Source organism: Giraffa tippelskirchi, chromosome 12 (genome assembly GCF_054371585.1).
Source record: "Giraffa tippelskirchi isolate mGirTip1 chromosome 12, T2T-mGirTip1v1.2.pri, whole genome shotgun sequence".
NCBI lineage: Eukaryota > Metazoa > Chordata > Mammalia > Artiodactyla > Giraffidae > Giraffa > Giraffa tippelskirchi.
Window position 1 is genome coordinate 59196460 of NC_137286.1, and position 245369 is coordinate 59441828.

The 245369-nt window shown below is 39.3% G+C and overlaps 2 protein-coding genes and 3 long non-coding RNA genes across 42 annotated transcripts; 2 read left to right on the forward strand and 3 right to left on the reverse strand.

Moving 5' to 3' along the window:
* The first annotated feature begins 1754 nt into the window (after positions 1-1754).
* On the forward strand, positions 1755-169303 carry MEF2A (myocyte enhancer factor 2A). 36 transcript variants are annotated; one of them, XM_081551310.1, is made up of 14 exons: positions 1755-1868; positions 37167-37252; positions 83470-83544; positions 83971-84162; positions 103951-104154; positions 131415-131546; positions 131612-131749; positions 133858-134077; positions 134816-134875; positions 140400-140587; positions 156064-156087; positions 159808-159934; positions 163829-163955; positions 165203-169303. In XM_081551310.1, exons 4-14 carry the CDS (start codon positions 84109-84111, stop codon positions 165567-165569), a joined length of 1641 nt encoding a protein of 546 aa, XP_081407436.1. In that variant the 5' UTR covers positions 1755-1868; positions 37167-37252; positions 83470-83544; positions 83971-84108; the 3' UTR covers positions 165570-169303. The 36 variants fall into 36 exon arrangements, with proteins under 36 accessions (XP_081407436.1, XP_081407444.1, XP_081407435.1 ...); XM_081551318.1 differs by lacking the exon at positions 131415-131546; XM_081551309.1 differs by lacking the exon at positions 83470-83544.
* LOC145530279 (uncharacterized) lies at positions 91438-101542 on the reverse strand. Its single transcript, XR_014071630.1, has 2 exons — positions 100289-101542; positions 91438-91715 (listed from the first exon to the last, which is right to left on the reverse strand). It is a non-coding gene; the product is annotated as an uncharacterized LOC145530279 (long non-coding RNA).
* LOC145530280 (uncharacterized) lies at positions 113455-118516 on the forward strand. Its single transcript, XR_014071631.1, has 2 exons — positions 113455-116658; positions 117519-118516. It is a non-coding gene; the product is annotated as an uncharacterized LOC145530280 (long non-coding RNA).
* A 447-nt stretch (positions 169304-169750) lies between the features above and the next one.
* Positions 169751-172239, reverse strand: LOC145530278 (uncharacterized). Its single transcript, XR_014071629.1, has 2 exons — positions 172073-172239; positions 169751-170490 (listed from the first exon to the last, which is right to left on the reverse strand). It is a non-coding gene; the product is annotated as an uncharacterized LOC145530278 (long non-coding RNA).
* A 45213-nt stretch (positions 172240-217452) lies between these two features.
* Positions 217453-223827, reverse strand: LYSMD4 (LysM domain containing 4). Of its 3 annotated transcripts, none has more exons than XM_081551349.1 (3): positions 223772-223827; positions 222152-222441; positions 217453-219820 (listed from the first exon to the last, which is right to left on the reverse strand). In XM_081551349.1, the coding sequence occupies exons 2-3, from the start codon at positions 222431-222433 to the stop codon at positions 219209-219211; spliced, it is 894 nt and encodes a 297-aa protein (XP_081407475.1). In that variant the 5' UTR covers positions 222434-222441; positions 223772-223827; the 3' UTR covers positions 217453-219208. The 3 variants fall into 3 exon arrangements, with proteins under 3 accessions (XP_081407475.1, XP_081407474.1, XP_081407476.1); XM_081551348.1 differs by having other exon boundaries at positions 223746-223827; XM_081551350.1 differs by lacking the exon at positions 223772-223827 and adding an exon at positions 222748-223407.
* Positions 223828-245369: the final 21542 nt, after the last annotated feature.

Genomic DNA, 245369 nt, shown 5'->3' on the forward strand with positions numbered 1-245369 from the left:
TTTCCACGTGGTTTGCAGGGTCACACCAAATTCTAACGTGTTTTTTTTTTTTTTAAACCTGCCTGCTGCTGACTCCTCCGAACACATTGTGGGGCTCTGAGCAGAACTCCGGGTTAATTTGCCAGTGTCTGGTGTGTCCCTTTTGTGTTGGGTTCTCCCCAGTAGTTGGCCTTGTCCTTGAGGGAGGAAGCCTGCTAGTCGCCAGCTTCCTTTGAAATTTCCCAGTTCCTCTACCCATAGCCTCTGCGAATCTGCTCACTCACCCCAACCACTTTGTTTTCAAGTGCCTTGGGAATGAATTTTCCATCTTCAAACGAATATAATTATTTGGCTTTGGGTCCACCGCATAGGTGCAGATAGGCAGCGTGGCTGTAGAAACGCCAGGCCTTCACGATGCAAAGACCACAACGGCTCACCTCCTAATGACCTCCCTCGACAAAAACCAACAGCTCCCCAAACGCATCTCCTTCGCACCTCTCTCAGGAAAGGCCGTAGGCAGGGTGGTCAGGAGTTCAAGTACTCAGTGCCCTCCTCCTCAGCTATAACCTCAGAAGGTCACTTTAGCACTCGCTGAGCTTCCTTTTCCTCCTGTGTAAAATGGGAATAGAAAGTGAACCTACTTCATAGGGATGTTGTAAGGATGACGAGCTATCAAATGCAAACTATTCACACAGTTCAGCGCTCGAGGTATACCAGCTATGCCTACTAACAACTATTACCAGTAGTAAAGACTAGCAGGTTGAGTCTCTCTTGGGACGAAGGGAGACTGGCTGACCACCCAGAAAGGCGTCGCCCGCCTTCCACGCCCCTTCAAGTCCCGCCGTCTGGGGGGGCCGGGGCCCGACCTGCCTCGGCGTGCCAGGGGCCTGGGTCCCACCGCGCTCGCTCTGGGCGGGTGGCCTGGCGGCCGCCCCGCCGAAAACACAGGTGCGGTCCCGGCCACACCGAGGCCGTGGGCGCGGCGAGCGGAGGTCGGGGGGCGCCGAGCGTGCCCCGCGGGCGGGGGTCCGGTGGCGGCTCCAGAAACCCGGCGGGCGGGGTCCTGGCCCTCCGGAGCGACGCCGCCTGGCACCGGACTCGCGGCCACGGCCGGGCGCGCGCCCCGACGCCGGCCCCGCCCCCAGGAGCCCCGCCCCCCGGCGCCCCGGGCTGGCCGGAGCGGGCGGCCGCGCGAGGCGACCCGCCACGCGCCTCGTCACTGGAGCCGCTCCCGGCCGGGCCCCGGCGGCTGGTCGAGGAGGCCGCCGCGGGGGAGGCGGGGGCTGCGGGGCGCGACGCCGCCGGGCCGCCCCGCCCTGGGAGGCGCCTGAGCCCTCATCAAGTGACCAATATCCCTTCCAGGAGAACACGGTCCTTCTGAGGGAAGCGGGCTCCGGCGCGCAGCCCCGGCGCCAAACCGCCGTCATCTCCTTCCTGTGCCGGGTGATTCGTCTCCTCACCCACCCGAAAAAACATAGTCCGCCCCGCGCGCCTTTGTGGGGCAGTGCTCTTCCTCACACAGTGTGGCTCTCCCGGCCCGTAACCTTTGTCTTTCCCATTCCAAGTGCTCTGGGCCCCACCAAGAGGATAACTCAGCCCTGAGAGGAAGCTTGAAGGGAGACGCTAGAGAGGGAGCAAGAGGAAGGCAGGGAGAGGCGAGCCTGGCGGAGGAACACAGAGGGCCGTGGGGCAGTGCGCACGCGCGCCGCCGGGAACGAGTTCCGGTCTGGCCGGGGCCTGGCTCCTAAAAATAGCCCCGGTGTGGGGATCCGTGCGCGGATGTCCCGGCGAGTCCGGGGCTGAAGGAGGCGGCTCCGGGCGGCGCGGAGCGCGGGTGGCGGGCCGTGGCTGCGGCGTGTGCGCGCTCGCCCGCATTCTCCAGAGACCAGGTGAGGGCCGCGGGCGACAGAGCTCGGTCGGTGGGGTCGGTGGGGCCCGAGGGGACTGCGTTTCGGCGAGAGGACCGGGTGAGGGGGCTGGGGGGCGCCCGGGCAGGGGGCGGCGCCGCTCGGGAGGAGCGCCCGCGGGGCTCCCGGGACGGCGGCGCGGTGCCGCGTCCCGCTGGCCGGGGCCGGGGCGGAGGCGCGCTGGGGCGGGCCGGGGCGGGCGCGGGGAGGCGGCGAGCAGTGGTCGCGTCGGGGTCGGCGCCTCCTGTGGAGGTGGGGGCGGGGTGCCCCGAGGGCGGGTCCGCGGGCTGAGGGGCGTCGCGGGCCGGCTGAGGGAGGCGCGGCGGCGCGGGCTCGGCGCTCGGAGCCTCCCGGGGCGCACGTCGCGTTTGGGGCTGGGGGGCGGTGGCGGACGTCGCCTCCTTGAAAGTTGAGGGAGTTCCCTGGGGGTCCGGAGGCTCTCTGTAGGGAAACGCCCGAGGGCCCTTTTCTTAATCTTGCCGTGCGAGGCAGGGGTCTCCCCGAAGCGGCTGACCCCCTGGTGCAGGGGGCGTTCTGCGCTCTTGTTGGACTCAGAAGTTCCCTCACTTCTGTTTTGGAAGAAGGTTGGTCTAACGGAGCGGAACTCTGTGTGTGTGCGTGTGTGTGCGTGCGTGTGTCACTGGCCGGTTCGGTACTTGGGGCCAGAAGGTGGCCTGGGCTGGGGGCACCTGCGGGTGCGGACTCCCGACGGTGCGGGGAGACGTCGCGGGGGAGAAGGGGCTGCATAGGGAACCGCTCGCTGCCCCCCGGACGTCCATCCAAAGTAGATCCCGGCTCGCAGGGAAGGTTTTCTGTGATGGAAACTTTGTCCTTTAGTTCGATTCCGTCTGTCTTTGATCAGTGAGGATCCCTTAGGTGAGAGTGTAAACAAGTTTGGAAAAGGTGAGCGTTTCTGAATTAGAAAAAACAAGTCGTTGTGTGCGCGCCCCCCAACCCCAAAGTGTCACTGTAAAAATGTCCTCAGACCCGATGACTGATTCCTGAGATAAGTGAGCATCCTGTCAGGATCCGGTAGAGATCCATGTGTGGATTGAAGAGTCGTAGCACAGTGTTAACCTGCATTTTAGTTTACAGTGAGATTGTGATTCTGATAAGTGTGCTTTTAAAAAGGCCTGCTGTAGTGTGTTCAGAGTTATGTGTATTTTTAAAAAAATATTCTCTGAAAAATGTCAAGTTTTAGTGCAGTATGTTTTCCATGTGTGTTTTTTTTTTTTTTTTTTTTTTTTTACCAAATGGAGAGAAGGTTCTCTAAAGCTGTAATTAGGTGTACATTACACAAGAGCACTTTCCCTTTAAGAATCCAGCTGTGTTGTTTTGGCAACTGCCAAGTACTCCAGTTGTCAGTTTCAAAATCTGTGTTACCTTGGCAGTACTTGTACAGTCTGTGGAAAAGGTAAACAAAATAGCTTAAAGATTTTTTTCCTGCAAACACAGAAATGGCATTTATTTTAGTAGTATGAATTTAAGAAATGAGGATAAAATAACTCTTGTTTATTATGACTTTTGTATGTACATCTTTTGGTTTGGTTTATTTTTGGAGTTCTAAGTCTTTACTCATGTCTTTTCCTGTGAATGGCAGCTTTTGTTTTAGGAAAAAAGTCAAAAGTGTCTTCACTAAAGTGGATGACAATTTTAGTTAGACTTTATATCAAACAACGAACACATGTTATGTGTCTAGTTCTATATGATGATGTACTAACTGATTCTGGAATCATTTTTAATTTTCAGTGAGCAATGTAGCAAAAAGTAAAAAGTTGTGGTAATGGTGTTTCAATGAAAATACTGAAAAATTAAAACTAGTGACTTAAGTACTTTGTAGACACAGTCTTTATTAATTCTGTTGGTAGAGTGCTTCCAAACAAAGTTTATTTACTAAAGCCATTTTGAGGTAGTAGTGATCTCTCTAAACACAATTATTTCATTTAATTCACACTATTATGTATATAACTATGGTTTTATTCATCTTGGAGAAAAGATGATAAAATTATGTTTAACTCCTTAAATTACTTCCCAGGAAGTTGTTTTTTTCTCCCCACTAAATTGTTTAGAGCAATGAGTGAATGAGTGATGGAGGGTGTTCAGTAGAAGGAAAGTAGCTTTTGAGGGTTTAGAGGTAATAATTGTAATGTCACTGTGTTGAATTAGAGCTTGAGAATAATCTATATTGTTAGAGTTTCTAATGCTTCCTTAATGGGAGTATGTGTGACAAAGACCTTTGTTTGGTAAATGGAACTGGAAATAATCTTTTCAAGATGAGTTACTTTGAATAGTGAGGCTTTATTTTTCAGGGCAGTTGCATTATTGCTTTGCATTTTATTTTTAGGATGCAGTGCAGTTTAATTTATTAATATTCAAGCAGCTGGGTCATCACTCATTGGTTATCAAGGAGAAATATTGAAATGTATTCTGAGAGTAGTTAAGTAAGTATGAAAATATTTATTAGAATATGATTTTGAAGTTGGAATATTTTAATAAAAATTTTTTATTAGTAGATGTGTTTTCTGATCTAGGAGAGAGAAACCATAAATTTGTTACTGGGAAATAGCATGTTATCAGTCAGGTTTTGGAAAGCCATCTTTTTTCCTCTCCTTTTGCTGCTTTTATAAAGTCTAGCAAGAGGGATTTGTTGTAACATAAAATGATGATGGTCCTAGATTTTGTGGGCATTTTAAATTTTATATATTCTGTCTTGTAATCAGACCATGCACGTATCTTTTTGCTTTGAAAGATATGCTTTTGGCACATATGAATGTTACAAAGTCTAGCTGAAATTTTTCTTTTATTAGTGATGGAGCAATGAAAAATAATGTTTTGTGGATTGAACATGTTTAGTATTGCCTTTTTCTCTAGATTAGAAAGAAAATTTCTGAATATTCTTAGTAAATTGAGGAGTGCTCTTTTGATATGTAGTAAACTATAAATATGGAAACAACTATAAATATGGAAAATAAGTCTATATTCTAGTTAGATAACTTCCTGCAAAGAACACTTTAACACATTGTTCTGATTTGCAAGTAAAGGAAGGCTACTTGACTTCGTCGTCAGATCTTGGTTCTGATCCCATCTCTACCAGTGACAAAGTTATGAGACATCTTCTGTAAAATGGGAAGGAATTATACCACCTGCCCCATAAAATTGTTAAAATTAAATGAAACGGTGTAATAGGTCCTAGGGGTTGCTTGAGGCTTAATGTACAAAAATGTGTATTGCCTCATGTACCTTCATCCCTTCCTTCCTATGAAGATTATACAGGTGGTCTGCCTCGTACATGTACTTTTAGTGTTTGTTACCAAAAAGCAGTTCATATAATGCATAAATACAGGAGAATGCTCATATATTTGTTTGGGATAAAATATCCCAACATCTTAAATTTATTGTCTTATTATACATTAAATGTTTAGTTGGCTTATCTGCAATCATTGTTGGATTCTAACTTCCATGATCTCTCTGCATATTAAAAAAATCAGAATCAAATGTGAGTATTTTTCCTACCTTTCAGTGAAACGTATCTTAGTGATTATCTCTGAGAGATAATTTTAAAGATAGTACTATATCTTTAAAATATGGCATTTAAAATTTGAAATTAGAAAAATGTTTTTATAACATACCTGGTTTAGTCACTAAGTCATATCCAACTCGTGCGACCCCATGGGTTGTATGTAGCCCACCAGGCTCCTCTGTCCGTGGGATTTTCCAGGCAGGAATACTGGAGGGGGTTGCCATTTGCTTCTCTAAGGGATCTTTCCCGCCCAGGGATAGAACCTGGGTCTCCTGCCTTGCAGGAGGATTCTTTACTGACTGAGCCACTAGGGAAGCCTGGAGTAGATATATCTAAAAAATAGCTTTTCTCTAGTAGGTAATTATAATTTTTTATTCTTCATTTTATTTGTTTGGTGGAACTAAATTATTTATGTATGCTTTATCTGTGTCCTCTATGATACATGGATGAGTCCAGTTTATTATAATTGAGAGTATAAGCCTATTTGTTAATAAGTCTCATGCATGGCACAGGATGTGTTAACACATAATTAATAAATACTACATTATATAGATGTTTGTCATTTACTGATTTTAATAATTACTGTTGGAATTGATACTTATTGAACTTAGTATTTTATTTAACATTGAATCATCTTAGTAATAATTCGAAATCATTAAAAAAAATTAGCCGGTTTATGAAGTGGACTATCAGATACTTGAACACTGGTGTAGGACAGCAGATAATTTACTACTTCATCAGTTTAATGATTGATGATGCTGAAAGCTAGAGGAATTGTTAACAAGGGTGCAAAAACATACTAGCTGATCTAATTTCTAATAACTATCAACCAAGGCACATCTTTTTATGGTTGTCTTAAATCAGTACTAATTTTATTTTCCTCCTTATACAAATATACAAACTAATTCATGAACTTAAATTCAGCAATCAATAAAGTTACATTGTTACATGTTTTGAGAAATGTTTTGGTAGTGGGTAGTATATTTATACTGCATGAGCTGGACCTTTTTCAGCAGCTTATGTTTGTTGCCAGCAGCATGCATGTGGAGGTTGACTTGGATTACTTTGAGGTATGATTTGTTACCCTTGGAACAAAAGGATGCTCTTCATGTAACCTAGTAAGATAACTAATAACTGTTGGCTTATTATAACAAGGTCTCTTGCATTGACTAATACTGTGTTTACTTGTCTTATTTTTTATCCCCACCCCTTGCAATCTATCTTTTACATAAAGACTAAAATTATATTTCTAAAATTCAGATCTAAATGTTACACTTTTTTTAAGAAAAACTTCAAAGGCATATAAAATCAGTAAAGAGGCAGTAATGTAAGATATAAGAGGTTGATCTCTAAAATCTGACTGCCTAAGTTTTAGAATACCCACTCTAGCACTTTTTGTTTTTTGGCAAGTTCTCAATCTTCTTGAAGCTCAGTGTATAAAACAGTGATTATAATATTATCTCCTTTGCAGAGTTGTTGAGAGGATTGAATGAGATGTATATTATCAAGCTTTTAGCACAGTGCTTGGTACCTAAAAATGCAATTTTTTTTTTTTTCTCTTACTGTTACTATCATTATTACTACTGCTGTTGCCATTATTAGTCATGGTTCACTTCATAATATATTCTATCCTGTCTTTTCAGGCTCATTGTCAGCAACAACCCTTCAGTTTTTATGACCCAGTTAAGGCCAGCTGTTTGCTCTTCCCTGAAAAGGCTATTATTTTCATGCTGATGTCTCCCACTTTTATTTTTCTAGCCCAGAATTTTCCTGATTTTGATACCCACTTGGAAATCTAGTTGGGATTTCAAACATAATGTTAGTTACGTGACTAAAATATAGCTATTTAGTCCTCTCCCCCAACCTTATTCTTCCCTCTTATGTTCAAACCCTGATGTCTCTGCTGGTCTTCCTCCTCTCAGTAAGTGGCAGTACTCAAGCCAGAAACCTAAAATAACATTTTTTCTCAGTTCCAGTCCATCCACACATTCTGTTGTACCTTCGGAGTTTATCTTGCGCCAATCCACTGCTCTTAGCCTTTGTTGTGAAGTGAAAGTCACTTACCGTGTCTGACTCTTTGCAACCTCATGGACTGTGCAGTCCATGGAATTCTCCAGGCCAGAATACTGGAGTAGATAGGTGTTCCCTTCTCCAGGGGATCTTCCCAACCCAGGAGTTGAACCCAGGTCTCCCACATTGCAGGTGAATTCTTTACCAGCTGAGCCACCAGGGAAGCCCTTCACTGTGCCTCTTTATTGCAAGGCATCATGATCTCTTGCATGAATTACTGCAGTAGCCTCCTAACTGGGTGTCTTGTTTCTTTTCCTGTTCCTCATAAGTTCTTTAGTCACACTGCAACCCTAGGGACCATTTTAAGAGCCTCAATTTTGTCATTTTTCCTTAAACTCTTCCTGTGACTTCCCATTCTGATCTTTCTTGTTCTTCTTGTCTTTTCCTTCATTGGAGGCCAGCCACTTGCACCTCTCAGAGTTCTTTAAACTCTTTACTTCTGTTTTAGGGTCTTGTGCACTTTTTGTACCACCTGCTTGAGATGCTCTTCATAAGGCTGACCTGGCCAAACTCTTTGGAACTTGGCCCAGATCTCACTTCTTCACTCAGACCATCCTGTTTAATGTTGCAGTTCAGTAGTTACTCTCTCCCACATTTTGTTTATTTCCGTTAAGAATACTTAGTATATTTGTAGGTATCTTGTTTGGTTATTGCATAAGTATGGTCTCTATCTTTGTTATTTGAATGTAGTATTTCTGTATCTTTGTTCATGTTTTTGCCAGGGATTGGAACACTCCATTGTTCATATACCTACTGAACTATTTATCCTTTAAGTTATACCCCAGATGTTATCTTGAAACTGATTTTAATCTTGTTTAGACAAAGTTTACTTTCCTTGCTCTCAATGCAAACAATATTTGTGGAGTAAAATGCATTAGTAAACATTTCAGTTCAGTTCAGTTGCTGAGTTGTGTCCAACTCTTTGCGACCCCATGGACGCCAGGCCTCCCTGTCCATTGCCAACTCCCGGAGTTTACTCAAACTTATATCCATTAAGTCAGTGATACCATCCAACCATCTCATCCTCTGTCGTCCCCTTCTCCTCCTGCCTTCAATCTTTCCCAGCATCAGGGTCTTTTCCAGTGAGTCAGTTCTTTGCATCAGGTGGCCAGAGTATTGGAGTTTCAGCTTCAGCATCAGTCCTTCCAATAAATATTCAGCACTGATTTCCTTTAGGATGGACTAGTTGGATCTCCTTGCAGTCCAAGGGACTCTCAAGAGTCTTCTCCAGCACCACAGTTCAAAAGCATCAATTCTTCAGCGCTCAGCTTTCTTTATAGTCCAACTCTCACATCCATACATGACTACTGGAAAAACCATAGCTTTGACTAGATGGACCTTTGTTGGCAAAATGATGTCTCTGCTTTTTAATATGCTGTCTAGGTTTGTCATAGCTTTTCTTCCAAGGAGCAAGTGTCTTTTAATTTCATGGCTGTGGTCACCATCTGCAGTGATTTTGGAACTCAAAAAAATGAAGTCTGTCACTGTTTCCCCATCTATTTGCCGTGAAGTGATGGGACCAGATGCCATGATCTTAGCTTTTTGAATGTTGAGTTTTAAGCCAGCTTTTTCACTCCCCTCTTTCACTTTCATTGAACATTTAAAGTATTATAATTGATGTCACTCTCTTCTGCTAGGCTGAGTTCCTATGTCAGAGACACTGCCTTGCTCTTTTAGTATGCGCAATACAAACCTGTCTGTCTTGTCACATAGTGAATGCTCAGTAAATGTTTAATTGGGTGAAAGTTGTCTGAACAACTAAAATGACCAACCCAAACCAAGTTTTCCAAACGAGACTTTAAAAATGATGAAAGTGCTTTCCAGATTATAAAATACTAGTTTGTGTATTTTTTGTACATATTGACATGCATTCTGGGTCAAGGTTGGAATCCCAGACTGTTGAGCATTTCCTGAGATTCCATCTTGTGAGAGTTTTTGTGGCCAGCATTAGGAACTGAACCACTTTTTGTAATGGTGAGGATCATTCTACATTCTAAACATCTGACTTACAAATGAGATTTTGAAATGTAACCTATTTGCAAGTTGGGAACTACTTTGTCGAAATGTTTATTTTGGTGATGAAAACTTTTAATGGTGTTAAGGTGACCTGGATCATGAAGAAAAGGGAGAAAAGAATCTGGGAGTCAAGATTTTATTTTTCAGAAATGACTCAGTTTACCCAAAGTAATGTTTTGGTGTTGGCAGAAGGTTATTGTTGTTTTAATGTTTTGTTTTGGGAAAAGTTAAGATATAAGTTATAAGACTAGTACAGTGAGCTCATACACTTGTCACCTAGATTCATCAATTGTTAATATTTAGCATATTTGCCTTATGGTTCTCTATTTGCAGAGTGATTTCAAAGTCTGGAAACTAATATTATTTTATCTATAATTTGAAGCTCCTTGATTTCATCTTATAGAGGATACCAAAGATTCAAGTTTATTCAGTTAAAGTCAGAGGTGTATCTTTTGAGGCAGAACATCACAGATGCATACAAGGGATAGATGAGAAATGCTGCATTAATGTACATTGCTAACAAGGAAACTGCATACTAAACATCCAACATACCATGTATTAAGATGTAATAGCAAGTATCCAGTCTGTAGATATTCTTTTTCCTACTCTACCCTCATCCTTTTCCTGTCATAATTATTGTTATTGTTGAACCATTTGAGAGTAGGTCTCATACATCATGATCGTTTACCCCTAAATGCTTCAGCAATATTGCCTAAGAACAAAGAGATACTCTTATATAACCACAGTATGATGGATTCAAGAAATTTAATATTGATACAGTAATTTATTATACAGTTCATGTTGAAGTCTCTTCAGTAGTGCTAGTAATATTCTTTAATAATTTTTTTTTAATTTTTTTATTTTATTTTAGTTGTCATATATCCTTTAACCTGAGACAGTCCTTGAACCTTTTTCCCCATGAAGTCATTAGTTTTGAGGAGTACAGTCCTTTATTTTGTAGGATGTCCATTAGTTTGGGTTTGATGTGTTGCTTCTTAGTTGGTAGGTTCAGGTTCTGCGTTTTTGGCAGGAATACCTCATAAGCTTTGATACGTCTGTCCTTCAGTGCATCACCATCAGGAGGCAGTATCATGTGTGTTTGATCCCTTGTTGTTGATGTTTACTTGGATCACTAGTTAAGGTTTGCCTACAAATTTTTTCTCCGTATAAAAATTGTCATTTTCCTCCTTATTATTGCATAATCTTTAGGGAGATGCTTTGAGGCTGTGTTTTTGTCTTCCCCCAAATGTTCACATAATGGTTTTAGCATTCATTGATGATTCTTGCTGAATCAGTTATTGTACAGTGGTTCCAAAGTGGCGATTTTTTTTTTTTTTTTTTTTTACTGTTTCTTCTACATTTGTTAGTTGACCTTCTATTAAGTTGTAAATTAGAGCTTTTCCTTCTCATTTGTTTATTTAATATCAATATAAATTCAGAGATTTTTTTTTTTAAATTAAGTAGGTTATTCTCTCATTACTTGTCAGTATTCACTTTGATGTTTCAAATGTAACTCAGATTTGGTCAGTGGGAGCTCCTTCAAGTTAACTCATTGATTGTTTTGACATGTTCCTATCATTTTTGGAGCACTTCATTCCTTTTGAGACAAAAGATATTCCAGGTTCATCTTCTGCTTTTTCTGCTGCTGTCCTAGAATCAGCTATTTCTTCAAGGAGTCCTGGTTTCTTTCATTGGGTCAGAGTATTTAGAAATCAAGAACTGGACAGCAGGTAAGCTTGTTGACACTGTAATATCATTGTTTTGAGCCGTTTCAGCTGACCAAGCTAAGAAATTTTGAGTTTATGCTGATTGCTCAGGCAGTAGATTGTAATTTTTCTTTACATTCCTGAAACTCCTTGCAACAAAATCACTTCTTTTGAAACTGTTAACCATTTAAGTGACTAATTTGTCCTGTAATTTTTCTATTTAATTTTGTAATGGTTGGGTCTCATTTTCCAAAACTTATTTTAAACTTTGTGGAAATAGGAATTCTGTTTTGTATCTTTGTTTGTTCAGTGAATACGTTTCACAGTGCCTTGAGCACGATTGGTACCCATGTGTTGTTTATATTATAAATATAATAATGACTCAGTATTATTTTTGTTAGTGTTATACCATAGTTAAACTTGTGTTTTGTTAAAAGTTTTATGGAAACTTTTAAGTGAATTGATGATTCATTTGTTTTGTTTTTAATAATTCTGCTAACCTTGAAGTAAAAAGTTTTTCAACTTAAAAATTTTAAAAACCATATTACTGAGACTAAAGTATGTAATTAAGGAACATCAAAATGACTAATCCTGGCATTGCTGTTTTGTAGTGTTCTTTAGCCCTTTCTAGGCTTCACTTTAATTATAAAATGAGATGATATCTAGATCCTTTTTAACTCTAGGTTATATGCTTTATATCTAATTAACATTGACTTGTTTATGAAGGTAGAATTAAGTTCTACAAAGTATAGTGGAAAGAATATTATGTTCCTGAGCCAGAAGTCATTGGATTCTAATTCTTTGTAAGCATTGTGTTACTTTGGCAGTTTATTTCATAGTCTGGTTTTCATTATCTTATTCAGTTCACAGGGCTGGGTGATGAGGAATAGGAATGAACACTTTGCTGTGTGCTTGGTGTGTGGAGTGCTACAGGAGCACATAGAAGGCACAGTTCACCCAGTTTCAGGGAGATCCAACCAGTCTATCCTAAAGGAAATCAGTCCTAAATATTCATTGGAAGGACTGATGCTGAAGCTGAATCTCCAATACTTTGGCCACCTGATGCGAAGAACTGACTCATTGGAAAAGACCCTGATGCTGGGAAAGATTGAAGGTGGGAGGAGAAGGGGGTGACAGAGGATGAGATGGTTGGATGGTATCACCGACTTAATTGATATGAGTTTGAGCAACTCCAGGAGTTGGTGATGGCCAGGGAGGGTCACAAAGCATAAGACACAACTGAGTGACTGAACTGAGGAAGATTTATTCCAGAGACTTCTTCAACTTAGGTTGAAGTCCAAAGGGTGAAGAGAACAGATAGAGTTTACCGGACCTGTAATAGAGACGAGATACTCTTAGGGAGCTTAGCTTGCTTGGAGAAGCTCAAAGAGTACCCTGTGGATGAATCAGGCAGTGCCAGAGAGATGACACTGGAGAGATAAGTAAGGACCAGAGCCCTGTTAGCTGTGTTAAGGGATTTGTATTGTGTTTAGGGAAAATCTCAGCATCTGAAGCCTGTCAGGAAATTAAAAGGTAATACTGGTTGCTCTGTGTCATCTTCTTCGGAGAGAGTTAAAATTGGTAGGCAGGGAGAGTAGTTGAGGAGGATATTACAAAAAACTAGTTGAAAGGGCTAAGGTGGCCTGGACTATGGTAGTGGAATGAGGATTGAAGAAACAGTTGGATTTGAGAAGATGCATAGTGGGGGGCTTGTGGAACGAGGAAGAGTTAAGGGTGATGGTTAGATTTATGGCTTGGGCAGCTGACAGAATGAAGGAATTGACTGAAATAGGAAGCACAAGTGAGGATAGGCGCTGGAGGAAGGTGATGGATTTACTTGTGATAGAGTGCTTAGGTAGATTAAGAAGGTCTGTTCAGAGAGTGGGATGCATAGTTTACTCTTAGAAGTGGACCAGTTCCTGTTAATGACAAGGTCTAAGGAGTTGGCCATGGAATGGGTATTTGAAGAGGAATGGAAGTGAAGATGTGTAATGGGCAGGGAAAGAGGAGGAATTGTCTATTTAAAAAAGCCTGTGTGTGCTTGCCCTAAGGCAGATTAACTCTGTTTTGATTATCTCAAGATTTTCGGTGTTTGATCTTGGAAAATAAAAATGAAATCTTTCAAATACTGTGTTCTCAATTGTTGTTGTTTGTCAGTTGTTAAGTCGTGTCCAACTCTTTTTGACCCCATGGACTGCAGCATGCCAGGCCTCCCTGTCCTTCACCATCTCCCTGAGTTTGCTCAAACTCCTGTCCATTGAGTCAGTGATGCCATCCAGCCATCTCATCCTTTGTCTCCTCCTTCTCCTCCTGCCCTCGGTCTTTCCCAGAATCAGGGTCTTTTCCAGTAAGTTGGCTCTTCCCATCAGGTGGCCAAAGTATTGGAGCTTTCACCTTCCTCATCAGTCCTTCCAATGAATATTCAGGGTTGATTTCTTTTAGAATTGACTGGTTTGAGCTCCTTGGTGTCCAAGGGACTCTAAAGAGCCTTCTCCAGCACCACAATTCAAAAGCATTAGTTCTTTGGCACGCAGCCTTCTTTATGGTTCAGCTCTCACATCTGTACATGGCTACTGGAAAGACCATGGTTTTGACTATATGAACTTCTGTCGGCAGAGTGATGTCTCTGCTTTTTAGTACACTGTCTACATTTGTCATAGCTTTTCTTCCAAGGAGCAAGTGTCTTAATTTTGTGGTTGCAGTTAAGATTTTCTTAAGTTAAACAAGCAAAAAAAGAAAAAAGCCCACAACAATAAGCACATTTTTCTTAACAAAGCAGGAGACTGTTTAATTGCTCCAGGCTCATCTTGTATTTTACCTTTCCCAACCCTGGAATCACCTTCTTTTCTGAAGAGCCTTGGCTCCTTTTGTTGCAAGATGGCATTTAGAAACCAAGATCTGGGTGCTAGGTGTGCTAATTGCCCCTGAGGTATCATTGTTTCTGTGCTTTCTCAGCAGAGCTAAGAAATATGTTTGTGTATACTAATCCACACATTCACATCTACGGTCGGTTCCACTAAAACGTAGCATGTGTGTTCCTAAAAGTCACTGTGCTTTGCAGAGTTGTATAGTAAAGATCATGGGGTTTGTGACATCAATACAGGTAGGAGAACTACTCAGAAACTTTGTCAGTGACACATTAAAGAGAAAGGATTCCCCTGTGGCTCAGTGGTAAAGAATCGGCCTGCAATGCAGGAGGTGTGGGTTCAATCCCTGGTTCGTGAAGCTCCCTTGAAGGAGGAAATGGCAACCCACTCCAGTACTCTTGCCTGGAAAATCCCATGGACAGAGGAGCCTGGACAGTCCTTGGGATCGCAGAGTCAGACATACTAAAGCAACTGAAGACACACACACAGGAACCTAATAAACCTATTTAATAGCAGCCATGGTTTTAACTGTGGTTAAATACAGTTTTAACTATTAAATGGCTTAAATAACCATAAAGAGTAAATATGTCTTTTTGGTATGGGAAAGACATGAAGTTTGCTTATGTAGGTGAATTTTGGAAGGGTTGTGGCTTGTGAGTTATTATGAAGTGGTAGATAGTTAACCTGAAATCAGATGAAACACCACCAGATGTGGATGGATGTGGCTCATAACAGATGCTATTATATTATGGACTGTGGTAGATCATTTTCATTTGAGTCAATTCTCCCTTGGGTGCCTTGCAATTTATTCTTCATTTCTGTAATTTTTTTCTAATTCTTTTTTTGATTCAATCACTTTTAACTTTCTTGTTTTTGTTTTTAGTTTTTTAATTGCTGTGTGAGTCAAAGTGGTTTTCATATCCTCAAATGCTTATTTGAGTATATTAATCCAACTATTAATATAATAATAGTTCTTAATATACTAGGAATACTATATTAACAGAATATATTTAATTCTGTTTGGAATACTGACTTACAGATTTTTTTTCTGCTTTGAGGTGGTTTTTGGTAGGGTTTTTCCTTCACATGATATATCAAATTCTGTTCCCTGATTTTCTGGATTGCACTTTTTTGTTCATTTTTATGGTAGTGGGAGTTTTTACGGTATTCCTAGTTTAGTGGTGCCCTCTTCTGTCAGTATAGAATAGTCCTGTTACTTCAGTAGTTTTTATTTGTCTGTTTTAATGGTTGAAGAGAAGGATTGTGAGACTTCCAATTCTATGATTCTTTTTGGTCTAGCAAGGCCTTAGAATTTCCCCTTTTTCTTTTCCTTTTGCTGTCCAGCTGCCGAAGGACACCCCTCCTTTTTTCTGTCTTCTCCCAGAGCCTCGCGCTTTAACGTCGTGCCACTTTACATGGTGCATCGCGCTTCGAACGATACCTATTCGATTAAGTCACCAGAAGTTTGAACTTCCTTGCCTGTATTCTGTGGTCTGATCTGCCCATTTCTCCAGTATTTTCCCAGATTTAGAGTGGGTTTAATATTTTTGGTGGTCTTTGCAAATGACCCTAAAGCCTATTTGCTGGCACCAAGCCTTGTGGTTTAGTGGAGTGGAGTGACAGTCTTAGAGGTCAAGTATTGAGATTTGGTAGTTTTCTGTTTCTAATCATAGTTGTTTTGTTGTTGTTTTTGGTCTTCAGGCTGTGCTGAAAGCTTGGCTTTGAGTAGAATTTCCTCATTTTTTCATATGGTTTGTGTTGTGCTTAGTCGCTCAGTTGTGTCCAACTCTTTGCGACCCCATGGTCTGCAGCCCACTAGGCTCCTCTGTCCGTGGGGATTCTCCAGGCAATAATACTGGAGTGGGTTGCCATGCCCTCCTCCAGGAGATCGTCCCAACCCAGGGATGGAACCCAGGTCTCCCTCATTGCAGGTGAATTCTTTACCATCTGAGCCACCAGAGAATAGGGGGAATATTTTTAGTTACTTAGATAATGCTTGGAGAAGGCAATGGCACCCCACTCCAGTACTCTTGCCTTGGAGAATCCCATGGACAGAGGAGCCTGGTGGGCTGCAGTCGAGTCGGACAGGACTGAGTGACTTCACTTTCACTTTTCACTTTCATGCATTGGGGAAGGAAATGGCAACCCACTCCAGTGTTCTTGCCTGGAGAATCCCAGGGACGGTGCGGGACGGTGACGCCTGGTGGGCTGCCATCTGTGGGGTCGCACAGAGTTGGACACTACTGAAGTGACTTAGCAGATAATCCTACCACCAGCATCCTCACTAAAGTGTCTACTTTTGGGGGAGGGAGAGCAGGAAATCTATTACTTATACTATCAGTGCTACAAAGCTTTTAGTTATGAAAAGAAATAAGTAAGTCAATTTCCATTGCTGAGCTGGAGACTTCAGAAAGTACCTTGTAGGAGATAAAGCTAGTTTAAATACTCTTACTTCATTCTGCTGGCATACAAATGTAGGTTCTAGGTTATTGCAGGAGTCTTATGTACTTTTTTCTGTCAAGTTATTAATTCAAAGATTTATTTCTATAATGTATATTAGAAACACCTTGGTTTTATTATATAATATGAACAAGTTATAGGCCTATATTCAACCTAAGACTTGGTACTTCTTTATTCTAGTGACAGTATAATATAATACCTTTTTGGGAAAGATAATTTCTAAACTTGGAAATTGATCTGATAGATGTTGACTTCTTTGAAAGTTAAACTACATGTTTCTTCTCACTGTTTTTCTACTCCTTTTTAGCCTTCTCAGTTTTATGATTTGAACTGTTGCCCTTTGATTACAATAAATTGTAGGTATTGTGTTATTTCTTGGTTGTACGCTTTCATTGTGTGTTTAATAGGTTAGCACTTTATCTGTTCATTGTAGCTAAAGTTAATTGGTTCCCTATCTTACATACTTTTTATTTCTGTCTTTTTAACGTGAGAAATTTAACCTAATGTTGGAAGTTATTTATGCTTGGTTTCTAAAATTTAGTTACTTAAAATATTTATTACATTTAAACATTTCTTTCCCTAGAATTAAGTTTTTGGTTAGTGTTTGATGTTGTTGGAGGAGAAATTGACATGTTCTACTAGTCATCATACATTTATTTTTAAAAATATAGGCCAGAATTAAAAGGCGTGTTGACTTTAAACGTCAGAAATCTTTCATAATATAAATCAAAACCTTTTATTATTAATGATGTGTTTTTGAAATTTTCCTCCTGCCTTTTTCATGGTGTTTAAAGGCAGGCAGTGCTTATGCCCAGCTGTCTGTCTTTTGTACCTCATATATGAGCTTTCATTTCTTTTTTCATAGCTTCCATAAGTCATAAGTAATGACTTAACAGGCAGTTTATACAATTTCTTTTCATTGCCCTACCCCTTTTCTTCCTGATAAATATGGTAGCCCAGAAGCAATGTCCATGGCTCTGTTTCCTTGCACCTTCCTTTTGAATTTTTTCATTTTCCATTGTCACTACTTTAACTATACAGAACCATAAGCGCATATAAGATACAGATCTTTGCTTCTAGTTGGTGATTGTGTAGAAAGGGTAAAACCCTATTTATTACTGTGCTACATTAATCACCATGTGATGTATAAATCTTAGACACAGTGTATGCATTAGGGAGTTCAGGGAAGGAAGAGTCTAGAAGTGACCAGGGGATGCTTCATGGGAGAATTGATATTTGAACTGGATGTCAAGCTTTCTTGTCAGAAATGTAGAAAAGATATTCCACAAAAGATATTCCACATGTATTGAACCCAGTTTAGCTCAGAAGTTCAGTTCAGTTGCTCAGTCCCGTCCAACTCTTTGTGATCCTATGGACTGCAGCACACCAGGCTTCCCTGTCCATCACCAGCTTCTAGAGCTTGCTCAAACTTATGTCCATCGAGTCAGTGATGCCATCCAACCATCTCATCCTCTGTCATCCTCTTCTCCTCTTGCCTTCAATCTTTCCCAGCATCAGGGTCTTTTCCGGTGAGTCAGCTCTTCATATCAGGTGGCCAAAGTATTGGAGTTTCGGTTTCAGCATCAGTCCTTCCAATAAATATTCAGCACTGATTTCCTTTAGGATTGACTGGTTGGATCTCCTTGCAGTCCAAGGGACTCTCAAGAGTCTTTTCCAACACCACAGTTCAAAAGCATCAATTCTTTGGTGCTCAGCTTTCTTTATGGGCCAACTCTCACATCCATACATGACTACTGGAAAAACCATAGCTTTGACTAGATGGACCTTTGTTGGCAAAATGATGTCTCTGCTTTTTAATATGCTGTCTAGGTTGGTCATAACTTTTCTTCCAAGGAGCAAGGGTCTTTTAATTTCATGGCTGCACTCACCATTTGCAGTGATTTTGGAGCCCAAGAAAATAAAGTCTGTCGCTGTTTCCAGTGTTTCCCCATCTATTTGCCATGAAGTGATGGGACCGGATGCCATGAACTTCGTTTTTTGAATGTTGAATTTTAAGCCAACATTTTCCCTCTCCTCTTCACTTTCATCAAGAGGCTCTGTAGTTCTTCTTCACTTTCTGCCATAAGGGTGGTGTCATCTGTGTATCTGAGGTTATTGGTATTTATCCTGGCAATCTTGATTCCAGCTTGTGCTTCCATCCAGCCTGGCATTTCGAATGATGTACTCCGCATATAAGTCAAATAAGCAAGGTGACAAAATACAGCCTTGACGTACTCCTTTTCCTATTTGGAACCAGTCTGTTGTTCCATGTTCGGTTCTAACTGTTGCTTCCTGATCTGCATACAGCTTTCTCAAGAGGCAAGTCAGGTGGTCTGGTATTCCCATCTCATGAAGAATTTTCCACAGTTTGTTGTGATCCGCAAGTCAAAGGCTTTGGCATAGTCAATAAAACAGAAGTAGATGTTTTTCTGGAACTCTGTTGCTTTTTCAGTGATCCAGAGGATCTTGGCAATTTGATCTCTGCTTCCTCTGCCTATTCTAAATCCAGCTTGAACATCTGAAAGTTCACTGTTCATGTACTATTGAAGCCTGGCTTGGAGAATTTTGAGCATTACTTTCCTAGCATGAGAGATGAGTGCAGTTGTGCGGTAGTTTGCGCATTCTTTAGCATTGCCTTTCTTTGGGATTGGAATGAAAACTGACCTTTTCCAGTCCTGTGGCCACTGCTGAGTTTTCCAAATTTGCTGACATATTGAGTGCAGCACTTTAACAGTATCATCTTTTAGGATTTAAAATAGCTCAACTGGAATTTCATCACCTCTCCTAGCTTTGTTGATCGTAATGCTTCCTAAGGCCCACTTGACTTCACATTCCAGGTAGCCTGGCTCTAGGTAAGTGATCACACCATTGTGGTTATCCGGGTCATGAAGATCTTTTTTGTATAGTTCTTCTGTGTACTCTTCCCTTGTGGCTCAGCTGGTCAAGAATCCACCCGCAATGCGAGAGACCTAGGTTCGATCCCTGGGTTGGGAAGATCCCCTGAAGAAGGAAAAGGCTACCCACTCCAGTATTCTGGCCCAGAGAATTGCATAGACTGTATAGTCTATGGGGTCACAAAGGGTCGGACACAACTGAGTGACTTTTGCTTTCGCTTTCTGTGTACTCTTGCCACCTCTTAATATCTTCTTCTCTTAGGTCCATACCATTTCTGTCCGTTATTGTGCGCATCTTTGTATAGAAGTGTTCCCTTGGTATCTCTAATTTTCTTAAAGAGATCTCTAGTCTTTCCCATTCTATTGTTTTCCTCTATTTCTTTGCACTGATCATTGAGGAAGGGTTTCTTATCTCTCCTTGGTATTCTTTGGAACTCTGCATTCAGATGGATATATCTTTCCTTTTCTCCTTTGCCTTTTGCTTCTCTTCTTTTCTCAGCTATTTATAAGGCCTCCTCAGACAACCATTTTGCCTTTTTGCATTTCTTTTTCTTGGTGATGGTCTTGATCACTGCCTCCTGTACAGTGTCATGAACCTCCATCCATAGGTCTTCAGGCACTCTATCAGATCTAATCCCTTAAAACTATATTTCACTTTCACTTTCATTATATTTCATTATACACTTTCACTGTACAATCATAAGGGATTTGATTTAGGTCATACCTGAATGGTCTAGTGGTTTTCCCTACTTTCTTCAATGTAAGCCTTAATTTGGCAATAATGAGTTTGTGATCTGAGCCACAGTCAGCTCCCCGTCTTGTTTTTGCTGACTTTATAGAGCCTCTCCATCTTTGACCGCAAACAATATATTAAATCAGTCTGATTTCAGTATTGACCATCTGGTGATGTCCATGTATAGAGTCTTCTCTTGTGTTGTTGGAAGAGGGTGTTTGCTATGACCAGTGTATTCTCTTGGCAAAACTCAGTTAGCCTTTGCCCTGCTTCATTCTGGACTCCAAGGCCAAATTTGCCTGCTACTCCATGTATCTCTTGAGTTCCTACTTTTGCATTCCAGTCCCTTATGATGAAAAGGACATCTTTTTTGGTGTTACTTCTAGAAGGTCTTGTAGATCTTCATGCTGCTGCTGCTGCTAAGTTGCTTCAGTCGTGTCCGACTCTGTGCGACCCCATAGACGGCAGCCCACCAGGCTCCACCATCCCTGGGATTCTCCAGGCAAGAATACTGGAGTGGGTTGCCATTTCCTTCTCCAGTGCATGAGAGGGTAAAGTGAAAGTGAAGTCGCTCAGTCGTGTCCGACTCTTAGCGACCCCATGGACTGTAGCCTACCAGGCTCCTCCGTCCATGGGACTGTTCAACTGCAGCTTCTTCAGCATTACTGATTGGGGCATAGACTTGGATTACTGTGATATTGAATATATTGCCTTGAAAATATATATCAATATATTGATATTGCCTTGAAAATGAAGAGAGATCATTTTGTCATTTGGCTCAGAAGTAGAAGACAGTAGAACAGGGAAGAGAGCATGAGACCAGTTTGCAGAGCACCTTGGATGTTGAGCAGTTTCAGCTTGGTTCTTCAGCTAATTAAGAGCTGTTGAAAAGTCTTTTAAACTTGGAATTGACCAGGGCCTTCTTTAATATTAATGTACCTATATAACAAGATAGGGAAGATGATATGTCCTTTCTTACTAATAAAGCTTGGTTCCTTAAAGAATAATGCTTACAACACTTGTTTAATAGGACAGTGCTAGCCATATTCTTTGATTATTTGAAAGAAATTCATGGGAATATATGCCTTTCAAGTAGAAGACATGTATAAAGATAGATATTCTTTTCTCCCTCTTTTCTGTATCTCACTTCTTGATTGTCTTTCCCATGTCAGGCCAAATGCTATGTTCTCCATAAAGAACTGATTCCTTCCAACAGGCTTTTCTTTTGAAATCCTCCATTAAACTTTGTATCTGTCATATTGTACTTACCATGTTTGACGTTACAATAAAGGCAGTAGATGTATACACACTGCATTGAAGGTTTTATGCTTGTGTCTTATTCTTGCATTTTCATGTTGATTTTTAGTGAATATATAGTGATCTATTAAATTTCTGTCTTTAAAATGACCCTAGATTTTACCCTAGGATTTGGGCTGAACTAAGGTTTTGGACTGAACTTAAGCTGCTGCTGGTCTGGATCAGTAATTCTGAACATTATTTTCTGCTAGGAGATACAGTAGATGAAGTTTTGACACATGCACTTCCATGGATCTGCTTAGCAGGGAAGTAAAATGCTCCAGCGGTTTATAATTGCCACAGCTATCCTAGGATATGTTGTCAGTGTAACAAGTAGTAGATGCTGTACAGTTCTTAGGGCAGTAGCTGTTAGTCTTCCTAATTCTGTGCCACTTAGAAAAGTTACACCAGAATGCAAGCAGAGGTAATACTATTGGGATAATCTAAAGCCCCCCCCGCCCCCGCATTTTAAGGCTCAAAGCGGCTCTTTAGCAATATCAAATTATTTGCAATAAAAATCCCAGGTTATAGTATTCATCTTTGAGAATAACTTTAGGGTGGTTTGGGTTTTTTCTTTTCCGTTAGTGCAGATATTTTTGTTGTTACTATTAGTTTTAAATAGATTGAACCCTATTTTGATGTGGATTAGACTGGTTTTTATGCCTGGATTCCATTTCATTTCTTAAGTTTTAGAGCTTGTCTTCCTAAAAAGACCTCTGAGACATCTTCCAATTCAAACTGTAGGAAATAAAGTGTTCAAATTTTTTCTAGATTCCGGCCAGCATCCTTATTAATACGGACATCTGTTTGACACACTTTGGCAGCTTACCAGACTGTTTAACCAAAGTGATGTATATTTGGCCATTCATTATGTTAAGTGCCTAGTGTGAAATTCTAAAGTGTGTTTATTTTTGAACTTTTTTTAATGGACAAAATATACTTTTTGTTATTGGGGTTTGAGTGGTTGAGGACTGTGAAAAATGATAAATTCCAGTAACTATATGCCTGACAAGGAATACTGGGAGTGGTAGCCCTTAAGGTTGGGTTGAGGCATAGAACAAACGGAGCTTCAGTGTTTGAGATGTAATATCCTCCACTTGGTGAAATATAGCAGTATCAGAACATGTAATAAATATTAACATTAAATGTTAATACGAATGCTGTCAGTATGGTTGCTGATTATAGATTTGAGTGTGATAAATTATTTGGAGAATAAAATAGGAACTAGTAATTTATGTAAAATGCTTAGTCATTTGTGCCTTAACTTCAGTTATGTGTATCATTATGGGGAATATGTTAGATACCATAATGAAGCTAGATTATAGAAAAGAAAATATAAAGATACTGTATTATAACAGTAGAAATGAACACATACATCCACACAAAAACTCATATACTATTGCTCATAGCAGTATTATTTATAATAGGTAAAAAGTGGAAACAACTCAAATGTTCGTCAACTGATGAATAAATAAACGTGGTATTTCCATACAATAGAATATTACTTGGCAATAAAAAGGGTTGAAGTACTGATGCATGCTATAACATGAATGGATCTTGAAAACACTGTTAAGTGAAATAAGCTAGTTATGGAAGACCATAATATGGTACAATTTATATGAAATGTTCAGAATAGGCAATTCTAGAGAGACAAAAAATTGATACCTCACTGCAGGGCTTGGGGTGTGGGGAGGGAATAGGGAGTGGAGAGTGACTGCTGAGAGATACAAGTTTCTTTTAAGGGTGATGAAAATGAATTACTGGTGATGGTTGTACATTCTTGTGAATATAAAAAACATTCAGGTGTGTATACTTGAAATGTATGAATTCTGTGGCATGTGAATTATATCTCAAAGCTATTTCCTTTTTTATTTTTAAACAGAGGCTGTGTGAAGAGATGTTTTGGAGTAAATGGGTTCTTTGGGGGAGGCAGATGGAAGTGGAAGGGGACGGAGGAAGATGGGCATTTCTTGGCATCAGTATACTATCACATTTTAACACAAATGATGCCTTCTCCATTTGCTGGCTAAGAATGTAACAGATTGTGTTTTAGTGGGCATTGTGTAAGAACCCAGCTTTTTAACATTACACTGATGCTGGAATTGTGCATTATTCCACTCGACAGGATTAGTCTTGCCTTTGTCTTATTTTTGTATTTTTTGTAGTATTAGGTTGAAATGCTTTCCTGTTTTCAAGGTAGTGCAAAATTGTGTTCGGCCTGTCTGTCCCTCCTACAGTCTGCTTTGCTGTTTCTGTTCACACTTGCTCTCATTTGTGTCATCCTTCTTGCCTCCTGTAATTGAAACAGTCCCTAGTTTCCTCTGTGCTTGAAATCACTTTCTTAAATGCTTGCTTCTGTGAAATGAACAAAAGTATTGCTTCTTGTGGCTTAGTATCTTTTTATGTGTTTATAAATCTATCCTTTTAAGGCCTTAGTAGTATTTTTTTTTCAATTCTAGCATTATATTAAATGATTCCAAATATATTCCAAAACTTCTCATCTAGCTTTTGCTGTGTACAGTGTTTGTGCTTCCCAGGTGGCATTAGTGGTAAAGAACCCACCTGCTAATGCAGGAGACATAAGAGAGGAGGTTTCGATCCCTGGGCCGGGAATGTCCCCTGGAGCAGGGTGTGGCAGCCCACTCCAGTATTCTTTTTTTTTTTAACCCCAGGTTTTTTTTTTTTGCTTTATTTATTTTAATTGGAGTATAATTGCTTTAGAATATTGTGGTGGTTTTTGCCACACATCGACATGAATCACTCACAGGTATACATGGGTCCCCCCATCCTTAACCCCTCTCCCACCTCCCTCCCCACCCCATCCATCTGGGTTGTCCCAGAGCACCGGCTTTGAGTGCCCTGCTTCATGCATTGAACTTGCACTGGTCATCTATTTTACATATGGTAATATACATGTTTCAATGCTGTTCCCTCAAATCATCCCACCCTCACGTTCTCCCAGAGTCCAAAAGTCTGTTCTTTATATCTGTGTCTCTTTTGCTGCCTTGCATATAGGATCATTACCATCTTTCTAAATTCCCTCTATATGCATTAATATTCTGTACTGGTATTTCTCTTTCTAACTTAACTTCACTCTGTCTAATAGGCTCCAGTTTTGTCCTCTTCATTAGAACTGACTCAAATGTGTTCTTTTTTATAGCTGGTATGAACCACAACTTCCTTATCCATTCATCTGCCTATGGACATCTAGGTTGCTTCCATGTCCTGGCTGTTGTAAACAGTGCTGCAATGAACATTGGGGTACATGTGTCTCTTTCAGTTCTGGTTTGCTTGGTGTGTATGCCCAGCAGTGGGATTACTGGGTCATATGGCAGTTCTATTTCCAGTTTTTTAAGGAATCTCTACACTTCTCTGTAGTGGCTGTACTAGTTTGCATTCCCACCAGTAGTGTAAGAGGGTTCCCTTTTCTCCACAACCTCTCCAGAATTTATCGTTTGTAGACTTTTTGATGATGGCCATTCTGACTGGTGTGAACTGACACCTCATTGTGGTTTTGATTTGCATTTCTCTGATAATGAGTGATGTTGAGCATCTTTTCATGTGTTTGTTAGCCATCTGTATGTCTTCTTTGGAGAAATGTCTGTCTAATTCTTTGGCCCACTTTTTGATTGGGTTGTTCGTTTTTCTGGTATTGGGCTGCATGAGCTGCTTGTATATTTTTGAGATTAATTCTTTGTCAGGTGCTTCATTTGCTATTATTTTCTCCCATTCTGAAGGCTGCCTTTTCACCTTGCTTAAAGTTTCCTTCATTGTGCAAAAACTTAGGTCCCATTTGTTTATTTTTGCTTTTATTTCCATTACTCTGGGGAATGGATCATAGAGGATCTTGCTGTGATTTATGTCTTTTATGTTTTTGTGGTTTCCTCTGTGTGTATACTTATGTTTTTTTTGATTTATGTGATTTATATTTTCCTCTGCAAGTTTTGTAGTTTCTGGTCTTACATTTATCTTTAATCCATTTTGGGTTTGTTTTTGTGTATGGTGTTAGAAAATGCTCTAGTTTCATTCTTTTACAGGTGTTTAACAAGTTTTCCCAGCACCACTTGTTAAAGAGATTGTCTTTTTTCCACTGTATATTTTTGCTCCTTTGTCAAAGATAAGGTGTCCATAGGTGCATGGATTTATCTCTGGGCTTTCTATTTTGTTCCACTAATACATATTTCAGTCTTTCACTCCAGTATTCTTGCCTGGAGAATTCCCATGGACAAAGAAGCCTGACAGACTACAGTCCATAGGGTCAAAAAGAGTCAGACACTCAGCACGCATGCACACAGTGTTTGCCTTTCTGATTTCTTCAACAAAGTGATCATTTTTTAGTAGGAATATTGCTGACTGGTTGACTTCCAGTGGCATTCTCCATCTGTTCCATTTGCCTCCTTTTCTGGGTAATTTTTTATGAAGCTAGCACTTATAGAGCTTGTACTGTATGCCAGGCAATATGCTAAGTATATATGCTTATTTAATTCTCACAACTAAATTTATGAAGTATATGAACTATTAGTGTAGTGTTTTAAGACTCAAAAGATAATGCTGATTGTTCTTGGTCTTTACATAAGTATTTCGGTATTGTATATATGTCTTCATAATGCTTGACTTTCGTATATATTTGATGGTTGCTCAAAATTTTGCAAATGTATTCCTGAATCAAATCTTACAATATGTATTCTGTGTCTGGATTTTTTCCCTCACCAAAATGTTTTTGCAGTTAATCCATGTTTATGTCTATTACTATTTTGTTCCAGTTTACTATTGCCTAGTGTTCCTTTATATGTTTATATCACAATTTTTTCGTTCACCTTTCATGGACATTTTGATTTCTAATTTGGAAATAAAATTTCTCCCCTTCATTTTTGTGCTATTTTCATCGTCCGTTTTATGCTGCATATTATTATTTTTCTATATTATTGCTATTTTTGCTTTGCAGACAAGTATCTTTTTAAAAATTAAACTCATACATCATTTCTATTGGTCTTCCTTTGTGTAGAAATAAGTTTTTATCTGCTGTTTCTTAGAGCAGATTTATAGAAAAATTGAACAGGAAGTACAGAGTTCTCATATATTAATACTCATCTCTCTCTCATTCTGTATCTTTCCCTTTTTCCTATTATTAACATGTTGCATTGGTGTGATACCTTTGTTACAGTTGATATTGATGCATTATTATTAACTAAGTCCATAGTTTACATTCATTTGGTTGTACAGTTCTACTGTTCTTCCTGAAGAACTTCTTTCAGTGTTCCTTGTAGAGTGGCCTACTGGTGACAGGTTCTCATCTTTTGTATGTCTCAAAGTGTCTTTATTTGTCCTTCATCTGTGAAGGGTATTTTTGCTTTATGTAGATTTTAATTAGCAGGTTTTTTTTCCCTAGCACTTTAAAGGCGTTATTCCTTTGTTTAAACTTGTTAAAACAAGTTTTCCCTTACTTTGGTTGCTTTTAAGATTTTCATTTTTATATTACTGGATTTCAGCAGTTCGATGATTAATTATATGCTTTGGTATGGTTTTCCCTACTTTCTTCAATTTCAGTCTGAATTTGGCAATAAGGAGTTCATAATCTGAGCCACAGTCAGCTCCCAGTCTTGTTTTTGCTGACTGTATAGAGCTTCTCCATCTTTGGCTGCAAAGAATATAATCAATCTGATTTTGGTGTCGACCATCTGGTGATATCCATGTGTCGAGTCTTCTCTTGTGTTGTTGGAAGAGGGTGTTTTCTATGACCAGTGCGTTCTCTTGGCAGAACTCTATTAGCCTTTGCCCTGCTTCATTCTGTACTGCAAGGCCAAATTTGCCTGTTACTCCAGGTGTTTCTTGACTTTCTACTTTTGCATTCCAGTCCCCTATAATGAAAAGGACATTCTTTTTGGGTGTTAGTTCTAGAAGGTCTTGTAGGTCTTCATAGAACCGTTCAACTTCAGCTTCTTCAGCGTTACTGGTTGGGGCATAGACTTGGATTACCGTGATATTGAATGGTTTGCCTTGGAAACAAACAGAGATGATTCTCTCGTTTTTGAGATTGCATCCAAGTACTGCATTTTGGACTCTTTTGTCGACTATGATGGCTACTCCATTTCTTCTAAGGAATTCCTGCCCACAGTAGTAGATATAACAGTCATCTGAGTTAAATTCACCCATTCCAGTCCATCTTAGTTCTCTGATTCCTAGAATGTAGATGTTCACTGTTGCCATCTCCTGTTTGACCACTTCGAATTTGCCTTGATTCATGGACCCAACATTCCAGGTTCCTGTGCAATATTGCTCTTTACAGTATTGGACTTTGCTTCTATCACCAGTCACATGCACAACTGAGTATTGTTTTTGCTTTGGCTCCATCCCTTCATTCTTTCTGAAGTTATTTCTCCACTGATCTACAGTACCATATTGGGCACCTACTGACCTGGGGAGTTCATCTTTCAGTGTCCTATCATTTTGCCTTTTCATACTGTTCATGGGGTTCTCAAGGCAAGAATTCTGAAGTGGTTTGCCATTCCCTTCTCTAGTGGACCACATAGTGTCAGACCTCTCCACCATGCCCCGTCCATCTTGGGTGGCCCCATAAGGCATGGCTTAGTTTCATTGAGTTAGACAAGGCTGTGGTCCATGTGATCAGATTGGCTAGTTGTCCGTGACTGTAGTTTCAGTCTGTCTGCCCTCTGATGCCCTCTCTCACTGCCTACCGTCTTACTTGGGTTTCTCTTACCTTGGACGTGGGGTATCTGTTCGTGGCTGCTCCAGCGAAGTGCAGCCGCTGCTTCTTACCTTGGATGTGGGGTAGCTCCTCTTGGCCGCCGCCACTGACCTTGGACGTGGGGTAGCTCCCCTCGGCTGCCACCACTGACCTGGGATGTGGGGTAGCTCCCTTCGGCCGCCACCACTGACCTGGGACGTGGGGTAGCTCCTCTCAGCAGCCGCCACACTTCCGCAGTGGTGTTGGAGAAGACTGTTGAGAGTCCCTTGGACTGCAAGGAGATCCAACCAGTCCATCCTAAAAGAAATCAGTCCTGAATATTCATTGGAAGGACTGATGCTGAAACTGAAACTCCAATACTTTGGCCACCTGATGCGAAGAGCTGACTCATTTGAAAAGACCCTAATGCTGGGAAAGATTGAGGGCAGGAGGAGAAGGGGGCGACAGAGGATGAGATGGGTGGATGGTATCACTGACTCGATGGACATGGGTTTGGGTGGACTTCGTGCTGCAGTTCATGAGGTTGCAGAGTTGGACATGACTGAGCGACTGAACTAAACTGATGGTTTCTTTGTGCTTGTTTTTGTTCAGTGAGTTTCTTGAATATATAGGTTCAGTTTTTCTCAAATTTGGAAATTCTTTTGCCTTTATTTCTTCATTTTTTTTGGTCTCCCTTTTTTTCTGGGACTACAATTACACCACTTTTAGACTGCCCTTGATATTCTCGCAGGTACTTGATGCTCTGTTCTTCTTTTTTTGCTTTCTGTTTTCACATCTTCAATTTAGGGATCTTTTTTCCCAGCACTGTTGAATCTGTTGCCAAGTATATTCAGTTTTTTTATTTGAGATACTATACTTTTCATCTTTAGAGATTCATTTGATGCTTTTCAAAGTAATTATCTTTTTTCTTTCTATTTTGCATTAAATCCTTTAATATACTTGCAGCATTTTAAAGTTTATATCTTGGAGAATATCATCTTTTTCTTGTTTCTGGGTCTGTTTTCTTTTGTCAAACTTTTTCCCCTTCATACGTTACGCATTTTTCCATTTTCTTATGTTTAGTAAGTTTTGGTTGACTCTTAGACATTCATCACGCTGTTGTGTGGATTTTGTTGGTCTCTTCTGAATAGGTTTTAATATGTTTTGGCGGTGTGTTCCCTTTCTTATGGAAAAGTGGCAGGTCAGCACCCCTTCTGCTTTGGTTTCTCCTGGTTGCCCCAGGTTTCAGTGAGACCCTTCTCCCTTCTGGTTGGAACTTGAACATCTCCACATCTTATGTGATCTCTGGTAACTTTTGAAATTTGAAATGTATTTGAAATTCATATCTCAGCAAATACACACCTTGTATTGTGTTTATAGACAGTTACTTTATGTTTTGGGGTTTTTTTGCCTGTTTTATTTTTGTCTTAATCTGGATTGACTTTTCAAACTTTTTACATAGACAACTCTTTTCTTTGACAGTATGTTATGCTCAAGGCAGAAATTTTGATAATTTCCAAACATAAAGACAGTAATTTTTTCATAATTGTATCAATAATTTTAATCAAGATTTGAGGAGCTACTTCTTAGGCCCTCAAGATTTGAAACTAGAAGTGCCAATGTAGTGTTAGCAGCACTTTGGTTTCACTCTGCTTTCTAGCTTATTTACATTCACTGATAGACACTTAAATAACAAGCTAATATGGCAAGAGATAGGAGTTATGGAACAGATCACTTAATTTAGGTCATTCAGGTCTTCAGTAACAACAATTGTACTGGGTTTTGTCTGTTTGCTTGATAAAGCATATTTGGGACATTTGAAGGAAAGGAGTTTTGAACCTTGGTCGTTTTGTTTAACGCTTTTTGTTCATACAGAAACCTGGAAGATGACAGTAACTTGCGCTACAGTATAAAATATGAATTTCAACATTTAATTATCATTGAAATGATAATGCCTTCAAAGGACTTAATTATTTTAGGGTACCTTCTTTAAAAGTTTTTTTTTTTTTTTTTAAGATCTCCATGTGATTTTTGTGCTACTGTTTGTGTAATTTTTAGTTATGGTAATTGTAATATAGAAACTTAAAATTATTTTTAAGGTTGTAGAGAAATGATCAATGCTTATCATTTTTTGTTCGTATCAAGCACTGACCTGTTATTTGTCAGGATATCTTCATGTATCGGTATTGATATATGCATTGTATGTCTGAAGCTGCTCAAATGTATTAGCCCTCTGAGACTGATATACTTTGCTGTCTTTTGAGTCTATTGCTGTATTATACATTCATTTATTTCATTTACTAAATTTATTCAGCACAAGCATTAACTGAACTGTGGTTATACATAGTTGTTAAAAGCATTCCTGGGTTCTAATCCTGGCTTTACCACTTTATTGATTAGGCTGTATGACTTTGGGTAGTTGCTTCTTAGTATTTGTTTCCTCCTGAGGCTAATAGTGAGGTTGTGGTTAGCTTTACATCACTCTATATGTGTAAAGCAGTTAGGATACTGATTAGTATATGGTAAATACTCAAGTGTTATTGCTGCTGTTGTATTTATAAATAGTATCATTGTTATGTTAGGCCTTTCCTGGATACCTTTTCTCAAATTTTAATCTCCTCCCTATGATAGTACTTCTTTTCTGCTTTTTTTTTTTTCTCATTAAGGACTTAACACTAACCTGCTGTGTATATTATATATCCTTTATTCACTGTGTGTTGCAAGTCACTTCCACTAGAATGTAAGTTCCCTTAAGTCAGGAATAGATATAGAAATTTAATCCTAGCACTTAGAAAAGTGTCAGGAATATATTGGATGCTTAGTAAATGTTTTCTGAATGCATGCTGAATTATGTGCCGGATATTGACTAGATATTGGGGATACAGAAATGAATGAAGTACAAAAAGTTCCTTCTGTTAAATAAGATATAGTAAAATAGACTCATACCTATAAAACTGTACTTAGTTTGCCCCCTTAAGGTCAGTTTTCATTCCAATCCCAAAGAAAGGCAATGCCAAAGAATGCTCAAACTACCACACAATTGCACTCATCTCACATGCTAGTAAAGTAATGCTCAAAATTCTCCAAGCCAGGCTTCAGCAATACATGAACCGTGAACTTCCAGATGTTGAAGCTGGTTTTGGAAAAGGCAGAGGAACCAGAGATCAAATTGCCAATATCCACTGGATCATCGAAAAAGCACAAGAGTTCCAGAAAAACATCTATTTCTGCTTTATTGACTATGCCAAAGCCTTTGACTGTGTGGATCACAATAAACTGTGGAAAATTCTGCAAGAGATGGGAATACCAGACCATCTCACCTGTCTCTTGAGAAACCTGTATGCAGGTCAGGAAGTAACAGTTAGAACTGGACATGGAACAACAGACTGGTTCCAAATAGGAAAAGGAGTACGTCAAGGCTGTATATTGTCACCCTGCTTATTTAACTTATATGCAGAGTACATCATGAGAAACGCTGGGCTGGAAGAAACACAAGCTGGAATCAAGATTGCCAGGGGAAATACCAATAACCTCAGATACACAGATGACACCACCCTTATGGCAGAAAGTGAAGAAGAACTAAAGAGTCTCTTGATGAAAGTGAAAGAGGATGGTGAAAAAGTTGGCTTAAAGCTCAACGTTCAGAAAACTAAGATCATGGCATCTGGTCCCATCACTTCATGGGAAATAGATGGGGAAACAGTGGAAACAGTGTCAGACTTTATTTTTGGGGGCTCCAAAATCAGTGCTGATGGTGATTGCAGCCATGAAATTAAAAGATGCTTACTCCTTGGAAGGAAGGTTATGGCCAACCTAGATAGCATATTTAAAAGCAGAGACATTACTTTGCCAACAAAAGTCCGTCTAGTCAAGGCTATGGTTTTTCCAGTGGTCATGTATGGATGTGACAGTTGGATGGTGAAGAAAGCTGAGCACCGCACAATTGATGCTTTTAAACTGTGGTGTTGGAGAAGGCTCTTGAGAGTCCCTTGGACTGCAAGGAGATCCAGTCAGTCCATCCTAAAAGAGATCAATCCTGGGTGTTCATTGGAAGGTCTGATGTTGAAGCTGAAACTCCAATACTTTGGCCACCTCATGCGAAGGGTTGACTCATTGGAAAAGACCCTAATGCTGGGTAGGATTGGGGGCGGGAGGAGAAGGGGACGACAGAGGATGAGATGGTTGGATGGCATCACCAACTCGATGGACATGGGTTTGGGTGGACTCCGGGAGTTGGTGATGGACAGAGAGGCCTGGCGTTCTGCAATTCATGGGGTCGCAAAGAGTCGGACACGACTGAGCGACTGAACTGAACTGAACTGAACTGAAGTGATGGTAATGGTAAAGGATACCTGAGGATGCCTTCACAGAAGATGTCATTGAACTGGACATTTGGTCTAGATAAGAGACAAGGGGGAAAGCTGTTTCTAGTCAGAGGTCAAAACTTGAATGAAAGTTAAGAAGCCGTAGTTACCCTGGACTATGATAGCTTGTAGTCAAAGTTAACAACAATGTTAACTGTTGAGGGAGAAGGAAATAGAAGTAGAGGGAGCTAGGAAATTGGTTGGGACCACTTTTGGGAAAGATGGCTATTAGAGGTACCAGCTGTCTAGCTGATGCCTGGATAGAGTAATGGGATTTTGTATATTCAGTATGTGAAACTTAATGATAACTGGCTGAACCACTAACATTTTAGTTTTGGTTTTATTTTTTGAGGGTGAGAGTGTATTTCATTATAGATTGTCATAAACTATAAGAACTTGGTTTTTAGAATATTGCCTTTTAGCAACTATTTTAGAACTGTATATAAAATAACTTGCCATTAACAGTTAACTTATAGAATTGAGGAATTAATATTTTTGATACAAGAATATGTACCATGTGTGTAATCATCAGATTTGTATTTAATGAGTTATTTACCAAGGGTCAGATTGCTAAACTAATTCCTTCTGTGACACTGACACAAAGCTAGTGTCAAAATACATTTAAAATAATTAGTTTTATTTAGGCTCAGAGCACATGAAAAATAGTTTCATTTTGAATTACTAGATTTTAGAAGTTAGTACTGTAACTGTATTTGAGGAGCTTTTTCTGAGTCTACACTGCAGTACAATTAGATTGAAAGCAGAAATCAGGTCTATAGCTCCTTTTAACCTCACAAAAAACAAAAGGCTTAGTTGTGTGTGTGTGTGTGTGTTTTAAAGTTCAAGTTTTTAGTACTTAATTTGTTCATATAAAATGAATATTTGGCATATTGTGGCTTTCCCTCTGCCTCTAAAAAGGGTGTTCATTTCAGTTAGAAACAAAACTGCGGTATCACAATAATTACTATTACTGAATAAGATTCAAAATGTTGGTGTTTGTGTGGAGAAATTGCCATTTTCATTTGATGAAGCAGATTTACTTGGGAATTGTCATAATTACTGAGTCATGCAATTCTAAATTGTTATTAGATTGGTACAAAAGTAATTGGCGGTTCAGACCTTGAATTTTAAATAATTATAACTAAGCTCAAACACATCTTTATTAATCGAGATAAGAACCACTATAATCAACACATTTTTGCCAATGAGAAATAAGTTTGTTTATTCTGAAACAGCATAAAAATCCATGCTTCGGACAAACCCTTGGAAACTGTTGGGACTCTTTCTGCATCCTGCTGGTTGTCGAAGCATTTTCCCTCCAAAAAGTTGTTGAGATGTTTGAAAAAGTGGTAGCTGGTCAGCAAGTGGTCAAATGAATGTGGCAGATGAGGCAAAACTTTGTAATGTGATTTGTTCAACTTTTGAAGCATGGATTGTGTGACGAGCAGTTGGGTGTTGTCATGGAGAAGAATTGGGCCCATTCTTTTGACCAGTGCTGGCTGCAGCCTTCGCAATTTTCTTTGCATCTCATTGATTTGTTGAGCATACTTCTCACATGTAATGGTTTCACCAGGATTCGGAAAGCTGTAGTGGATCAGATGGGCAGCAAACCACCAAACAGTGACATGACCTTTTTGGGGTGCAAGTCTGGCTTTAGAAAGTGCTTTGGAGCTTCTTCTTGGTCCATCCACTGAGCTAGTTGTTTCTGGTTGTTGTATAAAGTCCACCTTTCGTTGCATGTCACCATCCAATCTAGAAATGGCTCATGGTTGTTGTGTAGAATAAGAAAAGATGACACTTTAAAACAATGTTCTTTTTTGATTTTTGGTCAGCTCATGAGGCACCCACTGACCGAGCTTTTTCACCTTTCCAGTTTGCTTCAAATGCTGAATGGTCAATGCTGAATTCTTCGGCAACTTCTCCTTTAGTTGTAAGAGGATCAGCTTTGATGATCCTCTAAGTTGGTCATTGTCAACTTCCGATGGCGGCCACTGCGCTTCTCATCTTCAAGGCCCTTATCTCTTTAGCAAAACTTCTTGAACCACCCCTGCACTGTACGTTCATTAGCAGTTCCTGGGCCAAAAGTGTTGTTATGTTGCAAGTTGTCTCTGCTGCTTTATGACCCATTTTGAACTCGAATAAAAAAAATCAGTTGAATTTGATTTTGGTCTAACATCATTTCCCTAGTCTAGAATAAATATAAAATACACAGCAAGTCATATCTTTTGCCTTTTCATACTGTTCATGGGGTTCTCAAGGCAAGAATGCTGAAGTGGTTTGCCATTTCCTTCTCCAGTGGGTGTTTTGTCAGAACTCTCCACCATGACCCGTCTGTATTGAGTGGGCATACACAGTATGGCTCATAGTTTCATTGAGTTAAACAAGGCTGTGATGCATGTGATCAGTTTGGTTAGTTTTCAGGGGTTGTGGTTTCCATTCTGTCTGCTCTCTGATGGATGAGGATAAGAGGCTTGTGGAAGCTTCCTGATGGGAGGAACTGGCTGTGGGTAAAACTGAGTCTTGCTCTGGTGGGCAGGGCCATGCTCAGTGAATCTTCTAGTTCTGATTCATTGACTTACCATCTACTTCTTTGACATAAATAAACATTGACATAAACATCTGCTTCGTTGACATAAACATCTACTTCTGCTACATTGACTACGCTAAAGCCTGTGACACTGTGGATCACAACAAACTGTGGAAAATTCTTAAAGAGATGGGAATACCAGACCACCTTACCTGCCTCCTGTGAAAACCTATATGCAGGTCAAGAGGCAACAGTTAGAACCAGACACAGAACAACGGATTGGTTCCAAATTGGGAAAGGAGTATGTCAAGGCTGCATATTGTCACCCTGGTTATTTAACTTATATGCAGAGTACGTCATGAGAAATGCTGGATTGGATGATGTGCAAGCTGGAATCAAGATTGTCAGGAGAAATACCAATAACCTCAGATATGCAGATGACACCACCCTTATGGCAGAAAGCGAAGAGGAACTAAAGAGCCTCTTGATGAGTGTGAAACAGGGGAGTGAAAAAGCTGGCTTACAATTCAACATTCAGAAAACTAAGATCATGGCATCCGGTCCCATCACTTCATGGCAAATAGGTGGGGAAACAGTGGAAACAGTGACAGACTTTATTTTCTAGGGCTCCAGAATCACTGTGGACCGTGACTGCAGCCATGAAATTAGATGATTGCTTCTTGAATGGACATGAGTTTGGGCAGGCTCAGGGAGATGGTGGAGTACAGGGAGGCCTGGTGTATTGCAGTCCATGGGGTCGCAAAGAGTTGGACACAACTGAGCGACTGAACAACAGCACAGCAAGTAATAAGTCATCAGCAAAAAAAAAAAAAGTGAGAAATGCATATTAAAATGATGTATAACCTTACCCACATTTATTTAAAAATGTATTGCAATATCAAACAGCAAAGTTCGACAATGCAAAATTGCAGTTACTTTTTGCACCAATTGAATAGATTAACATTATAATTGATGCTGGCCAACCAGGGTGAGGAGAGGCTTACATCTTTCTCTTTCTACCTAAGTGTCTTGCTACTGGGGCTTCCCTCATAGCTCAGTCGGTAAAGAAGCTGCCTGCAATGCAGAAGACACTGGTCTTGCTTCTATTTCCAAGCAAAAGTGTAACAAGACTGGATCATTCTTTACGCACTACACCATTGGTTAGCATTCACTAGTGTTCCTTTATTAATGTGAATAATAATAATAATATTAATGTGAATAATAATTATTCAGTTTCATAACTTATTTTTGGCATTTTATGTTTATTTTTGTTGTTCCCTTTAAAAGAATTGAAAACTATTAAGTATATGCAATTGCATTGAATACATACACATTTTATGGCAGTATAAGTCACTGACCCTTCGACAGTTTTTTTCCTAAATGAGAACGTAATACAGTGAACATTTTCAACTATTTTATGAAAATGTAAATTCAGTAGGCTCTGTGTACCATGTAAGTATAAAGTATATCTTGGGGTACGGAGGATAGGAAAATGGGACCTGGGACACCAATTTGTGGATCTTGGCACGGGTAGAATATTACTGAACATTTAAGAAATACTTGAAAAATTGGATTAGTGACATTAGAAATGTCCAGTTGGCTAACATTATGTTTTTATTAGCCAAATAAAACAACTGACTTTTAAAGATGTATTTTTCATGGTACTGATGAATCTGTTTGCTGGGCAGGAATAGACGTATATATGTAGAGAATGGACTTGTGGACACAGTAGTGGGGAGAGAGTGGGATGAATTGAGAAAGTAGCATTGAAACATATACATTACTGTATGTAAAACAGATGGCTTGTGGGAAGTTACTGTATAACACAGAGCTCAGCCTGTGCTCTGTGATGATCTTAGAGGTGGGATGGGGCGGGGAGGGAGGCTCCAGAGGAGGCCACATATGTATACTTATGGCTGATTCACATTGTTGTATGGCAGAAACCAGCAACACTGTAAAGCGGTTATCCTCCAATTAAAAACTAAGATTTTTAAAATTATTTTTCTGTTCAGTAAGTATTTGTAGAACTATCTGCCAGGGGTAGTGTTGAGTGTTAAAATTTGTAGTAATGAAATTATATTTAATTTTGTTTTAGAGTTAAGAATAATTAATAACCCACTTAATATTCTTTTCTTTATTAAGGAATTGGATTTTATGAAAAAGGAATAAAGAAGAGTTTTCTGCAAGGATCACATCTAAGTGCACTTTTTGCTGATACATCATTTCTAGTAAGACATTTTTTTCATTTCTCTATGTTAGGAAGTAAATAACACAATGAGAATGTTTTTGAAAAAAATCGACTGTCTTGTAAGCTTGAATAACAGTCATTTTGGGGTTTATGTTGGGGATTAATGTAAATTCATTAAGGAAATTTGTAAAATCCAGTCTGATATTCACATACACACAATATATGTAATATTGTATAGTGACAGTTTCTTGAATAGTGACACTGCTGAGATAATTCCAAAGTTTTACATCTTTTCCACTTTCATCTTCCATGTCAATTACACATGCTGCTGCTACTGCTGCTTAGTCGCTTCAGTCGTGTCCGACTCTGTGTGACCCCATAGACGGCAGCCCACCAGGCTCCGTCGTCCCTGGGATTCTCCAGGCAAGAATACTGGAGTGGGTTGCCATTTCCTTCTCCGGTGCATGAAAGGGAAAAGTGAAAGTGAAGTCGCTCAGTCGTGTCCGACTCTTAGCGACCCCATGGACTGTAGCCTACCAGGCTCCTCCATCCATGGGATTTTCCAGGCAAGAGTACTGGAATGGGGTGCCATTACACATATTTGAAAATAAAGAAAATCTGTAGTCCATATTTATTGAGACAATAAGTTGGCAGAATAGAGGGATTTTCAAATGAAAGACTAAAGTGGACAGGTGTAGCCATATTGAAGGAAAAAATTAAGCAAATTTAAGAAATCTTTTTAACATGTGAACTTTTTTTGTGACTTGTTTTTTGCCTTAACTCATAGGCCCATATTTGCAGAGTTCTGGAGTAGACTATTTTGATTTAAAAACTTACATTGGCCTAGGTTAATTGTTTCAATATGCTAGTAAGATGTGTAGTTCTCAAAAAACTTCACCTGAATTCTGTTTTCTGTTCAAAATGGAAGAGAAGTGAGTTATAGTAATATTAGAATATTTTAAAATAATGTAATTTCACAGAACATTATTAGGGGATGGTTTTCGGTGTGTCGTAATAAGTTCACATTGACATTCTATTTGATATAATTGATCAAGCCTGATGGTTATGTCAATAAATCTTGTGAAAAGTACTTAAAATGTTTTCTGTTGTTATTATTCTTTTCATTTTAAGAATAGTTTTGCTACTTAATGTAAGGTTTAAATTTTTCCTTCAGTGGTAGAAAGAACTTTTATGAACTTACAAAATGAGTTTTTTCTTTTAATACTTTATTCTGATATCAGTTTCCTATGGCCATATATTTTTCTTGTTAAATTTTGACTGCAGAACAACTGATTTTATGATATTCTTCAGGTTAGGAAAAGGTATTATTGAAAACTGTCCTTCAGTTGAAGACTTGTATATACACAGGAAGAATGGGGAAAATGAAGTTTAATTCACATTTTAAAATATAAATCTTGTTTAGTTTTCTATAAACCTTTCAATGTTTGATTTTTTTCTTTTCTCATCTTTTTTACATTTCTCATGTATATATTTTGTTACATTTTGTTTGCTCAACACTGAGTGATTTGAATTAAAGCACTGCAGGAATTTAGGCACTTCCATTCCAGAGAATTTTCCCTATAATTTCGCTATATTTCTGTATCTTCTCTGAACCTCTGTGGTGGCTATGAGCATAACTTTAGCTGTTATATTTGCTTCAGGGAATCCTCTATGATAACTTGTTTTACTCAGCTCTAAAGATTATTCTTTATAGCAGGCTTTGCATGGTTCTGAGGGTTGTGATTGAATTAAGAACTACTTGGCTTGGAGTTACTGAGTACTTAGAGGGAAATGCTCTTTCCTTTTGAGTAGTTTCAAGTGTTCACTGAAGAACCTCAGATTTGTTTTCCCTAATGATTCTGCCCTAATTTGAAGAAGAAATTGGAGGAATTGGCACAGATATTGGGCAGTATTTTCCCTACCTTTTTTCTTTTTCTTAATGTCTTGAAACTGCTTTGGGCTCTTATATTTTAAGTCTTTTATCTCATTTGAGTTAATTTTTATGTATGATAATAGGTAAGAGATGAGATTTATTTCTTTGCCTATGAAAGTCAAATTGTTCAAGAAGCATTATTGAAAAGGTTGTATTTTTCCCTACTGAATTACCTTGGCAACTTTGTTGAAAATCAGTTGACATTATATGTGGGCCTGTTTCAGAACCCTGTTATGTCTATTGATCTATGTATCTATCCTTATGACATTACTGTCCTGATTATCACAGCTTTATGTAAGTGTTAAATAAAACATATAGTGTAAACCCTCCACCTTTGCTCTTTTGTTTCAAGGTTGTTTTCTAGCCTAAGTCCTTTCCATTTCTATGTATTTTAGAATTACCTTGTCATTTTCTGCAGAGAAGCCTTAACAAGATTTTGATTATGAATGCTTTTATCATGGAGGCTGATTGGGAGCCAGTTAACCTCTTAAGGATGTTGAGTCTTCTGATGCGTGAACTTGGTATCTCTCCCCATTTCAGTTGTCTTTAGTTTCTCAGCAGTATTTTGTAGTTTTCACTGTAAAGATATTACATGTATTTTGTTGGTCTCTGTTTACTATTTTTATGTTATTGTAAATGGTTATGTAATATCAGTTCCAACTGTTTGTTTTTAGTATATAGCAATATGATAGATTCTGGCATAAAACCTTGTAATTTTTGATTCTGCTAAACTCACTAGTTCTGGTGGCAGTTTTGTGGATTCTTTCAGATGTTCTGGGCAGACTCTCATCTTTTCTGTAAATAGACTATTTTACTTCTACCTTTTCAATTTTTGTACCTTTTGTTTCTTTTGTTGCTTTATTGCACTGCCTAGTAGTCCCAGTGCAATGTTAAATAGAAGTGATGAGCTGACATTGTTGCCTTACTCCTGATCTTGGGTCTTTTACCATTGAGTATGTTGTACAACAGTGTATATATGTTGTATATAAATTGTTGTATAAGTTCAGATTTGTGTTAATGAGAGATGTTTTCATCTATGTTCATGACATACATTGGTTTTTAGTTTTCTAAAAAATTTTTAATTGGAGGGTATTTGCTTTATAATGTTGTGTTGGTTTCTGTTGTACAGCAGCATGAATCAGCTGTAAATATGACTGTGTGGATCACAATAAACTGTGGAAAATTCTGAAAGAGGTGGGGATACCAGACCACCTGACCTGCCTCTTGAGAAATTTTATGCAGGTCAGGAAGCAACAATTAGAACTGGACATGGAGCAACAGACTGGTTCCAAATAGGAAAAGAAGTACGTCAAGGCTGTATATTGTCACCCTGCTTAATTAACTTATATGCAGACTACACCATGAGAAACACTAGGCTGGATGAAGCACAAGCTGGAATCAGGATTGCCAGGAGAAATTTCAGTAACCTCAGATATGCAGATGACACCACCCTTACAGCAGAAAGTGAGTAAGAACTAAAGAGCCTCTTGATGAAAGTGAAAGAGAAGAGTGAAAAAGCTGGCTTAAAGCTCAACATTCAGAAAACTAAGATCATGGCATCCAGTCCCATCACTTCATGGCAAATAGATGGGGAAACAGTGGCTGACTTTATTTTGGGGGGCTCCAAAATCACTGCAGATGGTGACTGCAGCCATGAAATTAAAAGATACTTACTCCTTGGCAGGAAAGTTATGACCAACCTAGACAGCATGTTAAAAAGCAGAGACATTACTTTACCAACAAAGGTCCGTCTAGTCAAGGCTATGATTTTGCCAGTAGTATGTATGATGTGAGAGTTGGACTATAAAGAAAGGTGAGTGCCGAAGAATTGATGCTTTTGAATTGTGGTGTTCACAGTTCAAAGGAGGAGAAGACTGTTGGGAGTCCCTTGGACTGCAAGGAGATCCAACCAGTCCATCCTAAAGGAGATCAGTTCTGAGTGTTCATTGAAAGGACTGATGTTGAAACTGAAGCTCCAGTACTTGGGCCACCTGATGCAAAGAAATGACTCATATGAAAAGACCCTGATGCTGGGAAAGATTGAGGACAGGAGCAGCAGGGGATGACAGAGGATGAGATGGTTGGATGGCATCACCGACTCAATAGACATGAGTTTGGGTAGACTCCGGGAGTTAGTGATGGACAGGGAGGCCTGGCGTGCTGCAGTCTGTGGGGTCACAAAGAGTCGGACACGACTGAGTAACTCATCTGAACAGAACTGAATACATATATCGCCTCTCTTTTTTTTTTTTTTTTTATATCGCCTCTCTTGAGCCCCTCTCCCACTCCTCACATCCCACCCATCTGGGTCGTCACAGAGCATCAAGCTGAGCTCCCTGCATTGCACAGCAGCTTCCCACTAGTTTAACTGTTACACATGGTAGTGTATATATGTCAGTGCTACTCCCTCAATCGTCCCACCTTCTCCTTCCCCTACTGTGTCCACAAGTCTGTTTCTATCTGCATCTCTATTTCTGCCCTGCAGATAGGTTCGTCAGTACCATTTTTCTAGATTCCATGTATATGCAGTAATTCATTCTGTCTGACAGACTGTAGGTTTATCCACCTCATTACAGCTGACTCAGTTTTGTTCCTTTTTATGGCTGAGCAATATTCTGTTCTATATGTGTACCACAACTTCTTTATCCATTCATCTGTTGATGGACATCTAGGTTGCTTCCATGTCCTGGTTATTGTAAATAGTGCTGCAGTGAACATTGGGGTACTTATGTCTTTTTGAATTATGTTTTTCTTAGGGTGTATGCCCAGTAGTGGGGTTGCTGGGTCATATGGTAGATTTATTCCTAGCTTTTAAAAGAATCTCCATATTGTTCTCCACAGTGGCTGTATCAATTTACATTCCCACCAGCAGTGCCAGAGGGTTCCTTCTTCTCCACATCCTCTCCAGTATTTATTGTTCGTACATTTTATGATGATGGCCATTCTGACCAGTGTGAGGCGATACTTTATTGTAGTTTTGATTTGCGTTTCCCTAATGATGAGTGATGTTGAGCATCTTTTCATGTGTTTGTTGCTCATATGTATGTCTTTGGAGAAATGTCTACTTTCGGTTTTCGGCCCATTTTTTGATTGAGTTGTTTATTTTTTCTGAAATTGAGCTTCATGAGCTGCTTGTGTATTTTGGAGGTTAATCCTTTATCCATTGCTTCATTTGTGATTATTTTCTCCCAGTCTGAGGGTTGTCTTTTCATCTTGTTTATAGTTTCATTTGCTGTGCAAAAGCTTTTAAGTTTAATTAGGTCTTATTTTTTTATTTTTGTTTTTATTTCCATTACTCTAGGAACTGGATCAAAGAGGATCTTGCTGTAATTTATGTAAAAGAGTGTTCTGCCTATGCTTTCCTTTAAGAGTTTCATAGTGTCTGACCTTACATTTAGGTCTTTAATCCATTTTGAGTTTATTTTTGTGTATGACATTAGGAAGTGTTCTAATTTCATTCTTATTTTTTGTAGCTGTGCAGTTTTCCAGCACCATTAATTGAAGAGGGTGTCTTCTCCATTGTGTATTCTTGCCTCCTTTTTCAAAGATAAGGTGCCCATAGGTGTGTGGGTTTATCTCTGGGCTTTCTATCATGTTCTGTTGGTCTTTATTTCTGTTTTTGAGCCAGGACCATACTGTCTTGATGACTATAGCTTTGTAGTATAGTCTAAAAACAGAAAGATTGATCCTTCCAGCTCTGTTTTTCTTTCTCAAGATTGGTATGTAGTTTTTTAAAAAATAATGTCTTTGTCTGGTTTTTATATCAGGATAATAGAGTGAATTGGAAAGATTTTTTTCTCGAAAAGTGTTCATACAGTTGTTGTTACTTTAAGTGTTTGGTGGTGGTGTTCAGTTGCCACTCATATCCAGCTCTTTGCGACCCCATGGACTGCAGCATGCCAGGCCTCCCTGTCCCTCACCATCTCCTCAAGTTTGCCCAAGTTCATGTCCATTGCTTTGGTGATGCCATCCAGCCATCTCATCCTCTGATGCCCTTTTCTCCTTCCGCCCTCAACCTTTCCCAGCATCAGGGACTTGTCCAGTGAGTCAGCTCTTGGCATTAGATGACCAAAATACTGGACTTCTAGCTTCAGCATTAGTCCCTCCAACAAGTACTCAGAGTTGATCTCCCTCAAGATTGACTGGTTTGATCTCCTTGCCTGTCCAAGGGACTCTCAAGAGTCTTCTCCAGCACCACAGTTCGAAGGCATCAGTTCTTTGTTGCTCTGCCTTCTTTACGGTCCATCTCTCACAACCGTACGTGACCACTGGGAAGACCATAGTCTTGACTGTATGCACCTTTGTCAGCAGAGTTATGTCTCTGCTCTTCAACGTACTGTCTACGTTTGTCATAGCTTTCCTGCCAAGAAGCAGACGTCTTCTGATCTCGTGGCTGTAGTTACCATCTGCAGTGATTTAGAGCCCAGGAAGAGGAAATTTGTCACTACTCCTATTTCCCTTCTATTTGCCATGAATTAATGGGGCTGGATGTCATGATCTTAGTTTTTTTAATACTAGTTTTAAGCCGGCTCTTTCACTCTCCTCCTTCACCCTCATCAAGAAGCTCTTTAGTTCCTCTCCGATTTCAGCCATTAGAGTGGTATCATCTGCATATATGAGGTTGCTGGTGTTTCTCCTGCCTTTCTTGATTCCAGATTGTAACTCATTCAGCCTGACATTTCTCATGATGTGCTCAGCATATAGATTAAATAGACAAGGTGACAGCAGACAACCCTGTCGTACTACTTTCTCAATCTCGACCCAGTCAGTTTTTCCATTGTTACTTCCTGACCCACATACAGGTTTCTCAGGAGAGGTACGATGGTTTGGTATTCCCATCTCCTTTTTAAAGACTTGAATTACCATGATGTTGAATGGCTTGCCTTGGAAACAACTGAGATCATTCATTTTTGAGGTTGCACCCATGTACTGCATTTTGGGCTCTCTTGTTGATTATGAGGGCTACTTCATTTCTTCTGTGGGATTCTTGCCCACAGTAGTAGACGATAATGGTCATCTGAATTAAATTCGCCCATTCCCATCCATTTTAGTTCACTGATTCCCAAGATATCGATGTTTATTCTTACCATCTCCTGCTTGACCACTTCCAATTTACTTTGATTCATGGACCTAACATTCCAGGTTCCTATCAATAATGTTCTTTGCAGCATTGGATTTTACTTTGATCACCAGACATCCACTACTGAGCATTGTTTCCGCTTTTCCCAGCTGTGTCATTCTTTCTGGGGCTGTTAGTAGTTCTCCGCTCTTCCCCAGTAGCATATTGAACAGTTTATGAGGTTTTCATTTCATGAGGTTTTATACAGTTTATACAGTTCAATGAGGTTCTCACAGCAATTATACTGGGGTGATTTGCTGCCCCAGTATTTGGTAGAATTCACCAAAGTAGATCTCTGGCCTTGGAGTTTCTTTGTGGGAAGATTTTAAACTGTGAATTCAATTTATTTGATTGAGTAAATTGATATTGGACTATTTAGATATATATTAATTCTTTTTTGAATAGCTTTAGTTTATGTGTCTTTTAAGGAATTTTTCTGTTTTATGTAAGTTGTCTAATTTATTGGCATGAAGTTTCATATTATATTTCTTTATTCTCTTAATGTTTGAAGGCTCTATAGTGATATCCTCTCTTTCTAGTATTTGAGACTACCATTTTCTAAAGGAGCACTTAATATTTAAATTTTTTTCTCTGCATCATACAGAGTATCTTTACATGTGTTTGTTCACATGGAGTTCAAAGAATTCTTAAGCTCCTTTGTGATTTTTTTCTTGGACCTATATAATTTCCAAATAGTTCCTTAATTTTCTAGATGTTTTTCTCTAATAGGTTTTTAATTTAATTCTGTTGTGGTTCAATACATACTTCTTGTGTTTATTATAGAGTGCAGAATGTTGTCTGTAAACGAATGTTTTGTGTATGCTTAATAAGAATGTGTATTCTGTGTTGTTGAGTGGAGCTTTCTAAAAATATTAGTCAGATTGATTGATAGTGTTCTTCAAGATTTGTCCCTTCTGATTTTCTATTTGTTGCAATAATTGCTGAGAAAAGGGTTTGGAAATCTTCAACTTTAATTGTGAATTTGTCTTTTTCTTCCTTCACTTACTGATTGATGTATTTTGAAGCTCTATTAATAGGTACATGCATTTTTAAATATATTCTTGATGAATTGAGTCTTCTGACTTGAAATAGCCCTCTTTATCTCTGGTAATATGTTGTGAAGTCATTTCTGAAATAAGTTGTGTAGTTCCAGACAGAAAGTCTGCTGTTATTTTTTTGTTGCCTCATATGTAAACTTTCTATTTTGTTTGATTGCTTTTCAGTCTTACAGCTTTTTCAGTGATTGTGATTATGATGTCATTTGATTATAATTTTTTATCAGTTATATGCCTTCATATGGTTTTCTTTGAGAAAATGATGTTTTAGTGTTTTGGGGGGTTTTTTGGTAACCAAATTTAGAAACATTGGCCGCTATTTCTTCAAAGTATCCACTAATCCTAGGTGATATTTTGGAGGGAGGGAATTTCATTTATACAATCGAGATTGTGTCTTTTGGCCCTTGACTCCCCACCGCTTTTCATTATTTGAATAGTTAATGTCATGTTTCCAGGTTTACTGATTTTTTTTTTCCAAGGTATACTCTGTTCTTAATGTATCAGTGTGTTTTTTTACTTCTCATGATTATTTTTTAATTATGAGTTTTAGATGATTTTTCCACTCTCCTCAACCTATTTATGTTTTGCCATATTAATGATTTAACCTGAAACATTCAAAATAAATTCATAATGAGAAGTGACATTTTGGTGTTACGATTTTAGAAAGGACACCAGTATTCAGTATCTCAGTTGTCTTAACTTTACTAAAAGGTAGTGGTTTGTATGTGGTATACCCAGGCCACAGCTAGCCCTTGGAAAGTTAGAAAAAAGCTCTTTTCCCAGTTTTAGATGGATGATGCTCTCTGCCAGGGTTCAGGATTTAGAGAGTGGAGAACAAACTGAATTCAGTCCCCACTTTGCTTTTCTTGGCCGTATGTCCATGTGCAGGGTATAGCCTCCACCTTTATTCATGTTGCCTTGAGACCTTATGATTTCTTGCCTTTCTTATGATACAGTTATAACATTAGAAATGTTTTCTCAGGCCAGAATATCTATCATGATATCCACAAGTTTGTCAGGCAGTCCCTTTTGTAGTTAGTATGGGATTATTTTCTCAATGCTACCTGTACTTTGTACCATTATTGATCTTATTTCTTGAATCATATATTAATGTTTTTGAATTTTACCTAAAATTTATGACAGTATAAGTCAGAGCTTCATAAAATTAAGTGTAATTGTTTGTAGGGCATGTTTAGGCCTTTACATAAGTTATATAGCAGAACTGCGTTTTCAAATAATAGCTATAAGTGTGTAACCTTTATATTCAAAGTAAAATTTGTTTTCCTCATTGAATCATATCATTAAATACTGACTAGTAGCCATTGCTATGTTTACAACATATCTTTGTATTTTTAAAATGTGTAATTAGATTCAGTATGTGCAATTTTGGATGAAATGGAATGTTTTGCTCATTTTCCATAAAACAATAGTTAAGTGGTAGTCTTAATTTAGAATTTGAATTTGTGCCTGGATTTAATTGTTTGTAAACAATAATGAAAACATCCTATTTTAGAGTGAATAGAAGTGTTCTTATATTAAAATTAACTGAAAGATAATTCTGTAGGAGCAGAGAATCTCTTAATTGCATTGAAACTTACAGTAGTCTCCCTCAAGTTCCTGTGACTGAGAATGAGTGGTTATTTTGTTCACATAGTTTATAAGGAAATGCAGGGCATCATTTGTGCCTGTGTGTGCATGTGCACATGTGCATGTGCATGTGCACATAAGGGGGTTGCATTGCCCACTGAAAATTGGGATGAAAACTGGCACTGCTTGATTTTTTTAAATATTTTTTTATTAAAGTGGATGGCTACTAGAGTTTCTTGCTTGTTTAGATCATTCTTTTCCCCCTTATGTGCTGTGATCCTGTATTAAGTTGCTTCAGTTGTATCTGACTCTTTGTGACCCTATGCACTGTAGCCTGCCAGGCTCCTCTGTCCATGGGATTCTCCAGTCAAGAACACTGGAGTGGGTTGCCACGCCCTTCTGCAGGGGATCTCAACCCAGGGATTGGAAAGCCCTTTTCTTTTTGTAGTAGATGAAAATTAGAGGACCTATGACATTCATGTTTAAATGCAATAAAAAAATAACATGCTACTGAAAAACCAGTGGGTCAGCAATGAAATCAAAGAAATCAGTTAATACCTCAAGACAAATGACAATGAAAATAGAGTCTTACAAAATCCATGGGATGTGCAGCAGTAGTTTGATGAGACAAGTTCATAGTGATATAGACTTTCCTCAAGAAACAAGAAAAATCTCAATGAATAATCCAACCTACCACCTAAAAGAATTAGAAACAAAACCCAAAGTTAGCAGAAGGAAGGAAATGAATATGAGTGGAAGCAAATAAAATAGAGATCAGTAAGTAATAGAAAAGATCAGTAAAACCAAGAGCTGGTTTTGTGAAAGGATATACGATTTCAACAGGCCTCTGGCTAGGCTCACCAAAAAAGAGAAGAGAGAAGACCCAAAGAAATAAGATATGAAAGAAGAAGAATACCAACTGATACTACAGAAATACAAAAAACCATAAGATAATATTATGAAGAATTATATATCAGCAAATTGTACAGCCTAGGAAAAATGAACAAGTTCTAGAAGCATATAGCCTACTAAAACGTAATCTAAAAGAGGTAGACAGTTTGAATCGACCAAACACTAGATGTGAAATAGAATCTGTAATTTAAAAAAACTCCTTGCAAACAAAAGTTTGGGACCAGATGGCTTCACTGGGAAATTGTACCAAACATACAAAGAACTTATACCAATCTTTCTTTAAGTTTTCCAAAAGATTAAATAGGAAGGAACACTCCAAAAGTCATCCTATAAAATGCCACCATCAGCCTGATACCAAAACTAGACAAAGACATAACCAAAAAAGAAAATTACAAGCCAGTATCTTTGATGAATATAGATACAAAAATTCTGAACAAAATATTAGCAACCCAAATCCAGCAACACATAAAAATACACTACAAACAGATTGGATTCATCCCAGGGTATGTGAACAAGGATGGTTCACATACATAAATCAATCAGTGTGATACTCTACATTAAGAAAAGAAAGGACAAAATCCACATGATCATCTCAATAAATGCAGAAAAAGCTCAACATCCATTCGTGATAAAAACTCACACCAAAGTGGGTATAGTGGGAACATATCTGAACATAATAAAAGCCATTTATGACAAGTTACAGCCAACATAATACTCTGGTGAAAAGCTGAAAGTCTTCCTGCTAATTTATGGGTAAGCCAAGGGTTCCCACTCTTACCACTTCTTTTCAACATAGTATTGGAAGTCCTAGCCACAGTAGTCAGACAAGAAAAAAAAAAAGGTACGCACATTGGAAGGGAAGGGGTAAAATTGTCATTATTTGTGGATAATGTAATACTCTGTATTGCTGTTGTTGTTGTTGTTGTTCAGTGGCTCAGTTGTGTCTGACTCTTTGTGACCTCGTGGACTGCAGTACGCCAGGCTTCCCTGTCCTTAACCATCTCCCAGAGCTTGCTCAAACTCATGTCCATCAAGTTGGTGATGCCATCCAACATCCTCTGTCATCCCCTTCTCCTCCTGCCTTCAGTCTTTCTCAGCTTCAGGGTCTTTTCTAATGAGTCACCTCTTCACATCAGGTTGCCAAAGTATTGGAGCTTCAGCTTCAGCATCAATACTTCCAATGAATATTGGATTGATTTCCTTTAGAATTGACTGTTTTGATCTCCTTGCAGTCCAAGGGACTCTCAAAGAGTCTTCTCCAAAACCACAGTTCAAAAGCATCAATCTTTTGGTGCTCAGCCTTCTTTATGGTCCAACTCTCATATCCATACATGACTACTGGAAAAACCATAGCTTTGACTAGACGGATCTTTGTTGGCAAAGTAACGTCTCTTCTTTCTAATGTACTGTCTAGGTTTGTCATAGCTTTTCTTCCAAGCATCAAGCATTTTTTAATTTCATGACTGCAGTCACCATCTGCCGAAAACCCTAAAGACTCTACACAAAAATTAATATGTGAAATCAGCAAGGTAGCAAGATACAGGATTAATATACAAAAATCTGTTGCATTTCTTTACAGTAACAATGAAATATCAGAAAGAGAAAGTTAAAAAAAAATCCCATTTAGAATCACATCAAAGAAATACCTAGGAATAAATCTAACCAAAGAGGTGAAAGACTTGTGTGCTAAAACTATAAGACATTGATAAAGGAAATTGAAGATGATTCAGAGAAATAGAAATATATCCTATACCTTTGGATTGGAAGAGTGAATATTATTAAAATGGCCATACCTCTAAGTAATCTAGCGATTTATTGCAATCCCTGTAAAAATACCCATGACATTTTTTTTTTCACAGAAATACATCAAATAATACTAAAATTTGTATGAAACCATAAAAGACCCCGAACTACCAAAACAGTCTTGAGGCAAAAGAATAAAGCTGTAGACAAAACCCTCCCAGACTTTAGAGACTACCACAAAGCTACAGTAATCAAAATAGTATGGAATTGGCACAAAAAATAGACATAATAGATAATGGGCCCAGAATATAGAGGGCCCAGAAATAAGCCTACGTACCTTCAGTCAGTCTTAGAGGAGGCAAGAATGTACAGTGAAGAAAAAAATGGTCTCTTTGGTCAGTGGTGTTGGGAGAGCTGGGCAGCACATGTGAAGTTTTTACACACCCTCACACTGTGCACAAAAGTAAACTCAAAATGGTTTAGTAATATAAATATAAGACATATCACCGTATCACCATAGAACTCCTAGAATAGGACATAGATGAAACAGTCTCTGACATAAATCATAGCAATATCTTCTTACATTGGTTTTCCAAGGTAAAAGAAGTAATAGCAAAAATAAACAAATGGGAGCGAATCAAACTTAAAAGTTTTTGTACAGCAAAGGAAACCATCAACAAAACAAACAACCTATGGAATGGGGGAAGATATTTGCAAATGACTGGCAGGGTTCTTAATTTCCAAAATATGCAAGCAGTTCATAAAATTCAAAAAAAGAAAACAACCTAATCAGAAAATGGACAGAAGAACTAAATAGATGTTTCACCAAAGGAGATGGTCAGTAGGTACATGAAAAGATGCTCAATTTTGCTAATTATTAGAGAAGTGCAAATCAAAACTACAGTTACGTATCACCTCATGCTGGTCAGAATGGCCATCATCAAAAAGTCTACAGATAATAAATGCTGGAGAGACTGTGGAGAATAGGGAAACTTCTGCACTGTTGGTGGCAATGTAAATTGGTGTTGCCACTATGAAAAACAGTATGGAGATTCCCTGGAGGTTCTTAAAAACCAAAAATGGAGCTATTAATGCCGTATAAGTTGTACAAGGTAAAATTCAAGCAGTCTTACCTTGAGTTTGTATCTGGAAAAGACAAAAACTCTTAATTCAGAAAGACAGACACATGCACCCCAGTGTTTATAGCAACACCATTCACAATAGCCGAGACATGGAACCAACTTAAGTGTCCATTGGATAAAGAATAGATACGTAAAATGTGGGTGTGAGAGTGTATGTGTGTGTGTGTGTATAGTATGTATAGTTATCATGCAAAGTAGTGGAGAATATCATGCAAAGTGAGGTATGTCAGGCAAAGACAAATATCATATGGTATCACTTATATGTGGAATCTAAAAAATAATACAAGTGAATCTAAAAAATAATACAAATTTACAAAACAGGAACAGACTCATATGTTACCAAAGGGGAAGAGGGATGAGGAGGGGTAAATTAGGAATCTGAGATTAACAGATACTTGCTACTATATATAAAATCAGTTCAGTTCAGTTCAGTTCAGTCTCTCAGTCATGTCTGACTCTTTGCGACCCCATGGACTGCAGCATGCCAAGCTTCCCTGTCCATCACCAACTCCTGGAGCCTACTCAAACTTATGTCTATTTAGTCAGTGATGTCATCCAACCATCTCATCCTCTGTAGGTAGGCAATAAGGATTTACTACTTTATAGCACAGGGAACTGCATTCAGTATCTTAAAATAACCTATAATGGAAAATTATATGTTTACATATGTGTATGTGTTGTTATAACTGAATCACTTTTCTGTACACCTGAAACTAATGCAATATTTTAAATCAACTACCTTAAAAAAAAAAGAAGTAGTAATCTTCTAATTACTGTTTAAAATGTTATTCTGTATTTTTGCAGTCAAGAATCATGTAGAATGATAGCAGTGAAATCCATAAATTAAGGAAACAGTTCAGTTCAGTCGCTCAGTCGTGTCCGACTATTTGCGACCCCATGAATTGCAGCACGCCAGGCCTCTGTCCATCACCAACTCCCGGAGTCTACCCAAACCCATGTCCATCGAGTCAGTGATGCCATCCAACCATCTCATCCTCTGTCGTCCCCTTCTCCTCCTGCCCCCAATCCTACCCAGCATTAGGGTCTTTTCCAATGAGTCAACCCTTCGCATGAGGTGGCCAAAGTATTGGAGTTTCAGCTTCAACATCAGTCCTTCCAGAACACCCAGGATTGATCTCTTTTAGGATGGATTGATTGGATCTCCTCAAGGGACTCTCAAGAGTCTTCTCCAACACCACAGTTCAAAAGCATCAATTCTTCAGTGCTCAGCTTTCTTCACCATCCAACTGTCACATCCATACATGACCACTGGAAAAACCATAGCCTTGACTAGATGGACTTTTGTTGGCAAAGTAATGTCTCTGCTTTTAAATATGCTATCTAGGTTGGCCATAACCTTCCTTCCAAGGAGTAAGCGTCTTTTAATTTCATGGCTTCAATCACCATCGGCACTGATTTTGGAGCCCCCAAAAATAAAGTCTGACACTGTTTCCACTGTTTCCCCATCTATTTCCCATGAAGTGATGGGACCAGATGCCATGATCTTAGTTTTCTGAACGTTGAGCTTTAAGCCAACTTTTTCAGTGTCCTCTTTCACTTTCATCAAGAGACTCTTTAGTTCTTCTTCACTTTCTGCCATAAGGGTGGTGTCATCTATGTGTCTGAGGTTATTGGTATTTCCCCCGGCAATCTTGATTCCAGCTTGTGTTTCTTCCAGCCCAGCGTTTCTCATGATGTACTCTGCATATAAGTTAAATAAGCAGGGTGACAATATACAGCCTTGACGGACTCCTTTTCCTATTTGGAACCAGTCTGTTGTTCCATGTCCAGTTCTAACTGTTGCTTCCTGACCTGCATACAGGTTTCTCAAGAGACAGGTCAGATGGTCTGGTATTCCCATCTCTTTCAGAATTTTCCACAGTTTACTGTGATCCACAAAGGTTTTGGCATAGTCAATAAAGCAGAAATAGATGTTTTTCTGGAACTCTCGTGCTTTTTCGATTATCCAGTGGATATTGGCAATTTGATCTCTGGTTCCTCTGCCTTTTCCAAAACCAGCTTGAACATCTGGAAGTTCACGGTTCACGTATTGCTGAAGCCTGCACAGTTTTATTTATAATAGTATCAAAAGAATAAAATGCTTAGGAATAAATTTAACAAAGTGCATTTCCTCTACTCTGAAAACTAGAAAACATTGTTGAAAAAATGTAAAGTCAACCTAAGTAAATGGAAAGGCATACCATGTTTATGAATTGGAAAACTTAGTATTAATAAGATTGCATTACTTCCCAAACAGATTCAGTGCAATCCATGTCAGAATCTTAGCTGGCTATTTTTGAAGAAATTGACAAGCTGATCTTAAAATTCGCGTGGAAATGTAGGATACCTTGAATAGCCAAAAAGCAGTCTTTAAAAATAATAAAAGTTGGAGGATTCCCATTTCCTGATCTTAGCACTTACTACAAAGCTATAGTAATCAAGACATTATGCTTGCTACTCATGTAGGGATATATATATAGAAGAGTGAAGTAGAATTGAGAGTCTAGTAGTAAAACCATTCGTTTATGGTGAATTGATTTTTGACAGGGGTGCCAAGACTTAATTCACTGGGGAAATGATAGCCTTTTTAAAAAATTTATGTATTTTTAATAGGATGATAATTTCTTTACTGTATTGTGTTGGTTTCTGCCAAACATCAGCAATAATCAGCCATAGGTATACATGTGTCCCCTCCTTCTTGAACTTCCCTTCCACCTCCCTCCCCATCCACACCCCTGTAGGTTGGTACAGAGCTCCCGTTTGAGTTCCCTGAGTCACACAGCAAATTCTCATTGACTCACTATTTTACTTATGGTAATGTAATGTTTCCATGTTACTCTCTTCTTACCTTCCATGCTCTCCTTCCTCCCCCTACCCACAGTGTTCATCAGTCTGTTCTCTGTCTGTGTCTCCATTACTGCCCTACAAATAATTTCATCAGTGTCATCTTTCTAAATTCCACGTGTATGTGTTAATATACAATACTTGTTTTTCTCTTTCTGACTTAACTTCACTCTAAAATAGGCTCTAGGTTCATCCACCTCATTGCTGCTGCAAAGTCGCTTCAGTCGTGTCCGACTCTGTGCGACCCCATAGACGGCAGCCCACCAGGCTCCGCCGTCCCTGGGATTCTCCAGGCAAGGATACTGGAGTGGGTTGCCATTTCCTTCTCCACATCCACCTCATTAGAACTGACCAAATGCATTCCTTTTTATGGCTGAGTAATAGTCTGTTGTGTGTATGTACCACAGCTTCTTTATTCATTCATCTGTTAATGTACATTTAGGTTGCTTCCATATTCTAGCTATTGTAAATAATGCTACAGTGAACATTGGGGTACATATGTCTTTTTCAATTTTGGTTTCCTCAGGGTATATGCATAGTGGTGGGATTGCTGGGTCATATGAACAGGGAAGCCTAGCATGCTGCAGTCCATGGGGTCGCAGAGTCAAACATGACTGAGCAACTGAACTGATGGTGGTTTTATTCCTAGTTTTTTTAAGGAATCGCTGTACTGTCTTCTGTAGTGGTTGTATCAATTTACATTCCCACCAACAGTGTAAGAGGGTTCCCTTTTCCCCACACCCTCTCCACCACTTACTGTTCGTAGACTTTTTAATAAAACAATGCTAGGACACCTAGATATCCACATGTAAATGAACAAAGTTGGTTCCTTGCTTTATATGCTGTTCTGTCCTCAGTCACTCCGTGGTGTCCGACTTATTACAACCCCATGGACTGTAGCCCAGCCACCAGCTCCTCTGTTCATGGGATTTCCAAGGCAAGAATACTAGAGTGAGTTTCCATTTCCTACTCCTGGGGATCTTCCCGACCCAGGGGTCGCACCCGTTTCTTGCGTCTCCTACATTGGCACACGGAATCTTTACACTGTGCCAGTTGGGAAGCCCCTGATAAGTGTCTAGTATCCAAAATATATGAAGAAATCTTAGAAGTTAACAATAAAAAGGCAAATAGCCCAATTTATGAAAGGATTTGAAATACATGTTTCTTCAAAGAAGATACACAAATGACCAATAGGTTCACGAAAAGATACACTCTGGCAGGGATCCCCAACCCCCGGGCCTTGGACAGATAGTGGTCTGTGGCCTGTTAAGATCCGGGCTGCACTGCAGGAAATGAATGGTGGGCTAACGAGTAAAACTTCATCTGCTGCTCCCCATCATTTGTATTACCACCTGAACCATCTGTCCCACCTACCCCCACTCCCACTCCAGTCTGTGGAAAATAGCCTTCCACAAGACTTGTTCCTGGTGCCAAAAAGGTTGGGAACAGCTGCTTTGTATCATTAGTCATTAGAGAAACCCAAGTGAAAACTGCATTGAGACACCACTTTACATCCATTCGGATAGTTGTCATAAAAAGAAGACAAGAGCAAGCGTTGATGTATATTGTTGATAGGAAGGCAAATATCTCATACTCCTTGGAGAACAGCCTGGTAGTTCCTCAGAAAGTTAAACATATAGTATATGACCCAGCTATTTTCCTCCTAGACATACACCCAAGAGAACTGAAACATGTCTGCGCAAAAATTTCGGCACCACTGTTCATAGCAGTTGCTGCTGCTGCTGCTAAGTCGCTTCAGTCGTGTTCGACTCTATGCGACCCCATAGATGGCAGCCCACCAGGCTCCTCCGTCCCTGGGATTCTCCAGGCAAGAATACTGGAGTGGGTTGCCATTTCCTTCTCCAATGCACGAAAGTGAAAAGTGAAAGTGAAGTCGCTCAGTCGTGTCCGACTCTTCGAGACCCCATGGACTGCAGCCTACCAGGCTCCTCCATCCATGGGATTTTCCAGGCAAGAGTACTGGAGTGGGGTGCCATTGCCTTCTCCGGTTCATAGCAGTGGAAATACCCAAATGTCCATCACTGTTGAATGAATAAATAAAATGTGGTATATCCATAGACTACAATATTATTCAGCCAAAAAAGGGATGAGGTGCTGATAATACTTAACACAAATGAGCCTTGAAAACTGAAAGAAGCCAGACACAAAGGGCTGCCTATTGTCTGATTCTGTTTTATGACTTACCTCAAATAGGCAAATCCATAGAATCAGAGTTGTAGATAAGTAGTTTTCAGGAGTTAGGGAGAGGAAGGAATGGAGAATAATAGCTAGTGGGCATTGGACTTCTTTTTAGGATGATAAATGTCTGAAGTTAGATAGTAAGGATGGTTGCACAACTTTGAATACTGTTAAAAAAAGAGCAAAACCCTCTCAATTGTACACTTTTAAAAAGATGATCTTAATGGCATATGTGAATTATAACTTGGTTGAAAGACATATAGAAATGAAAACATTGGCCTACTTCTGATAATTTATCTTCAAACCAGGATATTTTTGAGAGTGGGGGGTCTCACTTAATAATTACTCCCACACAATAGAAATAAAGTTGCATGTCCCAGGTACACCAGAGTGTACCTGCTTCTTGGTTTTTTCAAGCTGTTTCTTCTCATAGAAGACATATGAGGATCACAGAAGTCTTGTCTTTCTTTATCGGATATGGGGAAAAGACTAAGACAGCCCTGTAATTCAAGGAAATGTGAGAGAAGGTATTTCTCTGTGGAAATGAATATAAATATGTGTATGAAGTGCAGTGTGTAGCTATAATACAATTAGATCTTTATTCATTTATATGATTTTGTCACTTAACTGTCACACGTAGCCAACCAGTGTTTGAATGGAAAAGAAGTTCAGTGCTGCAACATAATAAAGCAGTAAAAAATTGTTCTGAGCTAGGGATGTGCATCATAATAGGTGCATAACAGTATGTGGAAGCTTTAGAAATTACTCTTGCTTAGACATTAGTCTCAGTTATGATTTGATAGATTTTTGTGGGGCCAGGGTAAGTTCATGCATGCAAAATAGATCTTTTAGCTCCTCAGTCGAATTTAATATCCATTTAAGTTGAGAGTCACTGCATTAAATTGAGGAGTTTTATTGATTTATTTATTGAAATATATAGTTATTATTGTTTGGTGGATAAACAGTAAACAGCTATAGTAACTGAGAGACCCTCAGTCTAAAGTATACCCTCCTCACCCCCAATCCCCCTGGCCACAGTCTGTCACCTCAGCTAGCTGTTGGTAATCCAGAAATTGTGATTCCTCTAATCCTCCAAGAACAGAGATTTGGAGGAATATTGATTTATTGGTTTTTTATTTTTTTGGCTACATTGAGGCAGGAATACTAATGGGAAGTAGGCAGAAGCTCAGGTTCCTCTGCAATTGCTTGAAACTGTATCCTTGGCAGATATAGGAAGGGCGTTGTCATCATTGCAGAATAAGAGGGATTGGGAGATGGAGACCTTGTAGGAGGTCAGAACTCTCAGTTAACTGATAACTGCTCATAGCCTTTGTATTTTGGCAGCCCATTATAGCTCCAGATAAATTGCCCTCTGATGTTGGAACTAAAGAGATAGTTCAGTGGACATAGGAAGGAAGGACATTGTACAGTGTTGTGGTTTCTCTTGTACAGCCACACGCAATTTAGAAGAAATTATCTTAATGCTAGACTCATGAAATTAGAGTTGCATCACACCTTGAAGATTTTGCAGTTCATTTTATTTAGTGATGGATCATTCCCATCCAAAAATGTCCCCCTGACATTTTTAATTGATAGCCTTTCTTTAGCCACTGCTTAAATTGTTCTCCTGATGATGCTATCCTGTTGTTTCCCTCCCTGTGCTATATAGTAGGTTCTTATTATTTGTCTGTTTTATACATAGCTGTGTATATTAGTTGATCCCAATCTCTGAATTTATCACCCCCCCACTTTCCCCCCCAACCCACGATGCCTGATTGTTGTACTGCACATGGCATTAGTGCCAAAATTTTAACTGCCTCCTTGGTGTAACTTTGGATGATGACTAGCCATTTTGTTCTCAGTTGCTTCACCCTGGAAATGGAGCAAATGCTAACTACCTCACAAGGGTATTGTGACTATTAAATGAGATAGCACACATTGATTTTTGACACAGCTATTGGTACATGTAGATATTGGATAAATGTTAGTGACCTGTAGTTCAGTGAAAAACAACTGACTTCTTTCAAAAGGTTGACTTTAGAGAATTTTCACAGCCTGGGGCCTGAAATCTTTCTTATACTTTGATTTATTGCCTCCATAAAGGATATGGGGAAAAAAATCCTAGAACTGAATGTGCACAGAAATGAACTCATTTGTGTATATAGTAAGGTGAATAGCTACCATAACTCAGAATAGGGGAAGTAACTGATCCAAATAATTTTTGAACATAGTACTTGACAATATCTCCTTCTTCTGTTTAAAAAAGAACATATGGAGCTCTTTCAGTGATTTGGGGTGGGGGAAAGTGAAGTCTCTCAGTCGTGTCCGACTCTTTGTGTGTGACCCCATGGACTGTAGCCTACCAGGTTCCTCCATCCATGGGATTTTCCAGGCAAGAGTACTGGAGTGGGTTGCCACTTCCTTCTCCCGGAGATCTTCCCGACCCAGGGATTGAACCCCGGTCTCCTGCATTGTAGGCAGACGCTTTACCGTCTGAGCCACCAGGGGGCAGGTGTTAATACTGTATGTGAGTTGGTCTTCCCAGGTGGCGCCAGTGGTAAGGAATCGGCCTGCCAACGCAGGAGACACAAGAAACGTGGGTTTGATCCCTGGCTTGAGAAGATCCCTTGGAGTAGGAAATGGCAACCCACTCTGGTATTCTTGGAAAATTCCATGGACAGGAGCCTGGCTGACTACAGTCCACTACAGTCCCTGGGGATGCAGAGTTGGACATGACTGAGCACACAGGCACACACAGAGGTTAAGAGGGACAGTTCTAAAACTGCCTTGTGTGTATGGTGGGCAGTGCTTCCGTGCCAGGGGCGTCTGACCCCTTGAGGAAGACAACTTTTGGGTATATTTTATTTTTTATTAATTTTTATTAGAATATAATCACTTTACAGCACTGTGTTGGTTTCTGCTGTACAGCAAAGTGACTCATCGATACATACACATGTATTTCCTCCTTTTTGGACTTCCTTCTATTTGGGTCACCAGAGAGCACGGAGTGGAGTTTCCGGTGCTGTACAGTAAGTTCTTACTAGTTGTCTGTTTCACACGGGAAAGTGAGAGTTGCTCAGTCGTGTCTGACTCTTTGTGACTCCATGGACTATACAGTCCATGGCATTCTCCAGGCCAGAATACTGGAGTGGGTAGCCTTTCCCTTCTCCAGGGGATCTCCCCACCCAGGGATTGAACCCAGGTCTCCTACATTGCAGGCGGATTCTTTACCAGCTGAGCCACAAGGGAGGTCCATTTTATACATAGTAGTGTATATGTCATTCCTCATCTCCTAGTTCATCCCATATCCCCCCCGCCCTTCCCCTTTGTATCCATGCATTTGTTCTGTATGTCTGTGCCTATTTCTGCTTTGCATATAAGATCATCTGTACCATTTTTCTGGATTCAACTTACATGAATTAATATATGAGAATTTTTTCTCTTTTTCTGTCTAACTTTACTCTGTGTGACAGTCTCTGGGTTCATCCATGATTATTTCATTCTTTTTAATGACTGAGTAATATTCCATCATGTGTATATGTACCACATCTTTATCCATTCATCTGTTGATGGACTTTTAGGTTGCTTCCATGTCATGTCTATTGTAAATAGTCCTGCAGTGAACATAGGGGTGTATGTATCATTTTAAATTATGGTTTTCTCCAGGTATATTGGAGAAGGCGGTGGCACCCCACTCCAGTACTCTTGCCTGGAGAATCCCAGGGACAGGGGAGCCTGGTGGGCTGCCATCTATGGGGTTGCACAGAGTCGGACACGACTGAAGCGATTAGCAGCAGCAGCAGCAGCCAAGTATATGCCCAGGAGTGGGATTTTTGGGTCATATGGTAGTTCTGTTTTAGATTTTTGAGGAACTTCCATATTGTTCTCCATAGTGGCTGTATCAGTTTACATTCCACCAGCAGTGTAAGTGGGTTCCCTTCTCTCTATACCTTCTTCAGCATTTATTATTTGTAGATGTTTTTATTTGGTGGCCATTCTGACTGGTGTGAGGTCATACCTCATTTTAGTTTTGATTTTCATTTCTCTAATAATTAGTTATGGTAAGCATCATTTCATGTGTTTGTTGGCCATCTGTTGTCTCTTCTTTGGAGAAATGTCTGTTTAGGTCTTCTGTCCATTTTTTGATTGGTTTGTTTCTTGATATTGAGCTGCATGAGCTGTTTGTATATTTTGGGGATTAATCTTTTGTCGTTTTACTTGCAAATATTTTCTCCCATTCTGAGGGTTGTCTTTTTTGTCTTGTTTATGGTTTCCTTTGCCTTGCAAAAGCTTTTAGGTTTAATCAGGTCCCATTTGTTTATTTTTGTTTTTATATTCATTGCTCTAGGAGATTGCTCAAAAAAGATCTTGCTGCATTTTATGTCAAAGAGTGTTTCTTCCACGAGTTTTGTCATGTCTGAATTACCTTTAGGCCTTTAATCCATTTTGAGTTTATTTTTGTGTATGTTGTTAGGCAGTGTTCTTATTTCATTCTTTTACATGCAGCTGTCCAGTTTTTGCAGCACCACTTACCGAAGAGACTGTATCTTGTATCCACTATATATTCTTGTCTCTTTTGTCATAGATTAGGGGATCATAGGTGCATTGGTTTATCTCTGGGCTTTCTGTCCTGTTCCATTGATCTGCATTTGTGTGTGTGTGTGTGTGTGTGCGTGCGTGCGTGCGTGCGTGTGTACCAGTACCACACTGTCTTGATTTCTGTAGCTTTGTAGTACAATCTGAAGTCATGGAGCCTGATTCCTCCAGCTCTGTTTTTCTTTCTCAAGATGGCTTTGACTATTTGGAATCTTTTGTGTTTCCATACAAACTATAAAATTTTTTGTTCTGGTTTTTAGAAAAATGCCATTGGTAATTTGATAGGAACTGCATGAATCTGGAGATTGCTTTGTATAGTCATTTTCACAATATTGATTCTTCCAATTATGTATATGGTATATCTTTCCAGCTGTTTGTGCCATCTTTGATTTCTTTCATCAGTATCTTACAGTTTTTTGGGTACAGGTCTTTTGACTCCTTAGGTAGGTTTGTTCCTATGTAATTTATTATTTTGGTTGTAGTGGTAAATGGGATTGTTTCCCGAATTTTTCTTTCTGATCTTTAGTTGTTAGTATACAGGAATGCAAGAGATTTCCATGTATTGATTTTTGAATCCTTCAACTTTACTGAATTCATTGGTTGGCTCTAATAGTTTCTGGTGGCATCTTTAGGATTTTTTTTTTTTTTTTTTTTAGAATTTTCATTGTATAGTACCATGTCATCTGCAAACAGTGACAGTTTTGTTTCTTCTTTTCTAACGTGGATTCCTTTTATTTCTTTTTCTTCTCTGATTGCCGTGGCTAGGACTTCCAAAACTATGTTAAATAATAGTGGTGAGTGGGCACTCTTGTCTTTTTCCTTTGAAAGAGAAAACACTTTCAGTTTTTCACCACTGAGAATAGTGCTTGCTTTGGGTTTGTCATGTTGTTCAGTTGTTAAGTCATGTCTGACTCTATGGCCTTTATTATGTTGAAATAGGTTCCCTTTGTGCCCACTTTCTGGAGAGTTTTTTTTTTTTTTTAAATCATAAATGGGTATTGAATTTTGTCAAAAGCTTTTTCTGCATCTGTTGATATGCTTGTATGGTTTTTATTCTTCAATTTTTTAATAGGGTGTATTACATTGGTTGATTTGTATATATTAGAGAATCCTTGCATCCTTGGGATAAATACCCCTTGATCATGGTATATGATCCTTTTAAAGTGTTGTTGGATTCAGTTTGCTAGTATTTTGTTGAGGATTTTTTGTGTCTTTGTTTACCAGTGATATTGACCTGTAGTTCTAATTACAGGTATCAGAGGATGGTGGCCTCATAGAATGAGCTTGGGAGTTTTGCTCCCTCTGTAATTTTTTTTTTTTTTGGAAGGATTTGAAAAAGATAGGTCTTAGCTCTTCTGTAAATTGATAGAATTCACCCGTGAAGCCATCTGGTCCTGGACTTCTGTTTGTTGGAAGATTTTAAATCATAGTTTCAATTTTATTACCTGTAACTGATGTGTTCATATTTTCTATTTCTTTCAGGTTCAGTTTTGAAGATTGTGTTTCTCTAAGAATTTGTACATTTCTTCTAGGTTGTCCATTTTATTGGCATATAGTTGCTTGTAGTAGAATGTTTGTATTTCTGCAGTGTCAGTTGTAACTTCTTTTTCATTTCTAACTTTATTGAGTTGGGTCCTCTCCCTTTTTTTTCTTGTTGAGTCTGGCTAAAGGTTTATCAATTTTGTTTATCCTCTCAAAGCACCAACTATTGTTTCCTTCATTTCTATTTCATTTATTTCTGCTCTGATTTTATGATTTCTTTCCTTCTACTAACTTTGTCTTTTGTTTTTCTCTCTCTAGTTGCTTTGGGTGTAGATTTGATTGTTCATTTGAAGTTTTTCTTGTTTCCTGAGGTAGGATTTTATTGCTAGAAACTTCTCTCTTAGAAGTGGTTTTGTGGCTTTCTACAGGTTTTAGGTCATTGTGTTTTCATTGTCATTTGTTTCTAGATTTCTTTTTTATTTCCTCTTTGATTTCTTCACTGATCTCTTGGTTATTTAGTAGCATGTTGTCTAGCCTCCATGTGTTTGTATTTTTTTTTTTTTTGCAGTTTTTTTCATGTAACTGATTTCTGATCTCATTGTGTTGTTTTCAGAAAAGATGCTTGATATTATTTCATTTCTTAAATTTTCCAAGGCTTGATTGATGACCCAAGATGTGATCTGCCATGGAGAATGTTCCATTGCACTTGAGAAGACAGTGTATTTGCTGCTTTGAAATGCAGTGTTCTATTATAAGTATCAGTTAAGTGTGTGTGGAATCATTGGCAGTTAAGGCTTGTATTTCCTTATTAATTTTCTGTCTGTATGATCTGTCCTTTGGTGTAAGTGGAGTGTTAACGTCCCCCACAATTTTTGTGTTACACCTTTTATAGCTGTTAGCATTTGTCTTTTGTATTGAGGTGGCTCCTATGTTGGATGCATAAATATTTACAGTTATGTCTTCTTGAATTTATCCTTTGATCATTATATACTGTCCTTACGTATCTCTTGTAATACTCTTTATTTAAAGTCTATTTTGTCTAATATGAGTATTGCTATTTTAGCTTGTTTTTTTTTGATTACCATTTGCCTAGGTTATCTGTTTCTATCCCCTCACTTTCAGTTTGTATGTGTCCCTAGGTCTGAAGTGGGTCTCTTGTAGACAGCATGTATATAAGGTCTTGCTTTTGTATCCATTCAGCCTGTCTGTGTCTTTTGGTTGGAGCAATTAATGCATTACATTTAAGGTAAGTATCAATATGTGTGTTCCTATTACCATTTTCTAAATGTTTTGGGTTTGTTTTGGTAGGTCTTTTTCTTCCCTTGTGTTTCTTTCTTAGAGTAGTTCCTTTTACATTTGTTGTAAATCCAGTTTGGTGGTAATGAGTTCTCTTAGCTTTCTCTTGTCTGTAAAGTTTTTGATTTCTTCATTGAACTTGAATGAGATCCTTGCTGGATAGAATAATATTGATGGTAGCTTTTTCATTTTCATTAGTTTAAATGTATCCTTCCACTCCCTTATGGCCTGCAGAGTTTCCACTAAAAAATCAGCGAATAACCTTATGGGAATTCCCTTGTATGTTATTTGTTGCTTTTCTGTTGCTGCTTTCAGTTTTTTTTTTTCTTTGTATGTTGTTGTTGATAGTTTAATTAATAGGTGTCTTGGCATGTTTCTCCTTGGGTTTATCCTGTATGGGACTCTGAGCTTCCTGGATTTATGGGAAATTTCCTTTCCCATATTAGGGAAGTTTTCAAGTATAGTCTCTTCAAATATTTTCTCAGGCTGTTTATCTTTCTCTTTAATGTTGGTGCATTTAATGTTGTCCCAGAGGTCTGTGAGAATATCCTCATTTCCGTTCATTCTTTTTTCTTTATTCTGCTCCATGGAAATTATCTCGGCCATTCTTTCTTCCAGCTCCCTTATCTATTCTTCTGCCTCATTTATTCTGCTATTGGTTCCTTCCAGTGTTTTTCATGTCATTTATTTTGTTGTTCATCATTGGTTTGTTGTTCTTTAGTTCTTCTAAGTCCTTGTTAAAGTTTCTTGTATCTTTTTGATCCATGCCTCCATTCTGCTATTGAGATCTTTGATCATCTTTCCTCTCTTTATGCTTAATTCTTTTTTGGGTAGATTGCCTAATTTCTCTTAATTTATTTGATCTTGTGTGTTTCAACCTTGCTCCTTCGTCTGCAACACACTTCTCTGTTGTCTCATTTTGTCTAACTTTGGTTTTGTGGTCTCTCCTTTTCACAGGGGCTTCAGGGCCATAGTTCCTCCTGCCTCTGTTGTTCTGCTCCCTGGTCAGTGAGGTTTGTCCAGGGGCTTGTGGAGGCTTCCTTGTGAGAGAGACTGGTGGATGGAGCTGTGTCTTTCCCCTCTGATGAACAGAGCTGAGTCAAGTTGTGTGTTTTGGGGTGTCTCTGAGTTTAGTACAACTTGAAGCAGCCTTCCTGCTAATGGATGGGGCTTTGTTCCTGTCTTGCTGGTTGTTTGGCGTGAGGTGTCCAGCACTGTCACCTGTAGGCAGTTGGGTGGAGACATGTCTTGGAGTCGAGATGGATACCTATGGGAGAGCTCATGTTGATTAATATTTTATGTACCTGGGAGTTCTCTGGCAGTCCACTATTCTGGACTTGGTGCTCCTACTCTGGAGGTCCAGGCCCAACCCCTGACTTTGGAATTAAGAACCCACAAGCCGCGTAGCACAGTCAGAGAAAAAAGAAAATAAAGGAAAAGAACACAGACAAGAAAAACCCAAGGCTAATAACAAAGTAAACAGAAACAAATAAGAACAACACTAAAAAAGAAAACAGACCAAACCCAGCAGAAATGATTAAAAAAAAACAACAAGGAAACAGACAAAAAAAAAACAAAAACAAAAAGCCCCCAACAAACAAAATAACTTAAAAATGAGGCTAGTCAATACATACTAAACTAACAAAAATAAAGAATAAAAAAGAACACAAAAACAGAAAGTAAGCTAAAAGTGAAGAAACAGCAAACATAGGTAATAAAAAAAAAGAGCAAAGAAAAGGAAAGCACAAAATGAGAAAAAATTAAAAATGTAAAATAAAAAATATACTAGAAGAAATAATAAAAACAACAGCTGAACAAACAATAATGAATAATAGCAATTCGGATCTTTTTCCCGGGGCCTCTGCTGTCAGTGTATTTGCTCCAGCAGTGAACCACAGTCTACCCTGGAGGCCATCCGATAACTCTGTGTAGGTCTCTGTACCTGCTGTGGGTTCCAGGGGCTTCTGATCTTGTTTAACTCCCGCATGTACTTGCTCCCAAACTTACTGCCACCAAAGTTAGACTGGTCTGAGTTGTGGGAACACTCGTTGTTGTCTATTCAGATATTTCACAGAGGCAAGCAAGATCACAAGGATTTAATCTGCAGCTTGTGTAGCTGCGTGGAGAGATTTCCTTTCCTTTTCATTAGTTTTGCAGTCTTTGGGGCTTGGCTTTGGTTTGGCCCCACCTCTACGGGTGCACCACTCTCAGGCATCTGATCCCTGTCCATGCAAGACAGAACAAAAGCAGTGGCTGATTGGGGCTGCCTCACTTAGGCCGGGAGAGGTATAGCGACCATCACTGGTGCGTGTGTGAAGTTTCAGCAGGCTGGGGTGCACTCGCCCTGCTGGGGGTCCTTCGCAGTGCCCACAGAGCCGGGGCTGGGATTGTGGAGTCAGTGGTGGTCCTGCCCCATGTGCGTCATTGAGCAAGAGTGCATGGTTTCCTAGGCAGACCACATTTTCTCCAGTGGCATTCCTGCCCATGGAACGCCTCAGTCCCGTTCCTCCAGTGGTATCTGTATAGCCACCTGTCGCCCTTCCCTGGATTCACTCTTGAGCACTCACACTTCAGCACTCAGCCCTAGCAGCACTGATGGATTTCCATCTCAAGCAGGGACACCCAGAGCTGACTCCAGAGGTGGCTTTGCCACGGGCGGCTCTCATGATCTTGGAGTCTGTGTGGGCGAAGGAGGCCTTGGCTTGAGGGATGGGTAAGCCTGCCCAGATGGGTGACCCTCCCAGTGCCTTAGGAGGCAGAACCCCGTGGATGAAAAACGGGATTGCAGTGATGACCCAACCTGTTGGGCACCAGTCAGTACCAATGCGTTGCTTCTGTGGTGTCTTGGGCTGCTGCAGCAAAGTTTCCTGGTTGTGGAACTGCTTACTGCTGTCCTTTCTGGCTGTCTTTTCACAGCAGGCAACTGTACTCCCTGGGTCTGCACTCTAAACCCCACTTTCCAGCACCCAGCACCACCGCCACTCCCCCTGCACCCCTCTCCTCTACGGCAGCAGGAGACAAATGACTCAGGCTGTGCTGTGGCACAGACCGTGCATGCAGTTCTTACTTTGTCCTGCCTTCCACAGACCACTGCTGTGTTCCCCTTTGATCCTCCAAAGTTTCTTTTCTGTCCCCGCTGGTTTCCCCACCATGAGGGGGTTTTTCTGAGTTCAGGAACTTCTCACCTTCAGCTTCCCACAAGTGGTGCTGGTCCCTTTTCTGAATGCTCTTTTTTTTTCTTTTTTCTTTACATCCTGCCCAGTTGTGAGGGGATTTTTCTTGTCCTTTTAGGTGTATGAAGTCTTCTGCTAATGTTCAGCAGGTACTCTGTGAGAATTGTTCCATATGTAGATGTATTCTTGATGTACCATGAAGAGAGACATATTCTCTATTCTTCTATTCTGCCATCTTGACTCCTTACCCTGGAGATACTTTTAATTCTCATGAGTTGAGGAAGATGGTACTAGTGTCTGGTGGGTAGAAATCAGGAAGTTGTGCTACTAAATCTGCTTCAATACACAGAATTTCCAGTCCTGCCCTGCAACAAAGAATTAATTATTTTGTCTTCAATGTCAGTAGTGCTGCAGTTGAGATACTCTGGATTAAGGAAATGAATAAGTGCATTGATGTTGCAAGCCAGGGTTTTTATATGGAAGAAGGGAAGTACATATATGGCATAGGAATGCAGAGGTCTTTCTGAGAGTTGGAGGTATTAGTATGAATATATATTCACATTTTTTAAACAGATTTCCTAGAGATAGCTTAGAAGAGTGGCACCGCAGTGATAGTGAGGACACCGGGCTCCATCTGGGTTTTGACGGCTGCCGTTCCCCAGTGAGAGCAACCGGACTCACTCAGATAGATGGCTTACTCTAGGGATAGTTCAGGAAGGCACCAGAAGATCCTAGAACATCCTGTTGATCCAGAAATTAAGGGAGTGCTCTAAGACTATATAAATAAGTCACAGGACCCCGCTTGAAGGGAGAGGGTCTCACTGGTCAAATTGAGCATAGTTTGATCATCAAAATTAGTAATGAGGGTAATGGATTTTAAGCCACTGAATAAAAGAGGAACATATAAATCCATACTGGTAACAAATAAATAAATAATATAGAGCAGAGAGGAAAACTCTTCTCTATGGTTGATAAATGTGGAGGGTGTAGTGGAATCCGCAGGCTGTCATTTTATAATTGTCATGGTATAGACTGGTTCAGGTAAGAATCATGAAAGGCTTCTCAATCCAGGGAGTAATTTTGATAGGAATAGAATATTTATATAGTTTTATCTTCCCACAGATTGCTTGTTATTTGCAAGAGGGAAATAGGTCTATACAGCAGAGAAATTGGATGATGCTTTGATCAAGTGATCAAAATAAATATCAGTAAGGGAGTAGATAGACATCAAATGCCTTTGCATATGATGACCCTAAGAACGATGCAAAATCACTTATATAGTGTTTTGGCTGGGAATTTAAATGTGAGAAACATAAGACAGATGTAAATTGTGGAATATTCTATAGAATAACTGGTTCATATTCTTCAAAATGTCAATGTCATGACAGGCAAAGGCCAAGAACCATTAGATTAAAGGAGACTGAAAAGATGGACAGCCAAATATGACATGTGAACCTGTAAAGATGTTGTACTAAAGAATGGGAAATAAACTTCTAAAGAACATTATTGGGATAATTGACAAAAATGGAATATGGCCTGTAGTTTAAAGTGTTGTATAAATGATATATTTTCTGAATTTGATAGTACTTTGCTTATATAAGAAAATATTCTTCATTCCATGAGGGGAGAGGAAGAGAGAATGAGAAACTAAGAGAAAATGTTAAAAGTTTAAAAATAAAAATTTCTCTAAGTGGTTGCAGACATTAGTATACCTGTTGAAGACACTCTTTTTTATTTTCTTTTAAGGGCACATGTGAATTTTAAATTGTGCAAGAGTAGTATAGTAGGTCAAGGAAGATCTATACCCAAAGTGTGGGCAAGCAGAAGAAGACAGCAGCTACAGCTGAAAGGATTGTGGTGTCCCTGGCATGGGCGTTAAAGATGGAAGGGGAGAAGAGGAGGGGAGGAACTGGGAGTAGTGGCGAGGTTTCTGTATCTAGCTGGGATTCGTAGTCCTTGGCTTTTTCTTCTTTGCCACGATGCTCCTTTGCCAACAGTGAGATAAGGGTTTCTCTGTTAAGGCTGGGCTAGCAGCGAGACTATTGACCTGGGATTTCTGAACCCAGGGTCCCTTCCTGGTCAAGGCTGGTACTTGGCTTCTGAGACTAGCTGCTGTGGGCTTTAGCTTCTGATTCTACAGCAGCAGAATACAACTGTAAACGTGCTGTTATGGAGTCACATAGACTTGGATTGAGTCTTGGCTCCAATTTGAGAAAATTGTATGTAAATCTGATTGAGAAGATAATATATGAATGAATAAAAAAAAAAACCTGCTATGTTATAGTTGAAAAGTTCCTGGCTGTTGGAACTGAGATTTTGGAGGGCTCACTCTTATCCTTGGATACCAGTCTCTTCACTGAGGGGGTAGGGTTTATAATACAAGATGATTTCTAAGGACATGTGAAAATTACAGTATTCTACTCCTTTTTAAGCAGTTTGATTAAGGTTTGGTGAAAAACGAGGTTTAGATTAAAACAGGTCCTGGAGTAGTATTGACTCAGCACTCTTTCTTCCTCTTCTGTTCATTGATAACATATTTATAGAAAAAGTAAGAAATCAAGTGAGAGTATCTACTGAGCCTAAGGAGAAAATTTCAAGCTGTATATACATAAATATATATATGTGTGTATATACACCCTATAGAAAATTAGACACTATATTACTATATATTGTAACATGTTACTAGTATATATTTCATGTTTATTTGCTTTTTATAAGGTATAACCTTAGATATCAATTTGACATTCAATTATTGAAAATTATTAATACCTACTATTTTTCATCTAATTTTTTCTCTTGATTTCTGTTGTATATGCAGTAAAAGTATAAATACGTTTTGGGGGACTTAAATACATGAAATAGCAGACACAGTAAATTACTCATTTCTAATCATAAATATTGTATATAACATGTTACACCATGCTTAGAGATATATTTGTCAGTAGTAATGATAAGTCATTTCCCTCAAATATTTGCAAATATATACTATTCTAGCCTTGTGTGGTACATATAGCATATATAATTTCAATTTTTTGGTTATAAAAAGTTACTTTTACTTAGAAATTGTCATGTACCAAAGATTGCGTAAGTAATTTAATGACATTGTTTGGGTCTAGGATCCACATTTTCTCACTACACTTGTAATAGACCTTCTCACTCAAATAACGCATCGAAATTCCAAGCAAGTTATGAAGAAAGAACAACTGGAAATTGCACAAAATGCTAAAGTAGAAGGAACATTTCAGTAATGTTTAAAGTTCATGCTTGCTTTCTTTCAGACTTATAATTTTCTTTTGATTTTAAAAGTGGCCATTAGTTTTTGTTTTAATTTTTTTCTTTATCACGTTTATTTTATAAAAAATGAAAATAATCTTTAAAAAGTGTCAACAGGTTATTTATTAGTTTCCTTAACATGAGTATACAGTGCCTCTTTTATACCATACCTACAGAATTTAAAGGAAATTATACTAGAATTATATATTTTCTGCCCACAACAATATATTGTGGACATTTGCTGTAAAATGTTCAACCTTTCTAATGGCTGTGGTATTTTATTATATAAACAGGTCATTCCTATATGCTTGCATATATCTTCCCTCCACATTTTCACTACTTTGGTTGCATTGGGATGAACATCCATATATGTATATATTTTTTGTCTTTGTCCTACTATTTCCTTAGAATACATTCTTAAAAGTAGAATGGTTTTTGCACGGGAGGCTGAAAGTCTGATTTCTTTTTGAATTTTTTTTTTTAACGTTGGCCAACTTGTTTAAAGCCTTATGTCTTGAGGATAGTTTTGGACTGTTCGTTTACAACAATAATAGTAAATGTTCCTTGGGGCTTTAATTCTCCCTGTTCATTTTACATTTTATCCTTAGGTGAGCACATTGTTTCCCACATGACTCCCCAAAGTATATTTTTTCCTCTAAGGTCTGAGTCTTATATCTAGCTTCCTTTTTAACATTTTCGATATATGATACATGAATGTCTCAAGTTTATTATATCCAAAATTGAATTTTTACATTCCCTTCTTTTAACAAAATAATGAGTCATTAGAGATTTTCTCTTGATAGATACCTGTTTATTTATTAAAAACGTTCAGTTGTTGATTGTACATAGTTACTTTTATTACAAAGTTTATTTTAGTAACTTCTGGAAAAAATTAATAAATAATTGATTTACCAGAATCACCAAAGGGATGTTATGATGAAGTCAAAAGTTGGTGTCAAGAAAGGCCAGGTTTAAAAAATAAAGATTACTTTGTGTTTCAAGTCCACACTCTTAAAATATTTATTTACTTAAGCAACAAATTTCTTTAAAATAGTAAATTGATTTTAAAAGACTGAACATGTGTGATCAGTGTTAGTATGAATTGGTCTGAATCTGAGTTCCAGATTCTATGATATCTCTTAAATTAGGACAGCAGAGCCCATATTGGGAATTTTTAAAAAATCTTTAAAAAAATTGTTACTGAGGTTTATTTGATTTACAGTATTATATAATTTTCATGTGTACAGTACAATGATTCACAGTTTTTAAAGATTATATTCCAAGTTACCTATAGGGAATCTTTTTAAGAATGCAGTTCCTGATTTTAACAAAAATGACTTAGGCTGGCATAAATCCTTATGGAGGAGGTCACCATTACTCTGACCATGGTTTGGCCTCAGGCCAAACTACAGGGAGGTAGCACAGCCCCGCCCATCAACAGAGAAGTGGATTAAAGGTTTACTGAGCATGGCCCTGCCCACCAGAGCAAGTCCCAGTTTCCCCCACAGCCAGTCCCTCCCATCAGGAAGTTTACACAAGCCTCTTAACCTCATCCATCACAGGGCAGACAAAATAAAAACCACAATCACAGAAAACTAACCAAATTGATCACATGGATCACAGCTCTGTGTAACTCAGTGAAATATGAGCCATACCGTGTAGGGTCACTGAAGATGGTTGGGTCATAGTGAAGAGTTCTGACCAGATGTGGTGCACTGGAGGATGGAATGGCAACAGCTTCAGCATTCTTGCCTTGATAACCCCATGAGCAGTATGAAAAACCAAAAAGATACGATATTGAACGATGAACCCTCCAGGTCGGTAGGTGTCCAATATGCTACTGGAGAAGAGTGGAGAAGTAGCTCCAGAAGGAATGAAGAGGCTGAGCTAAAGCAAAAACAGTGGCCAGTTGTGAATGTGACTGGTGGTGGAAGTAAATTCCAGTGCTGTAAAGAACAGTATTCATAGGAACCTGTAATGTTAGATTTGTGGCTCAAGTTAAATTGGAAATGGTCAAACAGGAGATGGCAAGAGTGAACGTAACACAATATTTACCATTTTAACTATTCATAAGTTTTCAATCCAGTGGCATTGCTAAGCAGTGATCACCACAGTCCATCTCCAGAACTCTTTCATCATCCGGTACTGACACTGTATCTATTAAGCACTAACACCACATTCGTTCTTCTGTTCCTTATCCCTTCCATCTCTGGCAACTACCATTTTATTTTCTGTCTCTGAATTTGACTACTCTGGGAATATCATATAAGTGGAATTACACAGTATTTGTCTGCCTGCAGCTGGCTTATTTCACTTAGCATAATATTTTCAAGGTTCATCCTTATTGTAGTATATGATAGGATTTCCTTTTTTAAGGCTGAAAAAGATTCCCTTGTGTGTGTGTGTGTGTGTGTGTGTGTGTGTGTGTATACAGACACCACATTAATCTGCTTTTGTTCATCTTCCAGTGGACATTTCGGTTGTTTCTATCTTTTGACTATTGTGAATAATGCTCCTGTGAACATTGCTGTACAGATATGTTATTCAAGTCCTTGCTTTCAATTCTTTTGTGTGTATACCTCGAAGTAGGATTGCTGGATCAGTAGTGATTCTATATTAAATTTTTTAGTAAGAGCCATACAGTTTTTCACAGCAACTGTCCCATTTCAGATTCCCCAAAACAATGCATAAGGGTTCCAATTTTTCCACATCTACCTTAACACTGGTTTTCTGTTTTTTATTTTTTGTTTGTGTGATAAAATAGCTATCCAAATGGGTTCGAAGTGTTATCTCATGATATGCATTTGCCAAAAGATTAGAGATGTTGAACATCTTTTCATGTGCTTATTGGCCATTTGTGTATCTTCTTTAAAGAACTGTCTATTCAAGTCCTTTGCCTGTTTTTAAAATGGGCTCTTTTTTTGTGTGGAGTTTTAAGGATTCTTTACGTATTCTAGATATTAATTTAATATCAGATATGTAATATAAAATTATTTCCTCCCATTCTGTGGGTTGCTGTTTTATTCTGTTGATAGCATCCACTGACACTTTGACATTTGACCATGCATGCGTGGATTTATTTATGGGCTTTTTGTTCTGCCTTTTGTCTATATGTCCTTATGCCAGTACTATATTGTCTTGATTATTGTAGCTTTGTAGAAAATTTGATGTTAGCCAGTATGGCTTCCAATTTCTTCCTTTTCAATACTGTTTTGGCTGTTTCTTGATATTACATATGAATTTTTGGAATGTTTTTCCTATTTCTGAAAAAAAATCATTGGGATTTTGATAGGCATTGCATTGAATTTTTAGATCACTTTGGGTATTATTGGTATGTTAACAAAATTAAGTCTTTCAGTCTGTGAACATGGGATTTTTTTTTTATTGTGTCTGTTTTCTTTCTTTTATCAGTCTTTTTTAGTTTTCAGTGTACACTTCCTTGACTAAGTTTATTCCTGAGTATTTTATTCTTTTTGATGCTATTGTACATGGAATGATTTTTATTTCAAACTGTTTAGTGTTAGTGTATAGAAATGCAGCTGATTTTTGTGTCTTGATTTGTATTCTACTTTTTTGATGAATTTATTGAGCAAGGCTTTTTGTGTATTCTTTTGGGAACTCGACATATATGATCATGTCATCTTCAGACAGATAATTAGGCTTTTTTCTTTCCAGTTTCGATGCTTTTTATTTGTTTTTCTTGATGTTTTGCTCTGGCTAGAACTTCTACTACATTATTGAATAGAAGTGGCAAAATTTGTCTTCCTTGTCCTCTTCCTGAACTTAGAGGAAAAGCTTTCAGCCCTATACCATCGAGTATGGTGTAAGCTGTTGGATCTTTCTCTTATATATTTTTATTATGTTGAGGTAGTTTCTTTCTATTCCTAGTAGGATTTTTTTTTTATCATAAAATGGTAGTGTGTTTTGTCAAATCCTTTTTCTGCATCAATTGAGATGATTATGTGGTTTTTCTCCATTTTTTTAATGTGGCATATCACATTGATTAATTTTAGTATGTTGAACTATTCTTGAATTCCAGCAATAGATCCCATTTCGTCTTGGTGTTCAATCATTTTACTATGCCGCTGAATTTAGTTTGCTGGCATTTTGTTCAGGGTTTTTGCATCAGTGTTTATAGGGATATGGATCTGTACTTTCCTTGTAGTGTCTTTGGTTTATTATCAGGCAAAGCTGACCTTAGGAAATATTTCTTCCTCTTCAGTTTTTAGGAAGAGCCTGAGAAGGATTGGTGTTGGTTCTTCTTTAAATCTTTGGTAGAACCCACCAGTGAAGCCATCAGGTTGAGTACTTTTCTTTGTTAGGAGATTTTTGATTACTTATTTGACCTTCTTACTAGTTGTAGGTCTATTCAGCTTTTCTTTCTTTCTTCTATTTAGGTTTTGTGTTTCTAGGAATTTGTCTGTTTTATCTAGTTTATTCCATTTGTTGGCATACTTTTGTTATAGTAGTCTGCTACTGTCATACTTATTTCTGGTAAGTAATATGGTCTCCACTTTCATTTCTGATGTTTTATTTGAGTCTTCTTTCAAAACCCATCTAGCTAAAGGTTTGTCCCTTTTTTTAACCTTTTTTCAAAACCAATTTTTGGTGGTTTTTTTTTTTTTCTCTTCTTTTTCTATTCACTGTCTCTGTCCTGAAGTTTACTATTTCTTTTCTTCTATTAGCCTTGAGTTTTCAGAACAGTTTGGGGGCACACTACCTTAATTACTTTAGCTTTATAATAAGCCTGGTGAATCGGTGGTCCCTGACCTTCTTGACACCACAGACTGGTTTTGTGGAAGACAGTTTTTCCACAGACCAGGGGGTGGGAGTTGGTTTTGGGATTCTTTAGTTTGATTGCATTTACTGTGTACTTTATTTCTTTTATTATTACATAATGATATATAATGAAGTAATTATACAAATCACCGTAACGCAGAAGCAGTGGGAGCCCTGAGCTTGGTTTCTTGCAACTAGACGGTCCCTTCTTGGGGGTGATGGTATATTCAGTGTCCATAATCTCGTTTTGGTTGCTGTCACTGCAGAAAACCCCGCTTTGCAAAGAGAGGATGTTGGAAATGGAAGCAGGCTTTTCAGTACTTTTGTGGCAATCTCAGGATATGCTGCCTTGACTTTAATCCCGAACATATGGAGATCTGAAGTTGTCTCAAACATACTTTAAAGGCCACCATCATTTGCAGCGTCAAGCAGTTGATGCTCTTCCAGCACAGACAAAGTCGATTCACCTGGCTTATTCACAAATGGGTCTTGGATCCATTCCTTCCCGGTTCAGAGGTCTTTTGTGGTTGGGAAGTAATGAATGCTCTGACTCTTGAAAGCTGACATAGGTGATCATGCACCTACCAGGAGAAAAGACCCTGACTCAGTCTCTTTCAAAATCTCCGCTAATATTTGAAATACGTCAAAAACCCCAATGTTCATTCATTGACCTGTAATTCCAGTTTGACTTTGAACACAGCCATTTTTTCTGCTGACTTGAACAGTCTTCTTTCTCCCCTGAAGTGACAGATTGAGTTCATTGAGCAGGTTTAATATGTCACACGAGTAAGCAAGGTTTGCGACCCATTCTGTGTCACTGAAATGTCTTGCTAATGGGGACTGTGTTTCCAAAAGAAATCTCTAGAGCAGCTCTCAAAACTCGAGATCTCTAGCCAGTGACCCACCTTAAGAGAGCTCTCTGTATGAGAGAAGCGTGCTCTGCGTCCATCTCCTCACACAGCCACACAAACAGATGTGAGTTAGGGCGGTGCGCTTTAATGTGCTTGATAATTTTGATCACATCCTACAAAACACTGTGAAGTTCAGGTGGCATTTTTTGGCTAGCCAGCACTTCTGTATGGGTGACACAGTGTGTAGACTCACATTTGAAAGCAACCTCTTTGACCTGACTAGTGAAACCATAACGCCTTCCATTCATGGCAGCTGCTCCATCCATATAAATACTACAAAAAGTGACCAGTTTTCCTGATATGTAGTGATTCAAAGACTTGCAGCTGTGGTGTTGGTTGGCAACAAAAGTGCACATAATATATCTTCATGCACATCCTCCTGAAAAATATATTGCATGAAAACAAGCATTATTGCCTTGCTGTCAACAGTAGTAGACTTGTCAACTTCAGTTGAGTACCACGTGACTCATTAACCCTCCCTGACAACTGGGCCTCAGTATTCTTTTCTGTTTCATCAGTTTGTCTAGTTTTGGTGCTAGTCAAAAAAATAACACGTTTCACCTTTTGGACTAAAGCCTCTGCTGAAAGTTCACAATGAATGTGCTTATCGGCATGCAGGATCAACTCTTCACCAATAGTAAGGGGCTTCTTAGCTTTAGCAATGAGATAAACCATGAAGAATGATGCTCTCAGTGCAGACACATTTGAAGAAGTGGTGGCCTTCAATCATTGTTCCTGTTCTTTGTGTTCACATTTTTTTCTTTTGAAAAATTCTGAAGACTTGTCTTAATGCAGGGTGCTTGGTCTCCAGGATGCAAAGCAATTTGGAATGTTTCATGGCTTTGTTGTGTAGCCAGTTGCCACATACTATGCAAAGCAGGCTTGGAGAATGTGAATCACCTGTTGCAATGAGACCGTAATTTAAATAGAACTCTTGCTATTTCCTTTTAAATGCAGTTTTCTTTTTGTTAACAGTCTTAGAATTTTCTGCTGTCTCATCACTCGATCTTTCCTCCTTTGCAAAGAGACTTTCCAGTGATTTTTTTTTTTTTTTAACTCATTTTGGCTAGGATTAGCTTGTGGGCTTACCTAAACTATGACTGAGACAAGTATGCGGTGCAGGAAAGAGATTCAGATGGAAAAAGTAAATAAAATAATGGGCAGCCACGTGCAGACTAAAATAATATCAGATTCTGCCTTAAAGCCTGCCCCCAGATGCAGCTGTACAATGGAAGTACATCAACTCACTTGCCACTATATAGCCTGCCATCAGCTGCAGCTTGATTGTCACTTGCCAGTCACTGATTGGGTTTTGATGAGTCTGCAAGCAGTTGATTTATTATGACTCTGCAGTCAAACCTCTCTGCTAATGATAATCTGTATTTGCAGCCCCTCCGCAGTGCCTCAGCTCCACCTCAGATCATCAGGCTTTAGATTCTCATAAGGAGTGCACAACCAAAATCCCTTGTATGCGCAGTTCACAGTAGGGTTTGCTCTCCTATGAGAAGCTAATGCTGCTTCTGATCTGACGGGAGGCAGAGCTCAGGTGGTAACGCTAGCAGTGAAGAGTGGCCGTAAATACACATGAAGCTTCTCTGGCTTCCTCTCCACTCACCTCCTGTTGTGCGGCCCAGTTCTGTTAAGAACTGTTAAGGCCACAGACTAGTAGCAGTCTGTGACCCGGGGGTTGGGGGCCACTGTGGTAAATGATGATATGTGAGTCTTTAAGCTTTATCCTTCAAGGTAGCCTTCACTATTCTTATAACTTTGTATTTCCAAGTGAATTTTAGATTAATATTGTCAGTTTCTGCATATGGTAAAAGAAAACCTGCTGGTATTTTGACTGGGATTGCATGGAGTCTTAATTTGGGGAGAATTGACATCTTTACAGAATTGGAATTTCCGAGAATCAGCAAACATTAATTTATCATTTAATGTATTTAAAATTTTTCTCAGGACCAAGATTTTTTGTTTGTTTTCTGTGTTTTGTTTTAGGTAAGTGAAATAATAGCATCTTTTGTTTTTTTGCCACTGGGAACTCTTCAGTATGGAAGAAAAAATTGACATTGAAGGAAAGAAAAGAAGAATTGTTTGAGCCAAGATTTTAAACAGAAGGAAGGCAGAGTATGTGAGGCCGATTCTGGCGGGCTGGTAGCTGTGATGGCAGGCATTGGAGGAACTTCTGTTCTGATTGCTCTTTTTCTGTTGTTGTTCCTGTCAATGGAGTAGGTAGCAAAGTCATCACCTGAAAGTGAGGGTTAAGGATGAGTGTTGTAGATGTGAGGAGACATAATATGGTATTAAATAATCAGCTAGGAAATTGGGAAATAGAAGATTGCTAGGCAGTATGAAGGGAATATTTAAGGTTTGGGGTTCATGACCTTCATGAATTTAGTCAGATTGATTAGCATGGTGGTTTGTTTTTCAGCCATATTCAGCTACATAGGCACAAGCCGTCCTTGGCAGGGTGGGTTTTTCCCCAGGAAATATGGGCGTAGGAGGGATAGTCGGAGCCAAAGGAGTAAGAATATATGAAAATTAAACTGGGTGAGGAGGTATGTCCACATAAAGTGGATGAGGGACAGTGAATGTGATAAGCTTAATAAATTGTAGGACCTAATGGGATCAAAAGATTGTTGGAATTAGGTTATTAGAGTGTGTGAGCTGGACATAACAGCAGGTAGTGGTTAGAGTTATACATGCCAATTTAATTTCATGCCAATACATAATTTACTGTACTGTCACATTTTTATTGTTTGTATCAATCTTCATGTGATAAATGTATGTATAGGACAGTCCAGGTTTCTTTATGTAAGACTTTCGGGGCCAGATAGGTTTTGGATTGCTTCCTTTTTTCCTCTTTTCAGAAGTTTATCAATTAATACTAGTTTTTCAAATAACTTAACTTTTGGCTTTGTCGATCTGTGTTGTATGTTTATTTTCTATTTCATTACTTTTTGCTCTTACCTTTACTTTATCATTTATTCTGTTTTGGAGTTCAGTTTTGTTTTTTTTCTTTTTTTGTAACTTTCAGATGATTACTTAGAACATTGGTTTTTGGCCTTTCTACTGAATATGTATTTTAAAGCTAAAAATTTTCTTCTTAAGAAAATCAGCTGTGTCCTACACATTTTGATAGGAAATATTTTAAAAGCATTCCATTAAAAATTTTTTTTAGCTCTCCCTATGAGTTCTCCTTATATTCATGGGCTGTTTAGAGGTTTATTGTTTCATCTTCACATATATAAGGATTTTCTTATATTGTTATTAATTCATGGTTTAATTTTTCTGAGATCACAGAAGCATGCCTATCCTTTGAAATTTGTTAACACTTACTTTTGCTCCAGTTTGTGGTCACTTTTGGTAAATGTTTTTTATGCATTTACCAAGAAGGTTATTTTCTGCATTTGTTAGGTATAGTTTCTATATGTCAGTTAGGTTGTTCGTTGTAAAGTTCAAATCTTTTCCTGTGTCTTCTGGTCTGCTTATTCTTGTTTTGGCATGCTTGTTCTTTCAATTACTGAGAAAGCTGTGTTAAAATCCACTTGTTAGAATTGTGGACTTCACGTAGTTCTATTCATGTTGACTTTATATACTATATCCTTGTTTATTAGTCTATTTAGAAAAAAATGGTTTTTACATCTATAAAATTTAATGCAATATTTTAACAAATTAGTCTATGAGGAAGGTCACAAATTACCCTCCAAATGAAATTTCTTAAATATTAGAAGCACTTGTAGACATTTTGAAGCATCTGCAGAGTGTTACCAAAAGGAGAAGGGGATGACAGAGGATGAGATGGTTGGATAGCATCACCAACTCAATGGACATGAGTTTGAGCCAACTCCGGGAGATAGTGAAGGATAGGGAAGCCTGGTGTGCTGCGGTCCATTGGGTCACAGAGTCAGACACGACTTAGCAACTGAACAACAACAAAACGAAAGGGTTGTGCATCTCTAAAGTTGCTGGCAGTAAGAAAGTTAGTAAGGCAAAGTTGCTAAGTAAGGCTTAGTATTGTCTTTGAGCTATTATCTGCCATGTGTGTTTATCTTGAATAAATTTCTAATTGCCTTTCATATTTGGCCCTTGATTTTGCTTAGATTTGTAGAATGCACCAAACATGTTGAGGAAATGTTAAATTGTATAGAAGGAAAGCAAAGTTACTACATGTGAGGTCATATAATGTGCATTTTACATCCTAACCATGCTAATTTACTATGATAAATGGATATTTTATATATTTGTGTGTTTTAGCCACTCAGTTGTGTCTGGCTCTATGCGACCCCATGGATTGTAGCCCACCAGGCTCTTCTGTGCATGGGATTCTCCAGGCAAGAATACTGGAGTAGGTTGCCATTTCCTTCTCCAGGGGATCTGCCCGACCGTGGGATCGAACCCAGGTCTCCTGCATTGCAGGCAGATGCTTTACCATCTGAGCTACTAGGGAAGTCCAAATATATTTAAAGTTTAAATGACAAGTGATTGGGGAGTATTAGTTGATATGTTATATGATTTTTCGTCTTTAAAGTAGGAAAAAACGAGCTTCTGGTAAGGATTTTGCAAAGAATATGTGCTTTTCCGCAGAAGATACCTGACTTTTGGTGTTATTAGGTGCATTCAAATTTGGAATTGTGGTGCCTTCCTGGTAAATTGAACATTTATTATAATGAAATATTCCACTATATTTTTGCCTATATATCTATATATGTCTTTCTCACACATTAAAGTTTTCTGTAATAAAGTATAGCCCCACAAGCTTTCTTATGGTTTGTGTCTTACAAAATATATCTTTATTCATGCTTATTCTTTCCATAATCCCATATTTTAGATGTATTCTCTATAATCACCTTATAATTAGGTTTTTTAAATCTAATTTGGATTATTTATTGATCCTTTTTCCCCCTCTGTTATTAATAGCTTTGTCAGCTATACAGTTAGCCCTTCATATCCACGGACTTTGTACCTGTGGATTCAATCAACTATGGATCGAAAATATCCCAGAAAAAATTCCAGAAAATTCCCCAGAGCAAAACTTGAATTTACTGCAGCCAGAAGCTATTTAATAGCATTTACATTTTATTAGGTATTATAAGTAAAATAAGAATAACTTAAAATATGTGAGAGGATGTGTGGTTTTTATATGCAAATTCTATGCCATTTTATATAAGGGACTTTAGCATCCTCAAATTTTGGTATCCTCTGAGGTTCCTGGAACAGATACCAAGGAACAACTATATATATACTCTAATTGACCTCCTAGTGGTTATTCCGGAGATTACCACATACATCTTTCACCTACTGACATTTGAAGTAAGTGAGAACTTTTCCCATTTCCTAGTCAATGAAAGGTTTTAGAACACTTTAGCTTATTAATACTACCCCTCCAAATTGTGTACTGTTATTGTTGTGCATTGTAATATTTTAAATTCCACAAAATACTGTCGTCATTCTGTTTAGTCAGTATTCATTTAGAGTTATGGATTTATCCTGTTCAATGTGTTTCATTTCTTGGTGTATATCCAAGCTGTATCTGGAATCCCTCTTTTCCTTCTACTTAAAGAAGTCTCTTTAGTGCTTCCTGGTGACAGATTCTCTGATTCTGTTTGACTAAAAATGTCTCTATTTTGTCTTCATTTCTGAAGGGTATTTTTTCAGATACAGAATTCTGTTTTGACATTTCCCCTGTTCCCAGCACTTTGAGAATATCATTTTGTTGTCCTCTGGCTTCCATTATTTATTCAAAGCTAGCTGTATCTTACTGTTATTCTTAGAGTTAATATTCTTTAATTTATTCTGGCTGCTTTTAAGATGTTTGTGGCTGTTTCTGTCTTTTTGTTTCTGTCCATCCTTCCACCTTCCCCCTTTACTTTGATTTGCCTAAGTGTGGTTTTCTTTGTATTTGTTATGCTTGGGAGTTTAGAACTTGAATCTGGCTTGATGTCATTGTTCAGTTTTGTTTTGTTTTTTTAAGTTTTAAACTATCAGGCCCTTAAGTATTTCTTCTCCCTCATATGTGGTTACCTTTTTTCTGGGTTCTAGTTACATGTATTTTGGACCTTTTCTTCATGTGTCATATTTTTTCATACTTGTCTGTATTTTCCATTTTTGTGTCTTTTTGGGCCGCAGGGTAAGTATGTTCTTCTTTTCTGTCTTCTGGATCATTCTTTCTCCAGTTGTATCTAACCTAATGTTAAAGTCATCCATCAGTTTCTTAATTTCTGTTTTTAAAATTGTATTTTTCAGTTTTCTGTGTTTTCAGCATTGTTTAAAATTCTTAAAAAGAAAAAAAAACTCCTTTTAACACAGTAAATTAGCTTATTTTACCACATTATTGACTGGGGGATTTTTGCAGAAACTAACCCCTGTGGCTGGTGATTTGTTATTTATGAGTATTGAAATGTCTCCAGTCAATAACATCCAGGTAACAAAAGATGTGTTAATATGTCTCTGGTCAGTAGTGTATTAAAAAACTGATTTCTGCTAGCACCATTATCTGGGTCTGCTATGGGTCTGTTTCTAGTGCCATTTTAAAGTCTTAGTTTTCAGTCAGATCTTGATTGGGGTTTTTTTCTGTAGACTTTTATATGAAAAATGATAAGATAATTTTAATTTGGGGTCTTTTTGCTGATAAGATTTACTTTTGCCAAAACCTTTTGGGAAGATTTTATTGGTATGCAGCTAGGCTAATGATACTAGGTGTAGCCTATATTACCTTAATATGGTCAGATTGAAATGATTTGAATCTATACTTCTTTCCTTCTGTGGCCTATTCTCTTTCTGGTTTACCTTTATAAAATAGGGTATAGTTCTCTGGATTCTCTCCAGCTTCCCAATGTGTTTACTGAAGCTATTCCTCCTAACTAGACCCTGAATTGAATTTTTGTACCACTATGCAAAGAACTGTTGAAAGCTCTGCTTAGCTTCTCAGACTCGCAGCTGATGATTTAAGAATCAGTGAGTCTTAAGTGTGGTCCCACCTGTTTCATCTAGGTCTCAGAAGAATTTCTGTGCAAATTCTCACCGTCTTGAAAGTTCTTAGGTTTTAAACAGATTACTTTTTGCTCTGCTTTTCTAGTGAATCTCAGGGACATACTGGTTTGAAGCAACCTACTCCACCGTTGTCAAAAGCAAAATGCTCAGATGTTTAGAATTTTACAGATCACACCAGATAATACAGTGCACATACCTTATGGAAGTGAACGTGTTATCTCAGTGGTGGGATCTGTGAATATCTGTCTCGCTTGCTACAGTGCAAGTTTTCCTAGTGGGAATCGGGTGCACTGTCATCTGTTAGGGAATGTGATTTGGAATAAGCCGACTTTTGTGGTTTATATTACAGGCTGTTAAAAAACAGACATTCTACAGCACAGCTACTTGTTTGATTGATTCCTATAAGTGACTAGCCATCCTTCAGTTCCTCTCATGTTTCTTGCTCTTTCTTGGCACAGAGTTTTTGCACATACTATTCTCTGTCTGGCATAAACACCTGCATACTTGGGTTTGAGTATGAAGCAGTTCTCAGTGAAGCCTGCCCTGACCATGACTTTAGGTCAGATAAATGAGTTTTTATACGTACTCATTTGTATGATGGTTTGACTAATGTCTGTTTGCCCCTACTAGACTCTGAACTGTGAGGTCAGAAATTTTGCCTTTTCTCCTTGACCATTTTATCATAGGTACCTCGTTCAGTATTTCAAAGTACCTGTTTTGCATAGGTTATTAGTTATTAATAGATTATCAATTAATATTTATATAAATGAAATAACAGAATGAGTAAAGGAAGAAATGTAAGAAATGCTGAGATAATAATGAGTAAAACTTGAAAGCTCACTGCTTTTGAGCAAAAGCCAGATTTAATCAAACACTGTATTTGCATGGTACAGTTAGAGTTCTGTAGAGTTACATGTACAGTGTAAAAAATACTTCAAAAGATTCCCCCGAAAATTTATTACTGTGTTTTAAGATTTGTCCCCATCCCTCTATAAATATTTTATTATTTAAGTTTTAATAGCATTGTGTTTTTGATGAAATTATCATTCAGAGGATGACAAATTATGTCATTGCCAGTCATTCTACTATAGAAATAAATGGGGAGAAAAATCGTTATTCTTGAAAGATTTACAGTCTGAGAGGTAAATGATTTTGGAGCTTATGTACAAAATAAGATGCTGTGGTTTATTCTACCAAGGGCTATTGGTCTTTTATTCATCCAGGGTGATGACATTTGAACTGAATCTTGATTGATGAGGAAGAGTTAATTAAATGGCTAAAGGAATAGTTTCATTTAGGTATGTATTATTATGAAAGCATATAATGTCTTTGTGGATTGACAAATAGTAATTTTGCTAGTGGCTAGGGCAGTTTGCAGGAAGAATTTGTAAAAGCAGATTGGGGCTACACATGTAGATTATTAGTTCATCCTTTGACATGGGGGCTATCAAAAGCCATTAAGGATATTTGCTGTTATTATATGCATTAAGGAAAAACTTAAAGGTTATAATTGTTATAATTGCATTCTTTTAGCCAGAATTAGGGGCATGAAAAAGTTCAGGAGATATTTTAGTGGTAAAATTAACAAGGTTTCAAGTTGTTTACTTATTTTATGTAGTGAAAAATTTCAACTGATAATATAGTCAAAGGCAGGTTTAAAATTTGTATAACATTTGCATGATGTGCTACAGAACGTAAATTTTCTAATTTGTGTTTTCTTTCAGATCTTATGGAAAATTTTGGCTGTAGCCCTCAAACTAGAAGCTGAAGTAATAGAAGCTGTGTACCATGCATTAGGGTATTAAAGAAAATTAATTTTTGATTTAAATATTTGGACTATAAGGAAGGAAAGGTGACTGAAAATGGGGCGGAAGAAAATACAAATCACACGCATAATGGATGAAAGGAACCGACAGGTAAATGAAATTTTAACTTATCTATTTTAATAGATGTAAATTTTTTTAAAAAGTGTAGACTGGAATAGTGTTTTAATTTAAAGTCTAAATATTTTTTATTTCTAGACTACATTAAAAAATTTAGTTACCAGAATTTCTGACTTTCCATCATATGCTTTAAAGTAACTTTTTTATTATTATTATAGAAATTGTTTTCTTAATTATAGAAACATAGATAAGCAAAATAGGAAAGTAAAATCACTGCAATTCCACTGGTACCATCCATTGTGTAGGTTTCAGGTCAGTTGCTTAGTCGCATATGACTCTGAAACCCCATGGACTGCAGCACTCCAGGCTTCCTTGTCCATCACCAACTCCCGGAGCCTACTGAAACTTATGTCCATCGTGTCGGTGATGCCATCCAGCCATCTCATCCGCTGTCGTCCCCTTCTCCTCCCACCTTCAATCTTTCCCAGCATCAGGGTCTTTTCCAATGAGTTGGTTCTTCATATCAGGTGGCCAAAGTATTGGAGTTTTATCTTTAGCATCAGTCCTTCCAATGAATATTCAGGACTGATTTCTTTTAGGATTGACTGGGTGGATGTCCTTGCTGCCCAAGGGACTCTCAAGAGTCTTCTCCAACACCACAGTTCAAAAGCGTCAGTTCTTTGGTGCTCAGCTTTGTTTATAGCCCAACTCTCACATCCATACATGACTACTGGAAAACCGATAGCTTTGACTAGACAGACCTTTGTTGGCAAAGTAATGTCTTTGCTTTTTAGTATGCTGTCTAGGTTGATCATAGCTTTCCTTCCAAGGAGCAAGTGTCTTTTAATTTCATGGCTGCAGTAACCATTTGCAGTGATTTTGGAGCCCCCCAAAATAAAAGTCTCTCACTGTTTCCTTTGTTTCCCCTTCTATTTACCATGCAGTGATGGGACCAGATGCATGATCTTAGTTTTCTGAATGTTGAGTTTTAAGCCAACTTTTTCACCGTCCTCTTTCACTTTCATCAAGAGACTCTTTAGTTTGTCTTCTCTTTTTGCCATAAGGGTGGTGTCATCCGCATATCTGAGATTATTGATATTTCTCCCGGCAATCTTGATTCCAGCTTGTGCTTCTTCCAGCCCAGCATTTTGCATAATGTACTCTGCATGTAAGTTAAATAAGCAGGGTGACAATATACAGCCTTGACATACTCCTTTCCCGATTTGGAACCAGTCTGTTGTTCCATGTCCAGTTCTAACTGTTGCTTCTTGACCTGCATACAGATTTCTCAGGAGGCAGGACAGGTGGTCTGGTATTCACATCTCTTTAACAGTTTTCCACAGTGTGTTGTGATCCATAAAGCAAAAGTAGATGTTTTTCTGGAACTCTCTTGCTTTTTTGATGATCCAGCGGATGTTGGCAATTTGATTTCTGGTTCTTCTGCCTTTTCTAAATCCAGCTTGAACATCTGGAAGTTCATGGGTCACATACTGTTGAAGCCTGGCGTGGAGAATTTTGAGCATTACTTTGCTAGTGTGTGAGATGAGTGCAATTGTGCGGTAGTTTGAACATTCTTTGGCATTGCCCTTCTTTGGGATTGGAATGAAAACTGACCTCTTCCAGTCCTGTGGCCACTGCTGAGTTTTCCAGATTTGCTGGCGTATTGAGTGCAGCGCTTTAACTGCATCATCTTTTAGGACTTGAAATAGCTCAACTGAAATTCAGTTACCTCCACTAGCTTTGTTCATAATGATGCTTCCCAGGACCCACTTGACTTCGCATTACAGGATGTTTGGCTCTAGGTGAGTGATCACACCATCGTGGTTATCTGGGTCTTGAAGATCTTTGTTGTATAGTTCTTCTGTGTGTTTTTGCCACCTCTTCTTAATATCTTTTGCTTCTGTTAGGTCCATACCATTTCTGTCCTTTTTTGTGCTCATCTTTGTATGACATGTTTCCTTGATATCTCTAATTTTCTTGAAGAGATCTCTAGTCTTTCCCATTCTATTGTTTTCCTCTATTTCTTTGCATTGATCACCGAGGAAGGCTTAGCACAATATATTTATGTGTATTTATGTGTAGGTTTAGCATAATATATATAGCCTTCTGTGCACTTGATTATGTTTGTAGTTTTCCATATTATTTTAAATTATCATATCTCTTTTCATAATGTAAGTTAACTTTGGTTATTAGTGAATGTGTTCTGAGCAGTTAGATTTTCTGATTAAGCAACAGGTAATGAGAATTATTTTTGTAACTCTTATTATCACATATATTTTTAAGTCACTTATGTGTATATCTCATGTTTAAGAGATAAAGTATTTTGAACTTAATTTTCACTGCAGTATCAGTAAACCCTTGCAAACTCAAGATAATTACAATGATACTGGTATATGAAGCCCAGAAATTATGAGAGTTTAACGCAGGGGTTGGCGAACTATGTTCTGTGGGCTGGCTGCCTGTTTTTTAATAAATAAGCATTATTACTTCATTGCCATGCATGGTTGTTTACATAGTGTCTTTGGCTGCTTTCACACTAAAATAGCAAAGTTGAGTAGTTACCCCAGAGATTTGTATAGCCCATCGACCTAAAATCTTGTTTTAGATTAGACTTAAAATCTTCTTTCCTTATTTTAAAGGAAAGAAGGAAAAAATAATATCATAGGCTATTGTCAATGAACTAATATTCAGAGCATAAGCAGGAGGGAGAGAGATTATCTCCAGAAAGGCTGAACATCAGAAATTTCAAGAACATCTGTTTTTTTTTATCTTATCAGTAACAGAACAGTATTGAAGATGTGTTCTGGAAAGTCTGAGTAGTAGTTCATCCAGTAGTACAGATATAATTGGGGACAGAACTCAACTGAGCAGCTGGTAGAGAAGTTAGTGGAAGTGATTATGGTTGCTGAGTGACTGAATTGAAGAGGGCCCTTGTTTCAGCTCATGAAGATTCCTTAGCTATAGTGTTAAGGCTCACACAGTATGATTCATTATGAAGGCTGCTAACGAGAGAAGACTGGTAAAATAATCATTCGATCATTCCAAAGGAATGATTCTAACAAGACTGTAAGTAAGTTTCCTTTCACAAGTCTGAGGATTTTGACATGTAGAGGGGGCATGGGGACCTGTTTCATGAGCATGTGCAGTGTAAATGTAAAATAGGGTTTATTAGGGACTAAAACACAATCAGAGAATTAGCAAAGCACCTAAGATCCCTTCCATGGACAGAGGGCCTGGTGGGCTACAGTCCATAGGGTCGCAAAGAGTTGGACATGACTGAATGACTAGTAGTTATGATCCCTTTCACTATCAATATCCATCCCATAGAGGGTCATGTTTAAATTGAGCATAGATAGACTGGAACTTCCCTGATAGCTCAGTTGGTAAAGAATCCACCTGCAATGCAGGAGACCCTGGTTTGATTCCTGGGTCGGGAAGAGCCCCTAGAGAAGGGAAAGGCTACCCACTTGAGTATTCTGGCCTAGAGAGTTCCATGGACTGTATAGTCCATGGGGTAGCAAAGAGTCAGACATGACCGAGTGACTTTCACTTTCAGACTAGAACTACTAGTGGAAAAAGGACTCCATATGTTTAGAGGGAAAGGAGAACTAGGAATTGGTAAGTGACTGTGTAATGGAACTTTTAAAGTTAAAGAAATGACCTGTTTTTAAAAAATAGAAAGTGCCGCTATATATCAGCAACTAGAATTAGCCTGTTTCTATGTTGAATGTGCCTGCTAAGTTGCCAAATTAAACAAGGATATCTGCTTATTTTTAAGGTTGGATTAAGTATAGACAATTTGTCATAAATTAAAAGGGTGTCTTAATTTTACAGATTTTGGAATTTGTGTATTCTGAGTTAAATGTTTCTTTAATTGTTTTTTCATTAAAAGGGGAAAAATTGTTTCCATGCAGAAGAGATGTCATGTATTGCATCTAGCTTTGAATACCTTCTTTACCTGAAAGACTGTTAGGCACTGGGAACTCATTAAAAACTTACAACCTATGTATGAGATTTAAGTGTATGGTGAATAGAAGTAGTTAATAGGAGTATTTATGGAAGGAACCACCAACCTCTGATGGTGGGGTAGTTCAGGGAGCAGTTACTGAAGACTGTTGTTCAGTCGCCCAGTTGTGTCTCACTCTGTATGACCCCGTGGACGGCAGCACACCAGGCTTCCATGTCCTTCACTATCTCCCAGAGTTTGTTCAGATTCATGTCCATTGGGTCGGTGATGCCATCCAACCACCTCATCCTCTGTTGTCCCCTTCTCCTCCCGCCTTCCATCTTTCTCAGCACCAGGGTCTTTTCCAGTGAGTCGGCTCTGAGTTTTAGGTGGCCAAAGGATTGGATCTTCAGCATCAGTCCTTTCAGTGAGTGTTCACGGTTGCTCTCCTGTAGGATGGACTGGTCGGATCTCCTTGCATCCAAGGGACTCTCAAGAGTCTTCTCCAGCATCACAGTTTGAAGGCGTCAATTCTTTGGCACTAAGCCATTTTTATTGCCCAGTTCTCACATCCTTACCTTCACTAGCTTTGTTCATAGTGATGCTTCCTAAGGCCCACTTCCCTTCGTATTCCAGGATGTCGGGCTCTAGGTGAGTGATCACACCATCGTGGTTATCTGGGTCATAAAGATCTTTTTTGTACAGTTCTTCTGTGTATTCTTGCCACCTCTTAATATCTTCTGCTTCTGTTAGGTTCATACTGCTTCTGTCCTTTATTGTGCCCATCTTTGCATGAAATGTTCCCTTGGTATCTCTAATTTTCTTGAAGAGATCTCTAGTTTTTCCCATTCTATTGTTTTCCTCTATTTCTTTGCATTGATCCCTGAAGAAGGCTTTCTTATCTCTTCTTGCTATTCTTTGGAACTCTGCATTCAAATGGGTATATCTTTTCTTTTCTCCTTTGCCTTTCTCTTCTCTTCTTTTCACAGCTATTTGTAAGGCCTCCTCAGACAACCATTTTGCCTTTTTGCAGTTTTTTCTTGAGGATGGTCTTGATTCCTGTCTCCTGTACAATGTCACGAACCTCCACCCGTAGTTCTTCAGGCACTCTGTCTATCAGATCTAATCCCTTGAATCTATTTGTCACTTCCACTGTATAATCATAAGGGATTTGATTTAGGTCATACCTGAATGGTATAGTGATTTTCCTTACTATCTTCAATTTAAGTCTGAATTTGGCGATAAGGAGTTCATGATCTGAGCCACAGTCAGATCTGAGCCACAGTCAGCTCCCCGTCTTGTTTTTGCTGACTATATAGAGCTTCTCAATCTTTGGCTGCCAAGACTATTAATCAATCTAATTTCAGTATTGACCATCTGGTAATGTCCATGTGTAGAGTGTTCTCTTGTGTTGTTGGAAGAGGGTGTTTGCTATGACCAGTGTGTTCCCTTGGGAAAACTGTTAGTCTTTACCATGCTTCATTTTGTACTCCAAGGCCAAATTTGCTTGTTACTCCAGGTATCTCTTGCTTTTGCATTCCAGTCCTGAATAATGAACAGGACATCTTTTTTGGGTGTTAGTTCTAGAAAGTCTTGTAGATCTTCATAGAACCGTTCAACTTCAGCTTCTTCAGCACTACTGGTCGGGACATAGACTTGGATTGCTGTTATATTGAATGGTTTGGAAATGAACAGAGATCATTCTGTTGCTTTTGAGATTGCACCCATGTACTGCATTTCAGACTCTTTTGTTGACTATTAAGGCTACTCTATTTCTTCTAAGGGATTCTTGCCCACAGTAGTAGATACAATGGTCATCTGAGTTAAATTCACCCATTATGGTCCATTTTAGTTCACTGATTCCTAAAATGTCGATGGTCAGTCTTACCATCTCCTGTTTGACCATTTCCAATTTACCTTGATTTGTGGACCTAACATTCCAGATTCCTGTGCAGTATTGTTGTTAACAGCATTGGACTTTACTTCCATCACCAGTCACATCCACAGCTGGGCGCTGTTTTTGCTTTGGCTTAGTCTCTTCATTCTTTCTGGAGTTATTTCTCCACTCCTTTCCAGTAGCATATTGGACACCTACTGACCTGGGGAGTTCATTTTTCAGTATATCTTTTTGCCCTTTGATTCTGTGATACATACAATACTCACATCCTTACGTGACTACTGGAAAGACCATGATTTTGACTGTATGGACCTTTGTAGGCAAAGTAATGTCTCTGCTTTTTAATAGTGTCTAGGTTTGTTACTGCTTTTTTCCCAAGGATCAAGCAGTAATAGCAAATAGAGTTTTGAGTTACTAGAGTTTTTGAGCTCATAAGATAAATATCACACTTCATATCATTTGAACAACATGCGTTCTTTTGTGCAGCATTATGTTTGTGAAATTCGTCACTGTTATTGTTGCATGGAGATACACTTAGTAAATTTCCATTGATGTGTAATATTCCATTGTGTGGATAGAACACAGTCTATGTGTGTGTGTGTATATATATATGTATATATATACACATATACATTTTTCTCTTGTGAATAGGCTTTTGGGTTTTAGATCGACTGTTCATTTGGAACTTGGTTTTTATGTGGTTTGAGGTGTAGGGGTCAAAATTTGCCACTTTACAGATGGATACTCAGTTGGCTCTTGTGCGTTTTATTGCAAAAATCATCCCAGTTCAGTTCAGTCGCTTAGTCGTGTCCGACTCTCTGTGACCCCACAAACTGCAGCATGCCAGGCCTCCCTGTCCATCACCCAACTCCCGGAGTCCACCCAGACCCATGTCCATCGAGTCAGTGATGCCATCCAACCACCTCATCCTCTGTCATCCCCTTCTCCTCCTGCCCTCAATCTTTCCCAGCATCAGGGTCTTTTCCAATGAGTCAGCTCTTCACATCAGGTGGCCAAAGTATCAGCGTTTCAGCTTCAACATAAGTCCTTCCAATGAACACCCAGGTCTGATCTCTTTTAGGATGGACTGGTTGGATCTCCTTGCAGTCCAAGGGACTCTCAAGAGTCTTCTCCAACACCACAGTTCAAAAGCATCAATTCTTCGGTGCTCAGCTTTCTTTATAGTCCAACTCTCACATCCATACATGACCACTGGAAAAACCATAGCCTTGACTAGACGGATCATCCCAGGAAAGCACAAAAGAACACATGCTGTTCATAAAAAAATTCAACAGCAGGCATAATTAATCTGTGGTGCTAGAGGTTGGGTTTCTGACCCTACTTGAGACAAGGTGATAATGACTGGGAGACAGAACAAAGAGAGTTTCTGGGTTATGCTAAATATAAGGCCATATTCTTTCCCCCCCGCCCCTCCAAAATTCAGTGAGCCACACATGTAGGATTTGTGGGTTGTCACTTATGTTATACTTTAATACGAAGTTTGCTTTTTTAAAAGAAGTATTAGAAGGACAAGAAGGGCAAACACAGTTTCAACAGAAGCTTCTAACTGGAAGTGAAGTCTTTCATCCCTCTAGAGTTTTGGCATCTTCAGTCCTTGCTTCAGCAGCTTTCTGATGTCTTAAAACAGGTATTTGGTGTATTTCACTGTTTTTTACAGTTGATCTCAGTGGGTTCTTTGGTCTTCCACCAGTCACTCCATTTAGAGGCAGACATCTTCTTATACTTTAAAAAAAAAGAGAGTTGAAAAATTATTTTAAGGCCGAATACAGAGAACAATACCTCAAACACTGTTACTTTTCCAGAAGTAATGTAGGTCGATTTTGACATATTTGCTGCAGATACCTTCCCTTGGAAAAGAAAAAAATTAGAAATGTACTTCCTTTGTAATTTTTGCAAGTCTCATTCTTCTTTCCTTCTCCAAAGGAACCCTGCATAATGGATTTAGTTTCTATTTTTTTTTTTATTATTTAAATACTATTATTATTTCAGCACAATGTAAAAATCTTACATTCTCATCTGCACTTGCTGTTTCACTCAGTGTAGTGTTTCAGACATTTATCTATGTAACTCATTCATGTAGTACAAGTAGTTTGTAGGAAAGAATGTGCCTCAATTCATTTATCAATACTTCTATCAAAGAACATTTAGGTTGTTTCCAATTTTTTAGAACTTTTGCTGCATGTTATGTTAGAAATGATGCTCAGGCTCCATCTGTGGACAGTCTCTGATTCTAGCGGAGCTGCTGGTTGAGTATGTCCGTCATAACTTGACTGTGAGGTTTTCAAGTTGCTCTGCCAAGTGGTTGTACCAGTTATACTGTAGTAATTTATGAAAATTTCTTCTTCCTTTCTTTCTCACTTTGTTTTTTCATTTTATTTCGCATATTTTTTGGCCTAATGAAGGTAAAATGTTACCTGTTTGTGGTTTTGCTGGGTTGTCGATTTTTTTCTTAGAAGTTCTTCATATATTCCAGATATTAATTCTGTTGTAACTTAATCTGTTTCAGATAGTATAATTCAGTCTTTACCAAAACACTTTATAAACATTTTTATGACAGGACTTATTACAATGTTTCTTAGTAGTTTATTTCTCCTTTACCACTAGATTATGAACACTTAAAAATTTAGAGTTAAGGTTTGCTTCATTTTCTAAATCATGATCAGTTTGTAAATGTTCCAATTGAACTTTAGATAAATGTGTATTCTTTAAATTGTTGCATACAGGATTCTACATGTCTATTAGTTCAGTCTTATTTTGTGTTCAGATTATCTGTATTCTTTGTATTTTATTTATGTATTTGGTTTTGGCTCAGTGAGACCTGTCAATAATTACACTTACCACAATAATGGATTTGTCATTTTCTGTATATATTTTACTAGTTTAATACATATTGTTTTAGATATTTGGGAAATATTTCATTAGGCTTATATGTATTTAGAATTCTTATGTGTTCCTGGTGAATTTTTTAAATACGTACTAACTTTTTCTGTCCTCAGTAAGGCATGCTGTTTTAAACTACTTAAATCTACTGTCTCACATTACTGTAGCTATTACATCTCTCTTTTGGCTAATATTTTCTTGATAGGTCTAGTTCTCTACATTTACATTCAACCTGTATCTTTATACTTTAGGTGTATTTTTGTAAATAGTATATGGCTGGATTTTTTTAAATCTATTCTGATAATATATCTTGACTCCCCAGTTTTCTTATCATCCTTTGTATATATATTTGGACTACTTTATATCATCTTAGTTGATTATTTTGATTTACTATGAGAATCTGATAGAGGTCCTACAGGTAAAACTCACTGAAGTGTAGGTGTGCCCTCCAAAACTGGGTCCCCCTAGAGTTGTTAATCTTTATACTTATCCACAATGAGCTTCCAGCAATTCATTAATTACAGTCCGGATTTTCCTGCCCTTGTAACTGATTCCTATGGCAGTTTCTGTTTATGGCTCTGGTGATTTATGGTTCATAGTATCTGCCTGTCTGTCTCCAGTTTGACGGGGGAGGGGGGCAGAAGTTGCCCTGGAACCTCAGCTCTCTGAAGAATCTAAGAAGAGTTGCTAATTTTCATTTTGTTCTGCTTTATTACTTGAGTAGCAACTTCCACTGGGGTTAGAAGTGCTAGAACAGACACTTGAAGTCTCTCATGGACTTTTAAATTCAACAATGAAATAAAGATATGTCTAAATGTATATGGTGTGAAAATTTTGCAGGTACTTGGGATTTAAAATATGAAAGATCTTTTGGAGATGGTATAGTCTAACCTTCTTGAATTCAAAGAATTGTATTATTCTAGATTTGACACAAAATCAGGAAAGCTGGTTAGGTTAAAATAAAATCTACCTCAGTTTATAGTGGCACTGAATTTTGTAGGCTAGCCTTTAGTCCTATTCTTTTTCTTTATAGTGACTATAATACTGGAATAAAATTAAAATTTAAAAATAAAATTGATGTTTATTTTGACTAATACTGAAATGGCTTTATTAATACTGATTTCTTACATTTAAACTTTATAACATTTGAAATGAAATGCTTAATATGTCTCAAGTAGAAAAATGTCTTAACTGTTGCAAAATAAAGATTAAGATTTATAGGTGGAATTCTTGGTAATCAGAGTAATGGTGGCTGAATAAATCCTGACTCTTCCAACATAATTTCTCTAAAAATAAATGTAGAAAAACAGGAACATAAAACCTACAACCTTGGCACAGCTGGAAGGCAAAGAATGTCTAAATTCACATTACCTCCAGGTAGAAAATTATTTCCAAGTCACCATGTGTTGTTTCTTGGACATCTATTGCAAGTCTTTGTAGTGAACCAAGCATACATCAGGAAAAAGTATGTGGGAAAAGAGAAGAGGAGACCTTGTAGCTGTCTTAAGATTGATTTGAAATCACGACCAAAAAGAGGAATTCCATACTAAGTTCAAAAATTCTGGAAAATACCCCTGGTAGATCAGAAGAGACCACAGGTAAAGAAAGGACTAAAAGTATATGCCCAAGCAAGTCTGTAGTCTTGAAAAGGCAGCTGTTTCAGGGAAAAGAGGGCAAAAAGGAAGGCAGAAGTACTTTTTGGAAAATGTTAGGTAAATGGAAATGAAGAGAAGATACACACACACACACACACACACACAGCCTTCAAGACAAAAGAATATGCAAAGGTATTTTAATTAAAGGACACTGAACTCTTTTCCCCACTGCCAGCACTCCCCCCAAAAGCCTTTCATTAAAGAGACCATACTTAACTGGAGAGGTGCTCTTGAACTAAGAATATTTTCAATCACTACCCACTAACTGCTGTTAATTCTTTCTATTGAAATTCAGTGATGCAGGCAGTCTTCTTCTATATCAGTTCAGTTCAGTTCAGTTGCTCAGTCGTGTCCAACTCTTTGTGACCCCATGGACTGCAGCACGCCAGGCTTCCCTGTCCATCACCAACTCCCAGAGCCTTCTCAAATTCATGTCCATCCAGTCGGTGATGCCCTCCAACCATCTCATCCTCTGTCGTCCCCTTCTCCTCCCACCTTCAGTCTTTCCCAGCATCAGGGTCTTTTCCAGTGAGTTGGTTCTTTGCATCAGGTGACCAAAGTATTGGAGTTGCTGCATCAGTTCTTCCAATGAATATTCAGGACTGATTCCCTTTAGGATTGACTGGGTGGATCTCCTTACAGTCCAAAGGACTCTGAAGAGTCTTCTCCAACACCACAGTTCAAAAGCATCAGTTCTTCAGCACTCAGCTCTCTTTATAGTCCATCTCTCACATCCATACATGACTACTGGAAAAGCCATAGCTTTGACTAGACAGACCTTTGTTGGCAAAGTATATGCTGTCTAGGTTGGTCATAGCTTTTCTTCCAAAGAGCAAACGTCTTTTAATTTCATGGCTGCAGTCACCATCTGCAGTGATTTGGAGCCCAGAAAAATAAAGTCTCTCACTGTTTCCAGGGTTTCCCCTTCTATTTGCCATGAAGTGATGGGACTGGATGCCATGATCTTAGTTTTCTGAATGTTAAGTTTTAAACCAACTTTTTCACTCTCCTCTTTCACTTTCATCTTCTATATAGGAACCAACTATTATAAAGTAAACAAAATGATATTTACCACTATTCATGTGACAGGATTGTTCCCCAAACAATGAAGCAGTGGGGGAAACAAACTGCTAATGACTATCCATGCTGAAATAAATTTCCTTAAACAAGTATTTAGGAGTGTTACAGACAAAAATCAAAATTCAGAATTTTGAATACTAAGAATGGAAATGGATTTTTTTAAGAAAGCATGGATGAAGCAAAGTGATTAAGCTGATTAAGTTGATTGAAAGAAAAAAGATAAAATCATATTAAAACAAGGACTAAATTACAAAATGGCCAAGGAATATATACTCAAATGAAACTTTAATATTTATTGAAGGAAGGCAGGAACAGCTGAATGAATGAAAATAAGTAATTTCAAAGGGTTTGAGAAAAAATGGTTGAAAGGGAGATAAAGAAGATCCAACTAATGTATAATTTCAGTCCTTAAAAAAAAAATGAAACCATAGAACTGATATATAATTGAAATTTTCATAAATAAGATGTCAAGGATTAGGTGGACCTGCAGAGATCAACTTTGATACATATCCTACTGAAACTATTATAATAGGGTGTTACTTTGGTAGTTGAATGAACTTTATTTTTCATTCTGCTACTGACTTTATCTTTGTAAAACTGGATCTGATTCTAAAACATTCATTAGTTTTCTTTTTTTTTAGTTCCAGGAATTAATTTACTTGTAGGGATTTTTCACATGGACAGTCATGTCATCTATGAATAAAGACAATTTTATTAACTTCTAATTTGTTTGCATTTCCTTTCTATCCGCCTTTCTTTTTTTCTCTTATTTTTTTATTGGCTTGTAATTGCTTTCAAATGTTATGTTGATTTCCTTTGTGTAAAAAGTGAATTAGCTATGTGTATACACAGATCCTCCCCTTCTTGAAACTCCCTCCCAACCCCGCCCCATCCCACCCGTCTGGGTCATCACAGAGCACCAAGCTGAGCTTCCTGTTTTATACAACAACTTCCAACTACTTAAACCTGCTTTACAGATGGTAGTGAATATATGTCAGGACTACTGTCCCAGTTCATTCCACCCTTCCCTACACATCCATTCTCTTCTCTACATCTCCATAGATTTTAAAAGAAAGAAAAAAATCATCAGAGCTTCTGGTAGAAAACAACAGCAAATTTGTAAGTACAGAGAATTAGACGGGCATCAAATTTTGGAAAATCAAGATACAAAGCAAGACAACAGAGCAGCATTTTCAATAAATGCAGGGAAAAAATATCTGAAGGTAGGATTTCATTTGCAGTTAAGCTGTCTTCAAATACACAGATATTTCAAGTTAAACCTACTAGAGTTTAGGTAATTCTGTACTCAAGGGCTATTACTGTGCAGTCTAGTAGAAGATAAGTTCCATACAGCTGAGAGATGCCTGAGGAAATAAGCAAGAAGATCCTTGACCAACATTTAATATACTTAACTATAGATATAAGCCTAAAGCAACAATGTGGGCAAGGGTGGAAGAATAATGTGTTATATATTATTTATTATACATTAATTTGTTTTGAAAAAAAAACAATGCGGCTGAGACATGGTAAGAAAGAAGAGGAAAACAGGAAAGTAGAACAAGCATACTGGTAATTATTTACACAGTAGGTGGGAGTTAAAAAATATTAAGATTTGACACACCAAATAGTGAGGGATTAAACATGAAAACAGAGACTAAGCGCATTTACAAAAGTTGTAACTACAAAGATAACCACTAGAACAAAAATGCTTATCTTCATTGAATTTTTCTCAAAGAAGCAAAGAAAACACAACATTTAGAGGAAAATAACGCGAAATATACATATAAATATTAATATTAAAGTACTAAAATATCTATGAAATCTCTATTATCAGTCACATCAATAAATGTGAATGGGTCTAACTGTTTATTTAAAGAAAAGACGTTTCCATTTAGTTCACAAGGTCCAAATATAGGCAGAAGGAAACACACCTTAAATGGAATGATCAAAAAGAAAGAGATGAGAAAAGGTATACCAGACAAATGAAAGCAATGAGGAAACAGATATAGTCCTGATATTAAACAGTGTAGGGTTGAAGACAGCATTAAATGGGACAAAGAAAGATACTTTTCAATGCTGAAGCTGTAATTCGTCTTGAAGATGTAAGAATAGGAATATTGATATACTAAATACTACCTTTACCAAGCAAAAACTAAAAGACAGACATTAAGTGGAAACTAATAATTAAAGATACTTAAACACATTAGTCTTAGTGTGAAATAGATCAAATGGACAAAAAATAATTGATGGTAAACCAGATCTAACTGGCATAATGAATAAAATTAATGCGATATATTGCTAACACTACACTGAGAAAATAGTGTATACAAGTATATGTAGAGCATTCACCAAAACTGATTAAAAATTACCTACCCAACCAAAGAAACATCAGTTAAGTTTAATAAAGGAGAATATTAAAAACATACACTGATTACCAGGTAGCAAACCTAAAAATTGTGTTGTTGGTTTGTTTTTTTTTTTAATCTGTGCTGAGTCTTTGTTTCTGAGCATGGGCTTTCTCTAGTTGCAGTGAGTGGGAGCTACAGTTGTGGTGTGCAGAAAAAGAAATAAGATTTTTATTTTGCACCTTGTAAGAGTAGTAACATTTGTATGAAAAAATTATGAAATTATTCAAAAGAGTACCAAGAACTATACTATTTGGCTTGCACGAATTCATGAGGTGTGGCTGGATGAGGAAAACAAAAAGTATTGCATCAGTTCAGTTCAGTCACTTAGTTGTGTCTGATTCTTTGCAACCCCATGGACTGCAGCACGCCAGGCTTCCCTGTCCATCACCAACTCCTGGAGCCTGATCAAACTTACCTCCATCAAGTCAGTGATACCATCCTACCATCTCATACTCATCCCCTTCTCCTCCTGCCTTCAGTCTTTCCCAGCATCAGGGTCTTTTCCAGTGAGTCAGTTCTTCGCATCAGGTGGCCAAAGTATTGGAGCTTCAGCTTCAGCATCAGTCCTTCCAGTGAATATTCAGGACTGATTTCCTTTAGGATTGACTGGTTGGATCTCCTTGCAGTCCAAGGGACTCTCAAGAGCCTTCTCCAACACCACAGTTCAAAACAATGTCAAACAGTATTGATAGAGTCCCAGTTTCATAAAATGCTGACAAGATCCCTTATATGTATATACATCTAAATGTATATATGATTATGTGATCTTGTACAAAAATGTGAGATGAAAAATACTAAGTTGAAAACATGGGTTAAAAGGAAGCAAGCAAAACACATTATATTCCATATATACATTTATATAAAGTCATATATTTGTGTATTTGTATTTTAAGGACTTTTTAAAAAGATTAAATAATGATAAGAGATTTTTCTTTCTTTTTTTTTAAGGAAATAGAAGGAAATAGATGGGGTGTGAAGAGTGTTCCACAGAGAGGGGAAATAGCCAAGTTCCTAAGACAGGGAGTAGTAGCTGGTGGTTAAGAAAAACCCACACACATATACACACCAGTGCAGCATAATGTGTGTAAGAGAGAGAGAGATGAAATAAGTTCAGATAGTTTGAAGCCATATCATTTATTTTGCTTCCTTAATGGGTTTGATTATTACTTTCAGTGCAGTGAAAAAACTCTATAAACTCCTACTTATACATTTTGATTTATGATGCAAATATATCAGTCTGTCAGGTATGTGGCCAATAAACTGTAGGGTGCAGTAGGTAAAGCAGGAAATCTAATAAGGTGATTCTATAAATAATACACATGAGATACCGTGTTACTTAACCTAGGGTGGTATAGTGGAGTAGATGGAAGTGGATTGATTTGGGATATGTTTTAGAGGTAGAGCTAACACAATTTACTGAAGGAACAGGTAGAGTAGATTATTGTGATTAGAGAGATGAAGAATAACTCTTAGATATTATTTGATTTTGTTTGAATGGATGGCAGTGCTATTTGCTGAACTGGAGGAGACTGTAGAAAGAGCATATTTGTTGCTTTTAAAATTGTGAAGCTGGATAGCTGGATGCAATTACCAGGAAGGACTGTGAGGGTAAAGAGAAGGGACCCTTGATCTAAAGCTCACAGGCACTTGAATGCGTAGAGGTTGAGCAGAGGAAGACGGTATAGCTCTAAAGACTGAGAGGAAGAAGTCACTCAAGTAGGAGGAAAACTAGGAGAGTGTGGCGCCATAAACAGTTGGAAAAGAAAATGTTTGAAGATTGAGAACAGGGTCAAATTTGTCAAACGAGATACATGGTAAGATAAGAAAAAAAGTGATCATTGACTTTAATCACATAAATCGAAGGTCAGTGTGATGATATTGGCAAGTCTTAGCAGAATATGAGGACTGGAAGTCTGATTGCAATAGGTTGGGGAGAGAATAGGTGGTGAGAAATTAGAGGCGATAACTATAGACATTTCTTTCAAATATTTTTACTCTGAAGTAGAGCAGAAAGAAGGTCAAGAAGAAGGGGTGGTGACTGGAAAGGCAGCCTGAAGTCAAAGAAGATGCTCAAGCATGTTTATAAGTTTATGGCCTTTGATCTGACAGAGAGGAAGGAAACCATGATGAGGGAGGAGAGTGCAGCATCTGGAAAAGAGTAGGAACAGAGATGTCAGTAGTAACAGCAGAGAAGGAAGTGTGCAGAAACATACAGACAAAGTGGTTGGACAGATAGATTCAGTGAAGGAAGTGATAGTAAGTTGCTGCTTACTTCTGTTTTCTCAGTGGTTTGAAGCAGGGTTACCAGTAGAGAGTGGATTTGAGGGAAAGAAGATAGGAAGTATCTCCATCTTTGTTGTCATTCAGTTGCTCAGTCATTTCCCACTCTTCCTGACTCCATGGTCTGCAGCAAGCCAGGCTTCCCTGTCCTTCACCATCTCCCAGAGCTTGCTCAAAGTCATGTCCATTGAGTGGATGATGCCATCCAACCATCTCATCCTCTGTCGTCCCATTCTCTTCCTGCCTTCAGTTTTGCCCAGCATCAGGGTCTTTTCTAATGAGTTAGCTCTTTGCATCAGGAGGCCAAAGTATTGGAGCTTCAGCTTCAACATCAGTCCTTCCAGTGAATATTCAGGACTGATCTCCTTTAGGATGGACTGGTTTGATCTCCTTGCAGTCCAAAGGACTTACAAGAGCCTTCTCTAACACCACAGTTCAAAAGCATAAATTCTTCGGCACTCAGCTTTCTTTATAGCCCAACTCTCACATCCATACATGACTACTGGAAAAACTATAGCTTTGACTATATGGACCTTTGTTGGCAAAGTAATGTCTCTGCTTTTTAATACACTGTCTAGGTTTGTCATAGCCTTTCTTCCAAGGAGTAGGTGTCTTTTAATTTCATGGCTGCAGTTACCATCTGCAGTGATTTTGGAACCTAAGAAAATAAAGGCAGCCACAGTTTCCATTGTTTCCCCATCTATTTGCCATGAAGTGATGGGACCAGATGCCATGATCTTTGCTTTTTGAATGTTGAGTTTTAAGTCAACTTTCTCACTCTTTTTCAGTTTCATCAAGAGGCTCTTTTGTTCCTCTTTGCTTTCTATAAGAGGGCTGTCACCTGCATATCTGAGGTTATTGGTATTTCTCCATATAGAGTACATCATGCGCAGTGCTGGGCTGGATGAAGCACAAGCTGGAATCAAGATTGCCAAGAATAAGGAGTTCATGATCTGAGCCACAGTCAGCTCCCAGTCTTGTTTTTTCTGACTGTATAGAGCTTCTCCATCTTTGGCTACAGAGAATATAATCAATCTGATTTCAGTGTTGACCATCTGGTGATGTCCATGTGTAGAGTTGTCTCTTGTGTTATTGGAACATGGTATTCACTATGACCAGTGCGTTCTCTTGGTAAATTCTGTTAGCCTTTGCCCTGCTTCATTTTGTACTCCAACCCCAAATTTGCCTGTTACTCCAGGTTTCTCTTGACTTCTTTTGCATTCCAGGCCCCTGTGATGAAAAGGGCATCTTTTGGGGGTGTTAGTTCTAGAAGGTCTTGTAGGTCATCATAGAACCATTCTGCTTCAGCTTCTTCAGTATTAGGGGTTGGGGCACAGACTTGGATTGCTGTGATATTGAATGGTTTGCCTTGGAAACAAACAGATCATTCTGTCGTTTTTGAGATTTCACCCAAATACTGCATTTCGGACTCTTATTGACTGTGAAGGCTACTCCATTTCTTCTAAGGGATTCTTGCCCACAGTAGTAGATATAACGGTCATCTGAATTAAATTCACCCATTCTGGTTCATTTTAGTTCACTGATTCCTAAAATGTTGATATTCACTCTTACCATCTCTTGTTTGACCACTTCCAATTTACCTTGATTCGTGGAACTAACATTCCAGGCAAGTTCCTATGCAATACTGTTTTTTACAGCATTGGACTTTACTTTTACCACGAGACACATCCACAACTGGGTGTTGTTTCCACTTTGACTCAGACTCTTTATTCCTTCTGGAACTGTTGCTCTGCTCTTCTCCAGTAGCGTATTGGTCACTTGCCACTGTGGGGAGTTCATCTTTCAGTGTCCTATCTTTTTGCCTTTTCATACTGTTCTTGGGCTTCTCAAGGCAAGAATGCTGACGTGGTTTGCCGTCCCTTCTACAGTGGACTATGTTTTGTCAGAGCTCTTCACCCTTACCCATGCATCTTGGGTGGCCCTGTACTGCATGGCTCATACTTTCATTGAGTGAGACAAGACTGTGATCCATGTGATCAGTTTGGTTAGTTTTCTGTGATTGTGGTTTTCATTCTGTCTGCCACGGGGTCTGGGGTACTGTACACAACAGTTCTGGTTGCCAGTGGTATGCTGGCATAAGTCCTTTCGAAGGAGGTGGCCATTATGCCATTATCCCTACCATAGTTTGGCCTGAGGCCAAACTACAGGGAGGGAACACCGCCCCACCCATCAGCAGAAAATTGGATTAAAGATTTACTGAGCGTGGCCCCGCCCATCAGAGCAAGACCCAGTTTGCACAATAGCCAGTACCTCCCATCAGGAAGCTTCCACAAGCCTCTTATCCTCATCCATCAGAATGGGCTAATGGGACAAATAAGCTAAGTTATAATGTCAGGCAGTGTTGTGTTAGTTAAGATTTATGGTCATCAGTTTAGAAAAACAAGGGGGATGTGGATGTGAGTGTGCATGCACATTTATGTTCCCAGTAATTGTCAGCCACTTGCATAAAGATAAAGGAATAAATGGGCAATGAGTTGGACACAACTGAGAGACTTTCACTCGCTCACTCAGAGATACTTATATGACATTTATCAGTGCATGGGGAAGAATGCCTTCGAGGTCACCACAAGGAGAATTTGAAAAGTGAAAGTTGCTCAGTCCTGTCCGAATTTTGTGACCCCATGGACTATACAGTCCATGGAATTCTCAAGGCCAGAATACTGAAGTGAGTAGCCTCTCCCTTTTCCGGGAATCTTCCCAACCCAGGAATTAAACCCAGGTCTCCCTCATTGCAAATAGTTTGAGCTTCAAAACATTGGGGGTTTTTAGAGAAGAAAGGAAAATTGAGGAGAGAATCAGAATGGGAAGCCAAAAAGGACATATCTTCCAGACCCTTGACTACAGAAGATGTAATATTTGAAAAGAAACAAATTAGTCTCTATTTGAGAGGGCTTCAGGTGACAGGTTTCAGTTAGAGAAATATTCAAAGAAGACTTTGAGGACGTTGGGGAATTTGCTGATCTAGACTGTGAATTTTCATGGGTGCAATAGAAGGGGTTGGAAAGGAGAAGAAGGATAACTTAGATTAGTGGATGTATTTTGTTGTTTAGGGATTAAAGTCTGAGTAATGACAGATTCCCTGATGGCTCAGTGGGTCAAAATCCAGTGCAGTGCGGGAGATACAGGAGATGTGGGTTCGATTCCTGGGCCGGGAAGATCCTCTGGAGAAAGGGAATGGAGCCACTCCAATATTCTTGCCTAAAAATCCCTAGACAGAGGTGCCTGGCAGGCTACAGTCCATGGGGTCGCTAACAGTTGGACATGAGCAGCTAAGCACGCACACACATGGATTGCTTGAGGTAGGACTTGGGCCTTCTAATGCCTTTTGAAGCTGGATGGTAGGAGGCCACAAGTTAGCTGTTTCCTTCTCTGGTTCTTTGCCCAAAGTCGCAGCCAAGGATAAAGGAAGCCTCCTCAGGAGACGACTCTATCAAGCGCTTGGAGGTACAAAATATCTGTAGAATTGTAGTCCTTTGGCAGACCGGGGAAGGAGCCTCATGTGGAGTATGAAGCTAGGAAGTTTTTTCACCTTTGAAATCAGACTCAGTATTGAAAGAGAACTCATCTTCAGGTAGCCTGTATTCCAGTACCACTGATAGTTTTTAATAAAAATACACTTTTTTTGTGGTCTAGGTCACTTTTACGAAGAGGAAGTTTGGATTAATGAAGAAAGCCTATGAACTCAGTGTGCTCTGTGACTGTGAAATAGCACTCATCATTTTCAACAGCTCCAACAAGCTGTTTCAGTACGCCAGCACTGACATGGACAAGGTTCTTCTCAAGTATACAGAGTATAATGAACCTCACGAAAGCAGAACCAACTCGGATATTGTGGAGGTAACAAATACATCTAGTGATGCCTGAATTGCAAGATAGTCATTAACTTAGATTACTTTTTATAGCCAAAACATACATCTATTATATTTTTTCTCTGAATTGTTTCTTAGAAGGATCTAATTATTACTTTGTGATGACCCAGTTATAAGCATATCCTAATCACCAAGAAAAACAAGGCTGATATAGTATGTACATCAATATAATCTAACATTTCATCTATGATTACTTTTTATATGAGTTTTAAAATTAATATTATAAGAAACGATATAACTTTGGACAGTATGAAGGTTTAGTTTTTTTATGTCTTAATTATTTCATTGCCTCAGTGACTACCCACAATTTTAAACACTAATGAAATGGAAGAAAATGATGTAAATATTTCTGTTTCGTTTATAGTGCTTTAGTTGTGGGGGGAGAATGGTCCCTTTTTTTTTTTAATTTCTTTTCCTTCGATATCTCATAGTTCTACCAACGTATTTAGTGTGAAAATAAAGAAAAGGAGTTGTTTAGAATGATTTTAGTCCATTCAGAAAGTATTTTAAGACAAAACCTTAAAAAGGAGAATCAATATGCTTTTCCCTTTCTTTCCTGTTACAAAAATCTTACAAAAGATAACTTTCTGTGTATATCTCTATAGCATTTTATACTAGTTTCATATTTACTTTTATCTTTTTTATTTATACTTAGAAGTTTTGTTTTATTTTTGTTCAAAACAGGTTTTTTTTCACTGCTTAAAAAGCCATGTTTAATTAGTTTTGTAATATTAGAAAACTATTTCAATAAATTAGAGATTTCCTTGGTTAAAATACTGAAATTATGGGAAATGAGGCAGAACTAACCGTAAGAGAAGAAATGTAGTCCCAATTTAGGTTTTATTTCAGAAATTGAAATTAAGATACTTTATTGTGTAGGGATCTAATTTATTTGCCTCCATACATTGTTATAGTTCTGAAAATGCATTTTAAATATCTCCCATGTTTTTCTGCCTTAACCATTCCTTTTGGACAGTAATTGATTGATTCTAACTGCCCCCAAAAATCTGCTACTTTTATTAGAAAAAAACCCTTATTTTTTTTAATAATCAGTTGCTTTAAATGGAAAGTAATAGTCTGATCACAGTTGGAGTCCGTCTGCTGCTTGATTCGCCCATCGTTTTATTCGTGTCTCACTCCTTCAGTGTCTGTGAGGCTTTTGATCTTGCTTTCGTTGATCACTTACACTACACGGTTACATTTTTAACCAAACTCCTTAGCACAGTTATGTTTTTATCAGTTGTAAATTATTATATATCATTTAGCTTTTATGTTAAATCTTATTACTTATGTGCAATATAAACTAGTAGACTCTTTCCTTGTTACATATCAGAATGCATTTTGAATCGTAATTTTATAAGGTTGGAAATCTTGATTTGAGTAAGCTTCATAAGAGACTTTGTAACTGGATTTCTTTGAAACAGAAGGTGTCCCTGGTGTTTAGTTTAAAATGACATCTTATTTTAAAAACCTCTCTGTCTTATCAAAAGCTCCACTGCCTTAAGTCAAAGAAAAAGAGGTGACCTTAATAAACAAATAGATATTCAGGCTAGTTGCATTTTGGAAGGCAACCACCTCCTTAACCCTATCTGCTCTGCTCTTTCGTTGCAGCAGTTTTTGTTCTTGGGCCCTGGAGGTTGAGGGTACTTCGCACAGCCTAAAGCTTACTTCCTTAGAGAATATGAAGAATATAGTGTGATTTAATCCTCACAGAATTTTCCAGCTACCTGAGTCTTCATCTCTGTTGTGGTCAGCAATGAGTGTAAGAGAGTAAATCTCAAACATTTTTTAGCACTCCTCCTGTATTATAGTTTGCTTCAGTATGAAAGAAAATATTTGCAGCTCAGTTATCAGTTGGCATTTTGATGTTTTATTTTTCAATTGAATTTCTTGGACATAAGCAAACATGAGTTTTACCAATAGCTCTTCTTGAAGCTCTGAATTATATAAATACAAGATACATTATATAAATAAAAGAAGACACATTGAATTATAAGGGATTTAATTAGTTGCGATAGGATAAATTATAAAACTTAATGCACCTTTCTTGTATGTCAGTGTCTTACTGAGTTAATCTTCATAAGGCTGGATAATTACCATTGTAAGACAGTCTTTCTTCCACATGTAAAAGTGATATGCAATTACCTCCTCACTAGTAGTGCATACATACTTGAGTTCTTTTTATTGGTTGTAGTGATGGCTTTATACTAATGGATCTACCAAGATTGTTGTGAACCAAGCTAAATTAACAGGATAAGCGTAATGACAAATACTTATATAGAGCTTCCTGTAGGCCACTTTCTAAGTGCTTTACAAATATCTTACTTAAGGATATTTTTAGAATATCATTTTAAGTATATTTTCCTTTTACATATAGTTTTGTTTCAAACAGTTATACTAATTGGAAGCAAACGTTTAGTCTTGTATTTGTTTATTTAACAAAAATTTTTGAGGGACTCCTGTGTGCCAGGGACTCCACAAAGTGATTTTTAGATTTCGAATTGAAGCCACAATACTGTTTTTTTTCCCTACCTGTAGTTCTGTAAACCACTGAAATATACTTTTACCAACTGTAGATTTTATATTAAACTTCTGACAGGGTGGTTCTGGACTCTTTGGCCATCTCATGTGGCTGAGTACATTAGCAATAAATAAGAGTCATGAACAGCTACAAGTGATCTACTTTAGACTGTTTCCTTATGTAGTATGAACAACAGTGAAACTAACTGCAAACTTCGTGAACAACTTTTATAAGGCCTCTAACCTGAATTCACCCATTTCCTGTTGCATATGATAGTTTTTTAAAACTAGCAGGATTTTACTTTCCCCCATATTACTGAAATATTCTTTGACAGAATCTTGAATATATTAAAATGTAGTCTTGTGTGGATGTATTTCTATTCTATTGGATCTAAGACACAGGCCCTTTTGGCATGTACTGTGGAGAATAGAGGGATGCGTGCCCTGTACTGTTGATCACTTCTACGTAGTCTACAAAATAGGGGCATGCATGAAATTAGATCTAACATGTTTTCTGGGAGCACTGTGGAATAAATACAATAAAGTAGAAGTAGTTGGTATTTGAATATTGTGATGATAAACAGAGGAGGACATAATACATTTATCTACCTTTCAATTTTTAACCACAGGTATTAGGAACACATATACAGAATGGTGTTTGTATCTTTGCTTTTCCTTATTTCATATTAATTACATTTTAAAACTAGTCTCTTAAAATTTTAATCAGTTTTAACATTTTAATCATAGTTGATAAAAATTTTTTCTTTATAGCTTTTTAAAAATCAACAGCATTTACTTATTTTAAGTTGCATTTAGGTATTTTAAATTAAGATAACCAGTGTCTTGGATGTGTATAACACCTATGATGTGGTACATTCTTTATTTAAAAATGAGTTTTACTACTTTATTATCTATAGTTCATTAGAAGACGTCAAAGATATACACTGTATCTTTTTATGTAAGTACACATTGACACAAAAAAAGATGGCAGATTTTGTTTGGTCCTATCAAAGATAGTAATTTAACCGGAAGGTACAAAGAAAATGTTATAACCTCCAAATTTTCTTTTCAGGATATTGATTTAAAATTTTGTGAACTTTATTATGCAATTTTATAAGAACATTAGATATATCCTAGAGTACTAGAAACTAGAAATGAAAATCACCAGTGTTATTAGTTGCCATTATTCATTCACATGTGTGTATAAATTGAATTTAAATTCAATAAAAGCCTAGACCCAACAGAATGGTTCTGCATCAAAATAAAAATTATGCTAAAGGCATGAAGTGAAATAGCAGCTGCTACACAATAAATGCCCAAGATTACTTTGTAATGATATATCTTTCACTTTGCAGTACTTGCAATAATATATGAAATATTAGGTATTTCTCCATGTAATATATTTAAAATAATGACTTGTTGGCATTGAGCATTCAGTAAACAGTTAATGTGGTGATTCAGATCATTGTGCTGCCATTTAAGCTGTGAATACAGAAGCCATGGCCATTTATCTTTCTTATTAATATCTTCTGAACTGTTCCCAAATAGAGGTACTTTATTCATCACAGAATACTATATTACTTAAAAGATTTTTTTTCACTTGCATTATACATCATTTGATCATCATGTCCAAGGTAAGCTTTTTCAGAAGCAGAACTTGAGGTCAGAGTTAAATGACTTGCCTAGAGTCATGTCGGAGAAGGCAATGGCACCCCACTCCAGTACTCTTGCCTGGAAAATCCCATGAACGGAGGAGCCTGGCGGGCTGCAGTCCATGGGGTCACTGAGTCGGACACGACTGAGCGACTCCACTTTCACTTTTCACTTTCATGCCCTGGAGAAGGAAATGGCAACCCACTCCAGTACTCTTGCCTGGAGAATCCCAGGGAAGGGGGAGCCTGGTGGGCTGCCGTCTATGGGGTCGCACAGAGTTGGACACGACTGATATGTACAGCAAGAGTCATGTAGCAGTTTAATGGAAGAAGTGGGATTAGAACCTGGGTCTTTAACATTAACTCCTCCCTTTGTTCCCCAGTTTACCATATCCATTGGAGCTCTGCAACATTTCACCATAAACAGATAAGATTTTATACATATACCAGTAATGTATTAACATGTGACAAACATGAGTAAGTTTTCCTCAATAATGAACAGAAAATTAGTGAGGTAATTGAATAAGAATAATATAAAACATTTTCAATGTGCTTATTATGACCTGGTACTCTTCCAAGGGCTTTTATTGATATTATTATCTTATTGATGAGATGGTTAGCTAGCATCACCAACTCAATGGACATAAATTTGAGCAAACTCCAGGAGATAGTGGAGGACAAAGGAGCTGGCATACTGCAGTCATGGGGTCACAAAGAGTCAGACACAACTTAGTGACTAAACGACAACACCAAGATTATTTTATTGAATCCCTCTAATTGTCCCCATTTCACAGTTGAGGAAATTGAGGCACAGTGACGAATGAAGTAAAATGATGATAACTTGCATTCTGAAGGAAGAGAAAATCTGCTTTTTGAGTCTTACTAGTTCTTCCCTGGTTTAAAATTACAGCGGAATTTGGAAATAATATAGAAAGGAGGATAGGGAGTCAATATAAGATGCGTTTATGAATTATTAAATAAAAACAGCTGGTAGCAAAAGTAATCATACCAGTGATTCATGCCATTTAAAATCAGTGGTTCTTAAAGTGTGATGCCTTGACCAGAAGCATCAAGATTACCAGAGAACTTGTTAGAAAGAACTTGTTAGAAAGTTCTGAGGTTCCAACTCAGACCTATTGCATCAGAAACTTTTGAGATGAGACCTGAGCATCCTGATATTAACTTGAATCAACTTGTCCTAAGTGCAGTGAGACTAAAAGCTTCAAGTTAACATACAATCTTTCGGCAGTGGTTATCCAGCTTTTAAAATATTTTTATCCCTAAGACTTCCTCTGAAATAATTTCAAATAGTGAGCAAGCATAAGTCATAATTTTTAAGACCTTCTAAAGAGTAGTTCAAAATAGTATGCTGATATTGGTGTGAATTGCAAACTAGGGAAAACACATTTTTAATGGGTGACATTTTGATTCAATTCTATATGGTTATCATGTGCTTCTTTGAGTGTATTTAGGGGATCTGGTGGGGATGTGTGGGGAGATGGACTCCAGTTCCTCAGTTGAGCAAAAAAAATAGATGATTTTTTTCTCCTGAGATCATTTTCTCCTGAGATCACCTAGCTACAGAACTGGAGGTGTGATTATGTTTAGGATTTCTGACAGTATTATTACAGCCTCAGAAAGTCTTTTTGAGCCCATCAGTTTTTTCTCCCCATATTACAGATGAGGAATGGAACAGACAGGGAGTGTTTAAGAGGCTTGCCTAATGTTTTACAGGGCTGCAGTGGAGCGGCAGGGAAAGGGAAAAAATAATGAAACATCTGAAGACAAGACAAAGCTTTCCTCCACCTCCAGTCCCCTGCCCTGCTCTTTTATCCCTAACAGAGCCTGAAGCAGCAGGATGGTGATTCACAGGGTGAGGCACCCACTCCTCATGGCCCTCCTCTCCCCACGTGTCCTGCACCATCACCTCACACAGCAGTCACCATAGCTCTTGCAGTTTTGGTTTTACTATTTTCATTTTGCTATGTATTTGAATATTATTATTTATCATACAATTATTGGTTTTCATTTATGTGCTTTTTATAAGGAATTGTGCATCTCTGCGTGTGATTTTTATTTTCTTGAAGTCAGGTTTTTCTCCATCAAAGGTTGATGTTACTGAAAAATAAACAGGAGTTCATGTCATGGGTGGAAAGGGTTGTGATATATATACATATGTATAACTTCATAATACAGCTCACATTTCTGAAATGTATTTCTTGTGGTTATTGATAAATATCTTTGTATCCTTTTTATATCCCTATGTGTCATGGGTTGAGTGTTTCAGTACTTAGGATGAGATAAATTGTTCTTTTTTCTCGGGAAGTTCTTCGATACATTGACCAAATTTTTGACCAACGAGGGAAGGAAGGTACAGAGGACTGAGAGAAGAGTGGTCAGAAAAGCTTCCTCTAGAGGTGACGCCATCACCTGAGTCCTTCAAAGGATAGTTTTGGAGAGAGAAAGCGGGTCTAGGGTGGGTGGGACAGCTTATGTGAAAAGTAGGAAATGAAGCATAGCATGCTTATTTTGCAGAGTTAAAAACAGCCAAGAATCGCTGCAGTGTAGTGTGAAGAGTGGAGATAGCTAAAACGCAAGAAGTAAACCAGATCCCAAAGAGATGTATAACACCCTTGACTTCTTCTGAAGATTTGGGTACCTGTTGAAAGAGCCTAATAAAGCTGCCTGAGTTTTACTGAGTCTTGCAATTCCCAAGCTGTAAATCGTTAGAATTGCCTTATAATTTTTTTGAAAGGGGTTGAAGAGAAGTGATGAGAAAAGGGTAAAAGTATTGGATGTAATGCATCATTTCTTCATTTTTTAATTTATCGAACTGATATGTATCATACTGTATATGACACGTACTGGACACTAGGAATATGGTGGTAACTGGACACGCTTCTTCTGTTTCCCTAATAGGGTTATGTGCAACTATTTTATTATCTTACCTCAGAAGTCCCTTTGTTGGATACATTTCAGTATGGATTCAAGGCACTTAGGATTCTAAGATATTGATGTTTACCACCAAATATTAACCATTCAGCATATAAGCATCATATTACTATTAGAGCTAGAAGCCTATTTAGAGCAAAAGATGTCGAGTGCTTACCTTATTCAACAATGATATGGGTGTGCCTGAAAAGCAAGATATAGCTATAGTCTTAAGTGGTATTTCAGTTCTTTTATATAAAGATAGCTAATACAGACATTCAGTTTAAAGAAAACTGGCCATTCAGTTCATTTAAAATTAAGAGGATAACTATATGTTATATTTATTAAGTTGGTGCACAAGTAATGTGGTTTTGTGTTGTTGAAATTTGCCATTTGATATTGGAGTGCATTCTTAAATGTGGTTTTGTTATAGATCATTTTAATGCACATTTCTTACTTTATGTTTTTTTTTTCACTAGTGACTTCTTATTTCCTGTATATTTTAGACTAGGGAAATGATGTTAGACAAAAAGCAAATTCAAGGAATTTTCTTAATTTGAGTTCAAAATGGGTCATAAAGCAGTGGAGACCACTCACAACATCAACAATGCATCTGGCCCAGGAACTGCTAACAAACATACAGTGCAGTGGTGGTTCAAGAAGTTTTGCAAAAGAGACAGTAGCTTTGAAGATGAGGAACATAGTCCCCAGCCATTGAAAGTTAGCAATGACCAGTTGAGAGGATCATAGGAGAAGTTAGCTAAACTCAGTGTCGACCATTCTACTGTCGTTTGGCATTTGAAACAAATTGGAAAGGTGAAAAAGCTCAGTAAGTGGGTACCTCAGAAGCTGGCTGAAAATCAAAAAACAGTCATTTTGAAGTGTTGTCTTATTCTACGCAACAACAGTGAACCATTTCTCAATCGAATTGTGAGGTGCGATGGAAACTATATTTTATATGACAACCAGTGATGACTTGTTCAGTGGTTGGACCGAGGAGCTCCAAAGCACTTCCCAAAGCCAAAGTTGCAGCAGAAAAGATCATGGTCACTATTTGGTGGTCTGCTGCCCATCTGATCCCACACCTTTCTGAATCCCAGCAAAACCATTACATCTGAGAAGTATGCTTAGCAAATCAGTGAGATCCACAGAAAACTGCAACACCTGCAGCTGGCATTGGCTAACAGAATGGGCCCGATTCTCCATGACAGCACTCCACCACACATCGCGCAACCCACACTTCAGAAGTTGAATGAATAGGACTACGAAGTGTCACCTCATCCACTGTGTTCACCTGAGTTCTCGCCAGCCGACTACCACTTCTTCAAGCATCTCGAGAGCTTTTTGTAGGGAAAACACTTTCACAACCAGCAGGAGACAGAAGTTGCTTTCCAGGAGTTCATTGAATCCCAAAGCACAGATTTTTATGTTACAGGAATAAGCAAACTTATTTCTCATTGGCAAAAATGTATTGATTATAATGGTACCTATTTTGATTAAGAAAAGTGTATTTGAGGCTAGTTATAATGATTTAAAATTCACAGTTCAAAACCACAATTACGTTTGCACCAACCTAATATTTTGAAGTTGTTTTTGTAGCTCAGTCCTGGGGAACTCAGTTTTGGAATCTATAGAGTCTAAAGAAAGCAAGATATTTTCTTGGCATAAATAGTCATAACTGTACTTTTTAATTTATAATTGTGCAATCAGTGTTGTACCTATAAACAATTCTAATGGTAGTATAAACTGCTTATATAAACAATTTTGAATAATAGTATGCACATACATTATAATTATCTAGGTTTTTGTTTGATGGGTTAATTCATAACTTTAATGTATACTTTAATCCTTATGTATCCTAAGGCTGTTCTAGCACGCTGGTATGTGATTATATTTATTTATTCAAATAATATTACTAGTAGTTCTTGTTTTAGTTCATTAGCACTAAAGTACCAGAAAGTAAACTTTTAATACTGTTTTGAAAATGTTAGTGAATAATGTTGGTAAATAAGCTATATGCTTAAATCTTCGTGAATGTATGAATGCTTGATTATTCATATTGGAATTTACCTCTTATAATTCAACAGAGAATCTTTTTCTGAAAGATTTTGCTTCTGTACAAATTTCTTTGCATATAACTGGTTAGTCATTTTGTGGCAATTTCTGGACTTCACTTATTTCTAGAATCTGTCTTAACCTCAAAAACAGTTATGTTCTACAAAGAGAACTTGGACGTATCAACTAGTATTTGTACAGGAATTTAAAATTTTTGCTGCTTCTTTATGCCACCAGTGTTCATACAGAATTATCTCATAGTATTATGTAATTAAAATATTGTTATTGCTATTTTCCACATTTGTATAGCTCATTAAGTTTTTAAAAATTGCTCTGTTACTTTGAAGAGTGAAACCTACCAGTTATGTTCCATAGGACAGTAGAAAGTAAGAGTTTAGGTGGATATTTAGCTGTTCTGTGAGAAGTGTTATTAGAATTCTCAAATCCTATCATTTGATATTTTTCTTAATAACAATTCAGATATAATTAGTATTATGGCTAGCGTTTCTTGGATATATTAGTTACTGAATGATTTTGGGTATGCATATAGAAAAAATCAATATCTGCTTCACCTCATACAAATTTCTGTTGAATAGAGAGTTTGTGTAGAGGAGTAATACAAATTGAGTGTAGTTGATGGAACATCTTGCATACCAGGCTGTGACATTTGTCCTGTGGTCATTGGGCAGCTGTTAAAGGTATTTAAAAGTCTAAGTAGTCAAATAATTGTAAGAATGATAAGCTGGCAACAGATAATTAAGTTTTTAAAAGAAGTTTATAGAAATAGACTGTTACCTCATCTCTTAATTGTGATAGGTTTTTAGCTATGTTGAGATTTATCTGATGCTATTCCACTTGGTTTGAATGGGGAAGTAGGATTAAATTGGGGATTTAGGCTGTGTTCTAATTCACACATCACACTCTTTCTTAACTGAGCTATTAAAAAAATGAGTACAATATTTGTACAAAAGGAAATGTTTAGAATTTGACCATAGTGTGAACATCAAATATTATTTTATAGTCTGTACCATATGATCTCCTTTAGTACAGCAATTTAAGTTAAAGTATTTTTTACTTAAAATCACTTCATTATTATTTGTCATGCAGAAATGACTAAATAACCAAATTACTGTGAAAAGGAGTCTGTGTTATGAAAATGTCTGGAAGCCTTGATCTAGTGCTATACTTAATTGGTAAGGAACCTGGGTCCAGACAAAGTAAAGGACTTGTCCAAGGTCTTACCAGTACATAATAACAAAACCGGGACTTAAATCATGTTGTCTTGAAGGTCTTGGGTCTGTCTCTGAAACACTGTAGATCCTTTGAGGCAAAGATTTTGTGAAAAGGATTAATATCCTCCCTGGTGGAGTCCCACAGATCCAGCGCTGGCCTTCGATGCATGAAGCAGGGCACCCAAAGCCAGAGTTCTGGGACGCCAGCCAGCAGAGGGATGGGGTGGGGAGGGAGGTGGAAGCAGGGTTCAGGATGGGGGACACGTGTACACCTGTGGCTGACTCATGACGAGGTATGGCAAAAACCACCACAGTACTGTAGAGTAATTAGCCTCCAATTAAATAGATTAATTTAAAGGGAAAAGAAAACAGTGACCTATAAAATTAATCTAAAATTGCTCACTTCAGTGTTAATTCATTTATGATAGTGTTAAAAATCCATCATGTTACCCAAAGCTAGTATGGACAAAAACATAAAATATCCTTAAGTGGGAATGGAAGTAAAGCTCACAGGTGAAGAGGACATGATTTTCTTCACTCTAACACTGGGAAGAATGCCTTTATTTCAGTACCTCCCCACCTTCCACATCTCCTCCCAGTTCAATATATTACTTCCAACTTTTAGAGCAGTAAACAGGCCTTAAAAGGAAAAAAGTACAGGTGCTTCTGCTGTAATGCAGTTTATGCATGCTTGAAAAATGTTACAGATTGTAAAACCTATGGAACTTTATGTTCTAAGCACCAACATCCATTCAAAAATAGTAACTGAGAAGATAGATTGAATGGCTCAGTGAGGCAGCTTAGTGTAGCTAGTGGCCACAACAGTGGATATGGTAAATTCACCAAATTATTTAAATAGAAATGCTGGCTATTCTATTAATTAGGCTATTCTGTTAATTAGGACAGAGATAGTGGGTCTTAGGACAGTGCAGATGAAGTGCAGCAATGAGCCATCGAGGGGAAGAAGGTGGTTATCATTAGAGTAGATATGGGAACCTGAAGCGAGGCTGGGAGTACTCCTTTGAAGCTGTCATTTAAAATTTTCTTATAATACAGATAAATGTTCCTGCTGTCAGGAGGATGTTTTTAGTACTTTTCCCTGCTTCTTGGCTCCTCTTTCCTAGGAGTCACCACCGATAAACCGAAGTGACTTCTTCATTATATCGGCGTCATCCCCTGTCCCCCAGCGTCATATGAACAAATCTGCGTTGCAGATACATTATAGTAGAGCGGACTGCTGTGTGATCACAGAAGCGTTTCTCCTTTTTGTTTTCTAAGAGGTGATGTTCATTAGTTTATGTTCATCCGAATAAATGGCTGCTATACAAAAGAAAATTATTCAGAGAGGGAAATTTTTCTAATCTCCTTCGAGGTATACAGAAAGTTGTTTTCATAGATTCTATTGGCTTTTGTTTCATATAGTTCTGTTCATTGGCTATCTTAATATACCTTGATATAGAACTCCCTAGGTATAAATTCCAATGTGACGATTATTCATAGTCAGAGTAATAAACATTTCCAAGTTTTCAGTAAGCTACATAAGGTGCTTTCACACTACTTGGTATTTTTATAAATCATTGCCTCAGATATCTTTCATTATAATGAGAAATGGAATGCTTAGTAACTTATCTTTGTGCGTCGCTAGTGGCTACCACAGTGGGTGTTATAGACGTACCTGAGATTTAACATTTTTTGTTGTTTTTATTGAGATATTATTCACAAGCCATAAAATTTACCATTTTAAATTCTACAATTCAGTGGTTTTTAGAACATTCACAAATTTGTGCAACCATGAACACGAATTCTAGAACATTTTCGTCAAACCTAAAAGAAACTTGGTACCCATTAGCAATCATTACCTGGTTCCCCTTCCCACCACATCCTGGTAGCCACTAATCTGCTTTCTGTGTCTATGGAAGTGTCTGTTCTGGATATGTCATATAAATGGAATTATACAGTATACGCTCTTTTGTAACTGGGTTCTTTGATTTAGCATAATGTTTTCAGGGTTCATCCATATTGTAGTATGTATTAGTACTTCTTCTGTGGCTTATTGATGTCTTATCTCACCCCATTTATCATGTCAGATCAACTAAGTCTCCAGTCTGGTTTAAACATAATCTGTTGATCAAACCGTTGAGTTTTTTAAAAAATGTTTTCCAAGGCTTTTGAAAAAAACAATTAATTTAATTAACTAATTAATAATATTTCATTCTATGGATGTACAATATTTTATTTGTCCACTCATCACTAAGAAACACTGGGGGATTTCTGCTTTTGGCCTGTTTTGAAAATGCTACTGTGAAACTTGTGTGCAAGTGTCCATAGGGACATACTTTCATTTCTCTTGGGTATCTCACCAGGAGTGAAATTTGCTAGTAGCAAATTTGCTGTGTTTCTTTGGGGGAAGTTGATGGTGGAACTCTGTGGAAAATGTGGAATTCTAAGCAAACAAAAAATCATCAGAAAACAGCTTTATAGGTATCATTAAAAATATTTGACTCATTTTTTCTGCAAAATGTAGATTTTTTAAATTTTACTAACATTAGGCCAGATTATCTGTACCAATTCTTAGGCTGAAGACAACTAAAAATGCTCAGTGAGTTGCACAAAAATTTTGTTTTGGCATCAAAGAACTGATAAGGAATATGTCAGGCCAAAATCTAAGGAAAGGTTAGAACCTAGTGGTAGGCAAGTGTTTAAAGCTATGGCTACCCTGAATCATTTGTCTATCTGGATAAGCCAGTTAAAACACTAACCGTGGTGGATACAGAGGCAGGAGGACAGTTACTACTTCTTGATTTCTGATTTTAATAGATTGCTTCCCACATCCAACTGGGACCTTCAAAAGAAGGAAACTCACTGCTTTTTCCCTTCCTGCAAAAGATTGCAAAGTATTAGTTGCTCAGTTCTGTCTGACTCTTTGCGACCCCTGACTGTAGCCTGCCAGGCTCCTCTGTCCGTGGGATTCTCCAAGCAAGAATACTGGAGGGTGTTACCATTTCCTTCTCTGGGGGATCTTCCCTACCCAGGGATAGAACCCGGGTCTCCTGCACTGCAGGTGGACTTTTTCCCATCTGAGCCACCTGGGAAGCTGTCAAAGATTGCTAGGAGAGTTCTTTTTTATTGACCAGATAGGGCAAAGAGGAGAAAAAATTAAAAAAGAGAACCTACCTCTGAGATACCATAAAATAAGTGCCAGCATTGTGCAGAATCACTGGCCAACGGCATATAATACAAGAAGTCCAAGAAAAGTATTAATAATGTCCCAGTTAGCTGGATAGAGCAAATATATTTCCTTTTTGAATAAATGCATCTTAGTGTCAACATCAAAAATTTTGAAATAACCTTTCAAGACCATTGAGCATCCATCATACAGAAATGACCAAGCATAAGAGAAAATAATGCACAGTAAGCAAAATGCAGCAAGTAGTAGCAGAAACTGATACTAAATATTTAGGTATTATTATACCTAGATTATAAGCAATTTCACTTTCTATATTTTAATTTTTTAAAAAACTTACAAATATCTGTATGAAACAAAACATTGTAAAAGAAGTGATATAGCACTTGAAAAAGAATGAAATACTTCCAGAAATGAAAAAAAATACAACAGCCAAAATTTAAATCTTAGTAGACATTTTGGAGGGATTTCCCCAGTGGCTCAGCTGTAAAGAATCTGCCTGCACTGCAGGAGACATGGGTTCAATCCCCAGGTTGGGAAGATCCCCAGGACAAGGGCATGGCAACCCACTCCAGTATTTTTGCCGGGAAAATTTCTTGGACAGGGAAGCCTGGCAGGCTACGGTTCATGGGATCGCAGAGTCAAATGTGACTGAAGCGACTGAGCATGCATGCAGACATATTGAAAGTTTATTTGAAATAGCTGAAGAGGAAATTTGTGGACTGAAAAGAAAAAGTTATCTATAATACAGCACAAGAAGATGAAAAGGTGGAAAATGCAGAAGAGATAGAAAAGGAGGATTGGTTAGAAATTCAAACTTGAATTGGCATTCCTGAAGGAAAGAGACTGGGGCAGAGGCAATATTTGAAGACATAAGGACAGAATTTTCTGGGATTAATAAGAGTTCATAGTCCTCAGATTTACAAAGCCCAGCAAATCCCAGGCAGAGTTAAAAACCTTTTTAACCTTTGCATAGACGTATTGCAGTGAACTGCAGAAAATAAAAGACAAAAAGAAAAACACATTATCTTAAAGGAATGCTGACTGATTCTAAACAACAGCAAATGAAATCTGTAGTCAGTGAAATGATATCTTATAAATGTGTTGGGAAAAGGGGAGTTGGAATCCAACTCACCTGCCAATGCAGGAGACATAAGAGATGTCAGTTCGATTCCTGGGTCAGGAAGATCTCCTGGAGGAGGACATGGCAACCTACTCCAGTATTCTTGCCTGGAGAATCCCACGAACAGAGGAGCCTGGCAGGCTACAGCCCATAGGGTCACAACAAGTCAGATACAACTGAGGTGACTCAGCACACACAGCACAGTTATATTATCCCCTTGGGTAAACTGAGAATGTTGTGCTGCTTAAGTATCTAGCTCCTTGGAGACAGGCCCCAAAATTGTTTGGGGTGGTGGGCGGGAGAAATATCATTACCATTTGCTGAGATTTTTGCCATCAAACCTAGGTATGTCATTGGCTTCCCAGGTGGTGCTAGCAGTAAAGAAGCCTCCTGCCAGTGCAGGAGATGCAAGAGATGCAGATTCGACCCCTGGGTCAGGAAGATCTGCTGGAGAAGGGTATGGCAACTCCAGTATTCTTGCCTGGAGAATCCCATGGACAGGACTGAGCCTGGCAGGCTGCAGTCCTTGGGGTCACACAGAGTCAGACATGACTGAAGTGAATGATAACTACTACTACTATAAGGTATATCAGAATTGTGTAAGACCTTAAAATTAAAAGAAACTATAGCCTGAACATCACACACTTCAGAGGAAAATACGGATAAGGTCATGGAAGAACTAGGGAAAGAGTCTGAAGGCAATGCCTACAGCCACATGCACAAGAAAAGTGCTTTCTTTCCAGTGGTTGAAGTGACTCGTGATGACAAACCTCTGTGCACTCTTCCTTTTCTTTGTTGGCTGACTAATGCAGTCTGGAAATCTGTATGCAGGTCAGGAAGCAACAGTTAGAACTGGACATGGAACAACAGACTGGTTCTAAATAGGGAAAGAAGTACATGAAGGCTGTATATTGTCACCCTGCTTATTTAACTTATATGCAGAGTACATCATGAAAACACTGGGCTGGATGAAGCACAAGCTGGAACCAAGATTGCTGGGAGAAATATCAATAACCTCAGATATGTAGAGGACACCACCCTTATGACAGAATCAAAGAAGAACTAAAGAGCCTCTTGATGAAAGTGAAAGAAGAGAGTGAAAAAGTTGGTTTAAAACTCAGCATTCAGAAAACTAAGGTCAAGGCATCTGGTCCCATCACTTCATGGCAGATAGATGGGGAAACAATGGAAACAGTGACAGACTTTTATTTTCTTGGGCTCCAGAATCACTGCAGATGGTGACTGCAGCCATGAAATTAAAAGACACTTGCTCCTTGGAAGAAAAGCTTGACTAACCTAGACAGCGTATTAAAAAGCAGAGACATTACTTTGCCAACAAAGGCAAAGTCAAAGCTATGTTTTTTCCAGTAGTCATGTATAGATGGGAGAGTTGGACTATAAAGAAAGCTGAGTGCCGAAGAATTGATGCTTTTGGACTGTGGTGTTGGAGAAGACTCTTGAGAGTCCCTTGGACTGCAAGGAGATCCAGCCAGTCCATCCTAAAGGAAATCAGTCCTGAATATTCATTGGAAGGACTGATGTTGAAGCTGAAACTCCAATACTTTGGCCACCTGATGCAAAGAACTGACTCATTTGAAAAGACTCTGATGCTGGGAAAGATTGAAGGCAGGAGGAGAAGGAGATGACAGAGGATGAGATGGTTGGATGGCATCAGTTAGAACTGGACGTGGAACAACAGACTGGTTCTAAATAGGGAAAGAAATACATGAAGGCTTTATATTGTCACCCTGCTTATTTAACTTATATGCAGAGTACATCATGAAAACGCTGGGCTGGATGAAGCACAAGCTGGAACCAAGATTGCCGGGAGAAATATCAATAACCTGAGTTATTAGACATGAGTTTTAGTAAACTCCAGGAGTTGTTGATGGACAGGAAAGCCTGGCGTGCTGCAGTCCATGGGGTTGCAAAGAGTCGGACACGACTGAGCAACTGAACTGAACTGAACCGAATGCAGTCTGAACTAACAGAGTGTAGTGGAAGAGAACTAGACTGCACGTCAGAAGACTTAGATTCTAGTCTCAGTGCTGCGCCTTAATAGCTGTGTGATTAATGGTGATTGTGGTCTCCTCTATAAAGGTAGGCAGTGAACTGGATGATCACAAAGGTAACGTTTGTTTTTCTGTTTGACTGCTATTTTAATACACTTTTTAAAGCATGAATAATCCCACAATTCCATTGTGCTTCAAAATTTTAACTCAGTGGATAAATTTCCAGAAAAATAAAATTTAACAAAATGGAATCACAATAGATCCAGAAAATCTGAATAGTCCTATTGTCAAGTTTATCACAAAGAAACTCCAAATCCAGATGACTTTGTAAGAAGTAATAGTAAATTTTTAAAGAAATAATGCTAATATTTCACAAACTCTGTTCCAGAGAATAGAAAAAGAGGGAACTCTTCTTTTATTTTATGACACTAGTCTAACCTTGATAGTAAAACAACACGAAGAGTTCTAAAAGGAAGAATCAGAAGTCATTGTCACTGAACGTAAATTCACAACTCATAATATTCACTTTGTTGAGTTCACAACTTCTTTATCAGAGATACTTTTATTTTCACATTGAGTTGTTTTCTCCATTGCTTGAGCACATATCTGGACTCTGTTAGCTTCCCTTGCTTTGGAGTGGTCATGTGTCTGAGTTAGCCGGTTGAATATAAATAGAAATAAATGATTCATTCTGCTTCCAGGCCTGACCTGTAGAATACCTGCCACATGATCTTCATACTCTGTCTCCTCAATTTGTCAGCCAGCTGCAGAGAATCCATATGGAAACTCTTGAGATCCCATGTGGAACCAAAAGATAAATGGGCTCTGAATAATCTCACTCAGGGCTCTCTGAGATAAACATCCTCACTAGCCTTTGTATGAATAAGAAACTTTTATTGTTTTAGGCCACTGAGATATGTGTGTGTTAAAGCATCCAACATCATGTATGCTAACTAGTACAGAAATTAAATCCAGCCGTATATAAAAGTAAGTTGTAAGTAAGTTGGATTTATCCCAGGAAGGCAGTGTTGACTTAACAGAGTATCCTATTATGGACTGAAAGTTTTAATATGTCCATGCTACATGAATAATCCATATAGAGTCAAGGAAATGCCAGTCAAGATCCAAAGGAATTAATTTTTTAAAGAATTCAAAAACTGATCCTTAAATGTATAGGGAAATTTAAGGGGATAAGAAAATACTCTGAAGAATAGCAAGATGAGAAGCTTTGTATTACAGTATATTGAGACTAATTTTATAGCTATAGTAATGTGGCATTAGCACAAATACCAAATATATCAGTGAAGTAATAGCTTAAAAACAGAACCATGCACATAATGTGGTATTGCAAGTCAAAGGGGGAAAGAACCAACTCTTTAAGCAGTGATGCTGGGACAATTGGATACATATATATGGGGAAACTGAGACTGAACCTACCTTGCGTCTTATACAAAATTGACCTTCTGAAATATCGACCTAAATGTAAAAGGCAAAATTGTAACACTTTTAGGATATAATGTAGGAGAATATCTTCATGATTTTGAGGTAGGAAAGGAATTCTTACATGAGACATAAACATTACTAAAGGAAAAAATGAATGAATTTGATTTTATTAAGAACCTGTTTTCATCCAAAGACAAGTTTTAAACATGTCGCAGAATAGGAAAGGATTTTTTTTCAACAGTACTTAAGTGTAGCAAAGAACTTATGTTGATTACCAATAAAATAATGACTGTAAAGCGATAAGAAAAAGACACCTCAATAGAAAATTGGCAAAGTCCTGAAACACTTGGCACCTCACAAAAGAGAAAATCCAAATGGCCAGTAATTTTGAAATGTGCTCCATTTTCTTGGTAATGAAGGGAAAGCAAGTTAAGTCTTCATTGCAGGCACTACTTTAAAAAATTGTTCTGCATTATCTAGTGTGACGATATCATTTTATGAACTAACAGTTCTGCTCTTAAGAATATACCCTGGAGAAGTGTGTGCAGATATGCAGTAAACTATGTCTGCAAAAATGTGCATAGCTCCATTTTCATAATAGTTGAAAGCAACTTCAATGTCTATCTGTAATAGAATGCATAAAGTTTTCTCCCACATAATATAGTACAATATTCAATAAAAATGTTCAAGCTGTAACTTACTGCAACCCTAAACGTCAAGTGTATTGAAGGAGAGCAGACAAAATAATACAGTGCATATGTTCCATTCACATAATATATAGAAATATGTGCATGCTCAGTCACTAAGTCGTGTCCGACTCTTGGCGACTCCGTGTTCTGTAGCCTGCCAGCCTCCTCTGTCCATGGGATTCTCCAGGCAAGAATACTGGAGAGGGTTGCCATTCCCTTCTCCAGGGGATCTTCCTGACCCAGGAATCGAACCCAAGTCTTCTGCATTGTAGGCAGATTCTTTTACCGACTGAGCTACGAGGGAAGCCCTTTTATGTGTTATGTCCAGTTTTTTAAAAATGTTTTTGTTTTCAAAGTGTCTAGGAAGAATAAGTATCTTTCAGAAATGGAAACAGTTATTAAAAATGGAAAAAAGGAGAACTTTTCACATTAAAAGAAGTTTTAAAATCTAGTTTAAGTTCCTTGGGACTTAAGACATCATTCCATAATTTTAAGCACTTATTTATTCTTTGTGCTAGAGGTGACAAATTATCCATTCAGCCAGCGTTTATGGAGTTGCTTAGTTGTTTCACTGAAATGTGATTTAAGGTGGGTGATAATATTGTGGATTGGTATAATTGATGAGCTCATCGTGCATTTTAAAACTATGTGTATATACCTTTTGAGTACTTTTAATTCCCTAGTTTTACTTCTAGGTGCTATGATTATTACTACTTTGGAATGGAATTTGACAGTTATCATTATAAAATTGAGGGTGTATCAAAGAATATTTTCAATTTGTGGTTGACGGTAATTAAAAATGCAGTCTTATCTGGCATGGGCTCTGATAAACAGACAGTATAGACTCCTGAATCCAAAATTCATTATCTTCTAAAAATTCCAGAAAATACCAGTCCTCTGGGATTCTTATCAGTTTTTATTTCAGATTCCACATGATTTAAATGTTTATTTCAATATATTTATAATGAACAATATCCTGAGTCCTAGATTTGTTCATTCTGTGAACAAACACCAAAGGTTATAGTGTGTATATATGTATTAGGGCATATATATTTTATATATATCTGCATTGTATATATAATTTCCATGCAGAATAAATGTTATTTTTATTATGTCTGAAATTTTAAATATTTTTTGCTGATGAGAGAATATAAGCAAAAAGAAATCTATTTAAATTTAGCTGCCACTGCCTAATTTATAATCCTTTTTGAAATATGTTTCTGTTTATTGTGTTTTTTAAAAAAACTGAGATATCTAGAAAAAAGTCTAAAACAGCATTGTTCTTGCCTCCTCAAGTTTCTTTTTCCTGGTTTCTGTCTCCTTTTCACTCTTCCCTTATTGTTGCTGTCTTCAGTTTCACCAACAGATTCAGTAATATAGACCAGAAAATAAGAAGCAAATGTTCAGGGCCAGCCAAACAGTGTTTTATATACCCAGAATTCTAAAAGTATTTCTTTGAACTTGAAAGATAAGGTTGTGAATACTTTATAAATAGAACAGTAGAACATGTGACTTTAAAGATCTTTGTTGGTGTATATACCGTTATTTGAGTCAGCTTTTCCAAGTTTGGGATCTTTTCTGGTCTCAGTGGTAGAGGCCTTAGCTTAGGAGACTTAGATGACTTGGATAAGGAGACTATTAACTAATGACTCAAAGAATTGTGACAGTTTTTTTATCAAGGTTCTCTGATGATAAAGAATAGGAATTCATTTAAAGTGGCTCTAACTAAAGAAGAATTTATTGGAAAAATATAGGCAGATGGCACCCAAGGCTGAAAGGAATACCTGGCTTCCTTAAGGCCTGAAGAGGAACCCTGTCTCAAAGTTTCCATGGTCCCTCATCTCTGCCACCATGGCTAGTTTGCAAGATGACTTTTCCTGATGGTCTTCATGCAGAACTAATTGATGTTCTAGGTTCTTATACAATTAGCCATTTTTGTAACCAGAACATAATTCCCAAATTTTAAAGAAACTTAAATTATGATACTGTCTTGGAGATGCTTTCTCAGTAGGATAAAAGATTTAGTGACCTTTGTCACTTTGTGGACCTTTGTGGACCTTTGTCTCAGTGCTAAGATAATTTTTTTTAACTGGGTTGATCCTCTGTAGATGACATGGAGTTTCTCTTATTTAAGAAAGGTATGACTTTTGATTTTTAGACTTCTTGGTTTATACTTCAGCCTTCTGTGTTCAACATAAGATCCAAAATAAGAACTTCTGACTGTTAGTTGATTATAGCTAAATGTACACTTAAAATAAGAGGTCGTCTTGCACTACCAGTTCTAATCTTTCATATCCAAAAGCCCACTGGAGAGTATCCCAGCAGCTTTCAGCGTCTAGGTTGTTATTAGTTGAACTTACATATGAAATTATAGAATTATATTTTTGTAGTTCAAATGCAGTCAGCTGTCAACAATTTCTGTGGATCAACTTAGTACAAATTAATGTCTTGGAATTGCCTTATATTATTGCTTAAATATAACAAATTCATAACTTTATGTTTTAGAAAACATCTGAAGTAACATCACATCATCCTGGTCTCTCCTTTGCTATGTGTTTTTTATTGTGCAAGTATTAATAAATACATATTTAATGTGTGTGTGGCACCTTGTTTGTCTAGACTCTGAAAATGTAAAGCAGTCTAGACTTCAGTCTTTGAAAGTTCATACATTAGTTAAAGAATACAGAAAATATGCAGAAGATAAGTAAATACAATGTTGCATATGTTACATGAATGCTGTAAAGAGTAAGTGCTCTTACAACTTCAGCATATGAAGCAGTGGGGAAAGAAAGTTTCATGGAAAAATGGAGTTCAAACTAGGCCACAGTGAGCTATAAGATAGTCATACAGATAAGAGAGAAGACAGGGTTTCACGCAAGTGGGGGACATCGGTGAGGGATTTTTATGACTGTTAGGAGGACAATAATTTTGACTACTCTGGCTGGGTCAGAAGTTTCAGGGAGCATAAAAATGGGAGAGGAAAAAAAAAGTTAGGCTTTTAGGTAACTTTCAGTTAGGCTAAAGGATTTTGATTTTGTACTCCACATTTGTTATTTCAGGAGGGATGTAAGATGTATAAAACTACTGGAGTTCAGGGAGAAAATAATAGAAATTATATTTTATCCCAAGATATGTTTGTTACTATTTTAAAAGATTGACAGTCATTCATGCCTATAATTTTTTCAATGTATGCATATATTGGGGGCTGTGCATGAAATATGTTTACAGGTGGGGTGGGATAATCTAAAAAGTTGAGAGACTACTGCTTTTAGATTACCAAGAGCCATCAAATATTTAAAACAAGGGTGACAAATACAAAGTGATATGGAAGAGAACTGAATCTGTAACAATTCCATCTTGATTAAACTGAAATAGTGGTATTAGCCAGATATCCAAATGGAAATGTGCAGTAGTCACTTGGGAGTATAGTTCTTCAAAGTTTCAGAATAGATTTGGAAGAAGGTATAAAATCATTACTCTCATCCATCTATAAAGTGGGCTTCAAGTTACTCTTCATTTCGATAAAACTGATTTGATTGATACCAAAACTGAAAAGAAAACATCCTTTTACTTGTAAGTTTAATTTGGGCATATCCTGTCTGGAAAGTTTAGGTGTGGTATAGGGATTCCTTCTCCCTGGAAATGCTTAGAGGCAAAACACTACCTACTCTTTCCCCAATAGCATGAATTTTACTTTGAGCCTCGTTAGGTTCATATGGAGAAGGAACTGTGTTTCAAGAGATTCTGTGGTTTGCAGTTTTAGATGATTACACTCTTAATACTGTAGTATGAATAATAATTTCATTTATGAATTGTCACAAAAATTAAGGATAATTCTCCTTAATTTCTTGAATAAGAGAACTGAAATCTGATCATCCTTCTCTGATCATAATTATCTTAATTGTTGATACCATAATAAATTAATACAGGTCATTAATTAGATAATCAAGTATTTTCAAAAATTTTAACAGCACATTGTTTTTTCTTTTAAAAATCAATAGTCCAGTACTAAGTTCTAAAAAGAGCGGACTCTTTCCCTTGCATTTGGATCTGTTGTGCATCTGAGTCAAGGGTGATTTCACTCTTAAAATTGTTAAACAGGTTTTTTTGTTTTTTCTCCAGAAAAAGGTAAAATCATGACTCTCAGCTATATAATGAACATGTCAAAAGTTTAACTTACTAATTTCTGAGGGAGCAGAAAAAATGTTGCAACCGGTTAAAGGTAAAGCCAAAGACAAGTGCATAAGCCCATCAAGAAGCTTTCCAGGTGGTTCAGACAGTGAAGAATCTGCCTGCAGTGCAGGGGACCCAGATTCAGTCCCTGGGCTGGGAAGATTCCCCTGGAGCAGGGAATTGCTACCTACTCTAGTATTCTTGCCTGGAGAATTCCAGTGGAGAGAGGAGTCTGGTGGGCTACAGTCCATGGGGTCGCAGAGTTGAACATGACTGAGTAACACTCTCACTCATCAAGAAGGCAAAATGAATTTTCTTCATAGATGCAAAACTGACCTCTTCCTCAGTGAGAAAAGAGGTCAGTTGAGACCTCCTGCAGACAGAATCTGTTTGTATGTCTATAAACAGTAATTATTTGTATTACTCTCAGCTTTTTACAAATAAACTTCTGTTTCTGCAGAGTTGTAAAAGAGCTTGAAGACTGGCACAAACCACAATGAATCAGATAACCTGGAAGGATGTGTCCTAATGAATGCATTGCTTTAAATTAAGGACACTTAGCAATTATTTTTTCATCCATTTAAGAAATTTTTACAATCTGTCTTTTATGTAATGAATATTGAAGGTAAACGTTATCTAAGGGTATTCATTATTTAAAACCTACGTAAAATTCCCCAACATCACAAAAAGAAAAGCTATTAAAATCATAATAGAATTTAACTTTGTTGTGACAAGTAGAAAGTTTGTTTTTTTAAAGGTGTTCAACTGACACTCCAAAAATAAAATGTCTGTCTTCTGTAGAAATGGGCTGATAAAATTTGTAGGTACACTTAATTTTATGATTTCATGTAAATAATGTTTCTAGTTAGACTCTTTAGATATATTTGGAACACTGATATAAAGACACAGAACAGATTGTATCAAGACAGCTTAAATTGATTAATAATTTAATTTTTCATCACCCATTGATCCCTTTTTCAATTCATAATCTATATTTCAGAATACAGTCATTTAAGAAAAGCAAATAGGATACATTAACTTAAGTGATGTATGCCCCTGAAATATCAAATTATTCTGGCACAGTAGTCTTCCCCTTAAGTTTTGCCATAATGGCCTGAAAAACTGTCAATCACATGTACAAGAATAAAGTACTTTTAAAATCTTGCTTACTTGAGAATATGGAACATTATTATCATCAGTAGTAACTATAGAGAGTGCACAGGGCTAATATTCTTGCATTTTCCCACTTCAAAGCAGACTCCCCCCTAATGGTGGCCTTTCAGGTTGTGTTTTCCTCCCTGAGTAAGTACGTTCATTGTGGCTAACTTGCAGCGTGTAAGAAAGCTGAAGCTAGCCTGTTTCTTATATGCCTCGCCTGGCCTTGTTAATAGATGCCAGCATTCCACTTGTTAGTACCAGTGACACAGGAGAAACTTCTACTATTATGCTATGTGGTATTGATAAAGAAGGCAGCAAAAGTCTTTTTATGGTAGTTGGATCCTCAAAACAGCTCTTCATGTTCTAGTGATAAAACCCAAGTTGGATATCCAACAGAGGTACATGAGTTTATCTGTAGAGCTGATATGGCCTCTTGAATTCTCTCACCATGACAGGAACCCCATCTGAAGTGAAGGCTTGCAGAACTGGAGATACCAGAACACTTTTCTTCCTCATTAGTACAAGTAGGGTTAACCCTACTCTTGTAGGATAAAAGTGTGTAATGATTAAACAAAGAGCATATTCTTTTTCTTCTGTAATTTGAAAATGTTCAAAGAGACACACTTGGGTGATTGCTGTTAGTGGAAGAGCAAGACTGTGAATTACCTAGCCTTAAGGTATAGGACTATAAGGGGAAAATACCTGGAGATTTCAGGGTAGGATAAATCAACTTTGTGATAAAATCTGTACATAGGCATCTACTATATTTGTTCTGTTTCTGTAGCTGTGTTGGTTGTAAGAGTTCATTGTGTTCCAGTATTCTGAGTGTTAACATCTTCACTGCTGATAGCAAATTGTGGAGCTTTGTCAGGCAGAACTTCCTACCGTGAATGGGGCAGAATATATCTTCACCTTTTAGTTATAAACAACAGGACATTTTACGACTAAGTATACATAAAAGTTCAGTGATTACTTAGACCCACATGTATAACTTAGAGCCTTGAGGCCAATTTTGGGGAAATAGGTGTGGTATATGCTGTCTGCTCATGTTTAGTGATGTGTTGTGGAAGTTTGAGGCATTATGGGTGGGATTCCCAGCGCATGCCAAGAAATTTGAGCAGCTAACGTAGATATCCCAATGATTACTTACGATTCTTTAAGCATCAAACTGAATAAAGTGAAATCTTAAAATAGACCAGATAAATTTAAAAAAAATTCTCATATCTTAATGTATTGTGTGTTTGTATTTTACTGCTTTCAAGAAAAGAAGTAAAATAGCATTCACAGATATTATAAATCATGTTGGAAAGGGTACCAAGATCCATTATTATAAATTAATTTAAAATATACCTTAAATTAACATAAATAATCATTTGCAGTACAAATGCATTCATCTAGTGTTAGTCTGTCGTTCAAACATTTCTTAGCCTAAGTTAGTACGCCTACTTGGAAAATTTTAACATCTGAAAATTTCTCTGTGGTTGGCTTGAAAATCAGCAAATCTAAAAGCTGTCTAAGTTGTTGAGCTCGAAAATCTACTTTAAAAAAATAATTCTACTTTATAATAAGACCCATGAGGATTTTTTTAAAATTTAGACATTCTGGAAGTAAGTTAATATTCTATAGACTATTAAGCCCTTAGTTTTAAGTGTATTCTTTTAACTAAACAAGTCATTTTGTGATGATTTTAATTAGAAAAATGCAATATTAAAAAAAAAAAAAGCAAGTGTTCACTATATTTTTATCCTAAAGTAAGAAAACAGAAAAAGAATCAGTATGGTCCAGGACATTCAAGAAAATTCTCCAGAAAGTCAATTCAGTGGATTAAATTAATCCATGAAGGAGCTCTATAGAAAGAGCTAGCAAAGGGTGGGAAGGATCATGCTGAATTAGTGTTTATAACAAAATTTAAAGATTTGTGAAGTCACTAATATGTACATTCTATGTAGGAAAGAGTCATTACTGTCATACATAAATAAGTATTTGAGTTTTTATACTTCAGAGTTATGTAGGAAACTCAGTGTGCGTGCATGCCAAGTTGTTTCAGTCGTGTCCAACTTCTTCTGACCACTTGGACAGTAGCCCTCCGGGTTCCTCTGTCCGAGGATCCTCCAGGCAAGAATACTGGAAAGTGAAAGTCGCTTAGTCCTGTCCCGACTCTTTGCAACTCCATGGACTGTATAGGCCATGGAATTCTCCAGCCAGAGTACTGGAGTGGGTAGCCTTTCCCTTCTCCAGGGGATCTTCCCAACCCAGGGATCGAATCCAGGTCTCCTGCATTGCAGGCGGATTCTTTACCACCTGAGCCACAAGGGAAGCCCAAGAATACTGGAGTGGGTAGCCTATCCTTTCTCCAGCGGATCTTCCTGACCCAAGAATCAAACCAGGGTTTCCTGCATTGCAGGCAGATTCTTTACCAACAGAGCTATGAGGGAAGCCCTAAGAATACTGGAGTGTGTTGCTATTTCCTCATCCAGGGGATCTTCCTAACCCAGGGATCGAACCCACATTTCTTACATCTCCTGCATTGGCAGGAAAATCATAGCGTTTAAGAACAAATTAGGGATGAAATTATGTATTCTTTCTGGTGAATGGGATAAACTCTCAGGCAGAAAGGAATGTCAGTAGATGAAATTGCTGAAATGTTCATTTCATAAAGATGCTGTGATAACGTCTCGAAGTACCATCTTTATATGTTTGTATTTTGGGATCTCGTACTCATTGATCCTATCAGACATGTGATCGGGCTGTAATCAGATTTAGATTGTAACTATCAGAGCAGTGAGTAATTTAGTATTCTCTAGGAAGTTTGGAAAGGAAGAATCCAAATACGGAAATACTCCTTTTCTCTTAATGTATCATGGGAACATAATTTTGGTATGTATAAGGATTACCTTATTTGAAGAATTACAGTACACTTGTGATCATTTAAACCCATTTCAGTGGCTCTTGTATTACCCAGTTCATTCAGTCTGTGCTCTCTTACTTAATTTTTACAAAAAAGACTCATGGCAAGTTAGTATCATTTGTGTGTGAATTTTCCAATTGTATTTCAGACTTTAAGAAAAAAAGGCCTTAATGGTTGTGAGAGCCCTGATGCTGACGATTACTTTGAGCACAGTCCACTCTCGGAGGACAGATTCAGCAAACTAAATGAAGATAGTGATTTTATTTTCAAACGAGGCCCTGTAAGTACTTTTACTTTACCTCTACTTTTTATTTGTTGATCCTTTCTGTTAACTTCATTATTTAGGCTCTGAACAAGAAGGAACACAGAGGGTGCGACAGCCCAGACCCTGATACTTCCTATGTGCTAACTCCACATACAGAAGAAAAATATAAAAAAATTAATGAGGAATTTGATAATATGATGCGGAATCATAAAATCGCAGTGAGTACTAAAGTATGGTTTGTGCTTTTATCTTGTGCATGAAGAGACTGACCACACCTCTTGTTGTTTGTTTTCACAGTGGGTGATGACAGCAGTAAGTAGAAGGAGGGAAGAGGGACGTATTAATTTCTTTCGGATTTATAGAACTTCAAGATAAAATTGCGGAAATCTTACAGTAGTACATCTTCAGTTTTCAGTGTCTTAAATGTAGAAGTGAGGAGAAAACATCCTAATCTGGGCTCTGCTACTATCTCCTTACTTTTGAATAGGGCATCTAAACATTCTAGATTCCAATTTCCTCATCTGTAAAGTGAATGAATTGGCTCACATAATTTTTTAAGGTCTCTTCCAGCTTTAAATTACCATGAGTGTAAATGTAAGGATGCATTTGAGATGTCCCTCTCCCTCTGATGACTTTTAAAATATTATATGGACTTAAGTAGATTCTGAGACTATAAAATATAAAATGGCTAGATTTTATTATATAATTTGGTGCTTCAAAATTATTTTTAATTATTTTATATAGTTGCTATAATAGTAGCTTACTGTTTGACTCTTTGTAAGTGTCCCCATTTGACAGTACCTCCAAATTCCTATTCTTTTCTTACACTGTAGGTATTAAGGAAGAGCGCCTTGACTTGATTTTAATTTAAGGAAGCAGTGTTCTTAAACTGGTTGCAAAACAAATAGTTAATTTAAAAATTTTCCATGCTCACACATCTAATGGTAAAACAGTGCTCTTTTGATAGTTCAAAGGGTTCTCACTGAAGCTCCATTGGCAAGAGTTGCTTAAGACCATTATTCTTGACCTAATTTTTCTAACACTATATATATGTTGTAGGCTTCATGAATAAATTGGTACCACTGCTATTTATTTCACTACCAGAGTTAATTTTGTTAAAACCATGCCCTAAAATATGTATTATGGATTATTTCTTCAAAATAGCCTGATGCTATAAGAAGCCGCCCATGGACAACAGACTTAAAGAGAGATTTTTGTGGTAATACCCTTCTTAAGAAACATAACACCAGAAAAAATAAAGTAAAATTCCTTTTGACCTCATATGGATGTTGGTGACCTTGCAGATAACGTTAAGCTGCACAAACTTTGCATAAATAAAATTGCTTTACCTTTAAAAAATTTTTATCATGTATCTGTTGTTTTATATCTTTTAATGAGTTATCATTTTCTCCCTGAAATAAACTATTGAATAAAGTACTTAATTATTTATACTCTTTCAACTTTGAATTAGCAGTGTTAGCTGAATTTGGAAATCAGTTTTAAAATGTAGGGAGAGGAAAGTTTTTTATTTTCTCTCAAATTATAAAGAGGGTTGTTACATTTATCATGGTTAACAAGTGTATTATAAGTGGCCTATGGAGGAAATGAAAGAGGAAAATAGAAAATACTGTTTTTAAGGGACCATGGTATATTTTGGAGGGAAATAAAATAACATAATTTTGTAATTTAATCTTTATACATTTAAAGATAACTTGTCAGTAGTTAATTTTGCTTAAGTTTTTTTTTTTGCATTTTTATTGCACTTGTTGCATTGTGTTATATATACATATATAAAATTTGGCTTAGTTTTGTCCATTAAGAAGGTTAGTGAATTAAATCAGACCAGGGCAGATTTGATGTATGAAGTTTATAATATGTGTACATCCTTTCTCTCTTTTGTTGTATTTGGAATCCCCCAACTGAAGTGTAATGTTACTAAACTGATTTGCATTTATATAAGTGCTAATTTATGCTTTCTTGGTAACAGTGATGTATTTATAATGTCTTAAATTGGACAGCACATCTGTAATATCAGGTTCTGGCCTTTCATTTTCATCTTTGTGAATATTTGAAATATATAATGTGCATATTATACTAGCATATATGTATTACTGTGTAAAAATTGAAACTGAAAATGTTCATGTTAAACATTCTCATATAATTGTAAAAAAAAACTTAAACCTGCAAATTTATTTTAAGAACTTACCTCCATCTCCTACTTTTAGTAACTAGTGTTACCTTACCAAATTAAAGTGCAATAAGTTATTAAATTTAATTAGATGAAAATGAAACTAACAGTTTTCTCTTCCTTGTTCTTTATTTACAGCCCGGTTTGCCACCTCAGAATTTCTCAATGTCTGTCACAGTCCCTGTGACCAGCCCCAGTGCTTTGTCCTACACTAACCCAGGGAGTTCACTTGTGTCCCCATCTTTGGCAGCCAGCTCAACATTAGCAGATACAAGCATGCTCTCTCCACCTCAAGCCACATTACATAGAAATGTATCCCCTGGAGCTCCTCAGAGACCACCAAGTACTGGCAGTGCAGGTATGTACTGATACTTACTCTTCTGATTCTTTAACTAAAAGAATGAAAAAATTAATTGCTAACATGAACAGTTTCTTATTCTGCTACTCCTAATGTTACTGCTTTGATGAGCAAGAGTCACTACTACATAATTGCCCCCATTTTAAAGTATTTTTTTTGAAAGTCTGTGGCTCTAGCGTTTTACAGGTATTGTGGAACAAATAGAGAACCTGCCTATTTTGGAAAATAAGCTTTCCATATCATGGCGAAGCCATACCTAGACAGGCAGAAAATTTATTTAGGATATCATAAAGATTAAAAATTGATTGTGAGCCAGTTGTGTTAAAAAATAAATGGAGCGATAGACTCACTTAGAGCGTTTTCTGCATCTCCCTCTGCCTGATTTGTTCATTAACTCAGAAATTTGAGGGGCATTTACTGCATCTCTGTGTATAATGCAATTATCTCCTCTCCCATTATTCCTAGATTTTATAGCACTCCATTACCACTGCCCCTATTATTATCAGTATGTACTTATTTGGTATTGAGTCGCAAGACCCCAGACATGTCCAGAGCTTGATAGATGAGTGCCTGTATACTTGAGTACATCATAATGCCGAGTTCAGCCTGGGCTAGTTTTTATTTTCGTGTGTTTTAGGAATGAAGTGAGGGTTACCTCTGGTCACTTCATTCTCATTCAGTTAAGAGAATCAATTCACATTCACTCCTTGCCCTCTCTCCTCTCTGTAATGTTGTTAGGTGGGATGTTGAGCACTTCAGACCTCACAGTGCCAAATGGAGCTGGAAGCAGCCCAGTGGGTGAGTGAATTCCTACTGCTTCACTTTGTTGGCATCTGTCTTATCTGAGATAAAAGGAATACTGTCCCTCGAACACGGGTTTCTACCAAGTGAAGAGGAAAATTATGGGGATAAATGAGTAGACCGTGTCACTTTATGATTTGTTTAGTTATTGCTTTCACTAATACTTAAGAGTTTTTGATATCCCTGTGTTATTCCTCATACCTTGGCCTTACAGTCACTTATTCATTCAATAAATATTTATTGAATGCCTCCTTCATAGCAGACATTGTTCTTTTCTAAAGACTAAATGGCCTTAATACAGTTTTTACATTAAGACAATTTCTTAAGAGAAGCTTTCTGTGTCATCTGTCCCTACCAAGATTAGACTGTTAGCAGACCGCTGTATCTTACAATTGTGTAAAATGTTTTCAGGGAGATTGAATGAGGAAGAAATAGTGGGCCTAATTAAGAAGTCTGTCTCCAAAGGATCAGTTTTGATGGTCACATGTGGAGCATTCACGTTTTGTCGTGGTTGCTGCCAGATTGGCTCTTTTGCTTTGGGACCCCTCCCAAGATGACTCGCAGTTTAAAAATTTCGTAAATGTGTCTGTCCAGCCCTGAAATCCTGGTAAAGATAGATTATGATCTTAACATTACAGAAACATGGCATATATGTCATAGAGTCACAGGAATAACTGTATTATTTTGGGTTACCATCAGATTTAGTTGTGTTGGTCTCTTCATCTATGATAATCCCAGTTACCTTCATTTTTATCTGAAAGCAAGGGAAGGAATTCTCTTCCGCTTTTAGATATTGTGTGTTCGAAGAGACATCTGAAAACAGATCACTTATAGGAAAAATTTACTATTACATATGTTCAACCCACTTATTCCAAAAATGTGAAGAGCTGCTTCCCTTGTGACTCAGCTGGTAAAGAATCCGCCTGCAATGTGGGAGACCTGGGTTCCATCCCTGGGTTGGGAAGATCCCCTGGAGAACAGGAAGGCTACCTACTCCAGGATTCTGGCCTGGAGAATTCCATGGACTGTATAGTCCATGGGGTCACAAAGAGTTGGACACGACTGAGCAACTTCTATTTTTCTGCCTTAAGAAAATTTTGATGATTGAATAACTTAATTTAAAATGATGGGAAAGAAACAGACATTATTTAATGAGAGTTACAAAACATATAGTGAGTTAAAGTAGGAATAAATGCCTAATTGTTTCTGCCTCTGTATTGCTGCTGCTGCTAAGTCGCTTCAGTCGCGTCCGACTCTGTGCGACCCCAGAGACAGCAGCCCACCAGGCTCCGCCGTCCGTGGGATTCTCCAGGCAAGAACACTGGAGTGGGTTGCCATTTCCTTCTCCAGTGCATGAAAGGGAAAAGTGAAAGTGAAGTCGCTCAGTCGTGTCCGACTCTTAGCGACCCCATGGACTGCAGCCTACCAGGCTCCTCCGTCCATGGGATTTTCCAGGCAAGAGTACTGGAGTGGGGTGCCATTGCCTTCTCCCTGCCTCTGTATTAATTGCTGTTTTAATGGACTCAAATAGTAGGACCTATTGTAGGATCTTTTTTAACAGATAATTAAATGTGGAGAAATTCATAAAGGTCTTACCAATTATACATCAGGACTGCTATCCTTGTAAGTGTATTTCCTAATATTTATAGTTTATTTCTTTTCAACTCTACTTTAGTTGTTTACATGCCCATATACTCTTTTTATATTGCACTTTCCTATGTGCTTTTATTCTCCCAACACTATGCATCTTGCTCTCCTCTCTACTTTACAGCCTACTTAAGGCTAAAATCAATAATTTCTATTTTGCTTAATATTAATTTTGACTAGTGCTTAGTTTTATTTCCAAAATTATTTTTATTTCATGACTATTTGAAGATTCCTAATGTGTTTTCCCTTTGCCTTTGTTTTTTCCTCTCATCCTTCTGGCTTGATAAACAGTGTTCTCCTTCCTATCAGACAAGTCTTTGAATTCTCTTCTTGCTTTATTTTCGGTTTTTGTACTGTCCATACTTCCCTAAAGCTTTTTCTCTATTCTTTCTTATCTGCCATGCAACTATAAATCTAGACTTTGCTGCTCAGTTTTCTGTGTTCCATCTGATAATTTCAGACTCAGATTTTGTCATCGTCTTAATCGGACCTTTTACATATTATCTGATCCTGTTACTTTTATTTCTTTTTTAAATTCATGTTTCTTTTGTAAGCCTCCTCCCCTCGTTTCTAGACCCTCAGGTTTCGAGGGTCACGTTTGTCACGCTCCTCAGATCCTGGCGCGTCATCCCGGCCTCCCTCAGTGTGCTCGTCACTTACCCTTTACACGTCTGCTCCACTGCTGTTCCCTTCCTCCTTCCCCGTCCCCGGTCACGGGCAACTGCTTTAATACGTGTAATGCTAGTAGTGTTAATTAATCATGTTAATGGTCATGATTAGTGAACGTGGGTTTTTTTTTTAATTTAAATATTAAGATATTTTAACTGCTTAGTGAGTTACTTGAAAGTCTCTTTCTGTTACTACACAATAATACAGTATAACCTCAGTCTTATGACACATAAAGATTGAATGTCTTGATTCCTCACTGGTTCATACTCGTATATACCGATTTTACCTGTGCTAGGTGTATTTCTACTTTTTCTACTTGTTTGCTTTATATCCTAAATGATGTTTTTGTTGTAACTGCTTTTTAACATGTACCACCTTAGAATTCAGATTTAACTAAGTAGACATATTGCATCACTTAATTCAGATACCAAATGGAAGTAATTATTTTTGTGCGGTACTTATACCATACATGTTTCTTGCTGTAAATCACCCCCCGCCCCAATAAATGGTCTCTCATAAGTATTGTAGAAATATTCTTAGTTTTTGTGAAGAAGAGTCAGAAAATGTATTTTAGCCTATTTTCAGCAATGATGCCATTTTGGTTTAGTGGTTTGGAAAAATAGTTTAAACTCAATTTTATCCCTGAAATCTTTTTTAATGTAAAGATTAAACATTTTAAATTACCAGAGAAATTAAGAAGAAAATATATTAAAAATTGTGGATGTGATTTCTCATCTACATTTTTCCAAGTGTATTTCTTGGAACTACATGAAAAGAATCACTTACATGAGTGGCAAACCTTGTACTAAGTAAAACTAAGCAGGTTTCTTTACTGTAGGATTTGTCAGAGCCTTTACAATGCTAACCTGTTTACCATTTTTACTAATGCTTTCAACTATGGTTATTAAAAGTGATATTACAGTAGAACCCTTTTTTTTTGTTCTAATGAAAAATCATCTTTCAGAATTCAGTTCTGTCGCTCAGTCGTGCCTGACTCTTTGTGACCCCATGGAGTGCAGCCAGCCAGGCTTCCCTGTCCATCACCAACTCCCAGAGCCTGCTCAAACTTGTGTCCATCAAGTCGATGATGCCATCCAACCATCTCATCCTCTGTCGTCCCCTTCTCCTTCTGCCTTCAGTCTTTCCCAGCATCAAGGTCTTTTCCAGTGAGTCAGCTCTTCACATGAGGTGGCCAAAGTATTGGAGTTTCAGCTTCAGCATCAGTCCTTCCAGTGAATATTCAGGACTGATTTCCTTTAGGATGGACTGGCTGGATCTCCTTGCAGTCCAAGGGACTCTCAAGAGTCTTCTCCAACACCACAGTTCAAAAGCGTCAATTCTTTGGCATTCAGCTTTCTTTATAGTCCAACTCTCCCATCCATACATGACTACTGGAAAAACCATAGCCTTGACTAGATGGACCTTTGTTGACAAAGTACTGTCTCTGCTTTTTAATATGCTGTCTAGGTTGGTCATAACTTTTCTTCCAAGGAGCAAGCGTCTTTTAATTTCATGGCTGCAGTCACCATCTGCAGTGATTTCCCCATCTGTTTACCATGAAGTGATGGGACCAGATGCCATGATCTTAGCTTTCTGAATGTTGAGTTTTAAGCCAACTTTTTCATTCTCCTCTTTCACTTTCATCAAGAGGCTTTAGTTCTTCGCTTTCTGCCGTAAGGGTGGTGTCATCCACATATCTGAGGTTATTGATATTTCTCCCAGCAATCTTGATTTCAGCTTGTGCTTCATCCAATCCAGCATTTCGCATAATATACTCGGCATATAAGTTAAATAAGCAGGGTGACAATATACAGCCTTGTTGTACTCCTTTCCCGATTTGAAACCAATCTGTTGTTCCATGTCCAGTTCTAACTGTTGCTTCTTGATCTGCATACAGATTTCTCAGGAGGCAGGTAAGGTGGTGTGGTATTCCCATCTCTTAAAGAATTTTCCACCGTTTGTTGTGATCCACACAGTCAAAGGCTTTAGCATAGTCAGTAAAGCAGAAGTAAATGTTTTTCTGGAACTGTCTTGCTTTTTAGATGATCCAGCGGATGTTGGCAATTTGATCTCTGGTTCCTCTGCCCTTTCTAAATCCAGCTTGAACATCTGGAAGTTCACAGTTAATTTACTGTTGAAGCCTACTTGGAGAATTTTGAGCATTACTTTGCTAGCGTGTGAGATGAGTGCAATTGTGCAGTAATTTGAACATTCTTTGGCATTGGCTTTCTTTGAGATTGGAATGAAAGCTGACCTTTTCCAGTCCTGTGGCCACTGCTGAGTTTTCCAAATTTGCTGGCATATTGAGTGTTGGACTTTAACAGCATGATCTTTTAGGATTTGAAATAGCTCAACTGGAATTCCATCACCTCTGCTAGCTTTGTTTGTAGTTATGCTTCCTAAGGCCCACTTGACTTCACATTCCAGGATGTCTGGCTCTAGGTGAGTGATCACACCATCATGGTTATCTGGGACATGAAGATCTTTTGTGTATAGTTTTGTTGTGTATTCTTGCCACCTCTTCTTAGTATCTTCTGCTTCTGTTAGGTCGATACCATTTCTGTCCTTTATCGAGCCCATCTTTGCATGAAATGTTCCCTTGGTATCTCTAAGTTTCTTGAAGAGATCTCTAGTCTTTCCCATTCTATTGTTTTCATCTATTTTTCTAATTCCTAAGCAAAGTTAAAAAGTAGGAATTAGATGATTAAAGTTACAGAAATCACAAATGCTTGATGAAGACCTGAGTGGCAGCTAAAGAAATAGAACAGCTATAGGCAGAGCTGTAAAGAAGTACTTGGTGAAAATAAGGCATTAGAGCTGAGTGCTAAATATGCTTCCGTTAAGGAGATGCCCTGAACTTAGTAGGAATGCCCTTGTTTTCTTGTGAGAATGAATGAATAGGCTGGTCTCAGGCATCTTCTTATATCGCCCATCATCTTGGTCCTCAGTCAAAGAGACCCCTTTAGAAACATCTTATGTTTCAAGTTTCTCTCCGCAGGTCCAAGTAGTAAGGCTGGAAATAAGTGTTGTTAGTCTTACTGTATTTCAGACTAGGTTGACTTTTTTTTTTTTGCTTATTCCAAGATAACATGGCTAAGAGTTTTATTACAAGATTCACTTGAAACCTGGGACTGAGGAAAACATATTTGTACCAAAGTATTTTAATGACTCGTTTCATGTAATGAATGAATTCCCTTTTTTCCAGGGAATGGATTTGTAAACTCAAGAGCTTCTCCAAATTTGATCGGAACTACTGGTGCAAATAGTTTAGGCAAAGTTATGCCTACAAAGTCTCCCCCTCCTCCAGGTGGTGGCAATCTTGGAATGAACAGTCGAAAACCAGATCTTCGAGTTGTCATCCCCCCTTCCAGCAAGGGCATGATGCCTCCACTGGTACGTTAAACCTTTCTTAAATTTCATTCTTTAAAACTTGCATTTTATACATAGTATATGTTTTCCTTTGGAATTTTCTGTACTTCATGGGATCTAGACCTTTTCTTAATGAGTATTTCTATTGGAAATTAGCATTTGAAGAGACAAGTCTATTTTAAATACACAGAAACAGATTATGAAAAAAACGGAGATAAACCTACTTAATGGTTATTTAAAATTAAAGCTAAATATGGAGAAGTTATTATGTTAATTTTCATTTACTGCACTGGAATCTTTACCTAGAGATCGCATCCTCAATTTGGTAAATTAAACTTGACTTAGGTACTTCTCTGTGCTTTTGCATACTTTCAGTTTCTTTAGAACATTCTTTTCTGTAAAAAAAACTCTTATTTGTTAGAAAGTTCTACATACAAAGAGAACTATTGTAGAATAGGAAAGAATGCATATAAACTTCTGCTAATAAGTTTTTTTGTTTATTCCTTCTCAAATAACCTTCCCATTTAACTCTAGAAAGAATACAGGTCTTCCCACACTAGCCCTTAACAATGTTCCAGCCTCGTTTGCTTTTGAATCCTGGGTCTGTGAAGACGGGGAGAATGTTTATCACCTTAGCTTTCTACAGAAAAAGTTATATATGCAAGTTTTATCTGTCTGACTACAAACAATGTGATGTGCCAGGTGGTCTTCCTACTATGCAGCTGCTGAACTTGCCATTTGATTGATTTCGAAGTGAAAGCAGTGCTATCAGGGTTTAGATAATTATTCTACACTGTATAATACTTTATGGATTCCCAGACATCTATATATGCATTGTTATCATTTGAATCTCAAACTGTGATCTTGGCTAGGTAAGATAAGGAGACCAAGGGAAAGGTCAGTACTGGTCCAATGTAGTGCAAAAGACAGCCAGAACTGAAACTCATTAAGTCAAAAAGCAAAGTGCTTTTTCATTCAGAGATATAGAAAACTGAAAACTTGCTCCCAGCCTTACACTAAAAAAATGTTGGACAAGCAAGTTCTTAGTTTTCCTTGAACGCCTTGTAGTATTGAGATTTCAGGGTAACCAGCTGGCCCAGACTCTAGGGAGGGAGAGATACTGCAGGGAGAGGACATTGGAACGCTGACTTATCTGGGCAAGACGCAGATAATGAGTTAAGCTAGGGTGATTGGTGAATTGCTGGAGGCCAAGTGTTCACTGGCAGAGCTCTGTAAAACCTCTGGGATAGTGATATAGGGCAAGTCTTAAGCTCTCTTGCAGAAAAAATTGGGAATGTTCTGAAAAAATCTCTTTGGTATACAACTGGGATAGGGGAAGAGCAGCCACTACAGTATGGGCAAAAAGTTTTCCCTGGGTACTTCTGTTTCCTACGGAATAGGAGTCTGAATCTGTGAGGAGATAACAACACAAATGGTCACCCTTAAGGGACTGGTGAATTCCCACCGTACTGGGGAAATGGGAAAGGGAAACTCTTTCAGCCTGCGGGAAGGAGAAGGAACAGTGCCATAATCATGGCAGAATTTCTGACAAGGCTGCAGCCTGATGCATAACATGAAGGAGAAGGCTTAAAACTGAGAATGTAGCAGTTTTCTTTGGGGAAAAAACAAGCAAAAAACCTCTAGCAAACCAGTCTCCCACTGCCGCCAGAGGGATTTGATGCCTGTGGTAACTATACTGAGGGTAACAATACCAACAATGAAACACAAACTCAGCCTAGTTCTTAATTAAATTAACTCAAACTCTGCACTAAAGGCCTAGCAGGAGGAAAACCTGTAGCTCTACTGTAAGTAAAAATCGTCCAAAGTGAAATGTAAACAGAAGTTGTTGCTATTCTCAGTTGTGTCTGACTCTTTTCCACCCCATGGACTGCAGCACACCAGGGTTTCCTGTCCTTCACCATCTGCTGGAGTTTGCACAAACTCATGTCCATCGAGCCAGTGATGCCATCCAGACATCTCATCCTGTGTCTCCCACTTCTCCTCCTGCCCTCAATCTTTCCCAGCATCAGGGTTTTTTCTAATGAGTCTGGTCTTCGCATCAGGTGGCCAAAGTATTGGAGCTTCAGCATCAGTCCTTCCAGTGAATATTCAGGGTTAATTTTCTTTAGGATTGACTGGTTTGATCTCTTCGCTGTCCAGGGGACTCTCAAGAGTATTCTTCAGCACCACAGTTTAAAAGCATCATTCCTTGGTGCTCAGCCTTCTTTATGGTCCAACTCTCACACCCGTGCATGACTACTGGAAAAACCATAGCTTTGACTAGACGAACCTTTGTCAGCAAAGTGATATCTCTGCTTTTTAATATGCTGTCTAGGTTTATCATAGCTTTTCTTCAAGGAATAAACGTATTTTAATTTCATGGCTGCAGTCACTGTCCACAGTGATTTTGGAGCCCAAGAAAATAAAATCTGTCACTGTTTCCTTTTTCCCCCCATCTATTTTCTGTGAAGTGATGGGACCTGATGCCATGATCTTCGTGTTTTGAATGTTGAGTTTTAAGCCAACTTTTTCACTCTCCTCTTTCACCTTCATTGAGAGGCTCTTTAGTTCCTCTTTACTTCTGCCATTAGGGTTGTATCATCTAAATACCTGAGGTTATTTATTTCTCCCGGCAATCTTGATTCCAACTTGAGCTTCATCCAGCTTGTCATTTCACATGATGTACTCTGTGAGTAAATTAAATAAGCAGGTTGGCAGTATACAGCCTTGATGTACTCCTTTCCCAATTTGGAACCAGTCTGTTGTACCATGTCCAGTTCTAACTGTTGCTTCTTGACCTTCATACAGATTTCACAGGAGGCAGATAAGGTGGTAGGGTATTCGCATCTCTTTAAGAATTTTCCAGTTTGTTGTGATCCACACAGGCTTTAGCGTAGTCAAGGAAGCAGAAGTAGATGTTTCTCTGGAATTCCTTTGCTTTCTCTGTGATCCAACGGATGTTGGTAATTTGATCTTTGGTTTCTCTGCCTTTTCTAAATCCAGTTTGTACATCTGAGGGTTTTCTCAATTCATGTACTGTTGAAGTCTAGCTTAAAGGATTTTGAGCACTACCTTGCTAGCATGTGAAATGAGTACAATTGTGCAGTAGTTTGAACATTCTTTGGCATTGCCTTTCTTTGGGATTGGTATGAAAGCTGACCTTTTCCAGTCCTGTGGCCACTGCTGAGTTTTCCAAATTTGCTGTCATATTGAATGCAGCACTTTAACAGCATCATCTTTTCGGATTTGAAATAGTTCATTTGAAATTCCATCACCTCCTTTAGCTTTGTTCATAGTGATGACTCCTAATGCCCATGTAACTTCACACTCCAAAATGTCTTGCTCTAGGTGAGTGATCATACCATTGTGGTCATCTAGGTCATTGAGACCTTTTTGTACAGTTCTTCTTTGTGTTCTTGCCACCTCTTTTTAATCTCTTCTGCTTCTGTTAGGTCCATACTGTTTCTGTCCTTTCATGTACCCATCTTTGCATGAAATGTTCCTTGGTATCTCTAATTTTCTTGAAGAGATCTCTAATCTTTCCCATTCTATTGTTTTCCTCTATTTCTTTGTGGTGTTCACTGAAGAAGGGTTTCTTATCTCTCCTTGGTATTCTTTGGAACTCTGCATTTAGATGGGTATATCTTTCCTTTTCTCCTTTGCTTTTCGCTTCTCTTCTTACCTCTGCTATATGTAAGGCCTCCTCAGACAAACATTTTGCTTTGTTTTATTTCTTTTTCTTGGGGAGGGTTTTGGTCACTGCTTCCTGTACAGTGTTATGAAAATCCATCCATAGAATTACCCAAACTGAAATGTAAAGAGAAGAGTCAAAAGAAAACAAAAAACAAAGCAATACCTCCTCTCAACCTAGAATTCTATACCCAGCAAAAATATCTTTCAAGATATGAAAAAGAAATAAAAACTTTCTCAAACAAAAATGTGGATGTCCTTTGGAAGAAGGAATATGCTACCAGAAAATTCTTGGGTCTGTACATTAAATAAAGAACAATGGAAATGAAATAAATGAAGATAAAAATAAAGTTAATTTTGTCTTCCATTTTATAAATTTCAATTTTAGAACAGTTTTAAATTTATATAAAGATTGCAAAGATAGTACAGAAAGTTCCCATATACTCCACATTCAGTTTCTCATGTTACTAACAGATTAGTATTACAGCTAATGAGTCAGTGTTGATAAATTGTTATATAAAGTCCATTTATAAATTGTTTTAAAGTCCAGAGTATTCAGATACTCTTAGTTTTTAACCTTATGTCTTTTTCTGTTCTGGAATCCAATCCAGGATACCATATCGCATTTAGTAGTTATGTCTTTTTAGGCTCTTCTTGTCTTTGATATTTATCTAAGACTTTACTTACTTTAATGACCTTAACAACTCGGAGGAGTACTGGCCAGATATGTTGTAGAATGTTCCTCAATTGCAGTGTTTCTGATGTTTTCCTCATGGTTAGTGTGGTGTTACACATTTGAGGGAGAAAGGTCATGGAACTAATGTGACCTTTTCACCACATTATATCAAGGGTACATACTATCACCATGACTGTTGATCACTTTGATCACTTTGCTGGTGTAGTATTTCACTGGCTACTCTTTTCCCCTTTCCCATACTGTCCTCTTTGGAAGGAAGTTACTGTGTGAGGCCCACACATAAGGAATAGAGGTTATAGTCAACCTCTTTTAGGGCAGATTATATACATACATTATTTGTGGAGTTCTTCTGCACAGGTCACTTATTATTCTCTCTCATTTAATCATTTATTTATATTAATATGAACTCATATACCTTGATTTTATACTTTGGGTTATAGTAGTACTAAATTTTGTTAGCTCAAATTAACTGAAAATATATATTGTAAACCCTAGTAAAACTACAGGAAATAAAAAGAAGTATAAATGACAAGTCAATAGAGGAGATAAAATGGAAATACAAAATATGCTCCAATATCCCAAGAAATGGGAGAAAGGGCAAAAAATGAAGAACAGATGGAGCAAATGAAATACAGCTAGCAAAATTGTAGATTTTAATCCAACTATACAAGTAAACATGGTAATAAACATCAGTTAAAAGACAAAATGTCAGATTGGTTTTAAAAAAGAAAATAAAAAGATCATACTATACAGTGTCTGTAAGGACCCCACTTTAAATGTAGAGACATAGGTAAAAAGATGGAGAAAAATATACTATGCAAACATTAGCCAAAAGAAAGCTAGTACAGCCATATTAAGTTCAAACAATGTAGACTTCACAATAAGGAATATTATCAAGGATAAAGAAGAATATTTGCTGACAAATATTTGCCAACAAAGTTCTGTCTAGCCAAAGCTGTGGTTTTTCTAGTAGTCATGTATCGATGTGCGAGTTCGGCCATAAAGAAAGCTGAGCGCTGAAGAGTTGATGCTTTTGAACTGTGATGTTGGAGAAGACTCTTGAGAGTCCCCTGGACTCATATTGGACTGCAAAGAGATCCAACCAGTCCATCCTAAAGGAAATCAGTCCTGAATATTCATTGGAAGGATTGATGCTGAAGCTGAAACTCCAGTACTTTGGCCACCTGATGCAAAGAACTGACTCATTGGAAAAGACCCTGATGCTGGGAAAGACTGAAGGCAGGAGGAGAAGGAGATGACAGAGGTTGAGATGGATGGCATCACCGACCTGATGGACATGAGTTTGAGCAAGTTCCAGGAGTTGGTGATGGACAGGGAAGCCTGGCATGCTGCAGTCCGTGGGGTCGCAAAGAGTCGGACATGCCTGAGTGACTGAACTGAACTGAAAGAAGAATATTACATACTCCAAGGAATACCTTTAATGTGTATGCACCTAGCAGTAAACATTCAAAATACAGAAAGCAAAGATGATACAACTAAAAAGTGGAAGAGAAAAATCCATAACTGTAGTTGGAACATTCAACACTCTTTTCTCAGTAGTTGATAGAACAAGTAGGCAGAAAATTCAGTTAAGGATCTAGGTAACTGAGAAATATTCAACCAGCCTGATGTAAGAGACATGTATAGAACCCTTCACTTTGCATAGCAGAACATACATTTATTCTTTAGGGCACTTGCAACATGCAGCAAGGTATCCTGCGTCATAAAACAAACCTCAGCAAATTTCAAAGAATTGAAATCATATGGATTACAATCTCTGACCATAATAAAATCAATAACAGAAAGACAACAGGAAAACCTCCATAAACAGAAATTAAAGAACATGTTTTTAAATAGCTCATGGGTCAAAGAGGAACTATCAAGAGAAATTTTGAAATATAAAGCATATCAGAATTTTGGAGACCAACTAGGAGGAGTGTTGAGAGGGGAAATTCATAGCATTTATATTAGAAAAGAGGAAGCTCCCAAATCAGTAAGCTTTTCCTTTAGGAGAGAAAAAAGAGCAAACTTAACCCAAAGGAACCAGAAGAAAAGGAAAATGAGCAGAAATTAATGAAACTTAAAACAGAAAGACAGTAGAGAAAAGGAGTCAAACCAAAGGCTGTTTCTAAGTTTGAAAGTTCATCACTATAATTTACCATGTTAAAAGAATTCAACTTTTATTCATAATAAAAATAACTTTAACCAAACTAGGAAAAGAAAGGAACTTTTTTAACCTAATGAAGACTGTTTTCAGAAATCCTGCAACTAATATACTTAATAAGGGAAACTTCAGTCTTTTAGTAAACTAATATTAGAAACTAGACAGTGATATTTTATTCTCACCACTCATATTCAGCATTGTCCTGGAAGTCCTGGATGAGGCAGTGAGGCAAAAAAATTAGATGCATACATACTGGGAAGGAAGAAATTAAACTCTATTCATAGAAGATATAATATGTAGAAAAGCATAAAGAACCTACCAAAACATCTTCCAGTGGAAGTTTCATATTGGAATATGAAATTTTAAAATATCATTTAAATATTACTCAAAAAATACCTACAAATCTGACCATATGTGCATGATTTTCATGCTAAAACTATGAAAGACTGTTGAAAGAAATCAAAGAGCCAAATACATTGTTTTCAGTTGCTAAGTTGTGTCCACCGCTTTCATGACTCCATGGACTATAGCCAACCAGGCTCCTCTATACATGGGATTTTCTAGGCAAGAATACGGAAGTTGGTTGCCATTTCCTTCTCTGGGAGATCTTTCCAACTAAGGATCATACCCACATCTTCTGCACTGAAGGCAGATTCTTTACCACTGAGCCATCAGGGAAACCTATGTCAAGATGTTATTTCTTCCTAAATGGGTTGGAAGATTAAACACAACCCTGGTTTACATCACAGCATGAATTTTTTGTAGATATCAGCAAGCCAATTCTAAAATATGTATGGAAAGACAGAGGAACTACAGTAGCCAGTACAATTTTGAAAGAGAACAAAATAGACTTAACACTGCCTGGTTTCAAGACCTAGTGTAAAGCTACAGGAATGAACGTGTGGGGACTTCCCTGGTGGTCCAGTGGCCAAGACTCTGTGCTTCCAATGCAGGGGGCCTGGTTCAGTCCTGGCTCAAGGAACTAGATCCCATATGCTGCAACTAAGACCTGGCTTAGCCAAATAAATAAATATTTTTTTAAAAAAATGTGTGGTACTGGCAAAAAGATGAGCACCATAGGTCAAAGAGAGCCCAGAAAATATGTTCAATTGGTTTTTTACAAAGATAGTAAGGCAATTCAATGGAGTAAGGATAGTCAGTACAACTAATGGTGCTACAGCAATTTAGCATCAGTGTGCAAAAACAGAACCTCAGAGTGTAATTCATACCTTATACAAAAATCAACTCAAAATGTATTATAGATCCAAATGTAAAACACAAAACTGTGACACTTTAGAAGAAAACATTGGAGAATTAAAACACCAAAAGAATAATCCATAAAAAAATGGATATATTGCTATTTATCAAAGTTTAAGATTCACTCCATGAAAAGGCCCTGTTCAGAGAATAAAAAGTCAGTCTACAGATTAGGAGAGAATATTTGCAAAATCACCGATCTAGTAGAAGACTTGTATCCAGAATGATACAACTACGCACCTGTTAGAGTGGCTAAAATTACAAAAACAAAACCAAAAAAACTATAAGTGCCAAGTTCTGGCAAGGAGGCAGAACAACAAGTTCAGTTCAGTCGCTCAGTCGTGTCCGACTCTCTGCGACCCCATGAATTGCAGCACGCCAGGCCTCCCTGTCCATCACCAACTCCCGGAGTCTATCCAAACCCATGTTCATCGAGTCAGTGATGCCATCCAACCATCTCATCCTCTGTCGTCCCCTTCTCCTCCCGCCCCCAATCCTACCCAGCATCAGGGTCTTTTCCAATGAGTCAACCCTTCGCATGAGGTGGCCAAAGTATTGGAGTTTCAGCTTCAACATCAGACCTTCCAATGAACACCCAGGATTGATCTCTTTTAGGATGGATTGATTGGATCTCCTTGCAGTCCAAGGGACTCTCAAGAGTCTTCTCCAACACCACAGTTCAAAAGCATCAATTCTTCGGCGCTCAGCTTTCTTCACCATCCAACTCTCACATCCATACATGACCACTGGAAAAACCATAGCCTTCACTAGACGGACTTTTGTTGGCAAAGTAATGTCTCTGCTTTTAGAGTAAGCGTCTTTTAATTTCATGGCTGCAGTCACTATCAGCAGTGATTCTGGAGCCCAAAAAAGTAAAGTCTGACACTGTTTCCACTGTTTCCCCATCTATTTCCCATGGAGTGATGGGACCAGATGCCATGATCTTAGTTTTCTGAATGTTGAGCTTTAAGCCAACTTTTTCACTCTCCTCCTCCACCTTCATCAACAGGCTCTTCAGTTCTTCTTCACTCTCTGCCATAAGGGTGGTGTCATCCGCATATCTGAGGTTATTGATATTTCTCCCGGCAATCTTGACTCCAGCTTGTGTTTCTTCCAGCCCAGCATTTCTCATGATGTACTCTGCATATAAGTTAAATAAGCAGGGTGACAATATACAGCCTTGACGGACTCCTTTTCCTATTTGGAACCAGTCTGTTGTTCCATGTCCAGTTCTAACTGTTGCTTCCTGACCTGCATACAGGTTTCTCAAGAGACAGGTGAGATGGTCTGGTATTCCCATCTCTTTCAGAATTTTCCACAGTTTATTGTGATCCACACAGTCAAAGGCTTTGGCATAGTCAATAAAGCAGAAATAGATGTTTTTCTGAAACTCTCTTGCTTTTTCGATGATCCAGCGGATATTGGCAATTTGATCTCTGGTTCCTCTGCCTTTTCTAAAACCAGTTTGAACATCTAGAAGTTCACGGTTCACGTATTGCTGAAGCCTGGCTTGGAGAATTTTGAGCATTACTTTACTAGCATGTGAGATGAGTGCAATTGTGCGGTAGTTTGAGCATTCTTTGGCATTGCCTTTCTTTGGGATTGGAACGAAAACTGACCTTTTCCAGTCCTGTGGCCACTGCTGAGTTTTCCAAATTTGCTGGCATATCGAGTGCAGCACTTTCACAGTATCACCTTTGAGGATTTGAAATAGCTCAGCTAGAATTCCATCACCTCCACTAGCTTTGTTCTTAGTGATGCTTTCTAAGGCCCATTTGACTTCACATTCCAGGATGTCTGGCTCTAGGTGAGTGATCACACCATCGTGATTATCTGGGTCGTGAAGATCTTTTTTGTACAGTTCTTCTGTGTATTCTTGCCACCTCTTCTTAATATCTTCTGCTTCTGTTAGGTCCATACCATTTCTGTCCTTTATCGAGCCTATCTTTGCATGAAATGTTCCTTTGGTATCTCTAATTTTCTTGAAGAGATCTCTAGTCTTTCCCAGTCTGTTGTTTTCCTCTATTTGTTTGCACTGATCGCTGAGGAAGGCTTTCTTACCTCTCCTTGCTATTCTTTGGAACTCTGCATTGAGATGGGAATATCTTTCCTTTTCTCCTTTGCTTTTCGCTTCTCTTCTCTTCCCAGCTGTCTGTAAGGCCTCCTCAGACAGCCATTTTACTTTTTTGCATTTCTTTTCCATGGGGATTTTCTTGATCCTTGTCTCCAGGGATCAAGAACAACAAGAATTCTCATGTATTCCTACTTAGAATGCAAAGTAGTAGGCCCACTTTGGAAAGCAGTTTAGCAACTTCTTATAAAGTTAAATATGTATTTGTCATACAACCCAACAGTCTTCTAGAGAATTTACTCAAGTGAATTGAAAACCATACTTTCACAGAAAGTGTATTTTTCACTAATTTCCCCTAAAGAAAACAACAGAAATAATGTTCTAGCAGCTGAATGCATGTACACACTCTGGTACATCTGCAAAAAGGAATATTGTTCACCAATTAAAAAAAAAAAGTTTAATTCACGACAATATAAATGAATCTTGCTAATTGAAAGAAGCCAGATCCAAAAGACATAGTATATGATTATATTTATATTTCATTCTGGAAAATGGAGAACAGGTAAGTGGTTGCCAGGGGTAGGGAGAAAAGTTGATTACAAAAGGAGTAGTATAGGGAATTTTTGAGGGGATGTGATACTGTATTGTTGGATACATGAATCTATGCTTTTGATAAAACCTACAAAACTATACAATACAGAGTGATTTTGTTTTAACTATATGTAGTTAAAAAAATCAACCAGGATTCCAGGGTAACCCCAGATGAAATACATGAATAATTATTAAAAATGAGTGATATGATACAGAAGGGGATGAATTGGTCTAAATAACTTTGGAAACTATTGCTCAAGATGGTAAATTTGTTACACACACAAAAACACACAGACACAGACACCCTTAAATAAGTGGATACTGTACATTGTAGATAAAGCCAGGTGTTTTGAGAAATAAAGTTTCAGTTAAGCAAGGTGAATGGGAAGGTTATAATGAACCCTATTTTTCTGGATTGTTGTTGAAAGTTTCAGTATAAATGTATTTTTTTTTTAACATATATACAGATAGACACAAAAGTATAGAAGTGTGTACGCCTGAATTCCAATCCATCTGATGTTTCCTAGCTCTGACTGCTGAGTCTTAAATCAGTGACACCTGGAAAGTGAGCACACCTAGCCCTCAGGTCCTGGCTCTAAACACCACTCTCCAGTGAAAGGAGTCCAGCCTCCATGGGGGAGTGAGTGAGTGTCGAGCTAGGGCCAGGAAAAGACACAGTGATCCAGAGGGGCCGGCAGATAAGGAAGTCCATGTCACATCACAGCAATCAACCTTGCAGAGGAGCTCCCAATGGCCAGATCTAGAATAAGTTAAACAACAAATAATAATATTATTGGATTATAATACAAAGAATAAAAAATAGACTGTTACTTAGTGACTGAATAAATACATGGAGAAGGGATAACTCTTCCTTAGAGAGGAATTCTAATCAATGTTTGTAGAAAGTCTTGCTTACAAGAAATGGGGGACAGAAAGGCCTCTGTGCCTGGGAGCCCCACAGGGCCCTACTCGGTTTTAGACTCTTCACAAAAATTAACTCGAAATGGATTGCAGACCAAAGTTTTTAAATGCAAAGCTCTAATATTCTTAGACAATAATAAATGAGAAAACCTAAATGACCTTGGGTATGGTGATGCATTTTTGGATATAACACTATAGGCATGATCCACAAAAGAAATAATTGCAAAAGATGTCAAGAGAATGAGAAGACCAGCCAAAGGCTGGGAGAAAATATTTACAAACGACATTTCCAATAAAGGACTTCTACCCAAAATATACAAAGAACTCTTTAAGACTCAACAATAAGAAAACAATTCAGTTGTAAAATGGGCCAAAGACCTTAACACCAACAAAGATATACAGATGAAAAAAAAAAACATATGAAAAGAGATCCCATATCATATGTTATTGCTAAATCACTTCAGTCGTGTCCGACTCTGTGCGACCCCATAGACGGCAGCCCACCAGGCTACCCCGTCCCTGGGATTCTCCAGGCAAGAACACTGGAGTCGGTTGCCATTTCCTTCTCCAATGTATGAAAGTGAAAAGGGAAAGTGGAGTCGCTCAGTTGTTTCCAACTCTTAGCAACCCTATGGTCTGCAGCCTACCAGGCTCCTCCATCCATGGGATTTTCCAGGCAAGAGTACTGGAGTGGGGTGCCATTGCCTTCTCCTATCATATGTTATTAGGGAAATGCAAAATAAACAACAATGATATACTACTACATGCATGTTAGAATGGCCAAAATCTGGAACACTGAGAACACTAAATGCTGGTGAGTTTGTGGAACAGTAGGAACCATCACAAATTGCTGGAGGGAAATGCCAAATGGTGAGCCACTTTTGAAGACAAGTGACTTCTTGCAAAACTGCTGCTGCTGCTGCTAAGTCACTTCAGTCGTGTCCAACTCTATGCGACCCTGTGGACAGCAGCCCACCAGGCTCCTCTGTCCATGGGATTCTCTAGGCAAGAATATTGGAGTGGGTTGCCATTTCCTTCTCCACTTACAAAACTAAGCATACTTTTACCACATGATCCAGCAGTCACACTCCTTGGTATTTACCTGCATAAAAACTTGCACATGGATGTTTATAGCAGCTTTATTCATAATTGTCAAAACTTGAAGGCAACCAAGATGTTCCTCAGTGGGTAACTGGATAAACTGTGGTACATCTGGACAGTGGAGTACTTTTCAGTGCTAAAAGAAAGAAGCAATTGAGCCGTAAAAAGAAATGGAGGAAAATTAAATACATGTTACTAAGTGAAAGAAGCCAATCTGAAAAGGCTACATACTGCATGCTTCCAACTATATATGACATTCTGGAAAAGGCAAAACTATGGAAATAGTAAAAAGATCAGGGGTTGGAGGAAGGGAGGGATGAATAGGCAAAGCATGGAGCATTTTAGTGCAGTGAAACACTCTGGTATTATAATGATGGATACACTTGAACAAACCCATAGAATATGCAACACCAAGAATGAACCCTAATGTAAACTAAGGATGTTGGGTGATAATGGTAACAAATGTACCACTTTGGTAATGGGGAAAGCTATGTATATGTGAGAGCAGGGAGTTTATGGAAAATCTCTATGTGTGCCCCTCAATTTTGCTGTCAGCCTAAACTGCTCTAAAAATAAAGGTTTAAAGAAAAAAGGTAACTAATAATATTATTGGATTATAACAATTAAAAAATAGGCTGTTACTCAGTGATTGAGTAAATACATGTAGAAGGGACAGCTCTTCCTTAGAGAAGAATTCTAATCAGTGCATGTAGAAAGAATGAGAGAAATGTCAAATCACCATTATAATATGACAGTGCAGACCTTGAAGGCAAGGTCGATGGGTGAGTGCTAAAGTTAGCAAAAATTTAAGGAGAAACAGGATATTTAATAAATCTCAGAATGTCTCTCCCCAAATAATCGTTGATTACAAAAACAAAAATAGTGATTTTTATAGTGGAGAATCCTAGTCATTTGGTTCATCTTTCAGGAAGTGGATGGTGGAATATTGCCACTATCCTTCAGAAATAAAAACTATAGGAGGTTTCATTTAAGGCATAGAAATGTGTTTATAAGAATTGTAATAAACTGCAAAATTGAAGGACAAACTACAAGTTTGACATTTAGCAACTTTTCGGTTATCTTGGTCTTTTTTCTTTAAGAGTTCATGAAGCATCTCTGTGGAATTCTAAAATCTGTCACAGAAACTATTAGTATTTACACTGTTATCCCTGTAAGATAAAGTGAAAACTGAATACACACACACCCATAGTATTTTGATATGTCTTAACAGTTGGAGATGGGTGAAGATATCTTATAACAAAACAGTTGAAGAGGATTTTGCCATGTATGAAACAGCGGTTTATAGGCCAGGTAGTTATTTTTCAGAGTCAGTAATGAGCCTCACTCCTGTTACACACTGTTGTGTGCAGATAAACCTGCTTTCAGATTGGGACTTCATGTATCACTGATGCTTATAAAGATACCTTTCGCAGATTGACAGAGAAGCTTGACTTATTCAAGTAAAATAATTTTTAAAAACTAGTTAGATTATTCTAGCGTGTTAATATTTTTAGATGTGTAGAAAGAAAAGGAGCAATGTGTTTCATTCATCTCTTTTCTGTATGATTTATCAATTCATTTCTCCTCTCATTTTCTTTATTTAGGTGATTTATCAGTTCATTTCTCCTCTCATTTTCTTTGTGTGGCTTTTCTCCATTGAAATTATTGTACTCATTTGAAAATTGTATTTGCAAATGATAAATATATAAATTTGTACTGTATGCGAGACATCAAAAGAGACACAGATAATTAGAACAGTATTATGGACTCTATGGGAGAGGGCGAGGGCGGGAGGATATGGGAGAATGGCATGGAAGCATGTAAATTATCATATGTGAAACGAATCGCCAGTCCAGGTTCAATGCATGATACAGGGTGCTCGGGGCTGGTGCACCGGGATGACCTGGAGGGACGGGAGGTGGAGGGGGGGTTCTGGAAGGGGAACACATGTACACCCATGGTGGATTCATGCCAATGTATGGCAAAAGAAATACAATATTGTAAAGTTAAAAAATAGATAAATAAACTAATTAAAAAAAAGATATTCCAGGAAAACAAAAATTTAAGTTATATAACTGAAGTATGAGGAGGTAATGAAACAGTTGGAAATTAATGATAGGTATATTAAACCATATTCAGGAAGTAGTCTGTATCTAGTATTTAATAGCCTAATTTACTTTTAAAAAGATTGTGCGAGGAGAAGGCATTTAAAAACCCATTTCTACAATGTAATTAAAAGCCTTATTGAGCTTATATTGTTTATCTGTGAAATGCCATACACATGTGTCATCTTCACTGATTAGAATTTTTTGAAGCTCCATATTGCCTCTATAATGTCAAAAGTTATCTTAATAGCAAATAAAAATTAAGATAAATTCTTAAAAAAATTTGTAAAACTATTATACTTATTAACAAATATTTGAGTTCTTAGTGTTTATAATACTGCATTAGTTACTGTGGGAAAAAAGAAAACAAAATAATTTCTGCCCACCACAGAATTTAATTAAGATAAATGTACATGTGTAACTAGGTAGGGTAGGGATGGGAGGATTTAGATGTAAGTATTGAGCAAATTCCAGGAGATGGTGAAGGACAGGGAAGCCTGGGTGCTGCAGTTCATGGGGTCACGAAGACTCATTAGCATCTGAACAAACGAAAACAAAAAAATAGTGTTAGTGGTCTCCAGATTCCAAACAGAAACTAGTTTCATGATTAGGAAATTCTTTTATATGTTATCACAGCATGGCATAAGAGCAGAACAAATTGGGGTAGAAGGGTCTTTAAATCCTGGCCCTAGAGAATTTAAAAGAATCTTTCTAGTCTTTTGAAGTCAGCTACAGGTACAGAGACAATAAATAATGTATATTTGTACTCACTGCCTATATAATCATCTCTTTAGATTTGCAAACAACTGATAGTGTTCAGATAACATGTTTTTCTAAAGTATTTTATATTCAAGTACCAGCAGTCTTAGTAACTCTCTTATTCCTCTTATGTGCTGAGTGCAGTCGGAGGAAGAGGAATTGGAGTTGGTGAGTGTGGGTTTCTACTTGAATGGAGTTGAAAAAGATATGGAAAGTACTGATTCTTTTCAGTGTTTTTATCTGAGTAATGTTCCCTTTGTTACACAGACTTTTTTTTTTCTTGCTGTTAAATACTGTCCAAACATTTTGAATAACTGAACCAAGCACTGGTACTGCAGAATGTGGTTTTTCTACTCATAATTATATATCTTGACCTGTTTTATTTGTTCTGGTAACTTTGGAATAGAGCCTTTATGAACAATAGCTGTTCACAATCACAAGACATGTTAAAGAATTTTTTAAGGAAAGATATAAAATACCTTATATAGTTCCCCCAAATTATTAATATATTTTTAGAAAATGACTTCACCCTCACAGTTCCTCAGATTGTAACACACTGTCTTGTGTTGTTTCTCTTTCTTTCAAAAAGATTACATCATTTTTGGTGAGGTCACCTTTTTCACAGAGTTAGAATTATTTCATCCTGCATGAGACAATCTGAACCACAAGGGGGTTCCCTGTTTATTAAAACGAATGTCTTTAATGGAACATACACAAACTTCCTTTTTTTCTATCAGAAGATATTCTGTTCTTAATAGTAGCTGTTACTTTTTTCCAAAAACAAATGATTTCTATTGGCTTTTCTTCTAGAAAATAAATTTGACTAAAAATAACTTTCAGTTGCTCTATTTCTTTGGGAAGTAAAACTCAAACATCACAGAACTGATCTTCTGATTTCAAAGTCAGCTGCTAATTAGGTGACTTTAAGGGGACTAAAGACTTGAAAATGTTTAGTTTTTAGCATGGACAGGGGTTTAGATTGCATGAAAGCATGGGGGAAAGGCATCTGTTTGTTTTACATTTTATTATTACATATATATGCATGCTGGTGTGTTTTGCACAATTTGTTTCTTTTCAAATAAGATTGTCTGTGCTCGGTCCTTAAAATTAGAGATTCTTCTTTAACTATGTGATCACTCTCACAGTTTTGGATGTGGTTTCACATTGGGTAACTAAAATACACTGAAAGTGATGAAAGTGAAAGTCGCTCAGTCGTGTCTGACTCTTTGCGACCCCAAGGACTATACACAGTCCATGGAAATCTCTAGGCCATGGAATTCTTGTGGTGTTGGATTATATCATGTGCAGATTTTAAGTATCTTTTGGGGAAATACTTTACTTACTGATACAATAATGATTAGCAAATGATAGTTTATGATTAAATAATTTGTCTTAGATTAAACCTCACTCTTTATACCCTTAAGAAGTTAATCGTGAATGCTTCCTTGTGAATTTATGAATTATCTAGCAGCATGTTGCCCTCTAGTGGCTGTGGAAATCAGTGCCATTGAGATTATGAGCCTTGATGGGTGGAACCAATATATTGGAGTGTCACTGTTTTACAGACACCCCCCCCCCCCCCCATCTTGAGGTCACATTAGGAGACTTCTGTGAGGGTGAAGGTATGGCATGGATAGAGCCAGGCTAGACCATGTCGTACTGTGTTCTTCACCTAGTATTTGACTCTTGAAGTTTCAGTGACAAAATTTGTGAGAACAGATCTCTGTTCTCTCAAACTAGATCTCTGTCTCAAAAATCCACTAAAATTTTGAACTTGATGCTGAGACAAAAGTGTATACCTAGTTGTTATATGTTGACTTATACATTCCTTAAAGGATACCCTCAATTACAAAATCTCAAAGGTAAATTTGTAAGTATTTGAAGACTGTAAAATCTAGCACATAAAAATTCTTTTGATTAAGAAACAAATATATAACCAAAAACTGTAAATAGTCATTGATATTCTCTAAAACTTAAGCTAATTCAAATGCTAAAACTTAATTAAAATGCAGAGCTCTATGTGTCAGAACCAAATCACAATCAGAGACACAATCTGTTAGAATCTAGAAAGTTGTTCAAATTGACTTGCGCTCTAGAATGGAATCATGAGGGGCTCTGACCCAAAGTGAGTGCCGTGGAACCTACACTAAAGGCCCCTTTAGAGCCAGGCTGTAGAGATGCCGTTAGAAGCCTTGCAATTCTAGAACAACTCTCCTTTCTGACAGCTCCAAGGGAATAGCTATGAATCTGAAGGAATAACTATATTTACCAAAATAAAAAGGCAGTTATGTAGAAATCTTGGGCCAGAGAGTATCTTAGAACAATAATTTAGAGGTGTATGTTACATTTCTGAAGCACTTCGTTTATCAAAGCACTTGTAACTGTTGCCTTACTAGATTCTCATAGCAGTGCTACAGAGCGGCAGTGCGGCAGTCACCGTCTTCTCTGCTTCACAACCGAAGCCATCTGGAGAGGGTCAAGGATTTTTCCAGTGCCCAGGGATTAGTGAATCTGGGACAAGAATCAGGCCGGTATGGCCTGAGTGGTCTTTCTAACATCCTCTAACTTAAGATTGGATAGAAAATACAAACTAAAAAGAAATAAAATGAGATATGAAATATCTAGATGTAGCCAAAGGTCTTCAACCTGATTACCATTTGAAATAGTGATAGAGAAAACTGAATGACATCCTGACTTTCTGTAATCTCAAGGGCACTGAGTTATACTTTGATATGACTTAGTCCCCTTAAATCTCAGTTACCAGGCTGTAATTTCTTCATTTAGAAAAAAATTACCCTGGAGTTACACTTTAGCCTTCTTGTGTTCTAACCACATGGAACTTGGAGTCTCTGTTTCACTGAGTCTCAGTTTTAGAACGTGTTCGCTTGAGGCAGCGTTGCGAGAATCTGCTCTTTCGTACCCATACCCTTACAGAATGGTGACTGTCTTAAACTGACTTGATTATCCTGTAGCTGATTTTGTTTCACTCCCACTGTAGATAGGATGCTATGTAGATGCTGTCGGTCAGCAAGCATTTACCATTGGTCATCCGCAGCCCTATCAGAAGTATTGTATTTTATTTAAAAGCTCTCTACTCAAAGCTTCTCCATTCATAAGGGTCCGGAGAAGGGATACTTGTCAGAGTCTGCCGTTAAAAAACAGGTCAATGGTGGATGATGGGAGAGGCTCTGCATGTATAGGGTCAGGGAGTATATGGTAAATCTCTGTACCTTTTCATCAATTTTTCTGTGAACCTGAAACTACTCTTTAAAAAAATCTTAATAAAAATTTATATCTAAATACATACACATATACATATTTGTGTGTGTGTTAACTGCAGGATCACAGGGAAGGAAATATGAATACAAGCTGTAGTTTAGTAAGCTATGACTTAAAACCCTGTTAATTTGTAAATCCAGCAAATAGAAGTAGTTTTGAACTCTCTTGGACACTCATGGACTTATAATCTATATATACAGATAACCTTGCTATCCTCAGGTATTTAAAATCTACACATATCTTGCTTAGGGTAGCCTGACAGTCTTTATAAGGGGCATCAAGTCCTCATTTATGTTAACATAAAAGTGTTATTATCATCCCTAATGCAAGTTTCTGTTTTAAGGATGTATCTCTGACATCAGTAAACCCTCGGAAAAAGGCACTAGGGGAAAATGAATGATTAATGCAAAATACATCCCTTAAAATTAAATATTTAGTTATTCTCATTAGTATTTTTAAAGTTTTCACATGATCACTTGCTTCAGGGAATAATGATGTTCACATCATAAAACTGTGAAAAATGTCACTTTTAAATTGAATCTTCTATTTTAAATATTAAGTTTAAATATAAATACTCATAGAATAACACTTTTTTCTGCTCTCTCACAGAATACCCAAAGGATCAGCAGTTCTCAAGCCACTCAACCCCTAGCTACCCCAGTGGTGTCTGTGACAACTCCGAGCCTGCCCCCGCAGGGCCTGGTGTACTCGGCAATGCCGACCGCCTACAACACAGGTGAGCCTGCCCTGCTGCCTTCTGTGGGGTGTTTTCTTTGTTTTGTGTTCAGTGTGTGCTTTTGTGATTTTTAAAAAAATACATTTATTGAAATAAATTATTTCAAGTTTCTTAGATTCACAGTTGGATATGTTAATGAAACACATGCTAGTCTTGAAAAAATTACACAATACACATTGATTATAGAAAGATTCCCCAGCGTTAACTTTTACTACCCCTGAGAAACAACTAGCTGTTATCAAATTAAGATGCACAGCAAATGGAGCAAAACATTTGGTGTCTTCTATGTAGTTCTTCTAACATAGCATCTCACTCTTCCAAGCTTTTGAAATAAGATGTTTTGTATGCTTTGTCAACCTACCTTGGGAAAGACTGCATCCCTGAGGACCTCAGGACTCAGGGAGTTGGATCTAGGTGGCTGTGTCAGCAGGTCGCGTTTTCCTCCATGTGATAGCCCGTGTGGCTTCTGCTGTTTGTGCCTGAGGGGCAAGACTGGGAGCTTTCTTACTTCTCTTCAGAGCCAGTCACTCACCTCTGAGGTGAGCTTTTCACTCATTCATGTTATTTAGACTTTTCATCCACAAATACCCTATTTAGAGAGTATGTTGGGTAAGTTTAAAAATACTGCAGTGATTGGAGGGGTGCTTGCACTGTGTGGAGAGCCTGATGTGTGAAGGCTCCTCTAGATGTGCCGTTTAGGGGTTGACAGAGGACACGGGGAGCTTCCCATTCTCAGCAGCTGAGCCAAACGCCTGAGGCCTCCAAAGGAGGAGGAACGAGGGAAAGAGTGAAAAATACCTTGCCAGTTTTTCAGAGACCGCAGTGCAGGGCATTTATTCTTTTGTAATACTGATAAATAGATTAATAAAGATCATCTAATTTCAGACTTCAGGGTAAATACTGTAGCACAGTCTTTCACCCTGCTCTGTGGAGCTCCTTGAGGGGTGCAGAGCCATTAATACATTTTGATTGCTGCTTTAATTCCAAGTAGTTCTTTTAAAACAAAAACAACTTTAAATGGTTTTGTTGAAAAGAAAGCTTCTTAGGAAATGTCTACTACCTTTTCCAACAATCAATATAAAAAAAAGATGTCTAAATCCATCAACTAAATCTAGAGTAAAGCCAGGGGTTATACATTCATAGACATTCTGTTTCATTGTCCTGGTCACCAGCTGTATGAGCAACACTATTCTAGGGACATACATTTTCTCCCAGGTTTATTCGGAAAAGGAGACATACCCAAGTTGGTAACGTTTGGAGGGGAAGTCCTGAGTTTGTTGAGGTTACCAGTTTATACTCTGATCTTGAGAAGGTGAAGAAAGTAGAAAATTTGTGAGCTAGAATGTTCAGAGGAGTATTGGCTGAGGAGATGGTTCTTGAGCTGGGTGTCATCATTACATTACAGTTTACTGAGCATTTCGTGACAGGTTTTTCCAATAGAAAACTTAAGATACCCCACTCTATTTGTTTTTAGAAATGCCATTGGCTGTAAAGAATATTTTTTCCAAAGTCCAGAAGGAATTACCAAAACACAAAAATGGAGTCACATTCTCTTGAAACCATCCCTTATCATCAGTCTCGCTGCTGTAACTACTTACTTGTCTCTCAGAGCACCTATTCTATTTAATGTTACCACATTATCTTTAATGTATTTTTCTTTTTAAAACATGCATCTATATTTTGTCTTTCATTAGTGTATCAGCTACCTTTCTGTACATAGTTAAGAATCAAACATGTGCCAGTCAGTACAGGGATGAATAAGTGAGCAACATTTCAAAAAGTACAGTAGTTCTGTGTGGAGGAATCATGTAGACCCTTCCTCATGCCCATCTGTAAGATCACTGCCAGCTTCTCAACTTATTCATGGATCCATTCAGCACGTATTTATTGAGTGTGTTCTGTGTGACAAGCACTGTGTCAGGCACTGGAAATATACAGAAGCACACAGTTAACAATGGAACATAGGGTCTATCACAAAAAGAGAAAGACACAAGACAAACAGCTCTAGGAATAATTTATCACCATCGTGTTATGGGCCATACTGAAGCTTTGACCAGAAGAGGCTCCGCCCTGCCTCAGCCAGGCAGAGTAGGGAGGATGCTCCAAGAAGGGGGAGCACCGTGTACAGAGGCAGCAGGAGCACGGCTGACGGGGGCTGGATGGCTGTAGAGTTGAAACCACAGAGGGAGGTTGGATGCATACGCCTTGCTGAGGACTTGTGGACATGATCTTGAGAGCATTGGGAAGCCATAAAAAGGTTTTAAGCAGAGAGGTATCATGACTATATTTGTTTTGTATGATCACTTAACTGTAGCATGCATGAGGCCACCACACAAGAGGCTACTATGATAGTCCAACTAATGAATACTAACGGTGTGAACTAGGCTGGTGGCAGTAGGGATGGTGAGACTTGGGCAGGCTTGAGAGACAGTAGCTAGAATTGACTAGACTTGATCGCGGGTGGTAGAAGTAAGTATCAAGGGTAACACCCACAGATTTCTGGCATGAACAATTATGGGAGAGTTGGTGCCATTTACTGGAGAGAAGCAGGTTTGGAGGAAATGATGAGTCCAGTGGGGTCATGTCAGACTTGATGTGTCTGGAGAGACATCATGACAAGTAGACATGTCAAGTGGGTAGTTGGAAGGACTTGGAGGCACTGTAGAAGGCTCGGCGTGATGGACCCCCGACCCAGCTTCTGTGGGAGGGGCAAGGCAGTCTTAGAGAGCAGTGACTGAGAAAAGATCCCAAGCATAGCTATGCTGTTTAAACTCAGTTTCTTTTTTAAAATGCTAATTCACTAGGGAGACTAATTTCTTTAAATACTTCTCTCAAGACATGAAAAAGAAGTTAAAAGTAGAAGAGCTTTTGCCGCCTCTCTTCAGAACTAAATGGAAAAAAACAAATGTTAATGTTGAACTGAAATAACTCTACATGTGAATGATAACTAACATGCTATGTCTTGGCCAAAATCATTATGACTGAAGCATTTATATATGTCTTGTAACACAAAGTTTTTTTATGAACTTTGACTTTGCATGCAATCAGGGATCGTTGACAGTTCCTATACTTCGAACAAATGCAATTAGTTAGTTGTATGATAATGAATATACTGTCTATGTCACTAAGCTTGACAGCCCATGAAAAGGGGTCCTGAATCTTTTCTGCTTCCCCTGCACTTCAAAAATATGAGACATGCTGAACTAGTTGCAGTCAGGATGAATTGGAGTGTTTCTTTTTGTTCATGAGGGTAGTGGTGGGCATATATATTTTAAATAGCAATTGTATAGGAACATCTTTTAGTGAAAGCATTTTTATTATTTCTATTTACAATCCTGGAATAAGTATCGCAACTTTTTGTGAAATAATAAGCTATAAATATTTAGTACAAAATTGAAACCTCTTTTATTGAAATAATCACAGACAACTGAATATAGCTAGGTCCTAGAAACCTCCAAAAGAAAATTTGTTGTCAGTTGTAGACCATAAGTGTGTTTTTGGCTTCCCTGGTGGCTCAGTCAGTAAAGAATCCGCCTGCAATGCAGGAGACCCGGTTCCATCCCTGGGTTGGGAGGATCCCCTGAAAGGGAGGGCATTGCAACCCACTCCAGTATTCTTGCTAGAGAGTCCCCTTGGACAGAGGTGCCTGGTGGGCTCATTGGACATGACTGAGCAACTAAGCACAAAGCAAGTTTTTTGATGTTATGAAGTACCTAGCTTCTGTCAGACTAAGAAAACTTTTGGCACAGCTATTTGAAAAGCAGATGTTGGAAAGTAAATATTGTAAAGTAATTAGCCCCCAACTAAAATAAATAAATTTATAAAAAAAAAAAAAGAAAAGCAGATGTTGTATGGTCCTTTAATTATACACACAAGCAACATTTCCTTTTTTAGACTACTCGCTGACTAGTGCAGACCTGTCAGCCCTGCAGGGCTTCAACTCACCAGGAATGCTGTCTCTGGGACAGGTGTCCGCCTGGCAGCAGCACCATTTAGGACAAGCAGCCCTCAACTCTCTCGTGTGAGTAGCTGACTGGATGTTTTCCCCAAACCTCTACCTACGCTTCCCAACCTGTGTCTCATTCCACTGGTAGAAGAAAGGCAGCCTGAAGGTATTCAGGCCTACCTGCCACCCTTCTCTTTCCTTGCTTTGGTTTACATCAACAGACAGAATAAGAAAGTGAGCTGTGCCCTTTGCTTTATCCCTGGATCGTAGGAAAGGGTGGTAGGGGCTGGGTTTCTTATGTATGGGTCAGGCTACGTGGGATTCATGTGGTTGACATCCACTTCACACATTGTACCCCTCCAGGAAGGGTTCGCAGAAGAGAATGTTCCTTACAGACAGCATGAAAAGGGATTACAGTGGTGCTCAGGTAGGACAGGCATCACTAGCAGGAGGAGAAGGAATGGTGTTTTGGTAAAACTAGAATGGTCAGCCCAAGGAGAAGCTGGAGGAGAACAGTCCAGAAGAGGGGACAGCATAACAAGTTAGCTGTGTCACTCCTGCTCAGGACACTTGGGACACCCGGCCTCCCAGCCTCTTGGCCTGAAAGTTCCCAGAGAGGCTCGCCGCATCCTGATAGCTCCACAGTACACACTGTCATTGGTCATCATCTTGGGAACTTTGTCATGGAGAAATGGCCAGGGTATCTGAGGGAAATCTCTTTGCTTACACAGGTGTTTGGCCCTCGGGCGTGTGCAGAGCATCCTAAATGAGCACACTAAAAATAGCCATGCAAAGGCAGGCAGAAATGGCTTGGTACTCAGACTGAGGAAAAGGCGTGTCCACGCTTTACTGTGTCCTCCTCTGAGCCGCTCACTTGGCCTTTCTGAGACTCGTCTGGAAAGTGGGGTGACGTGGCTGCCTTCTGAGAGCTGCTGTGAGAATAGGTGGCAGGTGTCTGTCACAGAGGCAGAGCAGAGGGGAGAGGGAGCGGGGTCAGGGTGCAACACGGTCCCTCTGCCGCTTCGGTCCCCACGCAGCGTCAGCCACTGACACTGTTTTGGAAACTTCAGCCACAAAAGTGCCAAGATTTGGATAATAGAACCAGCCACTAGAAATCTTGACTGTACTCATTTTTGTTTTTACCAGGGATGTTATTTTTTCTATGTGAAGCACTGCAGGAAACACCAGAACTGGTCTTGGGGAATTCTGGCAGTGTTTCAGACCCTGGGCTCTTTGTCAGTCAGGTGCTATCTGTAGTATCCCATTCATGCAGATGCACTCACAAACCAGCTGTCTAACAGATCTTTGTTTTTTTCCTTCAGTGCTGGAGGGCAGTTATCTCAGGGTTCAAATTTATCCATTAATACCAACCAAAACATCAACATTAAGTCAGAACCAATTTCACCTCCCCGGGATCGAATGACCCCATCAGGCTTCCAGCAGCAGCAGCAGCAGCCGCCGCCACCACCGCAGCCGCAGCCACAGGCCCCGCAGCCGCAGCCCCGGCAGGAAGTGGGCCGCTCCCCTGTGGACAGTCTGAGCAGCTCCAGCAGCTCCTACGACGGCAGTGACCGGGAGGATCCGCGGGGCGACTTCCACTCTCCCATTGTCCTTGGCCGACCCCCAAACTCTGAGGACAGAGAAAGCCCTTCCGTAAAGCGAATGCGGATGGATGCGTGGGTGACCTAAGGCTTCCAGGCTGGTGTTTGTACTTTGTGTTACTGCAGTGAACTGCTCTACATATCTAAACTGGTAAATAAGGACATGAGTTAAATATATTTATATGTACATACATACATATATATCCCTTTACATATATATGTATGTGGGTGTGAGTGTGTGTGTGTGGGTGTGTGTTGCATACACAGAATCAGGCACTTACCTGCTAACTCTTGTAGGTCTGCAGGTGTGCACACCACGGCAAACAGAGCACCCTGTAGGCAGAGTCTAGTCTGGCACTTCCTTGGACTACTTGTTTCATAAGATAACCAGTTTTTGCAGAGAAACATGTACCCTATATATAATTCTCCCACACTAGCTTGCAGAAACCCAGAGGGCCCCTACTTGTTTATTTAACTGTGCGGTGACTGTAGTTACTTAAGAAAAATGCTTTGTAGAACAGAGCAGTAGAAAAGCAGGAACCAAGAAAGCAATACTGTACATAAAATGTCATTTATATTAATTACCCAACCTGGCATGGGTCTCTATTGCAAAGAGGTGCATGGAAAAGGGCTGTTGATATTAAAAAACATAACAAAAAAGCCCCACACATAACTGTTTTGCACGTGCAAAAATGTATTGGGTCAAAGAAGTGATCTTTAGCTAATAAAAAAGAGAGAGAATAGAAAACACGCATGAGATATTCAGAAAATATTAGCCTAGAGATATAGAGCATTAACAGTAAATTAATATATTAAGTTATAATTGGAATATGTCAGAAGTTTCTTTTTACATTCATATCATAAAAATTAAAGAAACTGATTTTAGCTCATGTATATTTTATATAAAAGAAAACACCCTTATAAATTGATGACTATATATAAAATTATATTCACTACTTTTGAACACATTCTGCTATGAATTATTTATATAAGCCAAAGCTGTATGTTGTAACTTTTTTTTTTTTTTTTTTAGAGAATAGCTTTATCTTGTTTTAACTTTTTAGTTTTATTTTGAGAGGGGGAAAAAAAACAAAAATATCTTGCAAGCAGAACCTTGGAAAAAAAAAGCCATGAACACTTATTATTCTATATGTAAATTAAAAGTTGAGCCAAACTCTTTGTGTATATAGCATCTTAAATATATTATCACCTTTGATGTAAGTACCTATGTATTGTATGGTCACCAGATTAAAAAGTATATTTTTGTGGATTGCCGCCAATTTAGGGGGAAAAGGCGAGATCCTTATTAAGTAGAGTATTCACTGTTTAATATTTACTATTTTGTTAAATATACTGTACTTTGGATTTTAATTATTGGCCCAGTCTTTTCAGAGGATTGTATAAAGGGGTGTCTCCCCTCACTGGTGGTGAATGTGTGATGTTACATTGTAATCTTTGTGCTGTATGGGTTGAGCATTATTATATATTTTATATGTATATATAAATAGCAAAGTGGCAAAAAAAAATTGATGTTAAGTTCATCCTGCATAAATGTAAAATGTGTTGTAACAGATTTTATAAGGCATTATTTAAAACTTGCCTTTTGTGAGGAAAAAAATATAGTAGAAAAGCTGACCTAATTTAATTAATATTAGAGAAAATGGCAAAATAGTAGATGAGCACAAAGGTTTTATAAGTGGTAAATGATTAGGGAAGAATATTTGTGGGGGAAGGGACCTTTGTTTCTTGACCCTCTAAAATAGAATGATGCAGCTGGTTACAAGATAACTATCATTCTGGACACTCTGTGCGTTGAATGACACTTCAGTGTGGGGAGAAGTCCTCTCATGGTGCAGATCCTTGGCGTGACTCTTGCCATCCTGATGCCCTCAACTGAGATGCTGACCAAGGCCTTATTCTCTCAGGAAGACAGCTAAGTGGTGACAGCAAGTTCGGCAGTTCCCTGGGCTTGTGCCATGACAAAATTCAAAGTCCTGTATATCTTTCATCGTCGATTTTTAAATAGTCGTTTTCTTGAGAAACTCAAAATGTTTAAAATTACTGCTATTTTATATTTTAAACTTAATATTAAGCAGCTACCTACAATTTTTACTTACATTTTTGCTTTTCCCCCCTAAATTGTGTTCCTTGTGACATTTTCCTCATATGCTATTTGTGACAAATCATCGGCCAGATTTCCTGGCTGACACATAGGTAGTTAAGTACAGGATAAACTTGTGGCGCTCATAGCTGCAAAGTGGAATTCTGTTTTTAATGACATTTTGGGTAGTAAATTTTGATAGAGGCCAAAAAAGGGAGGGTGATACACTCTCCCCTCTCGTAGGTTTAGACATTTGGCTTTTATTCAGAATGGATTTGTTTTGTTTTAAATATACTTATTTTACTGAACAACTTACACGCACATTTCTTCATGAGGTCACACCTAATTGAAACAACGCAGATTCCCAACACTGAATTTCCAAGATAATCCTTACCGCTTTGTAAACCATTTGTAGCTTTGAAGGTGTTCCGTGCTTCTTTGGTTGTTATTCACGCATGTTCATGAGCTTCTGCTGTACATGGGATGGGAGTTAACACACTCACATTTACTGTCTAGTTTCTTGTGTGCCTTACGAGATGGCTTTTCTGACTGTATCTCAATAGTCTTTCTTTCTATGCAGGTTTATAATCAGTACAACTACTGTTTTCTAAAATAATATTACCAAGGCTCGGAGTTTGTATTTCAATTACACTGACCAAGTAACAATGTATTCCATTTTCAGGAACTGAGTATTTGACTGTTAACCCTTTTCTCATATACCCAGTGTGACTTAGAGCATATGGACTTGACAGAGGTACCCTCCCCCAGACCCCATGTACGAACACATTACACACGAATCTCCTGGTGGAAACCAGCTCAGAGTGGGGAAGACACTAAACATGTTACTTTAGAACCTACTTTTCTTACCCTTTTTGGACTCCTGTGTTTTGTATGACACCATCGCAAGAAATTTTATCCCTGCAGATGAAGTATTTTATTACTAAAAGACAAAAACAAAAAAAGCTAGAGTAAATTGCACTGGTTAAAGTACAGTTTCCAGCAGCTGTACTTCCTTCAGCAGTCTACCTGGTACTACATTGAAAGTGAAAGTCACCATTGTATGTCTACAGATGGTCCCAATCAAAACTCCATCTTTTGAGCCCTAATTATGTCCATTGTGTTAAGAAACTAAATCAGGGGTTTGTTGTGAAAGAACAATACATGTTTTACCATTTCCTTTTACTGTAAGGACAGCTAATAAAGCATTAACATGTTTTCTGTATTAACCATCATGCGCACAAGAAATACATAGTAAATAAGGAACCGGAAAACTCCTGGCATTGGGTCATAAGAAGCTAGATGATTAGAATGTGAAAACGATTTTACAAACATAAAACTTTTATTTCTCTGTAGAAACTTTCTTCACTTTGCTGTGCAAGAAGACACTGCTTTGCTATATTTAAAATGGCTTTTTTAAAAGAGATTTATGTATTTGGTAAATGTTTGTAGTCAACAGTTCACACAAGAAGCTGTACACGGTTTGAACATGTAAAACCGTTTGGCGGCACAAGCTGGACTTTGTTGCCATCCTTGAGATGAACCTTTTAAGAAAAAATAAGTTAATCTCAATTTTTCCCTGAATGTGTTGTTTTTTTCCTTCATTATACAATAAATATTATAGTGAACTTTTTATCAAATGGTTAAGAAAATGTTAGAGGTTGTTGTAAACTATTTGTATCCTGCACTCACTACAGTAAAGACGGACTGGCTTTTCCTGTGTACTCCAGACTCTGTCATGTTTGCCACCAGTCGCCCTCTTTTCCCTTCCCTTCCCCCAACCTCTCCCACCTGCAGGTCCCTTTTACTTCCTTTGAGAAGTGGTCGAGGAAATTGTTACGGTGCCTCACCCCCCCCCCCCGCCGCCGCCCCCGTATTGGCTCCTGAGGCCTCTCCTCCTGGGCGCCCCTGGACCCTTTAGGAAGCAGCCAGCGATCTGGTCCCGGCATCGGCCAGCCTGGCTGTTCTGTGCCTGTTGGTGTGGATACATTAAACCCATTCAGGCTCTGGTCACAGCTTCCTGCAGGATATGCTGCTAGAGTGCGGGGTTGGGGGCACTTGTTAGAACTTAACTGTCATCAGAGTTTATTTTTCTTTCAAGTTTAGCTGGCGAAATGATTTGTTTTACCCAAAATGCATACATAATACTGAGCTGGGGTGACAGAAACAGATTTACTAAATAAATTTTTATTTTCAAAAGTGACAGATGTGCAAAATTATCTTAAACTTGCGGTGAAAAGTTTTTTCCCTCTGATTTGCCTTCCGAGCCATCTCCCAGCTAAGCAGATTCTTGCTGTCAATTAAATTAAAAGCTAAATTTTTGTGCTGGCTTTACTTGCTAGCTACTGTGAAACTCTGATTAGCCGGTTTTGAAAGCTGGTTGAAGCTTGTGGCTAAAAATAATCACAGCTGCAGCTACTTGAAATCAATTCACTGTGACTTCCTAGTTAGTGCCCATGCATCCTGCCTTCCTCTAGGCTCGGTCTTGTTTTTAAGTTGATTCTGTGTCTGATTGGTACCAGCCAAGAAAATGGTTTTTCAGTGATGGTCTTCTGCCAGCAGGATGGCTCCTGCCATCTCCCATCTGCCTGTCCAGTCTCTCACAAGGAGTCAAAGTACCACTTGGTTGTAGAACTGAGGAGACAGCTGTATTCCTTCCAGCTGACACAAGGGTTGGGAGGTTCCAAACGGGCACCTGAAGCACTCCAGGGAGGGGCTGGGAGGGGCTGGCAGGGGCTGAGTGGACATGTGCCCCCAGACAGTGTGAGACCTGGGCCCTCGCCCAGGACTGCACATCGCCCGGGTGAATTCCCACCTCCACTTCGGTGTCTGCTTCTAGAGGACCCAGCTCGAGTGTGTGTCCTAGACTCCTGGCACTGTGTTATCCACAGGCGGGCTGCTGTGAATGTAGCTGGGGAAAGAAAAAAGTCAGTTATACTAACTGGTTTCACCATATTATCCTCTCCTACCTTTTTTCTTAAGACTTTAGTTTTGAATTAATTTTTAACTTACAGAAAAGTTGAAAAAATAGCAGGTTCCATATGTCCCTCTCCTCACTTTCCCTAATGTTAACCTTTACATAACCGTAGTACCACTATCTCGAAGAGGCGGACACCACTGAGCGACTAAGCACAGCACGGTACCGCTGTCAGAACCAAGGACTTAGCACCCATATAGCACTGGTAACTAAACACCTTATTTGAATTTCATCACTTTATCCACTATCTCTGTTCTAGGATACAACCCAGGATCCTACATTGTATTTAATTGTTATGTCTCTGTCATAGTTCCCCAGTCTTTTCTTGTCTTTAAAAAGACAAAGTGCTTTTGAAGAATACTGCTCAGTTATCCTGAATGATGATTTGTCTGATGTTTTCTTATGATTGTAATGAGCATGCATTTTGGCAGGAATACCACAGAAGTGTGTCCGTAATGTGTCATGCATTTCATGATGTCGTATGTTTGTACAGGTGATGTTGACCATGAACACTTGGTTAACTGGTTTCTTTTGGGTTTCTCCACTGTAAAGTTACTGTCTTTTCATTGTTGATAAATATCCTTGGGGAGATACTTTGAAACTATAGATTGCTCAAATTTATACTTATTAATTTTAGCTTCTTGCTTACAATAATTATTTCTTAAGTATTTGCCTGATTTCTCCTACATTTATTAATTGGACTTCTGTAAGGAAGAGCTGCCCCTCTCCCCACTAATTTATTTGATTATATTATAATGGATTCATGAATTTTTTCTCCTTTGGGTTATAATCTAGTACTGTCATTCTGTTCCTGAAGTTACTCCAGCTTTGGTCATTAAGAGCTCCTTCAGGTAGATACCGATGTTTCTTGGAAAAGCTCCTTCCCACTTTTTAAGCATTTCTTTACTTTCTGGCACGATGTTAAACACTGATACTCATTCCAGGTACTGAACAACCACCTCTCTAAGATTCCTAATCCCATGTATTGGAGAATGGCATTTAGAAACCAAGGTAAGTGCACTGTATTTGCTCACTGCTACTGGAGTATCACTGCTCTTCGGTCCTCTCTGCAGCCAAAGCTAGGAAATAAATGTAGGTATGTTCACTCACGGCCTTCCCAGGCGGCTCAGTGGTAAAGAATCTGCCTGCGAATGCGGGAGATGTGGGTTCCATCCCTGGGTGGGGAAGATCCCCTGGAAGAGGAAATGGCAACCCACTCCAGTATTCTTGGGAGGATAATCCCATGCACAGAGTAGCCTGGCGGGCTACAGTCCATGGGGTTGCACAGAGGTGGACACGACTGAGCACTCATGCATGCTCTTGAAAACAGACATAAATCCATATTTTGCAGCTATTTATCTAACCATGTATGTGGGAAAACATGAGTTTTGTAGTAATACTTTTAGATTTCAATTCAACTTCACAGGGTTCCTTTTAGCCTCTCCTTTCCTTATTTGTAAATTCTTTCTCCTAAGGTAAGAACCTGACTTTACTATCTGCAATCTTTTTTACTTACTTCTTCAGTTTTAGTGCTCACATTAGTTTTAGAACGGCCGGTCCAGGAACTTGGTTGGTCCAGGGTTAGGACTCGGTGCTTCCACTGCAGGGAGCACAGGTTTGATCCCTGGTCTAGGAACTAAGATCCTGTATGACTTGCAGCCCAAAAAAGTTGCCAGTCCACACCTAAGTGAGAAACACATTTATTGACCAGATGAGAGTATTTGTATAGTTCCTTTTCCATCTGGCCTTACATTTATCCATTGAGGGCAGTGTTTTCCATAGTTTTAGTTCCCAACCACCTTCCATATCGTTATTCAATATAATACATCTGTTGATGTTTTTACTTCAGGTACCCCCCTCATGGGCTTCCCGGGTGGCTGGTGCAGTGGTAAAGAATCCACTTGCCAATGCTGGAGATGCAGGTTCAATCCCTGGGTCAGGTAGATCCCCTGGAGGAGGAAATGGCAACCTCTTCCAGTACTCTTGCCAGGATAATCCCATGGAGAGAGGAGTGTGGCGGGCTACAGTCCCCAGGTTTGCAGAGTTAGACAACTGAGCACTCAGGCACTGCCTCTCGTGCTAGCTGTTTTTTACTGGAGCAGAGATGAGTGAGTGGTATCTGAAGCATTACTGTGTTGTAAGAGTCAGAGCTATACAAAAGATGCTCAAGAGTATTGTCACTTCTCACCCTGGCTACCCCACCCCCTCCCTGAATTCTCCCGCCAGCCCTCTACTGATAACTAATCTCTAGCTTCTGGTTTAATCCTTCCTGTGTATCTGGTATAAACACGATATCAACTACACACTCCTGAACAACTAATGGGTCAAAAAAACCCAGAAATCAAGCAATATCTTTAAACAAATGCAGACGGAGACAAAACATACCAAAACCAATGGGATGCTGCAAAAGTAATTCATAAATTTATAGTGATAAAGTCACTCAGTCGTGTCCAACTCTTTGCGACCCCATGGACTATGGAATGGCCATGGAATTCTCCAAGCCAGAATACTGGCGTGGGTAGCTATTCCCTCCTCCAGGGGATCTTCCCAACCCAGGGATCAAACCCAGGTCTCCCACATTGCAGTGGATTCTTTACCAACTAAGCTATGAGGAAAGCCCAGAAATGCATATATAAACAAAAAAGAAAGATCCCAAATAAAAAACCTAACTACATCTCAAGGAACTTAGAAAAAGAACTAATTAAGCCAAGGTAAGCAGAGAGAAGGAAACAACAGATCAGAGGGGAAATGAAATAGAGATCATAGGAAAAATGTAAAAGATTCAAAACAGAGATGATTAAAAAAAAAATTGGCAAACCTTTTAGCTGGACTAATTAAGAATAGAAGAGAGAATACAATGAGAAATGAAAAAGGCAATATTACAACTGATAATACAGAAATACCTATATAGGATCATAAGACTTTGTATCAACATTTATATACCAGCAAACTGAACAACATAGAAGAAATGGATAAATTCCTAGAAACGTGCAACCTACCAGGACTGAATCTGGAAGAAACAGAAAATCTGACTAGACCAATAACAAAGAGATAAAATCAGTAATCAAAAACCTCCCAACACAAAAAAGCCCAGGGTCAGGTGTTTTGCTGGTGAATCCTACTGGTTAAAGAATTGCCAGTCCTCAAACTATTCCAAAAAAATCAAATCGGAGGGAACACTGCCAAACTCATTTTATAAGGCCAGGACTTACTGATACCAAAGCCAGATAAGGACAATGTAAGGAAAATTACAAACCAGTATCCCTGATGAACAGAGATGCAAAAGTTCTCAACAAAATATTAGCAAAACACATTAAAAGGATAAGAGACTATGATCAAGTGAGATTTATCCCTAGGATATAAGGGTGGCTCAACATATACAAATGAAACCATGTGATAAATCACATTAATAGAATGAAAGGTAAAAATCATATGATCGTTTCAATAGATGCAGAAAAAGCATTTGACAAAACATCCTTTCATGATAAAAATGCTCAATGAAGTGGTTGTAGAAGGGGCAAACCTCAACAAACCCACAGTCATATGCAGCAGTGAAAGGTTGAAAGCTTTTCCTCTAAGATCAGGAACAAGAGAAGGATGCCCACCCTCACCACTCTCGGTCAACATACTTGCAGTCCTAGCCAGAGCAATTGGGCAAGATAATAGACCCTGGGAGTGGCTATGTAGGTGATCCCAGCTTCCCTGACCCCAAACAAAGATCAATGATTAGGCAGCTGTCGACAAATAAAAACCGCTCCAGGAGACCTCTTAAAATTTTAGCACCACCATGGAACAAAAACAAACAACAACAACAAAAAAAACCCACTGAATAATTGAACAAGAAGAGAAGACAAATACTACATTTTGCCTCTGCATGATCCCAACCTCCAAGACAATATTCAGCAGCAAGAAGCACTTGCCAGCTACAAAGAGTCCCCTGAGTGGGAGACCTGCCCTACTGAAAAACTCAGCAGCTTCCACCTCTAAAGTCACCAGCCAGCTGCTCCTATTTGCCAGCCACACTATTTACATTCTGAACACCAACCAGCTGCGCTTCGCCCCAGTCCCTGCTTCCCTCCCCTCCCCTCCCTCTCCTGCCTTCCATCAGAGCCTGGACCTGCAACTGGAAGTGCACCAAGGTCCCCGTGGCTGCACAAAGGGGTCAGACGCCTGAGTCCCTCCTCACCTCCACCAGAACCTGGGAGCTACACCTGGAGCAAACTCTGGCTTCAGGAGCTCCATGAATGCAAGACACAAGCCTCTGTGCCCTCACCTGACCCTCACCATCGCCTCTGTGCGAGGGACTAGACCCTCCAACTTCCCACATGTATGCCACAAGCCTGACGCCGGTCGCTGGCCTCCACTGTAGCACATAAACAGAGAGAGGAGAGGGTACAGCCACAGATAGATACATTGACAGCCGAAATCCCCAGAGGCTGCTTTTGGACAAGGATCAGGCCCTGCCTTCCCTTACTGACAGTAACAAGATGCTTACCTATCGAGACCCCCTTCCAGCTTTGCTCCAGCATGCCAACAGCTCAGCTCCTGTCACTAGCCCTCACTATAGTACACACATGCCCTGGGGAGAGTGTAGCACATGGACATCCAGGGCACCTGCAGCTGCTTGCAGGCCTGGATCAGACCCTGCCTTCTGTCACTGGCCAGTACCGCCGCACCTACCTGTAACTAGCCCCTCCGACAATGCCCCTACCTGTCTCCAGCCTGAACCCCAACCCTGGCCTTCACTGCGGTGTGCATAGCCAGGGGGAGAGAAAATAGACACAGGAGAGAGCACCAATGTCCAGGGCCCCCAGCAGCGGTTTCTGAGTCCAGATGAGGCCCTGTCTTCTGTTGCTGGCCAGCACCACCATGCCCATGTGTAGCTGGTTCCTCCAGCTGAGGATCTGCATGCCCCCAGGCACAACCCCGTCACTATCCTCCACTGCAGGATGCACAACCAGGGGGACAGTGTGAAGCCACAGACACCCAGGTCCTTCACAGATGCTCCTGACCCATGCCTTGCTACCTGCCTTGACCCCCATCACTTCAAGTGTGCCTGAAAATAACCTCTGCCACTACATAACCACCTGCAGTGGCCCCTGCAGCACAGTATGGGCACACCACTGGCTCCAGCCACACTGCTGTCTGCCCTGATCCCTAGCTACTAATCCAAGAGGCACAGCTTAGAAGGCCCATATCCCCTGCAGCTATTTCAGACTCCCTGAGTGCTCACCTAGGAATAGTTTTCAATCCTGCAGATCTGACTGGCTTGAGACAAAGAGACATCACATCTCCATCGGATCCAGTGCTACCATGTGGCCTGTGCCACTAGACCAGGGGTCACCACACAATATGGTGTTGCCCTTTCCACAGCTTCTCTTACCAAAATTAGTCCCCATAAAGTTTGGTGGAGATGACTGCCTCTTCAGATTCTCAGATGCCTACAGAAGTCTACAGGGATCACAAAGAAGCAGGAAAGCATGTCTCCACCAAAGGAATACAGTAAGCCTCTCATATCCAGAGCAAACAAATGGAGATTCAGGAATTTCCCAACAAATAATTAAAAATAATTGCTCTACAGATGCTCAGAGAACTATCAAAGAACACAGATAAACAATTTGATACTACAAGGAAAATAAGAACAAAATGTGAAGCTCAATGAAGAGACAGAAAACATTAAAAAAAAAAAAAAAAGAACCAAACAAATTTTGAAGCCAAAGAATACAATGACTGAACTGAAGTCTTCAACAAAGACCTTCAACAGCATATTTGAACAAATAGAGGGAAAAATCAGTGGGTAAGGAGACATGTTGATTAAAACTGTGCAGTTCAAACAGCGAGAAGAAAAAATAATGGAAAGGACAAAGAAAGCCTACAGGGGTTAATACATAATCAAAAGAGATGAGGTATGTATTACTGGAGTCCCAGAATGAGGAGTGAGGGGAAAGGTATAGAAGCCTATTTAAGGAAATAATGGCTCAGAATTTCCTGATATGAGAATTGAACATTCAAGTTCATAAAGCTAATAGGTCACCAATCTAAAACATTATTTTCCAAAACACATAGTGATAAGATTGATGACAAGAGAAAAAATTCACTTATACAAGGGAGACTCCATAAAGCTATTAGCAGATTTCTCTCCAGATACTAGGTAAGGATAAAATGACATGATATATTTAAAGTGCTAAGAGAAACTGCCATCTAAGAATACCTTACCCAGTAAAGTCCTTCAGAAATAGAGGTGAAATAAAATATTTCCCTAATAAACAAAATCTGAGGGGAGTCATTACCACTGAACCTATATTATAAGAAATGCTGAGAGGAATTCTTCAAGCTTAAAAAAAAAAACACTAGTCAATAGCTTGAAAACATTTGAAAATATAGAACACACTGGTAAAGGATAGAATAAGATTTCAAATGCCTTAATATTGTAATATGGTGATATGCAAACTAGTTAACTCTAGATAAAGACTAAATGGCAAAAGTATTAAGCATAGGTTCAGTAGCAATGATTTGTTAATGAACACACAATAAAATATGTAAATGGTATCATGAAAAACCTAAAAGGGGAGGAGGAATAAATGGATACAACTTTTATATGCCATCAAACTAAACTGTTATAGATCAGGAAGCTAAAGTGTGAGGTCATAAAAAGTCTTAGCATATTTAAGAATGAACTCATACTAAGTATCTTTTCTAACCACGGTGGTATGAAACCAGAAATCAATAGCAGGAGGAAAGCTGGGAAAACCCCAAATATATGGAGACTAGACAACATGTTTCTGAATAATCAATGGGTCAAAAAAGAAATAGAAAGGGAAATTAAGAGTTAGCTTGAAACCCAGTGAAAATGGAAGCACAACATATCATAACCTATGAGATGCCACAAAAGCAGTCCTAAGAGAGAAGTCTGTAGTGATAAATGTCTGCCTATTTTGACAAAGAAAAAGCTCAAGCAAACAACCTGATTTTGCAACTCAAAGGACTAGGGAAAAAAGAATATACAAAGCCTAGATTTAGTAAAAAGAAGGAAATAAAAAGATCAGAGCAGAAATAAATGAGATAGAGACCAGAAAAATAATAGGACAAAAATCAGTGAAACCAAGAACTGGGTTTTTTAAGAAGATAATAAGATTGACAAACCTTCAGCTAGACTGAATCAGAAAATGAAATAAAAAATATTACAAATGATAGAAATACAAAGGATCATGAGCAACTACTACACACCAACAAACTGTATACCCTAAGAGAAAAATGAAAATTCTTAGGAACACAGAATCTACCAAGACTGAAAATATAGAAAAATTTAAGCAGGCCAATATTGAGTAAGAAGATTGAATCAGTAATCAAAAACTTCCCAACACAGAAAACCCATATGGTTTTGCTGATGAATTCCACCAAACGTCTAAAGAAGAATTAATGAAAATCCTTCTCAAGCTATTGCCAAAAAAAATTGAAGAGGAGGGGATATACCCAAACTCATTTTCAAGGCTACCATTACCCTGATACCAAAGCAAAAAAAGATACTTCAAGAAAAGAGAACTACAGGCCATTATCCCTAATGAAGCTAGATGTAAAGAATTTCAAAAAAATATTAGCAAACTAAATTTAGCTGAGTGAAATGATCACTTACCATGACCAAGAGAGATTTACCCTTGGGCACAAGGTGATTCAATCTATGCAAATCAGTCAAAATGCTACACCACTTTAATAGAATGAAAGATAAAAATCATGATCAATTCAACAGATGTAGAAAAAGCATTTGACAAAACACATCCTTTCAAGATAAAAATGCTCAAGAAAGGAAGTATAGAAGGAACATACCTCAATACAAGTCATACATGACAACTCTATAGCAAATGTTATGTTCAGTTGCTGAAAGGCTGAAACCTTCTACCCTATACCAGGAACGTGACACAGGAGCACACTCCCCACCGCAATTCATAATCCTGGAGACATCAGCCACAGAGAGCCGGCAGGAAAAAACAGACACCTCCAGATGAGAAAGTAAGAAGTAAGACTGTCTTTGCTTCCAAATGATACGATCTTATATCTATATATGAACCCCTAAAGACATAATTCTAAAATTGCTAGAACTAATTAACAAATTCAGTAAAGTTGCAGGACACAAAATCAACATACAGAGAATAGTTGAGTTTCTATACACTAACAATGAAACATCTGAAAAAGAAACAATCCTATTCATAATAGCATATAAGAATAAAATACCTAGGGATACTATCATATAGCTAAGGAGGTAAAATTTCTTTTGCCTGAAAACTACAACTGTGATGTAAGAAACTGAAGATGACACAAACAAAATGATAACTAGTATTCATGGATTGGAAGAATTAATATTTTAAAATGTCCATCCTCTCCAAAGCCATCTATGGATTCACTGCAACCCATATCAAAATTCCAAAGACATTTTTCAGAAAAATAGAAAAAAATCCTTAAATATGTATGGAGCCATAAAAGACTCTTAAATGGCCAAAACTATTAGAAAGAAGAACAAAGACAGACACATCATACTTCCTGATTTCAAACAATACTACAAAGCTACAGTAATCAAAATAATGTTGTATAATATAAAAATAGACACACAGGGAATTCCCTGGTGGTCCAGGGCTAGGGCTTTGTACTTTCACTGTGGTGGCAATTGTTCAATCCCTGGTCATGGAACTAAGATCCTGTAACCCACCTTGTGCAGACAAAATAAAATAGACACACAAGTCAATGGAACAGAAGCAAGAGCCCAAATATAACCCTTGGATATATAGTCAACCAATATTGACAATGGAGTGAAGAATGCTCAATAGGGAAATGATAGTTTCTTTCCTTTAAATGGTGCTGAGAAAATTTGATAGTCTCTTTCCAATCAATGGTGCTGAAAAAAACGAATATTCATACATAAAAGAATAAAAGCAGAATCCTGTCTTACACCAATCACAAAAAATAACTCAAAATGGATTAAAGACTTAAATATAGACCAGAAACCATAAGACTCCTAGAAGAAAACATAGGGTAAAAGTTCCTTGTTGTTGATCATAGCAAGGATATTTTGGATATGACACTAAAAGCACAAGCAAGAAAATAAAAATTAAACAATTTGGACTATATCAAACTAAAGAGTTTCTGCAGAGAAAAGGAAGCAATCAACAAAATGAAAAGGACAGTCTACAGAATGGGAGAAAATATTTGCAAACCATGTATCTAATAAGGGGTTAATAACCAAAATATATTAAAGAACTAACACAACTCAATAGCAAAAAATTTACAATCCAATTTAAAAATGGGCTGAGGATCTGAATAGATGTTTTTTTTTTTCCAAAGGAAAAATACAGATAGTCAACAGATAACATGAAAAGATTCTCAATATCATGAATCATCAGGGAAATGTAAATCAAAACCACAATGAGATGTCACCTCCTACCTGTTAGAATGGTTGTCATCTAAAACGTGAGATAATAAGCTTAACAATGATGTAAAGAAAAGGGAACCGCAATACGCCATTGGAGAGAATGTAAATTGCTCTAGTCACTATGGAAGCTGTATGGAGTTTCCTCCCAATTTTTGAAACTAATGTATGACCCTGGAATCCCACTTCTGGTGTATAGACAAAATAAATGAAAACACCCCTTCATGGATCACAGCCTTGTTGTGGTGAAGAAGCTTGAAAAACTCAATGAAGCTATGAGCCATGTAGGACCACCCAAGATGGATGGGTTGTAGTGAAGTGTTCTGACAAAATGTTGGTCCACTGGAGGAGGAAATGGCAAACCATTCCAGTATTCTTGCCGTGAGAAACCAATGAACAGTTCGGTTCAGTCGCTCAGTCGTGTCCGACTCTTTGCGACCCCATGAATTGCAGAACGCCAGGCCTCTCTGTCCATCACCAACTCCCACAGTCTACCCAAACCCATGTCCATCGAGTCGGTGATGCCATCCAACCATCTCATCCTCTGTCGGCCCCTTCTCCTCCCGCCCCCAATCCTATCCAGCATTAGGGTCTTTTCCAATGAGTCAACACTTCGCATGAGGTGGCCAAAATATTGGAGTTTCAGCTTCAACATCAGACCTTCCAATGAACACCCAGGATTGATCTCTTTTAGGATGGATTGATTGGATCTCCTTGCAGTCCAAGGGACTCTCAAGAGTCTTCTCCAACACCACAGTTCAAAAGCATGAATTCTGCGGCGCTCAGCTTTCTTCACCGTCCAACTCTCACATCCGTACATGACCACTGGAAAAACCATAGCCTTGACTAGACGGACTTTTGTTGGCAAAGTAATGTCTCTGCTTTGAAATATGCTATCTAGGTTGGCCATAACCTTCCTTCCAAGGAGTAAGCGTCTTTTAATTTCATGGCTGCAATCACCATCAGCAGTGATTTTGGAGCCCAAAAAAATAAAGCCTGACACTGTTTCCACTGTTTCCCCATCTATTTCCCATGAAGTGATGGGACCAGATGCCATGATCTTAGTTTTCTGAACGTTGAGCTTTAAGCCAACTTTTTCACTCTCCTCTTTCACCTTCATCAAGAGGCTCTTTAGTTCTTCTTCACTTTCTGCCATAAGGGTGGTGTCATCTTCATATCTCAGGTTATTGATATTTCCTTATTGATATCCATTATGAGTATACCATGGAAGTGACAAATAGATTTAAGGGTCTAGACCTGATAGACAGAGTGCTTGATGAACTATGGACAGAGGTTCGTGACATTGTACAGGAGACAGGGATCAAGAAAATCCCCATGGAAAAGAAATGCAAAAAAGCAAAATGGCTGTCTGAGGAGGCCTTACAGATAGCTTGGAAGAGAAGAGAAGCGAAAAGCAAAGGAGAAAAGGAAAGATATTCCCATCTGAATGCAGAGTTCCAGAGAATAGCAAGGAGAGATAAGAAAGCCTTCCTCAGCGATCAGTGCAAAGAAATAGAGGAAAACAACAGATTGGGAAAGACTAGAGATCTCTTCAAGAAAATTAGAGATACCAAAGGAACATTTCATGCAAAGATGGGCTTGATAGAGGACAGAAATGGTATGGACCTAACAGAAGCAGAAGATATTAAGAAGAGGTGGCAAGAATACACAGAAGAACTGTACAAAAAAGATCTTCACGACCCAGATAATCACGATGGTGTGATCACTCACCTAGAGCCAGACATCCTGGAATGTGAAGTCAAATGGGCCTTAGAAAGCATCACTACGAACAAAGCTAGTGGAGGTGATGGAATTCCAGTTGAGCTATTTCAAATCCTCAAAGGTGATGCTGTGAAAGTGCTGCACTCGATATGCCAGCAAATTTGGAAAACTCAGCAGTGGCCACAGGACTGGAAGAGGTCAGTCTTCGTTCCAATCCCAAAGAAAGGCAATGCCAAAGGATGCTCAAACTACCACACAATTGCACTCATCTCACATGCTAGTAAAGTAATGCTCAAAATTCTCCAAGCCAGGCTTCAGCAATACGTGAACCGTGAACTTCCAGACGTTCAAGCTGGTTTTAGAAAAGGCAGAGGAACCAGAGACCAAATTGCCAATATCCACTGGATCATCAAAAAAGCAAGAGAGTTCCAGAAAAACATCTATTTCTGCTTTATTGACTATGCCAAAGCCTTTGACTGTGTGGATCACAACAAACTGTGGAAAATTCTGAAAGAGATGGGAATACCAGACCATCTGACCTGTCTCTTGAGAAACCTGTATGCAGGTCAGGAAGCAATAGTTAGAACTGGACATGGAACAACAGACTGGTTCCAAATAGGAAAAGGAGTACATCAAGGCTGTATATTGTCACCCTGCTTATTTAACTTACATGCAGAGTATATCATGAGAAATGCTGGGCTGGAAGAAACACAAACTGGAATCAAGATTGCCGGGAGAAATATCAATAACCTCAGATATGCAGATGACACCACCCTTATGGCAGAAAGTGAAGAAGAACTAAATTAACAGTACAAAAAGGCAAAAAGATGTGACACTGGAAGATGAGCCCCCCCAAGAGGGAAGGTGTCAATATACTACTGCAGAAGAGTAGAGGGAAATTACTAGTAGCCCCAGAAAGAATGAAGCGGCTGGGACAAAGTGGGAATGACAATCAGTTGTGGATGTGTCTGGTGATGAAAGTAAAGTCCGATGCTGTAAAGAACAATATTGCATAGGAATCTAGAATGTTAGATCCGTGAATCAAGGTAAATTGGAAGTGGTCAAACAGGAGATGGCAAGAGTGAACATCAACATTTTAGGAATCAGTGGACTGAAATGGACCGAAATGAGCAAATTTAATTCAGATGACTGTTATATCTACTACTGTGGGCAAGAATCCCTTAGAAGAAATGGAGTAGCCCTCATATTTAACAAAAGAGTCCAAAATGCAGTACTTGGGTGGAATTTCTGAAATTACAAAACAATCTCCATTTGCTTCCAAGGCAAACCATTCAACATCACAGTAATCCAAGTCTACGTCCCAATCACTAAAGCCAACGAAGCTGAAGTTAAATGATTCTCTGAAGACTTACAAGACCTTCTAGAACTAACACCAAAAAGAGATGTCCTTTACATCATAGGGAATTGGAATGCAAAAGTAGGAAGTCAAGAGATACCTGAGTAACAAACAAGTGTGGTCTTGGAGTACAAAATGAAAAAGGGCAAAGGCTTGCAGAGTTTTGTCAAGAGGACACACTGGTCATAGCAAACACCATTTTTCAACAACACAAGAGATGACTCTACACATAGACATCACCAGATGGTCAATACCAAAATCAGACTGATTATATTCTTTGCAGCCAAAGATGGAAAAGCTATATACAGTCAGCAAAAACAAGACTAGGACCTGACTGTGACTCAGATCATGAACTCCTTATTGCAAAATTCAGGTTTAAATTGAAAATAAATAGGGAAAGCCACTAAGCCATTCAGGTGTGACCTAAATCAAATCCCTTATGATTATACAGTGGAGGTGATGAATAGATTCAAGGGATTAGATCTGGTAGAAAGAGTGACTGAAGAACTATGGACAGAGGTTCATAACATTGTACAGAAGGCAGTGACCAAAACCATCCCAAAGAAAAAGAAGTGCAAATAGGCAAAGTGGATGTCTGAGTAGACTTTACAAATAGCTGAGAAAAGAAAAGAAGTGAAAAGAAAGGGAGAAAGGGAAAGATATGCCCAACTGAATGCAGAGTTCCAGAGAATAGCAAGGAGAGATAAGAAGGCCTTTGTAAATGAACAATGGAAAACAATAGAATGGGAAAGACTAGAGACCTCTTCAAGAAAACTGGAGATATCAAAGGAACATTTCATGCAAGGATGGGCTCCATAAAGGACAGAAATGGTAAGGACAAAACGGAAGCAGAAGAGATTAATAAGAGGTGGCAAAAAATAGACAGAACTATGCAAAAAAAAGTCTTAATAACCTGGATAACCACAATGGTGTGGTCAGTCATCTAGAGGCAGACTTCCAGGAGTCTGAAGTCAAGTGGGCCTTAGGCCTTACTGCAAACAAAGCTAGTGGAGATGATGGAATTACAGCTGAGCTATTTAAAATCCTAAAAGATGATGCTGTTAAACTGCTGCACTCAATATATCAACATATTTGGAAAGCCCAGCAGTGGCCACAGGACTATGAAAGGTCAGCTTTCATCCCAATTGCAAAGAAGGTAAATGCCAAAAACTGTTCCAACTACCATACAGTTGTGCTTATTTCACATGCTAGTAAACTTATGCTCAAAATCCTTCAAGCTAGACTTCAGTAGTATTGAGTCAAGAACTTCCAGATGGACAGGCTGGATTTAGAAAAGGCAGAGTAACCAGAGATCAAATTGCCAATATTTGTTTTATCATAGAGAAAGCGACAGAATTCCAGAAAAACATCTGCTTCAGTGCCTACACAAAAGTCTTTAACTGTGTGGATCACAACAAACTGGAAAATTCTTCAAGAGATGGGAATACCAGATCATCTTACCAGTCTCCTGAGAAACCTGTATACAGGTCAAGAAGCAACAGTTAGAACCTCACATGGAACAACTGACTGGTTCAAAATTGGGAAAAGAATACAAGAAGACTGTATATTGTCACTCTGTTCATTTAAATTCTTTGCAGAGTACATCATGTGAAATGCCAGGCTGGATGAGTTATAAGCTGGAATCAAGATTGCTGGGAAAAATAACAACAACCTCAGTATGCAGATGATACTACTCTATTGGCAGAAAGTGAAGAGAAACTGAAGAGCCTATTGATGATGGTGAAGGAGGAGAGTAAAAAAGCTGGTCTAAAACTCAATATTAAAACACTAAAATCATGGCATCTGATCCCATCACTCTATGGCAAATAGAAGGGGAAAAAGTGAAAGCAGTGACAGATTTTCTCTTCCTGGTCTCCAAAAATCACTGTGAATAGTGACTACAGCCATGAAATTAGAATACGCTTGCTTCTTAGAAAGAAGGCTATGTCAAACTGGACAGCATATTAAAAAGCAGAGACGTCACTTTGCCGACAAAGGCCCATATAGTTATGTGTGGATGTAAGAGTCAGACTATAAAGAAGACTAGTGATGGACAGGGGAACCTGTTGTGCTGCAGTCCGTGGGATCGCAAAGAGTCAGACGTGACTTAGGAACTGAACAACAAGAAGAAATCAAAACACGATGTCAGTAAGGAATCTGTACTCCCACGTTTCCTGCAGCATTATCCACAACAGTCAGAGTACAGCAACAAGTAATATATACCAACGAATCAATGGATGAAGTAGATACAAGGATACCCTGGGTCTCCACTGAGAGCGTCAACCCCTAGCCTAGTACCTAAAATCTGTAACATTATAAATATGCTTATCTAAGTCTAAGCAGCAGGGTTGGGAATACAGGGATGAATGAGGCACTTGCCACGTGTGCAAAGTCTAAGAGATGCCAAAAATCTCAGTAATCATGATGAATAATATCTTAGTAAAATATTTTGGGGAGACTGAGACATGATAGAGTAGAAGAACATGAGCTCAACACTTCTTACGAAAACACCAAAATTACAGCTTACTGCTGTACAACCATGAACAACAACAAAAGCAAAAAACACATGCTGGAAGATATCCTGCACCCAAAGACAAAGAAGCCACAACAGGAGGGGAGAAATTGTAATAAAATAAAATCCGTATCCACCAGGTAGGCAATCCATAAACTGGGAAGTATCATACCCAAGAAATTCTCTCATAGGAATGAAATTTCTGAGCCCGACACTAGGCTCACACACATGGGGCCTAGCAATAGGAGGATACGCCCTCAGACAATCTGGTTTTGAAGGTCAGTGTGGTTTGATTACAGGATTTCCACAAGATTGGGGAAAACAGAAACTCCACTCTTGGAGGGGACATGCAAGCTCTCATGTACACTTGGACTCGGGACAAAAACAAGTGACCTTATAAGAGTCAAGGCCAGAGCTACCTGCAGAATTGGAGGGTCTCCTGTAGAGGCAGGGGGTGGCTGTTAACTCACTGTCAGGAAAAAAACACTGACAGTGACCGTTCTGGGGAATACTCATTGGCATGAACCCTTCTGGAGGTTGCAATTTATCGCCAACAGAAAAGGCTCCCACCCAACAGTTCCAGTGCTGGGACACCACAGGCCAGACAACCAAGTGGGCAGGAACACAGCTGCACCCATCAGCAGACAGGTTGCTTAAAGTCTTCCTGATTATCTGGCTGCCTGCTAAACAGACCACGGTTATGGTCCTGCCTGACAAAGGGACAAGATTCAGCTCCACACACCAGTGGGCAGCAACCAGCCCTAACTACCAGCCTGCAGAAGCTTCTTAGACAGCCTCATGAACCAGTTGGGAGATAGCAGAAGCAAGAACTATAACCTTGCAGCCTGCAGAACAAAAATCACAATCACAGAAAGCCAGACAAAATGAAACAGCAAAGGAATATGTCCCAGATGATGGAACAAGATAAAACCTCAGAAGAACATTTAAGTGAAGTGGAGATAGGCAACCTGTTTGAAACAGAATTCGGAGTTATAATAGTAATGATGATTCAAGATCTCTGAAAAAAGAATGGCACAGATCAAAAAGATATAAGAATTGTTTAACAAACACCTAGAAGAACCAAAGAACAAACAGAGATGAAATAACTAGAATGAAAAATACACTATAAGGAATCAATAGCAGAATAATGGGAAGCAGAAGATCAGATAAGTGGGTTGTAAAACAGCAACAGAAGTCCAGGAAGCACAAGAGTCCTGGGCAGGATAAACGTAACAAGGAACACAATGAGATGCATAGTAATCAAGCTGATGAAAATGAAAGACAAAGAATAAATACAAAAAGGGACAGGGGAAAAGCAACAAATACAACACAAGGAAATTCCCATGAGGTTATCACATGATTTCTCAGCAGGAACTCTGCAGGGAAGAAAGGAGTGGTACAATGTATTTAAAGTGATGAAAGAGAAGAACCTACAAGCAAGAACACCCTACCCAGCAAGGCTCTCATTCAGATTCAATGGAGAAATCAAGAGCTGTACAGACAAGAAAAAGCTAAGGGAATTCAGAACAACCAGACCAGCTTTGCAAAAAATGTTAAATGAAATTCTCTAGACAAAAAAAGAAAGGCCAAAACTAGAAACAAGAAAATTACAAACAGAAAAACTTACCAGAAAATACAAACACTAAAAGTATGAAATCACCCACACACAAATATGATATCAAACCATCAATTGTGAGGAGAGTACAAATGAAAAATATTGGAAATGCATTTGAAAATAAAAGACTAGCAACTTAATCTAGTTTATATGGAGGCTGCTATATCAAAATCCCACAATAATCACAAACTGAAAATCCATAATAGATATCAGATAATTCAGTCATGCAGTCATATCCGACTCTTTGTGACCCCATGGACTGCAGCATGCCAAGCTTCTCTGTCTATCATCAACTCCCTGAACTTGCTCAAACTCATGTCCATTGAGTCAGTGATGGAATCCAACCATCTCATCCTCTATTGTCCCCTTATCCTCCTGCCTTCAATCTTTCCCAGCATCAGGGTCTTTTCCAAGGAGTCAATTCTTCTCATCAGGTGGTCAAAGTATGGGAATTTTAGCTTCAGCATCCATCCTTCCAATAAATATTCAGGACTGATTTCCTTTAGGATGGACTGGTTGGATCTCCTTGCAGTCCAAGGCACTCTCAAGAGTCTCCTTCAACACCACAGTACTAAAGCATCAATTCTGCAGTGCTCAGCTTTCTTTATAGTCCAACTCTCACATCCATACATGACTACTGGAAAAACCATAGCTTTGACTAGATGGACCTTTGCTGGCAAAGTAATGTCTCTGCTTTTTAACATGCTGTCTAGGTTGGTCATAACTTTTCTTCCAAGGAGCAAGCATCTTTTAATTTCATGGCTGCAGTTGCCATCTGCAATGATTTAGCAGCCCCCCAAAATAAAGTCTCTCACTGTTTCCATTGTTTCCCCATCTATTTGCCATGAAGTGATGGGACTGGATGCCATGATCTTAGTTTTCTGAATGTTGAGTTTTAAGTCAGCTTTTTCACTCTCCTCTTTCACTTTCATCAAGAGGCTCTTTAGTTCTTTGCTTTCTACCATAAGGGTAGAAAGCTGCATATCTGAGGTTATTGATATTTCTTCTGGAAATCTTGATTCCAGCTTTTTCTTTATCCAGCCTAGCATTTTTCATGATGTACTCTGCATATAAGTTAAATAAGCAGGGTGACAATATACAGCCTTGATGTACTCCTTTTCCTATTTGGAACCAGTCTGTTGTTCCATGTCTGGCTCTAACATTTGTTTCTTGACCTGCATACAGATTTCTCAGGAGGCAGATAAGGTGGTCTGGTATTCCCATCTCTTTAAGAATTTTCCACAGTTTGTTGTGGTCTACACAGTCAAAGGCTCTGGCATAATAAATAAAGCAGAAGTAGATGTTTTTCTAGTATTTTCTTGGTTTTTTGATGATCCAATGGATGTTGGCAGTTTGACCTCTGGTTTCTCTGCCTTTTCTAAATCCAGCTTGAACATCTGGAAGTTCATGGTTCATGTACTGTTGAAGCCTGGCTTGGATATAATAGATACAGAATATCTATAATAGATACAGAAAAAAATTAAAAGCAACCCAAACAAAACACTAAAGTTAGTCATCAAATCACAAGAGAATAAGAGAGGAAGGGAAAATAAAGAGACCTACAAATCCAAAACAATTAGCAAAATGTCAATAAGAATATACATATTGAAAATTACCTTACATATAAACATGTTAAAAGTTCCAACCTGAGATGTGGACTGCCTGAAAGGATACAAAAACAAGACCCATATATATGTTGCTTTCTAGGGACCCACTTCAGACCTAGGAACACATACAGGCTGCAAGTGAGGGGATGGAAAAAGGTATTCCATGAAAATGGAATTCAAAAGAAAGCTAGAGTAGCAATACTCGTATTAGACAAAACAGACTTCAAAATAAAGACTGTTACAAGAGACAAGGGACATTGCATAATGATCAAGGGATCAATCCAAGAAGATATAATAATTGAAAATATATGTGCATCCAACATAGGAGCATCTCAATATATAAGGCAAATACTAACAGCCATAAAAGTAGAAATCGACACATTGTTATTGTAGTAACACAATAACAATGGGACTATAATATCCCACTATTATCAATGAACAGATCATCCAGACAGAAGATCAATATGGAAACACATCCTTAAATGATACATTAGACCAAATAGGCTTAATTGATATTTATAGAGCATTCCATCCAAAAGCAGCAGAATATACATTCTCCTCAACTGCAGATGGAACATTCTTCAGGACTGATCACATGTTGGGCCACAAAGCAACCCTCAGTAAATTTAAGGAAACTGAAATCATATCAAGCATCTTTTCTGACAACAACACTATGAGAATAGAAATCAACTATATGAAAATAAATTGTAAAAAACACAAACATGTGGAGGCTAAACAATATACTACTACATAAGCAATGGGTCAATGACAAAATCAAAGAGGAAACAAACAAACAAAAATGCCTAGAGAGAAAAGAAAATGAATGAATGCATGATGATCCAAAACCTATGGGATGAGGCAAACAGATCTAAAAGGGAAAATTATACAATCTTGTCAGGGAAGGTTTAACAGGAGGATTCCTGTGTGCTGTTTTCTGTCTCTCCTAAATCCTCTGTTCCTTATCAGTCCCTTGTAACAGGAATGAGCGGAGCCACACACTACTCCCAGGACTGAGGTCACGAGATAAAACACATGCACGAATTTCCTTCAGTAAACATTCTCCTTACAACAAAACTGCTTAGTCATGACCCTCTGTCTTGAGATATAGATTGTCTTCTGACCTTGTGACCATTGTTGATTCCTTGATGACGGTTGCTGTGCGTTTGATTTTCTGATCTATATCATTGTCGAAAGAAATTTCTTGTACAACAGCATATATATACTCACAGAAAGATCATTAAAGCACCCTTGTTCCATCAGAGCTTGGGTCCCCGTGTCTCTCTCTCTCTCTCTTCCTCTGGCTAATTCTCTGGAGCATGGAAACCTGCTGAGCTCACTCTCCTGCCTGGGCTTTCAAGACCTCCTCGAGAGGACGCCCTGTGCCTTCGTGAGTGGTGCAAGCCACTAGGGTTTTGTTGGTTCTCTGCGTAATCCAGGGAATATTAGCCTCTTTCTCTCTTTCACTTTCTTATTGTTGACTCCCGACCACCAGGTTCCAGTCCGTTAAAGGACCGCAGCAAGTGGCACCCGAACAGGGACCTGGTATACGTGTCCAGGTCCAGTCACACATCACACACTGAAACTACAAAAAAGAAAACATTAAAAAAAGAAGAATACACAGGAACACTTCTATCTTCCTTATCCAAAGCAGACTTGACTAGATTCCAAAGCAATATATTCTTTAAGCCTATAACTATTGTTAATACAGCTTTATTTGTTTTAAACTTTTTAAGCTTACCACAAGGAGATATTTTGACAAAAGCAGAAAAACATTTTGAGGCATTGAAGGACACCTCCCTTGCTCTGCCTATTTGGTATCAAGAAGGGTTAACTAAACAATGGAAATCTGGGAAATTAATCTTGCAGGGAAAGGGGTATGCTTGTATTTCTCCAGATGGATCCAATGAACTCACATGGCTTCCTCTTCAGAAGATTCGACCCAAGGGGGCCCCCGGCATTCAAAATAGAGATGAAACAACAAAAACCCCAGGAGAAAAACATTCCAATACGGGCCATGGCGGCTCTAAAGATCTCCAGAAAACACCACCTTAGGCGACATAAACCTTATAATCTCCCCTCTTGGGGACAAATAAAAACCCTTACTAATCAAGCTGAAAATCTGGTTTCTCAACAGGGAATGCCTCAGAGTCCTGAAAACATTTTTGTTGCTATGTTTGCTTTGCTTGCTTTCACTTCCCCTGCTCGAGCTGAACTAACTAATCATACTTACTGGGCTTACATACCCAACCCTCCTTTACTATAGGTTGTAAAATGGACAGAGAAAGGACAAATCATATCAACCAATGACTCCATACATATTCCTTCTCCCTGGAACATTAAAGGGCCCTCACACCCTGAAAAAGAAGGGAAACTAATTAATATTTCTGTAGGTTATAAAGTCCTTCTTTTGTGCATGGGCCCAGCACAATTATACGTAAACGTTAGCCAACAAACTTGGGCATTCACCCTGCCTCCAAAAGAGGACTTTCGGACGTTGCTTAGATTATTCACTGCCCTTTCTTTGTCTGTGAACCACGTTTATACTACTGAAACTTTAGGAAAAGACTTGGGGAAAGAACAAAGAACATTATGCAAAGGATTTACTTATAAGAACTTTAAATATACTCCTGTTCGTTGGGACAAATGTCAAGCCAAAGCAGGAAAATTAATGTTTGTGGCTAATCATACAATTGTCAGTTGGGGACCCCATGGTATGTGGTTATCTAACTGCTCAGATGATATTAACAGCACTGTGTGTGACTATGCTACTCAAGTAGCATAAAAGCTTACTAACACTACGATGTTAACACTACCAGACCATCTGACCTGTCTCTTGAGAAACCTGTATGCAGGTCAGGAAGCAACAGTTAGAACTGGACATGGAACAACAGACTGGTTCCAAATAGGAAAAGGAGTCCGTCAAGGCTGTATATTGTCACCCTGCTTATTTGACTTATATGCAGAGTACATCATGAGAAACGCTGGGCTAGAAGAAACACAAGCTGGAATCAAGATTGCTGGGAGAAATATCAGTAACCTCAGATATGTGGATGACACCACCCTTATGGCAGAAGTGAAGAAGAACTAAAGAGCCTCTTGATGAAGGTGAAAGAGGAGAGTGAAAAAGTTGGCTTAAAATCAACGTTCAGAAAACTAAGATCATGGCATCTGGTCCAATCACTTCATGGGAAATAGATGGGAAACAGTGGAAACAGTGTCAGACTTTATTTTGGGGGGCTCCAAAATCACTGCAGATGGTGATTGCAGCCATGAAAAAAAAAGACGCTTACTCCTTGGAAGGAAGGTTATGGCCAACCTAGATAGCATATTTCAAAGCAGAGACATTACTTTGCCAACAAAGTTCTGTCTAGTCAAGGCTATGGTTTTTCCAGTGGTCGTGTATGGATGTGAGAGTTGGACGGTGAAGAAAGCTGAGCACCGCAGAATTCATGCTTTTGAACTGTGGTGTTGGAGAAGACTCTTGAGAGTCCCTTGGACTGCAAGGAGGTCCAATCAATCCATCCTAAAGGAGATCAATCCTGGGTGTTCATTGGAAGGACTGATGTTGAAGCTGAAACTCCAATACTTTGGCCACCTCATGCGAAGAGTTGACTCATTGGAAAAGACCCTAATGCTGGGTAGGATTGGGGGCAGGAGGAGAAGGGGCCGACAGAGGATGAGATGGTTGGATGGCATCATCGACTCGATGGACATGGGTTTGGTAGACTCCAGGAGTTGGTGATGGACAGAGAGGCCTGGCGTGCTGCAATTCATGGGGTTGCAAAGAGTCGGACACGACTGAGCAACTGAACTGAACTGAACGCTACGATGGAACATTACCATGACAAAGGACTTCTTGGCTGGCTTGACAGTGGAATGGCACCCCGTCGTCCTCAAATCATCCTTGATAAACAGATTGGGCCTGAACAATGGGACATCTGGAAACTTGCTGCAAGCACCGAAGAACTTGGAACTTGGACTGGACATTTCACAGAGACCAGTCATAGTAACTATTTCTTTCATTATAATCAATCATATTTCATACAAGCTTGTGTTCCCCTTCCTTTTGTTATAACTATAAGAAACTTAAAACTAAATAAGACTTTGCATTCTGTAACTTGTATAAATTGCAAATTATATACTTGTCTTGTCTTAACTCTTCTGTTTCCTTGAGAAATGAAACCCTTTCGATTCTTCGATCTCGACGTAGTCTGTGGTTACCAATAAAACTCCAGCGGCCCTGGGAAGAAGGTCCCATGGCTGGACTTGCTTCCCGGTTACTTACTAAACTGCTCCGGTGATCTAAACGATTCACTGGATGGCTGATTCTTGACATTTGGGGATTAATAGCTATTTGCACCACTGCTGCCATTGCTGGCGTTGCTTTACAAACCTCAATTCAAACACATAATTTTATCCAAAATTGGACTAAAGATGCTCATACTATGTGGGCCACTCAGGCTCAGGTAGATGAGGATATTCAAGATGAAATACAGAAACTAAAAACAGCAATCAAACGGGTTGGAGATCAATTAATAGATGTACAAAAACAAGTGATACTAAAATGTGATTGGAATTCTAGTCAATTTTGTGTTACTCCTGTTCAATTCAATCATAATGCCTACAACTGGGAACAAATCAAATTTCATTTACAAAACATATGATAATGCCTCCCTGAATGCACAATTATTACAAAAAGAAATCTTTGAAACCTTTTCTAAAAGTCTGCCCTCTTCCACTAATTTGGAAACTTTAGCTGAACAACCAGCTGATCAATTATCTGGGCTAGACCCACACAGATGGTTTCAGAGCATTACTCACAACATCGGGCCTGAAACTGTAACTTTGGTGATTGTCTTGACAGTTATATTTATTGTTTACCATTGCCTTTATACAAAAATTGTTAAAACTAAACAAACTCAAATAGTCAGGAACTTTTTACAAATATAATAAATAAATAAGGGGGAACTGTCAGGGAACATTTAACAGGAGGATTACTGTGTGCTGTTTTCTGTCTCTTCTAAATCCTCTGATCCTTATCAGTCCCTGGCAACAGGAATGAGCGGAGCCGCACGCTGCTCCCAGGACTAAGGTCATGAGATAAAACACATGCACGAATTTCCTTCAGTAAACATTCTCCTTATGACAAAACTGCTTAGTCATGACCCTCTTTCTTGAGATATAGATTGTCTTCTGACCTTGTGACCATTGTTGATTCCTTGACAACAGCTGCTGTGCGTTTGATTTTCTGATCTATATCATTGTCGAAAGAAATCCCTTGTACAACAGCATATATATACTCACAGAAAGATCATTAAAGCACCCTTGTTCCATCAGAGCTTGGGTCCCCGTGTCTCTCTCTCTCTCCCTCTGGCTAATTCTCTGGAGCGTGGAAACCCGCTGAGCTCACTCTCCTGCCTGGTCTTTCAAGACCTCCTCGAGAGGACGCCCTGCCTTCGTGAGTGGTGCAAGCCCTGTTCTAGGGTTTTATTGGTTCTCTGCGCAAACCAGGGAATATTAGCCTCTTTCTCTCTTTCACTTTCTTATCATTGACTCCCGACCACCAGGTTCTGGTCCATGCCCGCAACACAATCTTACCTCAGGAAATAAGAAAAATCTCAAATAAACAACCTAACCTTACACCTAAAGCAACTAGAGAAAAGAAGAACAAACAAAATCCAAAGTTAGTAGAAAGTAATCATAAAGATAAAGACAGAAATAAATGAAACAGAGATGAAGAAAGCCATAGAAAAGATCAGTGAAATTAAGAGCTGGTTATTTGAAAAGATAAAAAATATTCATAAACCCTTAGGCAGACTCATCAAGAAGAAAGAGAAGGTTCAAATCAATAAAATTAGAAATGAAAAAGGAGAAGCTACAATGGACACCAAAGAAATACTAATGATCACGAAAGACTACTACAAGCACTATATGCCAAAAAATGGATAACTCAGAAGAAATGGGCAAATCACTCACAAGGTACAATCTCCCAGTTCGAACCAGGAAGAAATGGAAAATATGAGCAGACCAATCACAAATGCTGAAATTAAAATGGATACTAAAAACTCCCAACAAACAAATTTCCAGAACCAGAGGGCATCACAGGCAAATTCCATCAAACATTTAGAGAAGAGTTAATACCAGTACTTCTGAATCTCTTCCAAAAAATGCAGAGCAAGAAACACTCCCAAACTCATTCTATGAAGCCACTATCATCCTGATACCAAATCCGGAGAAAAATAGCACAAAAAAGAAAATTACAGGTCAATATCACTGATGAACATAGATGCAAAAAAATTTCAGCACTCTACTAGTAAACCAAATCAAACAATACATTAAAGAATCATACACCATGATCAACTGGGATTTATCCCAGGGAAGCAAGGATTTTTCAATATTTGCGAATCAATCAGTGCAGTACATCACATCAACAAATTGAAGAAAAACATCGTATGACCATCACAATAGGTTCAGAAAAAGCTTTTGACAAAATTCAACACCCATTTATAACAAAAACTCTCTGGAAATTAGGCAGAGGGAACATGTCTCAACACAATAAAGGCCATATATGACAAACTTACAACTAGCATCATACTCAGTGGGAAAAGCTAAAATAATTTCCTCTAAGATCAAGAACAGCGCTTCCCTGGTAGCCCAGCTGTTAAAAAATCTGTCTGCAATGCAGGAGACCCCAGTTTTATTCCTGGGTCAGGAAGATCCCCTGGAGAAGGGACAGGTTACCCACTCCAGTATTCTTGGGCTTCCCTAGTGGCTCAGATGGTAAAGAATCCGCTGCAATGTGAGTGACCTGGGTTTGATCTCTGGCTTGGGAAGATCTCCTGGAGGAGGGCATGGAAACCCACTCCAGTATTCTTGCCTGGAGAATCCCCATGGACAGAGGAGCCTGGTGGGCTGCAGTCAATAGGGTCACAAACAGTTGGACACGACTGAGCAACTAAGCACAGCACACAGCAAGATCAAGAACAAGGCAAGGATGTCCACTCTTGCCAATTTTATTCAACATAGTTTTGAAAGTCCTAGCCATAGCAATCACAGAAGAAAAACAAGTTTAAAAAAGATGTTAAAACTGTCACTCTTTGCAGATGACATGATACAATACACAGGAACCACTAAAGACGCTACCAGAAAGCACTTAGAGCTCATCAGTGAATTTGGTAAAGTTGCGGGATACAAAATTAATACACAGAAATCTCTTCATTTCTATACACTAACAATAAAAAATTAGAAAGATAAATAAATTATCCCATTTACCATTGCATCAAAAAGAATAAAATACATAGGAATAAACTTACCTAAGGAGACAAAAGACCTATAATATAAAAACTGTAAGACCCTGATGAAAGAAACCAAAGAGTACACAAACAGATGGGAAAATATACCAGGTTATTAGATTGGAAGAATCAATATTGTCAAAATGACTATATTATCCAAGGCATCTACAGATTCAATGCAATCTCTTTCAAATTGTCAATGGCATTTTTCACAGAACTAGAACAAAAAATTTAAGATTTGTATGGAGACACGAAAGACCCTAAGTAGCCAGAACAATCTTGAGAAAGAAAAATGGAGGTGGAGGAATCAGGCTCCCTGACTTCATACTATACTACAAAACTACAGGAATCAAAATGATATGGTCCTAGGACAAAAACAGAAAAAAAGATCAAAATGGAATAGGATATAAAACCAAGAAATAAACCCAAACATCTATGGCTAATTAATCTATGACAGAGAAGGCAAGACCATGCATTGGAGAAAAGACAGTCTCTTCAGTAAATGGTGCTAGGAAAACTGGACAGCTTCGTGTAAAACAATGAAATTAGAATATTCTTTAACACCATACACAAAAATAAATTCAAAATGGTTTAAAGACCCAGATATAAGACCAGATAGTATAAAACTCTTAGAAGAAAACATAGGCAGAATACTCTGACATAAATCACAGTAATATCTTTTTTGATCTATCTCTTAGAATAATGGAAATGAAAACAAAAATAAACTAATTGGATTTAATTAAACTCAAAATCTTTTGCATACAAAGGAAACCATAAACAAAACCAAAAAACAAACCAGAGAATCAGAGAAAATATTTGCAAATGATGCATCTAACAAGGGAATAATTTCCAAAATGTACAGCATATGCAGCTCAATATAAAAACAAACAAACTCAATACAAAAAAGGGAAGAAATTCTAAATAGATATTTCTCCAAAGAAGACATACAGATGTCCAAGAGGCATGTGAAAAAATTCTCAACGTCACTAATTATTAGAGAAATGCAAATCAAAACTACAATGAGGTACCACCTCACAGTGGTCAGAGTGGCCAAAATGTTGGCGAAGCTGTGTAGAAAAGAGAACCCTCCTACAGTGTTGGTGGAAATATAAACTGGTACATCCACTACAGAGAACGTATGGAGCTTCTTTAAAAAGCTAAAATGGAGCTCCCATATGACTCATCAATCCCGCTCATGGGCATATATCCAGAGAAAAACATGGTTTGAAAGGATATACACACCCTGATGTTCATTGCAGTGCTGTTTACGACAGCCAAGACGTGAAGTGAAGTGACGTGAGAGTCGCTCAGTTGTGTCTGACTCTTTGCAACCCCATGGGCTGCACAGTCCATGGAATTATCCAGGCCAGAACACTGGAGTGGGTAGCTTTTCCCTTTTTCCAGGGGATCTTCCCAACCCAGGGATTGAACACAGGTCTCCTGCATTGCAGGCAGAGTCTTTACCAACTGAGCTACCAGGGAAGCCCCAGACAAAATATGGAAACAACCTTAATGTATATCAACAGATGAATGGATAAAAGAAGATATGGTACATATATACAGTGGAATATTAGTCATCAAAAGGAATGAAATAGTGCCATTTGTAGCAACATGGATGAACCTGGAGATTATCACACTAAGTGAAGTAACTCAGAGAAAGACAAATAGCATATGATATTGCTTGTATGTGGAATCTAAAACATGATACAAATGAACTTATTTACAAAACATAAAAACAGAAGCAGACTCACAGACTTAGAGAAGGAACTTATGGAGAAGGAACCAGGGAGAAGGGTGGGGAAAGGGGACGTTGGGATTGACATGTACTCACTGCTATATTTAAAATAGATAACCAACAAGGATGTACTGTATAGCACAGGGAAATCTCAATATTCTAGAATTACCTAAATGGGAAAAGAACACGAGAAAGTATAGATATATGAATAATTGATTTACTTTGCTATGTGCATGAAACTAAGACAACATTGTTAGTCAAATATACACCAATATAAAATAAAAAATTTTTAAAGATGTGATATATATGGGCTTCCCAGTGGTTCAGCAGTAAAGAATCTGCCTGCAGTGCAGGAGATGCGGGTTCAATCCCTGGTCAGGAAGATCCCCTGGAAGACGGCATGGCAACCCACTCCAGTATTCTTGCCTGGAGAATCCCATGGACAGAGGAGCCTGGCGGGCTACAGTCCATAGGGTCACAAAGTGTCAGACACAGCGGAAGCAATTTAGTATGCACACACACACACACATATACAAATATGTATATGTATGCATATATATATATGGAATATTATTCAGCCATGAGAAAGGGGAAGTTCTATCATCTCATACAACACAGCTGAACCTTGAGCACATTATGCTAATGAGACAAGTCAAGGGGAGAAAGACAAAACTCTGTTTGATATTTATATGTGAATCTTAAAAAGCCGAACTTCTAGAAACAGAGAGTGGAATGGTAATTACTACGGCCTGGGGGGTGTGGGAAGTGGGAAGATATTGGTCAAAGGGTTTACACCTGCAGTTAGAAGATGAATCAGTTCTGGAGATCTAATACACAGCATTTTTATTACACCAACAGTATTGTATTGTACTTCAAAGTTGCAAAAAGTCTAGATCTTAGATATTCACACCACAAAAAACAAATTATTATTATTATTATGTGATATGATGGAGGTGTTAACTAGTGCTTCATTGGTAATCATATTGCAATATATAAGTATATCAAGTCACATATTGTACATCTTAAGCTTCAGTTCAGTTCAGTCACAGTTGTGTCCGACTCTTTGTGACCCCATGGACTGCAGCACGCCAGGCCTCCAAAAAACACCCACAAATTGATAATACTGACCTACATCCCCTTTTTAAGGTTTCTCCCCTCCAAAACTGTGGGATTACTATTCTTAAAGTCAGTGCCCACCCACATTCTCTACTGTTCAAAGACTTTCCATACCTTGCCAATGTCCATCAAATAGTGTCCAAATCATTTATGTATAGAATTCAAAGTTGTCTATAAGCTGGCCCCAAACTATTATTGCAGCATTTTCCACAATTCCATTGACACTTCCTTCACTCCAGATCACTAGGCTGCTCATAGTTCCCTGTTCACATGATCCTCCTGGTTTCCAGCCTCCAGGTCTTTGTCCATCACTAGAACACTGGGAGAGCCATCCATTATCATATTACAAAATTCCACCCACCCTTCAGGTGCCAACTAAGGAAACACCAACTTCTCTAGAAAATCTTTCTTATTTTATCAACTGAGTATCATCGAACCCTTTTCCCTCTCCTGGACCCAGCATGCTCTGACATATCACCACTTTTACACAGGCTTTATCTTTCCCATTAGATTTACACATACGTTAGAGGCAGAGATCATATCTTGTTATCACATATATCTGGTAATCTGACATATAACTTGTGCTTTGGAAGATTTATGAATGAACCGATGAAGATGGCAGCATGTGTTCCTTATTCAGGGGCAGTGAATGGGATTTAAAAATAATAGTGCTTTCTGAAGATCTGAGAAAGTCTCCCTGAGTATGTGGTTTAAAAAAGTGCTGTTGTGGCCATCCCTCAAGGCCCCTGCACAGCTTTGAGCACAGATGGGAGAGGGCAGAGGTCACAGGTTGGAGCTGCACATGGCCCCCATGCCAGTCCTTCCCAGGGCCATGGGGCCTAATTGGCTGCGTAGGAAGGCAAAGAGTCTGTACTCAGTTCCTGGAGAATAGACACAAATGGATTCTGTCCCCTGTGTCCCTGCTCAGCTTGATGAAGATAACCAGACATCCTCTCCGGAAATAAGCTTGGAGGAATCCTGTCACCAGGCGTTGGTCTTAGCAGGAAAATGGCTGAGGGAGACTACTTTACTGACACAAATGAGGTTGCTTTCTCAGTCAAGGAGTCTGGCTCATTTGCTCAGGGACACTACCAAGAAAACAGGGAGGTAAAATCCTGAGTCTACATTTCTCCTACAGTTCAGGCAGTAGACCTGACTTTTCTTGTCACTGCATGGCCAGTGCCCCATGTGAACCAGTAAATTTTCATAATTTTTCACTGCCTGCTGCCCCCTCCCCAAGCCCCACTTTGGGAGGCCCAAAGCCCAGGGCAGTCAAGGTCCAAGTGCCCACCATGGTCTGTGAGCCCGGGTCACAGGCCCACAGTGGACAGTCACCCAGGTGGCAGAGCAGCAAGGTCCTGAGCAAAGAGATTAAGAGCACCAGCTAGTAAGCCTGTCAGCCTGGGCTGGACTCCCCGCATCCCCATTTACTAGCTATGTACTCTTGGCTTAGTTTTTCCATCTGTAAAATAGGAATAGTAAGTGCCAACCTCACAAAGACATTGTGAGGGTGAAATGAGTGTGTATGAATCTCCTAGAACATTATCTGGCATCTGATGAGTGTAATGGATTAATGACAATTGTTTTCACTCTTCGGGCTGCATCCTAGTATTTTCCCAGAGAGAAATCTTCACATCTGTTTGGGTATTTCCTACAGCAGAGCTCAGTCTCCTGCTCCTGTCAACCCGAGTGTCTATTCTCTCAATTCAATGGGTTTAGACGTCTCCTCCCACCTCTCCCTCCCACTGCAGTCCAGGCCCTGCACAAGGCTTGACTGTTCCCAGGTGATAACTTCCAGGCCACACCTTCCTCACCTCTGCAGGTCACCCCAGCCAGAACCTAGCACAGAGGTAGTGCTCTCCGTGTCACTTAAATAAATAGATAAATTAGGCCATTCCACTGCCTTCTCTGACACTCCCTCTAGGGCACCAGACATGGGGGTGGTGGTGATCCTGCCCAACCACAGTGACCAATATCCTTCATGCTCCTGCCAGGGAGAGGGAACATTTTTAAACTCCATCTCATACACAGTTTCAACTCTTTAGTCAAAGACGTCCATAATGAAGGAGCTCCTGGCTTACATCAGGAGAACGCTTCCAAGTAATGATGGGGAGAAAAAATGTCTGGAGAAAGAAGTGGCAGCTACTCTTTGCTCCTCATTAGAAAACTGGTATCAAATCATGAGTTGTAGCTGGAGAAAAACCTGAAGGAACAGGCCAACACTGCTCCTGAATAATAGCTATAAGTAAGTAGCAAACCCTCTGCGAGAAGCTTCATGTTGACAGAGTTGCAAACGCTGCCCTGAAATGACAGCATTTTAACAGCAGCCAAGTGACAGGGAAACTGAAATTCCAGCACCATCCGACTCCAAAAACTAAGCTTGTCCAGAAATCTGCCGCTTTACCTGTTCTCTTAAAAACTGTCTCCAGGGACTTCCCTGGTGGTCCACCTGGCTATGCAGGAGACATGCGTTCAATCCCTGGTCAGGGAATTAGGATCCCATGGCTGAGATGGTAAAGAACCTACCTGCAATGCAAGAGACCCAGATTCGATTCCTGGGTCAGGAAGATCCCCTGGAAAAGGTAATGGCTACCCACTCCAGTATTCTTGCCTGAAGAATCCCATGAACAGAGGACACTTGCAGGCTACAGTCCATGGGGTCACAAAGTCAGACACAACTGTATGCATGCATGCCACGGAGCAACTGAGCCCAGGCACCAGCACTAGAGATCCCATGCGCCCCGGTGAAAGATCCCACATGATCCAAAGAAGATCCTGTGTGCACAAACAAGACCTGATGCAGCCAAATAAAGTCAAAAGAAACTAAAAACAAAGAAAAAACTGTCTCCAGTCCTGATTGTTTGTCCTCTGGACCAGATGATACTCAGGCCACCAAACCACCTCAGACTAGGCTTAAATAGGAAGTCCGCAGTTGGAGGTCTGGACAAAGCGGCTCTGTGCCAGGCTACATTTTAACGGTAACACTGAGAGTTTTCTTCCTTTTTTCTCTTTCTTGAGGTAAATATGGACTATGTATATCTGACTGTCCTTCCCCTCTTATGCCTCTTAACTATTCTATATATACACGCTGCTGCTGCTGCTAAGTTGCTTCAGTCATGTCTGACTCTGTGTGATCCCATAGACGGCAGCCCACCAGGCTCCGCCGTCCCTGGGATTCTCCAGGCAAGAACACTGGAGTGGGTTGCCATTTCCTTCTCCAATGCATGAAAGTGAAAAGTGAAAGCGAATTTGCTCAGTCGTGTCCGACTCTTTGTGACCCCATGGACTGCAGCCTACCAGGCTCCTCCATCCATGGGATTTTCCAGGCAAGAGTACTGGAGTGGGGTGCCATCGCCTTCTCTGATATATGTGTGTGTATATATATATATATATATATATATATAGCCCTTGTCCATTGTCCATTGAAACTTTAAACACATTCTTTATCCCAAAGGCTTCAGAGTGCAAATGAAGTGAGTAAGGACTATTTGGTGGGATCTTTCAGGATCCTGCACATGGATGCAGTTCAGATCAAAAGTGCCCTCCCATTTCTGTCCCCTTACAGATATGCCCTATCACATTCCCTTATGGCATCTGCACAGCACTTTTCACACCTGAAATGACTGTGCTTGTTTACTGTCTATTGGGAAGATAAACTTTACCAGAGGAGGGACACTGTCCTATCCACAGCTGTATCCCCCACAAAGCTAGGCATGTATTAACAGTTAGACTTTATGAATCAGTGAGGAAGTTTGTTTTAGTAAAAAGGAAGAGAAGAAAAAAGGTAACATTTGGAAATTATAAATTTTTTCTACCAAAAATAATACTCAAACGTAAGGTTTCTGACTCTCTGATCAACAGCATAAGAAACATTGCAAATTTACTTAAATGGATCCCTTTAAAACTATGTTCGTGGAAGCAACCCCAGTGGTGAATGAATGGATATACAAAATGTGGTGCATACATACTATGGAATATTATTCCACATGCTAAAACATGATGAAACTTGCAAACCATATGCTAAGTGAGCCAGACACAAAAAGACAAATATTGTATGACTTCACTTACATGGAACTGGGTACTACTACAGTAAATTTATAGATATGGGGAGTTGACCAGGGGCTAAGGAAAGGGGAGAAGTTTTCTTTAATGCAGTTTCTGTTTAGGAAAATCAGAGTTCTGGAAATAGTGGTGATGATTGCACAATACTGTGAGTGTACTTAATAGCAAGGAATTGCACACTTAAAACAGTAAACTTTATGTTTTATATATTTTACCATAATAAAAAAACTGTGACGGGTAACCCAACAATAAACTAAGAACTTAGACTTGATGAAGAGTGTTAAAGGCATGATATCACTAAAGGGGCAGTATAAGTCTTTCCTGACTTCACTCCACCCTCACAAGAGGAAAAACTAAAAATTCATGGATGAGACACCCCTGAGAGAATCCAAGAACAGGGGGGTGAGACTGAAGCTCCACAGAGGCCAAGACAGACTGCATTAGAAGGGTAAGAGGAATAGCTACATGCCGTATGCACGACTGGCCCGCAGGCAGGCACAGTATGAAGCTAAGATGTCTCCTCTGAGCCTATTGCTCCTCTAGTGGGAAAAGAGAGCCAAGGGTGGACATCCAGTCCCATCAGCATTGTGGGTTTCCCTTTGGGAGCCCCTACTCCAGTCTCACCCCATGGGGGTTGTGGGGAATTCTACAGGGCTTGACCTCTTGGAATCTGATTGTGACAGAGAAGTGGGGAAAGTCCTGCTGCAACCAGCACTCAGATCTTGGCAGACCAAGCTGCCACCTTCAGTGCTCAAGTAACAGTCCCAACTAGCAACTTTGCTCATCTACAGAGCCTAGAAAATGGCACAGGCTAACCATTAGCATGGTGCAGGTCTGCCTGATTCAGGTGCTTAAAAGGAGAGCCTTGTCATCACTGGAGCCTGATGAGTCACAGCCCAGTCCACCACTCAGGGTAGCTGCCATCCCACCTGCCCAGAAAGGCTGGGAAGAACTCCTGGAGGCCGTATAGCCCAATTACACTTGAGCAGAGAGTAAAAGTAGGCAGAGCAAAGCCAGTGGCGCCATTGTAAACTGGTTCAACTGGGAGAGATCACAAACAAAAGCCTTTTTGGGTCTGGAGGGCTCCCCAGCTTCACCCATTCATGGAGCTATGTCATAGCCCCATCCACTGCTGAGTATAGCTCCTGGCCCCTTCCTACAGAAAGCCTGGCCAGGAACACCTGCAAGTCTATTTGGAGCTACTCTCCCTGTTGCATCCACACAGGGAAGCTAATTCATAGGCCCCTCTATCAACTGTCTAGTAAGCCTGACCAGAGAATCCAGGCAACCAGGAAGCCCATTTTATATTCTTGTAGGGAACCAAGTCAGCATTGCTACACAACTGTTCTCAGCCAGCAACTCCACATGCCCCACCAGCCAGTGTCCTCATCCCCAAATAGACCTTGATAGTAAGCCTTACCTGCCCAAGAATGTTAGGGGCAGACAAGTTCAGAAACCCAAACTGAGCTGACTGATGGAGAGCTATCTCTGCCAAATGGTACCTATAAAGTATGGAAGAGAAGAGCAGTTATTCAAATGTGCAGGCACCCAGGTAAGGAATTGAAGTTCAGACACACACACACACAAAGCAGGTAAAGGTGACACCACCAAAGGAAACTAATAAAGCTCAAGCTCAATAACTGACCCTAAAGAAATAAAGATTTAAGAACTTTCAAAATACTCAGAATAATCCTCTTAAGGAAGGATTAATAATAATCCTCTTTAGTAAATCAGAAGAACACAAAGACAACTAAACAAAATTAGAAAAAACAACGCATGAACAATACGAGAAGTTCAACAAAGAAAAAGAAACCAAAAATCCTAACTTAAATAGAAATACTGGAGTTGAAAAATACAATGACCGAATTGAAGAATTCAAGAGAGCTTCAAAAGCAAGCTCAACTACGCAGAGGAAAGAATAAATGATCCAGGAGACAAGACATTTGAAATTATCCATCAGAAAAGAAAAAAAAAAATAAGAGTGAAGAAGGGTGAAGAAAGGCTATGGGACTTATGAGACACAATCAGTGTGTGTGTGTATCTATATCAGGGATTCCCAGCAGATGGGAATTCCAGAAGGAGAAGAGAAAGGTACAGAAAGTATATTTAAAGAAATAAGACTAAAAATGTCTGGAATTTCAAGAGAGGAATGGACACCCAGATCAATGGGCGCAAAGGATCCCAAGGGTGTTAACTCAAATACGGTTACATCAAGACACGTAATTAAACTGTCAAAAGTGAAAAGCAAAGAAAGAATTTTGAAATTAGCAAGAGAAAAGGGAGAAGTTACAGACAAGGAAACCCCCATAAGTGAATTTCTCAATAAAAACTTGTCAGGCCAGGAATGATACATTCAGAATATCAAAAGAAAAACCTTTCAGCCAAGAATTCTATATCCAGCTAAGCTGTCCTCCAGAAATAAAGGCGAGAAAAGACTCTCCCAAACAAAAGCTGAGGGACTTCATCATCACTAGACTTATCTTACAAGAAATGCTAAAGGAGTTCTCTGAGTGAAAGTAAAAGGACACAGATTAACACCTTTAAACGGGAAAGTAGCATTAAACTCACTGGTAATAGTAAATATATAGTCAAAGTTAGATTCTATAATATGGTAGTGGCATGTAATTCACTTATACCTCTAGTTTAAAAGTGAAAAAATAAACGTTGTAAAAATACCCATAACTACAATAATCTGTTATTGGTTTACATAATATGAAAAAGTAACGTTAACATCAATAACCTAAAATGTCAGAGGGAAAAGTAAAAGAGCAAATTTCAAAAACCATATCAGTTTAAAAGTTATAATTTTAAGATATTTTATGTAAGCCTCATGATAATCACAAGGGGAAAATCTATAGTAGTCACACAAAAGGTGCTTCCCAGGTGGTGCAGTGAAAGGAATTCACCTGCCCATTCAGAAGACACCAAAGATGCAGAATCGATCCCTGGGTCAGAAAGAGCCCCTAGAATAAGAAATGGCAACCCATTCCAGTATTCTTGTCTGGAAAATTCCATGGACAGAGGAGCCTGGTGGATTGCAGTCCAGGGGATTGCAAAGAGTCAGACGTGACTGAGTAATAGAACACACACACACACACACACAGTCACACAGAAGAACATGATAAATAAGTCAAAGCAAAATGATACCAAAAGACATCAAAACACACACACACACACACACACACACACACACACACACACACACAAGACAGAAAGCAGGAGAAGAAGCTAGGAAAAATAGATGTACAAGACAGTCTGAAAATAATTTATGAAATTATTAGTCCTTATTTATTAGTGCAAATACCCTAGTGGCTCAGATGGTAAGAAACTGCCTGCAATGCAGGAGACTTGGGTTCAATTCCTAGGTCAGGAAGATCTCTTAGAGAAGGGAATGGCTACCCACTTCAGTATCATGCCTAGGGAATTCCATGGACAGAGAAGCCTGGTGGGCTACAGTCCATGGGGTCTGAAAACAGTTGGACACGACTGAGCAACTTTCACTTTCACTTTTCACCTATCAGTAATTATTTTTTGTTTGTTTGTTTTTAATCACTAATCTGTTTTTTTTTAATAGTCTTATTTATTTATTTTTGGCTGTGCTAAGTCTTCATTGCTGTGTGGGCTTTTCTCCAGTTACAGTGAATGGGGGATACTCTCTAGTTGCGGCGCACATACTCATCACTGTGGTGGCTTCTCTTGTTGCTGAGCACAGGCTCTAGGGCATGCAGGCTTCAGTAGCTGTGGTTCCTGGGCTCTAGAGCACAGGCTCAACAGTTTGGCACATGGGCTTAGTTGCTCAGCCGTATGTGGGATCTTCCCAGATTAGGGATTGAACCCATGTCTTCTGCACTGGGAAGTGGATGCTTTACCACTGATCAACCAGGGAAGCCTCAATAATTACTTGAAACATAAATGGATTAAATTCTCTAATCAAAAGACAGAATGACTGAATGGATAAAAAACAAGAAGTAATGATATACTGCCCACAAGAGAATCACTTTTGCCTTAAAGACACACATAGACTGACAGTGAAGGGATAGAAAAAGATATTCCAAGTAAACAAAACCGCCCCCAAAAATGCAGGAGTAAACTAAAAAAAGTAAAAAGAGACAAGGAGGTTATTATCTAATAAGGGCTCAATCCATCAAGAAGATATAAAATTGTAAATATATATGCACCCAACATCAGAGCACCTAAATGCATAAAGCAAAAACTAACATAGGTAAAAGCAGAAAGAACCGCAATGCAATAATAGTCAGGAACTTTAGTACCTGAGTCAACAATGGATAGATCATTCAGACAGAGAATCAATAAGGAAACAGCAGATTTGAATGATGCTATAGATGGGCCTAAGACATATACAGAACATACCTAACAAAGTCAGAACATACATACCTCTTAAGCACCCATGGAACACTTTCTAGGAAAGCCATCTGTTAGGTCACAAAACAATCTTAGCAAATTCAGTAAGACTGAAATCACACCAACTATTTTGTCTGAATACAATGACATGAAACTAGAAATCAATTACAGGAAGAACATTGGAAAGTTCTTGATATATGAGAATTAAACAACACTCTCCTGAACAACCAATGGCACAATGAAGAAATTAAAAAAGAAATAGAAAAGTTTCTCTTTTTTAAAATTTCTTTAATTGAAGGATAATTGCTTTACAACATTGGTTTCATTTCTGCCATACATCAACATGAATTAGCCATAGGTATCACATGTCCCCTCCTTCTTGAACCTCCCTCCCACCTCCCACCATTTCCCACCCCTCTAGGTTGTTACAGAACCATGATTTTAGTTTCCTTAGTCATACTGCAAACTTCCATTGGCTATTTTACATAAGGTAGTGTATATGCTTCCACGCTACTCTCTCCATTCATCTCACCCTCTCCTTCCCCCCTCTCCACCCATGTCCGTAAGTCTGTTCCCTATGTCTGCATCTCCACTGCTGCTCTGCAAACAGGTTCATCTGTACCATCTTTCCAGATTCTGTGTGTGTGCGTGTGTGTGTGTGTGTGTGTGTGTGTGTTAATATATATTTGTTTCTTTCTGACTTACTTCACTCTGTATAATAGGTTCTAGGTTCATCCACCTCATTAGTACTGACTCAAATGTGTTCCTTTTTATGGCTGAGTAATAAATTCCATTGTATATATGTACTACAGCTTCTTTATCCATTCATCTGTCAATAGATATCTAGGTTGCTTCCATGTCCTAGGTATTATAAATAGTGCTGCAATGAACATTGGGGTACAAGTACCTTTTTCAATTTTGGTTTCCTCAGGGTATATCACTAGAAGTGGTAATGCTGGGTCATATAGTAGTTTTATTCTCAGGTTTTAAAAGAATCTCCATACCGTCTTCCATAGTAGCTGTATCAGTTCACATTCCCACAAGCAGTGCAAGATTTCTTTTTCTCCACACCCTCTCCAGCACTTGTTGTTTGTGGATCTTTTGATGATGGTCATCTGACCAGTGTGAGGCAGTATCTCATTGTAGTTTTGATTTCCATTTCTCTAATAATGAGCGATGCTGAGCATCTTTTTATGTTTTTATTAGCCATCTGCATGTCTTCTTTGCAGAAATGTCTGTTTAGGTCTTTTCCCCACTTTTTGATTGGATTGTTTTTCTGGTATTGGGTTGTATGAGTTCTTTGTATATTTTGGAAATTAAACCTTTGTCAGTTGTTTCACTTGCTATTATCTTTTCCCATTTCGAGTGATGTCTTTCCACCTTGTTCATAGTTTCCTTTGCTTTGCAAAAGATAAGTTTAATTAGATCACACTTATTTTTGTTTTTATTTCCATTATTCTAGGAGGCAGGTCATAGAGGATCTTTCTATGATTATGTCACACAGTGTTCTGCCTATGTTTTCTTCTAAGAGTTCTATGGTTTTTGATCTTATATTTAGGTCTTTAATCCATTTTGATTTTATCTTTCTGTATGGTGTTAGGAAGTGTTCTAATATCATTCTTGTACGCATAGTTGTCCAGTTCTCCCAGCGACATTTATTGAAGAGACTATCTTTCCCCCATTATATATTCTTACCTTCTTTGTCAAAGATAAGGTGCCCATAAATGTATGGGGTTATCACTGGGCTTTCTATCTTTTTCCATGCATCTATATGTACGCTTTTGTGCCAGTACCATACTGTCTTGATTACTGGAGCTTTGTAGTATAGTCTGAAGTCAGGTAAGTTGATTCTTCCAGCTCCATTCTTCTTTCTCAAGATTGCTTTGGCTATTTGGGGTCTTTTGTGTTTCCATACAAATTGTGAAATTTTTTGTTCTAGTTCTCTGAAAAATGCCATTGGTAATGTGATAGTGGCTATTTGGGGTCTTTTGTGTTTCCATACAAATTGTGAAATTTTTTGTTCTAGTTCTCTGAAAAATGCCATTGGTAATGTGATAGGGATTGCATTAAACCTATAGATTGCATGCGGTAAAATAGTCATTTTCACAATATTGATTCTTACAACCCAGGGTCATGTAATATCTCTCTATTTATGTCATCTTTGATTTCTTTCATCAGTGTCTTGTAGTTTTCTGTATACACTGTTTTTGTCCCCTTCAGTTCAGTTTGGACGCTTAGTTGTGTCTGACTCTTTGCGATCCCATAGACTGCAGCACGCCAGGCCTCCCTGTCCATCACCAACTCCCAGAGCATGCTCAAACTCATGTCCATCGAGTCAGTGATGCCATCCAACAATCTCATCCTCTGTCATCTGCTTCTCCCCCCACCTTTGTCTTTCCCAGCATCAGGGTCTTTTCCAATGAGTCAGTTCTTCATATCAGGTGGCCAAAGTATTGGAGTTTCAGCTTCAACATCAGTCCTTCCAATAGATATTCAGGACTGATTTCCTTTAGGATTGACTGGTTTGATCTCCTTGCAGTCCAAGGGACTCTCAAGAGTCTTCTCCAACACCACAGTTCAAAAGCATCAATTCTTTGGCGCTCAGCCTTCCTTATGGTCCAATTCTCACATGCATACATGACTACTAAAACACCATAGCTTTGACTAGATGGACCTTGGTCAGCAAAGCAATGTCTCTGTTTTTTAACATGCTGTCTAGGTTGGTCATAGCTTTTCTTCCAAGGAGTAAGCATCTTTTAATTTCACAGCTGCAGTCACCATCTGCAGTGATTTTGGAGCCCCACAAAATAAAGTCTGTCACTGTTTCCATTGTTTCCCCATCTATTTACCATGGAGTGATGGGACCGGATGCCATCTTAGTTTTCTGAATGTTGAGGTTTTTTTTAATTAATTTATTTTAATTGGAGGCTAATTACTTTACAATATTGTAGTGGTTTTTGCCATACATTGACATGAATCAGCCATGGGTGTACATGTGTTCCCCATCCTGAACCCCCCTCGACCTGAATGTCGAGTTTTAAGCCAACTTTTTCACTCTTTTCTTTCACTTTCATCAAGAGGCTCTTTAGTTCTTCACTTTCTGCCATAAGGATGGTGTCATCTGCGTATCTGAGGTTATTGCTATTTCTCCCAGCAATCTTGATTCCAGCTTTGCTTCATCCAGCCCAGCATTTCACATAATGTACTCTGCATATAAGTTAAATAATCAGGGTGACAATATACAGCTTTGATGTACTCCTTTACTGATGTGAAACCAATCTGTTGTTCTATGTCCAGTTCTAACTGTTGCTTCTTGACCTGCATACAGATTTCTCAGGATGCAGGTAAGGTGGTGTGGTATTCCCATCTCTTGAAAAATTTTCCAGTTTGTTGTGATCTACACATTTAAAGGCTTTGGCATAGTTAATAAAGCAGAAGTAAATGTTTTTCTGGAACTCTCTTGCTTTTTCGATGATCCAATGGATGTTGGCAATTTTATTTCTAGTTTCTCTGCCTATTCTAAATCCAGCTTGAACATCCGGAATTTCACAGTTCACATACTGTTGAAGCCTGGCTTGGAGAATTTTGAGCATTATTTTGCTAGCGTGTGTGATGAGTGCAACTGTGTGGTAGATTGAACATTCTTTGGCTTTCCCTTTCTTTGGGATTGGAAAGAAACTGACCTTTTCTAGTCCTGTGGTCACTGCTGAGTTTTCCAGATATGCTGGCATATTGAGTGCAGCACTTTCACAGCATCATCTTTTAGGATTTGAAATAGCTCAACTGGAATTCCATCACCTCCACTAGCTTTGTTCGTGGTGGTGTTTCCTAAGGTCCACTTAACTTCAGACTCCAGGGTGTCTAGCTCTAGGTGAGTGATCACACCTTCGTGGTTACCTGGTTCATGAAGATCGTTTTTGTATATTTCTTCTGTGTATTCTTACCACCTCTTCTTAATATCTTCTGCTTCTGTTAGGTCCATACCATTTCTGTCCTTTATTGTGCCCATCTTTGCATGAAATATTCCCTTGGTATCTCTAATTTTCTTGAAGAGATCTCTAGTCTTTCCCATTCTATTGTTTTCCTGTTTTTCCTTACATTGATCACTGAGGAAGTCTTTCTTATCTCTCCTTGCTATTCTTTGGAACTCTGCATTCAAATGGGTATATCTTTCTTTTTCTCCTTTGCCTTCACTTCTCTTCTCAGCTATTTGTAAAGCCTCCTCAGACAACCATTTTGCCTTTTCCTTTTCTTTCTCTTGAGGATGGTCTTGATCCCTACCTCCCATACAATGTCACGAACCTCTGTCCATAGTTCTTCAGGCACTCTATCAGATCTAATCCCTTATCTATTTGTCACTTCCACCGTATAATCGTAAGGAATTTGATTTAGGTCATACCTGAATGGTCTAAGGGTTTCCCCCACTTTCTTCAATTTAAGTCTGAAGTTGGCAATAAGGAGTTCATGATCTGAGCCACAGTCAGCTCCTGGTCTTGTTTTTGCTGACTGTACAGAGCTTCTCCATCTTTGGCTGCAAAAAATATAATCAATCTGATTTTAGTATTGACCATCTGGTGATGTCCATGTGTAGAGTCTTCTCTTGTGTTGTTAGAAGAGGGTGTTTGCTATGAACAGTGTGTTCTCTTGGCAAAACTCTGTTGCCCTTTTTCCTGATTCATTCTGTCCTCCAAGGCCGAACTTGCCTGTTACTCCAGGTATCTCTTGACTTTCTACTTTTGCATTCCAGCCCCTTATGATAAAAAGGACATCTTTTTAGGGTGTTAGTCCTAGAAGGTCTTGTAGGTCTTCATAGAACCGTTTAACTTGCTCTTCAGCATTACTGGTTGGGGCATAGGCTTGGATTATTGTGATAGTGAATGATTTGCCTTGGAAATGAACAGAGATCATCCTGTCGTTTTTGAAAATGCACCCAAGAACTGCATTTCAGACTCTTTTTGCCTACGAGGGCTACTCCATTTCTTCTAATGGATTCTTGCCCACAGTAGTAGATATAATGGTCATCTGAGTTAAATTTGCCCATTCCAGTCTATTTTAATTCACTGATTCCTAAAATGTCCGTGTTCACTCTTGTCATCTCCTGTTTGACCACTTCCAATTTACCTTGATTCATGGACCTAACATTCCAGGTTCCTATGTGACATTGTTCTTTACAGCATATTTACATGTCTCCTTAGGTAAGTTTATTCCTAGATATTCTATTCTTTTTGCTGTGATGGTAAGTAGGATGGATTCCTTCTCTGATTTTTCATTTTTAGTGTATAGGAATGCAAGCAATTTCTGTGTATTGATTTTGTATCCTGCAACTCTACTAAATTCGCCAATTAGCTCTAGTAATTTTCTGATAGTATCTTTAGCATTTTCTATGTACAGTATCTGCAATTAGTCATCATCTGAATTTGTCATCTGCAAATAGAGTTTTACTTCTTTTTTTCCAGTCTGGATTCCTTTTATTCATTTTCTTCTCCAATTGCCATAGTTAGGGTTTCCAAAATTATGTTGAATAATAATGGTAAGAGTGGGCACTTTTGTCTTGTTCCTGATTTCAGAGGGAATGCTTTCAGTTTCTCACTGTTTAGAATAATGTTTGCTGTGAGTTTGTTGCATATGGTCTTTATTATGTTAAGGTAGTTCCTTCTATGCCCATTTTTTGAAGAGTTTTTATCATAAATGGGCCTGAATTTTGTCAAAAGCTTTTTCTGCATCTATTGAGATTATCATATGGTTATCTTTCAATTTGTTAACATGGTGTATCACATTGATTGATTTGCATATATGGAAGAATTACTGCATTCCTGGGATAAGTCTGACTTGATCATGGTATATGATCTTTTTAAAGAGAAACAGATTTTCTTGATACAAACCAAAATGAAAACACAACATACCAAAATGTATGGGATGCAGAGAAAGCAGATCTAAGAGGAAAACTCATACCAACAGACACCTACATTAAGAAATAAGAAAGATTTCAAATAAACCTCCTAACTTTACACCTCAAGGAACTAGAGAAAGAAGAATAAGTTAAGCTCAAAGTTAGTTGAAGAAAGGAAATAAAGATTAGAGGAGATTAAATGAACTAGAGACTAAAAAACATAAGAAACTAAAAACTGGTTCTTCGAAAAGATAAACAAAATTGACAAACCTTTGGCTAGACTAGCCAAGGAAAAAAGAAAGGACCTAAATCAAAAAAATTACAAATGAAAAAGGAGACATTACAACTGATTCAAAGATATATAAAGACTCCTTGGAGCTACTATGAACAACTATATGCTAACAAACTGGACAGTCTAGAACAAATGGAAAAACTCTTAGAAACATACAACCTATAAAGGCTGAATCAGAAAGAAATAGAAAATCTGCAGACAAGTGAGGAGACTGAACTAGTAATAAAAAATCTCCCAACAGAGAAAAGCCCACAGCCAGATAGCTTCACTGGTGAATTTCACCAAACAGTTAAAGGAGAATTAATGCCAATCCTACTCAAACTATTCTCAAAAATCAAAGCGGGAAAACTCCCAAACTTATTTTACATGGCCAGCATTATCTATTCTAAAAAAGACACTATAAGAAAAAAAAAATTACAGATCAGTATTCCTGATGCAAAAATTCTCAATAAAATATCAGCATTCTAAATTCAATAGCACATTAAAAGAATCATTTACCATGATTAAGTGATTTATTCCAGAGATGCAGAGATGTTCCAACATTTGCAAATAAATCAGTGTGATACACCTCATTAACAAAATGGATAAAAATCATGTGATCATCTCAACAGATGCTGAAAAAGAATCTGACAAAATAAAACATCTGTTCCTGATTTAAAAAAAAAAACAGACTCTGAACAAATTAGGTATAGAAGCAGCATATCTCAAGATAACAAAAACCATAAATATGACAAGTCCACAGCTAATATCATGATCAATGGTGAAAGGCTGAAAGTTTTTCCCATAAGATCAGGAACAAGACAAGGGTGTCCACTCTCAAAACTTCTATTTAATATAGTTCTGGAAGTCCTACCCAGAGCAATAAGAAGTGGAATCAAGGAGAGAAAAAAGTACCACAAGTGGAAAAGAAGAAAAAATGTCAACATTTGCAGTTGACATGATATTACATATTCAAAATCCTAAAGCCTCTATCAAAAAAAGTTAGATTTAATTAACAAATTCAGTAAAGTTCCAGGATACAAAAGAAACAGTAGTGTTTCTATACATGAACAATGAATTATCTGAAAAACAAATAAAATGATGCCACTTAAAAGCATCAAAAACAATGAAATACTTATGAATAAATTTAACCAAAGAGATGAAATATCTCTAACACTGAAAACTACAAGATATAGATGAAAGAAAATGAAGTAGATACAAACAAAGGGACCACTATCCTGTACTCACGGATTGGAAGGTTTAACGTTATTTAAAGCTATCTACAGCTTCAACACAATCTCTATCAAGATTCCAATGGCATTTTTTACAGGATTAGAGAAAAACTATACAGTACTAAGGAGAAGGCAATGGCATCCCACTCCAGTACTCTTGCCTGGAAAATCCCATGGATGGAGGAGCCTGGTAGGCTACAGTCCATGGAGTCGCTAAGAGTCGGATACGACTGAGCGACTTCACTTTCACTTTTCCCTTTCATGCACTGGAGAAGGAAATGGCAACCCACTCCAGTATTCTTGCCTGGAGAATCCCAGGGACGGTGGAGCCTGGTGGGCTGCCATCTATGGGGTCGCACAGAGTCAAACACGACTGAAGTGACTTAGCAGCAGCAGCAGCAGCAGCATACAGTACTAAAAATTATACAGAGCCACAAAAGACTCTGAAGAACCAAAGCAATCCTGAGAAAGGAAAGAAGTACAAAGTAGGCAGCATTGCATTTTCTGATTACAAGCTATGTAGCTATAGTTATCAAAACAGTATGGTAATGACATTAAAACAGACACACACCAATGGAACAGAATCAAGAGCCCAGAAATAAACCCATCCATATAGAATGAAGCAATAGTTTACAAGGGAGCCAAGAATAATCAATGGAGGAAAAAAACAGTCTTTTTGACAATAGTGCTGGAGAAATTGAATAGTCACATGCAAAGAATGAAAGTAGATGCCTATCTTACACCACTCACAAAAATTAACTTGAAATGAATTAAAGACTTGACTCAAAGACCAGAAACCATAAAACTACCAGAAAATAACAGGCAGTAAGCTCCATGACATCAGTGTTTGCAATTTTTTTGGATATGACACTTAAAAGCACAAGAAACAAAATAAAAAAAATTTAAAATGGGACTATATCAAAGTAAAAACCTTCTGTACAGCAAAAGAAACCATTAACAAAATGAAAGGATAACCTATGGAATGAGAGAAAAATATTTGTAAACCACGTATCTGATAAGGGATTACTATCTAAAATGTATAAAGAACTTTCAACACAATGGCAAAAAAAAAAAAAATCTAATTTATAATGGGCAAAGAACCTGAATAGACATTTCTCCAATGAAGAGAGATATGAAAGGTCAACACATACATGTAAACCTATCTCCATCACTAACAATCAGGGAAGTACAAATCAAAGCCACAATGATACCACCTCACACCAGTTAGAATATCTATTGTCAAAAAGACAAGAGATAATAAATGCTGACAAGGTTGTGGGGAAAGGGGAACCCCTGTGTACTTTGGTGAGATTATAGATTGGTACAGCCACTATGGAAAACAATATAGACGTTCCTCAAAAATTAAAAAATGGAACTACAACATGATCCAGCAATTTCACTTCTGGGAACATATCTGAAAAAAATAAAAACACTATGTCAAACAGGTATCTGCACCTCCATGTTCACAGCAGCATTCATTTACAATAGCCAAGAAATGGAAGCAACCTAAGTGCCCATTGAGGGATGACTGGATAAAGAAATTGTGATACATAAACATACACTGGAATGTTTTTCAGCCATTAAAAAGATGGAAATACTGCCATTTGGAACAATACAGATGGATCTTAACAGCATTATGTTAAGTGAAATAAGTCAGAGAAAGACAAATACTGTATGATCTCACTTATACATGAAATCTAAAAAAAAAAAACGCAAAAAAACCCAAACTCATAGAAAAAGAGATCAGGTTTGTAGCTACCAAGGCAGAGAGTGAGGTCAGGAAGGAAATTGGAAGACGTGGTCAAAAGGTATAAACTTCTAGTTATAGGAGAAGTATTACAAAAGTAATAATGTACAACTTGATGACTATAGTTGACACCTGTTATATGGTATATACCTAAGTTGTTAAGGGAATAAATCCTGAGTTCTCATCACAAGAGGGAAAAGCCATGGTTTTGTTTTGTTTTTTTTTTAATCTACATGAGATGATGGATGTTAACTAAACTTGTGGTAATCATTTCACAACACATCTGTCAAATCATTATGCTGTACATCTCAAACTCATATAGTGCTGTATGTCAATTACATCTCAACGAAACTGGGAAAAAATGTTTAAATCCCCTCTATGAGCCGTCATCTTAGGGCCCATATTATTCTCCCTCATTCAGGCATTCACAGAGGCAAAGTAAAGAACTAAATTCCTGAGGAAGGGCTGTGTCATGGCTGTGACTGGGTAGACCTTCTCTGGGTGACCCTAAGGCGTCTGCTTCATCTTTGCATCCTTGCCACCCCAGATGTGAGTATCCTTTGTCTGATGACAGATTCCCTAGACTTCTGCAATATTAAGCACTACAGTTCAATCAAAAGGACTGGAGACTACCTAATAAGTCTAATTATTTCTTTACAACATAACTCCCAAAACACTACAAATGCAGTAAAATACACAGAAAGTGAGCCCCACGGTACCTCTTAGGTATACCTAAAACAATTTTAAAGCATGTCATGTAGCCGATCAGTGAGACTGTGTTTGTTAACACTTGTTCTTCACCTATTGGGGTAACCGTGGGCACAAGCCTTGGGTAGGCCTCACCTCTTGGACACAAACAACTCCATTTTCTCCAGCATCATCCCACATCTTTTAACTCTGAATTACCAATTCCCAAATTGAATTACCAATTCCCAAATTAAAAGGGAGGAATCAATTATTTTCCTTCACAGAAGAAATTATTTTATTCCACTTGAAAAAAGTATACAGTTCTTTGCCTGGCAAAAGTCATTTTCTCATGAGTCTGCATCCTGCCTTGTGAATTTAATGGCGACAAAATGTTAGAGAAACTTGTGGTCCTTGGGCACAGCACACCAACATTTGACTAGAAAGGCATTTATATGATCAAAACATTCCCTGTAGCAATGATTCACAAGTTCATTTTAAGACCAGTTTGACTTTGAAAAAAACATTTACTTTTATGATTTAAATTTGCTAGTTGAACCCAGGGCAAAACAGCTTTTCACATAATTGAGAGGAGAAACTGAAAACCCATCTCAAGTACTCATCCACCACATTCCCCTTTTCTTACATGAGCTCTTTTAAATTGATCTCTAGAGTGAAGGTGTCAAACGCCTTAAACCTGCCCAAAGCTCAGTATTTGTGCATCATATTTTTCTCCCTGGAGGCAGACCTTTCCAAGGTTCAGCCACCCTGGCCAATTTCCACTCCTCCATGGGACCTCACCCCAATCACCCTTGCTACAACAGCAAGGCCTCAGAGGCCAACCAGGCCCTCCATGAGCTTCCACACTTAACACTGCTGTTGCCTCGTCAAGAGAAGAAGATGGGAAAACCTCAGGTGTCTCTTTTTATGGTCTTCCACAGCAAGGGTCACCTCTAGGCTCTACATTAAGTGTTCAGTATTTTAACATCATGAGCTACACTGTATTCACCCAAAGGTGACTGAGTCCTAATCCTGTTCTATGACTCTAGAAGTCCTAAGAACGGGGTCAAGGAAGCAGCGCAAGTACATCCATTCTCCCTGCACCCCTCTGCCAGGAGCATACGGGGGCCATCAGATGCTGGGCTGGTGTGTTGGGACCTGGGTGATAAGGCACTCATCTTTCTCCCTATACTACTCCACTCAACACGGATCAGAAAGAGCTCCTTCCAAGGATGCTGACTTGGGGAATCCAGTTAGCAATCACTATGGAAAAGGTCCTCAGGTGAAGCTGGGCCATGTCCTTCAAATGTTCTGGCCAGGAAGTGCTGGCTGCACCATGAAGAGCTTAAAATGTGCCTATGTGTCAGATTAAGGAGCTCTAAAATTATGAGAAACAGAACTGCTATTTACTCAATATTACAGCAGTTTAGATTTAGGGCTTTCAAAATTCTAGATAAGACATAAAAAAGTTATCTGGGTGTAAATGTGAAGCAGGGCTTGTTACAACTGTAATGTATCATGCCCTGAAACAGGGTGGCATCTCATTATTGCATACCATCTTTGCTGGGGAGATACAAAACATCATTTTTCAGAGCCAGTCATCCCTCCACAGTAGGCAGGGGACAAAGCAGCACACAGACAAACAGCTGACACCAGCGTCTGCCATACGGCAGGTCCATCTGCCAAGGCCATTCATCTCCCTCCAAGCACGTCCACTTGAGGGCCTACAGTGCTATTGTGAAGACTCACAGTCCAGCTCACTAAATGCCTTCCAGGAGCAGCATCTGCCATGTGTAAACGTCTCTCCTGTCACTCTCCTCTGGATTTAAGAGGCTGAGAATGCTGATGTTTTGGCTCCCACAGCCTTGGATGAGTCCACTCCCCATGATGAATGTGACTGAGAACATGATAGTGACTTCTGAAATCTGTCCATATGTCACAGAAAAAAAAAAAATGCAGCACGGTAAGATATGGCCAACATCAGCAGAAGCCCAAGTGCTAAAGCTGGCCTGATTCCTTGGAAACAAGAGCTAGTTCCCGCCGTGGGTGGTCTGACTGAACTGGCTGTCTGAAGAGGGGATGGTTGGCATTGGAATTGCTAATCTGGGGGCTTGCCCTGGAACTGCATTCCCTGCCATGGAGCCATTAGCAACAGCAGTTGCATTCAAGATACTAGGGGTCTCACTAGTAGTTTGCATTTTAAAATAGACCAAATAAAACACTGGTAAAACAACTCCAATTAGAAGCATGATAAAAACAGCATTCCACCACTGAATCCCACAGTCTGCACCATTTGTTGGTGTCTTCAGAGGAGCAGGAAGCAGTGGCTGGCTGGAGGTCTCTATGGAGTAACTTTCACTCAAAAAGATTTCTGACTGAACTGCATGTTCAATATTCTGGTCAATGCCCTTAAAGAAATCCGTCAGTGAGCTAGATGAGGCACTGGCATTGATAGCTGCTCTGTCTGGGTCTGGCTGCTCCTCGAAGGTCACTCTGGTCTCTGAGGATGAGTTCAGGAGGGGTCTGAGTTCTTTGTGGGTCTCTGTTAGGATCCCGTGGTTTTTCACTGGAATCTTAATAGATTTTAAAGCATATAAGTCTTGTTCTCTGATGAAGTTGTTGACTTTCTTGATATCTGCGACCTAGGGAAGCCATGAAGACAAACATCACAAAATATGTAAAGCTGTTTAAAACTAATATCCAAAAAGTGGCACTTAACCTTCCTGGGTGATGGTCCACACCCACATCACTTTAGAATCTGACGAACACTGGCAAACTGTTTAAGTATACACAAAATGAGTTCAGGCTGAATAACTGTTTTTTGGCTTTAACTCAGCCTTAATGTACAGCTTAATCATCAAATTTTTGTATAGACTTACAAATTTGAGCAACTCAAGATCAGTTTTGGAAAAGAATTTATTGTTTATTTGTTTAAAGTGTGCCTTCAATAAAAAGCCTTAAGGTGAAACACTTCATGGTAAAAGAAGGCTGTAGCCCTTTCTGCATTTAACTTTTTAGGCAACAGTGCCCCTGTCTGGCTGACTTCTCTCCTGCATCAGAGTTTAATTTAGTAGCTGCAGCAGCTATCAGCATTCAGCAAACACAAAGCCTTAGCCAGCTCTACGGACACTAGGACCTAGTTAATCTGTAACAACTTCTTAAAAGGTGTGCTCTCATGATTCTACTGCGTTTTCCTTTCCAGATGTACTGTATGGCCTATAAACTTATTTTTAAAATAAAAGCAACCTAGAGTTAATTCAGTCTGAGGCTTTCAGAACACTTTTTATAACTAGAAACATGCACAGAATATGCATCAAATTGGAACCTACAGACTGACACCTTCCATTTCAATATTATGACTTGAGAAAGGAACATGACCTGCGTTTTAAAGACTCACAACAAAGTTTATGACAAAGTCATAACAAACTCCCCTCATAATCAAACTTTAAGATTTAAAAAGTAGGGGGAAATGTAAGTCAAAGACAAATCCTCCCTCAAGTGATCGTTTGAAAACTTACCAAAAGCATCAGAGATAGATTCTGAAGTTTTAACTCCTAAGTCCATTTAAACTAGAATGTAAATACAGTCAACAGACTTCATCCAAATCAATCATTTTCATTATTTTTTTAGCAATTGCTTTCACCATTTAATTGTATTGGGATACATCTTGTAACTTAAGGTACTTGAGATATTTTTGTCTTTGATCCTAATAAGCTAACATCAAATTTATTTACTTCAAATAGGAAAACTGATCACTTATTAGATAAATTATATAGTTCTTTTGGATTTGTTAAACATCAGCATTCCAAGAAGCCCAATGCATCTATTCAGGTCTTTGCAGGAAAGGATTCAATTTTTAGCCCTTGCTCTATAAAACATTTAGTATGCCTACAGAAGCTGATTATAAGGATCAAATAAAAATCTCAGTACAATTTAGAGACCATTATGAGTCCCAGGGGGCTTTCCAGGTGGCTCAGTGGTAAAGAATCCACCTGCCAATGCAGGAGATGCAGGTTTGATCCCTGGGTCAGGAAGATCCCTGGAGTAGGAAATGGCAACCCACTCCAGTATTCTTGCCTGGAGAATCCCATGGACACGGGAGGCTAGATGGCGACAGTCCACAGGGTCACAAAGAATTGGACATGACTTAGCGACTGAGCAGGCCTGCATGTGTCCCTGGAGGCCAATTTAATAGCCTGGGAAACAACAGTCCCACACAACATGTTGAGTCATTTGATCCCTGTTAGATGAATGAGAGACCCTTCAAGGATAAAAGAATTTTTTAAACAAGTAGCTTATATAGCCTTGGAGAAAGCCATAGAAAATAGTAGCACAGTGCTAGCAAAATGAATAAGTTTGAATCTAGGAGAAAATGCAACAATTCAATAAATACCCTCCTACTTACTTTGCCATTGTTAATCACTCTGAATGCTAAAAACACAATTAAAGAGAGAAACAGGGTTATATAGATACACAGCATACAAAGGATAGATCATGCAGTTCTGAAAGAGAGAAGGCAAAAATTTACCAATCAAATAAGCTACAATTAGCAAGAAAGGCTTAAAAACAGAAAGTAGCAAAAAAAAAAAAAAAAGCAAGCACACCAAAGAAATCTTGGATAAACTCTGCCTGGCATCTCTGGCCCCATTATGCGTTAAATAAAATGTGCTCAAAAGAGAAAAAAAGGTTTCAGAATTTCAGTTTGGAAGGACAAGGAAGACCAGAAGTACTGTGCAGAGATGGACCCATCACCTGAAATTCCTAATTCCCTCTCTCTGTGATGAACAGGTCATTCCACCTGCCTTCCATCTCTAGCTAGACAGGAGCGTCCTTTACTCTAGAACAGGCTTCTCCCAACCACTTCTGGGGGTCGGGAAGAGGTAGGAAGGGTCCCCACCCTTCAGTGAGCTCCTCTGTTCCTCTAAACACAGGGCCAAGGGGCAGGTGGCGCCTTCTCCTGTGGGGTTTCTTACTTTGCAGCCATACTGAAGAGCGAGCTTGTTGAGGCTGTCCCCCTGGGCCAGCTCCCGCTGCAGCAGCACCACGTCCCCTGCTCCTGGCCGGTGAGGGTGGTGGGCACCCTTCTTCTGGCCCTCCTTGCCCCGGGGCCGCAGGGCCACTCGGTGGGACTCTTCCTCAGAGGAGTCCTCGGAGTCCTCAACACCATTCTCAAACATGTAAACGTGGCTGGTCGGAGTCCTACAGACCACAGCTGGGCCTTGGAAGGTCTTGGTTATCACCTCCTTCTGCCTCATTTCCTTAACTGAAAACCAAACCCCAAGGTTAATTCCACACAAGGCATATTCATTCCTCTGGGACTACACTGAAGATAAATGTCTTCTTGTTAGAGATGACTTCTTTCCCTAAAATAAATACTCAACACATACTCATGACATGTGTTGAGTGTGTCAAAACGTACTTATGCTGGCTGAGATGAAAGGAGAGATAGGCAAATAAATACATTTTTTCCTAATTACATATTTTTTTTTTAAGCAAAAAACAAGAATCCCCTTTCTTCTCCCTTTATTCCTCATCCATTGCTATGTCTCCCCAAAACCCACAGATGTACAGAAATAACTTCTCTTTTTGGTCCTGGCGTAATAAAGCAGCAGCTGGGATCACTGACGAGAGGTAAGGACTGCTCCCAACTTCCTTCCTTGCACTGAGACTCTTAAAACTCAACCTTTTACAAAAAAATTCTTGCTCAATACTTCAAGCATTCCAAAGTAGTTTTACTTAAGGTCAAGACTGAGAACATCTGCTTAGAAGAATTATGAGACTAAATACTCTGATCTTGAAACGGCTTGAATTATGTAACAAGTGAGGCAACTTAAGGGGAAGATTTCTGTCAAACGAAGGAATTCGTCCGGTTTCTCATAGCTCCCTTGGCCTTCAGAACCTTCCCAAGTCTGGTTTTTAGTTTCACTTCCAGACAAGTGCAGAAGCCACAATACAGCCTTTTCGCTCTCCAAGTGGCTCGAATGAACTTCCAGAAATGAAATCTCAAAACCGGGAACGACAGCCTGGAACAATTGGCACTGGGTTTCTCGGGAGCCAGGAGGGGTGCGGCCCCCTAGGAACAGCGGGGCCGCAGAGCGACCCCTCCCCGCACTCCGCAGCCCCCGCCGGCTCGCGGGGAGGGAGGTAAGAGGCGGCTCTCCGGGTGTCCGAGGGTCACCTGCGGCGGCCGGAGCTCGAGCGGACCTTCCCGTCGGAGCTCAGTGCCTGCAAGAAGCCCCGGGCCCTCTCGGGCCTCAGCTTCCCTCGGAGCTCCTTCCGCGAAAGGAAGGGGGACCCCCCAAACAGGAGCCGTCTAAGAAAATGCCGGGAGCAGCCCGCCCTCTGCTCAGACCGGCGGAGTCCCAACGTTCCACAGAGGTACGACCTCCGACCTCCATCCACCCCAGACACCTCCGGCCAGCCCTCCACAGTCTGGGTCGCGGCACCTCCAGCTGCAGGAGAGGGACCTCAGAGGCCTAGCAGTGGCGGCTGGCCACCCAGACGACAAGCCGGGCGACGCCACAGCCCCAAATTAGGGCCATCCACCCCCTCCAGCAGGCCCTGTACCTCAACATCCGGGACCCGGGACCCACCAAGACCCACCGCCGCCGCCGCCGCCACCGCCGCCGCCACCGCCGCCGCCACGCCTGCTGATTGGCTGCGGAAATCAGCTGGTGTCTGGGGGCGGGAACGGCGAGGTAGCCAATGAAATCAGTGATGGGCCGCTCTGGCAGTGCTAAAAGGTCGGCACAGGACTTGCGAATCCCAGGCCAGGGGCGGGGCCGAGGCCGGCGGCGGGGCGGGGCCGAGGCCGGCGGCGGGGCGGGGCCGAGGCCGGCGGCGGGGCGGGGCCGAGGCCGGCGGCGGGGCGGGGCCGAGGCCGGCGGCGGGGCGGGGCCGAGGCCGGCGGCGGGGCGGGGCCGAGGCCGGCGGCGGGGCGGGGCCGAGGCCGGCGGCGGGGCGGGGCCGAGGCCGGCGGCGGGGCCGAGGCGGAGCTCCTGGACTGAACCTCTCCACACCCGCCTGACTGCGGGTGCCGAGCTCCGCGGCCGGTCCTGGCTCCTGTCTCTCCCAGCTCTCCGCTGAGCCTCCGCGCTCTCACCCCGCTGTCTGTCCGATATGTAACGACAGCTCGGGTTACCCAGTAGAGGGTAGCTGAGGCCTCCGGCCGAGAAGGAGCCCCAGGGCATCTGCGTGGGCGGCTGAGGGGTCTCAGCAGCCTGCGCCTTCTCTGGTCTGAACGCAGGAGTTTGCTTCGCCGCACCCCGCCGCAGAGGATAAGAATAGTCCACCGGTGTAAGACGGCGAACCGCGCAAACACCAAAGAAGCATAGTTTATCAAGTGTCACACGGTGGAGGACTGCTTAGCTTGTTGTTGTTCAGTCTCTCAGTCGTGTCGGGCTCTTTGCGACCCCATGGACTGCCTCTTCCGGAGCTTGCTCGAAGTCGTGTTCATTGAGTTGGTGATGCCATCCAACCATCTCATCCTCTCGTGTCCTCTTCTCCTTCTGCCTTCAGTCTTTCCCAGCATCAGGGTCTTTTCCAGTGGGTCCGCTCTCGGGTGGCCACAGTATTAGAGCTTCAGCTTCAGCGTCAGTTGGTCCAATGAATATTCAGGACTGAGTTCCTTTAGGATTGACTGGTTTGATTTCCTTGCAGTCCAAGGGACTCTCGAGAGTCTTCTCCAACACACATTTCAAAAGCATCCGTTCTTCGGAGCTCAGCCTTCTGTATGGTCCAACTCTCAGGTCCATACATGACTTCTGGAAAAACCATAGTTTTGACTTTGTTGGCAAAGTAATGTCTCTTCTTTTCAATTACATGTTTAGGTTTGTCATAGCTTTTCTTCCAAGGAGCAAGCGTCTTTTAATTTCATGGCTGCAATCACCATCCACAGTGATTTTGGAGCCCAAGAAAATAGTCTGTCACTGTTTCCATTGTTTCCTCATCTATTTGCTATTAAATGATGGGACCAGATGCCATGATCTTAGTGTTTTGAATGTTGAGTTTTAAGCCAGCTTTTTCATTCTCCTCTTTCACCTTCATTAAGAAGCTCTTTAGTGCCACTTCACTTTCCTTAAGCTTAAAAGTGATTAACTCTTTCATACACTAAATAAAGAACCAATGTTTAAAGTTTCAACCCAAGAAAAGGAAACCAAAATTTAAAAACAATGGTAATCTGGGGAAAATAGATGCAGCAAAATATTAAAATCCTTAGCTGAGAGAGACCTCATTGAATTAATAAGAAACACACTAAGATCCCAATAAGATGAGCAAACAGTTCTGCACAAGCAGAACATAGTTAAAAGGCTATCAGGGAAGAGAAATTGAAACTCGCTAACCATCAGATTAAACAATAAAGCAGAAGGAGTAAAACAATACGATCTCAGAAACCCCTTGTATGGCTTTCCATCCCCTTAGAATAAAAGTCAATTTATTCATCTTGGTAGACAAAGTCCAGGATGGTGTGAGGGCTCCAGTGGATTCTCTGCCATTCAACCCATTTCTTTCAGCCATGCCCCACTTTTCTCTGGCTTTTAAATATCCAGATCTCCCCACCCTGGCCCTTCAGAGGAATGTCCCTCTCTCAGCTGCTGGCTTGACTAGACCTTCTGACTCTCTGGCCCTGCATAAGTCATCTTCTCGGCAGGGTCTTTCCTTTCCACCCGATATGCATGTGTGTGCTCTCCATGTTCTAGCAGATCATTCTGCTTCTTCATCTTCCCACTTAATTTACTTGTTTTAGTGCCAGAGTCCTCCGCCTCTAATTATCATCTCTGTTTTGCTCACCACTCTCAGTGCCCAACTCAGTGCTTTCACTTAGTAGGTGCTCATTAAACAGTGTTTCAGTAGGAGAGACATTAAGTGACCCAACTGAAGTACACAGGAAGGAAGTAGTGGCTTCAAAATCCATTTCCTTCCGTGTTTGACTCCAAAGCCCAGTTGTCGGCCCAAAGCACTTGGTATTATCTGATACCCTAAGGCAACAGGTCCCAAAGTATGGTCTAGGAACTCTGGGAAATCGGGAGACCTTTTCAGAGGGTCTATGAGCTCAGAACTCTTTCATAGTAATGCAGTCATTATTTGCATTTTCCACTTCATTCTCTCTTGATACTAATAATTGAGCTAGCATATATTGAGTTCTTCCTGCTTACCAGGTAACACAACAATTCTGTGTGTAGTTATTATAATCCCTAATTTACAGATGGAAAAACTGAGAATGAGAGAAATCCCAAGTTGCCTAATATCCACTCTAACCTTTTACTTAGGAAAAAAACCCTAATATTATTTGGGGAAGCAATGTGCCAAACTGAAAGTATATTTCCCTTCCTTGCAATGGGGTATGCCCATGTGGCAGACAATGAAGTATAAGAGGAAAATGTTGGGTGAGACTTCTTAAAATTCTTTGTAAAGGGGGACATCTGGAAAAGCTCGGTAAAATATTTTTAGCCTTGCTCCTGCTGCCGGGAATGATAAAGTGATGGCTAGAGCATGTAGAGTCATCTTAGACCAAGAGGTGATATTAGAGGTAGAATCCATGTGCTGAGCACGGCAAAGCAGGAAGATGGAAGGTGTGTGAGGAAGAAATAAAAGTTTCTGTTGCTTAAGAGGTTGTGAAGATCTCTGTTACTAGCAGCTGAAGTATTTCCTAGCTTAGATACTTAGGCACAGAGGTTAAGTTACTTGTCTAAGACATCATAGCTGGTAAGTACAAAAGGCAGGATATAACCCCAGACAGTAGCCACAAAGCCCATGGTTCTATGAAAGCTTCTGAGCAGAGCTCAGTTTTGCATTCTCTGCTGCCCCAGCCCAGTCCAGGAGGCCTACTAACCTGGTTAACAGTTTCCTCAGAAACATACCCTAGTTTGTTTTTTCCCCTAGTTTTTGCCCCAGGCCCTTGGCTAGACTGGCTGAAATGGCTCATCTGCTGAAGTGCACCAGTCACAAGCTAGGCACAGCAGGCCTGCCTACTCAGGTGTCCCTCAAATCCTGCCAAACCTAGGCCATCATGTCCCCATGTTGTCCTGCTGTGGACTTAGTTGTTTTCTTCCTCTAAATTCGTGTGTTGAAGCCTTAGCCCCCAATGTGACTGTATTTGAAAACTGGGCCTATAAGGAAGTGATTCTGGTTAACTGAAGTCCTGAGGCCCCGATCCAATGTAATTAGTGTCCGTATAAGAAGAGACCCCAGAGAGATCACGCTCACTCTCACTCTCCCTGCTCACACTCAGAGGAAAGGTCATGTGAGGATCCAACAAGAAGGAGGCTGTCAGTGAGCCGGGAAGACAGCCTGTACCAAAGTCCGAACTCTGATGGACCTTGGTCTGGGACTCCAGGCCCCAGAACTCTGTGAAGCAAATTTCTGTTTTGTAAGCCACCCAGGCTGTTTTTGTTACGGCAGCCTGCGCTGACTATGACATTGACCTTTTCCCTGGGAGCCCCAGGTAAGGCAGGAGAGATGGAAGGGAGCAGATGCTTCTGCGGCTGGTTTTCCTGGATGTTTCATTGTATTTGCAAAGTCATTAGAATTTCTTACATCACTGTTATGGCCCTTTAAATGGGCCAGAACTTGGGGGTACAGAGTCGACTGATAAGAAAGTGAAAGAAGGAAGAAAAGAGGCTGATATTCCCTGGTTTACACAGTATGCCAATATAACTCTAGGACAAAGACCTAGCACCGTCTACGTAGGCTCAGGGCGCCCTCTCGAAGAGGTCTTGAAAGCCCGGGCAAGTAAGTAGACACGGTGGACACCTGTGCTCCGTGGAAGCAGCCTGAAAGGGAGAGGGGGGGAGAGAGAGAGACATGGGGACCAGTGCTCTGGTGGAACAAAGGTGTTTATTTAACATATTGTGGGCATATACATACTCTCTTACAAGATAGTCCTTTTTAGCAAAAACAGGGATCACAAATCTAACAAGTCATCCAGAAAGCCAGAGGCTAGAATCATTCTCAAGAGAGGGGGTTGTAAAAGTTACTTTACATATCAGAAGGGAAGAGAGTTGTGAATGGCTGCTGTTCACTGTATAGTATTTCCATACGAATGAGATACATGACTTTCTATTATCCCCGAAAGCCGGCTTGCCAGCTCTCTGGCACCTGTATTCAGGTGCTGTTAAGGAACATAGAATTCATACAAGACTGAAAATAGCACACAGGAAGCCTCCTGTTAAATGTATCCTGACAATCACAGATTCTCATTTTTTAGAGAGGAATTTAAGACTTTGCCCAAAGGCTTCTTGACTTGAATACAGGTTTCTCAGGAGGCAGGTAAGATGGTCTACTATTCCCATCTCTTGAAGAATTTCCCACAGTTTTTGGTGATCCACACAGTCAAAGGCTTTTGTGTAGTCAAGCAGAAGTAGATGTTTTTCTGGAATTCCCTTACTTTCTCCATGATACAGTGAATGTTGGCAATTTGATCTCTGGTTCTTCTGCCTTTTCTAAATCGAGCTTGAACATCTGGAAGTTCATGGTTCATGTACTGTTGAAGCCTGGCTTGGAGAATTTTGAGCATTACTTTGCTACCGTGTGAGATGAGTGCAATTGTGCACTAGTTTGAACATTCTTTGGCATTGCCTTTCTTTGGGATTGGAATGAAAACTGACCTTTTCCAGTCCTGTGGCCACTGCTGAGTTTTCCAAATTTGCTGGCATACTGAGTGCAGCACTTGAACAGCATCATCTTTTAGGATTTGAAATAGCTCAGCTGGAATTCCATCACCTCCACTAGCTTAGTTCATAGTAATACTTCCTAAGGGGGACTTGCCCAAAGGTGCACAGTAGGTTAGCAGCAGCTTTGAGGCACTATGGAAAATGCACAGAGACCTACACCAGTTCTGCCTTTGCCAGCTGTGCAACCATGATATTTCTGTAAGTTTTTTGGGCCTTGGTCCCCTCTTTCCTGATAGCAGGGCTTCCCTGATAGCTCAGCTGGTAAAGAATCTGCCTGCAATACAGGAGACCCTTGTTCAATTCCTGGGTCGGGAAGATTCGCTGGAGAATGGAAATGCTATCCACTCCAGTATTCTTGGGCTTCCCTTGTGGCTCAGCTGGTAAAGAATCCACCTGAAATGCAGGAGACCCCAGTTTGATTACTGGATCAGGAAGATCCGCTGGAGAAGGGAAAGGCTATCCATTCCAGTATTCTAACCTGGAGAATTCCATGGACTATGCAGTCCATGGGGTTGCAAAGAGTTGGACACAGCTGAGCAACTTTCACTTCATTTCTCCTCTTCTACTGTGTTGCTCCCTATGCCCAAGATGGCCATGCATTCCTTCTGCCTGAAATAGTTCCAGGTTATGCCTCAACACAATTATCATTAACACCCCTTCCCTTCTCACAGTGTCTGGACACACTCTCTGCCCTGTGGCAGTTTTCAAGGCACTTGCTCTCCACCCACCCCTAGTGGCCATTGCTAGTTCATCACAGAGGCCCATGCAGCTGTTAGGCATCAGCATAGAACAGCCAGGACAGCCAGGACCAATACAGCGATACTGTCAGAGGAGGTAAAGTTGGATTGCCATCTTTGTGGAATTGTGGAATTCCACAGTTGGGTGGAATTGGGTGTTCTTTGTGGAACTGGGTGTTCTTGATTGGGTTTCCTCGGTTGTGGTTTCTCTAGTGACACAAGAAAATCCATTGGTCGTTGTGGCTCAGTCTCCTATCCACAAACTGGAAAAATCAAAGCCTCTTGATTTCTTCCACATGTTGTAAAGTCATTTTTAGAAATGAAGCCCTTGGGAGAAACATGGCAATGAGTGTTAAAGCTCACACCTCCAAAGATGTTGCCAACTTAGGAATTCAGAGCAAAGTGGTAGAAAAAAGGCTTAAAAAATAGATTGCATTTGGTACAGCAAAAAAACATTATTAAAAAGTTAAAAGGCATGTGATGAATTGGGTAAAAAAAAAAATCTGTTGTCTTTGATATGTTAATATCTTGAATATGTAAAAGGCATTCAGACCTTAATAAGAAAAAACAAACACTCCATGGAATAATGATGTAAACAAGTTGCTAAAGAAATACGTATAGAAAAAGGGGTGTAACAAACACATGAAAAGATGCTCATCATCACTCATTATTAGAGAAATGCAAATCAAAACCACAATGAGGTACCATTTCACACCAGTCAGAATGGCTGCTATACAAAAGTCTACAAGAAATAAACGCTGGAGAGGGTGTGGAGAAAAGGGAACCCTCTTACACTGTTGGTGGGAATGCAAACTAGTACAGCCACTATAGAGAACAGTGTGGAGATTCCTTAAAAAACTGGGAATAGAACTGCCATATGACCCAGCAATCCCACTGCTAGGCATACACACCGAGGAAACCAGAATTGAAAGAGACGCGTGTACCCCAATGTTCATCGCAGCACTGTTTACAATATCCAGGACATGGAAGCAACCTAGATGTCCATCAACAGACGAATGGATAAGGAAGCTGTGGTACATATACACAATGGAATATTACTCAGCCGTTGAAAAGAATACATTTGAATCAGTTCTATTGAGATGGATGAAACTGGAGCCCATTATACAAAGTTAAGTAAGCCAGAAAGAAAAACACCAATACAGTATACTAATGCATATATATGGAATTTGAAAGATGGTAACGATAACCCTATATGCGAGACAGAATAAGAGACACAGATGCATAGAACAGTCTTATGGACTCTGTGGGAGAAGTTGAGGGTGGGACGTTCTGAGAGAATAGCATTGAAACATGTATATTATCATATGTGAAACAGAACACCATTCCAGGTTCAATATATGAGACAAATGCTCAGGGCTGGGGCAATGGGATGACCCAGAGGGATGGGATGGGGAGGGAGGTGGGAGGGGGGTTCAGGATGGGGAACACATGTAAACCCATGGCTGATTCATGACAATGTATGGCAAAAACCACTACAATATTGTAAAGTAATTAGCCCCCAACTAAAATAAATAAATTTATTAAAAAAAAAAAGAAAAAGGGGTGTTAACTTTACAGATAGTCAATCAATGGAAACGCAAATAGCAGCAACACCCTGAAAAACTCAAACCTCAAAGGCTTCTGTGGTGTGTGATCACACAGGCAGGGATAGGGGACTCTCAGGCAGGCCCTTCTGGTAGGAATGTCCATTGGGACATTTGTGAAAGTGAAGGTGTTAGTTGCTCAGTTGTGTCCAACTCTTTGCGACCCTATGGACTGTAGCCTGCCAGACTTCTCTGTCCATGGAATTCTCCAGGCAAGAATACTGGAGTGGGTTACCATTCTCTTCTCCAGGGGTTCTTCCTGACCCAGGGATGGAACACAGGACATTTGTAGCAATAGCTTTTAAAATGTTCATATTCCTTGATTCTGCCCCGTATAATTTACCAAGGAAATAACTATACCATGTAAAAAGATTTGCTCTACGACTATTCTTAGCGGTAAGAAATGTGAGGGGGACCAAAAAAGTCCAGTAGAAGAGGATTAGGTTGAATTCATTTAGCTCATTTATGACATGGGATATAGTAGATACAGGCATTTAAAATACTCTCATAGAATCATAGTTAAAGACATGGAAGGGTGGTTAAGAATAAAAATCTCTATAAAACAAAGTAAGGGACAAATATCCCACAGCGTCACCCTAGATCCATCTGAGGTTGTAAAGCAGAATGCTCCTGTAGTTATTCCTAGGTGACTTTGTCTTAGTTTTGTGCATTTGCATGTTTAAACTTGTCTCTGCTCCACACATTTGCTCCTGTAATGAGGAGGTGGTGGACCTGCCAAACAGTGATGGAAGTCACAGGAGCTCAAGTCAATTGCCTAACTTTGAATCTAGAGCCATCCCTTAGTATTTGTTGGAAAAGTCTGTGACCTCCACAAGCCTCAGTTTTCTTATGTATACAACGAGATCTGAAAAAGAATATATGCATATATATATATATGTATATAATGAAATCACTTTACTGTACACCTCAAGCTAACACAACATTGTAAATCAATAATGTTCCAAAATAAAATAAAATAAATAGGAACTAAGACAAACCTTGCTGTTCTCCAGGTGCCTGGCATACAGTGAGCATTCCATAAACGTGGTTTTCATTGTTACCAAGGGGGAAACCATAAAGGCATAGAAGTAATTTTTCATTAAAAAATGCATTCCCACTCTAACTTAGGTAGCTGGAGGTGGTTTGTGAGGCTCAGATCTGCTTTGATCTGGGGACAGGTGTTTTAGGTGACTTTAAGTCTGTCTGTCAGCAGCTTTATTTGTGTCAGATTTGGTTGTCTCTGGGGGCCAGGGTGTGGGGCAAGTGAAAGTGAAAGTCACTCAGTTGTGTCTGACTCTTTGTGACCCCGTGGGCTGTAGCCTGCTGGGTTCCTATGTCCATGGAATTCTCCAGGCAAGAATACTGGAGTGGGTAGCCGCTCCCTTCTCCAGGGGATCTTCCCAACCCAGGTCTCCCGAGTTGTAGGCAGATTCTTTACCATCTAAGCCACCAGGGAATATTAGCCTGCAAACTGGAGCCTGATGAACCAGGCAGGCTGTCGTAGGCAGGGTCATCGGGGTCAACGCTCTCAGACTCGGGAGCACCCGCCTGGGAAGGCCAGTGTCTAGCCCAAGCTCACAGGTTATCCCAGGCTGGCTTCTCCTTGGGGCTGCTCTGTCGTCTCCATCTTGGCAGGGAATTCACTCTCCAGTTTTAGTTTCCCAGAAGTGCAACACCCACAAGACCTCAGTGTATACAGTAGGGTGTTTAAAATTTCATAGACACATCTTAACACCTCTCAGGAGCAAAACCCCAGTACTCCTCCACCCCAACCATTTTCCAATCTGCCTGCTTTCTCTGGTGCCAACCTTTAAACTCAGCTCAGGTCCCCCTGGGTGTTCCTGGGAGTTATGCCCAGGGTCAGAGGGCCTATTTAACACTTCCATGGATCCTGTCTCCTCCTGGTCCCCTGGGATTGCATAGGAGCCAGACCTCCTTTGTAATTTTTATGTGACTTACATGGCAAAATCATACTATATTAGATACATTAAGTTAAAGAAAACATTAAAATAAACTTCATCTTTTACCTATTTTTTTTAATGTGACTACTAGAAAATTTAAAACTACACCCAGTTCACCTTATATTCTTATTGACCAATGCTGTCTGCAGTGCCTGAAATCCAGTGTTTAGAGCCTTGCCCTTGTCTGCAGGCCTCTATGTTCTCTAAAGGACCTCAGTTAACATGCAGGTGTCCTGACCATCTGGGGCTTCCAGGTGGTTCAGCAGTAAAGAATCTGCCTGCCAATGTAGGAGATGTGGGTTTGATCCCTGGGTTGAGAAGATTCCCTGTAGGAGAAAATGGCAACCCACTCCAGTATTCTTGCCTGGAGAATCCCATGGACAGGGGAGCCTGGTGGGCTACGGTCCATGGGGGTCACAAAGAGTTGGACATGACTGAGCATGCATGCACATCAGTCCTGACCATTTGAGTCAAGTCCAAGCTTGGTCAGAATGTCAACAGTGGAGGAGGGGTGAAGGAAGGCAGGGATTGTTCCCTTCCTCCCCAGACACCCCAACCAGGACCCTGTGAAGTCCCACACAGGTGGTGGGCTGGGAGGAGGAAGCCTAGCTAGAAGGCAGGAGGTCTCTCAGATGAAGACTCAGGGAGCTGTACCAGGGGAAACTCCAGGAGGAAGGTGCACTCAGTGATATTTCAGACAGCAGAGTGCGAGTGGGCCACCCAAAAGGAACAGGGGCCCAGGGCCTCCAAGACAGGTGAAGGAGGGCCCTGGCCTCATCAGCCCAGCATCCTGCCCAGAAGCTTCCTCATGGCTCCTAGGTGGGACCACCAGGATTTTCTCCCTGGAGGGCCTTTTTGGCTGATGTTCTGTGTTACTGCAGGTCAGGGCACAAACCTGTGAAATTGCAGGCACCCCTGGTAATGCCACTCCGCTGGGACTCCTAGGCTACAAAAGCTTTGATTACATGCATGAACGCGTCGGGCCCCTCAGCAGTATTCTTCTTGCCTCCAAATAGACTTCAAACTAATGCACCCTGTATGTACAGAGTAAGTGCTTAAAACCAGGTTGTAAACATCTTAACCCCAGGATTAGAAGCCAGAGGGGCTCAGGAAACATCTGTGTAACTGACTTGAGTAAGGTACTTGGCTAATGCTCCCAAACCCCATCAACTGCTGCATCTTGAACTGTTTCAGCATCATTTCCAGCCTCACATCCTTTCAGGAACAATGGACCTCTGTATCATCAGGATTTAACCAAGAAGTGACTCAGGGTATTCACACTGGAGGACCTGCATGCAGGGCTTGGGGTCATTGGTGATGGATAAACAAACTGGGGCATTAGCCACCATGGTGGAGCCACTGTCCCCTCAGCCTGGGGGCATTGTGAAGAGGTGGTCTCATGGGAGCCCAGGAAACCACAAGAGCTGGCTCAGTGGGAGCCAGAACCTTGGAGGAGGTGAAAGTGCTAGGGAGCTACCTTATGAAGCAGTGAGGGAGAGTTTAACAATATCTCCAAATTTTCAAAGAGAAATGGTTTTCAATCTAGAATGTTTAGACTCAGCAAAACTGTCAGTGAACTGAGAAGATGAAATAGAAGTATTTTTGAATATATAGGATCGCTCAGAGTTTACCTCCCATATGCCATTTCTTAAGATGCCACTGAAGGACCTTTTACTCTAAAAACAAAGGAGCAAAAAAACCAAAGTAATGAAAAGGCATCCACAAAACAGAGACTACATCACAGAAGGAAGGCCAGTGGTGAAGGTGTGTGTGAGGTGAGCACGGAGGGTGTCACGCACTCTAGATCAAAGAAAGTCAGATAAATCTGAGTGTATTGAGAGAGAGTGGGAGAGAGGATTAGATTCCTGTTAAAAAAAAATATAGACAACTAAATAGATGTTTGAAAAATCCAACAATTATGATTCAAAACAACCCAGAGAAACTAGAGCAAAATGCAAAATTAAGAGTGTTATATGGCATGACTCAGCTGTGAGGAGTGGGCTGATCCAACCCAGTGATAGCTCTACCTGGGGGGTAGGTGAGGAGGGTCTCTGTGGTATAGTGGGGCACAGAGCCCCCCCGACATTGCACAACTTCAGCTGCCATTTGCAGCACACAGAAGGAAGGTGACATGAACAGACACAGGGAGGAAACAGCCAAACCCAAACCACAGGGAGGGGCCTGAAACAGACTCTTCACTCACGGCCCTCAGAAAGAACCAGCCCCGCTGACCTGAGAACTGTAGCCTCTAGAACTATGGGAAAATAAATTTCTGTTGTTTCAACCACCTGGTATGTGGTACTTTATTACAGCAGCCCTAGGAAACTGATGCATGATATGAGTAAAGGTATTTCTCATCTTCTAAACTGGGGAGTTGCTCCAGACTGAATGATTGTGTTGCCCCCAAATTCATATGTAGAAAGCTTAACCCCTGATATGACAGGATTCAGAGATGGGGCCTTTGGGAGGTGATTAGGCCGTGAAGTGAAGCTTTCATGAATGGAATTAGTGTCCTCAGAAGAAGAGACTTGAGAAAGGAGATCTCTCTTTACCATGTGAGGACAACAGCAAGAAGACATCTGCCTGCACACCAAGAAGAGTGCTCTCATCAGGAACTGAACTTGGACTTCCCAGCCCCCAGGACTTCAAGGGACCTTGAGGGATCTGTTCCAGGCCTCTCTCCATGGTCTGTTTCCTCCCTGCATCTCTTCACATCATCTTCCTTCTGTGTGCATCTGCCTTTGGGTCCAAATGTCAGTTGTTTAAACCTCCCAGCCTATGGTATTTTCGTTACAGCAGTCTGAGCTAATCTACCACCCCAGGACCTGCCCCATGACAGTCGCCCGTTGCATCATGGCAGCACGCCAGAGGTTACTAGTGCTTCAGCTCCCCCCAGGGATGGGGTCTTCCTTGCCGGCCAGCAGGTGACCCAGCTCCAAAATTCCAGGAAAAGAGACTCACCAAAATCTTGAAGGAGTTGTTCCCAGATGAAACGAACTTGCCACACAAATCCAGTGAGCCCAAGTGGGACAAGGAATGAATAGACAGTAGTGGATGCTATGGTCCCCTGGTCAGGGTGGCTCACAGCTGAGTTTCACTTTGGGAATTGCTGAAGGTTAAGTCCCATCCTAGGGGAATCCAGGTGACTGGTTTGTGTAGGGGTAAGACAGGCCGGGACCTGGGGACCTGGGTCCTTGAACCCTCTGCTTCAGTGTTTGCACCAGGACAAACATCTCCTCAAGCAACAACAAAATAAAACTACTTGTTATTGCTGTTTAGTCACGTCTGTCTGACTCTTTGTGCCCCACAGACTGCAGCACTCCAAGTGTCTCTGTCCTTCACTGTCTCCTGGAGTTTTCTCAGACTAATGTCCATTGAGTCAGTGATGCCATCCAATCATCTCATCCTCTATCATCAACTTCTCCTTTTGCCTTCAGTTGCTCCCAGCATCAGAGTCTTTTCCAATGAATCAGCTCTTCATATCAGGTGGCCAAAGTATTGGAGTTTCAGCTTCAGCATCAGTCCTTCCAATGACTATTCCTTTAGGATTGACTGGTTTGATCTCCTTGCAGTCCAAGGGACTATCGAGTCTTCTTCAGTACCACAATTTGAAAGCATCAATTCTTCAGCACTCAGCCTTCTTTATGATCCAATTCTTACATCCATACATGACTACTGGAAAAATCATAGCTTTAACAAAATGGACCTTTGTTGGCAAAGTGATGTCTCTGCTTTTTAATACGTTGTCTAAGTTGGTCATAGCTTTTCTTCCAAGGAGCAAGTGCCTTTTAAATTCATGGCAGCAGTCACCATCCACAGTGATTTTGGAACCCAAGAAAAGAAAATCTGTCACTGATTGCATTTTCCCCCTTGTATTTGCCATGAAATGATGGGGCTGGATGCCATGATCTTATTTTTTTGAATGTTGAGTTTTAAGCCAGCTTTTCCACTCTCCTCTTTCACCTTCATCAAGAGACTCTTTAACTCCTCTTCACTTTCTGCCATTAGAGTGGTATCAACTAAATATCTGAGGTTGTCAATATTTTTCCTGACAGTCTTGACTCCAGCTTGTGATTCATCCAGCTTGGCATTTTGCATGATGTCCTCTGTATAGAAGTTAAACGAGCAGAGTGACAATGTACAGCCTTGTCATACTCCTTTCCCAATTCTGAACCAGTCAATTGCTCCATGTCCAGTTCTGACTGTTGCTTCTTGACTTGAATACAGGTTTCTCAGGAGACAGGCAAGATGGTCTGGTATTCCCATCTCCTTAAGAATTTGCCACAGTTTGTTGTGATTCTCACAGTCAAAGGCTTTAGCGTAGTCAATGAAGCAGAAGTAGATGTTTTTCTGGAATTCCCTTGCTTTCTTCATGATCCAACGAATGTAAAGGACTGAAAATAACTATGCGCATGCACAATTGAGGCAAATTGTGAACAAGATACAAAAATACCAAAAACACAGCTACCACTTCTGAGGAGCCAGGAGGAAAAGCAGGTACTGTGCGTGCCCTGCACAGAGCACCACCAAGGGGACAGGCAGGTTACCTAAGCCACCCCTCTGGCCCAACCTGTGGGCCCACCCCTACACTCACCCCAGGTAAAGAACCAGCTTGCCCTGCTCAGTGAGCAAGTAAGGGAACATATTACTTGTTCTCACTCACTCCTGCTGCACATGAGTCCCAATAAAGCCTTACCTGAATTTGTGGTCTGGCCTCTTATCGATTTATTTTGATTAAGGAGGTCAAGAATCCTGGTCAGTAACAGAGGTACAAAGGCCTGTTTCCTGAGCTCAATTCTGGGCAACACTAAAAAGCCTATCAAGTTCCAGCCCTTTGTGGTTTGTAGGTGGCTTCCCTCATGAGGTAGTTCCCAAGGGCATTTCCCAAACCCTCCTGTTCACCGATCTCAGCAATAGAGTCTATTTCCCAGGGAATCAAACTGAGATAATGTTATTTAAGGTGTGAATGAACCAGAATTCATTCAACTGTCTCCCTGTCTATGGCATTCAGTTTGTCTCCTATTTTTCCAATATAAGGTTAAAATCGTGCAAATAGAGCCTTATGTACATATGGATTCCTTTATTACTCTGAGTTAGATTGGCAGGAATGGGATTGCTGGATTAAAGAGCATACGTCGATTTAATTTTATTAGGTATTACCAGGTCGCTTTGCAAAAATGCCACCACCATTCACATTTCAGCAACAACTTTCAGAGAAACCTTTTCCCTGCATCTTTGCCAACAATACAGAATAACACGTATTTTTAAAATCAATCTGATGGTTATGAAGTGAAATATTATTTCATCTATGTTTTTATAATTACTACATTTACCAATTACAAGTTTGAGCACTTTTTAAAAAGCGAATATTTTAAAAAGTAATTTATTTGGCTGCATTGGGTCTCAGTTGCAGCACATGGGGTCCTTGGATCATGCAAGATCTTTCCATTTCGGCACGTGGACTCAGTAGTTGGAGTGTGTGGGCTTAGTTGCCTTGCGGCATGTGGGATCTTAGTTCCCCGCCCAGGGATCAAACCTGTGTTCCCTGCATTGGAAGGCATATTCTTAAGCACTGGACTACCAGGGAAGTCCCATGCACCTTTTAATGTTGGCCATTTAAATTTGGTCCTCTATAAATTGCTGTGTTGGTTGGGTTAGTTTCACCTGCTTACAACAGAACACTCCCCCCAAATAACAGAAGCTTAAACTGGATAGAAGCTTATGTGTCTCCTGTAAAAGGATTCTGGAAGTCGGAAGTACAGGGTTGGTATCATGGCTTTGCTAACTTTTCAGTGAGTCAGATATCTTCCAGGGCTCTGTTTTGCTCTCTCCACAATGGCTGTGGTCATCAGCCCCTGTTCCAAAATAGCTGCTGATGCACCTAACATTCATATCCTCATTCTAAGCAGCAGGACAGAGGCAGGTACAAAAGCGGACACATACCCTCCCTTTAAGGAGATTTCCTGGACATAACAGACAATTCTCCTGTTTGCATATATTGAGTCAGAACTCAGTCCAGTGGCTACACCTTGTTGCAAGGAAGGTTGGGAAATTTAGTTTTGAGTTACCACCTTGAATAGAATCAGAATTTCATTACTGAGAAAGATGGAGATTGAGGGAATAGTAATTGGAGTAAGCAAGTCTCTGCAAGTCTCTGCTGTAATTGCCTTCTTTTTGCCAATATTTTTCCATTTGTCCTTTAGCCTTTTTTTCATGTCAATACTGTATTAGGTTGAACTATATGAAATTTGTTAATATTGTTCTGTTTTGACCAATGCAAACAGCAAGTTCATATGATTCACCCTAGTAGATATGAACCCTTTGCCTTCTTAGCATGGCAAAACTTTTTTGCCAAAGTTGATGTTTATATACCAGATTTGTTTGTGGTCCTTTTTGCCAACCAAAAGTTTTAAATTTTTGTATCATCAGATGTGACTTTGTTGTAGCTTCTGGGTTCCCTGTTTTGGCAGATAAATTTTCATGTACACTTAATCTCTTGTATTTTCTTCTAAGATTTGCATTGTATGACTTTCTCTTTTACATTTAAATCTTTCATTGTTCTGGAAGTAATTTTTGTGTATGATGTAAAATAAGGCCCAATTTGATAGTCTTCATCTGGATGGCCAACTGTGCCAGAACCATTTATTAAGTAGCTCATCCTTTTCCTGCTGGGTTGAAATACCATCTTTGGTGAACATTAAAGGCATATGCACAATGGGATCTATTTGGAAATGTTTTGGTAACATGAACTTTTAAACTTTATGACTTATTTGAAACAAATGAGCTTCCTGCCCGCCCTTTCTGCCTCTTCAAAGGTGGCTGGTGTGTGACTGGTGATGCTCTGGAGAAGGTCAAACACAAGGCAAGTGGCCAGCTTCTTAAGTCATCCATGTCTCTCTTTTTTCATAACGTGATTTATATCCTTGGCCTGTGTCATGGACAGTTTTGCAATAGGCCAACATCAGTTTGTGTGATGAATGGCCCATTGATTCACATTCAAGTGAACCACACTCTGGCTTCCTTGCAATGCACCCCCGCGGCCGCCTGGGTCTCTGCTGTTAAAGGGCCCACGGATCTCGTCACTGTGCGCAGTGCTGTCTCCACTGCAGCAACGGTCATGCACCAGCTCCTTCCACCCTCAGCACAGCAGCCTGAGACAGGTGCTCTTGCTATGATCTTCATCTTACATATGAGGAGACTCAAACCTGGGATCACCCAGAGGCAGAACTGGATGTCTAACCGCAGGGCCTGGGCAGTTAATGTTATGCCCGTTTTGCCTATTCACTGCAGTGTGAAGACAGACAGACAGCGGGGACCCAGACCCTGGTCTGAACTCAGGTCAGGCTGCTGTGTGGCAAAAGAGGGGGGAAGAAGGGTTACAGGGCCCTGAAGGCGATGCTGACCTGGCTTCTTGCGTCTGCTGTGTGGTATGGAAGAGAAGTGGGAGCAGAAAAGAAACAGTGCCCCTGGCTATGCTTAGCTCAGGCCTGCATCACGTATGGGGAGATGGCGGCCTGGATGTTCTGGGCTCCAGAGCATCACACCACCCGCTCTTGTTCCTCTGCTGAGAAGCCGCTCTGCCATGTGCTCCCCAACGACCCTGTGTCCCCCTGGGGACACTTCTTAGGGGGGCCCTCCCGATGCTGCACATCTTGTGAGCAGGGGCACCCGTAGTCTTTGACTCTGGACTGTCTTTTCAAAGATGTTTATATAGTGAACAGTCTTGGAGGATGGACCTTGTGTTTCCCTTTATCGAGCAAGGGTAGATGTGCTGCCCAGTACTACAGAGATGATTTCTCCCTCTGGGCAGGATTGCTTGAAGTCATTTTAAAAGAATGAGGATTGCTGAACTTGGGGTTCCTCAAAAGTGTTAGTCACTCAGTGTTAGTCCGACTCTTTGTGACCCCATGGATGGTAGCCCACCTGGCTCCTCTGTCCATGGAATTTTTCAGGCAAAAATACTGGAGTGGTTGCTGTTTCCTTCTCCAGGGGATCTTCCTGACCCAGGGATTGAACCTGGGTCTCCCGCATTGCAGGCAGATTTTCTACCATCTGAGCCACCACGGAAGCCCTCAGCTGTGATGCAAATCCACCAGATGCAAAGAAGCCACCTATACCTGCCTTGGCATCACCTCATGGAATTTGTGAGTACAGTGGGTTGAATCATGTCCCTGCAAAAGACATGTTCAAGTCCTAACCCCCAGTATCTGTGAATGTGACCTTATTTGAAAATATGGTCTTTGTAGATGTGATCAATTTCAAATGGGGTCATACTGGATTAGGGTGGGCCCTAATCCAATGACTGGTGTCCATATGAGGAGAGCCATGGAGGAGATGCAAAGGAAGAAAGCCATGTGAAGACAGAGACAGAAATTGGTGTGATGCCACTCCAAGTCAAGGAGTAGCCAGTGAACTCCAGATGCTAGGATGTAGGCACGGAGCAGATCATTCCTCAGAGCCTCCAGCAGGGCTCAACCCTGCTGACACCTTGATTTTGGACCTGTGGCTCCAGAACTGTGAGAGAACTAATTTGTTGTTTTAAGCCACAAAGTTGGTAGTGATTTGTTGGGGCAGCCCCGGGAAACGAATACAGGAGGGCAAGAGGAAATGGTGCTGACAAGGAGTTTATGGTGCCACTGTGCTGTGAGCAACGAAGCCCTCTCCTCTGATCCAGGGGAGCATCTATGTATTTGTGGCAGTCTGGCTGGTCAGCTTGCAACTAGGGTGAAATCTCAGACTCTTTGTACATCTGGAAGGTTTTTGTTAGTGAGGATGGGATGATGGGAGAGACAGAGCTCTCTGAAGACAGAGGACCAGGGCTTCTGAGGGCTGGGTGAGAGGACATGGGGAGGCTCCCTGGGGCCTGGTGAATGCTTTCCCCCAAATGGGTGAAGGATGAGGGAGTAAGGGCCCCCACTGCTCTACCTGTTAATGAATGTTTAGGGGCTGAGCAGTGAGGAGTAGGAGAGGAAGAAGCAGCTGGAATGGCGCTCTGCCTGTTGCTGACTGTCCTCTGGGAGTGAGGAGGATGGGAGGTGATCGCCACACTGGAGCAGCTCCACCCCCCATGTCAGTGTGATTATGACTGCTGAGTCAAGGAGTCTGCAAAACTGAACACAGTAAGAGGGAACTTGCTGTTCAGTGTTGAGCTTTGGTTGGACTCCAAACAAGTTCCCTTAGCTGATCCTAGTCCAGTATTGGCCACTTGAACCTCAAAATAAATGCAAAAACTTGTTAACTATACAGATTTCTCTCTCACTTTCTGCCCCCAACACCTTTCACTCTCTCCATTCGGACCTTGGCCACTTTAAGGAAAAAGCTGAGTATTCCGGGGAGCTTCAAAGGGAGGAACTCAAAGTTTTATGTCTCTGTGTGGTAAAGATGCTCAGATCATCACATCTGATCTTGTGGGGTAAGGAAGTGCACATATCCCACTGACGGGATTTGGAGTCTTCTTCATTGAGGAAAATGACTGCCATAGTGTGGCTCTGCCAAGCGCCTTAAATTTAACTGATGCTGGAGGTGGCATCCCTTGCCAGACAGTCCTAACCATAATTTGATGGATGTTCCTCTTTATCTTTGTCTCCTTTGTCTACATTAACAGTGAATGATGGCCCAGCTACTGCATTTCTGGGCAGTCATAGGTTAACTCAGCAGGCCTGGGTTGCCCAAACTCTGTGCATTCCAAAGGTCTTCAGAATTGGCCCAACCAGCTCCTGGGGATAACCTCTCAGCTCCTTGAATATCCTACCTGAAAAGAATATCTTTGATTACCAGGGACCTGGGGCCACACCTGACAGAGTTAACAGTGTGATTTATGGTGGGGGCTTGGGCCACGTTGTATCAGTTTGACCTCTGGCAGGTTGGAGATGAGTGACTAAGGTCAGTCACATGGGCACTCCATACCTATGTAACTGGCCCTCAATAAGAAAAACCTAGACACCGTGGTTCAGGTGAACTTCCCTGGTTGACAATACTTTGTACCTATTGTCACTTTTCATTGCCAGGGAGAATTAAGCACTGTCCATGTGATTCTACTGGGGGAAGACTGACTTCACTGCCACAGTGAAGCTTATACCTGGTTTCTCCTGGGCTCTACCTTATGTACCTTTTCCTTTGCTGAGTCTAATCTATACCCCTTTGCTAAAAAGAAAAAAATTTGTAACTATCACAGCTTTTCTGAGTCCTCTGAGTCCATCTAGCTAATCATTGAAACTGAGGGTGGTTTTGAGGACACCCTGGCTCAATACTCCACACTAACCACGTCTGCATATCTTCCCTAAACACTCATTTGGTGGAGTAGACAAATGCTACCCAGCTGAAGTGTGGACAAATAAGACACATAAGACAGGTGGCCTGAGGCCAGTAATCCCTCCAAAACAAGGGGTCACTCAGTTATTCAAAGGCAGCTTGGACCTGGGGGACAGCTCTGGAGGCTCTGCCTGCTGTGCCCCGACTGACAGAGGTTTCACTAGGATTGTTGGTAACAGTTGTAAACACATTTTCTCTTTAAGCACACCATGCATGCCTTGGAATCCTACTTCTTATGAGGAAGCTGGGCATTGACTTGTATCTCTTCCCCAAACGCAGGCCCTTGCACCCTAGAGCTGTTCACAGAAGACCTCAAGGAAACAGCACCAACAGACCCTGTGGCCCTCCAGTGACTTCAGAGATCCTTTCCAATGAGATGACCCTACGTTTCCGAGGGAAGCTTCCCTGATGGTTATTCAAGTAGAGCCTGCAGGCCGTGTTCCCTATAAAAAGTATATTCCAAAGAAGGGGTGGTACAGTATTTGTCACTGACTTTAGCTAAAATGATCAGTGATGCCACCTGGGCCCTGAAAGTGTTCTGCCTCAATGTTGGTGTGACTGGAATGGCATCATCTCATTATACTTGCACTAAAATCCTTAAAGAGGAAATTCCAAGACCACCTCTGAAGCCTTGGGGTTAGATTTACTTTAGAACTCCAAAATTTTTATTTTAGACATGATTTTAGAAGCTTTTATTATATAAAACCCTGCTAGGATACAGAGGAGCATCTTGTTAACAAGCACATTTATATTTTTGCAGCAAATATATGAATAGATCTACCAAGCGGGATTAAATGAGGGATATAAATGTCCTCAGCTCAGTGTGGTAAGGTCTTGTCCCCAGTTTATTAGACTTTTTTCAGTTTTTGGAGACCTTTTTGGATTTTGAAATTGTTGACCTGTATTATCACACTCATTTTATAGATGAGCAAACAGACACAGAGAGGTGAAATAACTTGCCCAGGGTCACAGAGCTAAGTCCCAAATCAAGATTCATTATAATATGCTAGCAGTCTGGCCCAAAGTCCTAGTTTGTCCTCATTTGTGACTTGCTGCCTTTGCAATGGCACAATTAGTGACAGACCCATCTCTGGCCAGAAGACATCCCCTGAGGATCTCCCGGCTAAGAGTGCATGTGGGGGTCAGGTTGCAGGCCTCTCATCTGGCTGGCTTCTGGGGGATCTCTGTCCTCCTAGGAAGAACCAGTCAGGCCCAAGGGCTCAGGGCTCAACAACCTGTAATTCTGTTGCCCCAAGCAGCCTTAGGCAGCCCCCACCTTTGGAAACATGCTTCCTAGACTCTGGCTTCCATCTCTGGATTACAGATGGACAGTGATCCCACCACCAAGCTTGGGTCATTTGTCTTGTCCAGAAGCCATGTATTATTTACTTATACCACTGCTTGGGCTTTTAAGAAACTTAAAATTTCCTCACCCTATAGGACTTTTCCTTTGTGGCTCTGCTGGGGACAATGGCAGTGAAAAGGGGGAGTAGACCCTTGATCCATATGGGAGCACAACCCTGGCTCCAGCTCCTCTACCAAGAGTTGTTCCTCCTCTGGTCATGCCCTCTGCGGGATGCAAGAGTTTCCATCCTCCCCTGGGTGCCTGCAAGTGGTCCATGACTGCTCTCAATCAGACCATCCTCTGAGTTGTCTCCATTTATGATTATCTTTTTTTTTTTTTTTTTTTTTAAGATCTGGATGCCAGAATTGGCAAAGTTATTGCTAAAGTACAGCATGGCAATAATTGGGGCTGAGTAGAATGTTTTTGACATCTTCCACCTTCCCTACCCACTCCTACCCCTGCCTGCTACAATCTTGATGACATTGCTTTAGAAACCTAACCTGGTGGAGTCAACTAGAAACTTATGGGCTTTCACGGAGGAGTGGGCAGGGGAGGGGGGCT

Coding starts and splice junctions, on each gene's coding strand:
- MEF2A (XM_081551310.1), top strand. CDS start 84,109: ATGGGGCGGAAGAAAATACAAATCACACGCATAATGGATGAAAGGAAC. Junction 131,547..131,611: donor TTATTTTCAAACGAGGCCCT/GTAAGTACTTTT, acceptor TTCATTATTTAG/GCTCTGAACAAGAAGGAACA. Junction 163,956..165,202: donor GCAGCCCTCAACTCTCTCGT/GTGAGTAGCTGA, acceptor TTTTTCCTTCAG/TGCTGGAGGGCAGTTATCTC.
- LYSMD4 (XM_081551349.1), bottom strand. CDS start 222,433: ATGAGGCAGAAGGAGGTGATAACCAAGACCTTCCAAGGCCCAGCTGTG. Junction 219,821..222,151: donor CTCTTCAGTATGGCTGCAAA/GTAAGAAACCCC, acceptor TGGCTTCCCTAG/GTCGCAGATATCAAGAAAGT.